Source organism: Bufo gargarizans, chromosome 2 (genome assembly GCF_014858855.1).
Source record: "Bufo gargarizans isolate SCDJY-AF-19 chromosome 2, ASM1485885v1, whole genome shotgun sequence".
NCBI lineage: Eukaryota > Metazoa > Chordata > Amphibia > Anura > Bufonidae > Bufo > Bufo gargarizans.
Window position 1 is genome coordinate 237,531,562 of NC_058081.1, and position 288,358 is coordinate 237,819,919.

General features: G+C 42.2%; 1 protein-coding gene across 2 annotated transcripts; it reads left to right on the top strand.

Annotated features, from left to right (window-relative positions):
• Window positions 1-445: 445 nt before the first annotated feature.
• Window positions 446-127,650, top strand: HGF (hepatocyte growth factor). Of its 2 annotated transcripts, none has more exons than XM_044280125.1 (18): window positions 446-559; window positions 22,713-22,878; window positions 25,969-26,081; window positions 26,944-27,058; window positions 37,235-37,377; window positions 40,530-40,650; window positions 64,791-64,909; window positions 71,642-71,807; window positions 78,573-78,700; window positions 87,675-87,777; window positions 90,804-90,937; window positions 107,562-107,600; window positions 108,161-108,254; window positions 111,443-111,517; window positions 113,523-113,666; window positions 115,419-115,525; window positions 124,273-124,418; window positions 125,917-127,650. In XM_044280125.1, the coding sequence occupies exons 1-18, from the start codon at window positions 511-513 to the stop codon at window positions 126,085-126,087; spliced, it is 2,133 nt and encodes a 710-aa protein (XP_044136060.1). In that variant the 5' UTR covers window positions 446-510; the 3' UTR covers window positions 126,088-127,650. The 2 variants fall into 2 exon arrangements, with proteins under 2 accessions (XP_044136060.1, XP_044136061.1); XM_044280126.1 differs by having other exon boundaries at window positions 37,250-37,377.
• The last annotated feature ends 160,708 nt before the right edge of the window (window positions 127,651-288,358 follow it).

The following is a 288,358-nucleotide window of genomic DNA, read 5'->3' on the forward strand; positions in this document are numbered from 1 at the left end:
ACCATTATAACTACGTACAGTCTCACAAGCAGAGGAGAATTCATTTCAACACAATGACTTAAGGCTTGTGTCATTGAGTGCTGAAAATTTTGCTTTCCTCCACTATGGGTGGGGACGGGCTGAAAAAAGATCTTATCTGAATGAATGTCTTCTGAAGTGAAGTCTAACTGATCAGATTTCAGATAAGATTGCTATGCCTCTTCCTCTGGGATCCATAAAGCCCTGCAGTACCAGTGTAGCTGCCTTTAGGGGATGCTACTACTAAGCAAATATCCAATATATCTCTTACATGCAAATCCCTATAACAACTGACATTGTAACCTAACAAGCAACTGAGAACTTTTACCAGTGCTTAGCAAAGAAGCCATTCTTATTATTGCAAAGGGAAGGGGAAGGAGGAGTCATCCAGCTATAGCCAGAGTACTAAGAGGAGCTGCTGAGAAGCACATCTCTTTACTGAATGGTGCTCTGCAGTCAGTCAACATCCCTGTGACATCTGCCAGGATCAACATGTGGGCAGCAAAACTCCTACTTTTTTCTCTACTCATCTTCTGCACAGGTGAGAGAAGCTGCTTTACTGGACATTGCTTCCAGTCTGCAAGTATTAGATATGTTCACATGCTTTCCAATGTCTTAGTTATCTACTACAGTTTTTTTTTTAAATTTGTTTAGCATTATATATTATTTATATTATTATTGAGAAATAAGATGTAGTCATTACCATTTAGTAACCATTTTCAACCAATTATCTGCAATATAAGCCAAATATTTTCTTTTTTGTACTTTATAGACTGAGCGACATGTTGTTTGCTTTATTCTTTTGGAACTATTACATCTCATTTTGTAGTTAATTTGCATTGACTTGATATGAAGTAGGCTTGGCTGAGATTTTACGAACATTTTGTGCTTTTATTTAAACATGTAATTATTTGATTTAGATATAAATGTAAAGTAAATATATATATATATATATATATATATATATATATATTTACATTCTAACCCCTGGTTATGGAACATTTGGCTTGTTTGCTTGTTTAATTTATGCTCCTGCATAGAAAAATATCATAGTTTTATATGCAAAGCCAAATCAAACTTGGAGAAAAGTTGCTTGAAATTAATCATACAGAAAATTTGCCTCTGGTTGGAATATTTTTTCCTTTAATGTGATGTGCACTTTATCATGTTGGCAGATCAAGGGAAGATTGATACCCTACTGACCTGTAATAAATAGAGGTCACTTGCTAACTGGATGAACTAGTGCAAATGAACTGCATCAGATTTATATCATTGAATTCTCCCAATGGTCTCAGCAGAATTCTTTTTAATAAATGTTGGGCTTTCTTGTTGTAAATAGTTCCAGTTTTGAAACCAAGAAGAAAATGAGTCAAGTTACTAAGTCTTATGCATGTTTGAAATACCTATCTGGAGGCTATTTTCAAATCACCAGTGTGTATATGATGACTATATTAAAGCAATACATGCAGGCTGTTTTTCATACATTAGTTAGGTTATGGAAATAGGAGGATCAAAGAGCTCGGTGCTTTGGGAACAAACGGGTTAATTGTGTAATTGTTGGTGGAACAGAAACATTCTTCAGCTCAGCATTAACCAGTCAATTTTCATCCTCAGTATTCAGTATGAATTCATTTGTGACACAATCTTTATTTTCCCAGTCTGTGGTTTAGAAACGAGATGTTTTTTTTTTCCAGATATTGTATCTGATGATAAGGAAGTGAATTGCAAATAGCAAATGCAAAATTGGGTCATTTTCCTCCAATTGTTGTGTTTAAAGGAGATTCTGCTGCGAGGAAGAAGTGGGTTTTGATGCTTCCATTTAACTACAGATTTGCATTAGGAGAATATTTGCAGACATTGTGCATTACAGTATTTCCAACATATGCCACAGGATTTGCATGGCTGCAAGCAGAAGCAACTAGAAGTGTGTTATGTGTTTGTTGTTTCTTTCATTAACTTAATATATTTGACTTTTTATAGCAATATCACATTTTAACACATTGTAGCTAATTTAGAGTACAATAGGTGCAGTGGGATTTACTGTAAACGTATAAGAGGTTTTATCTACAGGGGGATTTTTGTCAAGTCTCATTATAGCTATTGAGTTGCCTTTAATGTTCTCATACATATTTCGTTATATTGTTATAGCTACTATTTTAATAGTTGGTGTATTCATGCTTAAAAGCTTCCTAACCAAAATTTATAGCAATAGGTGTACATTATGTACAAAATATTCATTCTCGGCCTTTATGTATCCAAGAATCTGAATATTAAAGGCTAAAATGATTATTTTGACTAGACAAGAAGCAATTACACTGAATAAATGGTCACCATTTATTACATACATATCTACATACATACATATAATAACTAGCTGCAAAATATACGGTTTGAAGTGTAAATATAATTTAGGGTAAAGTTTAGGTTAGAAAGTCAGGATTTCAGACTTCAAATTAAGATATAAGATAATTATAGATACTGTATACCATGCTACTAATCACAACCCTAGCAGTTGTTCAGATATATTAATAATGTACCATCTAATATTATACACCTTAGCTCTAACCCATCTGTAATGTGTCAGTTTAGACAATGATGTCAACCAGATGTTTATACAAAAAAGACACTAATGGTGACTCAGTGGTCCATAATAAATAGCAGTAGTGGTTTGTGGGATGTAGCAATTGCCATCAGTGTATGGGAATGTGTGTGACATAACTTTGACATGGATGTTCTTTATGTTCTCTTTTGTAATAACTGAATACGGTAATGAGATATTTTGTAAAATATTATTAGGCAACTAAATAGTCTTTCATATACTTAACAGTTGCCATTCAGTGAAAGACAAGGTTTGGGGAGATTCACATACTTTTGGAAAGAAAATTAAATTCTATAAATGTCTAATTTAAAACTTACTGTAGTGAAATGTCATTCAAGGACAATTTGAGCAGGATTGTGTCTTTATACAGATAGAAAGTAGTCATGTCTATGAGTAACAGTCCGTGACATGTAAAACAGTGTAGAAATATCCCGACTGATAATCAACATGGGCTTTATTTGTTGAGAGCAGTGAGCCATACACTAGCACATATGAATGTGTCTAAGCTGTATGCAATGAGTAAGCATCAGATCCTGATAGCTCCTTGGTGGAGCTGAGGCTGGCACTGGGCCAGTGGCCCAGGCTTAGTGCAGTTGTATGTTGTTATCTGTGGAACATATGAATGTCAGTAGTGCTATTTATAACATTTTGAGGTTTCAGAAATATGGCTTGAAGCTTTAAGAACAGAACATTCCCTAAAGAATTAGCTCACTTGCTAATTCAATTAAATAATGAGAGAGCATATTTATTCATGGAGAGGCATTTTGCCAAAATGCAGTTATACGCAGCACAAATTTCTGTATTTTTTGCTACTGAAGAAATATAATATTAATATCATCACTATCATCCTGTATTATTGTCTTTAATGAACCCCGAACATTGCACTTTCCTTACTTCTCTGACCTTAACAATATGGGGGCCCTTTAACAAGGTGGATTTAATTAGGTGTATAATTAGCGAGGGGTTTGTGCCATAACATTGCCTTCTGTTGTTGGGAAACATGCCAAAATCCGAATTCTTACTGTTATTCTCAGTTGTAGCATATAAAGCATCTTTAGGTCACCAAATAGATAACGTGAACATATTTAATTACCAATCAGAGATTCAAATAGTGAGAAAGAGTGGCATACATACCATGCCTTACGTTTATTGTGTGTTTTACAAATTTTCTACACCTTTTTAGACAGTTTTTAAAAGTGTCTAGAAAGTGGGCATTTGTTTGGGGCAAAATAATGATGTCAAGTAAGACAGCCAAGAACTGGCATAAAAACAGAGAAAAGTATGGAACATTCAACAAGATGAGTCAAATATATCTCACAGCATGCACCATTTCTGTCTGGTTTAGTTTCACTTGTCGAACTTTAGGTTAGGACTAACTATCGGTCCTCTAAATCTCCAGTTAAATACATTTTACACAAACTATAGAATCAGGCCTGTGCTATCTGAGTAATGGGCTGTCAGTACTGTTAGAAATATGTGCTGTATGTTTTAAAACTTTTTTTTTCTTTCATTGAAGATGTAAAAGAACAAGAAAGCCACACTGCAGATGTAGAAAATCCGAATGATATAAAAAAAAAAATGCATTGCAAAGTGCACGTTCATAAGTTATCAAGTATCTGCAGGAGTGGTCTGGCTTCATGGCCACTGGCCTGGTACATAATGATCTAATGCTCTTAATTAGTGCTAGGAGCATCAGGTACTTAGCCACATGGCCAGCAGCTGCAGGTGTCCTCCTGAAATACAACTGTGTCATCATCCTCAGAATGGTGATACAGCAGTGTTTTATGCTGCACTGTGGTATTTAGTTTTGCTGGCGTGGTATTTTGTCCTGCAATACAGTATTGCTGGCCCTACCTAATTCTGTTGACCCGCGCCTACTTTTGGCTTGTGTTGGCTCTGCCTATTTTTGTTGCCCTACCTGCTGTAAATTTTGATTCACCTACTACATGGAGCGACTTTTATTTTTTATTTTATTTTTTTCCAGGGCTACTTTGAGTTCCCAGTCTGCCCCTGATTATCTGTAAAATCGTAGCTCTTCAATAATTTTTTAAAACATATAAAGCATTGTGTTGTAATTTGCTAATATTATAAATTCAGATAGAGTGATGTTAATTTTATTATAATGGATGGAGCTGTTTAGCTCTGATGACTATTTCCAGTGCCAAATTTACTCCCAAAGAGCTTATTAGTGGGGGTACACTGTGTTCACCTCACTCCATTCAGATATTAGGCCTTCAGTAACACCTGTGAAGGCCCACTAAGTCATGGATAATCACAATTACTCATTTTAGTAAAAATAGGATAACGGAAATCTTGATTTCACATTAATGGCAAAAGATATATAATCCTTAAAACTTAAAAAGTAATCCACCACATAAAAGTAATTATGCCAAACCACATACATTTTGAAACAGCATGACTAACTTGACTTCCTTTGCTTGAAGTCATACTAGTAGGGTGCTGACACGTACCCTCTTTCTTTCTATTTAGCACTTACTGATGTTAGGCTCATCAATGCCACATGGCTCAGAAGGGCATTATGTTAATGATGCCAGACAAAATAACCAGCTTGAACCAGCAGAAAATCCATAGTTCAATTCTGACCTAAACATTCAGCGTGGGTCTTTTGAGTGGTTTAAGTATTCTTCAGCAGCCCAGCCTTAGGGCCAATGAGTCACATCAGGCACCACGGGTGGACCTTGTGCAGATGTATGATTTGTGAAGCCGACACATTGCATAATAATGTGTAATGAAAAGATTTTTTATTGTCATTATCCATCCAATGTCCCTGTGTTACCATTCTTAACTGAAGTAGCCCTACTAGTCTTAACCGATTAAGAAATCTGCAACCTGTCCAAATGACACTGACACAAAGACTTCCAATCCCCAGAAGAAACAGATAAAAGTAAACATTATCAGTCCAATTACTTTTCTTCAGGGATGGATTGCAGCAGCAAGTAGTGCAAAATCTGGGGGGAAGTGGCCATGGAACAGGGCTTACCGCTTGTGAAAGTGCTGTCTAGCGGTACACCGTAATCCATGGCTGCCCCCTTCCCCCAAATGACAACATCTACTGACATCTGATTCTTCTGTGAATTGCCTAAATAAAAGTTCATATAAACTATATCAGAGGGCCAAGTACCAGAGTGCTAAGGTACTAATCCGTGTTGGAGGCTGCTTTCACACTTTCGCTATCCCTTTCCGCTATTGAGATCCATCATAGGATCTCAATAGTGGGGGGGAGAACGCTTCTATTTTGTCCCCATTCATTGTCAATGGGGACAAAACAAACTGAACTGAACGATACAGAATGCACCAGAATTCATTCCGTTCCATTTGGTTGCGTCCCCATTGTGGACAGAATAACGCTGCAAGTAGTGTTTTTCTGTCCGCAATGTGGTGTGGAGCAAGACTGATCCGTCCTAACACATATTGTAAGTCAATGGGGACGGATCCGTTTTGAAAAATCATTCATGTGAGCCTAAAGATTTATAAATTTCAATATATAAAGACATAACGATAGGGAACTTAGTCTACTTTCACATTAGCGTTAATGTGGGGGGGAACAGCCTGCCGGATCCATACTAATGCTAGCCCATGTGTGCCGCCGGAAGGCAAACATGCTGAGAGGCGGCAAGGAAAGAAAACTGCAGTATACTCCACTAGAAAAAGCAAGTGATAATGTCTGTAAAGCTCTGTGGAATATGTCCACACTATAAAGTATAAGTGGGTAAAATAAATAAATAAATAATAAAACAAATCAATCATTTCATGGGTATTTTTTTTATGTAAGTGAGAAGAAAGAAGAAAAGTATTTATATTGTTATCTGGAAAGAACTGCAGGTTGTGTCCTACCCGCTTTTATGTCGAAACACTGGCAATTGTCTAAGTAGTGCAAATGGCAACCCTTAACTTCATAGTTTTGGGCCTCAGTGACCAAGCTTTTTTTTTCTTTTTTTTTAGCATCACATTGCAAGAGCTATAACTTTTTTTATTTTTCATTTGATGTAGCCATATAAGGGCTTGTTCATTTTACTTTTATTAACTCTTTCTGAGGGATGGGAAAAATAGCAATACTGCCAGTGTGTTGTTACATTGCAAATTTTGCTGTGTTCATTTGTCAGCGTAAAAAACATTTATTCTGTAGGCCAGTATGATTATAGCAATAACAAATACATATAGGGTTTTTTAAGTTTTACTACTTTTGCGCATTAAAAACCCTTTCAAAAAAAGTTTTTGCATTGCAGCATCCCAAGAACCATAACTTTTTTATTTTCCATTCTGCAGAGATGTGTGAATGCTTTATTCTTTTGGGACAACTTTAAGTTTTTGTTGTTATCATTTTGGAGTGCATAACACATTTTAATCCCTTTTTTCTGTGCTTTTTGTGGCAAATAGGCAGAAAACTTAAATTCTAGCATTTTTTTCAGTGTTAATCATGTGGGATAATTGATATGATAATTGTGCATTGTGGATCATTATGGATTTGGTAATACCAAATATGTGGAGGAAATATTATTTCTGTAATGGAAAAAAAAGTTTTTTTTTAACTTTATTTAATTATTTTGTCAATCATTTACTAGTCCCACAAGGGGACTTTGACATGCGATCTTCTTATCACTTCTATAATATACTGAACTGCCTATGAAGTACTGTCAGATTGGGGATTACCAACCAATCATTTACTAGTCCCACAAGGGGACTTTGACATGCAATCTTTTTATCACTTTTATAATACACTGTATTGCTTATCAAGTACTGTCAGATTGGGGATTACCAACCAATTATTTACTAGTCCCACAAGGGGACTTTGACATGCGATCTTCTTATCACTTCTATAATATGCTGTACTGCTTATGAAGTACTGTCAGATTGGGGATTACCAACCAATCATTTACTTTGACATGCAATCTTCTTATCACTTCTATAATATGCTGTACTGCCTATGAAGTACTGTCAGATTGGGGATTACCAACCAATCATTTACTAGTCCCACAAGGGGACTTTGACATGCAATCTTCTTATCACTTCTATAATACACTGTACTGCTTATGCTGTACTGTCAGATTGGGGATTACCAACCAATCATTTACTAGTCCCACAAGGGGACTTTGACATGCAATCTTCTTATCACTTTTTTAATACACTGGACTGCTTATGCAGTACTGTCAGATTGGGGATTACCAATAGATTCGGGTTATGGGATAGTAAACAATGTTTTTTTAGTATTATACTTTGTGGTTGCATCACTTTTTATGCAGTTCACATTGTTACAAAATAAGTACAGGAAACTGACAAAGGCAGCAGTTATCTGCGGAGTTTGCATCATACAGGACATAAAGATCATATAGCAGTGAACTCTGAGCTGTTAGTAAAGTCTGCTAGTTGATTGCTTTTAAATAAATAATTGCATTTGCCAGAGAGGAAGTCATTTCAGCCTTGCCAGCAAGGAGCATGTAATAGCGATTGATTCGTAATATATTGCTGGAAAATAAATGTCAAGTCATTGCAGTAGCAAGAAGAAGCTCACTGGAAAAGAAAGATAATGAATGAATCATTTGGGTTAGTTTATTGGCTCGTTTGCATTGTTGTTTGGTCACGATTACAATGTTTCTGTTGTTATTATTATTATTATTATGGTTACTCTCTCCCTTCTGGAGGTTTAGTTTGTTTTCTTTCTTAAATCACACTGTGAGCAAAGGGGATTTCCTAATACCAGTGGTTAGCATGGACTGTATGTGTGTGAGGGGGGCTGGACTGCAGGAGGGCGCACGGCTCTGACGAACTGTTAATTTTTAATGCCTTACACTCTGTCTGTAGCAGGCAGCGCCCTGTGTGAGCGCATCCCACCAACACATTCAGCGAACCTTTCGCTAAATTGTGCTGTTGGGATGTGCACGGTGCTGCCAAAGGCAGAGTGAATGTCCTGAAGCCACACAATGTGCACAGAATAGTTAAAGTAGTCGTCTCACTTCAGAAAATAGCATTTATCATGTAGAAAACGTTAATACAAGGCAGTTATTAATGTATTGTCATTCTCCATAATGCTTCCTGCTCGTTTCCATGGTTACGGACGCTCTGCAATCGAACAGCAGTGGCAGTGCTTGCACACTGTATGAAAAAGCCACAGTCTGTGTGCGCTCCCATGGTCCTGGCCACGAGAAAGGCCAGCGCTTTTTCCTATAGTAATCCAAGGTAATCACAGCACTCTATTTTGCTTGATGTGGGTGCTCTTTAAGGGTGTGTTCCTGGCTCCACCTCTTGGAACTCCATTTGTATTAAACAATTCAGACAGCACACCAATTTTTGTTATGCTTGATATGGTGGTACAATGAACAACGTTTCAGGCAAATTGAATGCACTTCATCAGGCTGATGTACAAGAGATAGAAAAGGTGCGTATAAATGCAACAGGTTACAAAAATTGTCATAGCGACATGATTCTTGCATAAAAGGTGTTGACATGATTTGCAATTCCTCAAACTGTAATTTCCTCATATTATTTCATACATAGGGTTTATCCATGCATTTCATTACATTTCATCATTTTACAGTACTTTATATTACATTAGTACATCAGGAGAATGACCACCAGGGGGCTATTGTACCACACAGTGATAGGAGACAAAAAGTGGAGAAGCAAATGGGTGCTGGAACATAAGTGCTGGGTACATAAGAAGCTGAGTTCATATGTGGAAAGACTGAGTACATAGAATGCTGAGTACATATGTGGTGAAGATGGAGGGGACAGGTAGGAAATCTACCCTGAATAGATGTCAGGAAGACCCGGGTCTGGAGCCTGTGATAGACAGGACTTGAAGTGAGGGAACCATGAGACTTAGCCTTACATGAGCGGCCTGGCTGTGAGGATACATATGACAAGAGCATGTAAATTCAAAGTTGTATGAGCTTACCAAGTGTGTTCACTTGACAGCAGGGAGAGCAGGCGTGTTGGGACAGCTGTGGCGCCATGTTTGAATGGGCAGGAGAATGTCCTGATTGGTGTAGGTGGGATTGATCTAGGCATGAGAGCACGCCCTAACCTCGCGATGAAGTGAGCGTCCTGTGTAAACTTGCCCGCTGTGAGCGGGCCGGCCAGGGAGGGGGATAAGTGCACATGCGCTGTGCGGACCGCAGCATGCGCATGCATATTTGGGGTGGAGAGGGGTGTAGAGGCCATCTTGGGACAGGGTAAGAGGGGGAATAAATCGAGATGACATGTGCACAGGCGCATAAAAGGGAGAGTAAATGGTGCACCATATTGTGAAAGGGCAATACCCAACAGAGGAGGGAATAATGTCAAAATTACAGTATAAATGAAAGTATAATGCCCCAATTACAGTATAAATAAATCAGGCCAAGGGAAACATAGCTGAGGTGTGCCAGGAGGGCAAAGTAGTTTGCAATAGCCCTGGGTCAATTGTGGGATAGGGGGTATGTACAGACAAAAAGGGTGGGGGGAAGAGGGGGAGAGGGGCTGAGACTCAAATAATTATTATGGTGTTAGGATGAGAAGCAGACCATCTGTGGTCGGTACAGCGACTGTATGGAAGTATGTAGAGCAGGGTCACTGGTATGACAAGTAAAAATTCTGACAAACAAAAATTATGGAGCAACATATACCAACATGGACCATGGATCGTGCTTCTCGGGTGTCGCCACCCGCTATTAGACAGCTCAGGCCCTAGAGGAACGAAGGAGAAAAGTGAGTTAGGCAAAAAATTATTATACGTTCAATTGATCTAGACAGTAATCTTTGTTCAGTCCATTAGGTTGCAGAGCGTTCAAACGACATCTCTCTCTCCTGTAACTGCAGTTCACAGTTGCCACCCCATCTTAAAGGGGGTATCCAATCAATGACCTGTAATCGCAATTGGCTGACTGCATGTTTCTTTGTTATGAAATGTTGAACCAAAGGGGCATCTATATTTTTGGTAGGTATGTTTCATTTATGTTGGGATATGCGCTCTTTAATTTTCTGAGTGGTTTTATCGACATATCCCAACCCACAGGGACATTTAATAAGGTAGACAATGTAACTGGAAAGGCATGAGAAGTGTCCCTGAATATTGTATACTCTACCCGTAGTGGAATGTGTGAAGGTTGGGCCTTTTGTAATGTTCCCACATACTGCACACGATAAACATAGATATATGCCCTTGTTGGCAGTACCTGTGATGGTACTTTGTATGCTGTGCCCCTTATTAGAGCCGACATCAGATCGGAATAGTTTGTCTCTTATGTTTCTTGCCCTCTTGTAGGACATGAGAGCTTTTTCAGAGAAAATGTTAGGAAAGTTATTTGACAAGATGCACCAATGTTTGTTTATGATCTTCTTAATTTTGTGGCTCAAATGGGAAAATGTGGTAACACATGGAATACATGTTTTTTAGCAGTCATGTTTAGGAGGTCTGGATGTAAGTAAGTCGGTTCTGGAGAGATTTTTTTGTTTTATTGATGTGCTCCTGTAAGATATGATTTGGGAACCCTCTAGTAAGAAATTTGTTTGACACTTGAAATGTAATGAAATGCATGGATAAACCCTATGTATGAAATGATATGATGAAATTATGGTTTGAAAAATTACTAATCATGTCAACACCTTTTATGCAAGAATCATGTCGCTATGATCATTTTTGTAACCTTATGTATTTATATGTACCTTTTCTATCTCTTGTACATCAGCCTGATGAAGGGCATTCAATTTGCCCGAAATGTTGTTCAGCACTTTTTCCTATAGTGTGCAAGCACGACCACCATTGATGGAGTGCAGGGTGGTCATGACCTTAGAAATGAGCAGTGTATAAGGTGATGGAAAAATGAATTCAGACAGCAAAGGAAGCAATATAGACATTCAAAATACATTAAGTAAGTGCATTTTATTAACTTCCTCTGCATGATAAATGCCACTTGCTGAACTGAGACAACCCCTTTAAGGTTGCGGCTCATGAGATCACCCAGCAGCATGCTCTGATAAGTCATCTCAGTGAGTGCCTGGCTTCCTTGTAGGTCATGCTGCCCCGCCCCCCCTTGCAGGCCACAAAACTACTCAGTGCACTGCTCCAGTGCCCTAGGGTTACTTTTCTTTGTAGTAGTGGGATGAATCCTGTCCCCCTTATTCTGCACAGTAGGAATTTTACTTCTACTACACTCAGTGGGACTAGTTGGGGGCATTGAGCCTAAATGAGAATTAGGACTAGAACCCGTTTGCCACATTTCAGGCAATAGTACATCAGCGGAGTGTGAGACGTGTATGGAGATCATCAGCTAATCCTGCTCCATATGCGGCTAGGGCATTGTTCTTTAAAAAAGGAGATTTTCCACAGGTTAGGGGGAGATAAATACTTGGTTTGCCTCAGATGCTGGCAATGCACAGTATGTCACTTCCTAATACAACCTGGTACTGTGTTGTAGAGCAACAGCCATCTTCTGTTCAAATGGTAAGAGTGGCAATCTATATCACCAGGACTTCTGTAAAACTGTAGAGGACCGCAATTTGTTCTATGAAATCAAGGCAGCATCTGGAAGCCAATTATTTAAGTGGAATATTAACTTGGAAAACTGGAGGTCAACGTGTACAAGTAAACCTGAAGGCAAGCTCTAATTGTCCCACAGGAGAGACAAATTTAGGTTCCAAGCCTCAAATAAAAAATATGGCTAGATAGATAGATAGATAGATAGATGCACAGTTTTCCAACAATCAACAGAGTACAATGGATGAAATAATTGTACTAGTATTCATTCAGATTTATTAAAAGCAGATCTCAGACCTCATGAATCAATGTATGCATTGTTGACTACTGACCAGTGAATCGTAGATGTATGAGACACCAGGATCCCAGATGGATCCCTGTAGTTATGTCTCTGACTTCAGGACAAATCTGTAACATGAGCATTTGGCAGATTTACTGATCTCTAGTTGCTCACAAATTGACACTTACCCTAAAGGCCCAAACTCAGAGAGCCCGTGCTTTCCTCTATTAAGCTCCTGCTGAAGTCTATATTTATTATAACAAAATCCTAGTTGAGTATCTCAGAGTTTTAAACAACCTATTTGGTGTCCACAGTTCTATTCATACAAATGTTCTTGAAGAATAAAATCTGGAATATAGGTTGTTGCTATGAGCAGCGCTAATATATTTTCTTAGAACAGTCTTTATGCATAATGCCCAGTGTGAATTATTGTATACAAAGTATGGTCAATGATACAGAAAGTGTGTGCTTTAGTTAATACTCGTATTCTTCATAAAACAATGGTTGTGGAACATCATTCATCTTTTATTGCTCATAGAAATGTACATTATGAATAAGTTAACATATGGGTGTTACTATTGCCCTTGACAAATGGGTGTCCAAGGAAGGAAACCTGTAGATCTGTCAACAGGGTCAAGAGTGCCCAAGTCTCATTGATGTGAGAAGCAAAATCAAAAATATTCACTGTAGCACAAATTGTTGCTGCTTGCTGTGTAAGGAGGCTGTGTAGTGGCCATGCTGTCCCCGTTCTGCCAAAAGAATTTACAATGGACATATCATCAGATCTGGACCATGGAGCAATAAACAAAGGTGGACTGGTGTGATGAATAACATTTTGCTTTACATCATGTGGATTGTTGAGTGCATTTGTGTTGCACACCTGGGAAAGAAGAGATGGCACCATAATGTACTATGGGAATGAGGCAAGTTGGTGGAGGAACTGTGATGTTCTGGACAATGTTCTGCTGGGAAACAACTTGAGTCTTAGCATTCGTGTGGATGCTACTTTGACACCTACAACCCACATAAACCTAGCTGCTGGTCAAATATACCCGTTCAAGACAACAGTATTCATTAATGGAAGTGGCCTATTCTAGTAGAATAATGTGTCCTGCCACACTGCAAATTTGTTCAGGAATGTTTTGAAGAACATGACAAGCAGTATTAATTTGGCCTCCAAATGTCCCAGATTTCAATATCCTTCAGTGTCTCTGGGATGTGCTTGAAAAACAAGTCCATGGAAGCCACATCTTGCAACTTACGGGACTTTGAGGGATTCTACATGTTTCTTGTGGGGGGTTTTCAGACACTCCAGTGTGGCTGGACCCAAAATGGTGAGTGTACTTTCTGGATGCCAATGGCTCCGTCTATACATCTATATTGCCCCCCCCCCCCCCATGTGCTGCTAGTCCAGACCTGCATCAACATCCTATTTGCTTTACGTCACATGACACAATGGCTGCGGTGGTGATGTGTCATGTTACTGGGTCACGTGACACATAGATGAAAGGTGGACAACATTTGTAAAGTATTTGCTGCTACCATCTTGGTGCAATTTCATAGGACTACTTCAGATGTATTGTGGAGTCCATGCTTTAATGGATCAGAGCTGCCTATTCAGCACCTTTATGTTTTTTTCTGGTTTACATATTGGTCAGAAAATAGTGGAACTTTTTGGTAAGTGTAAAATGTGTCTAGAGTTTCTAGGACAGTCCATAAAACTGGAATTTGCTCTATGTGCATGTTTGTATGTGTTTTCTTGTAGGATATATATATATATATAACTATAAATGTAATTTATTATATTGGTCCATAAAGCATTTCACTAAAATAAGTCATTCCATAAGTAGTTCTGACAATAAAAAATACAGTTTTTTTTATTCTGTAGAACTTCATGAAATAAAATCCAGCAAACAAAAGCATTAAAGAAGCAAGGTAATCCAGACAAACAAGTCAATTGTTTTTATAATACATCCGAAATTCATCCCAAATTTGTCATATTTACTCTATTTACTTAAAAAAATATATCCACTTATGTAAAGTATTCTTCGCAATCTAAACCATGATAATCAATATAGACAGTCATCCCAGCAAGTGAAATGCTGACCACAGGCAAACTGGAATTAGAGAGATGTCTTTGAGCTGAGAATGTTTTTGTTTTTGGTAATTTTAAACATTTCAAGGAAACTGAAAAGACAGTAATGACTTTTGGAAAATGTTTTGATAGGTGATCTCTGAACTACAAAACAAAAAAAAACTGTAATGGTTTTTCTGGTAAGTGCAAATGATATTAAATATCAGTACATATCCCCATCACATGCCATATCTGTCCTGCTGCATGAAATATTACAGCTGTGCAGCATTCCCATGTACTCCAAACTAAAAGCAGGCAGAAACTGAAAGGAAAATATATACACTATACAAATGTCACTGTAAAAATAACATGTAATAGTATTCTTGTGGGCTGTGTTCAGATGTGTAATTTCCTTTAGTCAGAAATAGGGGAATTCATTGTTTAAATCCAGTATAATATGTCCTTTTGAGGTGTTTTATTATCTAAATTACATTTCTGTTTTTATGCTCTCGAGTTAAAGGGGACTAATAATAATAGTTAATAATTTATTATTGACAAAAGGTCCCTAGCCTGCATTGCCTACTAAAAGATTCAGACTTACATTTTCCCCACCACTCTGGCCCTGCAAGCTGGCTTCCGTTCCTCCATATTCTGGTCCCCCGACAGCCAATGACTTGGTTTCAGTGGTGATGTGTCCCCAAGCTACACTTCATTGCCTAAGACAGTCATAGGCTGCAGCAGTGCACAAGACCTTGTCCATAGCCAGTCAGAAGTAATGATTTCTACATTTGGATTGCCAAAGTGGATCTGTTGTGTATTTGTTTGTATTGCACTTTCTTTCATTTTTAGGTGGACTTACTGGGGGAAAAGGCTAATGTAACCTACATTTCATCTATGTTTCCTTATAATGTGCCTTTAAAATAAAGATGCTTAGTAATGCTGGTGTATGAGTCTGGTGGTTTTTCCAGTAGTCAGTGGCCACTGGAAGGAAGGGCTCCTCATAGCTACTGTCTGTAGTAATGATGCCACTAGGCAGTGGAACTGAGCTTAGGGGAACTGTTGGTTGTCCCGTGCCAAAAGTATATGAGTGTGATGTATGCTATAGCTATCTGACAGGGGGCTGTCAAGAATGTCTTTGTTGCTGCCTCTATAGAGGGTCAGGCCACAGTTTGGGAATGTGAGTCAGTTGAGAGAGTGACAAGTAGTAGGCCCAGCAAGGGGTTAGGAGAAGTGTCACTCAAGAAAGAAATACAGAAGTTGGTGCTTGCATGCCTGGGAGAACAGTGCAGCAACAAGCCACGGCAGCAGGTGTTATTTGAACTTTGTATGTATCGTGCAGTTCTAGTGGTACACAAGTCTAAGGAGCATGTCTGTGGGAAGTCACCATCATCATTGTAACGAATACCACACCTCGCTACCGCGTAGTCACTGGTTACCAAGGCGTGAAGTTACGCCGTCCCTGAGGAGCAGGTAAAGTCAGCTTGGTACAGTATTCACAGACTCCCCCTGTCCACATGGGCACAGAGAGACAACAAGCTGAGGGACACTTTTCACTGCCCCAGTGAAACAGCGCTTCCTCAGCTCGGGAAGACGTTTAATATAAGCCCGTTCCATTATTTGGATTATGTAGGGTGAGAAACCAACCCGCAGTAGCGTATAACTAGGTCGAAACATGGATGTGGGGATTCGTGATTGAGATACCAGAACAGCACACAATTAAATTATATATTTAATTGCCTTATGAGCTCACTAGACATAACACAATATACACATAAAATATATACAGTGGTCTGAGTGGTAAATACAGATGGTGTGGTACAACGGGGTTAAGCAGAACAAAAGTCAGTTTAACAGATGGATGAATCCTTTGGGTGGTGATGAATAATGAGTTTCTGTAAGGCTTGGCTGTAATCACATGGGAGGCAGTGATGTCAGCCGTTTCCAAGTCCCTTCCAAACACATATTCACTGTGACCCCCCCTTCAGAGGAAAGACATGCCCGCTTGCTGGCACAAGCCTTTTGACCTGTAGCTGGCCCCTCCCCTCCGGGCCTCTGTTAGGAGTCCACTCCCCCTCTTCCGCTCTTCGGGTGCTGGCAGCAAATGAGGCAAAAAAACGATTAGGGCTCATGGCTCCAGACCAGAATGTCGCAGGGAGGTGGTTCTGGGACCAATGAATCTGCCTCGGTTCCAGCTACCAGTAGAGTCCAAGCATATTACTGTTATTTGGTTTCTGTGGGGAGATATGTAGATCTCCCCTCCCTGGCATCCCACCACCAAACTATGACCACGGGCCTATTTATCGTGGCCACAGGGAGACAAATATGTATCTGGTTTATGTCTGTGATGGACAGGCAATTTATAATTCCTTATGAATCGCCGACTCCAATATGTCTGATAACTGCCTTTGTTCCGTGGACTGCTAGAAGTTCTCTGCCATTTGGCTAGGCTTTGAAGCAGGGCCGCCCCTGTGGAGTTTGATTTCCTCTCTCGGCTATCTGAATCATGGCTGACATTAAATAATAATCCATATTCCTCACAATAATCATCTGTTTTCCTAATGTTGTATTTTAAAAACTGTTCTTCTTACTTCTGGGGAGACTGTGAGCCATTTAGCACTGTACCTCTTCATGGCTTGAACTGTAACCAGCATGCTTATGCACCTTTCCTAAGTAAAGTGTGTTTATGTATTTATATTATGCACTTATATAGCCCTACTACTATATTCCACAGCGCTTTGCAGACATTAGCATCACTCTGTGTCTAATGGGGCTCACAATCTAAGTTCCCTATCAGTATGTCTTCAGAGTGTGAGAGGAAACAGGAGAACCCGGAGGAAACCCACACAAACACGAGATAACATGCAAACTCCATGGTTTGACCCTAAAGCCTCATTCACACTTCAGTGTTTAATGGATGTGTGCTGTACAAGTTCTTTACGGACAGCACACGTCCCCATTCATTTTAATGTGTGGTATTCACACATCAGTGTTTTAGCACGGTACGTGGATTTGTGTTTTTCGCATGGATGCATGCTCTATTTTGTCCGTGTTCACAGATCCATCACGCCCATTATAGTCTATGGGTTCGTGAAAACCACGGATGCCATCTGTGTTGCATCCGTGTTTCACGGATCATTAAGAAGAGATTCTATGAAAATGATTTTTCATCTGTTCAGTGTCAGCGAAACACAGATTTAACATGGACAGCAAAAAACAGACACACAAACCCAACACGGATCCTTTACGGACAGCTTTACGGATGCATCACTGACCACCTGCTCACGGATTTGAGCACAGACATGAGGCTTAAGACTGATATAGCTTATTTTCACACTGAGTGTATGCTCACTGTATGTAAGCACCATTATTATACCACAACTAAAATCTGTGGGAGCTACTGCTTTACTATCAGTACCACTGGAAACTGATGACATCCTCCTTACATCCAGTTTTACCTGTGCAGCTGTTTTTTTTTCTTCTTTGTCTTCTTTTTTGTTGTTGTTTTTTTAGGTTGACATAAAAAAGGCATGTTGTGTGCTCTTGTTTTTTTTCTGTAGGGGAAATAATAGGAATAACATGCATCTATGAATTTTATGTGAACTGCATATAATTTCTGTCATATTTTATGTGTTAAATTGCATGTGAAGAGAAACATTGCATTGACTTCAAAGAAGCAGGAAATCCTTTTGGAGTCCTGATTGGGTTGAAATCTAAAGACAAATTGTTCAATAAAAGAAAATACTTGCCATTATTTGCCTATATTCTTCAAATCTGAAAATGTGGGGCTATAATGAATGTGAATGATCAGAAGCAATGCTATTTAATACCAAATAATTCAGAACTAGTCTCTTTGGCAAATTCAAAGTGCAAAACAAAATCATAATCATAAAAAAATGAATGAAGGAATTAAATGTGTCTAATAATTTTCTCTACCACCAAATTCAGGTTACGGACATTTAACAAATAAAGAGGTTAATCAGAATTTTTAAATAACAGGTGAAAACAATATTGAACCTTACAGTTGCCAAACCAGTGCCTAAAACCATATATGATCAGTAACCAGTGCAAATGAGTGGCTATATGAATGGACATCTTTTCATCTTTTTTTTTTTCATTTCAGAATTGTATCTCAATTTTTTAAAGAGCACTCATCACAGGGTCAACCCTATTAAACCAGGCATATTACTTGGTTGATCACACTAAATAAAATATATGAATACAATATATGCCCTGTGAAAATCGGTTGCAGTGTTCCCCCCCCCAAAAAAAAAGTGCTGGCCAGGACCCTCTGTGCACTGAAGCCCTAATTTGCATAAAAGATAAACATATTTTTCTTGGGAGCGCTGCAACCGATTTTCACAATTTTAATTAGCAGGATCTACCAGGTATACCTGGTTTCACAGGATTGACCCTGTTGACAAGTTCTCTTTAAGAGAGTAGAAATCAATTTTCACATCAGGTATTATTTTAATTATACCTGGTTTAATAGGGTTCTTCCTGCTGATAGGTGCTCTTTAAGAGGGCAGAAATATTTGACTGGTGTTACACTGCTATATATCTTTTATTTAAAATAAGGAAAAACTTTAACAAGGTGAATTAAAAGAGAAAATCCCAGGAAGACTATTAAGCTGGGCCAACGGGCCAACTGAGCAGCCGATTGTTGGGAGGGAATCTTTCCTTCCTAAAATTCAGCTGCTCGTTCAGTGGAGGACACTGCTGCGTTTTCATTTTTGGGTGAATGAACTAGGTTATCAAGTGGCAGCACTAACTGGAGTATTATTAGCCAGTGTATAGTAAAGTTGCACAGTCTGAATACCTGGCGTACAACAAGGGCAGAGTAGTTTTGAATTAACTTACCAAACTGCAGTCAGAGACCATCTGGTTATTTACCTTTACAGGGAGTGATTATCAGATACAGACATTAATCTCATTGTCTGTAGATATACCTGACATCATTGATGCCTTTTTACACCCCCCTTGTGTTATTCTGTTAATATAACTCACACCAAACCATGATTAGTACCACTATACATTTGTGTCTAACAGCCATACACTGATCCTTTATACAAGTACACCACTTGAACTGCATGCAAATACAGTGGCACCAGTTACCCTTTAGTGGTGGAAATAGAGTGGGCTTACACTTTTGCACAAAGCAATGCTGTCCCCCCTGGAACAGTGGATATCCCTATGGACGTTCATGGGGGCTGACATACACTACCCCTCTTTCTACTTAAATTCTGCCTTACAATCCCAATGAGATATGCGAGTTCCTCTCCACTTTTAAAATTAATTGTTTAATAAAGTTATTACTCTATTTTAAATGTTTCAATGGGCAGTGAGAGAAAAAAAAGACTATTAGTGTTGTTTCACAAGCTTCCTGTCAATCAATCATATAAATGTGGTCAGGCTTTGCAGAATCCCACTGGGACTTTTGCCATACGCAGCAGTATGCTCAGCATGATAGGCAAACCACATTCTGTTTTCTATTATTATATGATTCTTGTCATTTTAAAACTTTATGAGCATCATCTTCGCTTAATTGTAATATCTCTATTTACTTTAATCCCTTCTAAAATTAGAATGCAGTTAGAAATAAGGTTTTTGACATGTTAGATTTTGAATATGCGGCCTATTTTAGACAGTTAAATTAAAGTTATTGTTTACTTTAGTCAATATTTTGGTTCACCAATGATAAATTGATTAGAAACACATTTGTCAGCAAGTGTTCAAATTTTTGGCAGGCCTTCCCATAGGAAATGGAGTTATACAAGTTATCATTAAGATCAATGTGATGTACAGGTATTATGAAGCAGGATGTATCCTCCAGGTCGAATGATGATCACTGTAGTCACTTACCCCTTCCTCAATTGACTATAAATTCTCTAAAATTGTAAACCGCTCAAAGGGTTATTCCCATCTGGGACATTGATGATATATTGTTAGGATATGTCAGATACAGTACCTGGTGCGAGTCCCACATCAGTTTTACGGTGTAGAATAGTCACGAGTGCCATTTTGCAAAATATGCACCTTTATTATCTATTTCTGACACACTCATCACTTTTCCAAAAAATGGTTGGGTTGTGGGCTTGAGGAAATGGGAGGAGGTGGAAATTACGCCAAAAAAACGGTGTCAGCTCATGTCTTTAACAAAATGTTATAAATTGGTTCCATCTTCCATCATCTGAGTTTTTACTCGAGAGTAAAACGTTAGTTTTAGTAAATTTAGTAAATTACCCCTTTGTCTGTAAGGAGCTCCAGAATATATTGGAGCTATGTAAGCAAAATCAATAAATATATGAAAAATAGTCAAGAAAGATATGGCACTCATATATCCGGAAGACTGTTCAAACATTTGATTTTATTATATTAAAATAGTCTGCAGGTGACAAATTACTAAAAATCATGCATCTAAAATCAACATACAAGATACGTAAATTGCAGTAGAAATACACAATAAAACCATTAAAACATCACTAAAATGACGATTATTACTTAAAAAGCTGAGGAATAGGGTATTCGTTGAACCTATGTGCCTAGCAGCAAATGTAGTCAGGTCATCAAATAAAGGTGATCGTTCAGGCTGGGTGTCGATCAGACCATCACCATATATTCGATAACCACAAAAATTCAATAACCGCAATCCACAATATACTCTGGTTAACAGATAGAATAGTCATTCAAACCAGAATCTCGATTAGATAGTCACCAAATATTCAGCATTAGTAGTCGCCATTGAACATGTTGGAATGCATTTGTATAATTTTCCCAGATAGCAGGAGGTGGTTTCAGTTCGATTATTGGCTGTGAGTTGCAAGTGTTGTATCGATCCAACACTATATATTTGGTTGGCTCACAAAGTCAATATTTCGTCATAGAAACACTGTATCAATTTCACAGATTAACATGAATAATTCGGGATTCCAGCTCTCTGGTGGCGTCCCACCTCTTTATGAGCTGTACTACTCCCTTACCTCCAACGCGCAAAAAAGGCTTTCCTCTGGTCTCTGCTGTTTAAGTTTCCCTTGTGATTTAATCCTGGGTTGCTCCAATTAAGGTGGAGTGGAACAGTGTAACTCCAGGGATTTCTTTAGCAGGCACGGGGCAGTCTGTTCTCAGCCAGCAGATAAGAGAGAGGTGCAGATCCTGGTGGTCTGTAGCGTACACAGAAATGGTGGTATTAGAGGGTCCAAATTTCTCCCAGACGCGTTTCGAAGTCTTATGGGTTCTGACTTTTTCCTCCACTTTTTTGCGCTTTGGAGGTAAGGGAGTAGTACAGCTCATAAAGAGGTGGGACGCCACCAGAGAGCTGGAATCCCGAATTATTCATGTTAATCTGTGAAATTGATACAGTGTTTCTATGACGAAATATTGACTTTGTGAGCCAACCAAATATATAGTGTTGGATCGATACAACACTTGCAACTCACAGCCAATAATCGAACTGAAACCACCTCCTGCTATCTGGGAAAATTATACAAATGCATTCCAACATGTTCAATGGCGACTACTAATGCTGAATATTTGGTGACTATCTAATCGAGATTCTGGTTTGAATGACTATTCTATCTGTTAACCAGAGTATATTGTGGATTGCGGTTATTGAATTTTTGTGGTTATCGAATATATGGTGATGGTCTGATCGACACCCAGCCTGAACGATCACCTTTATTTGATGACCTGACTACATTTGCTGCTAGGCACATAGGTTCAACGAATACCCTATTCCTCAGCTTTTTACGTAATAATCGTCATTTTAGTGATGTTTTAATGGTTTTATTGTGTATTTCTACTGCAATTTACGTATCTTGTATGTTGATTTTAGATGCATGATTTTTAGTAATTTGTCACCTGCAGACTTTTTAGTAATTTGTCACCTGCAGACTATTTTAATATAATAAAATCAAATGTTTGAACAGTCTTCCGGATATATGAGTGCCATATCTTTCTTGAGTATTTTTCTGTATAAATTTTTTGGTGTGTGGAGTTCACACTAAAATATAGAGTACCATCCCATCCCCATTGATTAGTAGAGCCACCTCATTCTGCCAATACAATAAATATATGAAATGGGAAAATAAATGATCATAATCACCATATCTTATTCTATAATCCTATCTTATTGAAAGGGTAATCATGGTTACGTTACCTTTGTTTCAATCAAGCTGTAGAACGCGTAAGAAACATGATGGTTTATACACATTAGTAGCATATCAACTACGGACTTGTACAGCATTTTCCAATTCTTGTGATTATATTTCCGCAGAGAGCAAGATAAGAAAACGTAACAACCTGCATGATTATACAAAGACTTCAGACATCACTTTAATAAGAATCAACAAGGAGCTTAAGATGAAAACAAAACTGTTCAACACCACAGAGAATTGTGCCAAAAGATGCAGTCGGAATAAAGGGCTAGCCTTTACTTGCAAGTAGGTAGAAAACTTACTGCAACTTAATATTGCTATTATACCTCACCCTCTTTTTGTGTGGGAACTTCATAGTGCTTCAGATTGTTACTTGGGAGGTGCCAATATTCTTGGATATTTTTTTGTTCATCTGCTAAACATATGTAGGCTTGGCTCCATGCACTCTAGGCTTGCCTTTGATCAATTGTCTGGTAAATGTAAAAAGTAATTGTTATTCTCAGTAATAGTAGATTGTTAATTCATACAATGAATTCATCTCTGTGTGTATGTATATCTATAATAGATAACATATAGATAGATATATAGAGATACAGTCATGTGAAAAAATTAGGACACCCTTTGAAAGCATATGGTTTTTTGTAACATTTTTAATAAAAGGTTATTTCATCTCCGTTTCAACAATACAGAGAGATTAAAGTAATCCAACTAAACAAAGAAAACCGAAGAAAAGTCTTTTCAAGATCTTCTGTAAATGTCATTCTACAAAAATGCCTATTCTAACTGAGGAAAAAGATAGGACACCCTTGCCCCTAATAGCGAGTGTTACCTCCTTTGGCTGAAATAACTGCAGTGAGACGGTTCTTGTAGCCATCTACCAGTCTTCGACATCGGTCTGAGGAAATTTTACCCCACTCCTCAATGCAGAACTTTTTCAGCTGTGAGATGTTTGAGGGGTTTCTTGCACGTACAGCCCTTTTCAAGTCACCCCACAGCATCTCAATGGGATTCAAATCTGGACTTTGACTTGGCCATTCCAGGACTCTCCATTTCTTCTTTTTCAGCCAATCTTTGGTTGATTTACTAGTATGTTTTGGGTCATTGTCATGTTGCATGGTCCAGTTCCGCTTCAGCTTTAATTTTCTAACTGATGGTCTCACATGTTCTTCAAGCACCTTCTGATACACAGTAGAATTCATCGTGGATTCTATGATGGTGAGCTGACCAGGTCCTGCTGCAGCAAAGCAGCCCCAAACCATGACACTTCCACCTCCATGCTTCACAGTTGGTATGAGGTTCTTTTCTTGGAATGCTGTGTTTGGTTTACGCCAAACATGTCCTCTGCTGTTGTGTCCAAATAATTCAATTTTGGACTCATCTGTCCAAAGAACATTATTCCAGAAGTCCTGGTCTTTGTCAACTTTATCTCTGGCAAATGTCAGTCTGGCCTCGATGTTTCTCTTGGAAAGCAAAGGTTTCCTCCTTGCACACCTCCCATGCAAGTTAAACTTGTACAGTCTCTTTCTGATTGTAGAGGCATGTACTTCTACATCAACAGTAGCCAGAGCCTGCTGTAGTTCTCGAGATGACACTTTAGGGTTTTTGGAGACCTCTTTTAGCATCTTGCGGTCTGCTCTTGGGGTGAACTTGCTGGGGCGACCAGTCCTGGGCATGTTGGCAGTTGTTTTGAAAGCCCTCCACTTGTAGACTATCTTCCGGACAGTGGAATGGCTGATTTCAAAATCTTTTGAGATCTTTTTAAATCCCTTCCCAGACTCATAGGCTGCTACAATCTTTTTTCTGAAGTCCTCTGACAGCTCTTTTGCTCTCACCATGGTGCTCACTCTCACTTCAACAGTCAGGAGCACACCAAACTAAATGTCTGAGGTTTAAATAGGGCAAGCCTCATTCAACATGCAGAGTAACGATCTACTAATTATGTGCACCTGGTGTGATATACCTGTGTGAGATCTGAGCCAATTTAAGAGGGAATACATGTGAGGGTGTCCTATCTTTTTCCTCAGTTAGAATAGGCATTTTTGTAGAATGACATTTACAGAAGATCTTGAAAAGACTTTTCTTCAGTTTTCTTTGTTTAGTTGGATTACTTTAATCTCTCTGTATTGTTGAAACGGAGATGAAATAACCTTTTATTAAAAATGTTACAAAAAACCACATGCTTTCAAAGGGTGTCCTAATTTTTTCACATGACTGTATATAGTTAGAGATAGATAGATAGATAGATAGATAGATACATAATAGATAGATAGATAATAGATTGATATATATACATTGTTTATGGCTACCATAAAATCTCATGTAAGTGGAGCTGAGCAAATTTCTTAAAATTCTATTTGGGACGGATTTGGACAAATCGACTGTACAATTCAATTTGGGTGAGAAAAATACAAGTACTCTTATTGCCAGGAAATTTCTCTCTCTCTCCCCTCTCTTCCCTCTCCTCTTTGAATAAAATCTCAAAAAATTTGGGTTTGGTAAAATCAGAATGTTTTGAAAATTTCAGGTAGAATTTCTGAATTTTGAATTGATTTGTTCATCTCATACAAGGTTATTGTGCCATTTTTTTCAAGATTGGGTTGTGGGCCAGTGCAAAAATATGTAGTTTCTGAATTTGTGATAAACCATTGGGAAATTGTAGTGGAAGTCATTTCTTGCTGCTACATTTGGAAAATACAAGATAGATATAGGTACAGTATATGGAGAAGGCCTTGCCACCCATTTACTAATGATTCATTGAGTATTTTTATCTTCAACTATGACTGTTTTCATCCCTGTACACATATATACTGTGTGATAAGGCAGTAACAGTGACACAATGTGTATGTGGGGAAGCTCAGAGATCTATAAAGTGAACAACGTAATATTCAAAAATATCAAGTTCCATATTGTAAGTCTTTGAACTGATGTCGATGTTTCAGAGCCTTGGAATTTGTGCAGTGCAAAAGATTAATCTTAAGTCAAATTAGGAGTGAAACATAAGAACATAATCACCCAGTCATACTGTACTTACTCTTGAATTATTATTCTGTGATGCATGTCATGACATTACTATACTATAGGTAGAAGTATGTGGGTAGTTTCACTAAATTTGACCCACTCAATTGGATTGTACTGTGAAGGGCTAAATACTATATTTGTGCAGCATAATTATGATGAATACTGGTGCATCAAAAACAGTCAAAGTCTTTGATAAACCAATGCACCCCTGTACGATTAACAATGTAATGAGTCAGTCAGTCTACATTCTTTCTTTCCTGCCAACCTATTTGATTGAAGCACAAAAGACTGTGGTTTGCTAAAGTAGTATTAAAAGAAATCTATGTTTAATGCTAATAAATGCATTATTCTCTCCAGGGCGTTTGCTTTTGATAAAAGCATAAAGAGATGCCACTGGTTCTCTTTCAATAGCTTGTCAACAGGAATAAAGAAGAAACTAGATCATGCATTTGATCTTTTCGAAAAGAAAGGTAACATTTATTCTTATGAAATGCTTTAAACTCAAGAAATGCTTCAGTAAATGCTGCTTATACAGGTGTACATGTGATTACTTACATTGATGGTGGCTGTTTTGGGGGTAATTTTAATAGTTTCATTATATTTTGAGGTTAAATTGAAAGAATTTCATAAAGAGATTACACTACATTCATAGTAATGTAATACAGTGATAATATATTCATAGATTGAGTATGCAGTATATTAGCATATTTAACTGTTACATTATAATTCATGAATTGCTTATATGAGTCTTAGATGCATCTGAATAACATTAACATATCTAATTATTACATTATACTTCTATAAGTCTTTGCTGTATAGCTATGAAGCTTTAGGAAAGCAAAAGTTCTGGTATTACGAAATATAGATTTTTGGCGACTTATAGGAAGTAAAAAAGGAAAAAAGGCACATATATGATAAAGGTAGGGGAGACCATGAGGCTGCTATGGCGCTTTTGAACAAAAGGATGCCAATCCCTGGTTATTCCATTCCTTTTCCTATTGGGTAATAAGAACATTTGCTGAACTTTTCTCTCTAAATCAACCATGTTGCTTGCAAGAACGAGGCCATCTTGCAAGAAAGAGGCCATCGACAGGATTGTGAGGGGAAATAAACACCCAAACCATTCTGCCATGGATAATCATAATCAGGTCCTTTCTCCTTTGAACAGGAACATGGTATTTTTTGCTGAGATTTTTTATTACTCCTCTTTCACATAGTGTGAATATGGTGTTACTGGAAAATGTATAGGGTGTAGGCACATGTTCTGTTAATATATAAGCGTGGATTAACAAATTAATATCTATTTACTACTCTTTCTGAAAAATAAAACAGATTATGTCCGTGATTGTATTAATGGAAAAGGCAGTAATTACAAGGGTTTATGGAATACAACAAAGAGCGGATTGGCATGCCAGTCATGGAATTCAATGATCCCTCATGAACACAGGTAGGAATGAAATTACAACATATGTCTTTCTTATATTCTTCATTAAACTGATGCAAGTCCATTGTACTGCTGACACACAACCGAAAAAGTATTAATTTGCTTATGAAGAAAAGGCTTATCCATTATATTTGTATTTAGAATAATTTATTACTGGCTATTTTAGGTAGTTCTTAAACTTTCTAATCTTTTTAATATATTTTTAATGCCTGAACAAACCACTTTTATTTTTGTGCTCTTGACCTAACGACGTTAAAGGGAGGGATGGAAAACCCTCCCCCTCCTGAACATACCTATGAAGGGAAGCATACTTACCTGTTTCCTTATTCTGGCTCAATCCTCCTTCGTTCCATGGCCTCAGCTGCTCTGCTGGGTTTCCTGGATGTAAACTTCCTGTTTGTCACCACCACAGCCAATGCCTGGCCACAGTGGTGGCCTGCTTCCCTTGCACCATGCTGAATGGTCAAGTGACTCAAGGGGAGCAGCAGGGTCAAACACAAATTTTACATCCAGGAATCCCAGTAGAGCAGAGGGAGCTGTGGAGTGAAGGATCCAGGAGCCAGTGCCCGAAAGCAGGTAAGTATGCTTCCCTTTATAAGTATGCTCAGGTGCACAAGGTTTTAAGTTCCCCAGCCTAGCCACCTTATGGCTTTCCCACGCCTGAAAGAATAGCTCTATTTGGAAAGTCATTTGTTTTACTGTAGGTTGAGATATTGTAGGTAAATTAGTTAACAAAAGTTACTTTGTAATAACAAATGATGGTCATTGGATTACAAAGTGCAAAGGTCCCATTAGTCCTACATTAGATATGACCTAAGGGTACCATTTTTCTAAATAATTGATATTGCTGTCCCCTCTGGTAATCACCTGCATCAAAAAACTAAGAGTGACTAGACAATTTGGAACGCAAACAAGGAACATGTTATGGAGTACTGTATGCTGAGAAAAAGGACTACATTAAGATATACACCAATCAGCCATAACATTAAAATGCCTAAGGGTGCTGACACACAGTGCAGTTCTGACATGCAGTTAGGATGCAGTTTTTTTTATTGTAGCTAGCTGAAATTAATTAAATAATTTCCACAATGCAGAACATTGCAGAACAATGAGGCTGCTAAACTAGCTAAATAGAAAACTGCATCTAAACTGCATGTCAGAACTGCACTGTGTGTCACCATCCTAATACTGTGTAGGTATCACCAACACTGCTCTGACTATTGCATGGATTCCAAACAATCTCTGAATGTGTGTTGTGGTATCTGAAACCAAGAACCGATCAAAGTACAGGGGGAATTTATTTGGATGTCAAGTGAACAACTTTGCCACGTTCCTAAAAACATTAATGAATGCTTTTTACAGTGTGACACGGTGCATTATCCTGCTGAGAGAGGCATAAAGGGTTGTACTTGGTCTGCAATAATGTTTGGGTAGGCACCCTCAAAGTAACATTTACAGGAATGTTAAAACCTAAAGTCTTCTAGCAGAGCATCACACTGCCTTCACCGTCTTTCCTTCTGCCCATAGTGCTACCTGGTACATTCTTTTCCCTTGTAGTTAATTAGACCAGGCCATCTTCTTCATTGATCCATTGTATTGTCCAGTTCTGATGCTCAAGTGCCCAATTTTAGCTAGCCATAACTCTTCACCATATTGGTGATCCTTGGGTAAAGGCATAACTATTACAGTAGCAGCCATAATGGCTGCTACAGGGCTTGCACCGGCAGGGAGCCAGGAATGGCAGGAGCACAAGGAGGAAAATGTATAGCTGGAAGTGGAGACAATTTTATTGGCAACTTAGTTCAGCACTAGATAAAGGGATAAGTGGTGGTGAAGGACCTAAATGATGTCATCAGTGGCGTAGCTACAGGGGTCGCAGCGGTCGCAATTGCGACCGGGCCCCTGAGCCAGGGGGGCCCATGGCCCCCCCCACCGCCTCCTATTCAAAATCCAGGCCAGGGCCCGCCCCGGGGGCAGTGCGCACGGCGCAGCGCAGGCTGTTGGCGGCTCATGTGTCTGTCATGTCAGAGGGGGCGGCCGCAACATTGAGTGAGGTCTGACTGAGTGAGGAGGAGCCGGAGGCGTGGTTTCCGCGCATCTCCGGCTCCCAGTCAGATCAGACACTCAGATCGCAGGCGGCAGTGAGGACGCTGGCGGCGAGGTGCGTTTGAGACTGTCTAACTGGTGACAGTTGGAGGCCCCTGTTTTCCAGGACGCTGCATACGTTAATACTCATCAGACCTGACTGAAATGGCATCAACATTATTAGCTAAGTACATGCACGTCTAGCTTGCAAACAGGCATCTTTGCCTTTGTCATACAGCTTTACTTATATTGATTTCCTCCGAATCCACTGTCCAATTAATAGCAGCTGAAAGTTCATGCATATGATATGACCTTCCATTACCGCCCCAAACATGTGTGTTTCCTGCAGGTATTGATTTACTGAGGATGTTCTGGAAATAAATCACTTACGGTATGTGCACCATTGAAGGCTACATGAGCGGCCATGATAAAGTCCAAGTAGAACCTTCTGTTGGTTTTCAAAACCAGTTGCTCTATTAAAATAATGGTAACATTATTTATGCCGTATACATGGTACAGGGCAAAATGGATAGCATAAAAATTAAGGGTACTTTCACACTTTTCGCGTTTTTCTTTTCCGGCATAGAGTTCCGTCACAAGGGCTCTGTACCGGAAAATAACTGATCAGGCATATCCCCATGCATTCTGAGTGGAGAGTAATCCGTTCAGTTTGCATCAGGATGTCTTCAGTTCAGTCGTTTTGACTGATCAGGCAAAAGAGAAAACCGCAGCATGCTACGGTTTTCTCTCCGGCGAAAAAAACTGAAGACTTGCCTGAACGCCGGATCCGGCGTTTTTTCCATAGGAATGTATTAGCGCTGGATCTGGCATTCAGAATACCGGAATGCCGGATCCGTCGTTCCGGCATGCGCATGTGCAAATCGGTAAAAATGAGAAAAAATTTACAAGACGGATCCGTCGGTCCGCATGACAAGCGGAGAGACAGATCCGTCCTTGCAATGCATTTGTGAGACTGATCCGCATCCGGATCCGTCTCACAAATGCTTTCAGTCAGCGGCAGATTGGCGGATCCGGCGGCCAGTTCCGACGACAGAACTGCCCGCCGGATCACACTGCCGCAAGTGTGAAAGTAGCCTTAGCCTGCTCAATTCCTGATGAAAGTGAGTCCCAAGTCAGGCTTATCCATCACGGTTCACCATTCCATTTTAGAAACAGGGGCACCATAGGAATCACGAAGGTAGGGTGAGCGCCAACAGCCAAAGCTAAAGGCAGAGGTGTAGCAATAGGGAGTGCAGAGATAGCAGTCGCTCTGGGCCCAGGAGCCTGAGGGGGCCCAAAGACCCTGATGCCGTATAAGAAGACACCAGTATGATAGAAAGTGCGTGCTGGTTGTTACAACTCTTTCTGAAGGGGTTAGGTGGAAAATTTGGCATGGGGGGTGCTGCTTCTACTTTTGCCTCAGGCAGCATAAAGGCTATGTGCTTCTCTGCCCCTGGCCACACAGCGCTTAGGGAAGGGAGGGGGGGGGGCCAAGCTGGACTCTTGCACCAGGGCCCATGAGCCTTTAGCTACGCCCCTGGATGTCATCATGTGTCCAGTGCAGGACGTGACAAAGCTTAGCAGGGCAGAGGAAAAATGGTTGGATGCTAATGTCTGTAAAGCGCTTCGGACTATAGTAGCGCTATATAAGTGCACAAAATAAATAAATAAATACATTTCACAATGTGAGGAGGTGGAGCTCCTGTGCTGTGTGTGGAGTAGAGGTTAGTAATTTATATTCCTCTATAACTTGTCAAATACTAGGAGTTGTAGTTCTTTCCTTATACCCACTCCCGGTAATGTTCTCTGATAGCCCATAATAACACCCTTGTTATGCTGGAAGTTGCAGTTCTCTCCTCTTATACCCTTCTACCTATAATCTCTACTGATGCCCTATAATAACAGTCTGGTCCTGCTGGGAGTTGTAGTTCTCTCCTGTTATATTCCTCTCTATGTCAATTGATATCCCATAAAAACTGTCTAAAAATGCTGAGAGTTGTAGTTCTCTCACCATATCCCTCTCCCTGTAATATCCACTGATACCCTATAATAACAATATGGACATGCTGGGAGTTGTAGTTTACCCTCTTATACCTATCACCTTGTAATATCCTCTAATATCCCATAATAATGTCCTATAACTGGGAGTCCCATATCTGGCAAGTGGTAGAAACAATTACTGAACACAGCTAGTTCAATTTGCCATTGATTAGTGAAATTTATTATTCACAATTATTTCATGTTATAAGTCGTGTTACGACTAACACGACTAACAAGTCTTTTGCTAGCACCAGCGACAGCGGTGTGCGGTACTTCATTCTGTAAATACGTATCTGGCAAGTGACCGATCCCTGCTGTGGACAGTCTTTGGCTGCAATGGTCATGTTCCCTTCATTAAAATAGATGTTGATGCTAGCAGGCCTGTGAACTGCAGAGCCAGGAGTGGAGCTGGAACTAAGTGGCGAGGATCAGTTAAGTATGCTCACCAACACGTGTCTGGTCACGAGGTGATCCTGAGCCATATGCGATAGGTGCCTGCTGGAGTTGCAAGGAAGTTGCCGGGGGTGGAGTTAAAAAACTGAGGCCCAGTAGTTTCTAGTTAACCCCATATCCTTAGGCATTCATGATGCTATCACTGGTGAACCAGATATACTTCCCTATACTATTTTTGGTAGTTATTAACTACTACATATCAGGAATACTGCACAAGATCTGCCATGAGATACTCTGTTGTATAGACTTCGCATTTGGGACTTGTCAAAGTTTCTCAGATGCTTATATTTGCCCATTTTCCTCTCTTCCAATACATCAATTTCAAGCACAGAATGTTTCCTTTCAGCTTAATATACAATATTCCACTCTTTAACAGAAGCCATTGGAAAAATATAATACACGTAAATGTTAATCAGTGGTTATAATGTTATAGCCAATCTGTGAATTTAGATCTATATATTGTATATATGATATATGTATACAAAGACACGCACACTCCAGGTTCATTTGTTCGTTGGTGGCATTTCTATGGCTTATTACAATCAGAGGCTAGAGATCTGTTACTGAATTATTAATGACTATGTATATTTTATATAAAGGTCTAGCTCATTGACATGACAATTAGTTTTCAATGTGCATTAGTAAATACAGCATGATGCCAGGCGAATATTCTCTCCACATTGAGCTAGTGCATGCTGCTTTAATTATTATTTTCACATCATGCTGTATAGGCTGAGCTTCCAAAGGTCACCAGACAAATGAAGTAGCCGCACGCTATTTAGTTTATTATCCCCAATAAGGCATATTATGATGTCACTAGTACCGACTCATATGTGGAGCAATTCTAACAAGAAAGAATTAAACACTTGAACATTTGCTGCTTGTTAATGTGTGGGCTTAAATTCACAAAAACAACTCCATCGCAACATCTGTTTTAGGAACATGGTTTCCATGTTTATGTCAAGGAATGCATTGTGTAGTAATTTTGGGTCATTTTATGCATTTTTTTAAAGAGTGATTGTAATAATGTTCTGTTTTATGTCATTTCCGATCTTGGGAACTGAAGAGCGTAAACTGAGTCAGCCCCTTTACCCTTAATGACTTGTTTCCTCTTTATTTATATTGGTGCGTACAAGTGATATTTATAGAGACAAATTTTATAATTTGGCATCAATTATATTTTTCCCAGTAGAACACAGATGTAGCAAGCCTGAGTTCAAGATATGTTGTTGGGTATTTCAAAGACCTGTAGCATATTAGGGTACTGATTCTCCTTGGGAGGAAGTTATGGCAGTGGGATATATCCTGGGATGTATGTAAAATAGCTTTGCTTCAGAAAGATGAAAACCATCTCTCCAATGTCACATCTGGTAGGCTACTTTGTATGTCAGTGTCTCATCCCATAACCTTTTCATATAATATCATATATAGAGAGAGGATGTGTATTACTGTTACTAGTGTTGAGCCAATCGAAGCATCTGAAGTGGATTTCAATCGGAAGTTTAGGAAAAATTAAATTTGCAACGAATAAAAAATTTCCTTGTGCTTTGTGGTAACAAATGTTTTTTTCCCCTAAAATGGCAGTCACACATTTTACAAAGCAAAAGTACGAAGCCCGAAATGTGAGATCACCCATAATTCTGTGCAGACAGTCAATCAGCAGCTAGCCAGTCCCTATGATGTCACAGACCCTTAAAAGCCTCACCCCACGCGGTCCTCGCCATTTCACTGTGAGATGAGCATAGGGAGAGATGTGACAAGCACTAGGGATAATGTTGCTAAAAGCTTTTAATTGTGAAATGTTGGATACAGTGCAGGGACACTGTAGGGAGATTGAAATGAGAGTTCTTACACACTGTAGGGAGAGCATAGGGACAGTATAAGGGAAATTTTGGGGAGAAGTTTTACACACTGTAGGGAGAGCATAGGGAGACTGCAGGGACCGTGCAGGTTCTGTAATCTGAAGCTGAATTGATTCATACAACACAGCACAGTTTGCATCAATTCCTGGGTAGGACACAGAGCTATCTAATTGAACAGTGTCCTCCTTGTTTAATAGATAAGCAATTCTATTAGGCCTTGATTCTTAAATTGGGGTGAATAATCTGTCTAATTTTACTGTTATTGGAGTGCCAACTTGCCTGTCACAGTAACTGTTTCACTACCAAAAAGGACTAGCTATGCATGTTGCTGCAATTCACAGTGGTGTACCCATAGATACACTACCTCTGCAGGCCAGGATATAGCTGATTTAACACACTTCATGACAAATTAATTCAGAATGAAGCAAATTTCTTGAAAAAATTTGGCAAAACTTTGCTTATCTCTACTCTATAACCACAGGCTTACACAATTTATTGTGCCCACAAGCCTGGCCAAGTCGCAACCCAAGTTTAGCAATGACACCCGCAAAAGGCCCTCTTGCAATAAAAAAACAACTATAGTGAATTTGCTTTTTCTATGCATTATTTTAAACATTTCATAAAAATTTAAATAATCAACTATGATGCCTACAAAAACTCAAACACCTCAAATAGTGAAGTAGCTATACTAATTAATATATATATATAAAAAAAATATGGCTTAAAGAATATAGGATAAAAAAATCAAAAACCTTGTCTGTCCATAATTTGAGAATGAGCTAAAGTTAAAAATCACCTCGTTCAGGTTTACGATCCAGGTTTACTATCTAGTCTTTTGATAAGGGCATCATATCCATCACCCAGAACGAGAGAGGAGCTATGGACAGGCCAGAACTATAACACTGGCAAATGCACAGACTCTTGAATCTGTGCACACACCAGGGATACAAATAGTTCTGGTCCACCAACTGCACAACCCCATCATGGACTGCAGAAATGTGTCACCATCCATAGACTAGACTGAAAACATAGTAAAGAATATAATATTGGCAGATATATTATTTTCTTAAGAGGAGTGTCATGTGAAAAAAAAACATATTTAATAGATTGAACATAGCTTTGTAGTGAAGACACCTGGAGAGACTGTTTTATTATTTCTGTAGGTGAGAAATGTTATATAAAGCTAATGAAAATGTGTTACAATGCACAGCTTGTTATTCCTTAAGATGGCATAAAATTATGCGGTGGGTAAAATTCTACTCAACTAGTCGCTAAAGTGTAGTGTTGGGCACGCATGCTCGGTCGAACACTAGTTCGGCTAAAGCATCCCGATGCTCGGCACATTGCGGTGTTCGACCGAATACCGCGTGTGCTCGAGCGCGATGCTCGAGTCTCCTCCCTGCAATTTTGTTGGCTGCTATGCAGCCAATAAGCATGCAGGTGAGTACTGCCATTCACTAATGCCGTAGCCATGTTGGCTGCTGGCATTACAGTGATTAGCTTGCCGAAACACGTCATCGGGTGCTATATAGCACCCGATGACACATGTTCGGCTCAGTATTAGTTAGCGAGAGCTGGGGAGCAGAAGGGGGAGATAGTGTAGGGATTGAAATAGCAATATTTTAGTTTTTATACTTGTTATAGACCTGAAATTCCTTTGAAGGACTATTGTGTGTGGCAGCAAAATATATTTTTAGTGCAACCTGCGCTAAATTGCTAAAACCCTCACCCATAAAGGCCCTCACCCACAAAATTTTTTAGATGGTCAGCTCGGCAGCAGGCCCTCGCCAACAAATTGTTTTAGATGGTCAGCTCAGCAGCAGGCACTCACCCACAAAATGTATTAGATGGTCAGCTCGGCAGCAGGCCCTCGCCAGCAAAATCTTTTAGATAGCCAGCTCATCAGCAGGCTCTCACTCCAAATATTTTGAGGGTAACCCAGAAGGCCAGCAATCATAAATTTTCAAGGGTGTGTATGATGCCCTCCTTTATGTGTAATAAAGGGTGTATTGGAGTGCCAGTTCCTTGCAATTTTTGGTAGCCCTTTCCCTTAGTGCATAGGCTTTATGAGTGTCGGAGTCCCACTACCTGAACAATTGTACCATAATGTGAATGAGACCTTCCTTTATGTGATATACAGGTTGTATCGTAGTGCAGCTTCCTTGTAATTTTTGGCAGCACTTGCACTTTATATACAAGGACATATACAGGAAAGAATGTTTCTTAACAATTTTTCCTCTAAAATCGATTTTATCTTTGGTTTTGTGCATATTATTGTCAGTCTGTAAAAGTGGCGTACTACTTGGACAACATCGTTCCCAGCAGCGACCTGGGAGTCCAAGATGCATTCAGACATCCTCCCCATGCTGTTCCCGAACCATTTCAGTGTTGTTTCCATCAATTTCTAACCTTTTCCTATGAACCAGACACCCTCCCCTCTTCAGATTAGGGGGTGCCTGGTTTAATGCTCGAGTTTTTCCATTGACTTCCATTGTGCTCGGGTGCTCAGTAGAGCACCCGAGCATCCCGAGGTGTTCTACTCGAGCACCCAAGCACTTTGGTGCTCGACCAAAAGTGTAAATGTAATTTCAGTTTATTTTTAATATTGTGAAGGGACAGGGAAGTGATACATTTTTGGAATATATTTTATTAGGGAAATATGCTTTTTGTACTAGAATACATGAGAAAAACATTGAGCATTGCTAAGAAGAGTCTGTCTTCAGTCTTCAGTTCTACTGAGCACCTTTGTTTAACAAGTCAGTTAGGCAGGGTGGTGGGTAATAATAGTTAGAGCAGGTGTACATAGTCAAGGGCTAATATAATTATAAGAGGCTGGAAGGCTCTGTATGTTACACATAGGTGTCTTCAGTGCTCAGTGGAATTGAAGACTGAAGACAGACTCTACTCAGCTATGCTCATTTACAGCTTTGCTAAGAAGACTCTTTACACCCTTTTTTCTAGGACAAAGAAACATCTTTCCATAATAAAGTATATTACACGAATGATTGGGACAGAATGTACATGAAAGTTCACTTTAATTGTGATAATTGGGTAATATATACAAAATTCCATATTATAGCTAGTGTTTTAAAGGGACTGATTGATGATCATAATATAAAAAAGATGACATGAGAAGCCAGGATTGTTGATTCTGTATATTATTCTGAGTGAAGTCAATTATTTTGTCAGATGGTTTATATGACAAAAGGCCAGTAGATACAAAGATCTTTTCATAATGTTATCCCTAGAAATATTGTATAATTGTTCTAGTTTTCCATATACATGCAAATACTAACCATTTACAAATTGTTTCTATTATATCTCTACTACTACTGCTATTTTCTATAACCTAAGCATTGCGTTTCTTACACTAAACATTTGCTAGTTTTATAGCTCGTTTGTTTGCAAACCTCTTAGTATCTAATTACTTTCCTATGTATACCATTAGCGTTTACCTATCAGAAGAAGCATCTCGTCTAATAATACACATTCAGCTGTCACTAGAAGGCTGGTAATTAGCGGTGTTTACAGTGTCAGCTGCTAATTAATATTGCTAATTTTGGGAGCAGTGATATGGCTAACATTACTACTGGCATGGTTGTCATATGTAGGGCACAACATTACATAAAAAGGGGGCATACTAAAATATCTTTACTGTGGTAGTGCATGTTAAATTTTCATACTAACTAATATAACAACACTTACTACAACATGTGCTATAATGTCATTTTAAAACTAGCTTTTTGCATTCGAGCTACCAAAGCAAAGACCTCAATGAAAACTATTGTCGAAATCCTAAAGGAGAAGAAGGAGGGCCTTGGTGTTTTACTAAAAACCCAAAAGTTCGTCATGAAGTATGTAATATACCATCATGCTCAGCAGGTAAGATTGTATGGATTCTCTTAAGGAGTTGATAAACAGAATAGACTGTATTGTCACATGGATTTTATTTCACAGTTCAAAGTCTAGCAGGCTTCTGTATTGAAAGACCTCATGCCCATAACAATGCTCAGGCCACAAAGTGTAAAAATACTGATATTTGTATTCTTTTGGACCCTGCTGAACCAACATGTGCCCAACTGTGGAATGCAGGAACGCATGAATGATTGCTTCTGGGGGTGAATACTGAATAACATAAGGTTTACCTGCAGACAGCAATAGGAGCTCATCCTGTGAACCCCATATTCTAATACGTGCAAAGAGTCTCAAAGCAACCTGGTCTTTGTCCAAAGCATGAGATATGTGAAACTGTTTAGATGCACGTTTCCAATACTAACTATTCTGGTATTAATTTACAATGTTCCAAACAGATTGTGCCACTGAGATGAAATGGAGTTATTCATATGCCAAGAATGAAATGTATTACACTGATTCTGAAAATGTGCAACTTGCAGTTTGTATACTCACATATAGATTTACATCCCTGGGTACATTTGAATCTCCTCAATACAGATGTGTATGCAGGGGCGTAGCTAAAGACTCGTGGGCCTGGTGCAAGAGTTCAGCTTGGGCCCCCCACCTTTCCTCAGTGCTTTATGGCAAGGGGCAGGGGTGTACCTAGCCTTTCTTCTGCCTGAGGCAAAAATTGAAACATTTCCCCATGCTAAATTCTCAACCTAACCAATTCCCTTCAGTCCTGCTGTTAAAGGGGTTGTCCTCTTTTTACTACTGATGACCTACTGTATCTTCAAGATAGGTCATCAATATCAGACCGGCGGGCATCTCCGGGCACCCCCACCGATCAGCTGTTTTAAGAGAGGGCAGCTCTCATATGAGAGCTGCTTTCTCTCCTCTGTTCACCTGCTTGCCTCTACAATTGCAGCGGTGAGTTGGTAAACAGAGCAGAGAAGGCAGCGCTCATACAAAAAAAAAAAGTGGACAACCCTTTTAAAGACATGCTTGGAAAACATTACATACAGCGCTACAGAACATACAGGGTAATAGTGATGTCTCTGATGTAGATATTCTCTTTCCTCATCTTCTCCTTTCAGACTTGACCGCCATGATGATTTCTTTTAGCCGCGTCTTGTCTCTGCAGAGTTTAACAGACATCTTACTTTCCTACTTTTCGATCATCTTCACCTTTTCAACACCCTATCCTGACCCCTCCCCTAATACTATACTGCAGAAACAGTCCCCCTGAAAATACTGGTACCACACAGATAGCGTGCCAGTACAAAAACCTTTCAGATCATACCCCCATATAAAACCCCAGATGAGACCCCCCCACATCTCAGACCAGACCCCCTTTAGACCTCTGCCAGACCCATATCAGACCTCCATTAGACCTTCATGTCAGACCCGCTCCAATATAATACCTCAGATAAGCCCCCGTTAAACCTCCAGATCTCCATATAAGACCCCCATTAGACCTCCAGACCTCCATATAAGACCCCTATTAGACCTCCAGCTACCCAATCAGAGCCCCATTAGACCTCCAGACACCCAATCAGACCCCCATAAGACCTCTAGACCCCCAATCGTACACCCCATTATCCCTTCAGCCCCACCCACCTCATTGAACTCCTCAGATGCAGCGTTCATCTTGATCGCTGCATCTGAGGCTACAGATTGTCATTCCCAAATATTGTACCCACTACATACAAAGGAATGCACTTCAAGACAAAGTAATTCATCATGAATCAAATTTCTTTCTGAAATTCGTCGAAGTACCTGAGTAGAATTTTTCATAACTCGCTCATCTCTATTTGTAGCCATTCAAACAAATAGGTCTGTACAGAAGATGAAAACACAATATAGAGATTTAACTATATAACCTGTAAATTACAAATTATATTGAATCTTTTCTGCAAAACTATAAATCTATCTGCTCAGCTCCTCCTGCTCTATAACATGCTGCTTGCAGATAGCACTGCATTTTTTTGGTTACAAGTCCTCTTTAAATGACAAAGAGCCCAAAGATACATCTTATTTATAAGGCACTAAGGAAGTGAGTCCAGAAGTATAAAGCATCCTTTTGTAATGCTACATTACACTATAAAACATTTTTCAACAATGACAGATTTTCTTTAAATATGGAGGATGTTGCTTCAAAGGAATGCTTTCATGTTCACCAGACCTTATTTATCAAAAATGAAAAAAAAAAAAAAAAAAAATGGCTAATGGCAACCAATCACAGTGCAGAGTTTATGTTATCTAGTATAAACTAGAAATATGACTGTTGACAGGTTGCTTTAGTCAAAATGGCCAGTTTTAGTATGTTTTATTTTTTATTTTAGTATTCTAAGAGTTTGTCTCGTGAATGCCACCCCTTTTTCAAAACAGGCTGTCCCAGGGATTAGTTGATTGCTGCAGGCCCATCGTCTCTAAGCCACTGATGTTGCTTTAAGAAATTTTTTATATTACTTGGCTACCATCTAAATGAATGGCCGACTAAACAATGTACAGACAGGCTGGGTCCACAAGAGTGTCAACTACATTATTTAGCAGAGGAGGTCCCAAATGGGGACATGTGTTGTCATTGTTAGAAGAGCCCTCTAAAGTATATAAGTTTATTCAGTAATAAATTATGTTTTATTGTTTTTAAGCCTGTAGCTCAGTCAGAACATATGTACTATCCCGTACTGACAATTATTTTCATGAAAAGAACAAAAGCAAATTCTTGCAATGGCTTATTTACAAACTAAAGAACAATGTATTCTTAACAGCCATTCTAACTTGTTCTGCTTTCTGTGTCTAATTCAACCCATGGAACATAAACTAATCTGACACCCTAAATACATAATAACATATGATGCAAATGCAATTCTCAATGGAGCATTTGCAGTTTCATTGACCGTATAACATTTTTGGCACTCATTTGGCTGGTGAGTTTTTGCAAGATTTTTCCTTCAATTGAGTTGTTAAACCTGATGCCCCTTGAGACCGTGAGATACATGTGTCCGAAGCTGTATTTTCATATATTCTGTTCCTTGATATTAGTAAACATTTTTCCTTTGAGTTTTTCAGTTCATTCATAAAACTGCATTCATTTAACCTGTGCAAACTGTTTATGTACAATATAATCATTTCAGTGGAATGTGTGACCTGTAATGGTGAACACTACAGAGGACCAATGGATTACACAGAGTCAGGAAAAGAATGTCAGCGATGGGATTTGCAAAGGCCACATAAGCACAAGTTTCGCCCAGAGCGGTAAGGATTTCAGAGAAACTATTTATTGTTGGGGGAAACATGTTTCTATCTGATGACTGATATACAATGAAAAAAATACAATCATGTGGAAATGTATCAATCTGTTGATGTTTTTGCCCCATCACCAAAGCATAAAGGTATACATCAACACATCTTAGCTGTCCAGAGCCAGATGACATTTCCGCATTTGAATATGGCAAATGAAAATGATATAGGTCCCAACTGTTAATAAGTATCTTGATAGATCTTTCTGTCACATTTTCTGCTTATAGGCTCAAAAACATGAAAATACTTTATGTCAAATACTATAATGCTCCTTTCACATTAACTCATCTCATTCATTTAAAGTGTCAATGTCAGCGTAAAGCCTATTAAAACTTCTAATCTCTTCTAGTAAGTACAATGTCATCATGCCCCTCTATGTCATCTTGTACTGTATGTACGCCATCAAGTTTATGATATTATTTAGACTTTTATACCTTGGAAAAAAGTCTTAGGAAGTTTGAGATGACTTACAGTATAAAGCCAGGTCTTTGTTCAAGTACTTTTCATATTGGCGGGTATATCACTGGGCATAGTTTACTAAATGTAATCTAAACAAGTATTTGTGCCAATGGGTTAGTGTTTGCTTTTTTTCCCCTTGTTAAAGGAATGTCTCATATTTGATTTAGTCTCATTGAATAGATTTAGTTCTATGATTTAAAATAATGTTTGTTACTTTTCTAATATTATTGTCGATTCTTATTTTTAAAAACTCTCTTTGGAGTGGCCATATTGGTGGCATAATACAGTACTTCATTTATTATTTCAATAGACCTTATGGCAGAGTAGTACTTTATAGAAGCTGCAATAAATTGTAGTAAACTGACGAGAAAAATAAAAAATAGAGAAAATTAGTTTAGGTCTAATTTGTCTGTATCTGTAATGCAAGGCACCAACAAACAGACCAGTGATGAAAGCAAAAAGGTGTTTATTCACCAGAAACATAAACGTCCAGGACACTTGCTGGTAACAAGGAATAATAACAAAAAACCAGGCAAGGAGATTCCAGGAATAGTCCCAACCAGTGCTGAATGATGCTGTGCACTTGGCAGTCGAGTCACTCCAGATCTTGGGTCCGCTGTAAGGACAAAGTTCCTGGCAGTCTTCAGTCACTAGGAGTTGTGACCTATACCTGGTTGAGGGAAAATAACAGTGGGCACTGATCACCCTGAGAGACCTCCTTTTAAATGCCTGCTGACCAATCCCAGGGTGCCAAGTGTCCACTACCATAGGTGAACAAATTGCCCTGCACCTGAGTACAAGGCCTAAGGCAATCACAAGTTGATTAACCCATGGCTGGCTCCCTAATCCACTTTGCTCTTGTGAGTCAGTATAATATGCGCCACTGGTCGACGAAGTGCATAAGAAGCGCGTACTCGCGACCGTGTATCCCTTTGCGAACCTGCCCTTGTGCGTACGCACGGACGCATGATTGACTCAGCGCGAGTATGCAAGCGCGTGGACCCAGATGCGGAAACGGCAGGAGACACCGGAGACAACCCTTGCTGCGGTGTCTTGTCATTCGCCCGGCCACTCTGTCCCCGGGACTCCGACGGTCCTCCCCTCCGATGTCCACGCGAACACATCTCCGCACTGGCTCGCAAAGGGGTCAGCGCTGGTGCATCAGAGACACGCATAACCTGTCCCGCAACTCCACAAGGACCCCTCTTGGTTCCCCTGGAGTGCAAAGCAGGTGAGGATCTTACATTACCCCCCCCTCGAGGAGGCGGCTCTGAAGACTCCAAGCAAGCTTTCCCCGGATTATCCCGGTGAAAGGCTGCCACCAACTCATCCGCATGCACCTGGCGAGCAGGTATCCAACATCTCTCCTCTGGACCAAAACCCTTCCAGTCCACCAAGTATTGAAGAGACCTCTGGACAAAACGAGAGTCCAAAATTCTGTTCACTTCGAACTCCGGTACCCCTTGGACCTCCAGCGGGGATGGGGTCTGAATGAAGGGAGCGGAGTCGGCTGCCGATTTGAGAAGTGAAACATGAAAGGTGTTCACTCCTCGGATCGACGGTGGAAGAGCAACCTTGTACGTAACTCGGTTGATCTTTTGTGTCACTGGGTATGGGCCAATGAATCGAGGACCCAACTTGGAAGATGGCTGACGCAGCGGAATGTTCCGGGTGGAGACCCACACCTGATCTCCCACCTTAAACTTTTGCTCTACGGTGCGATGACGATCAGCAAATTTCTTCTGTTGCGCCACCGCACTGCGGAGATTCCGCTGGGCCGACGACCAAATGGGACGCCTATCCTTGAACCACTGATCCACCACCGGTGAGTCAGTGGAGGGTCCGGCCAAAGAAGAGAGTCTTGGATCCCTGCCCCCCACGCACCTGAACGGAGACATCTTAGTGGAAGCATGCTCAGAGTTATTATAAGCCACCTCCGCAAAGGGTAGATACGCTGCCCATTCCTCCTGGCAGTCTGACACGAAGCACCGGAGATATTGCTCCAGGGTCTGGTTAGTCCTTTCCGTCTGACTGTTGGTCTCTGGGTGAAAACTAGAAGAAAAAGACAAATTAATACCCAATCGGGAGCAGAAAGAACGCCAGAAGCGGGAGATGAATTGCACTCCTCTGTCTGAAACAATGTCATCCGGCGCTCCGTGTAATCGAAAGACATGATTCAAGAACAGATCTGCCAATTCTCTGGCCGAGGGCAATCCAGGGAGTGGGATAAAATGGGCCATTTTACTAAAACGGTCCACCACTACCCAGATTACCGTACTTCCAGAGGACCTTGGCAAATCTGTGATGAAATCCATGGAAATGTGAGTCCATGGAGCCTGGGGAATAGGCAGTGGGAGTAAAGTCCCAGAAGGGGCAGACCGGGGCGGTTTACATCTGGCGCAAACAGTACATGCCTGGATATAGGCCTTAACATCCACGGACATGTTGGGCCACCACACGTGACGTTTAACAAGGGCAAGTGTCTTTTTAACACCCAAATGCCCGGCAGACTTTGAGTCATAAAGCTGTCGGATGACCTCCAATCGAAGGTTAATGGGTACGAACCATCGACCCTCGGGTTTGTCAGGTGGACTCTCTGCCTGTGAGGGCTCAAGAAGAGAGGACAAGTCCTCCATTACTTCTGCGGCCCCCAGGGCAGCAAGAAAACATTTAGTTGGGAGAATGGTTTCTGGCTCAGAGTCCAGGACGGAAGCAGCCTTAGGGAAGCAGCGGGACAGGGCATCTGCCTTCACGTTTTTGGAACCTGGTTTATAAGTGAGGCGGAAATTGAAGCGGGTGAAAAACAATGCCCACCTGGCTTGTCGGGAGTTGAGTCTTTTGGCACTCTCTAGATACTCCAAATTTTTGTGGTCAGTGTAAACCGTGATGGGATGTTCTGCACCCTCTAGCCAATGTCTCCACTCTTGAAAAGCCAATCTTACTCCCAGAAGCTCTCTATTGCCGATATCATAATTACACTCGGCTGGAGAGAGCTTCCGAGAGAAGAAGGCACAGGGATGTAACCTCTCGGGGTCCCCAGAATACTGTGAGAGAACTGCCCCTACACCGACCTCTGAGGCATCGACCTCGAGAACAAAAGGTCTGGAGGTGTCTGGATGAGTAAGAATTGGTGCCGTGCAAAAGGCCTGTTTCAGCGTCTCAAAGGCTCTGACTGCCTCTCTCGTCCACTTAGAAGGATTAGCTCCCTTCTTAGTGAGGTTGGTGAGAGGTACTACTATCGCAGAAAAATTCTTAATAAACTTGCGGTAGAAGTTGGCAAAGCCTAAGAAACGCTGCAACCCCTTAGATCCTTAGGTTGAGGCCAATCCAAGACAGCAGAAAGTTTGGATGGGTCCATAGCCAATCCCTTTTCTGAGATAATGTACCCCAGGAAAGGCAACTCCTTCACCTCAAACAGACACTTCTCAAGTTTGGCATAGAGGCGGTTCTCCCTCAGCTTCTGGAAAACCTGACACACGTGTCTCCGATGAGAGACCAGATCCGAGGAGTAGATTAGTATGTCATCTAGATAGACAACAACACATCTATCCAAGAAATCTCTGAGAACATCGTTGATGAACTCCTGGAAGACCGCGGGAGCATTACAGAGACCGAAAGGCATCACGAGATACTCGTAATGCCCGTCTCTGGTATTAAATGCAGTCTTCCATTCGTCACCCTCTCTAATGCGAACTAAATTATAAGCACCCCTTAAATCGAGTTTGGTGAAGACTCGGGCCCCTGCCACCTGAGAAAACAGATCATCAATCAGAGGCAGTGGATACCGATTCTTCACTGTAATCCGATTAAGGGCACGATAATCGATGCAAGGTCTCAAGCCTCCATCCTTCTTCTCCACAAAGAAGAATCCAGCTCCCACAGGGGAAGTGGATGGACGAATGAAATTCTTCTCAAGGTTCTCTTTAATATACTCCCGCTGAGCCTGAACCTCAGGCCCAGTGAGATTATAAAGATGCCCTCGTGGTGGCATGGTGCCTGGCAACAGGTCTATAGGACAATCATATGACCTGTGGGGAGGTAATACATCAGCCCCCTGAGGACTGAACACATCTCGGAAATTATGATACTGCTGTGGTAAAGTACTTAATACTTCCATGGAGGCTAGTGACAGGTCGGGACGAATGCACTTAGTAAGGCATTCCGTACTCCACTGACAGATAAGACCCGAGCGCCAGTCCACTACTGGATTATGGAGCCTTAACCATGGGAGACCCAAAATCACGGGAGTGGATGGCATGTCAAGGACAAAAAGGCTTAAGGTCTCCCGATGATCAGCCCCCACCGTTACCTGTATTCCCGGAGTCATCCACACTGCACGACCATCTTGAAGAGGGGAACCATCAATCGCGGTCACTGACATGGTGGTTTTCGGCTGGATCAACGGGATGCCAAGTCGACGAACCAAGGTTGAGTCCACAAAATTCCCAGCGGCCCCAGAATCGATTAGTGCTGACAACTCATGGACCTTGTCTTGCCACCGTAAGGATATGGATACCATCACCCGGCTTGGAGGAGGGATAATAGCACCTAGGGGGTTCTCCTCTATGCCCCCTAGGTTCATTCGTTTCCCGCCGGCAGGAGGGGACAGGTTTTAACGAGGTGTCCAGACTTCCCGCAAAATAGGCACAGGCCTTTCTGTTGGCGACGAGCTCGTTCTGCCTGTGTGAGATGGGAGGATCCAACCTCCATTGGCTCTTCGGCCGATTTTAGAGGCCCTGGATGTGGTCGAGGGGATGAAAACCGAGACGACCGTTCCACTCGCCTCTCACGGATTCGCCTGTCGGCATCGATTGCCTGAGAGATAGCCATTTCCAACGAGAAGGGGGTAGGCAAGGCCAAAAGAAGATCCCGGACCGCATCCGAAAGTCCCAAACGGAAGCGATGGCGTAGGGCTGCGTCGCCCCAGGTGGTGAAAGCTGCCCATCGCCTGAATTCTGCAGCGTATTCTTCAGCTGGGCGGCGGCCTTGTTGAATATGCTCAAGATTGGTCTCTGCGGTGCGATTACGATCCGGGTCATCGTAAATCACAGCCATAGCCTCGAAGAAGGCATCCACTGACGAAAAAGCTGTATGGTCTTGAGGCAAGTTAAATGCCCAACGTTGGGGGTCTCCACGTAGCAGTGACATTACAATCCCAATTCTCTGCCTGAGAGTGCCAGAAGCCATCGGTCGTAACTGGAAATAAAGGAGACAGGAGTCCCTGAATTTTAAGAACTCCTGTCGCTCTCCTGTGAAGGGGTCAGGCAGAGGGATCTTAGGTTCTGTTTGATGCCTTGCGATAGTGACGGGTAGTGCTGAGGCTCCCTGGATAAGCTGCTGAACCTCCTCCATCACAGTTGTCAGTTGCTCTTGGATTTGCGCTGCAGCGGCTGCTGGTATATTTGGGCGTTGTTGGAACAGCAGGTTAACGGCTCCCGTTAATTCATTCAGCTGCTGCTGGATCTTGTCCATGGCAACTGTTAGTTGGGCCCACTGTTCTGTAATGCAAGGCACCAACAAACAGACCAGTGATGAAAGCAAAAAGGTGTTTATTCACCAGAAACATAAACGTCCAGGACACTTGCTGGTAACAAGGAATAATAACAAAAAACCAGGCAAGGAGATTCCAGGAATAGTCCCAACCAGTGCTGAATGATGCTGTGCACTTGGCAGTCGAGTCACTCCAGATCTTGGGTCCGCTGTAAGGACAAAGTTCCTGGCAGTCTTCAGTCACTAGGAGTTGTGACCTATACCTGGTTGAGGGAAAATAACAGTGGGCACTGATCACCCTGAGAGACCTCCTTTTAAATGCCTGCTGACCAATCCCAGGGTGCCAAGTGTCCACTACCATAGGTGAACAAATTGCCCTGCACCTGAGTACAAGGCCTAAGGCAATCACAAGTTGATTAACCCATGGCTGGCTCCCTAATCCACTTTGCTCTTGTGAGTCAGTATAATATGCGCCACTGGTCGACGAAGTGCATAAGACGCGCGTACTCGCGACCGTGTATCCCTTTGCGAACCTGCCCTCGTGCGTACGCACGGACGCATGATTGACTCAGTGCGAGTCTGCGAGCGCGTGGACCCAGATGCGGAAACGGAAGTCGCAGGAGACACCGGAGACAACCCTGGCCGTGGCGTCTTGTCACTCGCCTGGCCACTCTGTCCCCGGGACTCTGACGGTCCTCCCCTCCGATGTCCACGCGGACGCATCTCCGCACTGGCTCGCAAAGGGGTCAGCGCTGGTGCATCAGAGACACGCATAACCTGTCCTGCAACTCCACGAGGACCCCTCTTGGTTCCCCTGGAGTGCAAAGCAGGTGAGGATCTTACAGTATCGATCAACAAATTCTACTCAGGTATGTATTGATTCTTCCCTAATTAAAAGTGCTTTAAATGCGTAGAAAAGGTTTCTCTCTCTTCTTCTCGCTAGAAAAATTCTACCCTAATGAATATAAAATTCTGAAATTCTACCAAATCAGAATGTTAAAAAAAAATTGTGTCGAATTTGTACTCTAACAAATTGATTTGTTCATCGGCAAAGATTAACACAGTCTCCAGGAAAAAGAGTATAGTCCACAGAAACCAGAGAGTGGCAGAAAGTAATAGGAAATGCACAGAATCTTATCTAGGTTTTACAGCAGTTATTAAATCTTCCACTCAGTCCTCTGCTAATCACTTCTCAGGCTACACAGCAAAGCTGACAAGCTGCGGTCAGTGTGAAAACTGAAATATTTCAGGATTACCTTAATTTAGCTACTTTTAATTTCATCTCACAATTGAAATTTAAAAATGAATGTGATATTTGGCAATGTATACTATAGTCCCTTAGCTGTTTATAAGAAGATAGTTTCTTGAAAGACTGACACACGGTAGTCCTTCTGGTAAACAAGATTCTAGTTTCCAGTCATAGTTACACCCTTCCTTAACAGCATAATCTAAAATGACTCTGACCAAACACAAATGTCACTTTCTCTTCAATCAAGTGTCCATCACAGCACCTGGCAGATTGAATTTCACATCAATGTTAAATTCAATATCTACTTTAAACCATCATAGATTCTGACTAGGAAGTATTCTATATTGCAGAAATTAAAGTTGTTACTTTGAAGTGACAGCAGGATTGATATGTTATTGTTTCTTATGTTTATAACAATCCATACATGGATTGTACAAACAGCACCAGATTTTCCAATGACATGGCATTCTTTAAATGGAGGTTGAAAACATTTTCAACATATTCAACTTGAAATAGAGAATTGAACATGTGCTTTCAATTATGTAGAAAAATAAATTTTCTGATAAATGACTTCTAGGTTGTTAAACTGTGAGGAATGTACAGAATATGGATGCTAAGTGTGACTTTGTTACATACTATCTACTAGAAAACATGATCTAATGTTTATCTTACATAAGTGTAATATAGCTAGGATGTAGCGAAAAATCAGTTCAAGCTGACCCTGTTATTCTGTATCTACTGAATCCTTACCTAGGGCTTGCACCCAGTTAAGCCAGTACTCTCTCTCTGCACTGATGAGATGCAACCACCTCGAAAAAGTTGTCTGAAGATGAGGTGCTGGCTTAATTATTAGTCAAGTCATGTCTCAACACCTGTCAAAAGGTCAATCATTGACTTACAGGTATAGGATACCTAACTTACATCTGGTAGCATAAGAGGCAGACTTGTTGCTCATTTGTATACTCTCTTCCCAAAATTCTAGAAGATTGTTGTCTGGCTCATAAGACTCCCCACATGCTCCCCAAATTCTGATACCATCTGAAAATTAAATCATGCTGCTGAACACAAGGCAAAATCTGTTACACTTGTGCACTCCTTTTGTCCACCACCTGAAGTGCAATAGTGAAGAAGGAATAATCTGAAGCTCAGACAGAATAAAAAATAGTGTAAAATTTTAGCACTCATTGGTTAAAAGGATAAGTTTATTATACTCACAAACAACATGGTAAAACATGCTCAAAAATTAAAAACAGTAACACTGTTCTGTCAGGGTGTAATCAGGATATATATAAAAAATCTTTCAAACCAATTGGTGCAGCAGTTTTACAATATGTTGGATTTCTTGTGGATTTTCTTGTGGTATGGCATACATCTATTGTCGATTGAGGTCCTTATGCCAACAAATCCTTTGAAGTAGAGAAAGAATTGGGAATCCAGTTACTGGAGAACCGCAAACTCAGCAGCACTTTATTGGTATAACACTAAGAAGAAAGTGGACCATGCAGTAAAAAAAAAACTAAAAAAATAATTGATGTTGGTTAATACCATCTAAACTTCCCAAATTCCAGGATAGAAGATTATCCTTTAGGCTGGTTCTGCTTTTATTATCAGGAAAGGGGAGCTGTTGGGAGCACACTATACTGTAGGCTTACACTGTCTGTGGATAAATGGTATGGGGCTCATATAACGTGAGACCTCCTTTCCCATGTATCCCATAGCAATCTAATGAGCTAGCTTTCTGGTATTCACTCACTTTAAAGAACCTTTGGGCAGCATGTGTTTGAATAATTTGTGGGTTTAAAGGGGTTGGTCATTTCCCAACCTTTTTGTTACCAATATGTAGGAAAGATAACTATATGTCCTTTGTTGAAATGCTGTGCCAATTGTCTATATTTCATACGGTATGCGTCCTTGTTTATCACATCTTTTGTTTTGGCCTGTCCAGAAGATGGCCACTGATGGAGGGTCATGTCACCAGGCAAATCATTTCCATGTGATGTCTGCTACTTTCAAACACACTGCACCTGCACCAAACTCCTAACAGTGCAATTGCAGGTGGCAGGGGCAGTGTATTTAGACGGAGGAGACATTACATTTAAGTAATTTGCCTGGTAACATGACCCTCCATCAGCAGCCATTTTTTGGACAGACACAACCAGAGACGTGGGACAAATGAGGGGAAGGGGTTTATAAAATATAGAAAATGGCACAAGATTTCAATAAAGACTATATCTCTAGTTGGTGCTGTAGAATATATAAGTGCCAATTAGGTAACAAGAAATAAATAATACCAAAATAAATATTTCCTGTAATTTCTGCTTTTTGACTTACCTTTTCTCCAAGAGGAATTTGTGTATGAGGCAAACAATGCAGAGGAAATAGATATATTACACCGATTTCTTCTTCTTTTCTCTTGATCCATAAAACTTTCATTTCTTAAAGTCTGATTAGACCCAGATGCAAACGTTTGGTGATTTTACACATATAGACATATGTGGACTGGCCTCATTCATTTTTATCCTTAATCCAACTTTAAGGGCATGACCAAGTACATATAGAAGTGTCTAAGGGCAACTAGGATCATTTGTTAGAATAAAATAAACCAGTACTGTAAAACAAGCCTGGATATTTAATCATGTGCAGTTAACAGCCAAGGGGACTGCATTGTGAGGCATTTCCCAGATGAATCATTTCTGCTTCATGGTTTCCTTTTAAATTTGAACATTATTCAAAGGGACAGATACATTTTTATAATCTATGAGCGCTCATAATTCTCCTTTGCAGACTCCCTTTCAACAAAGAATTTAGCAATATAGTTATATCTGCTAACAGATTAAAAGCTAAAGAATCTCAAGTTGGATTTCGAAGCATAAACCTGACATCTGATATTAAACAGTGAACACTTACGCACAAGACATGGATCATCTTACAGCAACTGAACCTGTTGTAGCTTTACACTGAACACAGATATATGTCATGCAGACCATAACAGACATGACTTGTTTAACTGGTGAAAGATGCAAACTGATACATACTGTGAATAAAGGTCCCATTACACGGGACAAGTATCGGGGAAAATCATTCCTAAAGACACTCATTCCCAGTAATTGGCCTGTGGAAATGTACCACTGATCATCGCATGAACGAGCAAAAGCTAGTTCATCAGGTAAGATCATTGTTGATGCGAACCCCAAAATTATTGTTTATCGGTAACTGATTGTCCTATGTCACTTTTCTCATACAGAGGAGATGATAGCTGCATGCAAATGCTGTTTTTTCCTTCTCTGATGAGCAGGCAATTATTGGAAACAAATGATTCATTCATGATTATTGCCTGCCTAGTCAGTCCCTGTAAATCGGTCTTAACCCCTTCCCATCATAATAGTATGTCATGGCGGCAAGTGACTTGCCGCATTTTGACGTACTATTACGTCATGGTGATCGGACAGGTAACGGAGCGGTGCACACCGATCACTGCACTGCCCTGCTATATGCGCCAGCATCACTGTAAAATCCAATGCCAGTAGAGTAACCCCATCTATGCCATGGTCAGCTCTGACAGGTGCATGCGGCAGGTGAGGCAGCCCATCGTGTCCCCACGCTGCTGTGGTGGGGATGCAATGGGTGACAAGGCACCCTGATGCCATGCATAGGCTGCCCAATGCCTTGCGTGGCATCATGACCTGCCTTCTACGGGGGCCAAGGAGATCCTGCCTCACTGTAATACACTAACAGGCAATAAATTACATTACAGATGTATTGTAATGCATTGTAGAGGGGATCAGACAAGTTGAAGTCCCATAGTGAGACAAAAATAAAGTTTTTTTTTTTTTTTAAAGTGTTTTTTTTTTTTTAAGTGTTTTTAATAAAAAAAATAAGTTTCAAGCAAAAAAAAGCCCCTTTCCCCTGATTTTATAATAAAAAATAGAAAAAAAAGGAAAAAAAACACACATATTAGGTATCACCACGTTCGTAATGACAGGCTCTATAAATATATCACATGATCCACCCCGTCCGACAAACAGCATAAAAAAATAAATATAAACTGTCAAATAAAGCTAATTTTGTCACCTTACATCACAAAAAGTGCAACACCAAGTGATCAAAAAGGCGTATGTCCCACAAAATAGTACCAATAAAACTGTCACCTCATCCCGCAAAATATGATCCTCTACATAAGAAAATCATTTAAACATCATTTTTTTGTTTAAAAAAAGCTCTTATTGTGTTAAAATGAAATAAAAAAGTATACATATTAGGTATCACCACGTTGTTACAACCAGCTCTATAAAAATAACAAATGACCTAACCCCTCAGCTGAACACCGTAAAAAATAAATAAAATTAAAGCAGTGCCAAAAAATCACCTTACATCACAAAAATTGCAACACTAAGCGATAAAAAAGGCGTATGTCCCTCAAAACAGTACCAATCAAACCGTCACCTCATCTGTCAAAAATTGATATGCAACCTAAGACAATCGGTCAAAAAAAATATAATGACTCACAGAACATGGAGACATTAAAACATCAAAATTAAAAAGCTATGGCTCTCAGACTATGGAAACACTAAAACATCATTTTTCTTGCTTAAAAAATGCTATGATTGTGTAAAACTTAAATAAATAAGAAAAAGTATACATATTAGGTATTGCCACATCGGTAACGATCTGCTCAATAAAAATGTCACATGATCTAACCTTTCCGATGAACGATGTAAAAATAAATAAATAAATTAAAACTGTGCCAAAACCTGGACCATAAAGTGTAATAATGAATGATCAAAAAATAATTTGTACCCAAAAATAGTACCAATAATAACATCAACTCTTCCTGCAAAAAACAAGCCCCTGTACAAGACGATTGTCAGAAAAAATAAAAAAAATATGGTGCTCAGAAAATGGAGACACAAAAACATAATTATTTTTTTCAGAAATGCCTTTTTATGTGAAACTGAAACAAACAAAGAAAGTAGACATAGCTTTGCATCCATAACAATCTGCTCTATAAAAATAGCACATAATCTATTTTAATAGTCAGATGAATGTTGTAAAAAATAAAAACAGTGCCTTACAAAAAACGTCATATAGAGAAATTAAAAATCGTATGTACCCAAAAATAGTACCAATAAAACTGGCACCTTATCCCGCAGTTTCCAAAATGGGGTCAACTTTTGGGAGTTTCTACTGTAAGGGTGAATCAGAGGGGCTTCAAATGGGACATGGCATCTAAAAACCAGTTCAGCAAAATCTGCCTTACAAAAACCATCCTTTTCTTCTGCGTCCTGCCGTGTGCCCTTACATCAGTTTACGACCACATGTGGGGTGTTTCTGTAAATCGCAGAATCAGGATAATACATATTGAGTTTTGTTTGGCTGTTTACCCTTGATGTGTTAAAGAAAAAATAATGGATTAAAATGGAAAATCTGCAAAAAAGTTTTCCTTTAATTCTTGTGGAACACCTAAAGGGTTAACAAAGTTTGTAAAATCAGTTTTGAGTAACTTGAGGGGTGTAGTTATACAATGGGTCATTTATGGGTGGTTTTCACTATGTAAGCCCCATAAAATGAAAATGAACTGGTCCTTAAAAAGTGTGTTTTGGAAATTTTCTTAAAATTTTTAAGAATTGCTTCTGAAATTCTAAGCCTTCTAACGTCCTAAAAAAATAAAATGACATTCACAAAATACCAACATAAAGTAGACATATGGAGAATATTAAGTAATACATATTTTATGAGGTATCTCTTTCTTGAATTGCAAATTTTTTAAAATTTTTGGTAAATTTGGGATTTTTTCATAAATAAAGGTGTAGTCATAAATATTGACTCAAATTTATGACTATCATGAAGTACAATGTGTCATGTGAAAACATGGCTTGGATAAGTGAAAGTGTTCCAAAGTTATTACTGCATAAAGTTACATATGTCAGATTTGCAAATAATGGCCTGGGCAGGAGGGCAAAAACTGGCCGGGGGAGAAGGGGTTAAAATACAACAAATACACAAAAGAGAATTATTATCATAGTTTAACTATTTATAGCATAATTGTGGAGCTAACATTTACTAGAAATAAATTACATTAAACCTCCTGCAAGGCAAATGCACTATGACGGTATAGTAACTATGAAAGGGGTTTCCTGACATATTCAAATGTCTCCACAAAATCCTAAATGTGTTAAAACAATATAATATCATAAAAACACTACTTACCCCCCCCCCCCCTCATCTCCAGCACCATGAATCTGGCAGGCGTTTACCAGTTGCAGCCGTGACATAGGCATATAAAGCAGACTGGAAACACAGACCGAAGGTGAAGACCAAAGTTAGTGCTGAACGTGCAGGGGATGAAGTGTTGCAATATACAGTACACAGTCCTTTGTTTTTTAATCATATTGATGGGCTTTCCCAAAAATTTTAAATAGGTTGGACAGTTCCTTTAAGGAAATGAAATTCATTAATGTCTACATACTGTAACTTTCAGTGGCGAGATGAAAGGCATATAGATATAGATGTGAGAGTTGCAAGTACTAGAGACTAGAGATTTAGTACACTTCTTACATAAAATACATACAAAACTACACTGTGCTAGGATGATTGTAATGTCTGAAATGATTGAGAAATGTACAGTATGATTGGAATTCATAAAAATTGTTGCCTCTTAGCCTATGCTATCCATAGGTATATGCGTGAGATGAGTGAATTTCCTAAACTTCATTTTTGTTGATTCGTCTATATCAACCAATAAATTAGATTTGGTACAACTCCATTCTACCTAAATCCAAAGTCTTTTGAATGTCGGGAAAATCTCTCTCTCTCTGTATTTTCAAAATCAAATTTCATATTGTTTCTGAAGTTCTGATTCTGACAAATCAGAATGTTTTAAAAATATTTGGGTTCAAATTTTGATTCTAACCAATAGATTTGCTCATCTCTAATGCTTATCTATATAGCTCATATTTTCAGTGCAGTGTTACATTCATTGTTTACAGTCCTCTTTTAGATTTACCACAATTCATAATTTTTAGGGCTATCAATGTTGTATAACACATCTGTGCCTTTTGGGGGCTGTGCTACATACACATTTCAGTAAACCTACAGCTGCATGGATTTTTATAGCTTTTGAAATCATTAAAAATGATGCTATAAAATAACATGAAGCCTAATTCTGTGGATCCACCTTGTAATAACAGGCCTGTTTTTGTAAAGAAATTACATACTGCAAAACATTAATTTTCTAGTGTGTGCAGCTGCGGGTTTACTAGACTGTTTCTGTCATGACCTTCAGTAGGAGTTACAGATACAAAGCATTTGCTGTTTATTCACCTTATGCAGGGCTAAATAATGTGCTGGGGATTCAATTCAACATTTACAAATATATCATGGAATTTCATGAAGTTAATGAAGACTAGTGACATGTCCAAAGCATTTACTGCTGGTCTTTCAACATGGCTAACACCAGGAAACATCTTCTAAGTAGAGGTCCTGCCTTGTTTAAACATAAATGGTCGCAAAATACCAGATCCATTAGTTACCTCCTATAGCTAGGCTTCCTTTTTGTACCTTCAAGCTTCTGTCTGACACCAATTATAAACCTTACAGTCTTAGACTCATCTGGAAGTCATCACCTTGTGCATTGTAAACTTGCAACTGAGATTTGTTCTCGTATCTCTAGATCATTGAGCAGCCTTGCACACATTTAGCGCATTTAGAAAAGAGACTAGATGCCGAAGAGCAACCAATCATATTTCAGCTCTCTTTATTCCTTGTCCATCTTGGAATAAGGGGCAGTTGTGTACTTTACTATTAGCAACTGCTCTACTTTAATTGTGTCCCTAGTTTTGATTGTTGATATTCTGTTTTTATTGTTGATGTAGGGTATAACCTTCATACAAATATGATAGCAATGGTCCATTGTCAAACAATGATCCTTTAAATACCAATGATTGCACCAATTCATATTATTGTGTACATTATTTTTTATTAATTTATTTTGCGGCAGCATATTCCCCATTGCTGCGTGGAGTTTATCACTCACATTGGTCGCTTTGTCCATTGGGGCTCACATTGAGAATACTTAGTAGGTTTTTTTCTGCATAATAATTAGATTTTTGTAATCATAATTAAATGAAAAATCACTGTACATGTTCTGTATCCATTAACTCAAAGGGCTTGTTATTGTTCCCCCATGATTTAGGTGATACAACTAATAGGATTGGTGATAAATATTTGACTCCAGGGGCTTCCTTAACTGGAAGAAATCGGTCCAGAGTGGAATGGATATATATGGAGAGCACGCTGGCTCAGTGGTTAGCACTGGTGCCTTTCAGCACTTGGGTGCTAGGTTCAAATCTGACCAGGAACATCTGCATGGAGTTTGTATGCTTTTGATCATGTGACATAACAGAGCTAATAAATAAGGAATGTATACATTTACCTACCATGGTTATCATGAATTGCCAGACCTATTACATAGCAATGCATGAAACAAGAATCAGCTATGCAACTATTACGTATGAGGAATTGTCTACGCTCTGCTTTTGTTCAGATTCCTTCCTGGAAAATAAACAGCAGCAAATACTTTTGAATTGCACATGACAAATAGCAGCCAAAGAAATGGTGAACTCTCCACATTGTAAGCATGGCTAAGTTCTTCAGAAGTTGCACTGCTTTATAGATGTAATAAGTCACTTTGGAAATGTATGAGTTAAGGAAAAATAAGATAGCTTTTCAGCTGGATTTAATTATAAAGGAATTTAATTCCTCAAGCAGTCTATCTATTTATCTATCTATCTAGCATATGAAAATGTGTTTATTATCTATCTATCTAGCATATACAAATATGTTTATCTATCTATCTATCTATCTATCTATCTCTCTATTTATCTATCTTTCGATCTATTTCTCTATTATATAAAACTCTGTCTATCTAAGTATTATCTATCTATCTACCTAATAAAATGTGTTATCTATCTGTCTATCTATCTTCTATCTCTCTATCATAGAAAGATACCTCAGTTGGCAGTCAAGGGGGCACATCTGTAGGAAATGGCTAGATATCCAAATTGAATATGTACAAAAATTGGCAACATTATAGAAATAGTAAAAACACCAGCTTTTTTTCACCCATATGTTGCAGCCAATTAGGCGAGGTGAGGCAATCGCTTCAGCTGGCACAACTCTGGAGACAGGAAGTGGAGGATGCAGGGCCCAAAAAATGAGCTATTCCATTGTGGAAGTGCTCATCTCTCTATATTCAACTGTATTGTCCTCAGGACAGTGATACAGTTGGATGCTGAGGTGAGTCATGGGAGCAGCATCTCTATTCCCCATTCCCTGTGATTGGCTTTAGGCCTAGTGCCTGTAGCTATCAGAGGCCGGCACAGGCGCCGCAATGGCATCATCATCATTATCTCTCCGCCTGAGCCAGGGAGTGTACAGCGTGGGCACAGGCTGGAAGAGGCCTGCACCTGTATGTTTTGGGTTTATTTTCTTCATTTAGCACTATGCTGATGGGCCACTATGGGGAAGGAGGGAAGAGGAGAACTATGGGGGCACTATATAGGGGTATTTTATACAGGCACACATTATGGGGGGGGCACTATGGGGAAGGGGGAGGAGCTATAGGTGCATCTACTGGGGGAACAATATATGGCATTTTATACTAGCACACATTACATGGGCACGGGGAGATGAGCACTATGATGGCATCTACTAGGGGCACTATACAGTGTATAGGGATATTTTATACTGGCACACATTATGGGAGCACTATGGGGACATTAGCTGGGCTAGAAGCACTAAGATGGGGTATTTTTAGTTCTGGCACACAGTAGAGGGCATTTGCATACATGGTGGAACTATGGTGACATTGGCTCTACTGGTAGCACTAAGAGGAGGAATTTTTTGTACTGGCTTATAATTTTAAAGGGGCTTTTTTTGTACTGGCACACATTATAAGGATAATTATTACTACTAGGGGGCATTATGGTGAGCTTTATTACTGCTGGGGGACTATGGGGAAAATAATTATTTCTGGGGCACAGTGGGGACATTAGTACTGTTAGGGGCATTGTAGGGGCACAATTATTACTATTGGTGGGACTTTGGGGAAAACTATTATTGTTGGGGACACCCTGGCACAGTATTAGTCAAGCACAATCATTTTTGGGGGACATTATTTGCTTGGCACAGTTATTGCATGCAAATAATTATTGAAGGGGCAACTATCTTTGCGGTACTAGTATTTTCAGGTGGACTGTTTTTGCAGTATCGCATTGGGGAGAACAAGTGGGCACAGTATTGGGTAGATGGCAGGACGCTATATTGAGAAGGTGAGAGGATGATGGAAAAGTAGGAAACCCAGATGGCTGACAAGAGATGGCTGAAATAAATCATCACTGCAGTCTGGTCCAAATAGAGAAGATGAGGAAAGAGAATGTGTACTTCAAAGGAGACATCACTGAATATTAGAAATGTGTGGGCGGTATTATCCTGTATGTTTTGTAGTACTGTGTATAATGTTAGGTGGGAAGAGGTTAGGTTGAGAGTTTGGCATGGGGGGGGGGCTGCATTTCAATTTCCACCTCAAGCAGCAGAATGGCTAGGTACACCCCTTCAAATAGCATTTCACTTAACTTTCCTGAATATTTTTTAAGCCCTGGCTTGAAAAAAGTTCAGAGAGGTGAGCTGAATTTATCCATCTGTCTATCTTCTTTCTCATATCTATCTGTCTGTCTATTTAACTAATGCAGAACTGGCAGCACATTCATTAAAGACATAAGTAGAGAGCTATCAAACAATGTCAAGATCCGTCCATGTGTATTTCATTTATTTTACTCACTTACATACTGTATCTCTGACATTTTCCACAGCACTTTATAGACATTAGCATCACGCTCAAAATCTAAGTTCCCTATGAGTACAGTGTGTCTTTGGAGTGTGAGAGGAAAATCATGCACACAGGGGAAAAACATACAAACTCCATGCAAATGTTGTCCTTGGTTGGATTCAAACCTAGGACCCCAGCACTGAAAGGTATCAGTGCTAAGTACTGAGCCACCATGCTGCCCACATACTGAGCATCCATTTATCTATTTATTTAATCCTTATAGCAGTCCCCAAAAACTTTGATACAGTAAAGCAATGTTTCAGCCTGTTTACTATCTATCTATCTATCTATCTATCTATCTCTGTCTTTCTGTCTGTCTGTCTCTGTCTGTCTATCTTTCCTGAAAAAGATAAGTCATGTCTGAAGCAATGTTGTTTCATGAATTTTAGATTATTTAACCCCTTTGCAACCTCTGCCGTATATGTACTCTGGAAGTTGCGTCTTTAAATATGGCATGGTCTCACACGTGTGACAGGTGCTATAACCACTGGGTCTCTGCTGTTTCAAACAGCAGAGATCCACTGCACATGTATGTGCTCAGCAGTGATGGTCAGTTTGCAGTGTTTGCCAACGAACACATGCGGGATGCCATCTTTAGTAAGGTAGACTCACCTGTCCTGGCAATGCACAAGTAAGCCTTTACCTGTGCCTGTGACGGGAGCCGGTCTGAAATCAAATGCGGTCACTGGGAGCAGGCAGTTCCGAGAACAGCCGCCGGGGGGCCTTCATCGGGCTGTTCTCGGAACTGCCTTCTCCCGGGTACCGCATTTGATTTCAGACCGGCTCCCGGCACCGGCACAGGTAAGGGCTTACCATTGCATCGCTGGACAGGTGAGTCTACCTTACTAAAGATGGCAGCCCGCATGTGTTCGCTGGCGAACACTGCAAACTGACCATCACTGGTGCTCAGCCATAAGGCTCCTCGCATACATTTCAAATGTGACCACTGCAGCTGAGTAGTCAGGAAGTTAGAGCCGTTATGTTGTTCTAATAGCCTAAAGACTCAACCAGGCTTCGGCGGATATTAGTGGAATATACCAATATAGGTGACTTAAAAAAAGTAAAAAAAAAAAAAAAAAGTTCAAATCATCCCCTTTATCCAAAATAAATTCTAAATACTGAACCAATAAAAAAATCCATCTCATAGGCATTTTCGCGTGCAAAATGCCCATACTTTTAAAATATAACAATATTAATCCCATGTGTGAATGACGTAACAGAAAAAAATCACAACTCCCCAAAAATATTTTTATAAAAAGTGATCAAAAAGTCACACGCATGTCAAAATGGTATCCCTGAAAAGGACAGATCGCCTTGCAAGAAATTGAGCCGTACGCAAAATTACTAAAAAGTTAGAGAGCTTAGAATATGGTGATAAAAATGTTTTATTTTTCAAGATTAAAAAAATAATAATCCAGTATTAATGCGCAATTAAAACTTTACAAGTGTGTTATCGTTATTATCGTACTGACCTGCAAAATGAAGGAAACAGGTCAATTTTACTGCATAGTGAATGCTGTAATAAAAAAATAAAAAAAATAATATGACTTTGGGAAGGCGAGGAGTGAAAAACTAAAATGCAAAAACGGAAGATCTGTAAGGGTTAAGTAAATGTCCTGTAAGGGTTAAGTAAATTAGCATAAATTCTGCAAATTGTGTGGTTTCTGCCAGTAAACTAATATGTACTATGTAAGTGCTGACGTACTTCTACTTAACATATAACTATTTTGGGATTTAGATAAATAGATTTACTATGTTTGATTTTGACTTATACACAGAACAAGAGGAGTAATACAGCTGCTCATCATTTCCCCAACTTCATACTATCTATAACCTTTAAATGGCAGCTTTATAATCAGCCACGCAACATAATTAAATTATGTCCATCAGCAGTCTTGACCATGCTATGCTACTGTCAGCATTAGGTAGCATCTGAGGAGAGCAAGAGAAAACTGCCTAAGTCATAAATAACATAGCAACAAACAAGTCAACAATTAATAGAAGAGGAATGAGGGCCCTGCTCGCAATAGCTTACAATCCTATGATGAGATATGGGTTACACAGAGGATGACAAGTACTTGGTTTGTACTATAGTGTGGCCAACCTAACACAATAGGGGTGTAGATATAAAGCTCCATGAGCCTGTCTTCAGCCAATATCTATAGTGCTTCTGCATGAGTGGGAGTCACGGACGTTCCCGTCACAGGTGGCAGGAGATTGGTGAGACTGGCAAGACGTGGTTTGATCTGACATGTTTTCCATTTGGATTAAATGATGTCTGTGTTGTTTCTGGTGCTTGCCACATTTCTTTCCCCAGGTGTGGCTATTAGTGTCATTTAGCCTTCTCTATTTATAGTTGCTTCTCCCACAATGCTGTGCGGTTTATAGCTTCTGTTTGGACCTTTGGATACATTGTGGTTGGATCTTGGCTGAGTTCCTGGTGCTTCCATTGCTCCTTTGAAGTTAAGCCTTTCCTTTCCCTTTTGTATTTTGTTTGGGTTCTGTGTGTTGCATTTTCCTATTGGTTGTATCAGGCCTGAAGGAGACTCCTTTTCATCCTTCCTTTTGGAGGAACAGGTAGTCTTGTCCCTGCCATTAGTACCAGGGTCCTATAGGGCTTGTTAGGACTCTAGGTATTCCTGCGTATGAACTCACCTACCTTTGGGGGTCTGTTCATACTGGTAATCAGTCAGGATTTTTGTTAGGGTTTTTTACTAGGAGGTGTCCATTTTTCTTCCCTAGTTCTCAGGCCTGATTCCCTGTTCCCCCTACCCTCCTATGCTTGGTGTGGTGTTTCCCTCCCACACGGAAGCGTGACATTGGGGAGTGGAGATTTGATGATGGATCAGAATCAGTAGAATGATGATGAAGGAGGAAGGATGTGAATAGTGAAGAGTTTAGGGAATGTGATAAGCCAACTTCAAAAGCGCTTAAAACTGTGGATGTTGTGAATTAATCTAATTGCTTGGGGTAGGGCATTCCAGAAAACTTGTGCAGCTTAGGAGAAATCTTGGAGATGGGAGAAAGAGATTCAGATTATTATTAGAGATGAGCGAATTTATGAAAAGTTTAATTTGGCTGATTCGCCAAATTTTACAAATACATTAGCTTGTGATTAATTTGTCACAAAGCGCACTTTTTTGTAAGTAGCAGGTGCAATGACAGGGAGCTACGATAGTGCCGCCCCGGTCAATGTACCCCTCATATGCCGCATTCATACATGATCACGGCATCTGAGTGTAAAAACGGTGGAAAATTAACATAAAAAAAATTTGAAATCAAACTTAACCTCTCCATTTGCTCGCAATGGGCCTGCTGCCGCCATCTTGCTTGAAGATCTGGCGTGAAATCTCGCTCGGCATGAGATTATGTCATTTTAGTCGAGATATTCAATCAAGATGGCAGCTGGCGGCCTACTTACAAGCAAATGGAGGAGGTAAGTAAGATTTTTTTTGTTTTTTTGCACTATTTCAGGTTAAATCGATTCGTTAACACGAAGCACAAAGAAATTTAGCTTCAAGTTGAATTGAATTTCACTTCATGAGATTTGATTCGCACATCTCTAATTATGATGAATATAAGTCGTAAGTCATTGGATGAACGGAGAGCACAGGTAGGATGGTAGACAAATTAGGAAGGAGATATAAGGGGTGCAGCACTGTGGAGAGCTTTGTGGATGAGGATGAACAGTTTCAATTGAATCCTGTAGTGCTTGGGCAACCAGTGGAATGACGGGCAAATGGCATCGGAGTAGTGGTTAGACAGATAGATGAGCCTGGCTGCTGCATTAAGGATAGATTGGAGAGCGGAAAGTCTGGTGAGTTGGAGACCATTAAATAACGAGTTACAGTAATCGAGACAAGAATGGATCAGGGAAACAATGAGAGTTTTATCTGTAAGAGAGGGGCATATTCTACAGATGTTTTTGAGGAGCAGATGGCATAAGCGGGCAAGCGATTGACTATGGGGGTGAAGGAAAGATCAGTGTGAAACATAACACTAAGACAGCAGAGTTGCTGCCTAGGCATGATAGTTGTGCTACACACTGAGATGGAGATATCAGGTTTAGGTAGGTTAGTAGATGGAGAAAACACAAATATTTCAGTTTTTTTAATATTCAGTTTCAGATAAAGAGAAGGCATGATGTTAGAGACAGAAGACAGGCAATCACTGGTGTTCTGTAGTAAAGCACAAGTGATGTCATGTGTTAAAGTGTATAGTTGGGTGTCATCAGTATAGAGATGGTACTAAAAAATGTATCTGTTGTCCAATCAGGGCTGTGTAGAGAGAAAAGAGGAGAGTACCGTACCTATGACTGAACCCTGAGGAACCCAACAGCAAGAGGTAGAGGAAGGGAAGTATAGCCAGTAAATGATACACTGAAGGAGTGGGAGAGAGATATGAAGAAAACCAAGACAGACAATGTTTGACAGATTAGGGTAAGATACCAGAAGAAAGAGAGAGGTTGAATATTTTCCCTGGAGTATGAAGTGCACTGTGAAGTGGTCTCTGCTCTTTGTACTGAGCTGCGTCACTGCCCCTCCCCTCTGTTCTATGTAGCAGCTATAGTCTTCTCCTGGTTGGATACTAATTCTGCCACTCAAACAGAAGCGAGGGGCTGTGAAGCAGCTCCATGCAGAGAGCACTTCAGCATGCAGCTCTGCCTGCATTGCCCTTAAGGAACATAATCTGGCAGAATTAAAGTTTATATTCACACTACTCATGACAATAAAAAGCAATACAAAACACATTTATAATCATGTGGTTGATAAAGAATAAGAAAGACATTTTCAACTTTTGTGTTCCATGCCCAACTTCTGCATTTACACTGCTTCCCATAATTGTAATGTTCTCCACAATATATTCACACCGTTTTAAGGGGTTCTCTCAGATCTTCATATTGATGGCCTGTCCTTCACTGGCACCCCTACTAATCAGCTGTTTGACGGAGCTGCTGTGCTCACTGAAGCTCCAGTAAGTGCCCTCCTTACTTACTAAACAGAAGTGCCATTGGATAGTGGCTGTGCTTGGCATTGCAGTTCAGCCCCATTCATTTGAATGGGATTGAACAACGCCTAGGCCATGTGACTGATCAATGTGATGTTACATGGCCTAGGAAGATGTCTAAGTACTCATGGAGCATAACAGTTTCTTCATACATACAGTCAGACCTCCGCAGATCTGAAATTGATAACCTATCATAAGGATTGGCCATCAATATCAAAATCCTGGAGATCCCTTTAATGGACAATTATAATAGTGACTTTTACAACCATCACTGGTCTCACCAGAGAGGCTTGCATGTATGGCACAAGACCTCTAAGGCCAGTGATTGGCTCTAACAGTCACGTGGATGAATAGCACATCACTGCTGCAGTAACATAAAGGCTGTGAGGACTACATGAGCATTGAAGCAGAGGAGGATTTAACAGGTGAGTAATAGTTATTATGTGTTTTATATTATGTCCTACCATCACATTAATTTCCTAAATCTTCTAAAGCTTTCTTGCAATTCAACTGTCAAACTACAAGCAATAATATCAGAGCCCACAACTAATGTCTTTATAAGTGCTACATAAAAATCTACTGTAATTCATCTTTTCTTTGTTTAAAGTGGAGATTGATCATGAAACAGGGTTATCTTGAACACTATTGCAATGTTTAATGTGTTGCTCCTTATGGCATTGACCTTTGATTCCAATATTTTAATGCATGAGTGCTATGATTTGAACAAGAAGAAAGATAATAAAAGGAACAAGTTAAAAGAAATAATGACTTTAATCCCCCTAAAGCCCAAGTAACAAGCAGAACATCACAAATCTCATTACCAGTTGAAAGGACGGGCTTTCCTCCTGTTATCATCAACTTGCCTAATGAGTTGAAATACCATGCTGTGTTTATGAAACCCACACCTAATTGGGTGCTTTAAGAAGGAAAGGTGATCTGGGTCTGTCAGTCTGCTTGGATGACATATAAGTGTTCTTTTTTTTTTTTTTTTTACTGCCTTTCCAGATATCCTAACAAGGGTCTGAATGATAATTACTGCCGCAACCCTGATGGCAAGGCGAGACCATGGTGTTACACGCTTGACCCTGACACCCCATGGGAGTTTTGTGCAATTAAACCCTGTGGTGAGTAGAAACCAAATATGTCCTACTGTGTGGCGTACTTTATCTTTATTAGCATGCCAGGCTGCCAATATATTGAAATAAGCTTAGTTTACCTGTAAAACTTCAGTTCTAAACACATTTACTTCCAAAAAATACTTTGAAACTTTTATTTCCTGCCTTGACTATTGAGACTAAAGAGGAGCGAATTTCATATTTTGAAATTTGTTCACGCTTCGTTTGGTGGTAAAAACAGAATTGCTTTATGGATTCCGTTACCACGGACCATCACGCAATTCTATGACGTAATGCCTAATGGAACGCCTTTAGAGGCATTCTGTTATTCATTCCGTCATAATAGAAGTCTACGAGCTTCAAAACGGATCTGTCCCGTTTCCGTTATGCAGGGGAGTCCTCTCCTGCATAATGGAAACAGGATGGACTCGTTATGCAGGCAATAAACTTCTATTATGACGGAATGAATAACAGAATGCCTCTAAAGGCGTTCCGTTAGGCATTCCGTCATAGAATCGTGTGATGGTCCGTGGTAACGGAATCCATAAAGCAATTCTGCTTTTACCACAAAATGAAGCGTGAACAAATTTCATAACATGAAATTCGCTCATCTCTAATTGAGACACACTCCTGGAAATCAAGTATATGAATAATAATTAGAAGTATAAATAGAGGGCGGCTCACTACAACCCAAAGAATGGAATAAGGTGCTCTATCCAAACAGAGCGTACCCAACGCTTGTGTGTAAGGAGTATTTTAGGAAAAGTATAGGGATGGCACTCTAGTCATAGGTATTGCATGTAAAAGAGTATTTTATTGGTGATAGCTGGCTGGTTTACGCCAGCTGTTGGTAAAAAGATTAAAATTATCTATAACTAGTATTAAACTTGGTAAAAGATAGCGTTCTCCTGGAGATATAAAATGTAGACAATATAATAACAGTGCACAAATTGTGGACTATAAAGCATAAAAAGTTGACATGAATCAGTATGTGGCTCGTCTCTGTCGACTACTATGAGTATGAGTAGTGACAGATCCCAGGCACAAAATGGCGTTCTCCTTTAAAGTAGAAAATGTAAAACAGAAAAATAATAATAATGTATACAATATGATAACAATGCATACAATAGTATAAAAAGGTCAGGTAGTAATAAAAGTCAGATGTTAATAAAGGTAGGTGTAGGTACCAAGTCCAATGTTGTCATATAAGGAGCAAATAGATGAGAGGTGGGGGCCTCCTTTTTTGAGGGAATTAATATCCGATCTGAATTTGCCCCCTTTGTTTTAGATGGATAGTGTTTCACCTCTGGTTAGTGGTTGTTTGTTTCCACAATTGTCCGACAGTGGTGTTATAATAGAGTACTGCTGTTTTAGCAGGTACGTTACCCTCCTATAGATGGGATGTGGGTTGGTAAGCGGCTCCTGGCGGGCGGGTGGCGTCCACGTGTCTTCTTCCCGCTCAAAAACTTTCTTCCTGCTTACGGAGCTGTATGCTCGGCCCGTCTGCTGCTGCGGCTGTGCGTGACTTACGGTGACGTCACCTGCGCTCGCTGACTCTCCCGCTCAATTCTCATCGGCGTTACACGTGGTGGCCGATGGCGGGAATAAGAGGCTGCGGCTTTTTTCAAAAGTTAATGGTGCTCCGGAGCTGTTGAAAATTGGGTTTTAGCTAGCTTAGTATGGGTATGGCTACCTCAAGTTACCCCATACGCGTTTCGGAGCTCACTGCTCCTTCATCAGTGGGAATGGGTAGCCTATTTTCTTTATCCTATATATTTGGTCTTCATTGGATCAATTAGGGTTCTGGGGGCGTGGTTATAGACCTCAATTAGCGGTGTTCAGTAACATTGGTCCTGGATTTGCAGGTGGAATGGATGAGGTACAAATGAACAATATAATACTTATGAGGAGACGGACAGGATGCGGCCATATTGTGTCTCAATATGTCAATCATGATGTTTATAGTTTGAGAATAAGAATAAAACAGAATAAAATTCATAAAATCTGTAGTTCTGTGTGTGTCAATACACTTTCATATACATCTGGATATACCTATATATCATCAGCTTATAGAGAAGTCCATACATTATAATACGAAAGTAAAAGATGTATATAAATATAAGGACACTAGGTTGGGAATGTTCTCAACAATGTTGGATATATTATACTGGAGATAGATTCCCAAGTGTTATAGTTCCCTAGTTCTATAGATGTGTATACAGAAGGGGATTGGGGATCTAAGGGTTCTGAGTTGTCACTTCAGATTGGGAGAGGATGTTGATAGAGAGTGGGGGAATGAAGAGAAGAAAAGAAGAAGAAAAGAAAAGGGGGGGAGGGGCCCCATGAATAATAATTAGCAATGCAAAATATGTGTGTCTCTCGAGGTTACATACCTATGCTCCTCAGATTTGTGTTAAATGGCTCTGTGAATGTATAGTTTATAAAAATGTATTGTGGAACATAGATGTAATAAGTAGCTCACTCAACCTACCCTCAGATGGGCTGGTGCATGACCCCTCAGCACTCCCGATGGTGATAATGGATGAATAAAAAGGGTTAGAAATAATTGGTGGGGGGAACTCTATATTTGTCAACAATAAGGACAGATAGATATAAATTGTAAATTCTAGAAACAATTTAATGATAGTAAAAACATAAGCAGCCTCAATAACATGGCATCAGTAATATGACACGGGGGCGGCGATTGCATACAGCGGGTCAAAACATCGAATAAAAAAGATAGATCACAGAATCATGTGCAATGTAGGAGTGTCCTCTAGATGAATTGGAGGTAATGTCACCTACATCTGCCTATGTGTGGTGCAGACGTAAAAGGATGTTTCTAAATTAATAGGTTCCTAGATGGATATATTTAAGTTCCTGAATGGATATATTTAAGTTCCTATATGTGCACTCTGTGGTTTGGTGGATTCCAACAGAACATATATCACTCAGGAGGTATCGTTACGGTGACATCACATGTGAGTTTCTCAGAATGTGTCGTTATAGCCACATCACATAAATATTGCAAGCGACTGCAATAATTGCTAACGGTGGATAGCCAAAGAAAGGACAATAACAGTAATGTGCAGTAAGAGGTACTTTACTGCTCTGTAGTTGTCTCAGACTTTGGTGTAGATTGCCTGTTGGTTGTAGAGCAGGAGATCAGAACTTCATTCAGCTATGCCCTGCAAGGACCTGTGTGGTGTCCCACGTGGTCTGTAGGTTGCTCATGTGAATATTGGAGCAGGGCGGAGTTAAGTTCCGTATTCAGAAAACGGATTCCACCTCAATCTGTGTACGACCTTAGGGGGCCAGTGGCTGTCAAGTCCTCCCGGATCGGTAAGATATCATTCAGGTCTTTAGGTAAATCCCTCACTGTTTAGCAGACGCATAAGCAAGCAAATACCTAAAAATACACATTGACCCTACATAGCTCTTAATTCTAGGTCTAGGTAGACTCTTGCTGGTTTTTATCATCACAACAAATACAGTAGAAACCATCTGGAGGATAGTATATTTACACAAAGAAGTGAAGCGCCCTCTACTGTCAACACTGAAATATGAACAGAATTTTATTAGTGTAATATCAGAAAGTAACTAAAAGATCAGTATCTCTCACAGGTATGAGGCTAAGTTCAGATCTTCAGAGCCTCTGTCACAGATTTCATCATATTTGCTGGAGAAAAAAAAAATTGCTCAGCATGCAGCATTATGTTTTCCGGTAAAATGATGGAACCTGACAGACCCTATTATGAGGCAGTAGGGTGCCTTTTTAAGAAAAGTTCAAACAGGAAAAGTCCTTTAAGCCTTTTTTTGTTAAATTGTGAGATATAATGATGTTATTTTCATATAATCTGCATATGTAGAAATGTCAGTCACATAGGTTATACTGTAAAGTTTGAATCTGAACACCTAAGGCTACTTTCACACTGACGTTTCTGGGTCCGCTTGTGAGATCCGCTTCAAGGCTCTCACAAGTAGCCCAAAACGGATCAGTTCAGCCCCAATGCATTCTGAATGGATAAGGATCCATTCAGAATGCATCAATTTGGCTGCGTTTGGTCTCCGTTGCGTTTTTTACATGGTAACTAAAACACAGCTTGCAGCACTTTGGTGACTGACAATGCGGAGCCAAACGGATCCGTCCTGACTTACAATGTAAGTCAATGGGGACGGATCCGTTTTTCACTGACAAAATATGGTGCAATTGAAAACGGATCCGTCCCCCATTGACTTTCAATGTAAGTCAAGATGGATCCGTTTTGACTTAGACTTTTTTTTATGAATAATGCAAATGGATCCGTTGTGAACAGATACAAGAGTTTGCATTATCGGTGCGGATCCATCTGTGCACCAAACGCGAGTGTAAAAGTAGCCTAACATCAATATAATTACAGTACTTCAATAAGCACCACTTAAAAAGAATATATTAAAACATCTAATATCACATTATTAGCATTAATGACAGCCATGTCATCTGCAAGCCACATGTCTAGAAAATTCTGACTAGTCTATTAGAATCAATTTATAGACAAGTCAATAAAGTAAACCTGATCATTCCTGGAAACATCATGATAGACATCATTGAATCATTAAAAGATAATCTTTTCAAGAAGATTTTGAAAGTTCTATAATAAGACATTTATTGGACTATGCTGCTTAAGTTTTCCAGAAAAATATGGCATTTGTCATGATATCCAGTCAATGAAAATACTGTGGGAATGATCTGGCACGCCTTAGAATAAGATTGCCAAAACATAATTATGCATCTCAAACTATCATGGATTACAAGGTTAGCTTGTATACCAGATGTTTAAGTCCTAGATATGGGAACAGCTGCCCATTAGTCTAAATGGTATTGTGGCTTTATTTTGGATTGTAAGAAAGATGCGAGGTCTGATTTTGACAAAGGAAACAAGCCACCTCAGCAGAGATTTGGTCACCTCTGGGATCTCAGATTACAGATAATCTTAATGTGTTATACAGACGTGGACAAAATTGTTGGTACCCTTTGGTCAATGAAAGAAAAAGTCACAATGGTCACAGAAATAACTTTAATCTGACAAAAGTAATAATAAATTAAAATTCTATAAATGTTAACCAATGAAAGTCAGACATTGTTTTTCAACCATGCTTCAACAGAATTATGTAAAAAAATAAACTCATGAAACAGGCATGGACAAAAATGATGGTACCCCTAGAAAACACAGAACATAATGTGACCAAAGGGACATGTTAATTCAAGGTGTGTCCACTAATTAGCATCACAGGTGTCTACAACCTTGTAATCAGCCATTGGGCCTATATATATGGCTCCAGGTAATCACTGTGTTGTTTGGTGATATAGTGTGTACCACACTCGACATGGACCAGAGGAAGCAAAGGAAAGAGCTGTCTCAAGAGATCAGAAAGAAAATTATAGACAAGCATGTTAAAGGTAAAGGCTATAAGACCATCTCCAAGCAACTAGATGTTCCTGTGAGTACAGTTGCACATATTATTCATAAGTTTAAGATCCATGGGACTGTAGCCAACCTCCCTGGACGTGGCCGCAGGAGGAAAATTGATGACAAATCTAAGAGACGGATAATCCGAATGGTAACAAAAGAGCCTAGAAAGACTTCTAAAGAGATTCAAGGTGAACTTCATGCTCAAGGAACATCAGTGTCAGATCGCACCATCCGTCGTTGTTTGAGCCAAAGTGGACTACATGGGAGACGACCAAGGAGGACACCATTGTTGAAAACGAATCATAAAAAAGCAAGACTGGAATATGCCAAACTACATGTTGACAAGCCACAAAGCTTCTGGGAGAATGTCCTGTGGACAGATGAGACAAAAATCGAAGTTTTTGCCAAGGCACATCAGCTGTATGTTCACAGACGAAAAAATGAAGCATATCAAGAAAAGAACACTGTCCCTACTGTGAAACATGGAGGAGGCTCTGTTATGTTCTGGGGCTGCTTTGCTGCGTCTGGCACAGGGTGTCTTGAATCTGTGCAGGGTACAATGAAATCTCAAGACTATCAAGGAATTCTAGAGAGAAATGTACTAGCCAGTGTCAGAAAGCTTGGTCTCAGTCGCAGGTCATGGGTCTTGCAACAGGACAATGACCCAAAACACACCGCTAAAAACACCCAAGAATGGCTAAGAGGAAAAAATTGGACTATTCTAAAGTGGCCTTCTATGAGCCCTGACCTCAATCCTATTGAGCATCTTTGGAAGGAGCTGAAACATGCAGTCTGGAAAAGGCACCCTTCAAACCGGACACAACTGGAGCAGTTTGCTCATGAGGAGTGGGCCAAAATACCTGCTGAGAGGTGCAGATGTCTCATTGACAGTTACAGGAAGCGTTTGATTGCAGTGATTGCCTCAAAAGGTTGCGCAACAAAATATTAAGTTAGGGGTACCATCATTTTTGTCCATGCCTGTTTCATGAGTTTATTTTTTACATAATTCTGTTGAAGCATGGTTGAAAAACAATGTCTGACTTTCATTGGTTAACATTTATAGAATTTTAATTTATTATTACTTTTGTCAGATTAAAGTTATTTCTGTGACCATTGTGACTTTTTCTTTCATTGACCAAAGGGTACCAACAATTTTGTCCACGTCTGTACGTATTCTCATTGTCTTACTGAATAAGAAAATAAGACTTCTGCCCTCAGTAACTACAATAAGGAGAGTTTTAATGTAAACAATTGAAATAAAACCTTTACTAATGCTGTTACATTTCAGCACACAGTATCATCGACCCCACTAATATTACAGCGGATTGTGTAAAGAGTCAAGGAGAAGGCTATCGGGGAACAGTAAGAACAACATACAATGGCATTGTGTGTCAGCGGTGGAACTCCCAGTTTCCACATCAGCATAATTTTACTCCAGAAAACTATAAATGCAAGTAAGTAAAATCATTTTTACAAATAAACAAAATTTAGAATTTTACATTTTAAAATGTTTAAAAGTATAGCATAAATCTTCTTACTGTGATTTATAGTCCTTTTTTAGGATCCTATCCTTTACTGACAGAGGGAATAAATCCAGCATTCTTCAAAGAACCTTTTTTTGATTGGCCTTACCAGCCAATCTATGCTGATTCTGGAGCATTACCAGCAAACAGATATACCAGCAGCCATATTTCCCCCAGCAGTGTTAAGCAAATACCACCATGCAGCACACATAGAACCCACTAGCACCAGCCCCTAGCAGTGCCACAGTGTAGCGTAGACATGACAGCACTAATGGCAGCAGCACTGTTTTCTTTTCTCACATCAACTCTACTGGTAGTAGCATTCTCTCTGTACAACTCCACCCCCACCAGAACCAGCATTGTTCCCCTTACTACACCTCCCTCACTGGAAGAAACATTTCCGCCCAAACCACTCTTCTCCAGTGGCAGCAACACTTCCCCCAATCCACCACTTCAAGGCGATCACAGAAGTTGTGTAGTTAAAATAAAAGACAGATTCAAATAATATTTATGACTAGAAAGGAAATATAGTGAACTAGGTAAATGATGCTCCAGGCCAGATGTTCTTGCTTAATATTCACCTTCAGAAGAGAGGTAAATGCATAGTTCATTTCACAAAATAATTGTAAAGGGTTTATTATGTCTTGTTCAAATCATTTTCAAATTTAAAGGGAGTCTTTCACCTAATCTAAGCGTTTTAGACCGCTCAGATCAGGTTATAGACTCTTTAACCCTCATTACGATCATACCTGTCTCTTATGTGTCCCTCGCCCAGATAATGAAAATAACACTTTTTAAACTTATGCAAATTACCTTCTGAAGGTGCCCAGGGGCGGTGTTACTGGGCGATGTGCCCAGAAAAACACACCTCCAGCCGGCGGACGTCACGAGCGGCACCAGAGGACGGCGGGCTGGGAACTGGCCCGCACCTGCGCACTGCTCTGCCCATTATGGGCAGAGGAACATCCTTTCATATTGCGCATGCGCCGGCCGGCTGTCTTTAGTTGGCCGGCGCATGCGCAATATGAAAAGCTGTCTCCTCTGTATCGGTGCCAAGAAGGAGCAGGGGGATGGATCTAATGGAGGCATAAATTAGATTACACAGTAACAAACAGGTAGGAGGTGTGGAAGAAGTATATTCTGAAAGGTCGAGTAATAGATAACAGAGAGCCCATATGTGCCAGGACATTTTCCTCTGGGAATGAGCTTGATGGCAGATTGTAATTTGGCCATCGTAAAGGGCTTAGAAAGGGTATCTTTGCAGCGGGGACAGGGATGGCAGATTCAATCTATCAAGGACATTGTGAATGATTTGATCTTTGTCAGAAGGTGAGCAGTTCTATGTGTCCGGGTCCCAAGTCCCAAATTTACGAAGTATTCTATCAGGAGATCCTCTTTGGGGTCAAGCTTCCACTACATCGCTTGTGCCTCTGTTGCTTGGTAGTAGTCTACTTTTCCATTCAGATCGATCTGGGAAGGTCTGGGAGCTCAGCTAAATCTTAGCTCCCAATTTTTTGTATCCAGAGGAGATTTGTCCATGTGAGCATAGACATCTTGGAGAATAGAATAGCAGGGTATCACAAGGCAATGGCCTGAAAAAATGAAGGACAGGCCAAAAAGGAATGTCCAACAGTAGGGAATCTTCTTACTGCAGAGGAGGAGATCTGTCAGTGTCTGTATTTTCTGCAGTGTGACAGGTGAGAGATCTTGATATATTGCAATCAGGGTATTTTTGAAGCACAGGGAGGTGGCAGACCTGGCAGCAGAGAGGATCATTTCCATATCCTTAAAAAAAAAAAAAAATCAGCATCCAATGTGCCTTGGGGGGTCAGTATCTTTATGGCGCTGTCTCAGTACACGTTGTGCAGCTTTGTCAGTACTTAACAAAGATGTGGTTATCTTCAGAATAGCAGTAGGGATATCTTTAGAAGTGACTAATACTGGTATTCCACAAAAGCAGAGGTTGCAAAACTACAACTCCCAGCATTCTCGGACAGCCTACAGCTATTAACCTACAGCAGAGCATTGTGGGAGTTGTAGTTTTACAACAGCTGGAGGGCCGCAGGTTGAGCATCCCTGATCTTGACCATCTTTAGGCCACCAGGCTAAGGCTACTTTCACACTGCTGTTTCTGGGTCCGTCTGTAAGATCCGTTTCAGGGCTCTCACAAGCGGCCCCAAACGGATCAGTTTAGCCCCAATGCATTCTGAATGGATGCGGATTCGTTCAGAATGCTTCAGTTTGGCTCCGTTCTGCCTTCATTCCACTCTGGAGGCAGATACCAAACCGCTGTTTGCAGCGTTTTGGTGTCCGCCTGGCGGTGCGGAGCTAAATGGATCCGTCCTGACTTACAATGTAAGTCAATGGGGACGGATCCGTTTACATTGACACAAATATGGTGCAATTGTAAACGGATCCGTCCCCTATTGACTTTCAATGTAAGTCAGGACGGATCCGTTTGACTTACACTTAGACTTAGATATTTTTTTAACTAAGTTATGCAGACGGATCCGTACTGAACGGATACCACCATTTACATTTATAGTTGCGGATCCGTCTGTGCAGATACCAGAGAGATCAGCACCTAACGCAGGTGTGAAAGTAGCCTAATGTAAGCAGGATCCACAGTAGGAATCAGCACAGAGCTCAGTGAAGTACAGCCATTCAGCTCAGCACTCTATTGCACCAATTTCATAAAAATAATTTCCAATTGTTTCAAAACAAAAATAAATATATAAATAAAACTTGACTTTATATCACATGTGAATGAACAGGCAATGGTTATTCAGTACTGCTTAATGTTTAATATGCCTTCCACATATTGAGTTTTTGGGAAGCAAGTCAATTTCTGTTTTGAACACCAAGCTGCATAAAATAGGACAATCATTATTTTAGTCTGGGGAATTACTTTAATATAATGTAATTGTTGGAATACAAAAATATGAAGCGTCCTTTCAGTAAAGACACAATGTTGTTATTATTGTGCTTAAATTATGATGCTTAATGAGGTTTGGCTGTGTAAGATATATTGCATAACATTGTGCAATATTGCACGTGGAACCAAATCCATAGTTAAAACTAATCAGATATGGTAATTTGATCGGTGGAAATCTGAAACAGAAGGGCTCATTGATATGTAGATATAATTTCCAGAGGTTACGACCACTGCTGCAATCCAGCAGTGGTGGCCAGGCTTCTACACTATAGGAAAAAGTACTAGTCTCTCAGCTGGCTAGGACTTTGGGAGCCTGGGTGTAAAATATGATATCATTTTCAGTGATTTTTTTGTTTGTAGGTAACATATAATTAGATAATAGGACAATCCGTATTTTCTCAAATATAGAAAAAAAATTGGTTACAAATATTGGTTTAAAGCGTAGCATTACTTTGCTTTATGCATTTATCTCACCCGGCACTTCACCTGGAAGTGTATACAGCTGGTCTAAAAAAATAATAATATCTATTCATCTATCTATGCAGACATAGTTTATATATTATGTCGAATTTTCGTAGAATGGGCGACGGAACCACTGGCATATTTGAAATGGGAATCATATAATGGAAATGATACTGTTCTATAAGCATAGGAGAAAAAGTTTAAATTAAACCTTTTCCAGAAGTGGAACAATGTGAAGCATATTTCTCACATTTTATAACTCTTATGTTACGCCCAAAAAAAACAAAAAACTCATCACTTCAAGAAGAATTTAACTCATGCATATCATTTTTGCCCCAGTGGAGTTCATAGCCTATTTTCCTACCCCTAGTAAACTTACAGATGCTTTGGCATCTGTAAGTTAATGAGAAGCAAACTATCATGATAATTCAGTATGTGCTTGGATGGAACTCTGGAAAAAGCCAGGAGAAAATGTGAAATCTATCTATCTCTGACTGTCTATGGTATCTAGCTATCTAAGTATCTATCTATCCATCACAAACAATCCCAATCATCTATCATATGCATCTAACTAATATCTATCTATTTATCGATTGATTGATCTATCTGCAAATAATTTATTTCAGCCCATTCGGGGTTTTCACTACATCATTTTATATATTTTTATATAGATATATATATATATATATATATATATATATATATCTTTACTTCCTATATTAAAATCAGGAAGCATGGCAAAACATGTTGGCTATTGGTACCAGTAAGCTGTGAAAAGAAAATACCTGAAAAATGAGTCATGCTGGAGGCCACAGCGCTACTCTCTATGTTGTATGAGCACGCTGTGTATGTTATACATAATACGCATTCATGATGGAAGGGCACCTTAGTTGAGTACACAACAAGCTAATTAATGGTATTGAAAACTGACCATATTCAGGCAGGTAAATGGAGCACAAAAGATCACCCATTACTTCAACATTCAGCTCATAGATCATATTAAAAGCTATGGTAGAGGGTGATAGAGGAAGCAGCTGAATGCACAATGTCGGCTGATGAAGTGTAGTTGGATTTATTTATTGGACTCTAAAGTCCTGAATTAGGAGCTAGATAATGTAAACTTGGGGAAAAGTGGCTTACTCTTAAATTATTAGCAGAATTTGTTACCATGCATATCATTCACAAAGTGAAATATGTAATACTTTAGAATGTATAGATAGTGGACTGTTGAGTTTGAAGCAAGCTACATGTTACCCTGGGGAAAGAGTCCACTAATAAATATATCTCACGTTATCTTACCTTTTCAATAATTAAGTGTTTTTGAGTCACAAAAGATAAATGTATGTTCACTGAGATGAGTGAAAGAAAGTCTTTAGAAATATAACACAGAATGGGTTTCCTAAGCGAGTCACACTTCATATAGAGTGAAAGACAAAGGTCAAGAGGCTTGACCCCATTGCAACACAAAGGGTCGTGTACTGTATATGTAGAAGGATAAGGACTTCAACACCGGAATACACCTAAAATCATGTATGGCCTAAAATGTTTGTCTATGCTTAAAGGGATTTTCTGAGATTTTTTTCATTGATGAACTATCTTTTGGATAGATGATCAGTATCTGATTGGTGAGGGTTGGACACCTGACATCCCCGCTGATCAGCTGTTTGAGAAGGCTTAGGTGTTTGCAGTAGCGGCTTAGCCTTCTCTTAGCTCAATAAGCAACATGCCATAGATTGTACATTGGGTGTGCTTGGTATCACAGCTTAGCCTTATTCACTTTAATGGGGCTGAGCTGTGCCTAAGCCATGTTTTCATTGAATGGCATGACCTACTTGCAGCTAAGGTTAGGCAATGGCATTACTTTGAGCGCCAGGTGCCTTTTCAAACAGCTGATCAGCAGGGGTCCTAGGTGTCAGACCCCAACAGATCAGTTACTTATGACCTATCCAGAGGAAAACCTCTTTAATAAATCACAGAATTAGAGTGCATGTTTTACGATATCTCACACACATGTGAGGACTAGTGTTGATCACAAATATTCGAATTGCTAATTTTTATCGCGAATATCGGCACTTCGAGAATTCACGAATATTTAGAATATAGTGATATATATTCAAGATTTTTTTTTAAACAGTACACATGATCCCTCCCTGCTTCTAGCTTGTGGGCCATTGAGAAGGCTGCAATATCTTTGACTTTAGGAGTGGTGTTGTTTGCGAATTTCCAAACTGTGAATTTACGTACTGCGAATTTTAATACTGCCAATTTTTATTGCAAATTTTTCAATTGCCCATTTACGTAATCAAGAAAATAATGACTGATAACGAATTCTCAAATTCGCTAATATATGGCGAATATTCGGCCAAATATTTGCGAAATATCACAAATTCGAATATTGCCCCTGCCGCTCATCAAAAGTGAGGACTACCTTAATTTGTCCTTTGATGGTTATAGGGATTTTTGTGTGATGTGACTACCTTGTGAATTACTACAGATACTGATTTTGTAGGTTCTGAGATACACAATTAAGATTTTTAATCACAAAATCTCTTATCACATTATTACTTCGCAGAATATTGTATGTTTCATAGCTTTGCATTTGTAGATGTTTTACATAGATTACTGAACTTCCATCCATTATTGCTCTGATTCTTTGAAGCAAAAAGACTTTTTTTTAATCTTTGATGTGTAAATTTTGCTTGTTTGATACACAAAAAAACATGTCTTTGTAAGACAGAAGCATAATTAAGATTTTCCAACATGGGATGTGACGAATATTAAAGGCATCAGAAGGGCTCATTAGCTCTGATTACAAGATTAGTGAATTGATTTCTTGCACAAAGAACTATATAATGTTGTAACCACATACATTCACCCCAGTTGTGATCAGATGATGAATTTATATAGTCACTTGACTTACCTTATGTATTATAATGGCCCAATTTTATGGTCTAGTACAGGGGTGGCCAACTTGAGGCTTTCCAGCTGTTGCAAAACTACAACTCCCATCATGCCCGGACAGTCTACAGCTATCAGCCTACAGCAGGGCATGGTGGGAGTTGTAGTTTCACAACAGCTGGAGAGCCGCAGGTTGGCCATGCCTGGTCTAGTATGTGATAATTAGTATTCTGAAATGTTTCCTCAAATGAAAATGTATTGTACATATCGAAGAACACAATGTTGCCCATTGTTGAATATGTTCTTTATGTTCTTGAGTTACTTAAATGCCTTTACTGGTCCAATGTAATTATACTTTGCTCAGGAAAATAATGTATTTATCTTCATTAAAACTGTTGTAGGGATCTGAGTGAAAATTACTGCAGAAATCCGGATGGTTCAGAGTACCCTTGGTGTTTCACAACAGATCCAAATGTTCGTATTGGTCACTGTTCCCAAATACCAAAATGTGAAGTCTCTAATCATCAAGGTAACGGAATGTTTCCATTATCATTATGTGTATGCTATTCAATGTAACAGCTTTAAGGGGAATCTATCACAATGGAAAATCTCTGTAAACCACTCTAATGGCTGGATATATGAAAACAGACTGATTCCAAAAGTGTCATTTTTACCTGTTTACTCCTAAGCTCGATGATATAATAGAGATGATTCTTAATGGTTTTAGTGCACAGACCTTTTTTGGACTGACTGCAGGGAACACCTATGAGTATCGAACTAAAAGGGAATCAGTATCTTTTCACCTATCTAGCCATTATAGCCGTTTACGAGGTTAAACAGAATGACAGATTGGCTTATTGGGGTTACCACATGATTAATGCTAAAAATGAAAATCAGACATCATATAGTACATGGCAGTGTCTTTACAACAAAGCTATAACCAGCCCTGTGCCTTGCTCGGATCCAGAGATCTCCCATTTATTGATTCTCTTCAGGATGTCGGCTCAGGGGGTGCTTCCATACTCAGGAGTTGTATCCATTCTGCAGGAATGTCTTTTCCTTTGGGGGGGGGGGGGCTTTCTGCTGCAGCTTTCTGAAACTGCTATAGCTTCTAATACCAGCTAGGACTAGAGGCAGTTGAAGGATGGAACTAAGCATATGCGTCCACCTACTAAAGAAATAAGGAAAAACACATAGCTGCAGTGGTCCTATGGCGGATGGTGGCCCCATCTTGGATAAAAGGCCCTGCCCCCTAATTACATTTAGTACTCTAGATTATTACCGCTCCTTGCTTCCCCTGTGCTATTTTTGTCAGCCCTATCATTCCTCACCCAGCACATCAGAAGCTTGAGTCCCGATGAGCGCTTGTCCTGTGTTGTTTCTTTGCTGGGCTGGCCAATCAGCATTAGTAGCAGAGCCTGATTGGCTTTCCTAGAGCACAGCATTGAATTGAGCCATGCCATGGGAGTTGGGACTTCTTCCAGAAAACAACATTGTGTCAGTACTGTCTGTTCCAGGTCTACAGCATAACCTTCACCAGTTCAGTTTCTAAGAATATTTGCCTTTCAGTCTTGACTGCTGTGCTCTGAGCTGGCACACAGGAAACAGGAAGTGAAGTCAGCACTGCCACTGGAGTTTTAAAATGAAAGTTGAGGGGGGCAGGAGTCTGAAGCTTTGGATTGGTGGGGGGGCAGTTCTGTTTGGGAGGGCCTTATGTCACACTACATAATATGCATTCACAGTTCATGGAGGTGTGTGATACACTATATTATAAGCAGCAGGCATAGATCATGAGGGTATGATACCTGTATAATGCACCACAGCAGGCAAAGGTTATGGGATATATGGCACATTATATAATACGCAGCAGCAGGCACAGGTCATGGGAGATATGGCAAACTATATAATACATAGCAACATGCACAGGTCATGGGGGAAAGATACACTATATAATACACAGTAGCAGGCACAGTTCATGGAGGTTATTTCACTCTATATAATAACCTGCAGCAGGCATATTTCGTGGGGGTATGGTACACTAATGTATATAATATTGAGCAGCAGGCACAGTTCATGGGAGTATAGTACACTATATAATACACAGCAGAAAGCATAAGTCATGGGGGTTAAGGCACACTATATAATACACAGCAACATGTACATATCATGGGGCATGGCATACTATATAATGCAAAACAGCAGGTACAGTTGATGGGGGTATGGTATACCCCCATCTATTTTATTTTCAGAATAAAATTTAGCAAATAGAATAATATACAGCAGAAGGCACAATTGATGTGGAGGTATGGCACACTATATCATACATAGCAGCATGCTTAGTTGGATAATACAAACTATGGGGGAGATGTATCAAAACTGGTGTAAAGGAAAACTGGCGTATTTACCCATGGCAACCAATCATATTCCACCTTTCATTTTCCAAAAGAGCTCTGAAAATTGAAAGGTGGAATCTGATTGTTTGCTATGGGCAACTAAGCCAGTTTTTCTTGACACCAGGTTTGCTAAATATCCCCCTATGTATGTTTTATGCCTAACAGTTTGATTTGGTTATTTATATGTAAGTTTTTTTTGTGTGCTGGTGAAAAGGTAGAGTGGCATGGGAGGACCCAGGCAGGTAGTGGAAGGGACCAGGAGTGGGTAGTGGTAGAGGCTATAAACGTGACATGAGGGTACAATTAGGATTTTTGCTATGGGGCCCAGTGATTTATATGTCTTTTTTTTTTCATCAAGTCTGACCCTGTCGATAAAAGTAAAGAGGGTGTAGCATTTGTAGAAAGAGCCAAGCCTCTCGGTGTAATGGCAACGCCCCTGTTGCTCCTACAAGCTCATTTGCATATATTAAAACATAAATGAAGGCACATATGATAATGGGACAAACACAAATGCCTTCAGCTGCCAAGCGCACCTGCAACAGATCAGCCAGTTTCATAGGAACAAATTTGCTGACAAGTTTTGCAAATAGAATTATATCAATCAACATGTTAGATTTAAGATACTGTATAATGTGGAAGTGTTTTATTTTTTTCTATATAGCTCTTATAGCTATATTGTATGGATAGCTGATATTGTATGTAATCTACATTATTTTTTACATTTTACATTTTACATCAAGCAATGGTTATATTGGAAACAAAAAACACAGAAAACTAAAATACTGTATTATAAAGTAGTTTTACTTTTTTTTTTTTTTTGCTGCATCTAATATCCCAGTAGCTATGTAGTCTTATAGCTAGGGGCTTAGGTTTGATGAGTGTGAGAGAGGTCACAGTAAATATGACAAGCATGAGATATGCATGTGTGAGTGTGATACATTACACTATGTGAAGTCATTTACTACTCTGAAAACATTAGATGGAAGAAATTCAGTATACTTGTTTTTCTCCAATTGTCTTTAAAGAACCGGGGCAGAAGGTAGGTCTGAGAGCTTTAGATAAACTAGGATGTGCTATAACTGATCCATGGGGACGACTGCATGACCAACACAAATTGCAATTGATATAAAAACTTCAAAGAGGGTGCTGTAGTATAATATCTCTGTGGCCCCCTTGTGCTTGTTATGATATTATTTTTATATTTTTTCGTCCCTCTACCTAAAAGATTTCAGTTTGTTTTTCAATTGAGTTGTACAGTTTATAGGTCACATTTTAGTTGGAAAAAGTTCAGAAATTATTTATCTTTGTCTCATTTCTTTACATCACAGAAACTTGACTTTTTATATCCACTGTGTGTGTATATATACATATATATATATATATATATATATATATATATGATTAGAGAGAAAGAAAGTGCAGATATTTCATTATGTTGCAATATTTCAGTTTTAAGGTGGCATCTTCTTTCTGCAAATTATTTTATTTATCAATTTAGTTATCTGCATGTATTTTCATGCCTTTCATACTGTATGCTTATGTCAGTCAGCAGATAGATGCTATGCATTTATTGATGATGTGCCCAGAGGGGTATAGTTAGCCCCTGAGTTACATAGATAACCTAAATATAGTATTCTACCTGAGTGTGTTCATATTTATATAAATGCCAAAATCAGGGATGAATTACTGTTTTGAGCTAGAACTTGCATGGCTATTGAAAGAAAAATATTTAGCTCCAGAGAAATGTTATTTTCTAGAACTAGCAGGAACATTTTTGAAGTCAGCGTGAATATTTCTATGATGAGAGACTTGTCAACATAGACAATGAAGGCCAGTGTAGCAGAGGGAAGAGGCGAAGAGGTGAGGAAAGGTTGATCAATGGGACATACTGATATATTTATCACAAGCAAATGAGTTTAGGATTGATGGTCAGACAGGATAACAGTAGATCACCTAAGAGGAGGGATTGATTACTTGTTCTACTAACAGCTAGTAAGACACATAAGTCAAAGGTACATGCAGTACCCCAGACCAGGGTAGTTGTAAACTGTTCTTGTTGTATAGTATTATGCAATGTTATTTAAAGGGGTTATTCCATGACTAATGTAAAAATGAAAATCAGACATCAAATATTACATGTCAACCTCTTTCTAACAAAGCTAGAACCAGTCCTGTACCTCACATGGATTCAGAGATCTCCACATTCATTGCTCTGCTAGATTTATATCAAGCTGACAGACCAAGGGGTGTGTCTTTTCTGCTGCAGCTAAGTGGGTGTGTCTCAGCTCTCCCTATCACAGCTCAGGAGGTGTGTCCATGCTTTCCCTATCACAGCTCAGGAGGCAGTTGAAGGATTAAACCGAGCATGTGCGACCATCTCAGTGAGCCGGTCAATGAAAAAAAAAGGTTGCGCTATACAGATAGAATTTAGTGAATAACTCACCGGCTATGCTAAATTTTTCAGCTGAGCATTGGAGACAGTGAAAAGGCATTTTGCTGTTATAGACTTTAGTGCTATGAGAGAGACAGTGCTGATTAATAACAGACAGAATTTATGCAGAATTTGAAAGCAAACCTTATCATTATGTTGATCTATCTGTCTGTCTATTATCTATCTGCCTATCTGTCTGTCTATCCATCCATTCAATGGATGGGCTAGTAGCCTTAGAATAAAGCAGTTTTTATATTTGGTTGTATTTGGGGAAAGTGATAGAACAGCAAGATCTCTTCAGCGTTATATGGCACAACCCCTTTAATCTTATATCACTCAGTTGGAAATAACAACCATCGTTGCAAGAGTAATATTACCAGCCATATTTTCTGCAGCGTGAGACTCTAGGAAGATAGAGAGGAAAGAGTACTATAATTCCCATGCTTATTCAAATGTATACATTACTATTCTGAAAGATTTGCACTCTGAGTTGTTGGAGCTGTGTTTTGATACCGTTAGATGTACTACAACTCCCATTCTGCACTTTAATAGAGAAATGTATCTTCTATATCTGGCCTGGTGACTTACTCCTGCATACGTCAGCCATTGCACCCTACACCCCCTGCCTTGCACCTGTACCAAGGGTGCCCCAACTACCACCAGACAGGAGCCCTAACATCAGGGTATACCCTAAGGTAAGAAAGGGTGTGCCCTCATAACACTGGAGTTAACTAAGGAGCATCAGTGTAAAGCTTGACCCTGTGATTGCTTGTAACAGACAGAGCCACTACCACTCCCCTCCTCTTTTCTGCTCCCCCTGGGCTTGCGGCAAAAACTACTCTTTGTTATCTGTTTTCTGGGGTATTCTTTCTCATCAAAGACAGCGTCTAGTATCTGTAGTATGTGTGCAGAGTATTGTAAGCCAAGCAATGTCCCTCTGGGTTTCTGGGAAATGCATTCAAATTGGACTTCCTAAGCCTGTGTGATGCTAGCAGATGTAAGATGTGATAATTTTCATATATTTTCAACAGAAACCAAGAGGAACGTTGACTGGCTTACAATGCTCCTCATGCATCCTTGGCGCCCTTCATAAGGAGAAATAATACCTCATCCAAGGCCTCTCTGCCAGCCAAACAAATTTGCTTTGCTCAGCTTTGTTAAAGGGCAGTTAAAGAGCAAGGATCCTAGTATGAGACAGCTTTCCCCTTTATACAATAGCAGCTAAACACTATATTTTTGTATCGGTTGCATATAAACCTAGAGCAGAGAGCTAGCATCAAAATCAATCTAAAAGGGTTGTCTCATGAGAGGTATAATATGATTTGAATGAATGGTCATGCATTTAATACCTAAAGGGACAGGAGCCATTTAGGCCACAAAGACTTCATTTACTAGATCCATATGCCCTAAACATTTTATGTTCACATGTGGCGGATTGTGATAGTAACTTCGGAATGGGGGGTTGTAGAAATCTATGCATATACTACAGAAACGACCCTATTCAAATCTGTAGTCCATAAATATAACCAAAGGGTGGTCATAAGTCTAAAGTTGATGAACACAAATGATTTCAACAAAAACAATTGTGCGTCTGGTGAAATTTAACAACACATGATCATTTTAGTTAAAGCATCAGAAACTGCAGTGTTTGATTGTCCATATTGCCTCCTTTGCTGGCTTGATTCATTTTTCCATCACATTATACACCACTCATATCAAAGGGCTACAACCACCCTGCAACCCAGCAGCAGTGGCCATGCTTATATATAGGAATATAGGAAGAGTTCTCTGGTGGCCGAGACAGGAGTATGCATAGGCTGGCGCTTTTGCCTATACTGTGCAAGCACAGCCACCACTGCTAGATTGCAGGGTAGTCATAACCCCTGGATATGAGCGGTGTATAATGTGATGGAAAATATGAATGAAATCAGATTTAAAACATAACCTTCACTTGAGTAACACTAAAATCCAGTGTGTGTACGCAAATGCATCAATCACTTGCTGCTACATTAAAACATTGAGGCCAGGTTAAATATCTGGTTCCTAACTAATAGGGATGGCAGGATCACTATTCAGTCTTATTAGTATCTGCATGCTGTGGTGTCTGCTGAAAGCTATGCTCTAACGTTGGCTGAGTGGAGCACTCGCTTTAGGAAGGGCGGCCTCAACCAACACTGGAACCTGTTCCCTACACTCTCTATATAACCCTGTTCTAAATGAAGCACCTAATAGTGTTGTGCGCGAATATTAGAATCGCAAATTTTAATTGTGAATATCGCCACTTTGAGAATTTGCAAAGACTTTGAATATAGTGCTATATTCTATTCGTATTCATGAATATTCTAAATATTTTTTTCATCTGAACCCATGATCCCTCCCTGCTTCTTGCTTGTGGGCCAATAAGAAGGCTGCAATGTCTTTGTCCCTAGCAACCAATAGGAAAGTTGACTACCCCGTATTATATAAGAACCTCCCCAGCAGCCCTTGTATGCAGTATTGTGCAGATCTGAGACAGACAGCAGTGTTATTGCTGTGCTCTCTGCTTTCCTGTGTCATTACATTAGATAGTTATTTAGTTAGCTTATATATATATATATATAATACAGATAGTTAGTGGGGGATAGTCAGTGTAGGTTATATCCTGATATTGTGTAGCTGTCCATACATACATGCTACAGACATAGTGCTGTGATGTCACAAGTTCATAACAATACTTGCACCAATCACTAATATGTAGTCAGACCTTCTAAAATGTGAAGTTGCAGGTATAGCGCAAAATATGCGCATCATTAATTGCAGATTTGCACAATCGTGAATATATTGGAGCCCTTTATCTGCATATAAAGCTATTGTAATGTTCTGCCGTGCCAACCATTTTCTTCAGTCTCAGGAAACTTCTAGCAGCTTGAAAAATGTAGCAAAAGTGACCACGCCTGTATTATGCGGGCAATACGCGCATATTACATTGGCAATTTTCGCAATCAAGAAAATAATGGCGAATTCGCAAATTTATGACGAATATTTGCCTATTCGCGAAATATTGCCTCTGCCGCTCATCACTAGCCCCTAATCCTATGTGTTTCACCAGGGAGATAACCTGGCTTATCACGGATCAATCAGGCAGCATGTTCACACATGCAGGGTAAAATGGCAGTGGCAGCAATTGATTGATGCATTTGTATACACGCACTGTGCTTTATTGTTACTCAAATAAAGGTTATGTAATGTCTTAAAGAGGCTCTGTCACCAAGATCATGTTTACCCTAACAGGCATATAGCCTGGTATGGCCGACGATGGAGACAAAAAACATACCTTTATTTCTCATTTCGGTGGTCCGGTTAGGCAGAAAAAGCAACTTTTAAAGTATGCTAATGAGGATTTTGAGCACTCGGAGGCAGGCTTATGCCTTCCGAGCACTGCTTCTGCGATGCCCCCGGTCATTGCTAATGCTGACCTAATCACGCCCCCGTCTTTTGATTGACATCAATCCCACGCCTGCGCACTCGCTTCCTGGATATTTTCCGTTCTTCCAGGCTTCTGTGTATGTCTAGTGTGCATGTGCTGTCACACACAAGCCCTGAAGAACAGAAAGTAGGTGCTCAAGTGAGCAGGTGCGGTATCTCAATTAAAAGATATGGGGGCGTAATTAGGTGCAGAAGGCCAACATTAGCAATGAACGGGGGCATCGCAGAAGCAGTGCTCAGAAGGCATAATCCCGCCTTCGAGTGCTCAAATTCCCTATTAGCATATTTTTAAAAGTTGCTGTTTCTGCCTAACCTGACCACCGACATGAGAAATAAAGGTATGTTTTTGGTCTCCATCCTCGGCCCTACCAGGCTATATGCCTGGTAGGGTAGAGTTGATCTGGGTGACAGAGCCTCTTTAAATCTGACACAACTTTACACATAGGGTATATATGCAGGTCGTAAATGACAGAGTGCTGGAATTAAGAAGTATTTAAAAATGAATCAAGCCAGTAAAGGAAGCAATATGGACAAATACAATACATTAGTAAGTGACTTGTATTAAACTTTCTCTACATGATAAATGCCATTTGTTCAGGTGAGACAACTCCTTTAACTTAAATTCTGGTCTGATGCTCTCACTCTCTCACTTTCTGATTCTGTGATTCTCCTAAATGGAATCACATAAATTTCTGATTTGTTAGAAATATAAGCAAAATTTGACCTACATTTTTAACTAAAAATTCTGGTTCTTAGTCAATTATTATTTGAAGGAGCTGATGTGGTATTACTCTAAATGGCAAATTATAAGAAGTTAAGAACACTTGTAATATTGCTTTTCAACACTTTTAGATTCTTGTGATAAAAAAAAACTGATTTTCCTAAAGCATCTTCTCTCTTTGTTTACATGTGAAGCATGTAAATAAATCAGTGCAAAAATTTTTTTTTTTACTTTTCCAGATGGCTTTTTTTTTTCAATTTAATAACAAGAACGTTAATCCATTTGTGTATTTATTCAGCCTTTTGGTCTTTTCCAGTCAAAGACTTGTTTGGTTTTAGTTGTAAAGCTTTTTCTCTTTTCTTTTGTGTAAAGTAAAAACCACTGGAGCAGCTGCTACGCTGAGCCTTTGCTGTTTGCCTTTGGTGGGATATTGTGTCGGCCTCTGTGTTTTTTTTCTAATTTTCTTAACTTTAATATATATTTGGTATTTCAGAGTGCTACTATGGCAATGGCATCACCTACAGAGGGACTGTATCTAGTACTCGATTCAGGCTTCCTTGTGCCATGTGGGAGAAAAATATGGTTGACGTACGAAGGTATGCAAATTTTACAGCTTTCTGTCTCACTATCAAAACTTTAAGTTCAGAAAATTTATATTTAAAGTCACATAAAATGTTCTAATTCTTTTTTGTGTTATATTTACATAGTCATAGAAATACAGATCTAGCAGATATATATATAGATTTTAGCAATTCATCCTTCTATGTTATTTTTATTGGATTTTTAACATATTAATGTACATTGCAGATGTGTATTCAAAATGCAATATCAAATCAGTTTGTACAGATAAACAATTGCAGTTTCAAAATGTGAACACAGTAAAACCACAATATCAAAAAAATAAACAGTGTACCGTCCTGAAGCCACAGCTTATGCAGTCGAGTTATTTAGTGTGTTGTCCACAGTTGCCATATTCTATTCACCTTGGTATTGTGTAATACTCTATAGGAAAGTCGTTTTTCACAAGTGCATGTAGGGGTTTCAGTTCCCTCCAGTGCCGCACCACCACCAATTTTGAAATCACTAAAACATCGCCTACTATAGTTTGGGCTGATACAGGAAAGGAGTCTATTTCCCAAAAAATTAGAGCTAAGCCTGGAGAAGGTTCCATTCTGTAACGCAATATCTCAGATATTAAAGAGAATACTGCGTTGCAGTATGGAAGAAGGACAGGACATGACCACAAGGTGTGGTATAGCGTTCCTCTCTGGCCACAGAGTCATCAGCAGTAGGGCGAGAAATTTGCCAAGATAGTGTGTAACCTACTGGGTGTGTAATAGTGCAGAAGAGTGCAGAAGAGTGTTCATAGCTGTCTCATAATGAGTTGCACATCTAAATGTTCTGGAGGAAAAAAGAATGGCCCTACTCCAGGATTCAGCTGCATACTCCCAACCCATCTCCCTTTCCCAAGTAATGATAGGAGCAGTTTTCACAAATGTTGTGGCTTGCGATAGAATATCATATATCAGTCTCAATATTTTAGCCCCAGTAGAAGTAAGTTTAAAAAGGGCCATGATGTCGGTATTGAGAGAGATGGAGGAGTCTTATTTAAAGATGAAAGTAAATGTCTCATCCGCAAATATTTCTAAAAGTACCTATGTGGAATTCCATAAGTCTCGTGCAAATCCATAAAGGACTGCAGCGTCTCTTGGGAGTACAATTGTTGGACCATGCCTATCCCTCTGCGTTCCCAGTCGGACAAAGATATGTTGCCCATTAGCATTCCCAAGGATTCCAAAGAGTCTGTAGTTATGCATTCCCAAGATGGTTTACCCATAGGTCTATGGAGTGTTGCACTATGTGCGACCCACCAGAGTTCATGTTTGGATCCAACACAGATCTAATCAGTAGTGCTATAAAGTTCTGGGCCAGAGTTACACTTAGTTCTATGTGAACCTAGTGTTTTTCGTTGCTTCTTGCCTACCAATCTCTCAAAATTGAGAGGTTGGTAGCTATATAATAATGGTGGAGACATGGCAATCCCAGCCCTCCCCTTCCTCTCTTCCGGGTCATCAGGGTGTATGAGATTCTAGGTTTCCTATTCCCCCAGATAAACGTATTGATAAGCTTTCTAGCCTTCTGAAAGAAGCTGGAGGTTAGGGGGAGAGTCCGGAAGACATACAGCACTTTTGGCAAGGTAAACATTTGGAAGGCAGCTATTCTGCCCGCCTAAGAGATGTCATGTTTTGCAAAGGTGGATAAGTCTTGTTTAATTGTTTTCAGGAGTGGTTCGTAATTGTGAGAATAGAGCATTGACCGAAACTTAGTAAGTAGAGTGCCTAGATATTGTATCTCAATGTCCTTCCAGTCTAAATAAAAGGTGGATTTCATGAAGTGAAAAATCTTTTGAGGGAGATTCAGGGGTAGTATTTGAGACTTAGATACATTGATCTTATAATATGACAGAAAACCATATCTAGAAATAATGTCTAAGTCACACTGTAGTGAACTAGTTGGTTCAGTTAAAGTATGTATGATATCATCCGCATACTGAGTAATAAGGTGTTGTCTACCCCCCTATATATCGATTCCCTTGATGGTGTCATCCAGACGCAGGTGTTGGGTCAGGGGCTCAATGGTCAATACAAAGATCAGCGGAGACAAAGAGCATCCTTGGTCGCATCACATTACAAATCTGAAAAGGCTCAGAGAGAGCTCTATTGAAAAAAAACTCTGGCTGATGGGTTACTATATAAGTTTTAAATGGCCGAGAGTATTGTCCCCTTAAATCCCATGTGTTGTAATACCGAGAAGGCGAAGGACCAGTTAATACGGTCAAACGCCTTCTTGGCGTCCAACGTAACTGCCACCATAGGGACCCTGTCTCTCTCCGTATAATCCAGGACCTTGAAGAGACGTCTGGTATTTTCGAAAGGCTTGCCGTCCCGTGACAAATACGGTTTGATCAGGTTTCACCAAAAAAGGTATGACAAAGGACCATCTAAAGGCCAATAACTTAGCATATAGCTTAACATTGACGTTTAGAAGGGATATGGACCTGAAGTTCTGGGGAACATCTACCGGCTTCCCTGGTTTAGGCAGCATGTCTATTAGTGTAGATAGCATTTCAGACAGGAAGGTAACACCATGTGCAGTCTGCTGGAACACCGATTCTAAGCAAGGGGATATTATTGTAGAGAATCTTTTATAAAACTCCCTTGAGATGCCGTCTGGGCCTGGGGATTTCCCAGAGGGCAACATTTTTATAGTGCTAAGAATCGCGGCTATAGTGATGGGAGCACAAAGAGAAGCCAAATGCTCATCAGTCAGGAGTGGTAATTGTGCATTGGCTAAAAAGTCTTGTATCGAGGTAGTCAAGTTATCCATAGGGGGTTGTTAGTCCCCAATATTGTAAAGAGCATAGTAGTGTTCATTAAACTGGGGGGCTATGTCTCTAGGGTCTGTGAGTTTGGCCCCAGTGGCAGGATGCTTGGTAAAGGAGTTCTCATGCTATGCCTTATAAGAATTTGTAGAATCAATTGAAAATTAAATATATTTCATTTAAATAATTGCTGAAAAGGACATATTTTTCACTAAATAGGTAATTTGTTTTATATTGTAGACATACCTTTCGGGAGCCAGATGTTTCCATACTTGAAAGAAATTACTGCAGAAATCCAGACAACGATGCTCATGGACCCTGGTGTTATACTGACAATCCTCTAATACCCTGGGATTATTGTCAGATTTCTAGATGTAAGTATTATACTCACCTTTTTTTTGCAAGAGATTAACCTTTCTGAAATATTGTCAAGTGGGATCAGGACAACATTATATTTACAACATGTTATGTTAATGTATATCTACATGTTATGTACCTAGCATGCAGAATGATTGAAATGAATGACATATTTATTCTCTGTACTGGCTGTGCTCTGTTGGAACCTCTGCCGAGAACATCGCAGTTCAGGGTACGCTGCACAGATATTCTAAAGTAGAGATTTCAGCAGACGGTACAAGCCGGAGCAGGGAGATATACTCCCATCAGGAAATCATTGACTGCAGTGTTTATAATAGAAATCAGTATATGTACACCCAGGGCCGGTTTTAGACAACGTGTGACCCTGGGCATAATTTAAAGTGGGCCCCAAATCCTGAAATATTGGACTAGCAGTTTGACAGAACTTTGTAGGCACGGACAGCGGTTGCAACCACAGAAGCTGAGTGTAGACTGCCACATTATCTCTCTTTAGCCTTTCCGCTGTAAACTGCTGATCCAGCAGCCTCTTTGGGTATGTTCACACAGAGTATTTTCTGTGCTTAAAAAAACTTAATGCAGAATCCTCATCAGGTTTTTTTTTGGAAGTGTTTTTTTTTCTGAATAATTTTATAATAGGCTTTTTGATGCAGTTTTGGCATGGATTTTTATTCCTTCCCATTTTCACTGGGAATTCTGGACATGGACCCAGCATTATGAATGGCCAGGGCACTTTTGTTTTTCCATGGTGCTGTTTATAAAACCACAAGCTGAAAAAAAGGGGCTATCCCATCCGGTCCCCTGAAGTGAAGGGATAGCACAGTGTGAATGCATAGTCATTTTCCATTATGCTATGAATGTTCTGATAATAGCTGATTACCGGCCCTCTTATTTTTCAAAATTCCATAGCAGTGAATGGAGATAATGCTGCACACGCACACTGTTATGGAGGATCTGTGGAGGACGCATTGTTATGGAGGACCTGTGGATATCACGCTGTTATGTGGAACCTGTGGATGTCACACTGTTATGGGGGACCTGTGCATGGCACACTGTTATGGGGGACCTGTGCATTGCACACTGTTATGGGGGACCTGTGGACATTACACTGTTATGGGGGACCTGTGGACAACACACTGTTATGGGGGATCTGTGGACGACACACTGTTATGGGGAACCTGTGGACGACACACTGTTATGGGGATCTGTGGACGACACACTGTTATGGGGGACCTGTGGACGACACACTGTTAAGGGGCATCTGTAGATTACACACTATTATGGAAGATTTGTGGATGGCACTGTTATGGGGGACCTGTGGATCACACTGTTATGCAGGATCTGTGGATGACACACTGTTATGGAGAATCTGTGGATGACACTGTTATGGGGGTCTATGGATGGCACTGCTATGGGGTACCTGTGGACGACACACTGTGATGGGGAACCTGTGGATGACATACTGTTATGGGGACCTGTAGATGACACACTGTTATGAGGGAATCTGTGGAGGACACACTGTTATGGGGGACCTGTGGATGGCACACAGTTATGAGGGACCTGTGGATGACACACTGTGATATTTTTTTATATTTTGGGCGATTGTCTTAGGTATGGTCTCATTTTTTTGTGGGATGAGATGTAGGTTTGATTGGTATGATTTTGGGGTGCGTATGACTTTTTGATCACTTGCTGTAAGGTGACATAAAAATGGCTTTTTGACACTGTTTGTATATTTTTTTTTACTGTGTTCACCTGAAGGGTTTGGTCATGTGATATTTTTTATAGAGCAGGATGTTACAATCGGGGCAATACCTAATATGTATACTTTTTAGTTTTTTATTTAAGCTTTACACAATAATATCTTTTTTGAAACAAAAAAAAATATGTTTTAGTGTCTCCATAGTCTGAGAGCCATAGTTTTTTTTATTTTTTGGGCAATTGTCTTAGGTAGGGGCTAATTTTTTGCGGGATGAGGTGACGGTTAGATTGGTACTATTTTGGTGGTTTTGCACTTTTAGTGATGTAAGGTGACCCAAAAAAGATTTTTTTAGCACAGTTTTTATTTTATTTTGTTGACGGTGTTCACCTGAGGGGTTAGGTCATGTGTAGAGTTGAGCGAACACCTGGATGTTCGGGTTCGAGAAGTTCGGCCGAACTTCCCGGAAATGTTCGGGTTCGGGATCCGAACCCGATCCGAACTTCGTCCCGAACCCGAACCCCATTGAAGTCAATTGGGACCCGAACTTTTCGGCACTAAAAAGGCTGTAAAACAGCCCAGGAAAGGGCTAGAGGGCTGCAAAAGGCAGCAACATGTAGGTAAATCCCCTGCAAACAAATGTGGATAGGGAAATGAATTAAAATAAAAATTAAATAAATAAAAATTAACCAAAATCAATTGGAGAGAGGTCCCATAGCAGAGAATCTGGCTTCCCGTCACCCACCACTGGAACAGTCCATTCTCAGATATTTAGGCCCCGGAACCCAGGCAGAGGAGAGAGGTCCCGTAACAGAGAATCTGGCTTCATGTCAGCAGAGAATCAGTCTGCATATCATAGCAGAGAATGAGGCTTCACGTCAGCCACCACTGCAACAGTCCATTGGCATATATTTAGGCCCAGCACACAGGCAGAGGAGAGAGGTCCCGTAACAGACAATCTGGCTTCATGTCAGCAGAGAATCAGTCTTCATGTCATAGCAGAGAATCAGGCTTCACGTCAGCCACCACTGCAACAGTCCATTGGCATATATTTAGGCCCAGCACCCAGGCAGAGGAGAGAGGTCCTGTAACAGACAATCTGGCTTCATGTCAGCAGAGAATTAGTCTGCATGTCATAGCAGAGAATGAGGCTTCACGTCAGCCACCACTGCAACAGTCCATTGGCATATATTTAGGCCCAGCACACAGGCAGAGGAGAGAGGTCCCGTAACAGACAATCTGGCTTCATGTCAGCAGAGAATTAGTCTGCATGTCATAGCAGAGAATGAGGCTTCACGTCAGCCACCACTGCAACAGTCCATTGGCATATATTTAGGCCCAGCACACAGGCAGAGGAGAGAGGTCCCGTAACAGACAATCTGGCTTCATGTCAGCAGAGAATTAGTTTGCATGTCATAGCAGAGAATGAGGCTTCACGTCAGCCACCACTGCAACAGTCCATTGGCATATATTTAGGCCCAGCACCCAGGCAGAGGAGAGAGGTCCCGTAACAGACAATCTGGCTTCATGTCAGCAGAGAATTAGTCTGCATGTCATAGCAGAGAATGAGGCTTCACGTCAGCCACCACTGCAACAGTCCATTGGCATATATTTAGGCCCAGCACACAGGCAGAGGAGAGAGGTCCCGTAACAGACAATCTGGCTTCATGTCAGCAGAGAATTAGTCTGCATGTCATAGCAGAGAATGAGGCTTCACGTCAGCCACCACTGCAACAGTCCATTGGCATATATTTAGGCCCAGCACACAGGCAGAGGAGAGAGGTCCCGTAACAGACAATCTGGCTTCATGTCAGCAGAGAATTAGTCTGCATGTCATAGCAGAGAATGAGGCTTCACGTCAGCCACCACTGCAACAGTCCATTGGCATATATTTAGGCCCAGCACCCAGGCAGAGGAGAGAGGTCCCGTAACAGACAATCTGGCTTCATGTCAGCAGAGAATCAGTCTGCATGTCATAGCAGAGAATCAGGCTTCACGTCACCCAACATTGGAACAGTCCATTGGCATATATTTAGGCCCCGGCACCCAGACAGAGGAGAGGTTCATTCAACTTTGGGTAGCCTCGCAATATAATGGTAAAATGAAAATAAAAATAGGATTGAATGAGGAAGTGCCCTGGAGTCCAATAATATATGGTTAAGGGGAGGTAGTTAATGTCTAATCTGGACAAGGGACGGACAGATCCTGTGGGATCCATGCCTGGTTCATTTTTATGAACGTCAGCTTGTCCACATTGGCTGTAGACAGGCGGCTGCGTTTGTCTGTAATGACGCCCCCTGCCGTGCTGAATACACGTTCAGACAAAACGCTGGCCGCCGGGCAGGCCAGCACCTCCAAGGCATAAAAGGCTAGCTCTGGCCACGTGGACAATTTAGAGACCCAGAAGTTGAATGGGGCCGAACCATCAGTCAGTACGTGGAGGGGTGTGCACATGTACTGTTCCACCATGTTAGTGAAATGTTGCCTCCTGCTAACACGTTGCGTATCAGGTGGTGGTGCAGTTAGCTGTGGCGTGTTGACAAAAGTTTTCCACATCTCTGCCATGCTAACCCTGCCCTCAAAGGAGCTGGCATTGACACAGCTGCCTTGGCGACCTCTTGCTCCTCCTCTGCCTTGGCCTTGGGCTTCCACTTGTTCCCCTGTGACATTTGGGAATGCTCTCAGTAGCGCGTCTACCAACGTGCGCTTGTACTCGCGCATCTTCCTATCACGCTCCAGTGCAGGACGTAAGGTGGGCACATTGTCTTTGTAGCGTGGATCCAGCAGGGTGGCAACCCAGTAGTCCGCACAGGTTAAAATGTGGGCAACTCTGCTGTCGTTGGGCAGGAACTGCAGCATGTAGTCGCTCATGTGTGCCAGGCTGCCCAGGGGTAAGGACAAGCTGTCCTCTGTGGGAGGCGTATCGTCATCGTCCTGCCTTTCCCCCAGCCACGCACCAGTGATGGACCCGAGCTGCGTTGGGTGCCACCCCGCTGTGACCATGCTTCATCCTCATCCTCCTCCACCTCCTCCTCATCCTCGTCCTCCTCGTCCTCCAGTAGTGGGCCCTGGCTGGCCACATTTGTACCTGGCCTCTGCTGTTGCCAAAAACCTCCCTCTGAGTCACTTCGAAGAGACTGGCCTGAAAGTGCTAAAAATGACCCCTCTTCCTCCTCCTCCTCCTCCTCCTGGGCCACCTCCTCTTGCATCATCGCCCTAAGTGTTTTCTCAAGGAGACATAGAAGTGGTATTGTAACGCTGATAACGGCGTCATCGCCACTGGCCATGTTGGTGGAGTACTCGAAACAGCGCAACAGGGCACACAGGTCTCACATGGAGGCCCAGTCATTGGTGGTGAAGTGGTGTTGTTCTGTAGTGCGACTGACCCGTGCGTGCTGCAGCTGAAACTCCACTATGGCCTGCTGCTGCTCGCACAGTCTGTCCAGCATGTGCAAGGTGGAGTTCCACCTGGTGGGCACGTCGCATATGAGGCGGTGAGCGGGAAGGCCGAAGTTACGCTGTAGCGCAGACAGGCGAGCAGCAGCAGGATGTGAACGCCGGAAGCGCGAACAGACGGCCCGCACTTTATGCAGCAGCTCTGACATGTCGGGGTATTTGTGTATGAACTTCTGCACCACCAAATTCAGCACATGCGCCAAGCAAGGGATGTGCGTCAAATTGGCTAGTCCCAGAGCTGCAACTAGATTTCGCCCATTATCACCCACCACCAGGCCGGGCTTGAGGCTCACCGGCAGCAACCACTCGTCGGTCTGTTGTTCTATACCCCGCCACAACTCCTGTGCGGTGTGGGGCCTGTCCCCCAAACATATGAGTTTCAGAATGGCCTGCTGACGTTTACCCCGGGCTGTGCTGAAGTTGGTGGTGAAGGTGTGTGGCTGACTGGATGAGCAGGTGGAAGAAGAGGAGGAGGAAGCCGAGAAGGAGGAGGTGGCAACAGGAGGCAAAGAATGTTGCCCTGCGATCCTTGGCGGCGGAAGGACGTGCGCCAAACAGCTCTCCGCCTGGGGCCCAGCTGCCACTACATTTACCCAGTGTGCAGTTAGGGAGATATAGCGTCCCTGGCCGTGCTTACTGGTCCACGTATCTGTGGTTAGGTGGACCTTGCTACAGATGGCGTTGCGCAGTGCACACTTGATTTTATCGGATACTTGGTTGTGCAGGGAAGGCACGGCTCTCTTGGAGAAGTAGTGGCGGCTGGGAACAACATACTGTGGGACAGCAAGCGACATGAGCTGTTTGAAGCTGTCTGTGTCCACCAGCCTAAATGACAGCATTTCATAGGCCAGTAGTTTAGAAATGCTGGCATTCAGGGCCAGGGATCGAGGGTGGCTAGGTGGGAATTTACGCTTTCTCTCAAATGTTTGTGAGATGGAGAGCTGAACGCTGGCGTGTGACATGGTTGAGACGCTTGGTGACGGAGGTGGTGGTGGTGGTGTTGGTGGTACATCCCCTGTTTGCTGGGCGGCAGGTGCCAACGTTCCTCCAGAGGCGGAGGAAGAGGCCGAGGTGGCAGCAGCAGAAGAGGCCGAGGCGGCAGCAGCAGAAGAGGTAGCAGGGGGAGCCTGAGTGACTTCCTTGGTTTTAAGGTGTTTACTCCGCTGCAGTTCATGCTTTGCATGCAGGTGCCTGGTCATGCAGGTTGTGCTCAGGTTCAGAACGTTAATGCCTCGCTATAGGCTCTGATGGCACAGCGTGCAAACCACTCGGGTCTTGTCGTCAGCACATTGTTTGAAGAAGTGCCATGCCAGGGAACTCCTTGAAGCTGCCTTTGGGGTGCTCGGTCCCAGATGGCGGCGGTCAGTAGCAGGCGGAGTCTCTTGGCGGCGGGTGTTCTGCTTTTGCCCACTGCTCCCTCTTTTGCTACGCTGTTGGCTCGGTCTCACCACTGCCTCTTCCTCCGAACTGTGAAAGTCAGTGGCACGACCTTCATTCCATGTGGGGTCTAGGACCTCATCGTCCCCTGCATCGTCTTCCACCCAGTCTTGATCCCTGACCTCCTGTTCAGTCTGCACACTGCAGAAAGACGCAGCAGTTGGCACCTGTGTTTCGTCATCATCAGAGACATGCTGAGGTAGTATTCCCATGTCCTCATCATCAGGAAACATAAGTGGTTGTGCGTCAGTGCATTCTATGTCTTTCACCGCTGGGGAAGGGCTAGGTGGATGCCCTTGGGAAACCCTGCCAGCGGAGTCTTCAAACAGCATAAGAGACTGCTGCATAACTTGAGGCTGAGACAGTTTCCCTGGTATGCATGGGTGTGATGTGACAGACTGATGGGGTTGGTTTTCAGGCGCCATCTGTGCGCTTTCTGCAGAAGACTGGGTGGGAGATAATGTGAACGTGCTGGATCCACTGTCGGCCACCCAATTGACTAATGCCTGTACCTGCTCAGGCCTTACCATCCTTAGAACGGCATTGGGCCCCACCATATATCGCTGTAAATTCTGGCGGCTACTGGGACCTGAGGTAGTTGGTACACTAGGACGTGTGGATGTGGCAGAACGGCCACGTCCTCTCCCAGCACCAGAGGGTCCACTAACACCACCACGACCATGTCCACGTCCGCGTCCCTTACTAGATGTTTTCCTCATTGTTATGGTTCACCACAACAACAAAAATATTATTTGGCCCAATGTATTGTATTCAAATTCAGCGGGATATAAATTTGAGGCCTAGTATTTAGGCGCTGGGTGACCGGTATGGAATTTACTGACAGAATTAGACTTGGAAATGCACAGTAGCGTGTGTGTGAAGTTATTCTGAATGACCCTATGTGCACCTTGAATATTATATACCCTTTTAGGGATAGATTTCAAATAGCTCTGATATAGCAGAAACCACTAAATCTTAGAAATTGCTAAATTGGGAATTGTATTTCAACCCAGAACAAAAAATGTGCTTTGACGGACACTAAATAACTTTCCCAGCCACAACAGGACAGCGGTAACGAGAGATTTAGCGGGATATAAATTTGAGGCCTAGTATTTAGGTGCTGGGTGACCGGTATGGATTTAGTGACAGAATTAAACTGGGATATGCACAGTAGCGTGTGTGTGTGAAGTTATTCTGAATGACCCTATGTGCACCTTGAATATTATATACCCTTTTAGGGATAGATTTCAAATAGCTCTGATATAGCAGAAACCACTAAATCTTTAAAATTGCTAAATTGGGAATTGTATTTCAACCCAGAACAAAAAATGTGCTTTGACGGACACTAAATAACTTTCCCAGCCACAACAGGACAGCGGTAACGAGAGATTTAGCGGGATATAAATTTGAGGCCTAGTATTTAGGCGCTGGGTGACCGGTATGGATTTAGTGACAGAATTAGACTGGGATATGCACAGTAGCGTGTGTGTGTGAAGTTATTCTGAATGACCCTATGTGCACCTTGAATATTATATACCCTTTTAGGGATAGATTTCAAATAGCTCTGATATAGCAGAAACCACTAAATCTTTAAAATTGCTAAATTGGGAATTGTATTTCAACCCAGAACAAAAAATGTGCTTTGACGGACACTAAATAACTTTCCCAGCTACAACAGGACAGCGGTAACGAGAGATTTAGCGGGATATAAATTTGAGGCCTAGTATTTAGGCGCTGGGTGACAGGTATGGGTTTAGTGACAGAATTAGACTTGGAAATGCACAGTAGCGGGTGTGTGAAGTTATTCTGAATGACCCTATGTGCACCTTCAATATGATCTACCCTTTTAGGGATAGATTTCAAATAGCTCTGATACAGCAGAAACCACTAAATTTTTAAATTGCTAAATTGGGAATTGTATTTCAACCCAGAACAAAAAATGTGCTTTGACGGACACTAAATAACTTTCCCAGCCACAACAGGACAGCGGTAACGAGAGATTTAGCGGGATATAAATTTGAGGCCTAGTATTTAGGCGCTGGGTGACCGGTATGGATTTAGTGACAGAATTAGACTGGGATATGGCCAAAAAATAACCACACTATTGCTGGTTAAATGCACTTGGTGACGGGCGCAGCTTGCCCCTGATGTAGTATATGGCCAAAAAATGAACAGACTATTGCTGGTTAAATGCACTTGGTGTCACAGCTTGACCAACCACACTACTGAGGGTTAAATGCACTTGGTGACGGGCGCAGCTTGCCCCTGATGTAGTATATGGCCAAAAAATGAACAGACTATTGCTGGTTAAATGCACTTGGTGTGATAGCTTGACCAACCACACTACTGAGGGTTAAATGCACTTGGTGACGGGCGCAGCTTGCCCCTGATGTAGTATATGGCCAAAAAATGAACAGACTATTGCTGGTTAAATGCACTTGGTGTCACAGCTTGACCAACCACACTACTGAGGGTTAAATGCACTTGGTGACGGGCGCAGCTTGCCTCTGATGTAGTATATGGCCAAAAAATGAACAGACTATTGCTGGTTAAATGCACTTGGTGTGATAGCTTGACCAACCACACTACTGAGGGTTAAATGCACTTGGTGACGGGCGCAGCTTGCCCCTGATGTAGTATATGGCTAAAAAATGAACAGACTATTGCTGGTTAAATGCACTTGGTGACGGGCGCAGCTTGCCCCTGATTTAGTATATGGCCAAAAAATGAACAGACTATTGCTGGTTAAATGCACTTGGTGTGATAGCTTGACCAACCACACTACTGAGGGTTAAATGCACTTGGTGACGGGCACAGCTTGCCCCTGATGTAGTATATGGCCAAAAAATAAACAGACTATTGCTGGTTAAATGCACTTGGTGTGACAGCTTCACCCTGATGTAGGCTTTAGCCAAAAAACAAACGCACCATTGAGGGTTAAATGCACTTGGTGACAGGCGCAGCTTGCCCCTGATGTAGTATATGGCCAAAAAATAAACAGACTATTGCTGGTTAAATGCACTTGGTGTGACAGCTTCACCCTGATGTAGGCTTTAGCCAAAAAACAACCACACCATTGAGGGTTAAATGCACTTGGTCGCAGCTTGTGCTGGCGCACCACAAGACACGAAATGGCCGCCGATCACCCCAGAAAAATGTGACTGACAAACGGTCTGGGCAGCCTAAAAACAGTGAGCAATTGAGGATCAGCAGCTCAATGATCCACAGCTGCAGATCGATCAGTTAATCAAGTCTTTTGGAGGAGTTAATCTGCCTAATCTCGCCCCCTACTGTCGCAGCCGCAACCTCTCCCTACGCTAATCAGAGCAGAGTGACGGGCGGCACTATGTGACTCCAGCTTAAATAGAGGCTGGGTCACATGGTGCTCTGGCCAATCACAGCCATGCCAATAGTAGGCATGGCTGTGACGGCCTCTTGGGGCAAGTAGTATAACGCTTGTTGATTGGCTGTTTTGCAGCCTTTCAAAAAGCGCCAAGAAAGCGTCACAAAAGCGCCAAGAAAGCGACGAACACCGAACCCGAACCCGGACTTTTACGAAAATGTCCGGGTTCGGGTCCGTGTCACGGACACCCCAAAATTCGGTACGAACCCGAACTATACAGTTCGAGTTTGCTCATCCCTAGTCATGTGATATTTTTTTATAGAACTGGTCGATACAGATGTGTCAATACCTAATATGTCTACTTTTCTTTTTTCCCCTATTTAAATGTTTTTATTTTTTTAACTTTATTTTGGGAAATGGACACACTGTTATGGCAGATTTGTGGATGACACTGTTATGGGGGATCTGTGGTCAACATACTGTTATGGGGGACCTGTGGATGATACACTGTTATGGGGGACCTGTGGACGACACACTGCTAAGGCCTCTTTCACACTTGCGTTGTCCGGATCCGGCGTGTACTCCACTTGCCGGAATTACACGCCGGATCCGGAAAAACGCAAGTGTACTGAAAGCATTTGAAGACGGATCCGTCTTCAAAATGCTTTCAGTGTTACTATGGCACCCAGGACGCTATTAAAGTCCTGGTTGCCATAGTAGTATTGGGGAGCGGGGGAGCGGCATACTTACCATCCGTGCGGCTCCCGGGGCGCTCCAGAATGACGTCAGAGCGCCCCATGCGCATGGATCATGTGATCCATGCGATCACGTCATCCATGCGCCTGGGGCGCCCTGACGTCACTCTGGAGCGCCCCGGGAGCCGCACGGATGGTAAGTATGCTGCTCCCCTCTCCCCACTACAGTTTACCATGGCTGCCATGACTTTAGCGTCCCGGCAGCCATGGTAACCATTGAGAAAAAGCTAAACGTCGCATCCGGCAATGCGCCGAAACGACGTTTAGCTTAAGGCCGGATCCGGATCAATGCCTTTCAATGGGCATTCATTCCGGATCCGGCCTTGCGGCAAGTGTTCCGGATTTTTGGCCGGAGCAAAAAGCGCAGCATGCTGCGCTATTTGCTGCGGCCAAAAAACGTTCCGTTCCGGAACTGAAGACATCCTGATGCATCCTGAAGGACGGACTGTCCATTCAGAATGCATTAGGAAAATCCTGATCAGTATTCTTCCGGCATAGAGCCCCGACGACGGAACTCTATGCCGGAAGACTATAACGCAGGTGTGAAAGGGCCCTAAGGGGCATCTGTGGATTACACACTGTTATGGAAGATTTGTGGATGACACACTGTTATGGGGTACCTGTGGATGACACACTGTTATGGGGGACCTGTGGATGACACACTGTTATAGGGGACCTGTGGATGACACTGTTATGCAGGATCTGTGGATGACACACTGTTATGGAGAATCTGTGGATGACACTTTTTGTTATTTACAGTGTTCATCTGACAGTTTAGATCATGTGGTATTTTTATAGAGCAGGCTGTTACAGACACAACAATACCAAATATGACTACTTTTTTTGTTTGTTTGTTTCAGTTTTACATAATAAACTATTTTTGAAAAAATTGATTTTTTAGTGTCTCCATATTCTCAAAGCCATAGTTTGTTAAAATTTTGGGTGACTGTCTTATGTAGAGGCAAATTTTTGTTTTTGTAAGAGATGACGGTTTGGTACTATCTTAGGGTGCATGTGACTTTTTGATCGCTTGGTATTACACTTTTTGTGATGTAAGGTGTAGGTCATGTGATATTTTTAAAGAACTGGTCGATACGGATACGGTGATACCTAATATGTCTACTTTTCTTTTTTTCCCTATTTTCTTCACTTTATGTTTTGTCCCACTCTGGGACTTCAACTTTTGGGGGTCTGATCCCTTTTACAAAGCATCACAATACTTCTGCATTGTGATGCATTGACTGTAAGTGTATTATAGACTGTAATAGGAGTCTGAATCTCACAGACTGTAACGGAAGGAAGCCACAATGCCTAATTAAGGCATTGGGCTGCCTTCCCTGCCATCGGGTCCCCGTCACAGCAGTGCGGGGACCCGATGGAAGGCCTCTGCACACATCACAAGTGCTGCGGTCAGCGCTGACATCAAGGGTTAATGCGCTAGCATCAGTGTTTTCACCAATTCTGGCGCATACAGCAGGGGTCCGGCTATCAGTGACTGCCGGACCCCTGCCGCTGATCAGGTGGGCGCAGCTCCTGCACCCGCCTGATCAGCGTGCCGTAATAGTACTGCGCTGGGCGGCAAGTCCCGTCCCACTGCGCCGTACTATTACGGCGCTGGGTGGGAAGGGGGTTAAGAGTTGTGATAAAGGGTGGGGTTTGTAGTGGTGCTAGCAATGTCCACTGAGGAACAAACTAAGATGATGTGCAGGTAAAATCGCCAATAGAGTAAGGGCTCATGCACACTAATTTATTTTGCGTTCCGTATACGTGACGTATTTTGATTCCGTATACGGTCCATATATGGAACCATTTATTTCAATGAGTCCGCAAAAGATGGCTCAGCAAATATTATGAGGCATGTCCTATTCTTGTCATTTCTATAATGGGCCTTTTGTTCCGTTCCGCAAATTTGTTGAAGGCACACAGCAATTTGCAGACTGCAAAAAAATGGCACGGTCGTGTGCATGAGCCCTAAAAGTGCAGTCACTACATCAGAGACCATGTATTCTCTGATGTTATATATTGGAAGGACCTATGACAGCACACCAAACTGCAAGTTACTAGTGGAAAACATGCTGGAGGATGTCAGGGAAGTATACTGTGCATGCACTAGATATGTTTCTCCTCTTAAAGTTGACTTTGGGTGGCTGACATGGATCACCAGGCCCTATTTTGTGAGTTTTAAAAGACAGAATTCTGTAGTGCAGGGCTTGATAAATTATCGCTTTAGTCTAGACAGTCTAAATTTTAGTACTTCCCACTGTCTATCTTCCGTTTATTCACTTTACATTGCAAAAAGTGTATATACAGTAATACAGAATAAATGGGGTGCAGACCATGTAGGCCAATTTTTTTTCACAGATTAAGCCATAATTCCTACCTATATTGGAGAGTGGCTACAAAGAATGCCTTTTATTCTGGAGGACCCAGCACATAAAGGGCATCGGACAATGCTTCAATTCCCTTGTGGTGGTGCTGTAGGTGACTGGGACACTTGCCTCAGAGTTTTCCCACATATTAAATCTGGAAGTACTGGCATTATCAGCAGAGGAGTTACCTGTGAGAAGCTTATCATTACAGACCATCTAATTAAAAAAAACTTTGGGGCACATTTATTAAGACCAGTGTTTTAGACTCTGGTATTAATAAAGCCCCATAGCAGAAATCTCCATAACTTTGGTGCATCCAGAGCCAGTTCTAAATGTAAGACAGCTTCCTAGCTGTCATTAAGACCATTTTCTACGCCTAAAACCGTTCCCTTCCTCACCCACACCATGCCCACTTTTTTAGACCTGACGTGAATGGGGATAAGTCGCAGATAGCAGCGCGACTAACCATTGCACCACCATCTGCGGCTGAAATACACCTAATATAGGCATATTTCAGTATAATAAATGACCCCCTTTGTCCAAAGCAGAGGCGCATGTAGAGGCACCGGCTTCTGAATGGAAGACAGCTTCCTTGCAGTCTTACATTTAGACAATTTTCTATGCCTAAAACAGGCGTAGAAAATGATTAATGAGACAGGCCTGCCTGTCTCCTTCCTCGCCCATGCCATGTCCACTAACTTAGACCTGGTGAAAGACGGGAACATTTGCAGATTGCGGCGCAACTAGCCTAATGTAGCTGTATTTCAGCTTCATAAATGACCCCCTCTGTTTTTTTCTCCATGTTTTAATGGAAAGAGTATTACATGGTACTCTATTCTGGCTATCACAAGCTATCACAATTAATTATAATTTGAAAATGAAAGATTTAGATTAGCAAATTTAAATCATTTCGAGAAGTCACAAGAGATTGCCTTTGTCAGTATTTCACTTTAAGCTTTATATTTAAGTATAGCTAAGTGAAAACAAAATATAGTTGGATTTCAAGCAGTATTAAAATGCCTTATGAGGGTTTGGTAGACATTACAAGCCAACTTTTAGATCTTTTTGACATCTTTAATGTAGGGGCAGAGTTTGATGGAATGCGATAATTAATTCCAGTCCGGAAATAGGGTGTGAGGAGAACAATGCTCAAGCTTTAAGAATTTGGTGCAATAAACACAGAAAATTTAAATTTTTGCTTTTACTGTTTATTTGTTTATTGATGCTTATATACTGACATTCTTCAGCACTGTACAGATATTAGAACTAGAGATAAGCAAATCAATTCTAAACTCAGATTTGCTACTGATTTCAGACAAATCGTGATAATTGGCAAGGAAAATTATAGGAATGAATAAAAGATGGAGGATCACATGACCCTGGGAGGGGGTTGCCCTGATTGGCTAAGATGCTGAAAATTTGATTAGCCCAATAGGAGTAGGATTCAGACAGGTCTCTTTGCTGAGAACACAATAGAACATCATTCTGTGTTCAAATTTAGACCTGGGAACTTGTGTTCTGTCTGCCATAGATCAATTGCACAGCAGATACAAGCCAGTAATCAATGCGGTACTAGGGACACATTATAGGGAAAGATTTTAGGTAGAGTTTTATCAAGGAAAGATTAGTATAGAGAGTGAGGGACTATTGAGTTTGTTTCATGGCTTATAAATCCTGCCACAAACTCAAATAGCCAACTTTTATTTTTGTAAAATTAAAAACCTCATGTTTCTACAGTTCATATTCTTATTGCCAGCACCCCAATAGCATACATTCTGGTGCAATTGTAAAAAAATTAAAAAAAATAAAAAGATATCAAGTTGCGTCATTTCAGCATTCACTGCCCCCTCCTATTGGGAAATTTCTTTTTTCTTAAGAAGAGGCGAAAAAATCCATGTGGTATGGAAGATACTAAAGAGTGTCTCCCTTTTGATGACTTCTCTGAGAACAGTCAGTGTTTGACTGCAAGGAGGAGGTTCAGGTGGAGGTGGGGGATTCACAATCTAAGCTCCCTATCAGTATATCTTTGGAGTGTGGGAGGAAACCCACACAAACATAGGAAGAACATACAAACTCCATGCAGATGTTGTTCTTGGTTGTATTCAAACCTAGGACCCCAGTGCTGCAAGGCACCAGTGCTAAACACTGAGCCACCATGCTATCCTCTAACTACAACCTGTATATTAGATATATTTCTGTATAACCAAGAAACAATATATACAATAAACCACCTATAGATTCTCTTGGATCAAGTATCGAATAGCTATCAAACTCAGAATAAATGTCAAATGAAGAGTATAAATTTAAATCTCTATTAATGTATTTAATACACAATGCAGGAGAAACGAGTAGGGGTCTGAGAAGAATGGCTATACTGTACTTTATCATGTCAATAATGCATTATTTAATGTTATCACTTTTCCTTGCCTTATTTATCTTGTTACATACCAAATATTAGTGTTTGTATGTAAATATTGATTGTATATAGGGAGAACATAGATATATTAAACATATATTTTACTTATATGTATACTGGGCATCTTGTAATGCTTTCATACTGTATAGAGAGTGATGTCAACCACATCAGTTCCTATACCCAGTGGGGCACACAGTGCAGTTATGTCCTATTTGAGGCACACATACAGTACACACTAGAGCCTGTTTCTTAACTATTAGCCTGTTTCTTAACTATTAGCATCTTATAGGGGCTTATAAGAAACCAAAGGAAAACCATGGATACACAAGGGAACAAACTCATAACAAACCCATGCCCCCAGTGCTGAAAATCAATTATGCTAACCATATCCAAATGACACGGCTCCTGCCACTGTGACCTTCACCAATTGCTCGAATATTCTAAACTGCTCCACACAGAAAGTAATGCCTTTTATCAGCTCTTTTGGAATATATTTTTCCAAAGCCCCACCGATTAGCTGTTTATAACAGTCAACGGCACTGAAAACTATGTGATGGATGGAGCTGGAAGCAGAAAGCTCTTTCCACTATGTAGTGGCCAAGCGGGGATACTGCAGCTCAGCTACCATTTAAGTGTGCCAGAAACTACACAGTGGACATAACTAAATGGTTTGGGAAGAGAAAGATCGGGCAAAGTGAATATTTTTCACTTGTTCTTTCTGTTCTACTGGGAGATAAACCGGTGCCAGAAGTATCTGGCATCAGCTTTCTAACTCTCCCCATTGAATACACATACAAGGCTGAACTATCATTTGGCTGACAGCTATTGAATGTGTTTGGCCACATTTAGTCTTCAAAGGCCACTTTAAGGCTCAAAACCTAAAGCTGAATCATAGTAATACACGTTTTCTAAGTATTAAAATAACCAAACACAAAGTTTTCTTGACTATTGGAAGATATTTGTAATTGTAGGAACGTATGTATTTTTTTTTATCTGGATCCACAAATGTACCACTGACAACACTGCACCCTTATACAGTGTCAGCACTCATGGCCACTCTTTGCAATCTGCCTCTCTAAGCACTGGACCTCTAGTGCCTAATGTAAAATATGGGCCTAATAACAACATTAACTGCATTTGTTTTCCAGGTGAAGGAGACACAACTAGTATTATGGCAAATATAGACAGTGAGTATAAGTCAACTAAAATGTTATTAAAATGTTAATTTTATATTATTAAAAAAGGTGTGCAAACAATACATGAATATTGCACAGAACCTATATCTAGGTCAAATTGTTGCAGATATTAAAGGGCTTGTGCAGCCTGTTTATACTAATGACGTATCCTAATATCTGATTGGCGGGGGGTCAGTTACATGGCACTCCCGCCGATCAGCTGTTTGAAGAGGAGGCGGCACTCCATGCAAGCGCTGCTTTCTCTTTATTATACTACATGTTGTTCCCCCTTAGCTGTGGTATAGCGTAATTACTAGAACTCGCTCTAACATGGAGCGCCGCCTCCTCTTCAAACAGCTGATCGGCGGGGATGCTGGTTTGTATTGATGACCTGTCCTGAGGATAGGTTATCAATACAAACAGGCTGCAAAACCCCTTTAAACAGCACATATAAAATGATTTTGAACATATTGAAAATTTATGTTTTCATTTATATTTTTAATAAAGTCATAGGACTTGCAACAAATAGATGAAAAATAAAAATTTACTTTGTAATTAATTTCTGGTTTTAGATCCAGGGTCATGTGCTTCTACCAAGACACTGAGAGTTGTAAATGGAAGTCCAGCACAAGGCAAGAATGGATGGATGGTCAGTCTAAGACATAGGTAAATCATCATCCTCCATCATGAGTAATATGAGAAAAGCAAGTTACTAGAGACTTGCTCGCTGACAATCCTACATAATATTATGTAGTTATTAGCAATGTACCCATGACAACCAATGTGCCTCAAAATAAATGCTATTCAACTCAGCGCACAATAAATTAAGATTGCAAACCCTTTAAAGTTTTAGGCTACCTTCCAACTACTTAGTAGAAAATGTCATAAAGAATGCTACAATAAATATCATATAACACTGTTGGAATGTTGGAATTTTATTATAATTCAGTATCATTCTAAAGATCATATCTTTGTCATAATATGTAATTTGAGCTTTACACCTCTCGACATGTTATATAGGCTATAGCTATGCTTGAATGACCGGTATGCATAATTATATTTCAGATATGAATGCTATCATTAACAATGTTGCAACTACTAATGGTGTGGTTAGTGATGCCTATGGATTCTGAAAGTAGAGTATGGAAGATTTTATGTGATCTCATTTTAGGATTTACTAAAGAGCTCCATAAGAACTTGGAGACCTTTGTGTGTACTTTATTACTGTTCTATACTATCATGACATTGAATTATCCCTATTAGTTTTGAGCAAATCGAGCTTCAGATCATAGATCCGAAGTCGATTCGTTCAGACACTTCGTTTTAATACTGTCCGGAGACCTGTCCCCATGCAGCATTAAACTGTATTGCCTCTGTGAAGGCAAAATTCGTTTCACCCGAAATCGCACAATACTTTTCTGCATCTTTAAAGACATTTAAATTAGCAGTCCGAGATCTGGTTTGGTACCGGCTGGTACCTTGGTACCAAACCCAACTTTGAATTGCTATTTTAAAATGTTTTTAAAGACGCAGAACTGAATACCGAATAAATTCAGTCTTGCGTGACTTCAGGTGAAATTAATTTTGCCTCCACGGAGGCAACACATTTTAATGCTTTACAGAGACAGGTCTCCGGACAGCATTAAAACAAAGTGTTTGAATAAAGCTTGATTTGCCTCAACACTAATCCCTAGTGTTGGACTGGGATGCCTAGGGCCGACCAGTTAAATTCTGGGGGCCCACTGTTCAGCTACATGGGGGAATATTACATCCCACAGCTGCAGCAGCACCAAGACGCCACAAGATAATTGATTATATGGGTCCCTGCAGCGACAGTTTTTTTATTTGAACATGGCTGGTTGAGATGCTGTACTCTGCCTATCTGTATATGGTGCAGTCAGTCCACTGTGTCATGCACCACTTGTGCAGGGGGTTGGGGACAAGGAGCCCACTTTACTAAGGGGCCCATTTGGAGATTAACTTTTTCCCTGTGGGCCAGTCCAACCCTTATTATCCCTGTACTGTGATATTGCTGTGTGCATTAACTTAGTGTAGTGACGCCGCTGTCTGCATTATCCCTGTTTTGAAAGAGCACTATTCCTGTGCATCAGGAAGTCCAAAATAACGCTAATCCTTTTAGGTTTTGAATTCACTGTTGAATGTGGTCATGATGGAGGAGGGTTATATTCCAAATTTTGCTGTGGGGCCTCCTGGATATTTGTTTTGGCCTTCAGACGGCCGTATGCTGTCCGCAAAAATGCGGATCCGTTTTTTTGCGTATTAGATGCTGCCTATTCTTTTTTATGGGGCCCTTTTCTTCCATTGCACAGTAACATAGTAACATAGTACATAAGGCCGAAAAAAGACATTTGTCCATCCAGTTCGGCCTGTCATCCTGCAAGTTGATCAAGAGGAAGGCAAAAAAATAAAATAAACTGTGAGGTAGAAGCCAATTTTCCCCACTTTATGGGAATAAAAAATTCCTTCCCAACTCCCATCAGGCAATCAGAATAACTCCCTGGATCAACAACCCCTCTCTAGTAGCTATAGTCTGTAATATTACGGCAAAAAAATGAAACATGTCCTACACTTGTCAGTAAAAATCAGGACATGGCCCTATTGAAGTCTATCGATCAGCTAAAAAACGGAATGCAATCCGTTTTTTTTTTCCGAACATGTGGAACTATCCGCAAAAAAACGGATCTGCATTTTTGCGGACAGCATACGACCGTCTGAATGAGCCCTAATAGGGATCATTGCCTTGTTAAACTTGAGTGCAACTGTGTATCACACATGTATAAAGTAACATATGCATGTCTCTAGTCGATGTGTATTTTTCTATGATAAAAATATTATCTTACTACTTCTCAGAAGGTTATAATTTTCAAACAAGAGTTATAGTAATGGATATATGGACACAATATAAAATGTGTCTTTATAAAACAGAACAAGCTTTGTATTTTTGCAAACACTAGGGTGCCTTATTCCATTCTTATCACAATTGTTGAATGCCTAATACTATGTACGTAATTGTACTCAGCATGAAGTTTCATTGTTCACATAAGGCACATCCTTTGTAGCTGCCTTTTGTAATACAAGTATGCAATGCACTTTACAGAATAAGCCAACCTTATTATAACTCCTAGCATGTCCTGACATGTAAAATAGTAGGCTTGCCTCCCCCTCTCCTGATTTTATAGCCTTCATCCTCCTCTAAGCTTATAAAACAAATACACACCAGTCCCTGTTTTAACGTTGCCTATCTGTGTAGGCAGCAACTACATTTGTAAAATATTGGCAAGTGAGCTCACTGAGTGATACTTACTTTGCTTCGAGCCATTAAAGATTAGAACAGGGCATAAGTGAATCAGATTTGCTTAGTTTAACCAGATGTTTGATCCCCTGTCGAAAAACAGACCTACAGGAAACAAAAAAAAAGCAAAAGAAACAAGGAAAAACAAACAAGCATTTATATTATCCTGCTGTCTTTCCCTTGCAATAAAGATCAGCCGTAAATTAGTCTGGGATTTATGCAGTCCAGCGCTCTGAAGTTTTAAACATCTGTGTGATTTGGATTAACTGTGTAAAGCTAACCCTTTGCCTTTAATTGCTGCCCTTTTAGATTCTAGTACTGGAGTAAGAGTAACAAATCTTGTGTTAGCCAAAGGTGAATCGAAAAAAAATGCTTTTGTAATCATATAACATTTACATTCTTGGATAGCATCCATGACATGTCACATAAACGATAACCTTCGCAACACTCCCTTATTTTAAAATGTCAAATATACCCTAAAAAATGAGCACACAAGATCCTCTCTTTTCTAGACTCATTTTACCTTTATTCTATCTTACAGGAATGGACATAAATGTGGAGGATCTCTTGTAAAGGAGAAATGGGTTCTTACAGCAAGTCAGTGTTTCCTCTCTGGGTAAATGTACAAAGTATTTTATTTTTATTCATACCAACAGTTTACAGTGACCAGCTATTTTGATATTACTCAGGCATCACTCTGAGTACGGTGAATATAGTGGACTCATGAATTGAAGTCTACCGAATGCTTACAATGTTTCAAAACTGACTGATAATTTTGAAGGAAAGCTGCATTACAAGTCCATAGATTTGATATGCTGTAAAGGAGTTGTGCATCCTGTTTGTATTGATGACCTATCCTCAGGATAGGTCATCAATATCTGATCTGGAGGGACCTGAAACCTGGCCCCAGCATGATTAGCTGTTTGAAGAGGAGGCGGTGGTCCATGCAACCCTGCTTCCCATTCATTACACTGCCTATCCTCTCGAAAGTGCAGTGAGTACTTGAATGGAGTGAGTACTTATAATTACACTATGCCACCGCTTCAGGGGAGACGATGTGTAGTATAATATAGAGGAAGCAGCACTTGCATGGAACACTGCCTCCTCCTCCAGCTGATCGGCGGGGGTGTCAGATGTCACACCCCTGCAGATCAGTTATTGATGACCTATCCTGCAGTTAAGATATTGATGATCTATCCTGCACAACCCTTTTAAGTCCATTAGACCAAAACAACCTATTGGATGCATGTGTTCCAAACAACATTTGACAGGGCATTATATGGAAACCCACAATTGAAGGAAACTTTAGTTTTATGTGCAAATATTCAGTAAAATTGTAATTTATACGCTTAAATTCCTGCTCGTTCTGGGATTTGAAGTGAAGGAGGCGATCCTATCAGTGATTGACAGCTATCTCTGTATACACAGTCATAGCAGTCATAGTGGGAAGGCTGTCAATAACTGATAGGACCGCCTCCTTCACTTCAAAGAATTTAAGTGTATAAGTTATAAATTTTACTCAATCTTTCCCCAGAAAACTATATATAAATCTGCTTAGCTCCACCTACTCTATAACATGTTGCCTGCAGCTACATATGCAGGGGCATAGCTATAGGGGGTGGAGAGGTAGCAGTCGCTACTGGGCCCAGGAGCCTGAGGGGGCCCAAAGACCCTTGCACCCCATAGGAAGACACCAGTATTATAGAAAGTGCATGCTGGTCAAGTTGCACCTCTGGCTCAATGGGGTGCCGTTTCAATTTTTGGCTCGGGCAGCACGAAGGCCTTGCGCTTCCTGCCCCTGGCCACAAAGCACTGGGGGAAGGGGGGCCCCAAGCTGAACTCTTGCACAGGGGCCCATGAGCCATTAGCTACCCCCCCTGTACATATGACTCCATATTAAATGTTACAGGTTCCCTTTAAAAACTGTGTGAACAAATTAAAGGGATATTCTCATGCTACCCTTGTGACTATCCGTCGAAATACGTAGTGAAAAAAAAGGAATGTGCACTCCTATGTTTTTTGTGAGGTCCTGTGGTATACGGGTCCAGGTCCTCAAATATTTGTATGGTGGAAACCACTCACACTCAATGGGGTTGAAATATGCAAAGTGGTACCACAATAAATCCACTTTGCATATTTCAACCCCTTTGAGTGTGCGTGATCTACACTGTAGTGATGGTACAGTGTAATTACAACTATTTGTACCATTCAAATGGATGGGAGGAAAAGCTGTAATTAAGATGTACCATCACTACAAAGTAGACAGCGTGCAAGTAAGCATTGAAGAAGACGCAGCATTTGCACGACTGCTGCAGCCCCTTCAAACATCTGATGGGCAGGCGTGCCTGGAGTTGGTCCCCTGATATTGAGGATAGCTCATCAGTATCATGAAACCAGAATACCACTTTAATTTGATCACACATATTAGATCTATGTGTTCATTGCAGTTACTCTACTGGCCATTGGCATGCACAGAATGGAATTAAAGGTAGTATCATGCAGTTCTTTAATCACCTGCTGTGAATATGCAAGAGCTACAAATTGGGCTACTTCATAGTTTACATGCATTTTAATTTATTATAGCTCACACTTACAGATGTATTTTTGATCATTTTATATAGAGATGTCGACCTAAAAGATTATGAAGCATGGGTTGGAATCCACAATATCTATAGCAGGACACAGAAACATAAGCAAGTTTTCAATATTTCACAGCTAGTCCATGGGCCTAAAGGATCACATCTTGTTCTTTTAAAACTTTCCAGGTAAGTTAATTGGAGTTTCTGGTAAAGTCATTCAATATGGCCTCCTATTACAACTTCCAAACTTTCCAAGTTTATAAAGTTGTTACTAAATCTGGAACTGCATTTTAAATTTGTTTCTATTTATAGCGCATCTAAGGTTTCTCAGCTTCATTAATATATAGTCTTCAAATCACAATGAAGAACTATACTATGGCAAAGTGTAGAGAACATGTGTTTTTCATAAAACCTGAGTTCTTCAGAAGAGATCACTGCAAGCTGTAGGTTCTGAAGTGTACAGTGACTCACACCGTACCAGCATTGATTCATATTCTAAGGCTTGTAACCTACATCATCTGCAGAGGATGTGAGTTACCCATAGAAAATGTATTATACACTCAATGACACATAGGAGGGACCTTATTAACCCCTTAAGGATCTGAGCTATTTTATTTTTCCGTTTAACCTTTCTACCTTCAAAAAGTTGCAACCTTTTTTGATTTTTGTTCACATAACCTATATTAGGACTTGTGTTTTCGTGGGACAAGTTGAACTTTTTAATGGCACCATTTAATTTACCATATCTTGTATTGCACAGCAGAAGGGTGAATTTAAAAAGAAAGGAACCTCTATTCTCGTAATCATAGGGTCCCTATCACCAATACTGCAGACATTTTATATGTTGTCATTTTGGGACAACCCCTTTATAGCGGATAAGACAGGCCACACAGATAAGTTCAGTTTTTGTTAAAATTACGGTCTGTGCTTGTATGTTGCCCTAAAAATTGCCTTAACTGGAGCATTCTACATTTTGGATGAAAAACATTATGGAGTCTTATTTACATATCGACTACCTGTAAATATTTTTTGTGTTTTTACGAAATGGGTAGATGTATGCACTATCTTTATCTAAAGGCTATGTTTGAATCCAGCCACAATTAAGTTTTCAAGGCAAAGAAAATATTTAAAAATGTAGAATTGTTTAAAGCCTCACATGTGGCTTTTAACCATTTTCTTAAAAATAAATTCAATATCTTCAATAGTAACACCTCACACTGAAATGTGAAAGAAAACACTAAATCATTGCTGATAAAATCCTATCACCACTTGATTTTTCAGTGTAAAAATGCTATTGTATATGGTTTGCATATTAAGCTTTATTTGAACTTTCATTTTACTCCTACAGTAGATTTTTAGACAAAAAGGGTTGGCCCATCTGGGTATGACTAGGATAAGCCATCTAGATCCTATCTAGAGAACAGGGCCCCTGAAGTGTAGGAGAGCACACCGCGCTTATGTAGCGTGCTTTCCATTCATCGCTATGGGAGTCCTGAAAATAGCTGAGAGAGCACGCTTGACTATTTTCTGAAGTCCAATAGCCGTGAATGGAGAGCACACCTTGCATGTGTGGCCACCTCTCCATTCACCCATATTGGAGTGCTGGAAATAGCCAAGCCAGTGCTCTGCTATTTTCGATACTCCCATAGTGGGGATTGGAGGGTTGCCGTACATACATGGCTGCCCTTTGTTCACTTCGAGGGTCTTGTTCTGGATATAGGAGTGGGTCTCAGGGGTGGGACTTGCTCCTATCTGACATTGATGGCATATCCTTCTAATATACCAGCAATGTCCCAGATGGGAATACTCCTCTAAACTCTTTGTAGGTAAATATAACTGTTCATGAAAGCGCAAACATCAATTATATGGTCACTGTATGTTATTTATATGGTTTGTAGTTTTATGTTTAAAATCAATTGTACTGTATTATTTCCACAGATCAGCAGAGGTTAATGAATATGTTTCACAAATCAAATTGCCAAATTATGGATGTACAATTCCAGACAAAACAGTATGTGCTGTATATGGATGGGGACACACAGGAAGTAAGATACTTTTATATGATAAATATTTTTTTCTGTTAATATGATTATATGTTTTATTCTAACTTAAATGTTATTACATATTGTTACTTAGTACAATATTATTTTATATTCATTTTGAAAATCAGGGCCGATGTCAGCAAGGTCACATAGATGTTGTGAAGTTGTGACAGACAGGAAGGTGGACAGGTCCAAAGCTGCTGCTTTCTGCAGTTGCCTCCTGAGTAGTTTTTCTTACACAGTGTAACAATACATATACATATATCCTGTGTCGTTTTTCTTGGACAGGAATTGGGGAGTGTCTCTCTGCTGGGGATGCCTCTATGTATTTACTTTTTATTAATTACCAGATAAAGTAAGCAAGCAGCAAGGGGTTTGTTTTTTCATCATCAAGCTTCATAGACCCACTCCAACTTAGGCACGTTATGGCCATGCTCATTTGTCCTGTGGCTGCTACATCTGACAGCACCAAATGGTATTATTTTTCGCAAGCATAATATGGTAGTATATATAGGTATATCTTTATACATATCTGATCAGATATTACATTTAATACAGGGGCTAACACTGATTATCTTGTAATAATGACAGATGTCAATGGCTAGGGTATGTTATCCATCAAATTAATGGTCACTGTCACTGCTTGAAGTTGATGGGGGATATTTATAATTGCAGAAGAAATATGACATCATTTTCACCAAAAAATGCTTTGCAAAATGTTTATTAAGTGTTTTAGACACTTTGAGGTTCAGCAACTTATTTTAAGGGTATGGCTTATTGGGTAGGATTGTGGCTTCAAGACCAAGGGCATGGCTTATATATTTTGTTGTGAACTAAAAAATTGGAGCCTAGCTGCAGAAACCTGGCACGGACATTACACAGTCGATGGAACAGACTACTTCTGACCCTGTCCACTCTGTTATTTCGGGTGCTGGCAGCTGTTGAGAATGAGTTAGTGGTGAGTGTGCTGGATGTCTGACATTACCTATTTTAAGGATAGGAAAGATAGGTCATCAATGTCCAGAACCAGGACAACTCCTTTAACTTGCACACATTTGCTATAAACAGCACAATAAACCATATACTGATATACATTTATTAAAGGGGTTATCTCACTTCAGCAAATAGCATGTATTACATAGAGAATAGTGTTGATGGAGCACCATAGTACTCGGGGGCTCGGGCCAAACACATTGGGATGTATTATAACATGTTGGCTACTGGCATTAGAGTGATTGGCTGGCCGGAACACATCATCGGGTGCAATATAGCACCCGATGACGCGTGTTTGGCTCATTTTACAGTAAGTCAGGGAGAGCTGAGGATAGGAAGGGACAGAGAGTGTAGGGAGTGTAATCAAATATTATAAGTGTACAAAAACGTTTCAGAGACCCAAAAGTCCTTGTAAGGACTATTGTGTGTGACAGCATCAATATATTTTTGTACCGCAACCTGCACTAAATTGCTCAGTGTTAGGGAGAGCTGTGCATAGGAAGGGACAGGCACTGTCCCACCACCAAAATAGTTCTGTAACAGCCTGGGGAGAATGTCTGGATGCATCTTGGACTTGCTGGTCGCTACTGGGAACTATGCTGTCCGAATAGTACGCCACTTTTACATAATGACAATAATAAGCACAAAACCAAGGGGAAAAAAATCTATTTTAGAGGAAAAATTTATATAAAACATTCTTTCCTAAATATTTTCTTGTATATAAAGTGCAGGTGCTGGCAAAAATTACAAGGAAGAGGCACTCTGATACAACCTGTATATCAGGAGGGCCTTATTCACATTGTGGTACAATTTTTCATGTAGTGGGACTCATACACTCATAAAGCCTATGCACTTAGTGAAAGGGCTTTCATAAATTACAAGGAACCGGCACTCCAATACACCCTTTATTACACATAAAGGAGGTCATTATACACACCCTTGAAAAATGATGATTGATGGCCTGCTGGTGACCCTCAAAAACATTTGGATCAAGGGCCTGCTGATCTTACCATGTAAAACATTATGGATGAGGGCCTACTGCCGCTTTGGTAACTGTAGTTACCCTGAGGCCAATCGCACTTCCCCGTGATGGCGACCATCCATTCAGATGTCTGGTCTATCAACTTTCGATGTTATTGTCAGCGCAAACAATAGTAATTACGGGTAACAGGAAATCAGTGTTTAATTCAGGAGAGGGAGCCTAAGAAACGGCTACGGCTACCACATCCAAGCGAGGCAGCATGTACTCAAATTGCCCAATAGGTATAATTAGGTGAGGGCCTGCTCTCATAATTAGGTGAGATGACACAGTAAAAGATTTTAGATGCGGGCCTGCAGGTGAGCTGACCCTGTAAAAGATTTTAGGTGCGGGCCTGCTGGTGAGCTGACCCTGTAAAAAATTATATGCGAGCACCTGCAGGTGAGCTGACCCTGTAAAACGTTATGTGAAGGGGCTTGCAGGTGAGCTGACCCTCTAAAATATTATATGTGAGGGCCTTCAGGTGAGCTGATCCTGTAAAAGATTTGAGGTGCGGGCATGCAGGTGAGCTGACCCTCTAAAAAATTAAATGTGAGGGCCTTCAGGTCAACTGAACCTATAAAAGATTTGAGTTGCAGGCCATCTGGTCAGCTGATCCTGTAAAATATTTGAGGTCCAGGCCTGCTGGTAAGATGACCCTGTGACAGATTTGAGGTGCGACCCTGCTGGTGAGCTGACCCTGTAAAAGATTTTATGTGCGGGCCTGCTGGTGAGCTGACCCAGTAAAAGATTTTAGGTGAAGGCCTGCTGGTGAGCTGACCCTGTAAAGATTGTAGGTGAATGCCTGCTGGTGAGCTGAGCTAAAAAATTATATGCGAGGGCCTGCAGCTGAGCTCACCCTCTAAAAAATTATATGCGAGGGCCTGCAGCTGAGCTGACCTTCTAAAAAATTATATGCGAGGGCCTGTAGGTGAGCTGACCCTGTAAAACATTATATTTGAAGGGCATATATGCGAGGGCATTATATGTGAAGAATAAGTAAGGTGATATGATAGAAGAGGAGGAGGAGGATGAGAAAAGGAAGATCCAACCATATACCCTTGTTTGTGGTGGAAGGGGTGCATGGGAATACAGTACATTATAAACAACACATTTAAAGTGCCTTTATGTTTAGCCACTTTCTTCTGGTGGAGTCGAGAAGTCATGGTCAATCCAGGCCTTGTTAATTTTTATAAGAGTCAACCTGTCAGCATTTTCAGTTGATAGGCGGATGCGCTTATCTGTTATAATGCCACGAGCAGCACTAAATACCCACTCAGACAAAAAGCTGGTGGCAGGGCAAACCAGCACCTCCAAAGCGTAGAGCGCCACTTTGTTCCACGTGTCCAGCTTGGACATCCAGAACTTGTAAGGCACTGAGGGATCATTAAAGACGCTGACACGGTGTGCTATATATTCTTTCACCATCTTCCAAATTTTCTCTCTCCTTGTGACAGTAGGCCGCGCATCATGGTGAGGGGGCTGGTGGGTTGTCATGAAACTGTCCCAGGCTTTGGAGAGTGTTGCCCTGCCTCTGTTGGAACTGCTGTGTGTTCCCCTTGTCTCCCCTCCTCGGTTGGCCAAGGAATTACATATTCTGCCTCCAGCATTATCAGATGGAAATTTCTGGAGCTATTTTTCAAAAAGGATCTTCTGGTATTGCACCGTTTTGCTCGTCCTCTCCACTAGCGAGAAGGGTGAACAACCAGTAATCAGTGTTGTCTAAATTGCATATAACGCACAGGTCGCAGGAAAGGCAGCCTAACATGAAGTCAGCCATGTGTGCCAGAGGACCAACAGACAAGACTTTGCTGTCGTCATCAGGAGAATGACTCTAAATCTCCTCATCCTCTTCCTCCTTATCTGCCCACCCACACTGAACAAATGGAATTAAACTTGCATGGGTACTACCCTCTGTAGCGGATGCAACTGTCTCCTGCTTCTCCTTCTCCTCCTCCTCCTCCTCCTCCTCTTCATCATCCAATTCGCGCTGAGAAGACGAAGTGAGGGTGTTCTGGCTATCACCCTGTGTAATGTCTTCCCCCATTTCCACCTCTCTTCCACATGCAAAGCATCAGCCTCAATTGTGAGCAGCTAACGTTTGAATAGACACAGAAGTGGGATGGTGACGCTGATAATAGAATTATCGCCGCTCACCATCTGTGTTGATTCCTCAAAGTTTCTTAAACTTTACAGAGGTCATACATCCATGCCCACACCTCGCTTGTGAAGAGCGGAAGCTGACTGGAAAGGCGATGACCATGCTGTAGCTGGTTTTCCACTACTGCACTCTGATGCTCACAAAGCCTGGCCAACACGTGGAACGCCGAGTTCCAGCGCGTGCTCACATCGCACAACAGCCGGTGAGGTGGCAAGTTAAAGCACTGCTGCAGCGTTAAAAGACCGTCTGAAGCTGTCGATGATTTGCGGAAATGTGCACACACATGGCACACCTTCACCAGTAGCTCAGTCAAATTGAGGTAGGTTTTGAGAAACCACTGAACCACAAAGTTTAAGATGTGGGCTAGGCATGGGATGTGTGTGAGCTTACGGCCATTATCACACACAGCCATGACTGGTTGTAGGTTAAGTGGCGAGAGCCACAGCTCAGTCTGGTGTCTTATCCCCTGCAACAGCTCTGCAGCGGTGTTATGTTTGTCCCCTAAGCATATCAGCTACAGCTGGGCCTGTTGCTGCTTCCCCACTGCAATGCTACACTGCTTCCAGCTACCGACTAATGACTGACTTCTGCTGCACGTGGGTAATTTGGAGGTGGAAGTGGAGGAGGAGAAGTGTAAGTTGGAGCCACTAATGTAGGTGCTGGTGAAAACCCTGATCGAAGTAGGGCCTGCAATCCTGGGCATCGGTGCCACCCCAGAGTACTACTCGCTTCTATCCTCCACAACATTCACCTAGTGTGCCGTCAGGAAAATGTAGAATCCCTGGCTGAATGCACTTGTCCATCTGTCCGTGGTTAAGTGGACCTTTCCAGTAAATGAGTTGGTTAGGGCACGTGTGATGTTACGGGACACGTGTTGGTGTAAGGCTGGCACGGCACACGTTAAAAAATAGTGGCGGCTGAGGACTGCGTAGCGCAGGACGGCCACCGACATCAGGCTGCGGAAGGCCTCAGTGTCCACTAGCCTAAATAGCAACATTTCCAGAGCCAGTAATTTAGAAAGCAGCGCATTTAGTGCTATAGCCTGTGGGTGGGTGGGTATTTTCACTTGCGTTCAAAGGCCTGGGGTAAGGACATCATCCACCACATCCTTTTCCACTTCCTTACTCGGATCATCCTCCTGATTTGTTGACCTAACCACAACCATCAGCGATTGCCAACTGTGTCCCATCCTCTTCATCAACATCTTGAGACAGTAATTGCGGTTGACTCATTGGCAACTGTGTCTCATCATCATCCACCTCATTAAACTCTAATTGCCGTTCACCACCGTCATGTTCTTGTGACTGTGGATGCTCAAGAGGTTGGGAATCAGGGCACAAGATCTCATGTCCCTCTTCAAGCGTGCTTGGCGAGAGGGCTAAATCAAGTAATGGCGATGAAAAGATCTCCTCGAAATATCCGAGTGTGGGATCACTTGCTAGGGCACACTGTAAATGGTGGGAGGAAGGAGGATCAGGGTGAAGATTGTGTGGACCAGACTCCTGGCTACTGAGACTGGACTTGTTGGAAGACAGGGTGGTGCTTAACTGACTGAAAGCATTATCTGCTGCAATCCAAAGACCACCTGCTCGCACTGGGCTGACTTCAAGAGTGGTGTCCTGCGCCACCCTGCAAACTGGGACATGAAGCTAGGTATCTTGGATGATTGTTTTTGTTGTGCTTTGGCAGCAGGCACAGTTTCTCATCGCCCAGAGCCACGACCTCTGCATGCACCATCACGGCCACTTCCCCGTCCCCTACTGTTCGGCTTCTTCATTTTAAATGTGATATATTCTTGAAAGTATGTCACATGTACAGTAGCGTAAGATTTGGAAGTGTATGTGCAAAAAAAATTTACATCAGTATGTGTGATGAGGAAACATTATACAGGACAGGTACCACAGTTAGCAGTGTCTACAGAAAAACTGCACTTGATTTCATTGATATATTAGGAATGCACACACTTTAAACAGGAGATGTGGCACGGATAATTTAACAGTCCGCAGCGGACACCATCTACAGAAAAACTGCACTGGATGTCACTGATATTTTAGGGATGCGCCCACTTTAAACAGGAGATGTAGCACGGATAATTTAACTGTCCACAGGGGACCCCATCTATGGAAAAACTGCACTGGATGTTACTGGTATTATTGGGATGCGTACACTTTAGACAGGAGATATGGCGTGGATAATTCAACTGTCCACAGGGGACACCATCTACGGAAAAAATGCATTGTGACTAACTAATATTTCAGGGATACACACACTTTAAACAGGAGATGTGGCACGGATAATTTAACAGTCCGCAGCGGACAACATCTATGGAAAAACTGCACTGGATGTCACAGATTTTGTAGGGGTGCACACAAGTCTGCAGGGGACACAGTCTACGGAAAAACTGCACTGGATGTCACTGATATTTTAGGAATGCGCACATTTTAAACAGAAGATGTGGTGCGGATAATTTAACTGTTCGCAGCGGCCTATTGCACGGTATTTAGTGCAGGATGCGCTAAAAATATATATTGCTGCTGTCACACACAATAGTCCTTAGAAGAACTTTTGGGTCTCTGAAAAGTTTTTTTGTATGAAAATCTTCCTATTAGGGTACATTCACACGTCTGTGGTGTGTTGCGGACCCGCAAATTGCGGATCCGCAACACACCTGGCCGGCACCCGCTATAGAAATGCCTATTCTTGTCCGCAGCTGCGGACAAGAATAGGACATGTTCCATCTTTTGCGGAGCTGCGGACCGGAAGTTTGGGGCCGAAACCCGGAAGTTCGGGGCCGCGCTCCGCAAATGTGGAAGTGGAGAGCATATAGTGTGCTCTCCGCTTCACGTCCGCGCCCATAGAGAATGAATGGGTCTGCACCCGTTCTGCAAAATTGCAGACCCTTTTGCGGACGTGTGAATGGACCCTTACACTCCCTACACTGCCTGTCCCTTCCTATGCACAGCTCTCCCTAACACTGAGCAATTTAGTGCAGGTTGCGGTACAAAAATATATTGATGCTGTCACACACAATAGTCCTTACAAGGACTTTTGGGTCTCTGAAAAGTTTTTGTACACTTATAATATTTGATTACACTCCCTACACTCTCTGTCCCTTCATATCCTCAGCTCTCCCTGACTTACTGTAAAATGAGCCAAACACGCGTCATCGGGTGCTATATTGCACCCGATGATGTGTTCCGCCCAGCCAATCACTGTAATGCCAGTAGCCAACATGTTATAATACAAGACACTTCCTATTGTTTTGCAATTTAGCTTCCTTTACTGGCTTGATTCATTTTTCCAATGCATTATGCACTGCTGGTTTCCATGGCTGTGACCACCCTTCAATCCAGCAGCAGTGATAGTGCTTGCACACTGTAGGAAAAAGCGCCAGTCTACGCTCACTTCCATGGTTCCAGCAACCAGAGAGGCCAGTGATTTTTTCTATAGTGTATAGACAGCCACTGCTGATTGGTTCCAGGATGGTCACAATCATGGATATGAGCAGTGTATAATGTGATGGAAAAATGAATCAAGCCAGCCAAGGAAGCAATATGGACAATCACAAAACATTACAAAGTACCTTGTGCAAGTCTGGCCACATGTCACTCCATCAGTGTCTATATTGGCACAAGAGCACAGCAATTATAGGGGTCAGACCGTGAAAAAAAAAAAAAAAGATGACATTGCTCATTGGGGAACATATGGCTGAAGCTGTAATAAATATTTATCAGTAAGTGGCAAATTTTCAAAAGTTATTGCATGTATGTGCCTCAATTCAGCATTTTACATGATTTTTTAAATAAATATTTGACAGAATAGAATGTAACTAATTGGAATTTTGTCCTCAAAGGATTTGTATGTTTTAGATAGTGGGGGGGGGGGCTAGGGGGTTGGGGGGGGGGGTTATCAAAACCTGTTTAAAGGGAAAACTGGCTTAGTTACCCATAGCAACCAGTCAGATTCCAACTTTCATTTTTCAGAACTCCTCTGGAAAATGGAAGGTGGAATCTGATTGGTTGATAAGTATATTTTTAATATACTCTGTATTATAAATCTTGGCTAGTAAAGGAGAATCCCACCTTTAGAGCTTACTACTATTAGCCAGAGAAGAGAGGGTGGCTATAAAAGAACTTCCCCCACTATAGAGGGATCTGCATGCATTAAATGGTCTGTCCATTGTTTTTAAATGGAACTACTTTACAATGCTACATTTACTAGTCATAGCTCTGCATTGCAATTAAACACTGTCTGCCAGTCTCCTCAACAGAAGTAATTACAGCTAATCGCTGGCAATGCTAGCAGCAGTACCCCATGCGCTCACTTGAATATTAGGGAACCCTTCAAAAAAAATGCTGTTTCTGTGTTAATCACATAGACTGGTTTCGGCGAATTTTTGGCAATATATATAGATTTAGAAAATAAAGTTAAACAGGTCCAGGCTTTTTTTTCACTGAGAGATTATGCAATGTTTTTCTAACCATCAGATTTCTTAGGTATAAGCATAAAAATTACAGAAGCAATTGGTGTTTTGTGCATATTGTATGCATAATTGTAATTAAAGTTGTTATTTTCTAGCAAACAATTATGACGGCCAGCTTCATCATGGAAAAATGGTTATTGTAGGAAATGAAAAATGTAACGAATATCACAAGGGGAGGATTACAGTCAATGAATCTGAAATTTGTGCTATTAATGAAACTGCCAACATTGCACCCTGCGAGGTAAGGCAACGAGCAAGATTAATTTAGACTAATCAAGTGTACTATATTTGATCATCCTTGATGTTCAGACAAGCAGATGTTTTCATTCTTGTATCATTTTAATGCTTTGTCTGTATAATCATTTTAAAAGCCACATTTCTATAAATCAAAAACTGGAAAGCAGAATGATAAGTAAGGGAAAATGAAGAATGTTAAGCTTTAAAGAATTAAAACAACTCCATACTTTATCTGAAGATGAAAAATGCTGGAAGAGTAGAAGCAAACAAGGATGGGTGATACTAGCAGCAGATGGAAATCCATGGAACAAGTTCTAACATTAATATAATCACGAACAGTATCAGAATCTTATTCTGTCATTTTTTTTAGATAAAAATAACATTAGTTCATAAACAGAAAAGAGAAAAACCAAATTAAACCTAGGGATATGCATATAACTGTTCATAGAATGTGAGAAAAATGATCTAGGACGATTAACGATCAGGAAAATCAAGTTTCCAGGAACCTTGAAAGAAATTTTACTAAAAAGATCACAAACGAGAAAATGCAGCTGTATCTTTAACATATGGAAGAAAAAGTTGGGAGTTGGTCCACAACCGTTGCTTTGTAGTAGTCTTATAAATCAGGGAAGCCAGGACAACCTATTGTTTATGTTCTTCTAGCCCAAGCTGAATGTGCAGGGGCCTCCACCTTCAAAATTTATTCTGAGAATCAGTTTTTGGGAACAGTTTTGTGAGCGGACATTTTAGCTACAGGCTTGTTTAAATGAATATAGGGTATGACAGGACTCCCATTGGTTTGTCCATCTCAGTGGATATCTTTGATTCTTCACAACAGATACACTGAATATAGGCTTCCTCTTTTAGCTAAACATGACCTAATACATAACAGGAGCCTGTCTTAAGTAGGCAGTCCATTTTAACCAGTGCTAGGTTTACAGATGTGTCCTTCCTTACCTTCCTCTTGGGATGTCCTGATGGATGTGGGTGTCAGGAGATAACCAGCTTTCACTTATGTCTATCCTATATGTGCCTATGTGTGGCCACCCACTGGTCATATTGTGAGTTGTAGCCTGTCAAGGATTTGGCAAGTACGTTGTCAAAATATATTAAATTGGTTTTAAAAGAAATTAGAGTCCTTAACCAATGTAGAGGCAAATTTAGGGTGGACACATTCGTGCAACTTAGGAGATGGGCTCAATTGAAATTGTATGGGTCCATCTTGATGCTGCCTCCAGTAGAGAGGGAGCCCTTTATGTGTGTGCTTCTCTCCCTTTGTTCTAGCGATTGGTTGGGGTTCAGAATTTGGACTCTCACCAATCCAAACCTTTGATATGTCACTCATCAATTTTTTTTTCAAAGTACAGGGATGCTTTAAATATTGAACGAATAACTCTTTATTTAGTATTTTAGTAAATATTTGAAAGAACATATAAAATAAATGTATTACTTCAAAGCTTGTTATATTCATTTGCATATCTTATGTTTTTTTCTTTCTCTAGCGTGATTATGGTGGTCCCCTTGTCTGTGCGGAAAACAAGACAGATATGGTACAAGGCGTAATTATACCAGGACGTGGTTGTGCTTCCCAAAACAGACCAGTCATCTTTGTCAGAGTGGCTTACTATGCAAAATGGATACACAAGATTATCTTAACTTACAAATCTCCATAGATTATGATGCAAATAATTGTGATTCTCTAAGCTTTACTTGATAATCAAGTTGTGCTTGTTGTTCTTTACCATTAATTTATTGTCATGTTCTCTTAATGCTGAGATGTTTGATTGACGTGGTGACAAATTTCCTGAGTATACTTGAACAACCTTTTATATGTACAGTAGGAAGTAAAATAGTTACACAGACTTTCATGCTGCTCTGATGGATAGTTTTACTGAATGGCCTAATATGTAACACTAGGTGACATTCCTTTAATTATTTTTACTCCAGTAGCAGACACATTATATCCGCTACAGTAGTAGATTGTTCTATGCAACTCAAAATGATACTCCAGGCGGTCTACTCACCCTCAAAATTACACTTACCTACATGGCACAATTCTGAAAACCCCATCATCTACTTGGAGACTTTTGCTGCAGCCTGTTGGCAACCTTCGTTACTGAGTGGCAGTTATAATAGATGGAATTGACCTGAGAAATATGCACAGCTCACAACTATCTCTAGTAATTATATTTTAGGACTAAAGTTCAATAAGAAAGAGTTAACAATGACATTGGGTTATATTCTTGAAATAACCCACTCTTTCTCTCTCTCTCTCTTTATATATATATATATATATATCTATATATATATATATATATACATATATATATATAATTTTTATTGATCAATATCAGATCTGCGTGGGTCTGACACCTGGCACCTCCACTGGTGAGCTGGTTGAAGGAAAGACCGCAGCCTTCCCTTCATTGTTTACCTGATCTCCATCGACATTGAAGCAATGAACAAGTGTGATTACTAGAAACCATCCCATTCACTTCAATGGTACAGCTTGTTTGTATACAAGTGTATATTTCACCTGTGTCGGCGGCGAGCAGGCGGAAAAATGAATGGAAGGTAATAGTTATATAGTAATACTTATACTGTACGGTAAATGGTCCACCCCATTTATGGCTTTTAGCATGGTGGTTTATGATAATTCCTAAATTTAGTAACTGTATGTTAAAATCAATGATTTTTTCTCTCAAAAATGTCATGGCATCTTGGATTAAACGTATCAAATACCCCGGTGGGTATACATGCTAGTGAATTTTCCTACCAGTCAGTTGACCTGAGAGTTGGGAAATAAGTTGAAAACTAATGAAATTTCTTCAAGATTTCTAAACAGGTCCTTCTGATTTTGATCACTACTGGGCAATTCATACTTACCGTATTTTTTTGCTTTATAAGACGCACTTTTCCCCCCCAAAAGTGGGGGGGAAATTGCAGTGTGTCTTATAAAGCGAATGGTGCATTTTTATACGGCTGACACTGATACATGACTGACTGCTATGCTGAATAGCGTGGCCTGCGATGTATCAGTAAGCTGGGTGGTTGGAGGAGCCGGAGGCCGGCAACTGCTGTTGCACTCGCAGCGGGACCCGATGCAGTCACAGTACTCCATTACACCATTCCCCGCTCACAGCAGTCTTTACATTTAAAGTCTGTTTATTCAATCCTTAACCAGTGGCTCTGGTTTGTTAAACTAGCGTAATCTTCTGTAGTAGTACTCACTACTGACTATCAAAGCGGCAGGCAGGCCGGCAGCGTAACCTCACTCACTCATTTAGGCTCCTCCCACTTCATGAATGGAGCAGGAGGCGCATGAATGAGTGAGTGACCTTACGCTGCCGGCCTGCCCGCCGCTTTGATAGTGAGTACTACTACAGAAGATTACGCTAGTTTAACAAACCAGAGCCACTGGTTGAGGATTAATCTAGTAGCAGATGCAGATAGAACATTATATTTTAAAGATATGTTTCTTCAGAAGGTTTCAGCTATAAAGATAAATCAAGAAATATATTTTATAAACCATAGCAAAATACAAACAGTATAGTAAGTCATGGAAAACCCTTTAACAATTACAATAATTCCTGTGTGACATAGTGTATGTTTGTATGGAGTCTTGCTGTAAGATACCAATATTGTATATAATGTGTCTAAAAGAAAATCAACTATGGTATGTATTGCTTTTCTTACATTATATACTGTTTGCTGCCTTTCCACAAGAACATATTTATAGAACAAAGTATAAAACCATTGTAATTAAAATAAACATACAATTTTACCCAAGAGCATAACACTAAGACCACTGGAATTTAGTATACAAATAAACTTCCATACGTAATCTGTCAACATTTATTCATATAAAATACACAGTAGCAGAGTTAAACTATAATAACACTTTAAACATACGTTGAATATTTTTAAACTATTTTATATTAAAACTAAATTTAGTTCAGTAATTAACTTCATGGCAGTATTATGTATATAGCCAAAATAGCTAAATATTTAATTTGACCTCTCCTGCTATGCAAGAGAGTGTCATCTATTGGTAGATATCATCTGTGTAGTAATGATATATGTAAAAATGTACATAATCTTTATAGAAAAAAATGTAATGTGTATTGTGAATTTGCAATTACATGTATTGGACAGCACCATGTGTTCTACACATTGTTTTGCTGCTATCATCAAAATCTTGTCAGTACATGATACAAATAATCAAAGTATCCATGCCAATTCCATGAAAATACAAATGAGGACAATGGTCACAATTATTAAACCTGGATATAACTTATGGTTGTCTACATTTAATTCAAATGTGAGCATACATAACTTCTTATATTGTATGCTTATTTGGTCAGAAATCAGGATGCTTGTAAAACCATATTTTGCTTCAGGTTGCCTTTTGTGTCACATATTCTCATATTTGAACATTAGGAACAGATTAAATAAAAAGTAGTGACTAAAAGTGTCATTATATTCCCGTGGATGTTATATGTTTGTACCAATGGTACCAATATTTTAAAGTGTTAACATTTTGCAAATTATTTTCTGTTTAGACTGTTGAATACATTTTTTTTTTTACTTCATTGGTATTCCTGTGGCAAGAGTTTTTTTATCATGTAAATGGTGTAAAAATGTACAATCTCTTAATATTTGGAATAATAATATTTGTATTTTTGTAATCTTTATCTTTTACATTAAAACAATATTTTAATAAAAAGTGTATTATGAATTATTGAATTGTTTATTTTGATCTATTCAACTACATATTTAAGGTTAAAGGGGGCTTCACAGTTTAGATAATACTAATGTTTATTGTAGGCCCACCTCAGCTGGTTTTCTGGAATCTCACTGCTGGAAGATTGTATAATTGGTTGTGGAGGAAGCAAACTTTTCCCTCCATCTCTTTAGCACAGAAAACAAAACACATTAGAGGGCATTGGATAAAGTGTTCCTCAAGCTCATTGTAAAGTCTTAAAGGGGTTCTCTGTAAATGGCCACCATCCTCTTAGTACGCACAAAACCTGTCCTAATCACACAGGAGGACAATTAACTTCACAACACTGATGTAAAGAGTTGCCTCATCCTCCTCTCCTACTTGTCAGAGTATAGTAAAGGATATTCATCTGAATCTCTGTAGGAATGGAGTTCATGAGGAGACATGAAGTACAGAGAGGAGGTGAGGATGTGGCTAATGAGCAGCAGCACTTGTAAGCAGTCTCTATTACCACATCATCATGGTCTGTCCTGTCCATCCTCTCTGTACTTCATTCCTAAAGAGTTTCAGCTAAAGTTGTTACCAGCTATATTCAGTGTCATAGTCCCTGACAAGCAGAGCAGAGAGGAGGATGAGGCAGCTCTTTACCTCAGTACTCTGAAGTAGCTTGTCCTCCTGTGTGATTAGGACAGGTTTTGTGTGTATTAATAGGATGGCAGCAATTTTATTTTTCCTAATCATTGCTTCTTAGGCAAAATGAGCAGAGGTTATGGGCCACATAACGGATCCGTCCTTTTCTGCATAATGGAAACCACATGGATCCGTTATGCGGCCCATATACTTCTATTATGACGGAATGCAAAATGGATTCCGCTGATAGGCTTTCCATTATGCATTCCATCATAAAATTCCTTTATGGCCTGTGGTAATGAAATCCATATCGGAATTGTAATAAATCCTGAATCTAAACCCCGAACTTGTAAAACACAAGTTCACTTATCCCTAATCAGTAGTTGTGCCATTCATTTCTGTTATTGAGCACATATAGTAAACATTCACAGTGCAGGGAGAAAAAGTAAGTGAACCTTTGAATTTAATAACATGCAGATTCCACCGTCAATCACGTTCACCAAACATTTTGGTAGCTACAAATAACGTTAGTTTCAGTTCATCAGTATTTTCAGGATTCCTTGGATGCAAATCTCTCTTATTACTGGTGTACATTTTGGAGTCCTCTGCTTTAGACAATAGAGAGTTCCTAAGTTAGACCTTCTATTCCTCTTTAAATCAGTTGAACATATACTGTTAGGGGATATGTATTTTTAAGCATACATGTATGAATAAGAGTGTTATAACACGTGTAATACAGTATATTGAGAATAGTCTAGTACTGTATATTATAGCATTGTGAGTTTCATTGGATATACAAAAGCATGCATCCTAATGATCTATATTTACAACATATTTTCCACTAAACTAACCCAGATATCCCATAGTGATTTTTTTTTCTAACTTCCCATAGCACATATTGCTGTGTTTGTGTTGAACCAGTCCTGGTAACACTGGCACACCTCTTATGTACTGTTTCCTTTTACTTGTTCAGAAGAATGGTTTGAATTATGTGTTTATGCGTGCATTCTCTGAAGAACTTAATTGGAGTCTGAGATGCTAAATATCATGCAATTAGAATTTGTTATTGAATTACGGATTTATGGGCAATGGTAAAAAAGTGAGGTTGGGAGATTCATACATATTTCTCAGTTCCTGAACTTAATTTAAAACCCTAATGAGTATAAAAGAAATCATATGCAGAACGTATAGTCTGTAGCTTAACTATTCAAATAAAAATAGAGTAATCTGCATCATGGCATTCATTTAGTAGCTCCTGGTTCAGCACTGCTCGAAGTCTGCATTCCACAGCATGGAATCACACAACGTGCAATGGAATTTTATAGAAAGAAATCCTTCCACTGCCAAGTACAGTGGCATGTGTAATACATTTATTTAGAAAAAAAACAAAAAAAAAAAACACAAAAGATACAGCAAGTCATTATTTTAAGTGCTAAGATTTACACAATTTTTGGTGGAAACTTAGATTATTTTGACATTGAAATATATAAATTTGTATTTCTTAGCACACATTGTCATCACTTTGTGTGAGGCCACCTGCCACAAAAAGACCTCATCAGATGAGAACCTAGACTATAAAGACATGAGCATGAGCCTAGGCCTCAAAAATGATTTTAGGCAGGGTGGGATGGGATTGCCGGATATACAGTTATTACTTAGCTATTCAAGGAGTACGGTGTTTAGAATGGCTTCGCCACTCAGAATCCCGTCTAGACATACAAGTTGAACAAGCAATTAACTGCATCCCACTAAGGTCCCTCCTTTTATCGGACAAACATACGTCCCATACAAAACTTTTTAAATCCCTAACAATAAACACGGTCCATATATGGAAACACAACCTTAAACACTTTCTGATCTCTACCCCACTATCTCCTCTTTTACAATTAAGAGATATATTGTGGGATGTGTCACCTCAATTCCTTCAGACCCTCCCGAGATCTCTCAGACGTCTCACCTTCCCAATCATTGATTTGCTAGACTCGCAGGGTTACATGCTAGAAAACTGGGAGCAATCCATTCAATTACCTTCCCTGTCCTACCTCCATTTGACACATAGTAAAACCTACCTTAAATCATTACTTCCAGTAAATACTACAACTCTGACTCATTTTGAAACTAGAGTACTACATTTGAAAGAACCTACTAAAAAGATAACTACTATATATGCTGAAATACTTCAACATAATAAGCCAGAGAGTTTGTCGTTTATGAAAAAATGGGAGAGTAACTTACAGCTCACACTGACACACACTTCCCATAATAAATGTCTTGCACTTATCCCAAAGATCTCCACCTGTGTTCGCCTACAAGATTCTTACAAGGTGGTACTACACCCCAGAGGTCTTACACAAAATATACTCAGATGTTAGTAACCTGTGCTGGCGTTGTAAACAGGAACCTGGAACACATATACACATATGGTGGCAATGTATCTATATACCTCCTTTTTGGAAGACAATAAGTGAGATTTGTAAGTCTAAAATTCACCCTACACCACAACTTTGCCTACTGAACCTGATGGATCCGATACCACTCCATAGACATGCAAAAATAATTGATGACTTCATTGTTGGCTTCAGCAAGGATACTCATTGCTTCTAAATGGAGATGTGACTCACCTCCTACTCTGGCCATGTGGTATAATAAATGCAATGATATTTATAGAATGGAGCAGATAGCTAGTTGGGAAACTAGATGTACCCCAGCTTTTCAGAAGACCTGGAATCCATGGGTGGAATTTAGAGGCTTTAAAACAATACAACTTAGTAACTCTAAAAATTAGTCTACGGTGGAATGAGCTCCCCAGACGTTATGTATTCCGGACTTGATGGTAAATCCTACTGCAATTTCACCCCCCCCCCCTTTCTCTTATCCACCCCCCCCCCCCCCCACCACCATCAATACCTTACTCAGTTTTCTCTCTTTATTTTTAAATGATAATACAACATCTCAGGGCTTTTTTTCTCAGAGAAAAGGTGGTGGAACTCGCCCCCCCTCCCCTGGCCACGCCCATACCCACCCCTAGGACTGCCCCCTAAAACCGCCCGTAAGTAAGCAGCGGGCCACAGTGGCGACTCTAGGAACAATATATAGGGGGGGCACAAAGATACCACAGTCAAAAATGGGGGGGCAAAAACAAAATAAGTATATATAAATAAGATTACAAAATACGAGAGGATTGCGGTATGCAGGGATACCTTTATAATTAAGCAATTTACTTACAAAAGAAGCTATTCAGTTGTCTGCTGTGCCGTCCTCTGCTTGCTTCTTTGGATTCTTTCCCCTTCTTTCTGTCTCTCGTCAGTGCGCAGGCGCACTGTTATGGTGGATCTGTGGAAGACACACTGTTATGGGGGCATCTGTGGATGACACATTATGCCTCTCATTAGCCCTCATTATGCCTCTCATATAAGCCCTTATGCCTCATTAGCCCCCATTATTCAATTTATTAGCCCCCATTATGCCTCTTATCACCCCCATATCAGCCCTTATGCCTCAGTAGCCCCCATTATAAGCCCTTATGCCTCATTAGCCCCCATTATAAGCCCTTATGCCTCATTAGCCCCCATTATAAGCCCTTATGCCTCATTAGCCCCCATTATTCCTCTTATTAGCCCCCATTATGCCTCATTAGCCCCCATTATGCCTCATTAGCCCCCATCATAAGCCATTATGCCTTTTTAGCCCACATAATGTCTCTTATTAGCTCCCATGTGCCCAATTAGCTCCCATATGCCTAATTATCTATCTATCTATATATATATATATATATATATATTAAGTATAGCCTCTATTTCTGAAAAAGCTTATGATAGGATTTGAACTCTTTGAACAGCTTCTGCATACCAGCCAAGAGCTTTAACTACCACACTATATAGCTGCATAGCAATTCACTAAAAAAATTAAATATGAGTAGAGTTGAGCGAACACCTGGATGTTCGGGTTCGAGAAGTTCGGCCGAACTTCCCGGAAATGTTTGGGTTCGGGATCCGAACCCGATCCGAACTTCATCCCGAACCCGAACCCCATTGAAGTCAATGGGGACCCGAACTTTTCGGCACTAAAAAGGCTGTAAAACAGCCCAGGAAAGGGCTAGAGGACTGCAAAAGGCAGCAACATGTAGGTAAATCCCCTGCAAACAAAATTGGATAGGGAAATGAATTAAAATAAAAATTAAATAAATAAAAATTAACCAAAATCAATTGGACAGAGGTCCCATAGCAGAGAATCTGGCTTCACGTCACCCACCACTGGAACAGTCCATTCTCAGATATTTAGGCCCCGGCACCCAGGCAGAGGAGAGAGGTCCCGTAACAGAGAATCTGTCTTCATGTCAGCAGAGAATCAGTCTGCATGTCATAGCAGAGAATCAGGCTTCACGTCAGCCACCACTGCAACAGTCCATTGTCATAAATTTAGGCCCAGCACCCAGGCAGAGGAGAGAGGTCCCGTAACAGAGGATCTGTCTTCATGTCAGCAGAGAATCAGTCTGCATGTCATAGCAGAGAATCAGGCTTCACGTCAGCCACCACTGCAACAGTCCATTGTCAGATATTTAGGCCCAGCACCCAGGCAGAGGAGAGAGGTCCCGTAACAGAGGATCTGGCTTCATGTCAGCAGAGAATCAGTCTGCATGTCATAGCAGAAAATCAGGCTTCACGTCAGCCACCACTGCAACAGTCCATTGTCAGATATTTAGGCCCAGCACCCAGGCAGAGGAGAGAGGTCCCGTAACAGACAATCTGGTTTCATGTCAGCAGAGAATCAGTCTTCATGTCATAGCAGAGAATCAGGCTTCACGTCACCCACCACTGCAACAGTCCATTTTTATAAATTTAGGCCCAGCACCCAGGCAGAGGAGAGAGGTCCCGTAACAGACAATCTGGCTTTATGTCAGCGGAGAATTAGTCTGCATGTCATAGCAGAGAATCAGGCTTCACGTCAGCCACCACTGCAACAGTCCATTGGCATATATTTAGGCCCAGCACACATGCAGAGGAGAGAGGTCCCGTAACAGAGGATCTGGCTTCATGTCAGCAGAGAATCAGTCTGCATGTCATAGCAGAGAATCAGGCTTCACGTCAGCCACCACTGCAACAGTCCATTGTCAGATATTTAGGCTCAGCACCCAGGCAGAGGAGAGAGGTCCCGTAACAGAGGATCTGGCTTCATGTCAGCAGAGAATCAGTCTGCATGTCATAGCAGAAAATCAGGCTTCACGTCAGCCACCACTGCAACAGTCCATTGTCAGATATTTAGGCCCAGCACCCAGGCAGAGGAGAGAGGTTCCGTAACAGACAATCTGGCTTCATGTCAGCAGAGAATCAGTCTTCATATCATAGCAGAGAATCAGGCTTCACGTCAGCCACCACTGCAACAGTCCATTGTCATAAATTTAGGCCCAGCACCCAGGCAGAGGAGAGAGCTCCCGTAACAGACAATCTGGCATCATGTCAGCAGAGAATCAGTCTTCATGTCATAGCAGAGAATCAAGCTTCACGTCACCCACCACTGCAACAGGCCATTTTCATAAATTTAGGCCCAGCACCCAGGCAGAGGAGAGAGGTCCCGTAACAGACAATCTGGCTTTATGTCAGCAGAGAATTAGTCTGCATGTCATAGCAGAGAATCAGGCTTCACGTCAGCCACCACTGCAACAGTCCATTGGCATATATTTAGGCCCAGCACACAGGCAGAGGAGAGAGGTCCCGTAACAGAGGATCTGGCTTCATGTCAGCAGAGAATTAGTCTGCATGTCATAGCAGAGAATCAGGCTTCACGTCACCCAACATTGGAACAGTCCATTGGCATATATTTAGGCCCCGGCACCCAGACAGAGGAGAGGTTCATTCAACTTTGGGTAGCCTCGCCATATAATGGTCAAATGAAAATAAAAATAGGATTGAATGAGGAAGTGTCCTGGAGTCCAATAATATATGGTTAAGGGGAGGTAGTTAATGTCTAATCTGGACAAGGGACGGACAGGTCCTGTGGGATCCATGCCTGGTTAATTTTTATGAACGTCAGCTTGTCCACATTGGCTGTAGACAGGCGGCTGCGTTTGTCTGTAATGACGCCCCCTGCCGTGCTGAATTCACGTTCAGACAAAACGCTGGCCGCCGGGCAGGCCAGCACCTCCAAGGCATAAAAGGCTAGCTCTGGCCACGTGGACAATTTAGAGACCCAGAAGTTGAATGGGGCCGAACCATCAGTCAGTACGTGGAGGGGTGTGCACAAGTACTGTTCCACCATGTTAGTGAAATGTTGCCTCTTGCTAACACGTTGCGTATCAGGTGGTGGTGCAGTTATCTGTGGCGTGTTGACAAAAGTTTTCCACATCTCTGCCATGCTAACCCTGCCCTCAGAGGAGCTGGCCGTGACACAGCTGCCTTGGCGACCTTGGGCACATTGTCTTTGTAGCGTGGATCCGGCAGGGTGGCAACCCAGTAGTCCGCACACGTTAAAATGTGGGCAACTCTGCTGTCGTTGCGCAGGCACTGCAGCATGTAGTCGCTCATGTGTGCCAGGCTGCCCAGGGGTAAGGACAAGCTGTCCTCTGTGGGAGGCGTATCGTCATCGTCCTGCCTTTCCCCCCAGCCACGCACCAGTGATGGGCCCGAGCTGCGTTGGGTGCCACCCCGCTGTGACCATGCTTCATCCTCATCCTCCTCCACCTCATCATCGTCCTCCTCGTCCTCCAGTAGTGGGCCCTGGCTGGCCACATTTGTACCTGGCCTCTGCTGTTGCAAAAAACCTCCCTCTGAGTCACTTCGAAGAGACTGGCCTGAAAGTGCTAAAAATGACCCCTCTTCCTCCTCCTCCTCCTCCTGGGCCACCTCCTCTTCCATCATCGCCCTAGGTGTTTTCTCAAGGAGACATAGAAGTGGTATTGTAACGCTGATAACGGCGTCATCGCCACTGGCCATGTTGGTGGAGTACTCGAAACAGCGCAACAGGGCACACAGGTCTCGCATGGAGGCCCAGTCATTGGTGGTGAAGTGGTGCTGTTCCGCAGTGCGACTGACCCGTGCGTGCTGCAGCTGAAACTCCACTATGACCTGCTGCTGCTCGCACAGTCTGTCCAGCATGTGCAAGGTGGAGTTCCACCTGGTGGGCACGTCGCATATGAGGCGGTGAGCGGGAAGGCCGAAGTTACGCTGTAGCGCAGACAGGCGAGCAGCGGCAGGATGTGAACGCCGGAAGCGCGAACAGACGGCCCGCACTTTATGCAGCAGCTCTGACATGTCGGGGTAGTTGTGAATAAACTTCTGCACCACCAAATTCAGCACATGCGCCAGGCAAGGGATGTGCGTCAAACTGGCTAGTCCCAGAGCTGCAACGAGATTTCGCCCATTATCGCACACCACCAGGCCGGGCTTGAGGCTCACCGGCAGCAACCACTCGTCGGTCTGTTGTTCTATACCCTGCCACAACTCCTGTGCGGTGTGGGGCCTGTCCCCCAAACATATGAGTTTCAGAATGGCCTGCTGACGTTTACCCCGGGCTGTGCTGAAGTTGGTGGTGAAGGTGTGTGGCTGACTGGATGAGCAGGTGGAAGAAGAGGAGGAGGAAGCCGAGAAGGAGGAGGTGGCAACAGGAGGCAAAGAATGTTGCCCTGCGATCCTTGGCGGCGGAAGGACGTGCGCCAAACAGCTCTCCGCCTGGGGCCCAGCTGCCACTACATTTACCCAGTGTGCAATTAGGGAGATATAGCGTCCCTGGCCGTGCTTACTGGTCCACGTATCTGTGGTTAGGTGGACCTTGCTACAGATGGCGTTGCGCAGTGCACACTTGATTTTATCGGATACTTGGTTGTGCAGGGAAGGCACGGCTCTCTTGGAGAAGTAGTGGCGGCTGGGAACAACATACTGTGGGACAGCAAGCGACATGAGCTGTTTGAAGCTGTCTGTGTCCACCAGCCTAAATGACAGCATTTCATAGGCCAGTAGTTTAGAAATGCTGGCATTCAGGGCCAGGGATCGAGGGTGGCTAGGTGGGAATTTACGCTTTCAAATGTTTGTGAGATGGAGAGCTGAACGCTGCCGTGTGACATGGTTGAGACGCTTGGTGACGGAGGTGGTGGTGGTGTTGGTGGTACATCCCCTGTTTGCTGGGCGGCAGGTGCCAACGTTCCTCCAGAGGCGGAGGAAGAGGCCGAGGCGGCAGCAGCAGAAGAGGCCGAGGCGGCAGCAGCAGAAGAGGCCGAGGCGGCAGCAGCAGAAGAGGTAGCAGGGGGAGCCTGAGTGACTTCCTTGTTTTTAAGGTGTTTACTCCACTGCAGTTCATGCTTTGCATGCAGGTGCCTGGTCATGCAGGTTGTGCTAAGATTCAGAACGTTAATGCCTCGCTTCAGGCTCTGATGGCACAGCGTGCAAACCACTCGGGTCTTGTCGTCAGCACATTGTTTGAAGAAGTGCCATGCCAGGGAACTCCTTGAAGCTGCCTTTGGGGTGCTCGGTCCAAGATGGCGGCGGTCAGTAGCAGGCGGAGTCTCTTGGCGGCGGGTGTTCTGCTCCCTCTTTTGCTACGCTGTTGGCTCGGTCTCACCACTGCCTCTTCCTACGAACTGTGAAAGTCAGTGGCACAACCTTCATTCCATGTGGGGTCTAGGACCTCATCGTCCCCTGCATCGTCTTCCACCCAGTCTTGATCCCTGACCTCCTGTTCAGTCTGCACACTGCAGAAAGACGCAGCAGTTGGCACCTGTGTTTCGTCATCATCAGAGACATGCTGAGATGGTATTCCCATGTCCTCATTATCAGGAAACATAAGTGGTTGTGCGTCAGTGCAGTCTATGTCTTCCACCGCTGGGGAAGGGCTAGGTGGATGCCCTTGGGAAACCCTGCCAGCAGAGTCTTCAAACAGCATAAGAGACTGCTGCATAACTTAAGGCTCAGACAGTTTCCCTGATATGCATGGGGGTGATGTGACAGACTGATGGGGTTGGTTTTCAGGCGCCATCTGTGCGCTTTCTGCAGAAGACTGGGTGGGAGATAATGTGAACGTGCTGGATCCACTGTCGGCCACCCAATTGACTAATGCCTGTACCTGCTCAGGCCTTACCATCCTTAGAACGGCATTGGGCCCCACCATATATCGCTGTAAATTCTGGCGGCTACTGGGACCTGAGGTAGTTGGTACACTAGGACGTGTGGATGTGGCAGAACGGCCACGTCCTTTCCCAGCACCAGAGGGTCCACTAACACCACCACGACCATGTCCACGTCCGCGTCCCTTACTAGATGTTTTCCTCATTGTTATTGTTCACCACAACAACAAAAATATTATTTGGCCCAATGTATTGTATTCAAATTCAGCTGAATATAAATTTGAGGCCTAGTATTTAGGCGCTGGGTGACCGGTATGGATTTACTGACAGAATTAGACTTGGAAATGCACAGTAGCGTGTGTGTGAAGTTATTCTGAATGACCCTATGTGCACCTTGAATATTATATACCCTTTTAGGGATAGATTTCAAATAGCTCTGATATAGCAGAAACCACAAAATTATGAAATTGCTAAGTTGGGAATTGTATTTCAACCCAGAACAAAAAATGTGCTTTGACGGACACTAAATAACTTGCCCAGCCACAACAGTACAGCGGTAACGACAGATTTAGCGGGATATAAATTTGAGGCCTAGTATTTAGGCGCTGGGTGACCGGTATGGATTTAGTGACAGAATTAGACTTGGAAATGCACAGTAGCGTGTGTGTGAAGTTATTCTGAATGACCCTATGTGCACCTTGAATATTATATACCCTTTTAGGGATAGATTTCAAATAGCTCTGACATAGCAGAAACCACTAAATTATGAAATTGCTAAATTGGGAATTGTATTTCAACCCAGAACAAAAAATGTGCTTTGACGGACAGTAAATAACTTGCCAAGCCACAACAGTACAGCGGTAATGACAGATTAAGCGGGATATAAATTTGAGGCCTAGTATTTAGGCGCTGGGTGACCGGTATGGATTTACTAACAGAATTAGACTTGGAAATGCACAGTAGCGTGTGTGTGAAGTTATTCTGAATGACCCTATGTGCACCTTGAATATTATATACCCTTTTAGGGATAGATTTCAAATAGCTCTGATATAGCAGAAACCACTAAATTATGAAATTGCTAAATTGGGAATTGTATTTCAACCCAGAACAAAAAATGTGCTTTGACGGACACTAAATAACTTGCCCAGCTACAACAGTACAGCGGTAACGACAGATTTAGCGGGATATAAATTTGAGGCCTAGTATTTAGGCGCTGGGTGACCGGTATGGATTTACTAACAGAATTAGACTTGGAAATGCACAGTAGCGTGTGTGTGAAGTTATTCTGAATGACCCTATGTGCACCTTGAATATTATATACCCTTTTAGGGATAGATTTCAAATAGCTCTGATATAGCAGAAACCACTAAATTATGAAATTGCTAAATTGGGAATTGTATTTCAACCCAGAACAAAAAATGTTCTTTGACGGACACTAAATAACTTGCCCAGCCACAACAGTACAGCGGTAACGACAGATTTAGCGGGATATAAATTTGAGGCCTAGTATTTAGGTGCTGGGTGACCGGTATGGATTTACTAACAGAATTAGACTTGGAAATGCACAGTAGCGTGTGTGTGAAGTTATTCTGAATGACCCTATGTGCACCTTGAATATTATATACCCTTTTAGGGATAGATTTCAAATAGCTCTGATATAGCAGAAACCACTAAATTATGAAATTGCTAAATTGGGAATTGTATTTCAACCCAGAACAAAAAATGTGCTTTGACGGACACTAAATAACTTGCCCAGCCACAACAGTACAGCGGTAACGACAGATTTAGCGCGATATAAATTTGAGGCCTAGTATTTAGGCGCTGGGTGACCGGTATGGATTTACTAACAGAATTAGACTTGGAAATGCACAGTAGCGTGTGTGTGAAGTTATTCTGAATTACCCTACGTGCACCTTGAATATTATATACCCTTTTAGGGATAGATTTCAAATAGCTCTGATATAGCAGAAACCACTAAATTATGAAATTGCTAAATTGGGAATTGTATTTCAACCCAGAACAAAAAATGTGCTTTGACGGACACTAAATAACTTGCCCAGCCACAACAGTACAGCGGTAACGACAGATTTAGCGGGATATAAATTTGAGGCCTAGTATTTAGGCGCTGGGTGACCGGTATGGATTTACTAACAGAATTAGACTTGGAAATGCACAGTAGCGTGTGTGTGAAGTTATTCTGAATGACCCTATGTGCACCTTGAATATTATATACCCTTTTAGGGATAGATTTCAAATAGCTCTGATATAGCAGAAACCACTAAATTATGAAATTGCTAAATTTGGAATTGTATTTCAACCCAGAACAAAAAATGTGCTTTGACGGACACTAAATAACTTGCCCAGCCACAACAGTACAGCGGTAACGACAGATTTAGCGGGATATAAATTTGACGCCTAGTATTTAGGCGCTGGGTGACCGGTATGGATTTACTAACAGAATTAGACTTGGAAATGCACAGTAGCGTGTGTGTGAAGTTATTCTGAATGACCCTTTGTGCACCTTGAATATTATATACCCTTTTAGGGATAGATTTCAAATAGCTCTGATATAGCAGAAACCACTAAATTATGAAATTGCTAAATTGGGAATTGTATTTCAACCCTGAACAAAAAATGTGCTTTGACGGACACTAAATAACTTGCCCAGCCACAACAGTACAGCGGTAACGACAGATTTAGCGGGATATAAATTTGAGGCCTAGTATTTAGGCGCTGGGTGACCGGTATGGATTTAGTGACAGAATTAGACTTGGAAATGCACAGTAGCGTGTGTGTGAAGTTATTCTGAATGACCCTATGTGCACCTTGAATATTATATACCCATTTAGGGATAGATTTCAAATAGCTCTGATATAGCAGAAACCACTAAATTATGAAATTGCTAAATTGGGAATTGTATTTCAACCCTTAACAAAAAATGTGCTTTGACGGACACTAAATAACTTGCCCAGCCACAACAGTACAGCGGTAACGACAGATTTAGCGGGATATAAATTTGAGGCCTAGTATTTAGGCGCTGGGTGACCGGTATGGATTTACTGACAGAATTAGACTGGGATATGGCCAAAAAATAACCATACTATTGCTGGTTAAATGCACTTGGTTTGACAGCTTGACCAACCACACTACTGAGGGTTAAATGCACTTGGTGACGGGCGCAGCTTGCCCCTGATGTAGTATATGGCCAAAAAATGAACAGACTATTGCTGGTTAAATGCACTTGGTGTGACAGCTTGACCAACCACACTACTGAGGGTTAAATGCACTTGGTGACGGGCGCAGCTTGCCCCTGATGTAGTATATGGCCAAAAAATGAACAGACTATTGCTGGTTAAATGCACTTGGTGTGACAGCTTCACCCTGATGTAGGCTTTAGCCAAAAAACAACCACACCATTGAGGGTTAAATGCACTTGGTGACAGGCGCAGCTTGCCCCTGATGTAGTATATGGCCAAAAAATGAACAGACTATTGCTGTTTAAATGCACTTGGTGTGACAGCTTGACCAACCACACTACTGAGGGTTAAATGCACTTGGTGACGGGCGCAGCTTGCCCCTGATGTAGTATATGGCCAAAAAATTAACAGACTATTGCTGGTTAAATGCACTTGGTGTGACAGCTTGACCAACCACACTACTGAGGGTTAAATGCACTTGGTGACGGGCGCAGCTTGCCCCTGATGTAGTATATGGCCAAAAAATTAACAGACTATTGCTGGTTAAATGCACTTGGTGTGACAGCTTGACCAACCACACTACTGAGGGTTAAATGCACTTGGTGACGGGCGCAGCTTGCCCCTGATGTAGTATATGGCCAAAAAATTAACAGACTATTGCTGGTTAAATGCACTTGGTGTGACAGCTTGACCAACCACACTACTGAGGGTTAAATGCACTTGGTGACGGGCGCAGCTTGCCCCTGATGTAGTATATGGCCAAAAAATTAACAGACTATTGCTGGTTAAATGCACTTGGTGTGACAGCTTCACCCTGATGTAGGCTTTAGCCAAAAAACAACCACACCATTGAGGGTTAAATGCACTTTGTGACAGGCGCAGCTTGCCCCTGATGTAGTATATGGCCAAAAAATAAACAGACTATTGCTGGTTAAATGCACTTGGTGTGACAGCTTCACCCTGCTGTAGGCTTTAGCCAAAAAACAACCACACCATTGAGGGTTAAATGCACTTGGTCGCAGCTTGTGCTTGCGCACCACAAGACACAAAATGGCCGCCGATCACCCCAGAAAAAAGTGACTGACAAACGGTCTGGGCAGCCTAAAAACAGTGAGCAATTGAATTTCAGTAGCTCAATGATGCACAGCTGCAGATCGATCGATTAATCAAGTCCTTTGGAGGAGTTAATCTGCCTAATCTCGCCCTACTGTCGCAGCCGCAACCTCTCCCTACGCTAATCAGAGCAGAGTGACGGGCGGCGCTATGTGACTCCAGCTTAAATAGAGGCTGGGTCACATGGTGCTCTGGCCAATCACAGCCATGCCAATAGTAGGTATGGCTGTGACGGCCTCTTGGGGCAAGTAGTATGACGCTTGTTGATTGGCTGCTTTGCAGCCTTTCAAAAAGCGCCAAGAAAGCGTCACAAAAGCGCCAAGAAAGCGACGAACACCGAACCCGAACCCGGACTTTTACGAAAATGTCCGGGTTCGGGTCCGTGTCACGGACACCCCAAAATTCGGTACGAACCCGAACTATACAGTTCGAGTTCGCTCATCCCTAAATATGAGACTTCTACTGTAAAGGTCTCAGTAGAAGTACAGTACAGTAGAAGTTTCATTTTTATTTTATTTTATGTTTTTAAAATAACTGGCTATGCAGCTATTATAGCTGAGTGATTAAGTGCATTGCCTCTAATACATAAGGTTGTGGGTTAGAATCCCAGCAGAAACTTTTCTGAAATATAGGCTAAATTAGATTTAAATACATTGTGGTGTCCCCAAGCACTGACTCCATATATGGACATAGCTATATATTTAAGGAGTCATAGCAGGGACTCCTAATCCGAACTAGAGTCTCTCTTCAGAGCAGGGGGTGCCTGGCATTCTTCCATTGACTTTTATTGTGCTTGGGTGCTCGGTAGAACACCCGAGCATCGCAAAGTGTTCTACCCGAGCACACAAGCACTTTGGTGCTTGATCAACACTAATTACTACTTCTATTAATCTTTAATTTAACCCTTTGATGACCACTGATACGTGTTTTTATGGTGGTCATGAATGGGTTTTATCCTTGGCTGCCGCTTCCACCAAAACTGCATGCAGAAACCTTACTATGTGGCCATACCTTACTGCTGATTTTCAGAGTGAATTGGCTTAAAGAGCAGACAATTCTTTAGCACTTCTCAGAGCATATTGATTAATAAAGATCTACACAAAACCCTATCTACAATGAAATATTGCTTATTTAAATATGCATTTCTGGTATGTTTAGGTTCATACATTCACAAATATTAATATATATTTTTTTTCTTTTTGAGTAATGTACCATATGTTATACAATAAATTATTGTAAATCAATATATTCATGTTACAGTCTTTATTGGTATGCAGTCCTCATTTTATCAATTATCATGGTCATAACTAGAGATGAGCGAATTTCATATTTTGAAATTAGTTCACGCTTCGTTTACTGGTGAAAGGGGAATTGCGTTATGGATTCCGTTACCACGGACCATAGCGCAATTCTATAATGGAATGTATAATGGAATGCCTTTAGAGGCATTCCGTTATAATAGAAGTCTATGGGCTGCATAACTGATCTGTCCCGTTTCCATTATGCAGGGGAGTCCTCTCCATTTAATATTGTATACAATATATTGGGGAGTTGGAAAAATTCTGAATGAGTCAGAATTGGAAAAATGTTTATTCTGCCACAATTTTATTGGCCTTGTGTTCCTTATATGGTAAAAAATGACCTGTTACTTTCACTATTTAGATTACTATGATTTTAGTGATGCCACACTTATCTAGTTTTTCTTATGTGTAAATCTTAAAAAAAAAAACTTTTTATATTTATATCTACGGAGCTATGTGAGTGCTCCTTTTTTGAAGCGTGATCTGTGGCTTTTATTGACACCATCATGCAATATATATGACTTTTTGATCACATTTTATTACATTTTTTGGCATGTGAAGTGATGAAAAATGACCAATTTTTTTAAAACTTTTTTGTAAAAAATTTTAAGCCCCTTAGGGAGATTGAGAATACAATAATCTGATTACTGCTAGCATAGACTACAATGCAACCTATGGGCCCTGCCTGTGAAATGGCTCCTGGCACTCCTGCTGATTAGAAGAAGCTGCTCCCGTGAGTGTTTAGGCATTGTCCTAGGCCATGTGATGTCACGTTCATCAGTCACATGGGCTAGGAGCAGCTCAGTCTGATTCAAATGAATGAGTCTCAGCTGCAATACCAAACAAAGACACTATCCAGTGGATGGCTCTTTACTTGGTAAGCTGTGGAAAAGCCGTGGGGGCTCACCAGGGCCTTTTGCTTCCTCAAACAGCTGATCGTGGGGGTGCCAGATTTGGAGGCCCACTGACTCTGGCCATGAATATCAAAATTCTTTAAAATCCCTTTATTACATAAAGGACTGGCTGCATAATATACATCCAGGTTTACACCTTATTCTATTTCTTTCAAGTGTCTATTTTTATGAGCTACTAGCTCAAAGAAAAAATAGGACCCATTTTACACTAATCATTCTATTAAAGGGGTTGTCCATTTTACACTAATCATTCTATTAAAGGGGTTTTCCGGGATCAAACATTTTTAAAAAAAAACTGCGTACTCACTGTTAGTAGCCAAATCTATCTTCCTAAGATGTTTATAGGTAGCTTTTGCACTTCTGCATGGCTCCTACAGTCCCCAGCAGACTGTGTACATATCTGTTTATGTATGCCATCACTTCCTGCTGCAGTGCATTGTGGCTCCTGGTTTCTACAGTGTAAGATCACCACCCTGCACCCGCCCCCCTCATACATATTCATCATCCACTCCTCCATAGATCTGCCCCCCTCTTACATATTCCCCCCCCCCCCCCATAAACTCCTCCTTGCTCTGTCTCTTGCACATGTCATGTGCTCAGTGTTTGCAGACAGTGAACTAACAGGGAGCAGCTCCATCTTTCCACAATGGTAGATCATTTTTAGTTTTATGTGTACATTCATCATTACAATAACCAATTATTAGTAATATATCTTAGCATTGCTAATGTTTTACAATTTCCCTAGTTTTGCTCTGCTACACAGTAAGGCTATTTTCACACTCCCGTTTGGTGTAGATCCATCATGGATGGATCTGCAACGATAATACAAACTGCTGAATCCGCTAAGAATGGATCAGTTTGTATTATCTTTACCTTAGCCAATATGGATCCATCTTGAACACCATTAAAAGTCAATGGGAGATGGATCCATTTTCTATTGTGCCAGATTGTCATAAAAAACAGATCTGTCCCCATTGACTTAGGGCTCTTTCACACTGGCGTTTTTGCTTTCCATCCTAGAGTTCCGTCCTCTGGGCTCCAGGACGGAAAGATACTGATCAGGATTATCTTAATGCATTCTGAATGAAGAGAAATCCCTTCAGGATGCATCAGGATGTCTTCCGTTCAGTATGTGAACGTTTTTTGGACGTTGACAAAACCGTATCATGCTGCGGATTTGTCTCCGTCCAAAAATCCGGAAGACATACCATAACGCCGGATCTGGAATTAATGTCCATTGAAGTGCATTAATCCGGCATTAAGCTAAATGTCGTTTCGGCGCATCACCGGACCCGACATTTAGCTTTTATGAATGGTTACCATGGCAGCCAGGACGCTAAATTCCCGCTCCCATGGTAAAGTGTAGTGGGGAGGCAGGGGACAAGTATACTTACCATCCGTGTGGCTCCCGAGTCCCGGGGCGCTCCACAATGACGTCAGAGTGCCCCATAAGCATGGATCACATGATCGCATGGATCACGTTATCCATGCACGTGGGGCGCTCTGACGTCATTGTGGAGCGCCCTGGGACTCGGGACCCGCACGGACTGTAAGTATACTGCTCCCCCGCTCCCCACTACTTACTATGGCAACCAAGATTATAATAGCGTCCTGGCTGCCATAGTAACACTGAACGCATTTTGAAGACTGATCAGTCTTCAAATGCTTTCAGTTGTCTGGCGTTGTCACGGATCCGGCGGGCATTTCTGGCAAAGTAAGTGCACGCCGGATCCACACAACGCAAGTGTGAAAGAGCCCTACATGAGCGCTTGGCAGCTGTAGACATCTCTGTTGGTCCCATGTTCATATGTGCCCGCATTGCTGAGAAAAATGATGTGAAAGAGGCCTAACATTGTGTGTCAGGACGGATCCGTCTGGCTCAGTTTGGTTATGCGGACACCAAAACACAGCCAGCAGCGTTTTGTTGTCCGCCTCTAAAGTGAAATGGAGGCAGAACGGAGCCAAACTGATGCATTCTGAGCAGATCAATTTAGAATGCATTAGGAAAAAACTGATCTGTTTTGGAGACCTCTTGTGAGATCTAAATCTCCTGTGTGAAAGAAGTCTTATTGCGGATCGTATTGGTGGATCCGCAATATATGTTCACCGTTCCGTTTGCATTATGATTCACCGATGCAGACCAATTCCGCAAATCATGAGATTTGGAATGGGGCACTAAGGAGTGTTTCCTGGGGTTCCATTCGATTCCTCTGCACTGCAAAAGGATAGAACTTGCTCTATCTTTTTGCTGAACGGATGAATCGTGGACCCATTCAAGTGAATTGGACCATGATCTGTATGTGGCTGGCCCACGGTCGGTGCACGTGCATTGTGGACCTCAATTTGCGGTCAACAGCACAGGCACGGGCTGCACATGGTCACGCGAATAAGCCCTTATGCAGCAGTTACAAAACACGAATGGCGCCTGTGTGCTGTCATAAATTTGTGTAAATAAACAGTCCATCAGGGCTCATGTACACTGCGGCTGGCCAGCCATGGCCGTATTGCCTCCCGCATACAGTGGGCCCATAATACACATCCACTGGTCATATGCAACACGGATCAAGGACCTATTTACTTGAATTTGTCACACTATAAGGGCCACGCTCCCACATCTATCCATAAACATCGCTGACAGCGTCCCACTATAAGGGCCACGCTCCCACATCTATCCATAAACATCGCTGACAGGGTCACACTATAAGGGCCACGCTCCCACATCTATCCATAAACATCGCTGACAGCGTCACACTATAAGGGCCACGCTCCATCATCTATCCATAAACATAGCTGACAGGGTCACACTATAAGGGCCACGCTCCCACATCTATCCATAAACATCGCTGACAGCGTCACGCTATAAGGGCCACGCTCCCACATCTATCCATAAACATCGCTGACAGGGTCACACTATAAGGGCCACGCTCCCACATCTATCCATAAACATCGCTGACAGCGTCACACTATAAGGGCCACGCTCCATCATCTATCCATAAACATCGCTAACAGGGTCACACTATAAGGGCCACGCTCCCACATCTATCCATAAACATCGCTGACAGCGTCACGCTATAAGGGCCACGCTCCCACATCTATCCATAAACATCGCTGACAGGGTCACACTATAAGGGCCACGCTCCCACATCTATCCCTAAACATTGCTGACAGTGTCACACTATAAGGGCCACGCTCCCACATCTATCCATAAACATTGCTGACAGGGTCACACTATAAGGGCCACGTTCCCATATAGATCCATAAACATCGCTGACAGGGTCCCACTATAAGGGCCACGCTCCTAAATCTATCCATAAACATCGCTGACAGGGTCACACTATAAGGGCCACGCTCCCACATCTATCCCTAAACATCGCTGACAGTCTCACACTATAAGGGCCACGCTCCCACATCTATCCATAAACATTGCTGACAGGGTCACACTATAAGGGCCACATTCCCATATAGATCCATAACCATCGCTGACAGGGTCACACTATAAGGGCCACGCTCCCACATCTATCCATAAACATCGCTGACAGGGTCACACTATAAGGGCCACGCTCCCACATCTATCCATAAACATCGCTGACAGGGTCACGCTATAAGGGCCACGCTCCCACATCTATCCATAAACATCGCTGACAGCGTCCCACTATAAGGGCCACGCTCCCACATCTATCCATAAACATCGCTGACAGGGTCACACTATAAGGGCCACGCTCCCACATCTATCCATAAACATTGCTGACAGGGTCACACTATAAGGGCCACGTTCCCATATAGATCCATAAACATCGCTGACAGGGTCACACTATAAGGGCCACGCTCCCACATCTATCCATAAACATCGCTGACAGGGTCACACTATAAGGGCCACGCTCTTATATAGATCCATAAACATCGCTGACAGGGTCTCACTATAAGGGCCACACTCCCACATTTATCCATAAACATCAGCTGACAGCGTCACACTTCAAGGGCCACGCTCCCACATCTATCCATAAACATCGCTGACAGCGTCACACTTCAAGGGCCACGCTCCCACATCTATCAATAAACATCGCTGACAGCGTCACACTATAAGGGCCACGCTCCCATATATATCCATAAACATCGCTGACAGCGTCACACTATAAGGGCCACGCTCCCACATCTATCCATTAACAGCGCTGACAGCGTCACACTATAAGGGCCACGCTCCCATATAGATCCCTAAACATCGCTGACAGGGTCACACTATAAGGGTCACGCTCCCATATAGATCCCTAAACATCGCTGACAGGGTCACACTATAAGGGTCATGCTCCCATATAGATCCCTAAACATCGCTCACAGCGTCACACTATAAGGGCCACGCTCCCATATAGATCCCTAAACATCGCTGACAGGGTCACACTATAAGGGTCACGCTCCCATATAGATCCCTAAACAGCGCTGACAGCGTCACACTATAAGGGCCACGCTCCCATATAGATCCCTAAACATGACTGAGAGCTTTACACAATTATAGCAGCTTTGAAACAAAAAAATATTGTCCATAGTCTGAGAGACACCGTTTTTTTTATTTTTTGACCGATTGTCTTAGTTAGGGATTTATTTTTTGCGGGTTGAGGTGACGGTTTGATTAGTACTATTTTGGGAGACATGCGTCTTTTTGAACGCTTGTTGTTACACTTTATGTGATGTTAGGTAAAAAAAAAGGCTTTTTTTTAAACTGTTTTTATGATATTTTTTAAGGTGTTTTTCGGACATGGTGTATAATGTGATATATTTATGGAGTCTGTTTTTACGGACAAGGCAATACCAAATATGTGTAGGTTTTTTTATTCATTTAATATTTTTTATGGAATAAATGAACGGATAAAAGACAATTTTTATTTTATTTTTAATTCAATTTTTTTTTTCACTTTCAGTTTGTATGCACGTTCACTTGTTTGCACGTTCCCTTTTTTTCAGTTTCACTTTTTTTCACTTTTACTTTTTTTTCATTGCCTTTTTTAATACTTTCACTTTCATACAGTGCATTGCAATAGTCATCTATTTCAATGCACTGTATTGTCAGTACTACTTTTGCACTAAGGCTAATCAGACCTCAGGGTCTGATTAGCCTTAGGTCCATAGCAACCAGGACGCCTTTGTTAGGCGTCCGGTTGCCATGGCAACCGCAGCAGCAGCAGGGGCGCGATGGTAGAGAGAGGGAGCTCCCTTCTTCTAAACCACATGGATGCCGCGGGTGTTAGCTGTTACAGAGTGTTAGCTGTTACAGTTACAGCTAACGCTCTCTGCTGATGGCTGCGGCTCCGTTCCTGAGCCGCTGCCATCAATATCGGCACCACAAGGAGCGGACGCATCGAGGGGGGGGGCATTTGTTATATATGGGACAATGGAGGCAGAAAGGAGTGGAGCATTTTAGGGGAGGCACTTTATTTCACTTTTATGGGGGCACTTACTTACTTGAATTTTTACATTAGGCTGCAAGTGAATGTCGGCAACGGACCACTCTGATTGGTCCCTTGTCGGCGCCCGGTGACGTCACCGGACTGGAGGGGCGGAGCTTAGCGGAATCTTGGCCAGGAGAGTTACTGTCCCTCCTACACTTTTGCATAATTAATTAGGCTGTCAGGGACATCACCGGGCTCCCTGAGCAGCGGAAGAGGAAGCTTTCCTCCTCTGCAAGGGACCCGGTACGTCACTGACTGAAAGGAATCAGTTACTTCCTGCCATAAAGGTTTTGGGTAAAAAGGGTACTTAGAAACATGCTGAAAAGGTAGGACATGGGTGTATGTAAAGTGTGTGTATGTGCAATGCTATTAAACAATGGTCCCTAATCCCGGACAACCCCTTTAAATACACCAATACTATAAGATCCAGGTGCGCCTTCAAGGTGCACCAAAGTACTAACACACCATATCATCAAAAATGCTAAGCATAAGGCCTCATGCACACGACCGTTGTGTGCATCCGTGGCCGTTGTGCCATTTTCCGTTTTTTTGGGCGGACCGATTGACTTTCAATGGGTCCGTGGAAAAATCGGAAAATGCACCGTTTTGCAGCCGAGACCGTGATCCGTGTATCCTGTCCGTCAAAAAAATATGACCTGTCCTATTTTTTTGACGGACAACGGTTCACGGACCCATTCAAGTCAATGGGTCCGTGAAAGAACACGGATGCACACAAGATTGGCATCCGTGTCCGTGATCCGTGGCCGTAGGTTACTTTCATACTGACGGATCCGAAGATCTGTCTGCATAAAAGCTTTTTCAGAGCTGAGTTTTTACTTCGTATATTCTAACACAGAGGCGTTCCCATATTCTAGTTAGAATATACAACGAACTGTGTACATGACTGCCCCCTGCTTCCTGGCAGCACCCGATCTCTTACAGGGGGCCGTGATCCGTACAATTAACCCCTCAGGTGCTGCACCTGAAGGGGTTAATTGTGCGTATCATAGCCCCCTGTAAGAGATCCGAGGCTGCCAGGCAGCAGGGGGCAGACCCCCCTCCCTCCCCAGTTTAAATTTCATTGGTGGCCCAGTGCGGACCCCCCGGCCCCCCTCCCTCCCTCTATTGTAATAATAGCATTGGTGGCACAGTGTGCGGCCCCCCTCCCTCCCTCTATTGCATTAACATTGGTGGCAGTGTGTGCCCCCCCTTCCTCCCTCTATTCTTTGAATACATTGGTGGCAGTGTGCGGCCTCCCCTCTGCCCCCCCCCCCCCCCCGATCATTAGTGGCAGCGGAGTTCCGATCGGAGTCCCAGTTTAATTGCTGAAAAAACGGTCACGGATCATGGACCAATGGAACCCCATTTTGCGGACAGTGAAAAAATACTGTCGTGTGCATGAGGCCTAAGTATTGCTATTTTTTCCACAAATGAGCAAACTCGCAATCTGTGTCAAGATTTCTTATGGTCTTGTCAGTCCCTGCCCTAACATTAGCAAATCAGCTTCAGAGTTTTAGAATATACAGTGTACCTGATAAAATATTTCTCTGCCCGACTTTAAGTTCTGTCCACAATATTATCTTATGCGTTTCTAAAATTAATGGAACTTATTTGGCAAGGTTTAATTTTTTGGCACACAGATATAAAGGATGTAACAAATTAATTGGTCGCATTTCATGCCAGTGGATGTTTCACTAAAGAGATAAATCTGAAAATAACAATATTGTCTAGTTTCTTTAGCTATTACTTCAACTACTTGTTTTGTGCCTATAACTGATTTGCAGTAGTCCGGTGTCATACTGTAGCTTACACAATTCATTATTTCAGGACATGAAAGTGTTAGTAGTGGACATGGTCCCTTCTGAGGATAAAGTACAGTATACTGTCCTAGTAAACTGACTAATTATACTTGTTTATTTCATGAAGCCAACTAAGAGGCTGAAATATTAATTGAAAATTATCCAAAAAGTAATCTCTGATATAATCTGTATCCAGTTACAGACTAGTGCACCAGACCTGAACTTTTCTCATGAAACATGGGCCTTGTCGTAACATGATTTAGTGAAAATAGTTGGTTGAAAGATTTACTGCTCCAAGGAATTCCAAGGTTGCTCAAAAAGTTCCAGATGTCCAATTACCTTTCAAGGAGAAAAAGGTAAATGTAGTTAATTTAAAGAAATTGAAAATGAGCTCTAATCCATATTCACACGTAGCAGATTTGTTGGAGACATTTCTGCAATTGAAGGGTGGAGTGATTATGCAGCACTTGCATATATTAACAAACCACTACGTCATAGGATTTCCCTGGAAACTATGGGATTGTTGAACATAAGCATGTACAGGTCCTTCTAAAAAAATTAGCATATTGTGATAAAGTTCATTATTTTCTGTAATGTACTGATAAACATTAGACTTTCATATATTTTAGATTCATTACACACCAACTGAAGTAGTTCAAGCCTTTTATTGTTTTAATATTGATGATTTTGGCATACAGCTCATGAAAACCCAAATTTCCTATCTAAAAAAATTTGCATATTTCATCCGACCAATAAAAGAAAAGTGTTTTTAATAAAAAAAAGTCAACCTTCAAATAATGATGTTCAGTTATGCACTCAATACTTGGTCGGGAATCCTTTTGCAGAAATGACTGCTTCAATGCGGCGTGGCATGGAGGCAATCTGCCTGTGGCACTGCTGAGGTGTTATGGAGGCCCAGGATACTTCGATAGCGGCCTTAAGCTCATCCAGAGTGTTGGGTCTTGCGTCTCTCAACTTTCTCTTCCCAATATCCCACAGATTCTCTATAGGGTTCAGGTCAGGAGAGTTGGCAGCCCAATTGAACACAGTAATACCATGGTCAGTAAACCATTTACCAGTGGTTTTGGCACTGTGAGCAGGTGCCAGGTCGTGCTGAAAAATGAAATCTTCATCTCCATAAAGCTTTTCAGCAGATGGAAGCATGAAGTGCTCCAAAATCTCCTGATAGCTAGCTGCATTGACCCTGCCCTTGATAAAACACAGTGGACCAACACCAGCAGCTGACATGGCACCCCAGACCATCACTGACTGTGGGTACTTGACACTGGACTTCAGGCATTTTGGCATTTCCCTCTCCCCAGTCTTCCTCCAGACTCTGGCACCTTGATTTCCGAATGACATGCAAAATTTGCTTTCATCTGAAAAAAGTACTTTGGACCACTGAGCAACAGTCCAGTGCTGCTTCTCTGTAGCCCAGGTCAGGCGCTTCTGCCGCTGTTTCTGGTTCAAAAGTGGCTTGACCTGGGGAATGCGGCACCTGTAGCCCATTTCCTGCACACGCCTGTACACGGTGGCTCTGGATGTTTCTACTCCAGACTCAGTCCACTGCTTCCGCAGGTCCCCCAAGGTCTGGAATCGGTCCTTCTCCACAATCTTCCTCAGGGTCCGGTCACCTCTTCTCGTTGTGCAGCGTTTTCTGACACACTTTTTCCTTCCCACAGACTTCCCACTGAGGTGCCTTTATACAGCACTCTGGGAACAGCCTATTCGTTCAGACATTTCTTTCTGTGTCTTACCCTCTTGCTTGAGGGTGTCAATGATGGCCTTCTGGACAGCAGTCAGGTCGGCAGTCTTACCCATGATTGCAGTTTTGAATAATGAACTAGGCTGGGAGTTTTTAAAAGCCTCAGGAATCTTTTGCAGGTGTTTAGAGTTAATTAGTTGATTCAGATGATTAGGTTAATAGCTCGTTTACTGAACCTTTTCATGATATGCTAATTGTTTGAGATAGGAATTTGGGGTTTTCATGAGCTGTATGCCAAAATCATCAATATTAAAACAATAAAAGGCTTGAACTACTTCAGTTGGTGTGTAATGAATCTAAAATATATGAAAGTCTAATGTTTATCAGTACATTACAGAAAATAATGAACTTTATCACAATATGCTAATTTTTTTAGAAGGACCTGTATAGCGCTTGGTTTTCTCTGGCAGTCCCATTGACTTCGGTGATGTGCATGCTTCATTACCTTTGCTTACAAATAGTAAAAATGGGACTCTCATTCTTGTGCTAAGCAGGGGTCCTAGTGAGAATTGAAAAGGGGATAACTTTTCATAGCTGGAATGCCCCTTTACTAATAATAGCGTCATATAAAAAATATAAAACTTATGGAAACATAAATATTACTATCCAGTATCTTTGATCGCTCTGTCCCTGCTACAACACACTACACCTTATGAATGCAGCAAAACACTGCTTTTCTTTCACTTTCAGTTGGCATGCTCTGTAGTTATGAAACACAACGCTAACTTTGGGGCTCTTTCTGATGATGTCATCAAGGTCAGACCTCTCACTTATTGCCTGAGTGTCTTTGGTCTTGCAGCCTCTATCTTACTGAGCTTGTTGTTCCACTGAAACAGATACAGTTTTGGGGGCTAAACTTTGTAGGGAACAATTGAATGCTTTATTTTAAAGGGAGTCAAAACTGTTAGAGTCAAAACTGCTGATAGACTCACTTTAAATGTTTCATCAACTGATATAGTTAGCACACAAAAACTCTAAAGTGTAAGGCCTCATGCACAGAATTTTTTTTTGTTCCGTTTACGTTCCTGTTTTTTGCATTCCGTATACAGATCCATTCATTTCGATGGGTCCGCCCAAAAAATGGAATGTACTCCGTATGTATTCTGTTTCCGTATTTCCGTTTTTCCATTCCATATCAAAATTTTATATTTTGGTCATGCAACCTGCATGACAATCACCCCAGGTATAAAGTACTTTCCCTGCTCTCCCCATCACCTATATGACATTGTCAGCAGTTTTGAGGGGTCAGAACGGCTGACAGATTTCCTTTCAGTGCTTTACATATGATAGCATCACTGAAGAATTTGACAACAGAGAGCTAGCTACAAAGGGCATAGAAACACTGAAGTGTAATAAAATGTGTATTTTTCACTAAAATGCATATATTTATTTATTTTATGCACTTACAGTGGGGCAAAAAAGTATTTAGTTAGCCACCGATTGTGCAAGTTCTCCCACTTAAAAAGATGATAGAGGCCAGTAATTTTCATCATAGGTACACTTCAATTATGAGAGACAGAATGGGGGGGAAAGAGTACAGGAAATCACATTGTAGGATTTCTAATGAATTAATTGGTAAATTCCTTGTAAAATAAGTATTTGGTCACTTACAAACAAGCAAGATTTCTGGCTCACACAGACCTGTAACTTCTTCTTTAAAAGGCTCCTCTGTCCTCCACTCATTACCTGTATTAATGGCACCTGTTTGAACTTGTTATCAGTATAAAAGACACCTGTCCACAACCTCAAACAGTCACACTCCAAACTTCACTATGGCCAAGACCAAAGAGCTGTCGAAGGACACAAGAAGCAAAATTGTAGACCTGCACCAGGCTGGGAAGACTAAATCTACAATAGGCAAGCAGCTTGGTATGAAGAAATCAACTGTGGGAGCAATTATTAGAAAATGGAAGACATACAAGACCACTGATAATCTCCCTCAATCTGGGGCTCCACGCAAGATCTCACCCCGTGGGGTCAAAATTATCACAAGAACGGTGAAAAAAATCCCATAACCTGGTCTGATGTTTGCTAGAGAGCATTTGGATGATCCAGAAGAGGATTGGGAGAATTTCATACGGTCAGATGAAAACAAATTATAACTTTTTGGTAAAAACTCAACTCGTCGTGTTTGGAGGAGAAAGAATGCTGAGTTGCATCCAAAGAACATCATAACTACTGTGAAGCATGGGGGTGGAAACATCATGCTTTGGGGCAGTTTTTCCGCAAAGGGACCAGGACGACTTCTCCGTGTAAAGGAAAGAATGAATGGGGGCATGTATCGTGAGATTTTGAGTGAAAACCTCCTTCCATCAGCATGGGCATTGAAGCTGAAACGTGGCTGGGTCTTTCAGCATGACAATGATCCCAAACACACTGCCCGGGCAAAGAAAGAGTGGCTTCGTAAGAATCATTTCAAGGTCCTGGAGTGGCCTAGCCAGTCTCCAGATCTCAACCCCATAGAAAACCTTTGGAGGGAGTTGAAAGTCCGTTTTGCCCAGCGACAGCTCCAAAACATCACTGCTCTAGAAGAGATCTGCATAGAGGAATGGGCCAAAATACCAGCAACAGTGTGTGAAAACCTTGTGAAGACTTACAGAAAACGTTTGACCTCTGTCATTGCCAACAAAGGGTATATAACAAAGTATTGCGATTAACTTTTGTTATTGACCAAATACTTATTTTCCACCATAATTTGCAAATAAATTCTTTCAAAATCAGACATTGTGATTTTCAGGATTTTTCTTTTTTTTCTCATTATGTCTCTCATAGTTAAAGGGGTTGGCCACCATAAGTATAAAAACAAATAAAGTGCCCCAGACAATAACTAAAGCCAAGAAGAATTTGAATCATGACAGATATACTGTATATATATATATCATTTTTCTACTGCATTTAGCATAGCATGCTCCCATTAATGAGAGGCTGTGTGGGCAGAGCAGCTGCAAACTGAAAGTAAAAATCCCAGCATGCATCACAGCAAGCATCTTCAGAGGAGCAGTCACATGACATCTCTGCCTACTTGTGATGCCATAGTGACAACAGCACCTCAGGTGTCATCTCATCAGTGCTTTAGCATACCTCCCTATTTTAGAATAGAAGGAAGAGGGACACTACGTCCCCAAGGCTACTTTCACACTTGTGTTTTTTGCGGATCCATCATGGATCTGCAAAAACGGTTCTGTTACCATAATATAACCGCATGCATCCGTCATAAACTGATCCATTTGCATTAGGTCTTCTATAACCATAACGGATCCATCTTGAACACCATTGAAAGTAAATGGGGGACGGATCCGTTTTCTATTGTGCCAGAGAAAACGGATCCGTCCCATTGACTTACATTGTGTGCCAGGACGGATCCGTTTTGCTCAGTTTCATCAGGCGGACACCAAAACGCTGCAAGCAGCGTTTTGGTGTCCGCCTCCAAAGTGGAATGGAGACTGAATGGACGCAAACTGATGCATTCTAAGTGGATCCATTTTCGACATACCTCCCCCGTACCAGGACCGCGACTGAATTCCGGGACTGTCCTGCCGGATACTGGAAGGATGTATGGCTTTAGGCCTCATGCACATGACCATAGCCTGCCTGTGCCTGTATTGTGGTCAGCGAACAGGGGGTCTGCAATATACAAGCACCAGCTGTGTGTGCACCGTATCAAGTGATGGGTCTGAAATCCAAAAGATACGGTGTGGTTTGGAATGGAAGCACAGATCGGAAACCTATGGAGTGCATCCATGGGTTTTCTGTCTATGCCTCCGCACTGCGAAAAAGTACTGTCGGATGCAGATTGCAGACCCCATTTAAATATATGTAAAGCAAAACAACAGCACTCTCATTAGATGAAAATAGAAAAAAGATTATTAACCCATGTGGACGCGATGTTTGTATATATATATATAAATATATAATCCAAAAAGCAGGCAGCATTTCCAAGGTAAAGGTATATATATATATATATATATATATATATATACACACACACACAAAAAATCATAGTTCCTGGCTAGATGTTCTGCTTTCCCTGTTGGTTGCAGGGGGCGTGGCCTAACAGAACCGGTGGGCGTGACTTAGCGGGCCAGCTGTGTGGTGATAGTGCAGGGGGGGATGGGGATTGACTAAGTAGCTACTGCAGTAGGGACTCCGAAGGTTTTTCTTACAGCCAGCTTCTGACAGGAATCAGCTGTTTGTAGAGAGGGAACAAGCAGCTGATTCCTGTCACAGTTGGAGCGGGCAGCAGGGAGCCGACCACTGACAGGAGCAGACTGCACATGCGCATGGACGAGCTTCCTCTCAAGCTCCTCCATGTCGCGTGTAGCAATGGACGAACTCAGCTGCAAGGTAGAGCTGTGCTGAGGGGGCATGGCTTATAACAGAAAGAGAAGCAGGCAGATGGGTTTAATGAAGTATATTAGGGACTTCATTTTTTCCCTGCCTGTCACACTGTAGTGGAGAGTATTTAAAGAGTGGCCAACCCCTTTAATGAAAATTACAGGCCTCTCTCACCTTTTTAAGTGGGAGAACTTGCACAATTGGTGGCTGACTAAATACTTTTTTTCCCCACTGTATATAGCACTACTATATTCCGTAGCATTTTACAGACATTAGCATCCAACTGTCCCCAATAGGGCTCACAATCTAAGTTCCCTATCAGTATGTCTTTGGAGTGTGGGCGGAAACCTGAGTACCCAGAGGAAACCTACGCAAACATGGGGAGAACATACAAACTCCATGCAGATGTTGTGCCCCTATATTTCATGAATTTACAGTCACTCCCAGTGGATAATAATGTATAACATTTTCTATATTGACTAGTGTTGAACAAATCGAAACCAAATTAACTTACTTTGATCCGAATTTCAGAAAAAATTTGATTTGCCGCAAAGCCAAATTTCCTTGCACTTCGTGGTAACTAATCTATTTTTCCTGAAATGGAGTTAAGAAAAACTACATACTCACCTCATCCATTTGCTCGCGGAGAGGCAATTGTGGCCATCTTGATTAAAGATACTGCACAAAATTTTGCGTGGGGTGATGTGTGATGTCACCACGCCAGAGCACTGGCTGACCAGTCCCGGTGATGTAATCAGTGATGATGACGCTCGGGCAACGTGATGATATCATCACGTTGTCATGTCAACACGCGAGATTTCACACGGTATCTTCAATCAAGATGCCCACAACGGCCTCTTCACAAGCAAATGGATAAGTTGAGTATGTTTTTTTTAAACCTGATTAACCCTTGAAAGGACTCAATTATAGCATCAGATGTCGTGATCAGCGATGAACGTGGTATCTGTGGGGTTCAATAATAGGGGTGCAGAGCAATTGCCATTTCCTGTCATTGCACCCGCTACATACAAAGGAATGCACTTCATGATGTAGTAATTCATCACAAACCGAATTTCTTTGCGAAATTGACTATTAATTTATTAACAAAAGTATTCATCAAATAAAGTAATACTCCTGAGAACATATGACTTTTGTAATTTAAACATTACATTGTCTCACTATTATATACAGATATTATTAGAGCCAAACTTTTAAACCGTAATCGTACATTTTCATAATAATCCACAGGCCCTGACACAATAGCCCAAAAGTTACCTACTTACTCCAGATAAAGCCTCTTAGAGAATAATGCTCTACTGTAATTTTACTGCATATACTAAAACAAAACATAATTATGTACAAATTCATCCTAAATTTAGAAGCAAGGCTTTCATTTAGTAAATATCTATGTAACCCAGCATAGATGCAGCCATTTTTTGTGTTTGTGGCTTCAGTTTTTGCTCCTTGCCTTCCAAAAGCCACAAATTGTATATTTTTTCATTCACGTAGCAATATAGGCTTTTTTTCATGAGATAAGTTGCACTTTCTAATAGCACCATTTAATATTCTATCAAGAAGTTGGAAAATCGATTTGTGTGGGTAAAATTTAAATGTTACCCTTAGGCCTCATGCACACGACAGTATTTTTTTACGGTCCGCAAAAACGGGGTCCGTAGGTCCATGATCCTAGCCGTTTTTTCGTCCGTGGGTCTTCCTTGATTTTTTGGAGGATCCATGGACATGAAAAAAAAGTCGTTTTGGTGTCCGCCTGGCCGTGCGGAGCCAAACGGATCTGTCCTGAATTACAATGCAAGTCAATGGGGACGGATCCGTTTGACGTTGACACAATATGGTGCAATTGCAAACAGATCCGTCCCCATTGACTTTTAATGTAAAGTCAGGAGTCCCATTTATACCATCGGATCGGAGTTTTCTCCAATCCAATGGTATATTTTAACTTGAAGCGTCCCCATCACCATGAGAACGCCTCTATGTTAGAATATACTGTCGGATATGAGTTAGATCGTGAAACTCAGATCCGACAGTATATTCTAACACAGAGGCGTTCCCATGGTGATGGGGACGCTTCAAGTTAGAATATACTAAAAAACTGTGTACATGACTGCCCCCTGCTGCCTGTGCCAGTGCCCCCCCCCCCTCCCTCCCCTGTAGTTAAGTCGTTGGTGGCCAGTGGGCCCTCTCCCCTCCCTCCCCCTCCTAATTAAAAACTCCCCCCTTATCATTGGTGGCAGTGGAGAGTACCGATCGGAGTCCCAGTTTAATCGCTGGGGCTCCGATCGGTAACCATGGCAACTGGGACGCTACTGCAGTCCCGGTTGCCATGGTTACTTAGCAATTTGTAGAAGCATCATACTTACCTGCGAGCTGCGATGTCTGTGTCCGGCCGGGAGCTCCTCCTACTGGTAAGTGACAGATCATTAGGCAATGCACCGCACAGACCTGTCACTAACCAGTAGGAGGAGCTCCCGGCCGGACACAGACATCGCAGCTCGCAGGTAAGTATAATGCTTCTACAAATTGCTAAGCAACCATGGCAACCGGGACTGCAGTAGCGTCCTGGTTGCTATGGTTACCGATCAGAGCCCCAGCGATTAAACTGGGACTCCGATCGGTACTCTCCACTGCCACCAATGATAGGGGGGGAGATTTTAATTAGGAGGGGGAGGGAGGGGAGAGGGCCCACTGGCCACCAAAGAGTTAACTACAGGGGAGGGAGGGGGGCCCACTGGCTACCAATGAGTTAACTACAGGGGAGAGAGGGGGGGGCTGGCCACCAACGAGTTAACTACAGGGGAGGGAGGGGGGCCCACAGGCTACCAACGAGTTAACTACAGGGGAGGGAGGGGGGGCGGCGGCCGCACTGGCCACCAATGTGTTAACTACAGGGGGGGCAGTCATGTACACAGTTCTTTTAGTATATTCTAACCTGAAGCGTCCCCATTACTATGGGAACGCCTCTGTGTTAGAATATACTGTCGGATCTGAGTTTTCACGAAGTGAAAACTGAGCTCTGAAAAAGCTTTTATGCAGACGGATCTTCGGATCCGTCTGTATGAAAGTAACCTACGGCCATGGATCACGGACATGGATGCCAATCTTGTGTGCATCCGTGTTCTTTCACAGACCCATTGACTTGAATGGGTCTGTGAACTGTTGTCCGTCAAAAAAATAGGACAGGTATTTTTTTGACGGACAGGATACACGGATCACGGTCTCGGCTGCAAAACGGTGCATTTTCCGATTTTTCCACGGACCCATTGAAAGTCAATAGGTCAGCGAAAAAAAAAGGAAAACGGCACAACGGCCACGGATGCACACAACGGTCGTGTGCATGAGGCCTTATTCTGTGGACCAGTATGTTTATAGCAATATTAAATGTATATGTTTTTCTGATATTTAAAACATATATATTCAAATATTTTCAAAAATCTATACAGGTGAAACTCGAAAAATTTGAATATCATGCAAAGTTCATTTATTTTAGTAATGCAACTTAAAAGATGAAACTAACATATGAGATAGATTAATTACATGCAAAGCGAGATATTTCAAGCTTTTTTTGTTATAATTTGGATGATTATGGGTTACCTCTTATAAAACCCCAAAGTCTCAATTTTGAGGTACCCTTTGCTCTGGGGGTATGGATTAATCAGCTGACTAGACTGTGACACTTTGAGCCTACAATATTGAACCTTTTCACAAAATTCTAATTTTAAACTGCATTAATGCAATTCCTTTTAATTTGCATTACTGAAATAAATGGACTTTTGTACGATATTCAATTTTTCGAGTTCCACCTGTATAAAATCTGTATAAAAAATGTTTTTGTTTTTTTTGACTCTTAGAAATTTTTTTACATTTTTTTTCCTCCACAGAGCTGTGTGAGGTCTCTTTCTTGTGGGGCAAGCTGTTGTTTTTTAGTGATTCAATTTTGGGGTATATAGGGATTACTGATCATTTTTATTAAATTTTTTATGGGAGGTGAAGAAGTGTTAAAAAATTAAATTTTATTAGAGTAGCCATTTTCGGGGCATGGTAATGAAAATTATGTAAATTCTTTGTTTCTTTTTTGTAAGATGGGAAAAGGAGGAGGGAGTAAACAGAATTTTTAATTCATTTTTTTTAAAACATTTTTACAACTTTTTTGTATAATTTTACTCCCCCCCCCCCTTCCTTAAGGGGCCTGACCTAATATTGTATCTGTGACAAAAATGTTATATTCTGCCTGAGGCAGGGATTATTTGTAACTTTACAATGGCATACAGAAGGCTTTCAGCAGCCATAGTAAAATGAACAGCTCCTGTTTGGATGTTGTACGGAGCCCGTTCCCCTAACTTACCTCTCAGATGTCGTGGTCACACCTGACCACAGCATTTGAGAGGTTAAATGTCTGTCATTGGAACCATTTTAGAACAAATGATATCCACGTACATGTATGACAGATGTTGATAAGGGGTTAAAAAGATAGCTAGACATGTCATTAGTATGTGAGAGGGTCAGAAACCTATGGGTCTAGCCCATAACCTCTACATATTACCGTACTCGAGGATTGCTGAAGTACTCACACAGGCTCAACAAGATTAAAGGGAACTTGTCACCATAGAAAATGTAATTTAATCTAGAGGAAGCATGTTATAGAGCATGAGGAGCTGAGCAGACTGATATAGTTTAATGGGAAAAGATTTAGTTTGACTTGTAATGTATTCATTCAGGTTTCTGCTAATCCTAGACTTTTAAGTCAATGAGGTTGTCTTATCAGTGATTGAGAGCCATCTCTGTATACACAGTCATATAGAGAGGGATGTCAATCACTGATGGGACCACCAAATTGACTTAAAAAAAAGAGATAAGCAAACTTTTTGAGATTGATTTTGTGTTTGATTTGGACAATTTAAAAAAAAAGTATGAATCCTATCTGAATCGATTCTACACAAATTGAAGTTGCTTTAATTGCACAAAAATTGGTATATAACATGCAGTAGGATACATATTACATACATGGGGGAATGAACAGTCCAAACAAAGACTAATAAATAATTATCATTGTGACTTGGAAACACATACAGTCATGTGAAAAAATTAGGACACCCTTTGAAAGCATGTGGTTTTTTGTAACATTTTTAATAAAAGGTTATTTCATCTCCGTTTCAACAATACAGAGAGATTAAAGTAATCCAACTAAACAAAGAAAACTGAAGAAAAGTCTTTTCAAGATCTTCTGTAAATGTCATTCTACAAAAATGCCTATTCTAACTGAGGAAAAAGATAGGACACCCTCACATGTATTCCCTCTTAAATTGGCTCAGATCTCACACAGGTATATCACACCAGGTGCACATAATTAGTAGATCGTTACTCTGCATGTTGAATGAGGCTTGCCCTATTTAAACCTCAGACATTTAGTTTGGTGTGCTCCTTACTGTTGAAGTGAGAGTGAGCACCATGGTGAGAGCAAAAGAGCTGTCAGAGGACTTCAGAAAAAAGATTGTAGCAGCCTATGAGTCTGGGAAGGGATTTAAAAAGATCTCAAAAGATTTTGAAATCAGCCATTCCACTGTCCGGAAGATAGTCTACAAGTGGAGGGCTTTCAAAACAACTGCCAACATGCCCAGGACTGGTCGCCCCAGCAAGTTCACCCCAAGAGCAGACCGCAAGATGCTAAAAGAGGTCTCCAAAAACGAGTGTCATCTCGAGAACTACAGCAGGCTCTGGCTACTGTTGATGTAGAAGTACATGCCTCTACAATCAGAAAGAGACTGTACAAGTTTAACTTGCATGGGAGGTGTGCAAGGAGGAAACCTTTGCTTTCCAAGAGAAACATCGAGGCCAGACTGACATTTGCCAGAGATAAAGTTGACAAAGACCAGGACTTCTGGAATAATGTTCTTTGGACAGATGAGTCCAAAATTGAATTATTTGGACACAACAGCAGAGGACATGTTTGGCGTAAACCAAACACAGCATTCCAAGAAAAGAACCTCATACCAACTGTGAAGCATGGAGGTGGAAGTGTCATGGTTTGGGGCTGCTTTGCTGCAGCAGGACCTGGTCAGCTCACCATCATAGAATCCACGATGAATTCTACTGTGTATCAGAAGGTGCTTGAAGAACATGTGAGACCATCAGTTAGAAAATTAAAGCTGAAGCGGAACTGGACCATGCAACATGACAATGACCCAAAACATACTAGTAAATCAACCAAAGATTGGCTGAAAAAGAAGAAATGGAGAGTCCTGGAATGGCCAAGTCAAAGTCCAGATTTGAATCCCATTGAGATGCTGTGGGGTGACTTGAAAAGGGCTGTACGTGCAAGAAACCCCTCAAACATCTCACAGCTGAAAAAGTTCTGCATTGAGGAGTGGGGTAAAATTTCCTCAGACCGATGTCGAAGACTGGTAGATGGCTACAAGAACCGTCTCACTGCAGTTATTTCAGCCAAAGGAGGTAACACTCGCTATTAGGGGCAAGGGTGTCCTATCTTTTTCCTCAGTTAGAATAGGCATTTTTGTAGAATGACATTTACAGAAGATCTTGAAAAGACTTTTCTTCAGTTTTCTTTGTTTAGTTGGATTACTTTAATCTCTCTGTATTGTTGAAACGGAGATGAAATAACCTTTTATTAAAAATGTTACAAAAAACCACATGCTTTCAAAGGGTGTCCTAATTTTTTCACATGACTGTAGTTTGATATATATATATATATATATATATATATATAATTATTATTTATTATTAAAGCGCCATTCATTCCATAGCGCTGTACATATGATAAGGGGTGCACATACATAATACAGACAATTGCACTAATCATAAACAAGATGAGTTACAAACTGGTACAGAAGGAGAGAGGGCCCTGCCTGTGAGGGCTTACAATCTACATGGTATGTGAGACGGACACAGTAGGTGCAGGTTAAGTTGGTCATGGCGGTATAGAGGCAGCATGGTCACTGGTTGTGGGCTTGTCTGAAGAGGTGGGTTTTCAGGTTTCTTTTGAAGGATTCCACTGTAGGTGAGAGTCTGATATGTTGGGGTAGCGAGTTCCAGAGTATGGGGGATGCACGGGAGAAATCCTGGAGTCGATTGTGGGAGGAGGGGATAAGAGGAGAGAAGGAGGTCTTGTGAGGATCGGAGAGTGCGTGTGGGGGTGTATCTGGAAAGTACCTCAGAGATGTAGGGAGGGGACAGGTCATGGACGGTCTTGTATGTATTTGTTAGTACTTTGAAGTGAATTTGTTGGGCAATGGGGAGCCAGTGAAGGAATTGGCAGAGGGGAGAGGCAGAGGAGTAACAGGGTGGGAGGTGGATTAGTCGGGCAGCAGAGTTGAGGATAGATTGGAGGGGTGCGAGAGTGCTAGATAAAAGGCCACAGAGGAGAATGTTGCAGTAATCTAGGCGGGAGATAATGAGGGCATGTACAAGCATTTTCGCAGATTCAAAGTTAAGGAAAGCATGAATGCGGGAGATGTTTTTGAGTTGGTGGCGGCAGGTGGTTAAAAGGGCTTGGATGTGCGGTCGGAAGAAAAGGGCAGAATCCAAGGTCACTCCAAGGCAGCGGGCTTTGTTGACCGGGGAGAGTGTGCAGCCATTGATCATGATAGATAGGTCTGTTGGGGGGGGGGGGGGTTGAACAAGATGGGGGAAAGATTATGAATTCTGTCTTATCCATGTTAAGTTTTAGAAAGCAAGAGGCGAAGAAGGATGATATAGAAGATAGACATTGTGGGATTCTTGATAGTAAGGTGGTGATGTCTGCACCAGAGAGGTAGATGTCTGCATCAGCGTAGGAGTGATACTGAAAGCCATGGGGCTCTATGAGCTGTCCCAGGCTAAAAGTGTAGATAGAGGAGAGCAGGGGTCCTAGGACAGAGCCTTGCGGGACACCAACAGAGAGGGAATGAGACGAGGAGATGATGCGAGAGTGGGAGATGCTAAACGTCCGGTCTGTGAGGTATGATGTGATCCAGGAGAGGGCCAGGTCAGTGATGCCAAGAGATGAGAGAGTTTGCAACAGAAGGGAGTGGTCAACAGTGTCGGAGGCAGAGGACAGGTCAAGGAGAAGGAGGACAGAGTATTGTTTCTTGGTTTTGGCTGTCAGTAGGTCATTGGTGACTTTGGTAAGGGCAGTCTCGGTCGAGTGGTGGGTTCGGAAGCCAGATTGTAGGCGGTCAAAGAGGGAGCAGGAGGAGAGGTGGGAGGACAGTTCTGAATGGATATGTTGTTCAAGTAGCTTTGAGGAATACGGAAGAAGTGATATGGGGTGATAACTGGACGCTATATATATCATATACACAGTGTGGATGCACAGTCTGAATAGAGACTAAGCTACAAAGTTTATTGTGATTTGGAAATATGCTAAACGTTTTATATATATATATATATATATATATATATTTGTACATTTGGGAATGTATTGTGAGATGTCAGCTTGCCCTCTAGCCCAGCTGGGTTCACTGCGCTATCTCGTGCGTATGAGGTAGTTTTTAAGAACTTATTAAATATAAATATATTATTTATCACATTTCTCTCTTTCCCTTTTTTTACAGTTTGTATACTGAAGAGCAGCTGAGGATGAAGATTTGAGAAGGATGTGCCCACCGGTTGGATCTTGTGAGATGTGCAGCAATATGTGATCTTATATTATTTCAAGTCTACTTGCAGTACCCTGGTTGTGTAATTAGCATTTATGAATTATATTTAGTTTTAGGATATTAGATGTATATACCTGACTTGAGAAAGGTGAATAAAGAGCACATTTTATCTTTTAAAAGGAGTGCTGCGGATTTTCATTGTTTGTTCTCTATCCCGAATCGAGGGATCACCGCGGGCACCCTATATCTTCAAAGTTACAAGGGAGTTATCCATGGATATATATATATATATATCTGATGATCACAGGTCGGCACTGCTGTTTGAAGTCGCGGTGCACGAGTCTATGGGATGGCGTCCCAATGTGAAATTAGTAGAAAAGACCGGTCTTTTCTACTAAAATTATATATATATATATATATATATATATTGAGATCTTTCTTGGCATGGAATGAATGATTGATATTTGAGGGAGCAACTGACAGATCCCAGGTTTTCTGTTTTGCTTTTTTCCCTTAGTGGAAGGGAGATGTGTTCTTGACAGGATACATTCTCCCCACCTTTCAATCTATTTTTCCACTAGATGCCCTTATTTCGGACTCAGAGAGTTCCTCATGTGAGTCCTTATTAATTTTATATAAGGTATTGCCAGTTACCAACATGGCGCAGCTATACTAATGATGTTTGGTGCATGCGTCTGTGACATAGGTCGTCTCTGACCTTTTCCAAGATGGCCGTGTGGTGAGAGCTACTGGACCGTGCAGGCTCCACTAGTGGCCTGAAATCATGAGGTCATTGATGATTATATGCAACCTTGGGCACGCGCGGTAGCTTTGTTGACAGGCTGATCCATGGCGTTGAGTTACATGAGATCGCAATCCATCCGATGTGTATACTTAACTTTGCCCTTTGCACTTTTCTCTTCAGCATAATTAATTTATTGAACATGGCACTTTATTAACACATTATTGTACAATGATTTTTGTATCAGGTATATATTACACTTACTGTACATATATGTAGTTAGCAGAGTATTACATGAAAATATATGATTCTTGGATATTCACAATTTATTTCATATCATAATATTATGAATTTATCTGTATTTTTATCTTATGTTACTTTCACTCACATGTTTGTTTGTTGTGATTGATTAATTATATAATGAGATGACGTAATCATGCACTAGATTGTGTCTGGGGTATATATTTCATTCAGTGTGCTTTGGTTCTTTGCTTGAAAAATACTCTATTGTTGAGCCGAAGCGTTGTTTTACCACATGGGTGAATAAAAGTTTTTTTTTACTTTATCCTTGAAACATTGGAGTGCTGTCCGTTTTTCCTTTAAATATATATATAGTGGATTCAAAGTCTGGATAGAAACTAAGTAATGTAATCATTTTTGCGGTTTTTAATACATAGGATTTGTAATAAATAGCACCTTATCTACTATATAATGTATACAGTGTGGATGTGCAGTCTGAAAAGAGATGAAGCAACAATTGTTATTGTGGTTTGGGAGCACGCAGTATGATAATTTGTGGATGCACAGTGCCACGATCTCTACTCAATAGGTCAAGTCACTGGGGTGAATTATACTAGTTACCACAGAAATTCCCACCCACCAATTCTAGATGACGGAAATATGCTAACTTACTCCCCTAGATTCTAACACCCCAATATTTTCTATGCAAGGGTTCAGCTTGGGCCCCCTTCTCTCAGTGCTTTGTGGCCCGGGAAGCACATAGCCTTCATGCTGCCTGAGGCAAAAATTGAAACATTAACCCCCCCCCCATGCCAAATTTTTTACCTAACCCCTTCCCTTCAGCCAGAGGTGTAACTTGACCAGCATGCACTTTCTATAATAGTGGTGTCTTCATATGCGGCACAAGGGTCTCAGGCTCCTGCACCCGGTAGTGACTGCTACCTCTGCACCCCCTATAGCTACTCCCCTGCTGAGTGAGCCACCCTAATTGATTTTATTACTATTTTTTGAATAAAATATCTATAAAATATATGGTCTGATGCAGTAATGTGTCTGCTAACATAGAAAGAACAATGCAGTGTTTGCAATGAATTGTCTTTCAGCTAGGCTTGTAATATCGCTTGTTCAACAATTAGATTATTGTTAGCGATGACCGAAGTTATCAGAAATGTGATTAGCCTGCTTTGCCGAATTACTTAGTCATGAAACTCATTCCGTTATATGTAGCGGGAGCAATGACAGGGGAGCCACTAGGATATTAGTGTTTTCAGTAAATCAATAGAGATTTGTGCTGTGGTTGTAACTAAGTCATCAGGAAATTGGTTGTATATTTTAAGAGCAGCTGTCTAAGACTCTCCATTAGGTCACTCTGGAATTTATTTATCACTGTGCATATAGAGCCAACGTGTTCTGTAGCTCTGTACAAAATATATCAACATTCAGATTGTATTAGAGCTCACCACCTAATTTTCTGATCTCAGACACACATACTCGTGTATCTGGGGGAAACAACGGAGACATATTGATTTCTTTATTATAATTTATACATTTGATGTTTTTCAGGACACCACAGTCTGACACCACCCAGAGAATGGATAGTTGCATAGGAACAACATGATTTAAAATATTACTATTCCTCATTTTCCCATTCATTAAAACTGTGTTTTATTTGTGTACTGCTGTAAAAATGCCTTTGAGGCCAAGTACTGTATTTAACTTGGCCAGACAGTTTCAATAAATATACACTTTAAATAAGCAATGCTTGTTAAATGTATATTTTTTTTTGTTTAAAAGCAGTCTTGACTTAGGAATTCCCACCAAAGATATTCTGACTTTGCCTACCATCTAGTGTCCAAAAGAAAGATAGCAGATAGAGAGATGGATAGATAGATAGATAAATAGATAGATACTGTATATTGATTTTGATGTATTGGTCTCACAAAGTAGTGACTACTGGTGAGTAGAGATGAGCAAAGTTTTGAAAAACTTGATTTGGCAGCTTATTATTATTATTATTTATTATTAAAGCGCCATTCATTCCATAGCGCTGTACATATGATGAGGGGTGCACATACATAACAGACAATTTCACTAATCATAAACATGATGAGTTACAAACTGGTACAGAAGGAGAGAGGGCCCTGCCCGTGAGGGCTTACAATCTACATGGTATGGGAGAAGGACACAGTAGGTGCGGGTTAAGTTGGTCATGGCGGTATAGAGGCAGCAGGGTCACTGGTTGTAGGTTTGTCTGAAGAGGTGGGTTTTCAGGTTTCTTTTGAAGGATTCCACTGTAGGTGAGAGTCTGATATGTTGGGGTAGCGAGTTCCAGAGTATGGGGGATGCACGGGAGAAATCTTGGAGTCGATTGTGGGAAGAGGCGATAAGAGGAGAGGAGAGAAGGAGGTCTTGTGAGGATCGGAGAGTGCGTGTGGGGGTGTATCGGGAAAGTAGCTCAGAGATGTAGGGAGGGGACAGGTTATGGACGGCCTTGTATGTGTTTGTTAGTACTTTGAAGTGGATTCATTGGGCAATGGGGAACTAGTGAAGGGATTGGCAGAGGGGAGAGGCAGAGGAGTAATAAGGTGAGAGGTGGATTAGTCGGGCAGCAGAGTTGAGGATAGATTGGAGGGGTGCGAGGGTGCTAGATGAAAGGCCACAGAGGAGAATGTTGCAGTAGTCTAGGCGGGAGATAATGAGGGCATGTACGAGCATTTTCGCAGATTCAAAGTTAAGGAAAGCACGGATGCGGGAGATGTTTTTGAGTTGGAGGCGGCAGGTGGTGGAAAGGGCTTGGATGTGCGGTCGGAAGGAAAGGGCAGAATCTAAGGTCACTCCAAGGCAGCGGGCTTTGTTGACTGGGGATAATGTGCAGCCATTGATCGTGATAGATAGGTCTGTTGGGGGGGTTGAACAGGATGGGGGAAAGATTATGAATTCTGTCTTATCCATGTTAAGTTTAAGAAAGCGAGAGGCGAAGAAGGATGATATAGAAGATAGACATAGTGGGATTCTTGATAGTAAGGTGGTGATGTCTGGACCAGAGAGGTAGATTTGTGTGTCGTCAGCGTAGGAGTGATACTGAAAGCCATGGGACTCTATGAGCTGTCCCAGGCCAAAAGTGTAGATTGAGAAGAGCAGGGGTCCTCCATCTCAGCAGTTTCGCATTGTCTCCTGCGAGACGTGCCAACCAGCTGAGGGGATTGTGATCAGTGATCACTGTGAAATTGCGTCCATACAGGTAGTGTTGTAGCTTTTGCAGGGACCACAAAATAGCTAAACACTCCTTCTCTATTGTGGAGTAGCTGGTCTCCCTGGCCAGTAACTTACGGCTCAGGTATAGTACAGGATGCTCCTCCCCGGCCTGGTTCACCTGACTCAGGACTGCACCCAGACCAAAGGCGGAAGCATCTGTGTGGACCACAAACTTCCAAGTGAAATCTGGGGCCTGAAGCACAGGAGCACTGGCTAGTGCATCCTTCAGGGCCTGAAAGCCTTGCTCGCATTCCGGCGTCCATGACACCATCCTGGGCAGCTTCTTCTTGGTCAAGTCTGTCAGAGGCTTGGCCAGGGCGCTATAGTTCGGGATGAACTTCCTATAGTACCCGGCCGTTCCCAAGAAAGACATGACCTGCTTCTTGGTGAGAGGTGTTGGCCATCTCGTAATGGCTTTCACCTTCTCTATTTCAGGCCTCAGTGTGCCTCCTCCTACTCTGTGGCCTAAGTAAGTGACCTCATTCATGCCCAGCTGGCACTTGCTAGGCTTAACAGTTAGTCCAGCCGCAGCAAGTTTGTCCAGTACTTGCGACAGGTGCACCAGATGCTCCTTCCACGTGGGGCTATACACGGCAATGTCGTCTAAATAGGCGACAGCACATTCTTCTAGTCCTTCCAGCAAGTCATTCACAAGCCTTTGAAAGGTGGCTGGCGCATTCTTCATCCCAAACGGCATTACAGTAAATTCGTATAAGCCGAAAGGGGTAATGAAGGCCGACTTCTCCTGAGCCTCCGAGGTCAGGGGAATCTGCCAATACCCCCTGCTCAGGTCCATGATTGTCAGGTAGCTGGCTCCTGCCAACTTATCTAACAGTTCATCAATCCTGGGCATGGGGTAAGCATCCGAGGTTGTGATGGCATTCAGTTTCCGATAATCCACACAGAACCTGGTTGTCTGATCTTTCTTCGGGACCAGAACCACCGGTGAGGCCCAAGCGCTGTGGGATTTCTGAATGACCCCGAGCTGCTTCATCTCCTCGATCTCCCTCCTGAGGTCTGCCTGGACCTCCAGTGAGACACGGTAGGCGGACTGCTTTGTGGGAGCATGTGTACCTGTGTCCACATGATGGACTGCAAGGTGAGTTCTCCCGGGTTTCCCTGTAAAAGTGTCACGGTGAGCCGTCAACACTTCTAAGAGCTGAGATCTCTGCTGGGACGAGAGTTGAGGGTTGAGGGTTAAGTCCACCTCCGACTCTCGAGTGTCAGCTAGCAGATCTAGTAGGGGGTCGGCCTCCTCCCTTTCGGGCAGGCTGCAAACCGGCATAACATGTGGCGTTCTCTCGTGATGCTCCTTGAGCATGTTGACGTGAAACGTCTTCTGTCTCCTACCTCCCTCTCCAAGGCCCACCACATAATTTATCTTACTCAGACATTTGACAATGGGGTACGGCCCTTCCCATGCAGCTTGCAGTTTGTTTTGCCGCATTGGCAGCAGGACATAGACCTTCTGCCCCTCCTGGTAGATTCTCTCTCGGGCAGTGCGGTTATACCACTGCTTCTGTTTGCTTTGGGCCTGCACCATATTCTCCTGTACCAGACCTACCAGCGACTCCATTTTGTCTCGGAACCTGAGGACATAGTCTACTACAGAGACTTCAGTTCCGGCAACCTTGCCTTCCCAAGACTCTCTGATTAGGTCTAGGGGACCTCTTACTCGTCGACCATACAGGAGTTCGAAGGGCGAAAACCCGGTTGACTCCTGGGGAACCTCTCTGTAGGCAAATAGCAGGTGAGGTAGATATCGTTCCCAGTCCTTCCCTTGCGCCTCCACAAACGTCTTCAGCATCTGCTTCAACGTCCCATTGAAGCGCTCACAGAGGCCGTTTGTTTGTGCGTGGTAAAGGCTGGCTACAATATGGTTCACCTGTATTTTCCTACAGAGCCCCTGCATTAGTTCAGACATGAACTGAGGTCCTTATTTTCATTGAGTTACTCCAAGATAGTATCTCTTTAAAAACCTTCAAACAGTTTACCCACGACAGATGTTAAACTTACCAGCCTAAAGTTTTCTGGCCCTGTTTTTGGACCCTTTTTGAATATTGGCACTACATTTGTGATGCGCCATTCCTGTGGAACATTCCCTGTCATTATAGAGTCCTTAAATATCATAAATAAGGGTCTGGCTATGACATTACTTAATTTTCTTAGGATACGGTGGTGTATGCCATCCGGTCCTGGCGATTTGTCGATTTTAATCTTTTTAAGACACCGCTGTACTTCTTTTTAGGTCAGACAGGGCACTTTTAATGGGAAATTTATTTTTACATTCTGAATTTCATCTGACAGTTTTTTTTCTTCAGTGAATACAGTGGAGAGAAAAAATATTGAACAGCTTTGCTTTCTTTTCATTGCTGTCTGCAACTCCCTCCTCATCACTCTGTAGAGGGCCGACACCTTCAGATTTATACTTTTTACATTTTATATAATTGAAGAACATTTTAGGGTTAGTTTTACTGTCTTTGGCAATTAATCTCTTGGTCTCTAGTTTGTCTGCTTTTATTTGTCTTTTACATATTCTATTTTTTTTTTCTTATAGTTTTTCAACGCTTCCTAGCCCCCCTCCTGTTTTAGTGATTTAAATGCTTTCGTTTTTTCATTTATTGCTTTCTTTACAATTCTATTTATCCACGTTGTTTTTTTCCTTTTCCTTAACCTTTTCTTCCCATCAGGTATGTACATTCCACAATTAGGTTTTAGGATGGTTTTAAAAAATATCCCGTTTTGTGGCTATAGTTTTATTTTTGAGGACTTAGTCAGGCCTATTAAAATATAAAGTATGCATCACACACGGTGAACAGTGTAGTCCAAAACAAATCAAAATGGTGATTTGCTGTCTTTTGGTCGCTTCTTCTTCCCCCAATTTTTTTATAAAAAGTGTCACGGAGCGCCGGGACTTTAAGACTTTGTTGGTTGCCCTTTGCCCCCCCATTGACTTGCCCTGTGTGCTCCTGTGTGTCCCCTGTCCCAGGACCATGTTACTTGTCCACCTAAAGGGGAAATGTGTTGTATTTCTGTGTATTCCCCACCCCACAGCGGCCTCACATATCTGAGACATAGGGAAGCTTCAGATTTTTGACTTCCTTATCTGTCAGACTCAGAGGCACCTGGGAGTGTCTACAATGGGTGAACCAAAATGTCCCCTCCTGGGTCCAGATGTATAAACAAAGTATGTTTTTACAGTTTAGTAAAGATGCCATAACTCTGACTCAGAGGCACCTGGAAGTGGCTACAATGCTTTATCTGTTTGTGTCCTGCTGTGTCCAGGGTATATAAGATTTGTGTTTTTTAATAAAAGTTGATCCTTCTGCCTGAATCAAAGAACAAAGGAAGCTGTGTGCACTTTTTTGAATCATTACAGCAGGGACCCAGACTGGCTCGTCCTGAGAGAGCTAACCAAGGAAGAAGAAATACAGAGAGCCATCCAGGTTGGAAGATAATTTTTAAAGGCACAGTGCAAGCAATGTACCCAAGCAAGTGAACCCGTTACAAAAAGCAATTAAAAAGCCATACAGACTCAATGGTATTAATCAAAACTACAGTTCATCCAGCAAACAATGAGCCCTTACACAGGCCCTTAGACATACAAAAATTATGGGTGTCAAGCTATGAAGATGCAAAGAAAAATGTGTTTTTTAATGTTTTTATATTTTTTTAATGTATTCTAACACAAGAAAACTATAAAAAAAAATGTGGCATCACTATAATCGGAGTATAAAGTTAACAGTCAGTGCTATACTGACATTGACAAGCAGGCAGAAGCAGAAATTAGTAGCCTGCTGGGAAATGCTGGAGGCAGGACTGAGGCCTACATTAGGCCTTGCCTAGCCTGAACAGGCATCGGCACCCCGCAATCCTATTTCCAGGGTGCCGATGGGATACACAGGGAGTCTGCTCTCTGTAATCACTTTAATATGGTGGGTGCCTTTGCCCATGGCAGGTAAGGAGTTAAACAGCCCAGTTCAGAGCTTCTGCCAGTTCAGGCTCATAAGGAGTGTAGCCACTGTGAAAAGGCAGTGGCCGAGCCTAAGGTCCCTAGTGATCCAGTGACCGCCATAAAAAGGCGTATGGGTGGTCAATATGGGGTTAATATTTTTTGCTTCATGCATTATGCAACTCTTGGAGATTCTTTTTTTTCTCAATGAAGTAGACAAAAACAGGATGATGCATAAGTGTAAATAAGTGTCTTTTTAGCCAAGACATGAAAATATAACAATTCCCTCCTGCTCCACTGAAGACCTCATGGGGCAAGTTTGGCAACCTTGCTCATCTGCAGGCCTTGATGTTCATTAGATTCCAAATTATGGACACGTCCATGCAATGGCTGTTACAATCATAATCCCAACTAGTCACACTTCCTAGGACCTGTCCTTCTACTTTACTCATCATGTATGACAAATTGTAAACAGGATTTGTCACCATTCCTAACATACACCATACAAAAGTAAAAGCAAACTCATCAGGCATCTATAATTAGCCTCAATGTTTATATAGTTCTTTAAAATACTTTATCCAGTAATATCATTATATCTATTATCTATTACTAGTGTTTGGCGAGCATGCTCGGCCGAACACCATTTTGACTCGGCCAAAAACTGCGATGTGCCGACACTGCCGAGCATCGCGATACTTGAGTCTCCTCTCTGCATGTTTGTTGGCTGCTATGCAGCCAATAAACGTGCAGGGGAGTACTGGCACTCACTGTAATGACTTAGCCATGTTGGTTACTGCCATTACAGTGATTGGCTGGCTGTAATGCATCATCGGGTGGTATTTAGCACCTGATAATACGTGGGTCGGCTCAGTCTTAGTCAGGGCGAGCTGTAGCAGAAGGGACGGATAGTCTAGGGAAAATAATTTAATTTAGTAATATAAGGGAATGATTGGGCACACCTAAGATACTTGGTAACTGATATTTATTAAAGTAGTTAAAATAGCAATATAAATTTACGTAACTGCCACGTGATTAGACAGCATTCAAGTGGAAATTAAGCGTGTTTGTGACCGAAAGGAGGCTCAAAGTGGTCACTTGCAGATGATGTTGGTGACTAGCAGCCTCATTGCGACCACAATAGACAGGTGGAATAGATATTAAACTCCAATAGTAATGAATCAAGTAAGTACTTATAAATTTAAAAATGCATTATAAGTGATAAAACATATATATAAATGTCCGGATGTAACAAGTTGGAATCCCTCAGGTGTTATAACCAACTTAGAGCAGCATGAAAATGTTAAAGAGTGGTTGCAATATTCAGAATCAAAGTTGCTCCGTCACTGACCCAGCGGCGTCCCGCTTACAGTCAGAGATCAATCCAGCAGTGAAACAACAGTCAGTTCAGGAACACTCTTACCGATGTTGGAGGGTTCTCCTGATTCGGAGACACCTCAGCCGTCTATCGAAACCCTCTTTCGGTTTTTCTCTTTGCGGTTAGGTGGATCCAGTAGTTGTTAATGTGCGTCACTTGTTGGCAGTGCGGTTGCTGCACGTGGTCCCGCTTGTTTGGATCCAGAGATGCCAATTTTCCAGGCTAGGTTTCAGATCGGCTCCGTTAGGTACACTGGTTTAGAGTGGTCCTTAGGTCAATTAGATGCGGTGCACTCGCATGAAGTTGGGGGGTCAGACCAGACGCGTTTCGGGGCTATAGTGTCCCCTTCCTCAGTGGCTATCCGACCTCCCCAAACAGTCGTCCTTTTATACCCTATAGAAGGGTTTTACAAGACCCGATGCGGATTTAGATTCCGGAAGTCTTATGTAAGTCATTAACCCATAGAGGGAAAGTTCACTCTTTAGTATACTATAGCGGCTTTTCTTGTTTCGTTTTGGATTAAACGTGATCAGTCTATGCCGTAACTCATCAGATCATATTATCTTCTGAACTTATTTAAATAGAAATAAAACTGAAGCTAAAAATAAAAGTGGACAATGGTGAATACTTTTGCGGTTCTCTTGCGTTTTTGTTTTTACCACAAGCCTCCATAACGGCTGCATATTGAATGATATTTCAAACGATAATGAGGTTGCAACATATATAGCACATTATGAACAAGATTTATGACAGGATTCATATATATATATATATATGTGAAAACAGTATATGTTAAAAATAGGGAATCTAGGAAAGAAAAGATAAAAAGATAAAAAAGGTAAAAAAAGGTAAAAAAAAGAAAGATATAAGAAGTAAGAATATAAAAGGAGAAGGAAAAGAGAAATGTTTTCCCAGATCCTACACAATTAGTGTTTCATTGTGTTCTGACATCAAAGTGTTTTCATATATTTTGTCTATGTATCTGAAAAATTCTTACTTTATACCCATAAAAATAATTTATATACTAGTGAATATATTAATTCATGTTAGGTCTTCTTTAGAATTCTGGAAACACTATGTATTCAATCGATACATGTTTTCATTAGTGACCAAAAATTTACACAAATACATAGAATAAAATATAAAAATATAAAAATATAAAAATATATAAAAAATGTATAAAAGGAAATTTAGATATAAAAATAGGTCAAAGTGTATTATCACCCAAAAAATTTTATATACAAAATATGGACTGTTATTTTGAAATAGTGAAATGCACTAGAAATTTTAAATAAGGTATATACCATGTCACGGTGGATCCTATAAAAATTCCACACAGTTAATAGATTATAAAAATATGAAATAGATAAAATACTAAAAGTTGCTGAAGACTAGTAATATTGACCCCCAAAACAAGAGAAAGAAGGAAAAAAATTTTTTTTCTTTTTTCTTTTCTTTTTCCTTACTTAACTAATATTGCATGGAGTAATTGGGATGATGCCATATACAGTCGGTCGATGTTCTATGTTGTGGGACTGCCGTCAAGGGGGAACCAGCCGGGGCATAAAGCGACTCGGCATAGTTCACCCTCAAAGGCAGTCCCCAACCTATATTTATAGAAAGCCGAAGAGTTCATATTCTGCATTTAAACCATCCGGAATCATGGTCTCCATTTCAAAAATTCTTTGTGTCTCTAATCTCGACATTTTACTGATGTGATTCCCTTTTCTCCAACTTTTAGGCACTTTATCTATGGCCGCAAATTTTAAATTAGATGGGTCACTATTGTGTGTAATTTTGAAATGTTTCGAAAGTGAATGAGTTTCCACACCCTTTTTGATGTTAGATATATGTTCCGAAAGGCGTTTTTTAAGGGTTCTCTTAGTCCTGCCTATGTACTGACGTTTACAAGGGCACTCTATTATATAAATAACGTTTTCTGTGTTGCAGGTTAAAAATTCTTTTATAATGTGTTTATATCCATTTGTGGTTGCAATTATTTCTTTTGTTTGTTTGGTAAATTTTGTTAGTTTGCAGTTGCCACATTGGCCACATCTGAAGAAACCCTTAAGATCTATCCATTTCTGTAATGTTGGGGTATTTTGGCGTTGATCATCTTCTTTAACTGTGGGGGCTATCTTGTTTCCCAGAGTTGGTGCTTTAGTGAAGACAATCAAGGGTTTTAATGGAATTATCAGTCCCTATAGTTTTTTCTTTTTTAATGATGTCCCAATGTTTTTGTATAATGTTCCTTATCTTACCATATTCACTGCTATAGGGTAATATTATCTTTACTTGATTGTCTATTTCTCCTTTACGGTTATTGTTTTTAGTGTTAAAAAATTCCTTTCTATCCATTTTAGTGACTTTGTCTAGTGCCAAATTTGAAAGTTCTTCTGGATATTCTTTTTTTAAAAATTCTAATTTCATTTGCTCCGCCTCTATTTCAAATTGGTCCGTCATTGTGCAATTTCGTCTCAATCTCCGGAATTGGCCTTGCGGAATATTTGTAAGCCAACTTGGCAAATGGCAACTGTTGAACAAAATGTAGCTGTTCCGCGTTGAAGGTTTAATGAACGTGCAAGTTTTAAGTACATTCTCATCTACGTAAATCTTCAAATCTAGAAATTCTAAAGTTTCTTTACTGTTAGTACCGGAGAATTTGAGATTAAAATCATTCTGATTAATATCATCTAAAAACAGTTTAAGAGATTCGGGGCCCGATTGCCAAATAAAAAACACATCGTCGATATATCGTTGCCAGAGCACCAGGTCCGCCCCCAGTCTGGGAGTCACTAATTGTTCTTCCCAATCTGACATGAAAAGATTGGCATAACTGGGTGCGAACCTGGTGCCCATGGCAGTGCCCCGAATTTGCAGATAAAACGAACCATTAAAATAAAAATAATTATGATTTAGAATAAAATCAATTCCCTCAATTAAAAAATCTATCTGTTTCTCAGTTAATCTATCTTCCGTTACAAGTTGCTTCTTTATTGCTTTTTTGCCTTGTTCATGATCTATGATCGTATATAAAGATTGAACGTCTAAAGATCCCATAATCCAATGTTTTTCAAATTGCATATTCTCTATTTTATTTATAATCTGTGTTGTGTCTTTGACATATGAAGGTGTACTTTTAACTTTAGTTTGCAATAGAGTATCAATATACATTGAGAGATTAGCTGTTAATGATTCGATCCCTGAGATGATGGGGCGTCCAGGTGGATTTGATATATCTTTATGTATTTTTGGGATGCAATAAAACGCCGATATTCGTGGATATTTATTTAAAATAAAATCATATTCCTCATTGTTTAAAATTCCACTATCCTTTCCCTTCTTACACAGATTCCCTAAACTTTTAAAAAATTCATCCGTTGGGTCATTTTTTAATAGTTGATATGTGCTAGTGTCCGCCAGTTGCCGTAGGCATTCCTCATTGTATTTTTCGACATCTTGGATCACTATAGAACCTCCTTTGTCCGCTGGGCGGTTTATGATATTGTTCTCTTTTTGTAGGAGTTTAAGTGCTGCAATTTCTTTTTGTGTCAGATTGTTGCGTTTATATTTCCCATTACTTTTTATCTTTTTTACATCCTTCATCACGCATTCTTTGAATGTAATCAGTTCTTGACTGAGTTCATTTCGCGGATATTTTTTTGATTTATTTTTCAAGGAAGTGTGTATAATTGAATCATTATTTAAGGAAGGAATGCTTTCCTGATTCTCTGGATTTTTTAGGAAATATTTTTTTAGGCATAATTTCCTTATGAATTTTTCTATTCCAATGAATGTCTCAAACTTATTAAGTGGTTTGGTTGGTGCAAATTTTAAGCCCTTATTAAGAAGCTGTTTCTGTGTGTCTGATAGGGTTACTGAACTTAAATTAATGATGGCATCATTTGTGATTATGGGTGATGTCTGTAGTGGTGGTTTCTTTTTTGTCCTTGTTCCTCTTCGTGTCTTCCCCTTTCTGTGTCGTGATATCTCACCCTGTGTGTATAATTGTGATTGTGATATTCGTCCTGTGAATTGTGTCTCCTCATATTTGGAGTCTTGTATGTCTGTGATACATTCTGAGTTTTGTTTCTCAGGTTGTATTGGTGATTTGTGTACGTGTTTTTCTGTGTGATTTGTGCTCTCGGAGGGGGTGATCTCTGTTTTCTTCGTGGACGGTGATGTGGTGGGGTGCAATCTAAAAAATGATTTGGTTCTTCTAATGTTTCAAATCTATTATATGTGGGTATATTATAATGTTCATTTCTTATTAGTTCTTGTTCCATCATATCTGTTTCTTTTATAGTGTCACTCGATGCTCCTGTCATTAGTACATGTTCATCTCGTTCTTCCCTGTTAATTATTTCCCTATCAGATATTCCTCTTCTTTTAAAATTCAATTTTTTGACCTTTTTTTCTATTATTTCTTGTTCTATTCTGTCCAAATTATTGCATATTTTTGTCTGAATTGTACTAATTTCTTCATTCCTGGTAAATTTGTCTACTATTAATTTTAACTCGGAGATGCGTTTAGTGGTCTCCTCCAGTATCTCTGTACGTCTTTTGATAATTAGTTTTGTACATGCAACCGACTGTTCATGGAGTAAGACCTCCCATTCCTTATTAAATTCAACACTGCACAAATCTTGTGCAGGATTTTTGTTGATCAGTAATCCTTTAGGGATCTTATCTATTTCAATACATCTTCTTAATGTTTTAATTTCCCACCGTTGTTTTAACTGGCGGATTAATAGTGTTTCCAATTCTCTAAAGGTATTACTGATACATATTTCAGAGTTGACAGTGTCTGTATTGATGCTGTCGAAAAGAAAATTGTCTACTTTTTGTTTTTTGATTTCCATATGATCCCAAATATCCATGGTGGATCAGCCAACCGTGCTACCCACTAGGGTGACAGAGATAAATTCAGAACAATAGGTTAGTTGGATGCACAGGGTGGCTGATACACCAAAAAGGGTGCTCTCAATCTTACAGCGTCACCCCGCTGCTAAAGAAGGCAGAAATATAAGGGAATGATTGGGCACACCTAAGATACTTGGTAACTGATATTTATTAAAGTAGTTAAAATAGCAATAGAAATTTACGTAACTGCCACGTGATTAGACAGCATTCAAGTGGAAATTAAGCGTGTTTGTGACCGAAAGGAGGCTCAAAGTGGTCACTTGCAGATGATGTTGGTGACTAGCAGCCTCATTGCGACCACAATAGACAGGTGGAATAGATATTAAACTCCAATAGTAATGAATCAAGTAAGTACTTATAAATTTAAAAATGCATTATAAGTGATAAAACATATATATAAATGTCCGGATGTAACAAGTTGGAATCCCTCAGGTGTTATAACCAACTTAGAGCAGCATGAAAATGTTAAAGAGTGGTTGCAATATTCAGAATCAAAGTTGCTCCGTCACTGACCCAGCGGCGTCCCGCTTACAGTCAGAGATCAATCCAGCAGTGAAACAACAGTCAGTTCAGGAACACTCTTACCGATGTTGGAGGGTTCTCCTGATTCGGAGACACCTCAGCCGTCTATCGAAACCCTCTTTCGGTTTTTCTCTTTGCGGTTAGGTGGATCCAGCAGTTGTTAATGTGCGTCACTTGTTGGCAGTGCGGTTGCTGCACGTGGTCCCGCTTGTTTGGATCCAGAGATGCCAATTTTCCAGGCTAGGTTTCAGATCGGCTCCGTTAGGTACACTGGTTTAGAGTGGTCCTTAGGTTAATTAGATGCGGTGCACTCGCATGAAGTTGGGGGGTCAGACCAGACGCGTTTCGGGGCTATAGTGTCCCCTTCCTCAGTGGCTATCCGACCTCCCCAAACAGTCGTCCTTTTATACCCTATAGAAGGGTTTTACAAGACCTGATGCGGATTTAGATTCCGGAAGTCTTATGTAAGTCATTAACCCATCGAGGGAAAGTTCACTCTTTAGTATACTATAGCGGCTTTTCTTGTTTCGTTTTGGATTAAACGTGATCAGTCTATGCCGTAACTCATCAGATCATATTATCTTCTGAACTTATTTAAATAGAAATAAAACTGAAGCTAAAAATAAAAGTGGACAATGGTGAATACTTTTGCGGTTCTCTTGCGTTTTTGTTTTTACCACAAGCCGCCATAACGGCTGCATATTGAATGATATTTCAAACGATAATGGGGTTGCAACATATATAGCACATTATGAACAAGATTTATGACAGGATTCATATATATATATATATATATATGTGAAAACAGTATATGTTAAAAATAGGGAATCTAGGAAAGAAAAGATAAAAAGATAAAAAAGGTAAAAAAAGGTAAAAAAAAGAAAGATATAAGAAGTAAGAATATAAAAGGAGAAGGAAAAGAGAAATGTTTTCCCAGATCCTACACAATTAGTGTTTCATTGTGTTCTGACATCAAAGTGTTTTCATATATTTTGTCTATGTATCTGAAAAATTCTTACTTTATACCCATAAAAATAATTTATATACTAGTGAATATATTAATTCATGTTAGGTCTTCTTTAGAATTCTGGAAACACTATGTATCCAATCGATACATGTTTTCATTAGTGACCAAAAATTTACACAAATACATAGAATAAAATATAAAAATATAAAAATATATAAAAAAATGTATAAAAGGAAATTTAGATATAAAAATAGGTCAAAGTGTATTATCACCCAAAAAATTTTTATATACAAAATATGGACTGTTATTTTGAAATAGTGAAATGCACTAGAAATTTTAAATAAGAGAAAAACCGAAAGAGGGTTTCGATAGACGGCTGAGGTGTCTCCGAATCAGGAGAACCCTCCAACATCGGTAAGAGTGTTCCTGAACTGACTGTTGTTTCACTGCTGGATTGATCTCTGACTGTAAGCGGGACGCTGCTGGGTCAGTGACGGAGCAACTTTGATTCTGAATATTGCAACCACTCTTTAACATTTTCATGCTGCTCTAAGTTGGTTATAACACCTGAGGGATACCAACTTGTTACATCCGGACATTTATATATATGTTTTATCACTTATAATGCATTTTTAAATTTATAAGTACTTACTTGATTCATTACTATTGGAGTTTAATATCTATTCCACCTGTCTATTGTGGTCGCAATGAGGCTGCTAGTCACCAACATCATCTGCAAGTGACCACTTTGAGCCTCCTTTCGGTCACAAACACGCTTAATTTCCACTTGAATGCTGTCTAATCACGTAAATTTCTATTGCTATTTTAACTACTTTAATAAATATCAGTTACCAAGTATCTTAGGTGTGCCCAATCATTCCCTTATATTTCTGCCTTCTTTAGCAGCGGGGTGACGCTGTAAGATTGAGAGCACCCTTTTTGGTGTATCAGTGTTGAAAGGTGTTAGAGACCCAAAAGTCCTTTTAAAAACTATTGTTTTATCTGGCTGCAATATATATTATTAGCGCAACCTACGATAAATTGTGTGCAATTGTTTGGCCGCTGCTGACAGTGACACAACATCTGCTACATCTGTTGTGTTAAATTTACACATCCTAAATATCTGTGACATTCAGTGTAATTTTTTCTTAGCTGCTGGTTACAGCGACATTACCTGCGCTACATCTCCTGTATAACGTTTGCACATCCTAAATATCTGTGACATTCAGTGTAATTTTTTTGCCGCTGGTGACAGCAACATTACCTGTGCTACATCTCCTGTATAACATTTGCGCATCCTAAATATCTGTGACATTCAGTGTAATTTTTTTGCCGCTGGTGACAGCAACATTACCTGTGCTACATCTCCTGTATAACATTTGCGCATCCTAAATATCTGTGACATTCAGTGTAATTTTTTCTTAGCTGCTGGTGACAGCGAAATTACCTGCACTACATTTCTTGTATAACGTTTGCGCATCCTAAATATCTGTGACATTCAGTGTAATTTTTTCTTAGCCGTGAGTGACAGCGACATTACCTGAGCTACATCTCCTGTATAACGTTTGCGCATCCTAAATATCTGTGGCATTCAGTGCAATTTATTTGCGCATACACTTACAAACGTTGCGCTACTGTACATGTGACATACTTGCAAGCATATATACCATTTAAAATGCTCAAGGCGAGCAGTAAGCAACTGGGAAGTGGCCGTGCTGCTGATGGTGCACGCAAAGGCCGTGGCCCTGGGCGCAGTGAAACTGTACCTGCTGAACGAGCACAAGAAACATACTCATCCACGATACTTACCATAGCTTGATGCCGTAGTTTGCAGGGCAGGGCAGGCAACCATTCTCAAAGTCACATCAGTGCTACCAGATGGTTGGTTGGATTGCAGAAGATAATGCTTCCAGTCGGTTAAGCACCACCCTGTCTTCCACAAAGTCCAGTCTCAGTAGCCAAGAGTCTGGTCAACACAATCCTCACCCTGATCCTCCTTCGGCCCACTATGGAGAGTCTTGGCAAACAAGTGATCCCACAGTCAGATCTTTCGAGGAGCTATTTTCATCGACATTCCTTGATTTGGTCCTCTCGCTAAGCCAGCTTGAAGAGAGACATGAGGAGATCTTGTGCACTGATTCCCAAACTCTTAAGCATCCACAGACAGAAAATGACTGTGGGGAATGGCAATTAGTGTTTCACGAGGTGGAGGATGATGATGAGACACAGTTGCCAATAAATCAGCGGCAATTAATGTCTCAAGAGATTGATGATGAGGATGAGACACAATTGTCAATAAGTAAGGTTGTTGTTAGGTCGACAAGTGAGGAGGATAACCAGAGTGAGGAAGTTGAAGAGGAAGTGGTGGACGAGGAAATCACTGACCCAACCTGTGAAGGTGGCAAGCCAAGCTATGACAGCAGTACAGATGGGGGGGGGATCCGCAGCACCGCAACAGGCTGGAAGAGGCAGCGGAGTGGCAAAAGGGAGAAGGCGGGCCACACCAAACAGGCCCGCAACTGTTCCACAGAGAACCCCCTTGCGGAAATCTCCTTTGCCAAGGGGTAGGTGTTCCGCAGTCTGGCGCTTTTTTGAGGAAAGTGTGGACAATAAAAGAATTGTCATTTGCAACCTGTGCCGTACCAAAATGAACAGGGGCATGAACACTACCAACTTCACCACCACCAGCATGATCCCCCACATGGCATCAAAGCACCCTAATAGGTGGGCTGAATGCCTGGGTCCACAATCAGTGTCTGCGGGTCACACCATTGCCTCTTCCCCTGTGTTACATGCTGGACAAACCCTGTCCAAGATGCAGGCCCGAATGCCTCTGTGTCCCAGCGCAGCATACAGATGTCCATACCCCAGGCTTTTGAATGAAAGTGCAAATACCAAGCCACACACCCGCAGGTCATAGCACTAAATGTGCACCTTTCCAAATTGCTGGCCCTGGAAATATTCCATTTAGGCTTGTGGACACTGAGGCTTTTTGCAGCCTGATGGTGGCTGCCGTCCCTTGTTACTCAGTCCTCAGCCACCACTATTTTTCCTGGTGTGCCTTCCTAGCCTTACACCAGCATGCGACCCGTATCATCACCCGTGCCCTGACCAACGCAGTTATTGGGAAGGTCCACTTAGCGACTGATACATGGACAAGTGCTTTTGGCCAGGGACGCTACATTTCCCTGATGGCACATTGGGTGAATGTTGTGGAGGCTTGGAGCGAGTCGTACCCTGGGATGGCACAGGTGCTACCGACGACAAGGATTGCTGGCCCTACTTCCATCAGGATTTCTACCACTACCTACATTAGTGGCTGCAACCCCCCCTTCTTCTCCACCACCTCCCCCTCCACTTCCACCTCTGAATTCTCATCTTGCAGCACCAGTCAGCAATCAGTCAGTAGCTGGAAGCAGTGTAGCACTGCAGTGGGGAAGCGGCAACAGGCCGAGCTAAAACGTATTTACTTAGGTGACAAACAGCACACCGCCGCAGAGCTGTGGCAGGGTATAAGCGACCATACTGAGCTGAGGCTCTTACCACTCAACCTACAACCAGGTATGGTTGTGTCTGATAATGGCCGTAACTTGGTAATGGCTTTGGACCTCAACAAGCTCACACACATAGCATGCCTAGCCCATGTGTTCAACTTAGTGGTTCAGCGGTTTCTCAAAGCTACCCCAATTTGCCTGAGCTACTGATGAAGGCATGTGTGCCCATTTCTGAAAGTCATCTACAGCTGCCACCGGTCTGTCAACACTGCAGCAGCGCTTGCAATTGCCAACTCACCGACTGTTGTGCGACGTGAGCACGTGCTGGAACTCCACATTCCACATATTGGCCAGGCTTTGTGAGCAGCAGACGGCAGTAGTGGAATACCTGCTGCAACATAGTCGTCGCCTTTCCAGTCAGCTTCCGCTCTTCGCAGGCAACGAGTGGGCATGGATGTCTGTCACGCAACTTTAAGGAATCAACACAGATATTGAGCGCCGATGTCGCCATTATCAGCGTAACCATCCCACTTCTGTGTTTACTGAAACGCTCACTGCTCGCAATGATGGATAATATCAGCTCTTCGAGAATTCGAGAATATTTAGAATATAGTGATATATATTTGTAATTTTAATTATCCTAGATTTGTATTTCATCCGTAACTTCCCTTCTTGCTTGTAGGCCAATTAAAAGGCTGCAATGTCTGAGCATAGCAACATCCCTAGCAACTAATAGGAAAGTTGCCTACCCCTTACTATAAAAGAACCTCCCCAGCAGCCACTAAGTATTAAACCAGTATTAAAACACCACTAAGTATTAAACCAGTATATAAGTAGAATGGCACACTGGTTGAGTACCATGTTGCAACTTATGGCCAGAATATATATTTGCATTTTGCAGAACAGAAACGTGATGTAAATCTCTAGGAAATCAATAGGAGCAGTGAAGATCCAAGTAAAGTGTATGGTCTTGTGGGTAATTTCAATTTCCCATAGATTATGGCTTTACGACCTCATAAACATGACCTTGTGCATTTTGGCTCGTTATATAGCAGACAATACAGAAGTACAGTGAAAACAGAATTGCGGGCTGGCCGCATAGTTTAGTTTGGCATACCATGTTTGGTTAATGCTATTCTTGTAGAGGAAAGGTCAGTCTTATACAGGTATATAAAGGATGCTTCCATTTATTCAGCTACACTTTTGTACAATGATATGTATGGCCCCATTTAAATGCTTTACTGCAATATTCAAGTTCTGGGTGATTATGATCCCAAATACAGTTGTGCCCCACTGCCCAACATAGACTGACATCTATTGTACATCATTCTTTTGGTTTGCTGATCCCAGCATTTAAAAAGCAATACGGAATTCAAATTTCTCCAGTGTAGGGAATGGTAAGATCCACCTCCCTATAAATTAGGACTGTTAGTAAGGGGTACAGTGGCACAATGTGCTTTATGGGTTGAGTTGTCATGTGTTCCATGTTTTAAAGTTTTCAAGATGGCTCATTTTGCTGCATTGTATGTATGTCATATGTATACTAGGTTCCATTCAGAGGTTTTGCTCTGTGCTACATTGCATGTATGTTTAGATACCCTTACATACCATAGAATGTGACTTTCCCATTATCCCTCTGCTCACACACTTTAGTGATGTCTGCTTTACTGTGACAGATGTAAAGGACTAGTAGTCAGATGAACCGGTTTGCAGCTTCTCAATGCAGTAGAAGATTGCACTGGAATTAGAATGCCACAGTATTCCCATAGGTGGACCGTGGAGCTTAACAGTTGCAAAAAGTAGGTAAGCCAACCAAGTCTAAGCACACGGGTTATAACCCTGAAGTAGTGAGAGACTGATTGTTGGCAAGAAAGGTTTAGTGGTTTCAGGTGGCCATTCAGGAGTTAATGATGACAGAACCGATTTTAACAAATTGATTAATCTCATCCGCCAGTAGAGAAAGCAAGCCCTCTGTGCTTGCTTGTTTGTGTTGAGACTTCATCCACTGCAGTACCCCACAGTAGAGATGAGCGAATTGAAGCTGACAAAGTGGAAATCGGTCCGAATTTCATGAAAAATTTAATTTTCACCGAATCCGAATTTACCTCACGCTTCATGGTAACGAATCGCACTTTTTCCTAAAATGGCTGATGTACTTGTGAGGACATGGAGCAAGGAACTCTGGGAAAGAAGGATTAATAATGCCATGCATGCAGCCAATCAGCAACCAGCCCTGTGATGTCACAGCCCTATAAATAGCCTCAGCCATCTTGGATTCTGCCATTTACCAGTGTTAGCAAGCGCTATGGACAGTGTTAGAAAAAACTTCATTGTCTTAAAAAAAACAAAATATTTAAAAGTGCAGGGAAAGATTATTCAAGGTGTAGGGAAAGGATAGGGAGTAATCATTCCATAGCATTTATGTAGATCAGGGTTCAGTAGGGGAGGTTATAGCCTGGGTAATAGGAACAATCCTATTACACCTTGCTGCACTGACTGGGGATCCAAATTGCCATTATACAGCTCTGTATTTCCAGAAAACCGTTCTAGTTATTGGGGTGCAAGTGCTGTTTGATACAGCCATTAACAGGGTTTATTACAATTAAATATTTCTATATCCCTTGTGCAGTGCAGTAATATGTTTTAAAGCATTTTTGGGCTTGTATTAGTGGGAAAAAAGGGCTTACTATCAGTTGTGTGGTGCAAAAGTTACAGCCCTTTTTGTCGTGTATTAGTGGCAAAAGAAAAAAAAAATATTTGCCGTTCAGCAGTTCAGTTATATGTTCTAAAGCCCTTTTTGTTGTGTATTAGCTGCAAAATGAATACATATTTGCCGTTCAGCGGTACAGTTATATGTACTATAGCCTTTTGTGGCGTGTATAAGTGGAAAAAGAAAAATATGTTTGCCGTTCAGCTATGCAGTTATATGTTCTAAAGCCTTTTATGGCGTGTACTAGTGGAAAAAGTAAAATACATTTGCCGTTCAGCGATGCAGTTATATGCTTTAAAGCCCTTTTTTGTGTGTATTAGTGGGGGGGAAAAGGGCTTATTAGCCGTTGTGTGGTGAAGTGAGAAAATTGCAGACTTTTTTGGGGTGTTAATTAACTTTTTACTTATTTATTTGATCTAACAGTATGTCAGACAGAGAAGTGCCAGGCCCTGCACAGGACATTAGCAGAGCCCTAAATGTTTCAGGCAGAGGTCGCAGGTGAGTAAGGGGCCATGGCAGCAGGGGTCACTTCGAGATGCCTGAGCTCCCAGTGTCAGCTAGTGGTCGTGTCTTGACCAGCAACACAGCGGTTCTTGAATGGTTGACTCGATCTTCGACTTCGTAGCAAGTGACATCAGACACCCCCAGCCAAGAGTCGATGGATTCATCAGACACAACCTTTAGTTGGCATGGCCCAGGAGTAGGCCCTGTGCCCTCACCTGTCCTTAACCTGCATCTGTCCTTTTCTGTTCCCTCAGCCAGAGAAGTTTTGTATGCTGTGGGCTCAGCTCCACTATACAGTGAGGACGAGCAAATAGAATACAGTCATCAGCTACTGGCAAGTTGTGGAGGAGACATCCGCCGCTTTCTCCACTAGGCGGGCAAGTAATGATGAGGAGACTGGCGTGGGATCTGGTGTTGCGAGTGGTCAGGCACCTGACCCAGAGACAGTTGAAGAGGACATCAGTGACGTGCAGACAGTACTCAATGATGATGTAGCTGATTGCACTTGGGATCCGGGTGACGAAGGGGCTTCATCATCATTGGGAGAAGAGAGTGGCAACTTGTAAAATTACAAGAAAAAGAATTGGATCGTACATCCTCAATACTATGCTTTTATCTAACTGCTTCTCAGCATAATTAGCATCGCTTCTCAGCGCAATTTATCATATACCTACCGGTATGCTGCACGCTGTACATGAGGCATTAGTATACAATTTGATCATAATGCATAGGTTGCCTCTTGAATGGGACCCTATTCTAAAATTGGCGCAGCACTGCACTGCGACCACCAACGCCGCATCACCACCCCGGCAGGCAGCAGGACCCAGCAGTCAAACAGCGTCCCCGCTGTCTGACAAGGCCACCCTGGCACTGGGCCCCACCAACCCACCAGGACAGCACCAAAGCAACAATGTCGCCGTGCAGTACTGCACCATGTGAACAGGTGTGGAACTCACCCCATCACATACACTCAGGAACTCCAACTGAGAAGTAGGAATTTATACCCTTATGCAGACTCCTGCTCTTTTCTGATATCAGCACTCCTCCCCATTTTGCCCAGGTGCTTTTAATTAGCAGGAGTCTGCATAAGGGTATAAATTCCTACCTCTCAGTTGGAGTTCCTGAGAGTATGTGATGGGGTAAGTTCCACCATGGTGATTGATCATGTGATGGACCATGTGACGTGCGCAGTGACATCACCAAAGGTCCTTTTCTCCCAGCTCATAAAAGAAGAAGACAGAAGAGATGCCGGGTTGCGAGATGAGGTGAGTTTAATTATTTTTTATTTTTATTATTATTTAGTTTTAACCCCTCCATCCCTAATTTACTTAGCATTCTGTATTAAGAATGCAATTATTTTCCCTTATAACCATGTTATAAGGGAAAATAATAAAATCTACACGATACCTAACCCAAACCTGAACTTCTGTGAAGAAGTTTGGGTTTGGGTACCAAACATGTTGATTTTTCTCACGCCCATGCAAAATGCATTAAAACGCTTTGCACTCGTGGGGAAAAATTTAGCATTTTCCCGCAACGCACCCACATCTTTTCCCGCACGTCACCAGCAATGCCCGTGTGAACCCAGCCTAAGGGTATAAATTCCTACCTCTCAGTTGGAGTTCCTGAGAGTATGTGATGGGGTGAGTTAAACACCTGTTTACATGGAGAGAGTATGTGATGGGGTGAGTTCCACACCTGTTCACATGGTGCAGTACTACACGGCGGCCACTGTTGCTTTAGTGCTGTCCTGGTGGGTTGGTGGGGCCCAGTGCCAGGGTGGCCTTGTCAGACAGCGGGGGCTATGTTTGACTGCTGGGTCCCGGTGCCTGCTGGGGTGGTGCTGCGGTGTCAGTGGTCGCCGTGCAGTGCTGCACCAAATTTAGAATAGGGTCCCATTCAAAGAGGCAACCTTGTTGCGGTGAGTGGGCCTATGCTTTTTGATCAAATTGTATACTAATGCCTCATGTACAGCATGCAGCATAGGGGTAGGTATATGATAAATTGCGCTGAGAAGCGATGTTAATTATGCTGAGAAGCAGTTAGATAAAAGCATAGTATTGAGGATGTGCAATCCAGTTCTTTTTCTTGTATTTTTACATGTATTGTAGAGTCTATGTTCTTTCCCCCCCTGGTATCAGCACTCCTCCCCATTCGGCCCAGGTGCTTTTAATTAGCAGGAGTCTGCATAAGGGTATAAATTCCTACCTCTCAGTTGGAGTTCCTGAGAGTATGTGATAGGGTGAGTTCCACACCTATTCACATGGTGAGAGTATGTGATGGGGTGAGTTCCACGCCTGTTCACATGGTGTAGTACTGCACGGTGGCCATTGTTGCTTTGGTGCTGTCCTCGTGGGTTGGTGGGGCTCAGTGCCAGGGTGGCTTTGTCAGACAGCGGAGGCACTGTTTGACTGCTAGGTCCCGCTGCCTGCTGGGGTGGTGCTGCGGCGTCGGTGGTCGCCGTGCAGTGCTGCGCCAAATTTAGAATAGGGTCCCATTAAAGAGGCAACCTTGTCGCGGTGAGTGGGCTTATGCTTTTTGATCAAATTATATACTAATGCCTCATGTACAGCATGCAGCATAGGGGTAGGCATATGATAAATTACACTGAGAACTGATGTTAATTTTGCTGAGAAGCAGTTAGATAAAAGCATCGTTTTGAGGAAGTGTGATCCAGGTAACTTGCCCGTGAGCCAGTGTCAGAGCCAGCAAGTTGCTAGCATGGCTGGGAGTCAGCAGGGTGGCAGCAGTGGGAGGTCGGTAGTCAAACTTGCCCGAGGTAGACTACCCGCTTCACAGGAGCCTACCTGCCAGAGAAGTAGCAGTTAACGGGTTCATGGAGGCAGTGGCAGTAGAAGTTAGTCAGTGCATAGTATTGGGGGTAAAATCACCTACTCTGCGGTGTGGAAGTTTTTTGTTAAGCCGCCGGAGAATCTGTGGTCAGAAGGTGAAGCGTGGCCAGTGTGCCAATGGCACCACGGCCCTATATCAACATACAGTGGATATAAAAAGTCTACAAAGATAAATGAGACAAAGATAAATAATTTCAGAACTTTGTCCACCTTTAATGTGACCTATAAACTGTACAACTCAATTGAAAAACAAACTGAAATCTTTTAGGTAGAGGGAACAAAAAATATAAAAATAATATGGTTGCATAAGTGTGAACACCCTTAACCCCTTAAGGACACAGCCTTTTTACACCTTAGGACCAGGCCATTTTTTGCAAATCTGACCAGTCACTTTAAGTGCTGATAACTTTAAAACGCTTTGACTTATACAGGCCATTCTGAGATTGTTTTTTCGTCACATATTGTACTTCATGACACTGGTAAAATGAAGTCAAAAAAATTTTTTTTTTTGCACCAAAAAATACCTAATTTAACAAAAATTTTGAAAAATTTGCAAATTTCAAAGTTCCAGTTTCTCTACTTCTGTAATACATAGTAATACCCCCAAAAATTGTGATGATTTTACATTCCCCATATGTCTACTTCATGTTTGAATTATTTTGGGAATGATATTTTATTTTTTGGGGATGTTATAAGGCTTAGAAGTTTAGAAGCAAATCTTGAAATTTTTCAGAAATTTACAAAAACTCAATTTTTAGGGACCAGTTCAGGTCTCAAGTCACTTTGCGAGGCTTACATAATAGAAACCACCCAAAAATGACCCCATCTAAGAAACTACACCCCTCAAGGTATTCAAAACTGATTTTGAATACGTTGTTAACCCTTTAGGTGTTGCACAAGAGTTATTGGCAAATGGGGAGGAAATTTGAGAATTTTATTTTTTTGTCTAATTTTTCATTTTAACCCATTTTTTCCACTAACAAAGCAAGGGTTAACAGCCAAACAAGACTGTATCTTTATTGCCCTGACTCTGCCGTTTACAGAAACACCCAATATGTGGCCGTAAACTACTGTACGGCCACACAGCGGGGCGTAGAGTGAAAGGTGCGCCGTTTGGTTTTTGGAAGGCTGATTTTTATGGACTGGTTTATTTACACCATGTCCCATTTGAAGCCCCCTGATGCACCCCTAGAGGAGAAACTCCCTAAAAGTGACCCCATCTAAGAAACTAAACCCCTCAAGGTATTCAAAACTGATTTTACATACGTCGTTAACCCTTTAGGTGTTGCACAAGAGTTATTGGCAAATGGCGATGAAATTTGAGAATTTCATTTTTTTGCCTAATTTTCCATTTTAACCCATTTTTTCCACTAACAAAGCAAGGGTTAACAGCCAAACAAGACTGTATCTTTATTGCCCTTACTCTGCTGTTTACAGAAACACCCCATATGTGGTCGTAAACTACTGTACGGCCACACAGCAGGGCGTAGAGGGAAAGGTGCGCCGTTTGTTTTTTGGAGGGCTGATTTTTATGGACCGGTTTTTTGACACCAAGTCCCATTTGAAGCCCCCCTGATGCACCCCCAGATTATAAACTCCATAAAAGTGACCCCATCTAAGAAACTACACCCCTCAAGGTATTCAAAACTGATTTTACAAACTTTGTTAACCCTTTAGGTGTTGCACAAGATTTAATGGAAAATAGAGATACAATTTCAAAATTTCACTTTTTTGGCAGATTTTCCATTAAAAAATTTTTTTTCCAGTTACAAAGCAAGGGTTAACAGCCAAACAAAACTCAATATTTATGGCCCTGATTCTGTAGTTTACAGAAACACCCCATATGTGGTCGTAAACCGCTGTACGGGCACACGGCAGGGCGCAGAAGGAAAGGAATGCCATACGGTTTTTGGAAGGCAGGTTTTGCTGGACTGTGTTTTTTTTACACCATGTCCCATTTGAAGCCCCCCTGATGCACCCCTAGAGTAGAAACTCCAAAAAAGTGACCCCATTTTAGAAACTACGGGATAGGGTGGCAGTTTTGTTGGTACTAGTTTAGGGTACATATGATTTTTAGTTGCTCTATATTACACTTTTTGTGCGGCAAGGTAACAAGAAATAGCTTTTTTGGCAGCGTTTTTTTTTTTTGTTATTTACAACATTCATCTGAAAGGTTAGATCATGTGGTAATTTTATAGAGCAGGTTGTCACGGACGCGGCGATACCTAATATGTATACAATTTTTTTTTATTTATGTACATTTTACACAATGATTTCATTTTTAAAACAAAAAAAATGTTTTAGTGTCTCCATAGTCTAAGAGCCATCGTTTTTTCAGTTTTTGGGCGATTATCTTAAGTAGGGTCTCATTTTTTGCGAGATGAGATGACTGTTTGATTTGCACTATTTTGGGGTGCATATGACTTTTTGATCGCTTGCTATTACACTTTTTGTGACGTAAGATGACAAAAAATGGCTTTTTTTACACCGTTTTTATTTAAATTTTTTTACGGTGGTCATCTGAGGGGTTAGGTCATGTGATATTTTTATAGAGCCGGTCGATACGGACGCGGCGATACCTAATATGTATACTTTTTTTTATTTATGTAAGTTTTACTCAATGATTTCATTTTTGAAACAAAAAAAATGATGTTTTAGTGTTTTCATAGTCTAAGAGCCATAGTTTTTTCAGTTTTTGGGCGATTATCTTAAGTAGGGTCTCATTTTTTGCGGGATGAGATGACGGTTTGATTGTTACAATTTTGGCATACATGCGACTTTTTTGATCACTTTTATTACCTTTTTTTGGGAAGTAAGGTGGACAAAATTTCTATTTCATCATAGTTTTTTATTTTTTATTTTTATGGTGTTCACCGTTCGGGTAAAGTAACATGACCGTTTTATAGATCAGGTCGTTACGGACGCGGCGATACCAAACATGTGTAGGGAATTTTATTTTTTTAATTTTTAATCAGTGATAAATGTGTTTTTTGATTTTTACTTTTTTTTCACTTTTTTTTTGACCCAGACCCACTTGGTTCTTGAAGAATACAGTACTGTACTCTATATAGGGCTCTGTACTGTATTTTACTTACACTGAACAGATCTATGCTTTCAGCACAGATCTGTTCAGCACCATGGACAGCAGGACGCCTGAGCAGGCGTCCTGTTGCCATGGGAACCTTCCCCGTCTGCTCAGTAGTGGTCAGAACTGCGCAGACAGGGAAGGGTAAGGACGGGGCTGCGGGGGGCTGTCTGGGGGCTCTCTCCCTCTCCATCGGGGGGCTGCAAAGGCACTGCAGCCCCCCGATCGGAGAGGGAGGGAGCTCCCTCTTACTGTTAACTTTTTCCATACAGCGGTCCGTACGGACCGCTGTATGGAAAGGGTTAAACGGCTGACATCGCATCACTGATGTCAGCCGTTTATACCAGGGTGCCAGCACCGCCCCCACCGCCCGCAACACCCCCCCTGCACCTCCCACCGGGCTAAAATCATTCAGAGGTGCAGGGGGGGGTGGGTGATAAATATATATTTTCGCCACACTAAAGTTTCTGATCGCCGCGGTCAGGGACCGCAGCGATCAGAAACTGCAGAAAGCGCAACAAACCGCAGGTCTGAATTGACCTGCGGTTTGTTGCGATCGCGGACATGGGGGGGTCACGGGACCCCCCCGCGCATTTAGCCGAGGTGCCTGCTCAATGATTTGAGCAGGCACCTTGTTCCGATCACAGCCGGCCGCACGGCAGTGATCGGAACAACACATGACGTACCGGTACGTCATGTGTCCTTAAGGACTCGGGAAACATGCCGTACCAATACGTCATGTGTCCTTAAGGGGTTAAACAAATACTTTGTTGAAGCACCTTTTGATTTTATTACAGTACTCTGTCTTTTTGGGTATGAGTCTATCAGCATGGCACATTTTGACTTGGCAAGATTTGCCCACTCTTCTGGGCAAAAACACTCCAAATATGTCAGATTGCAAGGGCATCTCATAGAAACATAGAATGTGTTGGCAGATAAGAACCATTTGGCCCATCTAGTCTGCCCAATATACTGAATACTATGGATAGCCCCTGGCCCTATCTTATATGAAGGATGGCCTTATGCCTATCCCATGCATGCTTAAACTCCTTCACTGTATTTGCAGCTACCACTTCTGCAGGAAGGCTATTCAATGCATCCACTACTCTCTCAGTAAAGTAATATTTCCTGATATTACTTTTAAACCTTTGCCCCTCTAATTTAAAACTATGTCCTCTTGTAGCAGTTTTTCTTCTTTAAAATATTCTCTCCTCTTTTACCTTGTTGATTCCTTTTATGTATTTAAAAGTTTCTATCATATCTCCCCTGTCTCATCTTTCTTCCAAGCTATACATGTTAAGGTCCTTTAATCTTTCCTGGTAAGTTTTATCCTGCAATCTATGTACCAGTTTAGTAGCTCTTCTCTGAACTCTCTCCAAAGTATCAATATCCTTCTGGAGATATGGTCTCCAGTACTGAGCACAATACTCCAAATGAGGTCTCACTAGTGCTCTGTAGAGCGGCATGAGCACCTCCCTCTTTCTTCTGGTAATGCCTCTCCCTATACACCCAAGCATTCTGCTAGCATTTCCTGCTGCTCTATGACATTGTCTGCCAACGTTTAAGTCTTCTGAAATAATGAGGATAAAGGGAGAAAAGACAAGAAATGAATCGCACATCCAGCTGCTATGCTTTGATCTCCTCCCTGCTAATATTGCAGGAGACAGCACTAAAAAGTGCATGTGTACCACCTCCTATGCTACATGCTAAATGAGGCATTAGTGTACATTTTGATCAAAAGGCATAAGCCCACTCACCACGCCAAGGTTGCCTCTATGAGTGGGTCCTAACCTAACTTTCTTGTATTTTCTCCCTTTATCACATGTATAGAGATTCTGTCCCTGGATCAGCACTCCTTCCATACGCCAGGTGATTTTAATTAGCCTAGTATTCTGCAGTAGGGGTTAAATTAGCCTATCATGCTCTCAGTTGGAGTTCCTGTGAGCTTCAGATGAGGTGAGCTTTGACAACTGTTAACATGGTGTGGTGCTGCACGGGGGCCACTGTGCTGGTTTTCTAACTGGTTGGTGGGGCCCACTGCTAGGTATGGCATGGTCAGGCAGCAGGGGTGCTGTTTGGCTGCTGGGTCCCGCAGTGTCGGTGGTCGTCATGCAGCGCCGCACCAATTTTACATTAAGACCGACTCATAGAGGCAACCTTGGCGTGGTGAGTGGGCTTAAGCCTTTTGATCATGTACACTAATGCCTCATTCAGCATGTAGCATAGGAGGTGGTACACATGCACAATTTAGTGCTGTCTTCTACAATAGTAGCAGGGATGAGATCAAAGCATAGCAACTGGATGTGCGATTCATTTCTTGTATTTTCTCCCTTTATCACTTCTGAAATAATCACCCCTAAATCTCTTTCCTCAGACACTGAGGTTAGGACTGTATCACTGATTTTATATTCTGCTCTTAGGTTTTTACACCCCATGTGCATTATCTTGAACTTATCAACATTACATTTTAGTTATATAAATAGTAGTAGGGCACTCTCTATAGTAATGGGATCTTTATTGATGATAGAGTAAAATTTTTGGACAATAAATAGTATTCCGTGGGTCAAGGATACAGATCAAATAGCAACAATAAATGACAATAATAGTATCTGTATATAAACACAATAAAAACAATACAATCTTATACATAAATATATACTGTAGATCCCAATTGGCAATATTAATCTTGAAACTAACAATCTGTGAAACCTCCGATGATTTAAAATAATCGCAATAAGACAAATAATAAAACAATCGACCAGATAGAGTATTCGATAGTAAATGTTCGATAGTGAAATTAACTGGTGAAGTTTGATGGTAAAAAAAATCGCAAGAAGATAAAACACCAAGTTCTTCCAAGTGTTCAAACTATGTGCTAGGTGCTATCCGATTTTAAGCAGAAATGAAAGTTAGTAGCCAGGTGTTATTCGATTTAAAGCACAGATGAAAGTTAATAGCATATGGAGCAGCGTCCTACTCACTGAATGCAGACAGCGGCGTCTCGCTGTATTTCCAACAAAATGTGATCGCTTACTTTTGGAAGGAATCAACACAGCCTTACCGGAGATCTTTTGAATGGACTTTGTGCCCTCGACTCGGTGTACCTTCTTTAGAGATCAGGATTCTGGTTTTAAGGGCTGTTTTGTTTAATTTGAATTCCGCGCCAAACCTCTGAACACACGTGATCTTGTAATACAGCCAGGTATCATTCGTGCAGTCGAAGTTTTTCTTAGGCGGTTCGATATTTCATACAATAGTGTCCATGCCTCCTCAGTCTAACGGTGTGCTTTCCAAATGGGGGTAATACCAGACGCGTTTCGGGGTTTTAGAGCAGTGACCCCTTCATCAGTGAAAACTTCTACTGCACGAACTGTCTGCATTCAGTGAGTGGGACGCTGTTCCATATGCTATTAACTTTCATCTGTGCTTTAAATCGAATAACACCTGGCTACTAACTTTCATTTCTGCTTAAAATCGGATAGTACCTGGCACATAGTTTGAACACTTGGAAGAACTTGGTGTTTTATCTTCTTGCAATCTTTTTACCATCGAACTTCACCGGTTAATTTCGCAATCGAACATTTACTATCGAATACTCTATCTGGTCGATTGTTTTATTATTTGTCTTATTGCGATTATTTTAGTTTCAAAAACCATTTATTGGGTTATTGAGTATTGAGCAAAAAGTAGTTACATAAACATTTGATACAGCATAGAACATAAAACACAAATAATTCTTGGAGTTATACAGGATATGTGTCCTGTTAAGCCATGGGTTATTAGACAATACATTCTCAATGACATGCGTAGAAAGAGAGAGGGAGTCATTCACAAAAAAAAAAAAAAACCCCTCTGAGAACACTTAGAATCAAAGAGAGACACTATAGCGAATGTTTGAAGAATGAGGGGAAGTTATCCAAGGTTCCCATACTTTCTCAAAGGTAGCATACGAGTCAGTGCGGATGGCCGAGAGTTTCTCGCACAATAATATTTTATTGATCCTATCTAGAACAGCTTGAAAGGATAAGGAGTTTGACCTCCATTTAAAAGCTATGTGGATTCTAGCTGCCATAAGTATGAATTGGGCCAGTTTAAATTTGGCAAAGGGTAGTTTGTAAGGTTTATCTCCCAGCAGACAAAAGACTACTGACATGGGATACGAGTAATCTAAAACCGATGAGATTAAATTAGTCACCTTTCTCCAGAACCTCCTTGCTATTCGGCAGGACCACCACGTGTGTAGCATAGATCCCGTCTCAGCACACCCTCTAAAGCACATTGGGGATACCTCTGGGTATATACTATGCAGGCGAGCTGGGACCATATAGATCCTGTGGAGCACCTTCACTGAGGATTCGGCCAAAGTGACCTGCCAGGAGCCCTTTGTAAGGGTTATGGAACGCTCCGACCACTTGGAGGGTGAAAATTCTCGGCTCAAATCCTCCTCCCAAGCCCTCATGTAAGGCAACTTATTGCCAACCGGAACTGCATTGAGTGCTGCATACATTCTAGATAATAACCCTTGTCTGCATAAGGAGAAATTAATTGAACGCTCGAATGTTGTTAGTTCAACAGGGCTATCTGATGGCATAATTGATCTGAAAAAGGAGAAAATTTGGTGCATGGTATGTTGTTCTCTAGTGGGGGGAGAAAACTTCTCCTTAAAATCCGTAATAGCAATCAGCCTGCCTCTATTCAGAAATTTAAGTAGGGAACCTAAGTTATTGTTCACCCACCAGTCCAGTACGTGGGGCTGAGTACCTGGTAGGAAAGCGGGGTTCCCCAACAGGTATTCCAATGGCGAAGGTTTGGCCTGCAGCGTAAACTTAAATCGCACCGACCTCCAAAGCAGGATAGAGTAGTACGACAGCAATGAGTTATCACGCAGAACTTGAGGCATGGGGGAGTTCGACCAAATCAAGGCCCTCCAAGTGTAGGGCTTAAAGTTGTTAAGTTCCAACCCAATCCAGATAGGATGCTCTCGCGGGTCCAGAAGGGCCAGGAACAACTGGGCCATTCTCGCTGCTCTATAATACTTCACAAAATCAGGCACAGACAAACCTCCTTGGGTTCTATGCCTACACATCGTTGTTCTAGATATACGTTGCCGTTTATTTGCCCAGACAAACTGCATCACATCTCTCTGTATGGATTCGAGATCCTTTATAGGGACTGGTATTGGTAAGGTTCTAAACAAATATAGCAGCCTAGGTAGGATCACCATTTTGATTATGTTTATTCTACCTATCCAAGATATTTGCATAGATTGCCAGGCTAGCAGGTCCTGTCGTATCTTGCGGTATATGGGTAGGTAATTAGTTTTATAGACTAAGTCCAGATTACCTGGTATTTGGGTCCCTAGGTAAGTAAAGTGCTGGGATCTGTATTGAAAGGGAAAATTATGCATCAGTTGTAACCTAGTAGAGGCAGGGGTATTACACAAAAGTAATTCGGACTTGGAATGATTAATGGAGAGGCCTGAAGCTTTAGTAAAGGATTCCAGTAATTTTAGGAGAGAGGGGAAAGTAACTAATGGGTTAGTAATAGTTAGCAGCAGGTCGTCTGCAAACAGACTAAGTTTATATTCCGACCCCCCTGCTGAGTATCCCATTATGTCAGGATGTGATCTAATGTGAATAGCTAGGGGCTCTATGGCTAGGGCAAACAAAGCTGGTGAAAGAGGACACCCCTGTCTCGTACCTCTGTTGATGCATATGGGGGAGGGTCTGGTGGTGGGTAGTTTAAGATAGGCCTCCGGGTTAGAATGGATTGCCTGTATAGCTGCCAAGAAGTGGCCTCTGATACCCATTCTTGAGAGAACCTCATACAGATAGGTCCAGGTTACAGTGTCGAAGGCCTTCTCAATATCAAGCGCTAGGAGAGCTAAAGGGGTTTTGATCCTGTTGGATGAGTGTATGATATTCAAGATCTTCCTGATATTATCAGGGGCCTCCCTTCCCGGTATGAACCCGACTTGGTCTTTATGCACTAGAGATGGGAGAAATCTTTTAAGTCTGTTGGCCAAAATAGAGGTGAAAATTTTATTGTCAATATTTAAGAGGGAAATTGGCCTGTAATTGGATGGGAGTAGTGGGTCTCTATTGGGCTTGGGGATAACAGTGATTGACGCTTTCAGAAACTCCTCAGGTGGAGTGGTTATTGCGATTATTTTAACCCCTTAAGGACACAGGGCGTACCGGTACGCCCTATTTCCCGAGTCCTTAAGGACCAAGGGCGTACCGGTACGTCCTGACTTAAAATCGGCATTCCGGCGCCGCGGGGGTTAATCGGAACGGGATTTCGGCTGAAATCATTCAGCCGGCATCCCGTAACAACGCAGGGGGGGGTCATTTGACCCCCCCGTATCGGCGATCGCAGAAAACCGCAGGTCAATTCAGACCTGCGGTTTTCTGCGTTTCCGGTCCATTCGGGTGTCCGGTGACCCGATGAACCGGAAAAAGACTGCGATCGGTGGCGTAATTATACACCACCAATCGCAGTCCGAGGATTTGAGGAGGCGGTGCTGGCCCTGGTGCTGAACACTGCTGTCCAGGGTGCTGATTGGTGCAGGGGAGAGAGGCGCGAGATTCAAACTTCCTGCGCTCCTCTCTCCCCTCCTCTTCCTGTTCTGCACGAGCACCCGGCAGCATCGTCCAGCACCAGCTCCTGTGTCCCCCTAATCGCCATCCATCACCCTCCTGCACCCATCGCCACCCAGGTAGGTTAGGGTCAGTGAGGGAGAGGCATCGTTAGGCAGGGAAAGAAGGGAAAAGTTAGTTAGGAAAAAAAAAAAAAAAAAAAAACTTTTAACTTTTACACAAAACTTTTTTTGATCCATCTAACAGACCCCAGACCCCCCCCTGCCACTTGCCCCCCCCTACCAGCCCCCCACCACCACCAGCCCCCCCACCCCCTCCACCCATCCCCCCACCACTCCCCCCAACCCCCCCCCCCCCACCACCACCACTAGCCCCCTCACCACCACTTTTTTTCTGCGTTCGCTGACTGGTCGGCACTTTTTAGCGTCCGTCCACTGTTAGCGCATCGCCTGCCCCACCGCTGATCAGCGTTGTACCGCTAATCAGCAACTTTTTTTTTTTCCTAACACTTGCCCTTTTTTCCTTTTTTTAGTACGCGAACACCCGTTGCCCCCACACACACGCACATATAATAAAGTTTTACACACACGCACACCTACACGCACACACACCCATGGCCCGCCGGGTGTTCTCGGCCGAGGAGGCATATGCCCAGATTGCCTCCGACTCCGAGAGCCCCAGTGAGGATGAGGATGACCCCACATTCCTCTTATCATCAGCATCCTCCTCATCATCATCGGATGACGATGAGCCACCAAGGCGGCGGAGACGCCGCCAGGCGGAGCCAGGGGCCGCACATGCTAGGGATCCTGTGGCCCACCCTAGTACGAGCCGCCCTGGGGTTCGTACTGGTTTCCCGGCCCACCAAATAAGTTCACCGGAGACCCCTGCCGATGAACTTAGCTGGTGTCCCCCAGTGGACTTTGAGCCTGAGATTCCGGATTTCGCTGGCAATCCTGGAATCCAGATTCCCACAGTGGGGTTTACTGAAATTGACTATTTTAGTTTTTTTTTCAGTAACCCACTGGTGAATTTGATGGTGGAGCAGACGAATCTGTACGCCCAACAGTTCGTCGCTCAAAACCCAGGCTCAGTTTTGGCTAGACCCGGTGGCTGGACGCCGGTCAGTGCAGCCGAAATGAGGACATTTTGGGGCCTCGTGCTGCATATGGGTCTAGTCCAAAAACCCAGTGTCAGGCAATACTGGAGTGGGGACGTCCTGTACCAGACCCCACTGTACAGTATGGTCATGACACGCTCCCGTTTTGAGGCCATCCGGAAATGTCTGCATTATTCCGATAATGCAGCATGTCCACCCCGAGGTGATCCTGCCTATGACCGGCTGTATAAGATACGGCCTGTCATCGATCACTTTGGGGCCACATTTCAGCAGGCCTACGTACCTGGAAGGGAGGTCGCGGTTGATGAGTCGCTCATTGCGTTCAAGGGGAGACTCAGTTTCCGCCAATATATTCCCACAAAGCGAGCGAGGTATGGCGTGAAGCTATACAAAATTTGTGAGAGTACCTCAGGGTACACTTACAAATTTCGTGTGTACGAGGGGCGAGATTCCCGTATTCAACCCCCAGAATGTCCCCCCACTCTGGGTGTTAGCGGGAAACTCGTGTGGGACCTTATGTACCCACTGCTGGATAATGGTTACCACTTGTACGTGGATAACTTTTATACCAGCATTCCCTTGTTCAGGTCCCTTGCCGCCAGATCTACGTTCGCTTGTGGGACCGTGCGGAAAAATCAGCGCGGCCTCCCTGCCTACCCCCTCCAGGTACCTATCCCCAGGGGTGAGACCCGTGCACTTACCAGTGGAAACCTGTTGCTGGTCAGGTATAAGGACAAGAGGGATGTCCTTATGCTGTCCACAATCCACGGTAACGGCACCACCCCAGTCCCTGTGCGAGGTACCGCGGCAACGGTCCTCAAGCCCGATTGTATCGTCGACTACAATCGGTATATGGGAGGAGTTGATCTCTCGGATCAAGTCCTCACGCCATATAACGCCATGCGCAAAACCCGGGCATGGTACAAAAAAGTTGCGGTCTACTTGGTGCAGGTTGCCATGTACAACTCTTTTGTACTATCCCGAAGCGCTGGCAGCACAGGGACATTCCTCCAATTCTATGAGGCAGTCCTCAAGGACCTGATCTTTTCGGACCGGGAAAGAGCAGGCCGGAGTACCTCGGGAACTGGAGGCGCCCGGATCGTCCCTGGCCAACACTTTCCAGGTGTGGTCCCCCATACTGGAAAGAAGGGACGAACCCAAAAAAAGTGCAGAGTGTGTCGCAGGAGGGGGATACGGAAGGACACCACCACTCAGTGCGACACGTGCCCCGATCATCCGGGCCTCTGCGTTATCGATTGCTTCAGGGAGTATCACACTTCCATGGAGTACTAAATTTTTATAATCCCCAACAGTTCACTAGAGAACATAAAACACTATGGCTCTCAGACTTTGGAGACACGAAAACTATTTTTCTTTCCCCCAAAAATATTAGTTTTAGTGCAGGCATCCTCAAACTGCGGCCCTCCAGATGTTGTAAAACTATAACTCCCAGCATGCCCAGACAACCTACAGCCATCAGCAGGGCATGGTGGGAATTGTAGTTTTACAACATCTGGAGGGCCGCAGTTTTAGGATGCCTGCTTAGTGTCTCCAAAGTCTGAGAGCCATACATATTGGGCATCGTCGCGTGCGTAAAAGTCGTCGCTATAAAAATAACTTTTGACCAAACGCCTCGGATGAACGGTGTTAAAAATATAAAATAAAAACGGTGCCAAAACACCTATTTTTGGGCAAAATTTCAATTTAAATCCATTTTGCCGGTAATAAAGCAAGGGTTAACAGCCAAACAAAACTAAATATTTATTGCCCCGATTCTGTCGTTTGCAGAAACACCCCATATGTGGTCGTAAATGGCTATATAGCCGCACGGCAGGGCATAGAACGAAGGGAACGCCATACGGTTTCTGGAAGGCAGATTTTGATGGACAGTTTTTTTTTTGACACCATGTCCCATTAGAAGCCCCCCCTGATGTAGCCCAGACTAGAAACTCCAAAAAAGTGACCCCATCTAAGAAACTACACCCCTCAAGGTATTCAAAAGTTACTTTACAAACTATGTTAACCCTTTAGGTGTTCCACAAAACTAAATAGCGAATGTAGAAACAATTTTAGATTTTAATTTTTTTGTTACATTGCCTCAAAAAAGAGTAATATAGAGCAACCAAATATCAAATTTACCCCAAAAATAGTCCCAAAACAACAACCACCTTATCCCGTAGTTTCCTAGATGGGGTCACTTTTATGGAGTTTCTACTCTAGGGGTGCATCAGGGGGCTTGAAAGGGTACATGGTGTAAATAAACCAGTCCAGCAAAATCTGCCTTCCAAAAACCATATGGCGTTCCCCTTCTTCTATGTCCTGCCGTTTAGCCAAATAGTAGTTTACCACCACATATGGGGTGTTTCTGCAAACTACAGAATCAGGGCAACCCATTTTGAGTGTTGTTTGGCAGTTAACCCTTGTTTTACTCCTAGAAAAAATTGATTATATTGGAAAATTTTCCAAAAAATTGAAATTTCATAATTGTTTCTCCATCTGCCATTAACTCTTGTGGAACACCTAAAGGGTTAACAAAGTTTGTAAACCCAGTTTTGAATACCTTGAGGGGTGTACTTTCTTAGATGGAGTCACTTTTTTGAAATTTCTATTCTAGGGGTGCAACAGGGGGCTTCAAATGGGACATGGTATAAACAAAACCAGTCCTGCAAAATCTGCCTTCCAAAACCCATATGGTGTTCCCCTCCTTCTATGTGCTACCGTTCGGCCAAACAGTAGTTTACGACCACATATGGGGTGTTTTTGCAAACTACAGAATCAGGGCAACCCATTTTGAGTGTTGTTTGGCAGTTAACCCTTGTTTTACTCCTAGAAAAAATTGATTATATTGGAAAATTTTCCAAAAAATTGAAATTTCATAATTGTTTCTCCATCTGCCATTAACTCTTGTGGAACACCTAAAGGGTTAACAAAGTTTGTAAACCCAGTTTTGAATACCTTGAGGGGTGTACTTTCTTAGATGGAGTCACTTTTTTGAAATTTCTATTCTAGGGGTGCAACAGGGGGCTTCAAATGGGACATGGTATAAACAAAACCAGTCCTGCAAAATCTGCCTTCCAAAACCCATATGGTGTTCCCCTCCTTCTATGTGCTACCGTTCGGCCAAACAGTAGTTTACGACCACATATGGGGTGTTTTTGCAAACTACAGAATCAGGGCAACCCATTTTGAGTGTTGTTTGGCAGTTAACCCTTGTTTTACTCCTAGAAAAAATTGATTATATTGGAAAATTTTCCAAAAAATTGAAATTTCATAATTGTTTCTCCATCTGCCATTAACTCTTGTGGAACACCTAAAGGGTTAACAAAGTTTGTAAACCCAGTTTTGAATACCTTGAGGGGTGTACTTTCTTAGATGGAGTCACTTTTTTGAAATTTCTATTCTAGGGGTGCAACAGGGGGCTTCAAATGGGACATGGTATAAACAAAACCAGTCCTGCAAAATCTGCCTTCCAAAACCCATATGGTGTTCCCCTCCTTCTATGTGCTACCGTTCGGCCAAACAGTAGTTTACGACCACATATGGGGTGTTTTTGCAAACTACAGAATCAGGGCAACCCATTTTGAGTGTTGTTTGGCAGTTAACCCTTATTTTACTCCTGGAAAAAATTTATTATATTGGAAAATTTTCCAAAAAATAGAAATTTCAAAATTGTTTCTCCATCTGCCATTAACTCTTGTGGAACACCTAAAGGGTTAATAAAGTTTGAAAAAACAGTTTTGAATACCTTGAGGGGTGTAGTTTCTAGAATGGGGTCATTTTTGGGAGGTTTCTATTATCTAAGCCTCACAATATGACTTCAAACCTGAACTGGTCCATAAAAAGTGGGATTTTGAAGATTTCTCAAAAATTTCAAAATTTGCTTCTAAACTTCTAAGCCTTGTAACATCCCCAAAAAATAAAATATCATTCCCAAAATGCTACAAACATGAAGTAGACATATGGGGAATGTAAAGTCATCACAATTTTTGGGGGTATTACTATGTATTACAGAAGTAGAGAAACTGAAACTTTGAAATTTGCTAATTTTTCAAAATTTTTGGTAAAAAATGTATTTTTTTATGCAAAAAAAATAACTTTTTTGACCCAATTTTAGCAGTGTCATGAAGTACAATATGTGACGAAAAAACAATCTCAGAACGGCCTGGGTAAGTCAAAGCGTTTGAAAGTTATGAGCACTTAAAGTGACACTGGTCAGATTTGCAAAAAATGGCCCGGTCCTTAAGGTGAAAATGAGCCCGGTCCTTAAGGGGTTAAATCATCAGAGGTTTCACAGATTGTTAGTTTTAAGATTAATATTGATAATTGGGATCTACAGTATATATTTATGTATAAGATTGTATTGTTTTTATTGTGTTTATATACAGATACTATTATTGTCATTTATTGTTGCTATGTAATCTGTATCCTTGACCCACGGAATACTATTTATTGTCCAAAATGTTACTCTATCATCAATAAAGATCCCATTACTATATAGAGTGCCCTACTACTATTTATATATTTATTCATGGGTGTCGTCTGCCAGTGGGAGCACCTCTGAGAGATCCCCTCTCACTCTAGTGTGACATATTTCTGTAATTCATTAAATTTTAGTTGCCAGATTTTTGATCATTCCTCTAGTTTTCCTAAATCCTTTTCCATTTGGTGTATCCCTCCAGGAACATCAACCCTGTTACAAATCTTTGTGTCATCAGCAAAAAGACACACCTTACCATCAAGGCCTTCTGCAATTTCGCTGATAAAGATATTAAACAATATGTGTCCGAGAACAGATCCCTGAGGTACCCCACTGGTAACAAGACCATGGTCTGAATATACTCCATTGACTACAACCCTCTGTTGTCTGTCCTTCAGCCACTGCCTAATCCATTCGACAATATGGGAGTCGAAGCCCAAAGACTGCAATTTATTGATAAGCCTTCTATGTGGGACAGTATCAAAAGCCTTACTAAAGTCTAGATAAGCAATGTCTACTGCACCTCCGCCATCTATTATTTTAGTCATCCAATCAAAAAAAATCAATAAGATTAGCTTGACATGATCTCCCTGAAGTAAACCCATGCTGTTTTTCATCTTTCAATCCATGGGATTTTATATGTTCCACAATCCTCTCCTTAAGTATGGTTTCCATTAATTTCCCCACAATTGATGTCAGGCTTACTGGCCTATAGTTGCCCGATTCCTCCCTACTACCTTTCTTGTGAATGGGCACAACATTTGCTAATTTCCAATCTTCTGGGACAGCTCCTGTTGCCAGTGATTAGTTAAATAAATCTGTTATTGGTTTTGCTAGTTCACCGCTGAGCTCTTTTAATAGCTTTAAGTGTATCTCATCAGGCCCCTGTGACTTATTTGTATTAATTTTAGACTGCTGATTTAAAACCTCTTCATCTCTAAAGACACATACATCAAAATATATATTAGTCTTCTTTCCTAACTGAGGTCATTTTCCTTCATTTTCCTTTGTAAAAATTGAACAGAGGTATTCATTGAGGCAGTCAGCTAGTTCTTTATCTTCTTCCATATACCTTCTTTCTTTTGTTTTTAATTTTGTAATTCCTTGTTTTAGTTTCCTTTTTTCATTTATGTATCTGAAGAATGCCTTATCGCCTTGTTTCCCTAACTGAGCTAATTTCTCTTCTGCCTGTGCTTTATAACTTGGTTGGCCTCTCTCTGTCTAATCTTATAAATTTGCCTGTCATCCAGTTTTTTTTTTGTTTTTTTTATAATTCCTAAATGCTATCCTTTTGTTTTTAATGATTTTGGCCACTTCTGCTGAGTACCACAGTGGTCTCTTTCTTTTTTGCTATTACTGACAAGCCTAATGCAATTTTCTGTTACCTTCAATAGTGCCACTTTTAAGTAGTCCCATTTCTCCTGGACTGCAATGAAACTGTTCCAATCTGATAGGGACTCGTATACCACTAATCAAATTTGAGAAAAGTCAGTTTTTCTAAAATCTAAAACTTTTGTTTTTGTGTGGTGTGACTCAGTCACTGTACTTATAGTAAACCACACTGACTGGTGATCACTAGATCCCAAGCTTTCTCCTACAGTAATAACAGATACCAAATTCCCATTTGTGAATACTAAATCTAAAATGGCCTTCTTCCGGGTTGGCTCCTCAACTACTTGCCGTAGAGCTAATCCCAGTAGGGAAATTAGAATTTCTGTACTCCCGGCAGAACTAGCTATTTTGGTTTTCCAGTTTACATCAGGAAGATTGAAGTCTCCCATAATGATAACTTCCCCCTCCAATGTCATTTTAGCTATTTCCTCAACTAGTAGATCATCTAATTCTTTGACTTGGCTAGGTGGTCAATATATCACACCTACAAGCGTTACCTTATGATTATCAAGCTGCAAGGTAACCCAAACTGACTCTAAATTGTTCTCGCTAACTTGTATCAAATTAGATTTCATGCTTTCTTTCACATAAAGGGCCATCCTTTCCCCCTTCTTGCATTCTCTGTCTTTCCTGTATAAAGAGAACCCTGGTATTGTTATATCCCAGTCATTACTCCCATTGAACCACGTCTCAGTAACAGCCACTAAATCTATATTCTCAGATGCCATTATAGCCTCAAGTTCATTGATCTTATTCCTTAAACTGTGAGCATTTGTAGACAAGAATCTGAGCTTGTAATTTCTTAACCTTTGTGCTACTGGCATCTTCTGGCATTGTTCCGGGGGGCAGTTGGACTGCTGGATTATCACTATTTTGCCCCCTTTCCTAGTTTAAATGTTCCTTAGCAAATACTTAGAACTGTTCACCGAGGACATTTGTTCCCTTGAGAGAAAGATGCAGACCATCTTTCTTGTACAGTTCTTTTCCATTCCAACAAGAGTTAACATGAGACACAAAGCCAAACCCTTGGTTCAGACACCATTCACCAAGCCATACATTGAATTCCTTAATGCGCATCTTCCTGTCATGATGAAGGTTATGCACAGGCAAAACTGCAGAGAATGAAACAGTTGATGCAACCTCCCGTATATCCTTTCCAAGTGTGTAAAAAGCTTCTTTCACCTTTAAAACCACATTGCAACCCAGATAATTTGTCCCAAGATGGACAATAACATCCACCTCCCTTTCCTGCTTTGCTTGCCTAACAATATTAAGGATCCGTCGTCTAGCTCTGCTAGCGGTAGCACCAGTGAGACATCTCACAACATTATTCTCCTCAAACTTCACACCTCTTATGATAGAATAGCCCACCAACAGCTGCTTACTATCAGTCTTCACCTTCTCCTTTTTGTCTTTGGCTGCAGTCTTGCATACTTTAGGCATGGGAGATGATCGTTCTTTACCCACTGTGCTTGAGCCATCCTCCATGTTGCTCTTGCACTCTGAAAGTGCTGCAAATGAATTATGGAGAGCCACAGACTGTGAGACATGTCTTCTAACCACAACTCTTAGTCTACCAGAACCTGCAGTAACCCATCTTCCATTTCTAGGGGGCCTCTGTCGCAGTGGCATTGCAACGTTCTCAGCCTGAGTTTGTTTAATGGTTAATTTACAAATCTCATATTTCAAAAAGGCGATTTCTTGCTGCATTATGGAGAGCTGTCTACAGATTCCAAACCTCCGAAGAGTGGAACCTGAAATAAAAGCACAACAATTCCTGCACAGAACCAGGTCTGCCATTTTAAAGAAGGGAAAGATTTTAAACAAACAAATCTTACTTGTTTAGACTGTATCCACCTCCAGATTACCTCCTGAATATCTCCAATGTACTTATAAAAATCAGCACTTTGAAAATTCAGCAAGCTATTATTAGGCAAACTATACTATGTTGCTATATATACACACACTCCCACAAAGGCTCCTCCCTCAACAGCAATTTAACACCTTACTCGCCTATGCTCATTTGCAATCAGACAATAGTGATAACCTGTCTAACAAATTCCTTACCTGTTTTGCACAGCCCTCTTCAGATCACCCCACAGATTTTCAATCATATTCAGGTTTGGGCTCTGGCTGGGCCATTCCAAAAGTTTAATCTTCTTCTGGTGAAGCCATTCCTTTGTTGATTTAGATGTATGCTTTGGGTAGTTGTTATGCTAAAATATGAAGTTCCTCTTCATGTTCAGCTTTCTAGCAGAAGCCTGAATGTTTTGTGCCAATATTGACTTTCAGAAGATGCCCCTGATCCTGTTACTGCACTGTCCCCTTCCTTAATGTCTGAATACAATGCACATGAGGGGCCAGTTAATATGCCTCCAACAGGTGTGACACCTCCAATGCTTTGGATGGTGGGAGTTGCAGTGTACCACCTCCTGTTATCAATACTGGTGGTATGAAATTTGTTGAGTTGGTCCACTGCAATTCCCTTCAAACTATTATGCAAAATGAGTCTGGCTATATTAACTCCTCAAGAGGTTTCATAACCTCCAATAGAGACTTCTATCCAATAGAATCCTGTTCTGCAGCATTGGATAAATATCAGGAATTAGTAGAAAGAGACCTGTGCCTCTTATTTAATACTACTCAGTCTAGAAGTCAGTGTAATATGACTCTGACAGAGAGAGCTGCACTCCGGGATTTAAGGGATAGAAAAGATATCATAATAAGGGTGGACGACAAGGGCAGAGCAGTAGTCATTTTGGACAGGGGTCTGTACAAACAATTAATTACAACTATCTTGCATGATACCCAGGTTTATGCTCGACTGTCTGGTGATCCCCTCCTAGCCTTTAAATGTGAAATAAAAAAGTGTTTTTGAATTAGAAGTGGCATCTGGGTGTCTCAGTAATAATGAAAAGGATTATATTCTTCTGAAGCATCCAGTAACCCCCATTTTCCATGCGCTGCCGAAGGTCCACAAGAATATCTTTCCTCCCCCTCTCAGGCCCATTGTGGCCGGAATTGGCTCCTATTCAAAACGCTTCCCAGAGTGGGGGGATTCCCTCCTCCAACCCCTGGTTCTGTTGATTCCTGGATTTATACAAGATTCACGTTCTGTACTCCAGGCTTTTTCGGGATTTGAATGGAAGGAGGGTTTTGTGTGGATCACAGCAGACATTAAATCCTTACACACAAATATTCCACATAATCTAGTCCTTACATCCCTGTGTTGGTTTCTCAACCATTACAGTAACTATACTCTTGAACTCAAGGAATATATTACCATGGTGGTGGACTTCCTCCTCAGACACAATTATTTTTTATTTGATGATACATTTTATTTGCAGTTATCAGGGGTGTTGATGGGGGTGAAATTCTCTCCCTCTATTGCCAACATGTTTATGGCATGATAGGAGGGTTGTTTTCTCCTCATCGACACCTCTCCTTTAATGGATCGCCTGCTCTGGTATGGACGTTACATTGATGACCTGCTTATGGTGTGGTCTGGTGGTGTGGTGTCCATACCAGAGCTGGTAGCTTTTTTCAATTCTTGCTTGGACTCCATACTATTTTTTTTCCATTTTGATATTACAGAGATACAATTCTTAGATTTGTGTCTGAGGGGCAACTCCTCAACCCACAGGGTTAATACATCCACCTACCGCAAAGAATTGGCTGGTAGTGATGTCGCGAACATAAAATTTTCCGTTCAAGAACAGCGAACACAAATTTCCACAAATGTTCGCGAACGGGCGAACCGGGCAAACCGCCATTGACTTCAATAGGCAGGTGAATAAAACCCACAGGGACTTTTTCTGGCCACAATAGTGATGGAAAAGTTGTTTCAAGGGGACTAACACCTGGACTGTGGTATGTCGGAGGGGGATCGCAAAGTGGAAATTACGTAGTTGACGCAGAGTGGGGTAAGTTGAATTCGCAAAGTGATTAATATAACCTGCATTAATCGCATTGCGATTACAACTTAGATCTGAGTTCCTAATGGTTGTATTGCTAGAATTGACGAATATAACGAATATAGCACTATATTCTCAATCTTCGTTATATTCTAGCAATACAACCATTAGGAACCCAGCTCTAAGTTGAATTTGCAATGTGATTAATATAACCTGTATTAATCGCATTGCGATTACAACTTAGGTCTGAGTTCATAATGGTTGTATTGGTCGCACTGTCATGTGGTAAAGGGGGGTGGGGGTGTGACTCACCGCAGCCTGGTGAGCGGTGGGGCGCCACGGCAGCTGCCCTGCAGGAGTCTCTGGTGCCGGGAGGAGGAGGTAGGTAAAGCGGCTCTGACTTTATAGACCAAATTATTTTAATAATACCCCAATAATAATAAGTTAATAACCTAACCCCATTCATAAAATACTGTGGATTTTTATAGAGACGGCCCCAGGCCAGGAGACATAAAGGGTTGGGTTGAACTGTGGGCTGGGGCCACCCGGCCACATTTAATAATCTTTGCTCAGGGGGGCCCTCATAAATATAGACCCACATGGTGTGGACTGGTCATTTTTACTAAGGAATATAGTTTAAATGTTTATGTGCAAAAGAGAAAATAAGAAGTCAGCTCCAATCAGATATCTGCACATAGACCAAGACTCTGGGTCTATGCAGATATCTGATTGGAGCTGACTTAGTGACTTTTTTTTTTCTCTTTATCTCTTTATTATGGCTTCAGGGGGGCAGGGCTGACATCATTTTCTACCGCCCCGGGTGACACCAGCCATAGCAACGCCACTGTAACCATTAGGAACTCAGCTCTAAGTTGAATTCGCAATGCGATTAATATAACCTGTATTAATCACATTGTGATTACAACTTAGTCAAATTTGTGACACTGCAGCTTCAGAATGAATCTAAGATGGATGCTGTCCCTAAGATGGATGCTATTTGATAGGAGGTGGGAGGGTCTGGGAGGGAGGGTATGCTGATTGGCTGGAATGTGTCTGCTGACTGTGAGGTACAGGGTAAAAGTTTTCTCAATGATGACGTATAGGGGGTGGACCGAACATCGCTTATGTTCGCCCGCCGCGGCGAACGCGAACAAGCTATGTTCGCCGGGAACTATTCGCCGGCGAATAGTTCAGGACATCTCTATTGGCTGGTAATACTACATTATCTGCACTTTCATGCCATCCACCTCATGCCATCCGAAACATCCCTAAGGGAGAACTGATCCGAGCCCGCCGCAATTGCTCTGATACTGACACCTATGATAGAGAAGCTTCGAATATAAAAACCAGATTGTTATGCAGAGCCTATACATCTAAGAATATAGAGCGGGCGAACAAAGTAGTCTCCAGTATGGACAGACCGATTAGTATTTCCTAAAGTGCCCCCTAGGGACAGATGTATCATTGTTTCCCCCACAGAGAAACGGGCTACTTATTTTGTTACGCAATATAGCCAAGAATTTTCTGCGATTTGTAAAATCATGAATTTTTTTATGTCCTGGATTTTGATGGACAGTGGGCCAAAGTTATGTCAGATGGCATGAGATGTGTTGCCAGAAGAGCTCCCACTGTGGACAGAAGAAAAACTTGCACAACCAACATGGCTACATCACAATGGTAGTTTTAAATGCGGTCACCGCAAATGCATTTGCTGCGAACATATGGTCGCTGGTAAGACTTTCAGGTCCACGGCATGTAATAAGATATTTAATCTGCAGTCATACATTAACTGCAATACCAAACATGTGGTGTACCTGATCACCTGTGATGTATGTTCTTTCCAATATGTAGGCTGTACAATCAATCCATTGAAAAATAAGGTACGGAAACATATATCAGACGTACCGCATTACAGAAGCCGCAACGTTTCAGCTGCCAGCCTACATTTTGCGGTTTCGCATGCAGGGGATGTGTCTAGCTTAAGAGTACAAGGTATAGAAAGGGTTTTATTACCACCAAGAGGGGGGGGGATCACAGAAGGAAACTCCTTAATAGGGCGGCCTTCTGGATCTTCCAACTTGGATCCCGCCAGCCAGAGGGTTTAAACAAACGCCATGACCTTATTCTGCAATACTGAATATACCGCTACACCTGCTCTCTGTATGTACACATATATCTGTATCCACTTGTTCTGATAGTTATACACATTTTGCAATATTGAACATGCCGTTATGCTTGCTTTCTGTATGTACATCTGCATCTGTATCTACTTGCTCTAATGGTTATGAACACATTGTTTTCTCACTGTTTTAATAAGTAATACTAGATACTTTTTAACTGAGAACTTTGCAGGACCTCCCTCTGATACCTCCCTTTTCCCAGGTGATACTCATCAACCTGTGATCGGGCAGGTATTTATCAGAGGGGGATCCCATTACTTTCTTGTGTTTGTCATGAAGAAGGACCCAAATGTTGTAGAGATCTGAAACGCGTCACTATACACACCTTGTCTTATGGAAATTTAAAAAAAACGCTGGAATAAAAGAGTCACTTTTTGCACCCAAGCTGAGCTGGATTCTACATATCTCCGCATCCAGGCGCGGCGTTAGTGCACAGAGGGTATTGCTTAGCAGGTGAGAACTGCCGTACGCTTGATTTCTGGAATATTGAGTGGTATTTTGGAACTGTTCATAATTCCCTCTAGCCTAACTTAGGCCCCAGTTCCAGCTGAAGAAAAACAGCTCCAAAGCATGATGCTGCCACCACCATGCTTCACTGTGGGTATAGTGTTCTTTTGGTGATGTGCAATGTTGTTTTTGCGCAAACATATCTTTTGGAATTATGGCAAAAAAGTTCAACCTTGGTTTCATCAGACCATAACACATTTTCCCACATGCTGTTGGAAGACTTTAGATGTGTTTTTGTAAAATGTAGCCTGGATGTTTTTCTTCATAAGAAAAGGCTTTCCACTCTACCCCATGGGCCAAACATATGAAGAATACGGGAAATTGTTGTCACATGTACCTCACAGCCAGTACTTGCCAGATATTCCTGCAGCTCCTTTAATGTTGCTGTCGGCATCTTGGTAGCATCCCAGACCAGTTTTCTTCTGGTCTTTTCATCAACTTTGGAGGGACGTCCAGTTCTTGGTAATGTCACTGTTGTGCTATATTTTCTCCACTTGACGATGGAACGACTGTGTTCCATGGTATATCTAATGCCTTGGAAATTCTTTTGCAGCCTTCTCCTGACTGATACCTTTTAACAATGGGATCCCTCTGATGCTTTGGAAGCTCTCTGTGGACCATGGCTTTTGCTGTGCGATGCGACTAAGATAATTTCATGAAAGACCAACTAGAGCAGCTGAACTTTATTTGGGGTTAATCAGAGGCACTTTAAATGATGGCAGGTGTATGCTGACTCCTATTTAACATGATTTTGTATGTGATTGATTAATTCTGAATTCAGCTACATCCCCAGCAACCACATTATTATTTTTTATTTTTTTTTCCCCTCCACCGAAAATATTTCAGTTTGTTTATCAATTGAGTGCTACAGTTTATAGGTCACATTAAAGGTGGAAAAAGTGTTGAAATTATTTATCTTTGTCTAATTTTTTTACAGGACTAAAACCTGAGATTTTAACAGGGGTGTGTAGACTTTTTATATCCGCTGTATGTCATTACCATAAAGTGGCCTGGGAGATCTGTGGCTCCGATGTGGTGGTCCAGCCTGCCACAGCAACTGCTGCAACACCAACTGGCACATAGCCAATTTCAGGCAATCAAGGCTCCACCACCTCAGCTTAAGGCCGAATACATGTTCCGCGGCCGTGAACGGTCCTTGGTATGCCGGCCTGGATTCCTGCTGACAGCAGCGTGTGCATTCAGCCTAAGGGAGCTGTCTGTCCTTCCCATCATCTACCAGTCCTGATGCTCCTGCTCCTCGTCCTCCTACTCCTCGTTACTCATTCCATCAGCAATTGACCACCAAAGCAATTGCTAAGAGACAAGAGTATGAGTGCACTCGTCCAACGGTGCAGAAGATGAACGTGCTCCTGTCCAAGTTGCTGGTGCTACAGTCCCTCCCTTTCCAAGTGCTGGACTCTGCACCTTTCAGAGAACTGTACTTGAGTTATTTGGTCAGTTTTGGCCCTGTGACAGCCCAAATGAGTGAATTCTAAGAGCGACGCCTGTCATCTGCATGTCATACTGACTCACAGTATTATTTCACTACCAAAGCAGACTCCCTATGCGTGTTACTGCAAGGCACATTGTTCTACACCACTATAAAGGCTCTCAGCAGCCAGGAATTATTATTATTATTTTTAATAAAATTCACTGCAAATAAATTAATATTTTCAAAACATTTGGCGAACTGGCCGAATCGAATTATTCAAAAATTAGCTCCTCTCTACCCCACTGTGCCCACTGTGGCCAAGGTGCACAATTGTACACAATGCAATTAAATGCTGAAGGTAATGGGATGCTTATAATAATTTATATAGAGGAGCAATATTCTAAACTGGAGTAATTGTTTGCTTAAATCATGTATAAGTACATCAGTAACAGTAAAAGTCACGCTCTAGAACTAGTTTTCTCACACCTGTTACATGTTCTGAAGTCTGTTTTCATCTTTCATCATGTCCTTAGCATTAGCTTTTATATTCTTCAGAAGACAATCAATGTGTTGGCTGACACGAGAAGTGCCTAGCCACTTGAAAATGTTGCAAAGTCGTCATAGTTATATGTGTTGTTACAAGTGCAGCCAGCCATAGAGCAGAAAGTTTACGAAGAAGGTAGGCCTATTATAAGGGTGTGTTTGTTCTTTTTCTATGCTACTATTGTACTTGAAATGACTGAATGCACTTGAATGCAGCACACTTTTTTTATTACAGAATACTGTGGTAATCAATGTTTCATTCTCAGAATTGTAGCTGTTGATACGCCCAGTGCCCTTACCTTACAGGGAACTTGGCCATACTTTGTTTTATTCAACATAAAGGACTTTGATTATGACATTGCAACCAAACCTTAAATACATAGTAATTCTAGTACAAGTAATACATTCACACTTTTGTATATGTTTGTCCTCCCAGAATGTTTTGCTAATAACTGTTTGAATTTCAATTCATGTGCATCAACTTTTCATTTATTAAAAACCTCAGAGTGCATGAGAGTGCTTCATGGGGTTAGGATGTGGATATGTATTGTGAGTATATTTATTCCTAAACATTTACACATGGACACAATATTCAATGTCTTCATTTCAATAATCTTTTTCTTATAGTTGAAAAAATATAAACACTGGAAAAGATGCAACATTCCATATTGATCTATTGATTTGGGGGATTCTATATCTCCTTATGGAGAGCGCCTAATCAACAAGAGAAGCCTTATAGGTCAGGCAATGCTCTTCTGAAATTCTGGGAAGAGGCTATGCAAATAAGCTTGTAGCAGGCTTAGCCTTAGAGATTACTATATATTTATGGAGAGTGCCTAATCAGTTTAAGGAATCTTATTGGCCATTATCATCTATTGACTTACAGGTGACATCGCCCTGTAGTTTTAAAAGAAAAATTAATGCAGGAGAAAACAGAAAGAAACACACTACAAAATGTGGTGTTTTTTTTCTAAAAAATACCATGGCCCAGATTTGCTAATATGTCTGCATATACATTCTAAGAAAGGAAGCTAATCAGCTCAACTAGGGTTTCTACACTTTTTCTGACTTGCTCGATAAGGGGCTGGCTTAGCAGAAAGGGGACTGAGTGTAAGGTGTAAGTTTTTGTGCCAAAATTGCTCCATAATTCTGGCATAAACTTCTGCCTCAAAGTAAGCCAATCAATTGTTGGCATAGAGCTATACAAAAGCTTCTATTTATGCACCATATTTATCATCCAGCCTAAGTCACTGGTTCAGGTCTAGACAGCCATGTTTAAGCCTTCTTTAGGATTAGTCTGTGACGACTGTATTTTTTGCCCCATAAGACCAAAAGTGGGGGAAAAAATCCCCTGCATCTTATGGGGCGAATACTAATGAGCGCTTCCATTATGGAAGCACTCATTAGTACTGGAGGACCAGGAAGCGGTCAGGGCTCTGTACTCACCACTTCTTGGTCCTCGGCTGTCAGCTGCGAAGGATGCGCACAGCGTGAGGGCTCTCTGCGCGCCAGTTCACAGCACAGCCGACAGCATGAGGATCGCGATGTAGGTGAGGAGCGGTGGCGTCCAGGAGCAGGAGAGGTAATTGTTTTTATTTTATTTTATAAAACATGAGACTGCTGGTGGCCTAATGGGGACCGAGAGGCATAATGGGGGCTGAGAGGCATAATACCTAATATGGGGATTGATGAGAGGCACGGGTCTCTTATCAGAGGTCTGATTGGGGGTCATTTACATTGGGGTCTGAGCTGAGGTCTGATTGGTGGTCAAATTTGAGGTCTTATTGGGGTCTTATTAACATTGGGGACCTGATTGGGGCTGTCAAATAAGGTCCGATTAACATTGGGGGCCCGATTGGTGGTCTGGCCTGAGGTGTAATAATTTTTTTTCTTCTTATTGTCCTCCTCTAAAACCTAGGTGCTTCCTATGGGGTGAAAAATACGGTATGTGGGAAACTATCCTATTTCTGTACTTGGTATTTTGTTCATAAATCTATCAATAATAATTGAAGCTAAATAGTGCAAAAGGTCCACTGAGGCTCACTCTTTGTATTGTAATACACAGAAGAAGAGTTCTGCAGTATATTATACTAATATTATACAGTTAGAATCATCTTCTTAGGTTTGGCAGCTCATCCAATGCTTGACAATCAGGAACTTTCTTGAAAATACACTTTTAAGTGCAATTGCTTAGTGGGTACTGCTGTACTTTGATTGGTTCTTATTTTCCATATTCCTAATAATAATAAATTGTGTTGATCGAGCATGCTTTGCTGGACACCAGTTCGGCTCGAGCATCTCGATGCTCGGCACATGGCAGTATTCGACCAAATACCGCATGTGCTTGAGCGCAATACTCGAGTCTCCTTCCGCACGTTTCTTGGATGCGACGCAGCCAAGAAACGTGCAGGTAAGTACTGCCCTCACTGTAATGCCGTAGCCATGTTGGTTACTGGCATTACAGTAATTGGCTGGCCGAGACGTGTCACTGGGTACTGTATAGCACCCGATGACGTATGTTCGGCTCAGTCCTAGTCAGAAAGAGCTGTGCTGCGGAAGGGACAGACAGTGTAGGGAGTAATATAGGAATAATTTTCTTAGAAAAACTTTTCAGAGACCCAAAAGTCCCTGTAAAGACTATTGTTGTGTGTGGCAGCAGCAATATTTATTTTTAGCGCAAACTGCGCTAAATAGCTAAAACTTTACGGACCCAAAAGTCCTTTTAAAGGACTGTTGTGTGTGGCTGCAATATCTATTTTTAGCGTATCCTGCGCTAAATAGCGTGCAATAGTTAGGCCGCTGTAGACAGCGACATTAGCTGCACCACTTCTCCTGTGTCAAGTGTGCGCATCCAAAAAATATCTGTGACATCCAGTGGCCTTTTTCGGTAGACGGTGTCCTCTCCTGACAGTGACATCACCAGTACCACATCTGCAGTGTAACGTCTGCGCTGAAAAAATTTATGTGTGACATCCAGTGTGCTTTTTCCGTAGATGGTGTCCGATGTGGACAGTGACATTTAACTGCGCCACATCTCCTGTGTAAAGCGTGCGCATCCAAAAAATATCTGTGACATCCAGTGTACTTTTTCAATAGACGGTGTCCGCTTCTGACAGTGACATTACCAGTGCCACATATGCCATGTAACGTGTGCGCTAATTTATTTTTTTATCTGTGACATGCAGTGTACTGTTTGAATAGACGGTGTCCGCTGCGGACAGAGACATTATCAATGCCACATCTGCAGTGTAACGTGTGCACTGAAGAAATTTATCTGTGACATCCAGTGTACTTTTTGAATAGACGTTGTCCGCTGTGGACAGTGACATTACAAGTGCCACATCTCCTGTGTAAAGTGTGCGCATCCCAAAAATATCTGTGACATCCAGTGTACTTTTTCCATAGACGGTGTCCACTGCAGACAGTGACATTAGATGCACCACATCTCCAGTGTAAAGTGTGCGCATCCAAAAAATATCTGTGACATCCAGTGTCCTTTTTCGGTAGACAGTGTCTGATTCTGACAGTGACATTACCAGTACCACATCTGCAGTGTAACATGTGCGCTGAAAAAATGTATCTGTGACATACAGTGTAATATTTCAATAGACGGTGTCCGCTTCTGGCAGTGACATTACAAGTGTCACAACTGCAGTGTTGTGTGTGCGCTGAAAAAGTTTATCTGTAACATCCAGTGTACTATTTCAATAGACGGTGTCTGCTTCTGACAGTGACATTACCAGTGCCACATCTACAGTGTGACGTGTGCGCTGAAAAAATGTATCTTTGACATACAGTGTACTTTTTCAATAGACGGTATCTGATTTGACAGTGACATTAACTGCGCCACATCTCCTGTGTAAAGTGTGCACATCCCAAAAATATCTGTGACATTCAGTGTACTTTTTCAGTAGATGGTGTCCGCTGTGGGCAGTGACATTAACTGCGGCACATCTCCATTGTAAAGTGTGCGCATCCCAAAAATATCTGTGACATCCAGTGTACTTTTTCCGTAGACGGTGTCCGCTGTGGACAGTGATGTTAACTGCGCCACATCTCCAGTGTAAAGTGTGTGCATCCCAAAAATATCTGTGACATCCAGTGAACTTTTTCCGTAGACGGTGTCCGCTGTGGAAAGTGACATTAACTGCACCACATCTCCTGTGCACAGTGTGCGCATCCCAAAAATATCTGTGACATCCAGTGTACTTTTTCCGTAGACGGTGTCCGCTGTGGTTAGTGACATTAACTGTGCCACATCTCCTGTGTAAAGTGTGCGCATCCCAAAAATATCTGTGACATCCAATGTATTTTTTCCGTAGACGTAGTCTACTTCTGACAGTGACATTACCAGTACCACATCTGCAGTGTAATGTGTGCGCTAAAAAAATTTATTTGTGACATACAGTGTACTTTTTCAATAGACGGTGTCTGCTGCTGTCAGTGACATTACAAATGCCACAACTGCAGTGTTGAGTGTGCGCTGAAAAAATGTATCTGTGACATCCAGTGTCCTTTTTTTAATAGATGGTGTCCGCTTGTTTGCGCATACGCTTCCAAATCCTATGCTACTGTACGTGTGACAGATTTTCAAGCATATATAACATTTAATATGAAGAAGACGAGCAGTAAGGGACAGGGCAGTGGGCGTGATGCTGATGGTGCACGAAGAGGCCATGACTCTGGGCACGGTGAAACTGTGCCTGCTGCCAGAGCACAAGAATAACAATCATCCACGATCCATGCAGGACACCACTCTTCAAGTCAGACCAGTGCGACCAGGTGGTCTATTGGATTGCAGAAGATAATGCTTCCTGGCGCTTAAGCACCACCCTGTCTTCCACCAAGTCCAGTCTCAGTAGCCAAGAGTCTGGTCAGCGCAATCCTTACCCTGATCCTCCTTCCTCCCGATCAAGTCGACGAAACCACACCGATAAGAGTGAAGGAGAGGAGCGTCAAACTTCTAATCATGTACCAGATAGTGTTGAGAATCAATAAGTTATGTAGTGGTTGATAAATAAATAACCTTTCACAGAAGGAAAACGGAACAAAAGCGACCCGCGCGTTATACACATTTTAGACAACACCGATTACTGGTTATTCACCCTCCTCGACGCCCGCTACAAAAATAACTTCTCATCTTTCATTCCTGTGGTGGAGAGGATAAGTAAAATGGTGAAATACCAGAAGGTCCTTGTGGAAAAATTGCTCCAAAAATTTCAGCTGACAACGCTGGCTGCAGAGTAAGTAGTTCCTTGGGCAAACGAGGAGGGGAGACAAGGGGAACACACAGCAGTTCTAACAGAGGCAGGGCAACACTCTCCAAGGCCTGGGACAGTTTTATGACATCCTGCCAGCACCCTCAACTTGATGCGCAGCCTAGTATCACAAGGAGGGAAAGATTTTGGAAGATGGTGAAGGAGTACGTAGCAGACTGTGTCAGCGTCTTCAGTGACAACAGAGGAAAGCGGCTGAACATAAAGTTACTCTAAATGTGGCATTTATGGTGTATTGAATACACTGTAACTATTCCCACTCTCCCCTTCCACCACTAAAAAGTGTATATGGTTCAATCTCCCTTTTCTCGTCGTCCTCCACCTCCTCCATCATATCAACATGCTTATTAGGTTTACCTCTCTCCTAATGTTTTAGAGGGTCAGCTCAGCAGCAGGCCCTCACCCATAATGTTTTAGAGGGTCACCAGCAGGCCCTCGCCCAAAATGTTTTTGAGGGTCACCAGCAGGCTCTCGCCCATAATGTTTTTGAGGGTCACCAGCAGGCCCTTGCCCATAATGTTTTTGAGGGTCACAAGGAGGCCCTTGTTCTTAATTTTTTAAAGGGTTAACAGAAAGCCCTTGTTCTTAATGTTTAAGAGGGTGTGGGGATTTGCTATGGTAGACAGGTTAGCAGATGCAGTATAGAGACAAGGAACCAGGTTGTAAATCAATTTCAGTGTTTTACTCACACTCAGCAAAAACATCACAGTCTTGGTGCTTGTTCACACATAGCAAAACATAACAATGGTCACCTGGAATCCTTGGTGTCAGTTCACACCTGGTTATATGCTCAGCCACAGACAAGTTCACTGGCAGGCTTCCAGACGGCCGGCACGCCTGTTTGCAGTCCTCAGCACAGAGTACTTCACAGCTTTTCTGTCAGATGGAGGATAATCCACCAAACCTGATAAAGCTGACTGCTTTTTATAAGCCTCCCAAGACCTGGCCTGGAACGTGGGGATAAGCCACCCACCCAGCACTTTGGCTACTCCCAGTAAGATCTGTCCTGGATCGGCTTTACAGCCATACTAAACAACTGAAGTGTTAGACTGCAAAGCAATAATGACACTTCAGGAAAAAAAAGTCTCTTACCTCACCGAGGCCAGGAACCTCGGTGACAAGACCGACCATCAATTATGGCCCCTTGTTCCTTCCTACAAGGGTCACCAGCAGGCCATTGCTCCTATTGTTTTTGAGGGTCACCAGCAGGCGCTCGCCCATAATGTTTTTGAGGTTCACCAGCAGGACCTCGCCCATAATATTTTAGAGGGTCGCCAGCAGGCCCTTGTTCTTAATGTTTTAGAGGGTCACCAGCAGGCCCTTGCTTCTAATGTTTTTGATGTTCACCAGTAGGCCCTTGCCCCTAATGTTTTAGAGGCTCAGCTCAGCAGCAGAACCTCACCCCTAATGTTTTAGATAGTCAGATCAGCAGTAGGACCTCGACCTTAATGTTTTAGAGGGTCAGCTCAGCAGCAGGCCCTTGCCCATAATGTTTTAGATGGTCAGGTCAGCAGCAGGCCCTCGCCTCTAATGTTTTAGAGGGTCACTAGCAGGCCCTTGTTCCTAATGTTTTTGAGGGTCACCAGCAGGCCAACAATCATAATTTTTTCGGAGTGTGTATGATGCCCTCCTTTATGTATAATAAAGGGTGTATTGGAGTGCCGGTTTCTTGTAATTTTTGTCAGCCCTTTCACTTAGTGGATAGGCTTTATGACTGTAGGAGTCCCACTACCTGAACAATTGTACCACAATATGAATTTGGCCCTCCTTTATGTTACACACAGGTTGTATTGGAGTGTCTCTTCCTTGAAATTTTTGGCAGCACTTGCACTTTATATAAAAGTAAATATACAGGAAAGAATGTTTCCTAACAAATTTTCCTCTAAAATCAATTTTATCTTCGGTTTTGTGCGTATTTATGTCAGTCTGTAAAAGTGGCGTACTACTAGGACAACATCGTTCCCAGCAGCAACCTTGGAGTCCAAGATGCATCCTCCCCATGCTGTTCCCGAACCATTTCAATGGTGTTTCCATCAATTTCTGAACTTTTTCTGTGAACCAGACACCCTCCCCTCTTCAGATTAGGGGGTGTCTGGTTAAATGCTCTGGTTCTCCTATTGACTTCCATTGTGCTCCCAAGGTGTTCTACCTACTCGGGCATCCAAGCACTTTGCTGCTCAACCAACACCAGTAGAGAAGTCAGGGGCAATCCAGGCCTTGTTCTTTTTGATAAGAGTCAACCGGTCAGCAGTTTCAGATGACAGGCGGATGCACTTATCAGTTATTATGCCCCCAGCAGCACTAATTATCCACTGTGACAAAAGGCTGGCAACAGGGCAGGCCAGCACCTCCAAGGCGTAGATCGCCAGTTTGTGCCACGTGTCCAGCTTGGACACCCAATAGTTGTAAGGCACAAGGGATCATTGAGGATGCAGACACGGTCTGCTATGTACTTCTTCACCATCTTCCAAAAATGTTCCCTCCTTGTGACAGTAGGCCGTGCATCAGGGTGAGGGTGCTGGTGGGGTGTCTTGAAACTATCCCAGGCATAGGAGAGTATTGCCCTGGCTCTGTTGGAACTGCTGTGTGTTCCCCTCATCTCTTCTTCTCGGTTGCCCAAGGAACTAGGTACTCTGCTGGAAATTTTGAAGCAATTTTTCTACAATTACCTTCTGGTATTGCACCATGTTGCTAGTCCTCTGCATACCACGCGAGGGTCACGGTAAAGGCAGCATAACATAAAGTTAGCCATGTGTGCCAGAGTTCCAACATACAAGACTTCTCTGTCAGGAGGATGACTCTCAATCTCCTCATCTTCTTCCTCTTCTTCTGCCCATCCATGCTGAACAGATGGAATAAACCTGCTATGGGTACTACCCTCTGTAGCGGAGGCAACTGTCTCATTCTCCTCCTCATCATCATCAATTTGCGCTGAGAAGACGAACTGAGGGTGGTCTGGCTATCACCCTGTGTACTGTTTTCCCCCATTTCCACCTCTTCCACATGCAAAGCGTCCGCCTTTGTAGTGGTTACCCCGGAGCATAGGGTGTTTTCCACCGCTGGAGGGTGTCCTTTTCCTGATCATTGAGGAGTCTTCTCAGCATCCATTAGTGATCCAAGTGAAGAAGCTCTTACAAGAGCTAGTGTGATAGCTGTATAGTTGTTACCCCCAATAAGAGACAAGACTCTAGATTGAGGGTAAAGAAGAACTAACTTTTTTGATGGCCACTCCTCTGCCTTTTATGCAGAAACACAAACTACAGCTACCAATCAATATACAGCAAAAGATAACGCACTCACAGAACAGGGGCTTGGTCACATAGCTTACAAGTAGACACTGTGAGCCAGATTTATCATTAGCTCAAGTCAGAATAATGGAGTGAAAAAGTCGAAAAATGTGCAACTTTTATTGGCTCTGCACTATGTTCGTCAGTTTTCTGAAAGTGGGCATGTTTTCTTATGTAAATTAATCTCTAGACAGATTTACTATTGCAAACATTTAAAAAGTCGCAAAAAAGTCTCAAAAAATGTGCAAAATCACTCCAGTGCGTACCATGCTTATCTTATGCGACTTTTTACAAGAACATGCGACTTTTCGTAAAGACGTGCGACTTTTGTAAAGCTGCTTACTGACGGATAAACTGCTACAGTCAAACCACATTTATCACAGTCTTAAAGGGCCGATCATAAATCTGACTTAGCTAAAACTGACTTTAGCCATATGCGAAAGTGGAGTGAGCTGTCAGAGTAATGATAAATCTGGCCCTGTGTCTTTACCAAGACAATGGCCAAGAATGCTATCTTGTGTTTTGTAATTAAGTAGGTCAGTCTTGTGGTTAGAGCAGACTGAATGTCTGGAAGTGTGTGTACATATATTTCCTTGATACACATAGATGTCTGCATCCACTGTTAAGAGTAGGTATCCAACTACTGTCCTCTGCTGCTTACAAAGCCTGGCCAACATGTGGAACGTGGAGTTCCAGCACGTGTTCACGTCGCAGAACAGTCGGTGAACTGGCAATTGCAAGCTCTGCTGCAGCGTTGACAGACTGGCGGCAGCTGTAGATGACTTTCGGAAATGGGCACACACATGGCGCACCTTCACCAGTAGCTCAGGCAAATTGGGGTAGGTTTTGAGAAACCACTGAACCACTAAGTTTAACACGTGGGCTAGTCATGGTATGGGTGTGGGCTTGGCGAGCTCAAAAGCCACCACCAAGTTATGGCTATTATCAGACACAACCATGCCTGGTTATAGGTTGAGTGGCGAGAGCCACAGCTCATTCTCTGCAGCGGTGTTCTGTTTGTCACTTAAGCAAATACGTTTCAGCATGGCTGTGTAGTGTCCCACTAGGTAAAGGTGGGCACTACACAGGTTAATGTGTTTCATTGCATTGAATGTCATGTGCATGTTTTTCCCTGTGTTATCTGGGTGTCAGGCCTGTCAGGGTGTAATCTAGCCTCCCAGACGTTAGAGGGAGCTAGAGAACCCTAGATATACATAGGGAGGCCCAGACAGGAGAGGGTTAGTTCATTCCAGGGGACTAGAGGAGTTACCTCGTCAGCCTGAAGCTCCTGAGGCTAAGCTTAGCTCAGTTGAGACACCCCAGTAGCAGGACAGAACCTCCTGGGAGAAACCAACTGATGGGCAGATGCTTTAGGAAGTAAAGCAAGGATCTAATACCAGAGGAAGATATATTTACCAAGGATTTAAGCCACCATTTAGGCATCCGGGCCTTGGGATAGAAAGCCAGACAGGAGTTCTAGAAAGAACAGTGTACGCTATTTCTGAGGAAAGGTACAACCTGATTCTGAGTGCATTGTGGATTTACCCTCTGAGTATCTTGCATAATCAATACCTGCCATCTTGTGAAATAAGCCTGCTTGTAAATCTGTGAACTAAGAGACTGTGTCACCATCTGCATGTACAAAGTTGGACTGTTAAGTAAAGCAACGTTTGGTTCACTATACCATCTGTGTACCTCACTTATTCCAACTATCAACCGGTGTGCCACCGTCAAAGGCACTGGCGTCACGAACCTTAAAGGGACCTTGCCCCAGGCACTCAAAATACCCGTAACATCCAGGGCACCTCATCCACCATCAGGCCTGGTCCCTACATACAGAGTGTGCCCCAGAGGAACCGTGTCTACCTCTCCTTCACTGCCACATGCCTGCCCAGGGTTCTCCAATACAGTGAGCAACCCTCGATTGCCCATAACCGTGACCTCACTTCGCTATACCCTGCAGGTCTGGCGTGTTGCAGCTGTTGCCCCACTGTAGTGCTACACTGCATCCAGATACTGACTGATGGCTGACTGGTGCTGCAAGATGACAATTCAGAGGTGGAAATGGAGGAGGAGGTGGAGGAGGAGAAGGGGGGTTGCAGCCACTAATGTAGGTGGTGGCGGCAATCCTGATGGAAGTAGGGCCCGCAATCCTTGGCGTCGGTAGCACCTGTGCTATCCCAGGGTACGAATTGCTACCGGCATCCACAACGTTCACCCAGTGAGCTGTCAGGGAAATGTAGCGTCCCTGGCCACAAGAACTTGTCCATGTGTCAGTTGTTAAGTGGACCTTCCCAATAACTGTGTTTGTCAGGGCACGGGTGATGTTACTGGACACATGCTGGTGTAAGGCGGGGACGGTACACAGGCCAAAATAGTGGCGGCTGGGGACTGAGTAACAAGGGACGGCCGCCGCCATCCGGCTGTGGAAAGCCTCAGTGTCCACAAACCTAAATGGCAATTTTTCCAGGGCCAGCAATTTGGAAAGGTGCGCATTTAGTGCTAAGGCCTGTGGGTGGGTGGCTGGGTATTTGCTCTTTCATTCAAAGGTCTGGGGTATAGACATCTGTCTGCTGCGCTGGGACACAGAAGTGGATGTGCTAGCTGATGGTGCTTGCGAAAGTCCAGGTGCAGGGCGGGAGGCCTGCATCTTGGACAGGGGAAGAGGAGGCAGTTGTGTGACCCGCACACACGATTGTGGACCCAAGCGTTTGGCACACCTATTAAAGTGCTTTGATGCTATGTGGCGGATCATGCTGTTTATTTTGGCACAGCATAGGTTGCAAATGACAATTATTTTATCGTCCGCGCTTTCATCAAAAAAGCGCCAGACTGCAGAACACCTACCCCGTGGCAAGGGAGATTTCTGCAAGGGGGTGCTCCGGGGAACAGCTGGGGGCCTGTTTGGTGTGGCCCACCTTTTCCCTTTTGCCACCCCACTGCCTCTTCCAGCCTGTTGCGGTGTTGCGGATCCCATCCCCTCTTTACTGCCGTCCTCGCTCTGCTTGCCACCTTCCCAGGTTGGGTCAGTGATTTCATCGTTTACCACCTCCTCTTGAACTTCCTGACTATTGTTGTCATCCTCCTGACTTGTTGACCTAACAACAACCTCAGTTATTGACAACTGTGTCTTATCCTCATCATCAACCTCTTGAGACACTAATTGATGTTGACTTATTGGAAATTGTGTCTTATCATCATCCACCTTGGGAAACACTCATTTCCGTTCCCCACCGCCATCTTCTTTTGACCGTGGATGCTCAAGAGTTTGGGAATCAGGGCACAAGATCTCCTCATGTCTCTCTTTAAACAGGCTTGGAGAGAGGGCCAAATTAAGGAATGGTGATAAATAGAGCTCCTCAGAATATCTGAGTGTAGGATCACTTGTTTGCCAAGAGACTCTATGGTGGGAGGAAGGAGGATCAGGGTGAGGATTCTGTTGACCAAACTCTTGGCTACTGAGACTGGACTTTGTGGAAGACAGGCTGGTGCTTAACCGACTGGAAGCATTATCTGCTGCAATCCACTGGTCTGACTTTGAGAGTAGTGTCAAGCTAGGTATCGTGGATGAGTGTGTTTCTTGTGCTCTGCCAACAGGCACACTTTCATCTTGCCCAGGCCCACGGCCTCTGCGTGCTCCAGCAGCAGCACGGCCACTTCCGTCCCTTACTGCTCACCTTCATCATATTAAATGGTATATAGGCTTACAAGTATATCACACGTACAGTGTATTCGCAAATAAATTACAGTCAAACAGGAGATGTAGCACAGATAATGTCGCTGTCCGCAGCCCCTACGGAAAAAGTTCACTGGATTTGACTGATATCTTTAGTATGCGCTGTGGGGATTCGCTCTGGTAGTTTGGACTAGTGGATTCAGTATAGAGGAAAGTGCACAGTTTATTCACACATTGGTGTATAAGAAAATGCAGATAATTTGTATCACAAAACGCAGGTGGCTTGGTGTCCACACACAAGGAAAGTCCATAAATAATAAATGTCACCATTTCTCCTGGGTGTTAATTCACACCCTGTTAGCAGTTCAGCCTCATCAAGTCTATAGGCGGCCTGTTCGCCTTTAGAGGGGGCTAAGTTCTCCAGCCCGGCTCAAACCTCAAATCCCAGCACAGCCCTCAGCTTAAGGCCTCTTTCACACTACAGTTTTTTGCGTTCCGTATACGGTCCGTTTTTTGCGTTCCGTATACTGTCCGTATACGGAACCATTCATTTCAATGGTTCCGCAAAAAAACGGAATGTGTTCCGTATGCATTCCGTTTCCGTATTTCCGTTTTTCCGTTCCGTTGAAAAGATAGAACATGTCCTATATTTGGCCGCAAATCACAGTCCGTGGCTCCATTCAAGTCAATGGGTCCGCAAAAAAAACGGAACACATACGGAAATGCATCCGTATGTCTTCCGTTTCCGTTCCGTTTTTTGCGGAACCATCTATTGAAAATGTTATGCCCAGCCCAATTTTTTATATGAAATTACTGTATACTGTATTTGCCATACGGAAAAACGGAACGGAACAACGGAACGGAAACGGAACCACAACGGAAGCAAAAAACGGAACAACGGATCCGTGAAAAACGGAACGCAAAACACTGAATTCAACATACTGTAGTGTGAAAGAGGCCTAAAGCAAACAGACTCCTGAGCTCCACTATCAGAGGGAGGTATATCCACACACCTGGCAGTGCTGGCTGGTTTTTATTCCTGGCAAAATCCAGCCTGGAACATGGGGAGAAGTCACCCAAGTCACCGACCCAGCACTTTAACTAGTCCCAGTAAGAGCCGTCCCAGATCAGCTATGACAGCGATGCTAAATATCAAGGTGTCAATTAGCAATAGCTGCTGCTGACACATAAAAGAACCTCGGTTAACCCCTTAGGGACACAGCATTATTTCACCTTAAGGACCAGGCATTTTTAGCAAATCTGACCAGTGTCACTTTAAGTGCTGATAACTTTAAAAAGCTTTGACTTTTGCAGGCCATTCTGAGATGAAAATTTTCAGACATTTTCAAAAACCCACTTTTTAGGGACCAGTTCAGGTCTGAAGTCACTTTGTGAGACTTACATAATAGAAACCACCCAAAAATGTACCCCTCAAGGTATTCAAAACTGATTTTACAAACGTTGTTAACCCTTTAGGTGTTCCACAAGAGTTAATGGCAAATGGTGATAAAAAATATTTGGCAAATTTTCCATTTTAATCCATTTTTTCCATTAAGGGTAAACAGCCAAACAAAATGCAAAATTTATTGCCCCGTTTCTGTAGTTTGCAGAAACACCCCATATGTGGTGGTAAACTACTGTACGGGCACACAGTAGGGCGTAGAGGGAAAGGTGCGCGTATGGTTTTTGGAAGGCAGATTTTGCTGGACTGGTTTTTTTGACACCATGTCCCATTTGAAGCCCCCCTGATGCACCCCTAGAGTAGAAACTCCATAAAAGTGACCCATCTAAGAAACTACACCCCTCAAGGTATTCAAAACTGATTTTACAGAATTTGTTAACCCTTTAGGTGTTGCACAAGAGTTATTGGCAAATGGAGATGAAATTTGCAAATTTAAATTTTTGGGAAAATTTTACATTTTAATCCATTTTTTCCAGTAACAAAGCAAAGGTTAACAGCCAAACAAAATGCTATATTTATTGCCCCGATTCTGTAGTTTGCAGAAACACCCCATATGTGGTGGTAAACTACTGTACGGGCACACAGTAGGGCGTAGAGGGAAAGGTGCGCCGTATGGTTTTTGGAAGGCAGATTTTGCTGGATTGGTTTTTTTGACACCATGTCCCATTTGAAGCCCCCCTGATGTACCCCTAGAGTATAAACTACATAAAAGTGACCCATCTAAGAAACTACACCCCTCAAGGTATTCAAAACTGATTTTACAAAATTTGTTAACCCTTTAGGTGTTGCACAAGAGTTATTGGCAAATGGAGATTAAATTTGAGAATTTAAATTTTTTGGCAGATTTTCCATTTTAATAATTTTTTTTCCAGTTACAAAGCAAGAGTTAATAGCCAAACAAAACTCAATATTTATGGCTCTGATTCTGTAGTTTACAGAAACACCCCATATATGGTTGTAAACCGCAGAAGGAAAGGAATGCCATACAGTTTTGGAAGGCAAATTTTGCTAGACAGTTTTTTTTTTACACCATGTCCCATTTGAAGCCCCCCTGATGCACCCCTAGAGTAGAAACTCCAAGAAAGTGACCCCATTTTAGAAATTACGGGATAGGGTGGCAGTATTGTTGGTACTAGTTTAGGGTACATATGATTTTTGGTTGCTCTATAGTACACTTTTTGTGAGGCAAGGTAAGAAATAGCTGTTTTGGCACCGTTTTTATTTTTTGTTATTTTTAACATTCATCTGACAGGTTATATCATGTAATATTTTTATAGAACAGGTTGTCACGGACGCAGCGATACCTAATATGGATAAATTTTTTTTTATTTATGTATGTTTTACACCATGATTTCATTTTTGAAACAAAAAAATCATGTTTTAGTGTCTCCATAGTCTGAGAGCCATAGTTTTTTCAGTTTTGGGGAAAATACTTGGGTAGGGTATGATTTTTGCAGGATGAGATGACGGTTTGATTGGCACTATTTTGGGGTTCGTATGACTTTTTGATCGCTTGCTATTTCACTTTTTGTGATGTAAGGTGACAAAAAATGGCTTTGTTATACCGTTTTTTTTATTTATCTTTTTTACGGTATTCACCTGAGGGGTTAGGTCATGATGCTATTTTTATAGAGAAGGTTATTACGGACGCGGCGATACCTAATATGTATACTTTTTTTTATTCATGTAAGTTTTACACAATTATTTCATTTTTGAAACAAAAATAAATAAATCAAGTTTTAGTGTCTCTATATTCTGAGAGCCATAGTTTTTTCAGTTTTTGGACGATTATCTTAGGTAGGGTCTCATTTTTTGCGGGATGAGGTGACGGTTTGATTGGTACTATTTTGGCGTACATACAACTTTTTTGATCACTTTTATCACCTTTTTTGGGAAGTAAGGTGGGCAAAATTTCAATTTCATCCTAGTTTTTTATTTTTTATTTTTATGGTGTTCACCATTCGGGTAAAGTAACATGACCTTTTTCATAGATCAGGTCGTTACGGATGCGGCGATACCTAATATGTGTAAGGAATTACATTTTTTTCATTTTTAATCAGTGATAAATTTGACCCAGACCCACTTGGTTCTTGAAGATCCAGTGGGTCTGATGTCTGTATAATACAGTACAGTACACTATATAGGGTATTGTACTGTATTTTACTTACACTTTGTCTAAACAGATCTATGCCTTTAGCACAGATATGTTCAGCACCATGGACAGCAGGATGCCTGAGAAGGCGTCTTGTTGCCATGGGAACCTTCAATGTCTGCCACAACTGAGCATACGGGGAAGGGGAAGGAGGGGAGCTGTCTGGGGGCTCCCTCCCTCTGTCACCCCATCTTGTCTGGGGGCTCCCTGACTGTTATTTACCTTTTCCATACAGCGGTCTATACGGAACGCGGCATGGAAAGGGTTAAACGGCTGACATCGCAGCACAGATGTCAGCCGTTTATACCAGAGTGTCAGAAATGTGCTGACACTCTGGTATAACCACTGCACACCAATGAATTGACCTGCGGTTTGCTGCAATCGCCGATATGGGGGGGTCACAGGACCCCCCGGTGCCTCTAGCCAAGGTGCCTGCTCAATGATTTGAGCAGGCACTGGGTTCCGATCACTGCCCAGCAGGCGCAAGTGATCGGAAACATACATAAAGGTACCAGGACAACATGACATACCGGTACGTCATGTGTCCTGAAGAGGCTAAACATACCTTCTATCCACGATGATTCCAGGTACCTTCTTACCCCTGAGGGGTTGAACACATGTCATACAGTATTCCCAGGACAGGGCATCCTCATTTCCCTGCAACCGGTCTGCCCTGTGTTTCACAGAGAACTTAAAGTTCTGTAAGGACATGAACCACCTGGTGACTCAGGCATTTATCTCTTTGGCCTGGATATCCACTTGAGAGGGGAGTGGTCAGCCACCAGGCAGAACTTTCTCCCCCACAAATAGAAGCAAAGAGACTCGAGTGCCCACTTGATAGCCAGGCACTCTCTTCATTATACTATACCTGGTTTCGGCTGGGGTGAGCTTGCTGCTTAAAAAGACAGCGGAATGCTCCTCTCCGTTGAATCCCTGAGAGAGTACAGCATGTGGCCTACTTCGGAGGCATCTGTCTGTACCACAAACTCCCTATTGAAGTCGGGCGTCACCAAAACTGGTGACCCGCACAGGGCCTACTTCAAAGTGGAGAAAGCCTCTTCCGCCCACTCATCCCAGCGAACCATCACTGATTTTCATCCCTTCCAGAGCTCTGTCAAGGGCATGGCAATAGTGGCAATAGTGGCAAAGTGGGGAACATATCTCATGTAATAGCCTATCATTTCTAGGAGAGACTTTACTTGTTTAGGGGTGACAGGTCGGGGTCAATTTCTTATCGCCTGTATTTTGTTTACTTGGGGTTTGATCACTCCACGCCCAATGCCATACCCCAGGTATTTTGTCTCCTCTAACCCTATCTCGCATTTTTTGGGGTTAGCAGTTAGTCCAACTTTTTTAAGGGAGTCTACTACAGCCTACACTTTGGGCAGATTACTTTCCCAGTCGGTACTGTGGGTGACAACATCGCCCTAGTAAGACGAAGCATACCGATGATGTGGTCGCAGCACAATGTCTATTAGCCTTTGTAAAGTGGCTGGGGCACCATGCAGATCATGTAGAAGGGTAACACCTGATACTGGTACAGCCCCTCCAGTGTGATGAAGGCCGTTTTCTTTTTGGCAGCCTCCGTTAAGGGTACCTGCCAGTACCCTTTGGTGAGGTCCAAAACCAGGCTTGTCCTAACCTCTCAATCAGCTTGTCTCCCCGGGGCATGTGATAAGTGTCAAACTTGGATACCTTGTTTAATTTTCAAAAATCGCTACAAAACCGCAATGTCCCATCCTGTTTGGGTATCAGCACTATGGGGCTGGCCCACTCACTTCTAGACTCCTCTATGACGTTTAGTTGCAGCATTAGTTGTACTTCCTCAGAGATGGCCTGTCGCCGAGCATCGGGTACACGGTATGGTTTCAACCGGATTTTGGCCTGAGGCTCAGTGACAATGTCATGCTGGATTATGGAAGTGCGTTCAGGGAGGTCGGAGAAGACATCCGTGTTCCTACTGATTAACTACTACCTGGCCTCCTGAGTCTGTTTAGAGGAGAGGCCATCAGCAATTTTCACTGTGGCAACCGCTTCCCTTATATCAGTCAGGTGCCGGAACCTCTCCCCCTAGAAAACTTGGCTGCAGGTTATCATCATTACTGGTCTCCCTATCCTTCCACGGTTTGAGTAAATTTACATGGTACACCTGCTCTGGCTTCCGCCACCCTGGCTGGTGTACCTTGTAGTTTACTTCTCCAACCTTTTTTAGTACCTCGTAGTGTCTCTGCCACCTAGCTAGTAACTTACTGTCCACTGTCGGTACCAGAACCAAAACCCGATCTCCCAAGTTAAAGATCTGGAACCGAGCCTGCCGATTATACACCCGACTTTGAGCTCGCTGAGGTGCCTCCATATGTTCCTTTACCAGCAGCAAGACCGTTTCCATACGTTCCTGCATCTGGGTGACGTGTTCAATAACACTATTATATGGTGTGGGTTGTTGCTCCCACGCCTTTTTAGCTATGTCCAACAGACCACGTGGATGTCTGCCAAATAGTGGTTCGAAGGGCGAGAACCCAGTAGAGACCTGGGGCACTTCACTCACTGCGAACATAAGATAGGACAGAAGGAGGTCCCAGTCCTTTCCATCCTTAGCTACTACTTGTTTGAACATAATTTTTAACGTTTGATTAATACTTTCTACTAGTCCGTCAGTTAAGATAGACGTATGTCCGTATCTGTTTGACATTCAGCAACTTACAGAGCTCACGCATGACCTTGGACATAAAAGGAGTCCCCTGGTCAGTGAGAACCTCTTTGGGCATCCCCACTCAGAAAAACATCTCCATTAATTGTTTTGCTATGAGTTTGGCCGATGTATGTGGCAGTGGCACCACCTCCGGGTACGGAGTGACATAGTCCGGGAAGACCGAGATGTGTTGGTGCCCCTTAGTGTACTTCAGTACTGGGCCTACGAGATCCATAGCGATTCTCTCAAATTGTACCTCGATAATCGGGAGGGGCACTAAGGGACTGCGGAACAAGTGCTGGGAGCCAGTAGTTTGGCAGGTCAGGCAAGACTTACAAAAGTCATCCACCTCTCTAAAGACACTGGGCCAGTAAAGCCATTGTAGTATCCGGTCCTGTGTTATCTGCAGTCCCATATGAGCCCTGAGAACATGTTGGAGGACTAACTCTAAAATGAGTTTTCAATAGGCCCCGGGCACCACCAACTGTTCAACAGGTTCACCCTGCAGATGGTTTACACGATATAGCATATTCCGGTGGACCACAAAACGGGGAAACATCGACTCGGCCCTAGGTTGTTGGGGTACACCATCAAGTATTGCCACATTCTCCCAGGCCCGGGTTAGGGTTTAATCTCGGCGTTGGGCTGTACCTAAATTCTCCCTGATGAAATTGAGGTCTGCCAACCCAGCACCTGGTGACAACTCCTCCACGTCTCCCACCATTACCCTACATGGGGTTGTCTCCTCCTCTTCCACCGAAGTGGCAGTCGCCCCTACTGCTGGCCCTTCGGCCTCAGGTTCCTAGGGTTCTGGCTGTGACTTTAAGGGGTTCTATATACCTGCTTTCACAAAATACTGATTAGGGGATTGATATGCCTGACTCCACAAAATACTGATTAAGCGGTTTGATATACTTGCTTCCAAAAAATATTGATTGAGGGGTGCGATATACCTGCTATCACAAAATGATAAACCTGCTTCCACAAAATGCTGATTAAGGGTTTTTTATACTCCTGTATCCATAAAATACTGATTGAGTGGTGCAATATAATTGCTTCCACAGAATACTGATTAAAGGGATTGATATACCTGCTTCCACCAAATATTGATTGAGGCCTACAATTCACCTGCTTCCACAAAATACTGATTAATGGGATTGATATACCTGCTTCCACCAAATATTGATTGAGGCCTGCGATACACCTGCTTCCATAAAATACTGATTGAGGCCTGCGATACACCTGCCTACACAAAAAACTGATTGAGGGGTGCAATATGATTGCTTCCACAAAAAAACTGATTAAGGGGTTTGATATACCTGCTTCCACAAAATACAGATTGAGGGGTGCAATATACCTGATTCCACCAAATATTGATTAAGGGGTTCTATATATCTGCTTCCACAAAATAGTGATTGAGGGGTGGGATATACCTGTTTCCACCAAATATTGATTAAGGGAGTCTATAAACCTGCTTCCACAAAATACAGATTGAGGAGTGTGATATACCTGCTTCCACCTAATATTGATTGAGGCCTGCAATACACCTGCTTCCACAAAATACTGATTGAGGCCTGTGATACACCTGCTTACACAAAAAAACTGATTAATGGGTGCGATTTGATTGCTTCCACAAATACTGATTAAGGGGTTTGATATACCTGCTTCCACAAAATACCGATTGAGGGGTGCAATATACCTGATTCCATCAAATATTGAATGCGGAGGCAAAAAGCAGACTGCAAATGTATCTGGAGCTAACCATCCACTATGCACAGTCACATCTTGCGCTCCCAGGATGCCAGCACTGGCTCCGCAGTGTGGGCTTTTTTTAACATGTCAGCTGCTGACAATAGTGTTGCCATCTGCAGTTTGTGCTGTCAACGCATAAGTCGCGGTAAGCCCAATACTTACCTAGGGATGACCACCTTAAGATGGCACCTGACTTCCCATCACCGATCCCAGTGGGAGCAATGCTGTCAGAACCCACAAAGTCACACTCCCTGCACTCCACGTCCTGCCTCTTCTCCTTCTCCTCTCTCCTCCCATTTGTCCTTCACTCCACCTTCCAGCGTGCCATCGTTGAGTTCTTGGCAGAAGGCAGGCTTCCGTGGTCCAAATGTTCGAGCATAAAAAGTTGATGACGCCGGATAACACTTTTGCCCAACAGCTGACCGCTGGCTTCTCAGAATTGCTAGACCGCCAACTACTGCCATATAAACTGGTGGACTCAGAGGCCTTTAGAAAATTTGTGGCCATTGGCACACCACAATGGAAAGTCCCCGGGAAGGATATATTTTTCCCAGAACGGCATCTCAGAGCTATATGGCCACGTTCAGCGGCAAGTGAATATATCTCTGGCACACTGTGTCGGTGCCAAAATACATCTGACCACAAACACGTGGGCAGGGAAGGTACATAACTTTTACTGCCCACTGGGTGAAAATTCTGACGGCCGTCAAGCATTAAACCCGTGGCACCCATGTGGATTTGGTATTACCGCCATGGATTGCATGCAGGCCTGCCTTTTCTTTTCCTCTTCCTACTCCATCCTCCATCTCCTCCTTGGCTGACTCCTCCTTTTCCACTGCTACCACATCTTCCACTGCACCCCCCAAGCTCCCCAGAACCTATTTGACGTGCCAGGTGAGACGTTGCCATGCTGTGCTGCGGCTGTTGTGCCTGGAAGCCAAGAGCCACACAGGTCCAGCACTGCTTTCAGCTCTGCGGTCACAGGCCGATCAGTGGCTATCCCACTCAATTTGACAGTTAAAAGTAAAGTGGTGTGTGACAACGGTGCCAATCTGCTGAGCGCGCTGAAACAGGGCAAAATGACACACGTGCCGTGCATGGCACACGTCCTGAACTTAGTCGTGCAGCGATTCGTTGCCAAATACCCCGGGATCCAGGACGTCTTGCGGCAGTCCAGGAAAATCTCTGGCCATTTTAGAAGATCTTACACGGCCATGGCATGTTCAGTGACGACACCACCTGCCCATCAGACGTCTGATTTGTGACAGTCCGACGCGCTGGAACTCCATCTTGTATATGCTTGATATGCTGCTCTAGCAGAAAAGTGTCGTTAATGACTACCTGTACAAACTCTCCAGCGGGACAGGTTCTGGGGGGGTTGGTTTCTTTTCACCGCACCAGTGGCTGCTCAACCGCGACACATGCAGACTTCTGCAGCCATTTAATGAAATCACCAAACTGGTCAGTCGCAGCCAGGGCGCCATTAGTGATATAGTACCTTACACCTTCTTTCTGGAGCATGCATTGCGTCATTTGTGTCATTGTCAATTCAGCAGGAGTGTGAAGAGGAGTCAGAGGAGGATGGTGGCTGGGGGGAGGAGAAGTAGGAGCAAGATGAGCAGGCTTTAAGGGGGACTTTAAACTTTTCTGGGATCCCTGGTGTTGTATGTGGCTGGTAGGAGGAGACCGAGGAGGACATTCTCCTGGGCGATGAGCAGGATGAGCAGGAGCTAGGACGCTACACCACTCCACTTCCAATTTAGTGCAAATGGGGGCCTTCATGCTCCAGTGTTTGAATAGGGGGCAAGGACCAGTACTGGGTGGCAAAGTACTTAGACCCCCGATACAAACACAAAATGGCGGACATGTCACCAGCATCACAGAGGGCTGGCAGATTGCAGCATTTCCAGGCCTTGGTGCAAGAGATGCTGCATTCTGCTGTTGCGGGTGCTGGCAGAGGAATTGCCACCCACAGCGAAACAGGTGCAGGTACCAATCCTACCGCGCCTGCAAGAAGAGGGCGGCTTAAAGATGTGTTGGTCACTTCGGATATGAAATCATTCTTGCAGCCAACCCATCAACAGCCACCCTCTCGATCCAGCCTCAGGGAACACCTAGACCAACAGGTGTCTGACTACATTGGGTTTAAGCGAAGAAGTCCTGGACTAATGGGTGTGCAGGCTTATTCTGTGTCCAGAGATGACACAATTTGTCATGGAACTCTTGGCTTGCAGTCGTCAAGTGTCCTGTCCAAAAGGACGTTCAGCGTAGCAGAGGAATTTGTGACCGATAAACACACTCGCCTAGCTCACGACAGTGTGCACTACCTTACATTTCTAAAAATAAATGAGACATGGATCTCGGAGGAATTCAACACATGTGACGACCACGTGTAATTGAATTTCCTCATGCCAGCCCACACATATCAGCCACCACCCAGAACAAAGAATGGTCCTTGTCTTATGTATATACAGCGGCAAAAAAGGCCTTTTCTGTCAGTTGAAAGCCTAAATTCTAGGGTCTGTACTGGCCTACAGTAAAATTGTTATCCAGTGACCGTATAATATACCTCCAGCCACATAATAACTTGTTCTTTTCTGTCAGATGAATGTCTAATTTTTGGGGCCTGTACTCCCGTGGCCTAAAATAATTTTTCTAAGCTCCAGCAGGGCACATTTCTGAGAGTTTCCCTTTAAGACACATACAAATGGCCCATGATTAAAATACATATTGTTTGTGGAAATTTTTGCCATTGATACCCCTCTGGTATGTCACTGTCCATTTTGTGGGACTATTTGTGCACTTATAGTAAGTATTTGGTTGCTGCAAATATGACCTGAAGGTTTTTCAGGGTCGCTTGCCATTAAAATGAATGGGGTCCGCCGCAAACACGCAGTTCATGAACATTTGATCGCAAAACTTCCCTGTTCGTCCATCACTTGGCTAGAGCCTCCGGGGTACCTGTGGCACGCAGTTTCCAAGCATATAGCGATTGTCAGTAACCACAATTAGTGTCCATGGGCTCAACCCGATGAAGACACTCAGCCCTGGTGTGGCCAGGTTTCTGACACCAGCCAGCAGAATAACTGGGTCCGGCCCATAGGGGTAACCTCCCGGGGGTTTCATTGGCTCATACCGGTGGGACTGGGTTGGGGAGTTATGGAGTTTGCCTACCCTCCTCCCAAAAGCACCCCCCTTGAGATTCTTGGTGGCTCAAAGCGTTCCAACAGGTCCACCATTTCCAGGGCATTTCCAGGAGATACCTGGCCGATCCAGCGCTGGAGAGGGGAGGGTAGCGCCCTCTAGAATATGTCAGCCAATAGACTATCCAGCATAGCCATGGGACTCAGCACATCAGGCTGTAGCCACTTTTGCAAAAGGCAGAGTATATCATAATTCTGGGGCTTAAACCCCCACTGATGTACCCGCTGGGCCCGGACCAACACATTCACCCCCAGTCTTGCCAAAATCTCACAGTATAGTCGGACGCTTGATTGTCCGGCAAGTCGAAATACACCCGCTGGGACTCTGATGCCAGGAAAGTAGCGATTACCTCAGCCCACTGGTCTCGGGGCAGCTTTTCCCTGGTGGCCACTTTCTCGTACATCACCAGGTCGATTTCACTGTCATCTGCGGCTTTCATCTTAGGGATCGCTGCACAGACTGCTTTCCGGGCATCGTGAACGCTTGGGGTTGCTCTGTCTGCAAAGCCATCAAGTGTTGTAGCAGCACCTGGTTGGACTCTTGCTGCTGATTATTAGCCTCCCGTTGGTAAAGGTTGTTCTCTTGCTGCTGCTAATTAGCCTCCATGAGGGCCTTCACAATAGCCTCCATTTGGCGTGGGGCACGGGTTTAAATACAGCTGGTTTGTGCCCAAAAATGCAACCCCAAAAATATATTGGCGTTCACACCAGCCTCACTGCACTTGCCCACATCCTTCACCAATTGTGGGGATTCGCTCTAATAGTTAGGACTAGCGGATGCAGTATAGATGCAAAGTACACAGTTCTTGAATGAAACAGCGATGTTTATAAACACATTGGTGTATAACAAAATGCAGATAAGGTGTATCACAAAACGCAGGTGGCTTGGTGTTTATCCACACACAAGGAAAGTCCATAAACAATAAAAGTCGCCATTTCTCCTGGGTGTTAATTCACACCCTGTTTGCAGTTCAGCTTAATCAAGTCCATAGGCGGCCTGTTCGCCTTTAGAGGGACTTGTGTCCTCCAGCCCGACTCAAACCCCAAATCCCAGCACAGCCCTCAGTTCGCGGCACACAGACTCCTGATCTCCACTGTCAGAGGTGAATCCACACACCTGGCAATGCTGGCTGGTTTTTATGCCTGGCAAAACCCGGCCTCGAACATGGGGAGTAGTCACCCACCCAGCACTTTTATAGCTCCCAGTAAGAGCCATCCTAAATAAGCTATGACAGCCATGCTAAATCTCACAGTGTCAATTAGCAATAGCTGCTGCTGACACATAAAACACCAGTTCTTACTTCACCGAGGCCAGAAACCTCAGTGACACATACCTTCTATCCACGATGATTCAAGGTACCTTCTTACAGCGCACATGTTAAACAGAAGATGTAGCGCAGATAATGTCGCTGTCCGCAGCATCTATGGAAAAAGTTCACTGGATGTCACAGATATTTTTAAGATGCTCAAACGTTATACAGGAGATGTAGCTCAGGTAATGTCACTATCCGCAGCGTCTATTGAAAAAGTACACTGGATGTCACAGATATTTTTAGGAATGCGCAAACGTTATAAAGGAGGTGTAGCACAGGTAATGTAACTGTCTGCAGTGAACGCCGTCTATGGAAAACGTACACTGGATGCTACAGATATTTTTAGGCTGCACACACTTTACACAGGAGATGTAGCGCAGATAATGTTGCTGTCTGCAGCGGCCAAACAATTGCAAGCTATTTAGCACAGGTTGCGCTAAAAATATATATTGCTGCCAGACACAACAATAGTCCTTAAAAGAACTTTTGGGTCTCTGACCCTGCCTAACTAAAAAATGTAATCCAATTCCCTACACTATCTGTCCCTTCGACAGCACAGCTCTCCCTGTCTAAGACTGAGCCGAACCACGTGTCATTGTGTGCTTTATAGCACCCAATGATTGCGTTCTGGCCTGCCAATCGCTGTAATGCCAGTAACCAACATGGCTATGGCTGCATAGCAGGCAACAAACATGCAGGGAGGAGACTCGAGCATCGTGCTCGAGCACATACAATATTCGGCCCAACACTTCAATGTGCTGAGCATCGCGAGCTCGAGCCGAACTGGTGTTTGGCCGAGCATGCTCGCTCAACACTAACGTTGACTAAGAGAATTTATTTTCTCCCAATTCCATGGAGGATTGTTTTTAGCTGTGAAATGTTAAGGGGTGTCTTGCAGTAACATTCTGTTTGCATATCAGTGAGACTTAAACACAGGCTTGGAGTTTGTCATCCAGGAAACGCTACATTTCTTTTTTCAATGATCTCTTAGTGGGTGTCATAGCTGCCTTGTGCATGCTGTTCTGCATAGCAGAAACTCGGTGACATGAACTTTTAATATCTCAGATGCCCTGATCAATTGTGACTATGTTATCTGTGCGGTAATTTCCTGGGGACGCAGTGCTCCCAGTGACCACTCAGCTCCCCAGCTTTGAGATTGCAGGAGCAGTCAAGTTGCCTTGGCAGCCTAGGGCCTTCTGAAGACTCCAAGGCCTGTCAATAGTAAAGGTAATAATAATATTTATTTATATAGTGCCACTATATTCTGCATTACTTTACAAATTCAGAGGGTTCATGTACAAAACAAAAGACATCACAACATAACTGTCTAATATACAGTCCTGGCCAAAAGTTTTGAGAATTACATAAATATTAGTTTTCACAAAGTTTGCAAAGAATCAGTATTTGCATTGTTGGCCCTTCTTTAATAAGTCTGCTTGAAAAGATGTGTTTTTAAGGTATATTTGAAGGTAGGGAAGTTGGAAATTGACCAGATATTTCCCGGAGGAGAGCATTCCACAGAGTAGGTGCAGATCTAGAAAAGTCTTGAAGATGAAAGTAAGAGGTACGAATTATGGATGATTTTAATCTTAGGTCACTAGTAGAATGGGTGGTAGACAGAAATGAGGAAGGAGATGTGCAGCCAGCCAGTAGCGCAGGGGCAACACGTGAGGTGCATGGTGGACCGATGAGGGGCCAAATTATAACACACAGTTCATAAGTTTACTCACGGTTAGCAGAAAGCCTCCCTGGGCTGGCAGTACAGTGTTGAGGTGGACAGCACGAAATCCTCTGGGGCACGCTATGTGGTAGGGAAGCATCAGCCAAGATGGTGGTTGAGGTGCCCTTGATGTTAGGGGGACTTAGGGTGCTTGTTGCGGCTGAGTTCCTTGATGGTTTTTGTTGTGACACCAGTACCGTTATTGGTGGTACAACCAATAGTGGTAATAATGAGGTAGACAGTGGTAAGATGCAACTCACAACTTTTACTGTTGATGACTTTGGTTGCAGCAATACAAAATACAGTCTCTGGTTGGTATTAGAGTTAATTCTGCAGATCCACTGTTTCCAAGCTTTCTTAGGCTTGATTTGAGCTGTGGTTGGGGAGTACCTTATTCCTGTTGATGTGCTCAGTCCTACACCATGTCCTTTGCCTCCAAGCTGAATATTGGGACAGGTAGCTACCCTGTTTCCCAGAAGTATGGTGTGGCTGCCGGAAGCTATATGTCCTCCACTATGCCCAAAGGTGTCTGTGGTCCTAAGTAATGGCTCTTATCACCGATGAATCGTTAGGAAGCTTTTTTCTATTCCAGGGAGGCAAACTCTCTCTTACTAGTCCGGGATGCAAGTGTATAGTCCGGCCACAGAAGGAAAACGCTCTTCTGCGCCTCACACCTTGGTACTACCTCATAGCGAAGTTGGCTCCACTCAGTAATCTGTGTCATGGAGTCTTCACTCTACATTCTCTCCCACTAATCTAATCTGATCTACTCATATCTGATCTAAACTCTAGTCTGTTCTTCATCCTCATCTGATCTCCACCCACTAACTAGGCCTGACCTAGCTATATATATATAAGACCTAAGTTTTAGCCCCATCTAGTGGTGGGATGTATAAATTACACCTAATCTGCCTGGTAACAGGGATTTTGCAGATACATTAGTACAAAGTCACACAATACAGCATAATACAGTTTCATGGCAAAAAGTGCTTTTAAGCAGTGCCCACACATGTGTATTGGGACGCTGCAGATGTATAGTGATGCAGCACTGTGGAGAGCTTTGTCGGTAAGGGTGAGAAGTTTGAAATGTATTCTGTGGTGGATGGGCAACCAGTGAAGTAACTTGCAAAGGCAGATAGATAGATGAGTATGGCTGCAGCATTTAGGACAGACTGAAGGGTGAAGAGTTTTGTGAGAGGGAGAATGATTAGTAATGAGTTGCAGTAGTCAAGACGAGAATGAATCAAAGCAACAACAAGAGTTTTTGCTGTTTCCACTGTAAGAAAAGGACAGATTCTGGAGATATTCTTGTGGTGTAGATGACAAGAGTAAGAAAGTGATTGAATATGGGGAACAAAAAAAAAGGTCCAATTCAAACATGGCTCCAAGACAGTGGGCATGTTGCCCAGTAGTTATGATAGTGCTGCTGACGGAAATTGAAATGTCAAGTTAATGTGTGGATGAAGAGTATAGTCGTCAGCATAGAAATAGTACTGAAAGCCATATCTACTGTCCGATTGGGGCAGTGTAAAGGAAGAAGAGTAGGGGATCTAGGACCAAACCATGAAGAATGCCAACATCAAGAGGAAGAAGAGAAGAAGTAGAGCCAGCAAATGACACACTAAAGGAGCAGCCAGAGAGATAGGAAGAAAACCACAAGAGAGCAATGCCCTTAAAGGGGTTGTCCGAATTATGGGGAAAAAAGGATAAATATATATATATATATATATATATATATATATACACTCACCTAAAGAATTATTAGGAACACCTGTTCTATTTCTCATTAATGCGGTTATCTAGTCAACCAATCACATGGCAGTTGCTTCAATGCATGTAGGGTTGTGGTCCTGGTCAAGACAATCTCCTGAACTCCAAACTGAATGTCAGAATGGGAAAGAAAGCTTGGCTACAACAGCAGAAGACCCCATCGGGTACCACTCATCTCCACTACAAAAAGGAAAAAGAGGCTACAATTTGCACGAGCTCACCAAAATTAGACTGTTGAAGACTGGAAAAATGTTGCCTGGTCTGATGAGTCTTGATTTCTGTTGAGACATTCAAATAGTAGAGTCCGAATTTGGCGTAAACAGAATGAGAACATATATCCATCATGCCTTGTTACCACTGTGCAGGCTGGTGGTGGTGGTGTAATGGTGTGGGGGATGTTTTCTGGGCACACTTTAGGCCCCTTAGTGCCAATTGGCCATTGTTTAAATGCCACGGGCTACCTGAGCATTGTTTCTGACCATGTCCATCCCTTCATGACCACCATGTACCCATCCTCTGATGGCTACTTCCAGCAGGATAATGCACCATGGCACAAAGCTTGAATCATTTCAAATTGGTTTCTTGAACATGACAATGAGTTCACTGTACTAAAATGGCCCCCACAGTCACCAGATCTCAACCCAATAGAGCATCTTTGGGATGTGGTGGAATGGGAGCTTCGTGCCCTGGATGTGCATCCCTCAAATCTCCATCAACTGCAAGATGCTATCCTATCAATATGGGCAAACATTTATAAAGAATGCTATCAGCACCTTGTTGAATTAATGCCATGTAGAATTAAGGCAGTTCTGAAGGCAAAAGGGGGTCCAACACCGTAATAGTATGGTGTTCCTAATAATTCTTTAGGTGAGTGTATATACAGTACAGACCAAAAGTTTGGACACACCGTTTCATTCAAAGAGTTTTCTTTATTTTCATGACTATGAAAATTGTAGATTCACACTGAAGGCATCAAAACTATGAATTAACACATGTGGAATTATATACATAGCAAAAAAGTGTGAAACAACTGAAAATATGTAATATTCTAGGTTCTTCAAAGTAGCCACCTTTTGCTTTGATTATTGCTTTGCACATTCTTGGCATTCTCTTGATGAGCTTCAAGAGGTAGTCACCTGAAATGGTTTCCACTTCACAGGTGTGCCCTGTCAGGTTAAATAAGTGGGATTTCTTGCCTTATAAATAGGGTTGGGACCATCAGTTGCATTGTGGAGAAGTCAGGTGGATACACAGCCGATAGTCCTACTGAATAGACTGTTAGAATTTGTATTATGGCAAGAAAAAAGCAGCTAAGTAAAGAAAAACGAGTGGCCATCATTACTTTAAGAAATGAAGGTCAGTCAGTCCGAAGAATTGGGAAAACTTTGAAAGTGTCCCCAAGTGCAGTCACAAAAACCATCAAGCACTACAAAGAAACTGGCTCACATACGGACCACCCCAGGAAAGGAAGACCAAGAGTCACCTCTGCTGCGGAGGATAAGTTCATCCGAGTCACCAGCCTCAGAAATCGCAAGTTAACAGCAGCTCAGATTAGAGATCAGGTCAATGCCACACAGAGTTCTAGCAGCAGACACATCTCTAGAACAACTGAATCAGGCCTTCATGGTAGAATATATGCTAGGAAACCACTGCTAAGGACAGGCAACAAGCAGAAGAGACTTGTTTGGGCTAAAGAACACAAGTAATGGACATTAGACCAGTGGAAATCTGTGCTTTGGTCTGATGAGTCCAAATTTGAGATCTTTGGTTCCAACCACCGTGTCTTTGTGCGACACAGAAAAGGTGAACCGATGGACTCTACATGCCTGGTTCCCACCGTGAAGCATGGAGGAGGAGGTGTGATGGTGTGGGGGTGCTTTGCTGGTGACACTGTTGGGGATTTATTCAAAATTTAAGGCATACTGAACCAGCATGGCTACCACAGCATCTTGCAGCGGCATGCTATTCCATCCAGGTTTGCGTTTAGTTGGACCATCATTTATTTTTCAACAGGACAATGACCCCAAACACACCTCCAGGCTGTGTAAGGGCTATTTGACCATGAAGGAGAGTGATGAGGTGCTGCGCCAGATGACCTGGCCTCCACAGTCACCGGACCTGAACCCAATCGAGATGGTTTGGGGTGAGCTGGACCGCAGAGTGAAGGCAAAAGGGCCAACAAGTGCCAAGCATCTCTGGGAACTCTTTCAAGACTGTTGGAAAACCATTTAAGGTAACTACCTCTTGAAGCTCATCAAGAGAATGCCAAGAGTGTGCAAAGCAGTAATCAAAGCAAAAGGTGGCTACTTTGAAGAACCTAGAATATGACATATTTTCAGTTGTTTCACACTTTTTTGTTATGTATATAATTCCACATGTGTTAATTCATAGTTGTAACGGACCGTTTCAGCAGACAAGGGGTTAAGATCCGTTTAGGCGATATGCCCCTTTCTGAGAGACAGGCACAGCTACTGCAGAACACCAACCTCCCGAACTGGATACAAAATAGCACTCCAAACTGGAACCTCACGAATAGCTGTCAGCAGACGAACAGGAAAAGCATACAATCAGCTTACACCCCTGGCAATCAGTCTCTAACAGCATACAGGGAATCCCCCCAATAACGAGACAAGGCTCCGTGTTTAGGGTCAAGCAGTGGTCTGACTGTACTTCAGGTACAGCCCCTTTTATTCATAAAAAACAAACATAGTACTGCCCACCGGGTTTTGAAATCCAACCAATCAATATCTTACAACACACACAATGCAAGTACAGCAGCCAATCGTTCACGCCCCCTAGAGGACCAGAAGGGAGACTGCGACACAGAACAGATACAACACATCCCCACAATGCATCATGGTTTCCTCCTCTCTGTCCCGGAGACAACCGAGGGCAATCCAATTATCTCTCAGGACAAAGGGGAGATCGCCAATACACATGTGGAGACAACAGGACAGACATCACCATTTAAACACACAATGGGACAATGGGACAATAGAAACACACCCAGCATATTCCTCCCAAGCTGACAAGTTACACTTATTATAAATTGTTACAACTTTGTGAGGTTACATTGTCCATACATATAACTTACATCAATTTAAACAGTATAACTTGGGGACAAACCTATCCAAAATTCACTTGAATAGGTTCAAGGTTGGTTTCGCCACAATAGTTTTGATGCCTTCAGTGTGAATCTACAATTTTCATAGTCATGAAAATAAAGAAAACTCTTTGAATGAGAAGGTGTGTCCAAACTTTTGGTCTGTACTGTATATATATATATATATATATATATATATATATATATAAGCACTGTAAATCTGATGGTCAGCAATATATAACTAAGCTAAGCAAGTTTTAGGCAAAAGAAATAAAGATATTTCCTCATTTCCCTGGTTCTCTTCTGGCCCTTTGTTTACCTGCAATAACAACAATCTCTGCCCCTCCCCCTGCTTTGCAAACAGAGTAAATACGTCTGCCCTGAGTGACTTGTCTGCCTGCTAGGATACTTAGCAGCATGTTGTATGTGTAGGACAAGTCCAAGCTGTACACTGACACACACAGGATCTTCTCCCTACCTGTTCTTGTGCAATGCTCTGCAGAACTCCTCTAGTCTGTCAGCTCCAGTGCCCAGCATTTATCTCCTCACTGCCTGCAGCTACTCAGTAAAGCTTTCAGTCCTGAGTCTGTGTGCTGCTGAAGGGGTCAACGTTTTTCCTGAAGAATAAAGGGAGAGAGCAAACAGCAGACGGCAGTGCAGGGGGGCATGGTCAGCACAGTGACATCTCGTGTACAGACACATATCTGCTCTCTCAGGCTTGGGCACTAAACATCATCAGAGCAGGGAGAGAAGATGACATCATAGGTCATGTAACCCTCAGTGAAATCTGAGAAAGCAGCAACTGTAGATGCAATAAGTGCATGGTAAAGCCTTTACATTTGCAATGGGCGCCTACCCTCCTATTAAGCATCTCAGGTGTAGTAGGAATGCCGAGTGGTGTAGTGCAGCCTAAATGTCTCTTTATATGTCACGGTGCTCCTACCTGGATACTGCTGGACCCCAGGCTTTGGCTCTGAAGCAATAAAAAGGGGGAATAATTGAGGGATTGGAAAGAATAACTTGAGTCCAGACCTTGAGATTAAGTTCAATGGCAGCTTTACTTTCAATAAATGTTTCTTCAAACAGTTTACAGGCTTTGTCTTGGTTCCAATAAGCTTTAGCATTAATCTGGCAGGAAAACTTAACTCTGCTATATCTTTCTCTCACTCTGATGTACTGACAATCTGACTTAGTAACTTGGCTTCTTCTTTATGCTGCACTTCACTCTGTAGTCAGACTTATCTTCAGCCCAGGAAGTTTACTCTAGGCTCTTGAGATTTTAGGCTTCTGCCTCCATGGTCAGCAGAGCTTTAAGTGCTCTGGCTGGCGTGGGCATGCCCAGCAGAGATGTGCCCCTGTACACCCTTTCCCTGTCTAGGGAAGACTAGAACTAAACTAGAACTGGTCCCCAACCTTCCTGCAGGAAGTAGGACTAGCCCTAAGGGGGGTTAGAATTGAATGGTAAGTTCCATTCTCTCAAACTATAGCTCTGATGGGTTTGCTGCCACCTGCTGGTGAACCAGGCACATTACACAAACATAACAGTTGCATAAAAATATTAGAAATGCAGTGTATAGGACCTGGACAGAAATACTTAAGATGACATTGTGTTAGCCCATTAAAGTGTGGTCAAATTTGCAAAAAATTGCCAAGTCCTTACGGTGAAATAGGGCTGAGGTCCTAAGGGGTTAAGGCCAACTAAGTGGAGTATGGTGAGAAGGAGTTTGTGGTCTATGGTATCAAATGTTGCACAGAGACCCAGAAGAATCAGTAGAGAATAATTTCAATTCATTTTTGCTGTCATGAGATCACTAAACACTTTAGTAAGGGCAGTTTTTGTAGAGTGGAGAGGGCGTAAGGCAGATTGTAAGGGGTCAAGAAGAGAGTTTGCAGAGATATAGCTTGATAAGCGAGAGCAGAAAAGACGTTGTACGAGTTTAGAGAGGGAAGGGAGGTTAAAAACAGGTCAGTAGTTGGCAGCATAGGTCTTATCAAGATTTTTTTGTTTAGTAGTGGGGTTATAACAGAATGTTTGAAAGAGGACGGAAGGATACCAGAAGAGAGACAGAGAGAGGTTAAATATTATAGTGAGGTGAGTGATGACAGCTGGTCAGAGGCTCTGAAGAAGGTTTGAGGTGCAGGTCAGAAGAAGAGAGAAGCCTGGCTACTTCTTCATCTGTTTTGGGGTCAAAAGAAGAGGGAGAACATAAGGAAGTGTGGACGAAAGGAGGATTGAAATTGGTTGGGGACTGGAAGATTATTTCCTTCCGGATATTGCCAATCTTATCTATGAAGTAAGTGGCCATGTCATCAGTGCAGACGTCAGTGACGGGTTCTGGAACTTTGCGGCTTAGAAGGGAATGAAAAGTCTCAAAGAGTCCTTTTGAGTTATTTGAGAGTGAGGAGATGAGAGAGGTGAGGTACTTCTGTTTGGCAATGTTGAGGTCCGAATTGCATGTTTTAAGTTAAATGTATAATGGAGGAAGTCTGCTGATATCTGTGATTTTCTCCATAAGCGTTTTGTATATCTGGAGCACCGCTGGAGAAAACATGTTTCAGGTGTGTGCCAGGGATGACATGTTCTGTCTTGCGAGGGTTGGATTGATATTGGAGCTGCTTTATCTAGGGTGGTTTTGAGGGTATGGTTGTATTGGTTGGCAGCCAAGTATGGAGGAGAGAAGATATTGGGGAAAAATCGACGGTAACTGTAGGGTGTCAATAAGTTGCTAGCAGTTAATAGCGTGAAGGTTTCTGTAAGTGTGAAAAATTGGATTGTCACGAGAAGATTGAGAAGTCTTAATAGTAAATGAAAGAAGATTGTGGTTAGAAAGTGGAAAGGATGAGTTACTGAAGTTTGAGACTGAGCAGTGATGGAAGAAGACTAGATCAAGTGTATTGCCCTGTCCATGCATGGCAGAGGAAGTAAGTTGTGATAGGCCAACAGAGGAGGTTATTAAAATAAAGTGAGAGGCTGATGGGGAGATAGGATCATCAATGGGGTTATTAAAATCCCCCATAAGAAGAGTTGGTGATTCAGAAGATAAGAACTGAAGCCAAATGGCAAAGTGATCCAGGAATTGGTAGGTGGATACTGGGAAACGAAAGACAAGTTCCTATCAAGCCCTGCCTGAGGTACAGCTTGATAAAAATGTGCTGATTCTACCCTTAGACTGCAATGGTAAACCTTTGCTGACTATGGTATAAGCAATAGGATAATCACATGTCAAACTATAATATAAAAAAAGTTTTAAAAAAGTTAAAAAAAGTTTTATAAAATCATTTAAAACTGAAATCATCTCCTTTCCCCATTTTGCAAATAAAAAAAATAAATAAAGATCATTTGTATCACCAAATCCAAAATGCCTGAACTATTAAAATATAAAAGCATTTCTCTCATATGGTGAATGGTGTAACAGAAAAAAGCATAATGGCTAATTCACAATTTTTGGTCACTGCACTCCAAAAAATTTAACAAAAAGTGATGAAAAAGTCATACACAACCCTATGGTTAATATGTTAAAAATATATATGCTATCATTAAGCATAATTATGCTAACATGTCATTTTTACTGCATAGGGAACACTGTAAACATGAAACAATGGCGGAATTAACATGTGTTTCATTCCACCCCATTTGGATTTTTTTTTCCAGCTTCCCACAACATTGTATGCAATATTAAATGGTGCAATGCTATCCCACAAAAATCTCTGATATGGTTAAATTGGTTATGTGAACAGAAAATAAAAAAAAAAATAAAAACTATTGCTTTTGGAAAGTAGGGAGTAAAAAGAAAAAAAAAGAAATGGCTGCATAAGGAAGGGGTCAATAAAGGATTCTATTTGTATGAGCTGTGTAGGCCCTGATATACAGAAAGAAAAAAGTGTCAGTGAGCACATCCCAATGTGCAGGTGCACGTTACCATGGCTAGAAACACAAAAAAATGAAACAATGCAACAGCACTTCCTGAATTTTATGGTGGCTGTTATGGCACATAACAGGTAGCATTTAGTGTTAGTATTTTCCAAGAATCTCATATTTACTTAAGCATACATTCACACGTCTGTATAATGGGTCCGCATCCATTCAGTAAATTGCAGAACGGGTGCAGACCCATTCATTCTCTATGGGGACGGAATGGATGTGGAGAGCACACTATGTATCCGCATTTCTGGACAAGAATAGGCAGTTCTATGGATCCGCAATGTACTACGGACGTCTTAATGGAGCATTATAAGCATAGCATTAGCATCAGAATACTTTTTTGTACTTTATTTGGTTTGCAGGGCCGTGATATACAGTAACAAAGCAGGCCCAAACCAGAACATTTCATGCTTTACAGTTTATATTAGGTTCTAATATTGCCAAACATGCTGTTTGTGGCCAAATACAATTACTCCTTCCTAGGCCCCTTTCACACGGGCGTTGCGGATTGGGGCCGGATGCGTTCAGGGTGCGTTCAGGAAAAATGGTGCGATTTTGGCACTAAAACGAGTTAGTTTTCACTGTGATTGCGTTCCATGTTTGCGTTTTTTCCGCGCGGGTGCAAAACATTGCAATGCGTTTTGCACGCGCGTGAGAAAAATTGGCATGTTTGGTACCCAGACCCGAACCCTTACTTCTTCAGAAAGTTTGGGTTTGGGTTAGGGTTAGGTTTTGTGTAGATTGTATTATTTTCCCTTATAACATGGTTATAAGGGAAAATAATAGCATTCTTAATACAGAATGCATAGTGCAATAGGGCCAGAGGGGTTAAAATAAAATAAAAAATAATATAACTCACCTTAATCCACTTGATCGCGCAGCCCGGCTTCTCTTTTGTTTTCTTATCTGCTGTGCACAGGAATAGGACCTTTGATGACATCACTACGCGCATCACATGGTCCATCACATGATCTTTTACCATGGTGATGGATCATGTGATGGACCATGTGATGAGCGCAGTGACGTCATCAAAGGTCCTTTTCCTGTGCACAGCAAAGAAGAAGACAGAAGAGAAGCCGGGTTGCCCGATCAAGTGGATTAAGGTGAATTATATTATTTTTTATTTTGAAGCCCCCATGCTGACACACGGCGCCCGAGAGTCTGCTGCTGTCCCCTGTCCTGAGTGTGACCAGCAAACGAGCCCATCCTGGTTAGCATCTCTGGGCTAACTAACCTCCTGGGGAGCAGTTTGCTGTTTTCACAGGTATGAGGCAGACATCTCGGCACTATATGCAGCCTTCAACCAATTCATCAATGGCTGCTGGCCTGGCAATACAAATACATAAATACATGCTGTATATGAATATGAATCACACTGGACTATGTTACACTATGACATATACCCATAAAACATATAATCTCACAGCAAACATTATAACTAGGAATAAGGCGGTCCTTATTCCTGACATGGAGCAGCCAAAAATCATATGTACCCTAAAATAGTATCAACAAAACTGCCATCTTATCCCGTAGTTTCCAAAATGGGGTCTTTTTTTGGAGTTTCTACTCTAGGGATGCATCAGGGGGTCTTCAAATGTGACATAGTAGCTTAAAATTATCCCAGTGAAAGTACCTTCCAAAAACCATATGGCGTTCCTTTCCTTCTGACCCCTGCCGTGTACCCATACAGCAGTTTACGACCACATATGGGGTCTTTCTATAAACTACAGAATCAGGGCAATAAATATTGAGTTTTGTTTGGCTGTTAACCCTTGCTTTGTTAGCGAAAAAAAATGGATTCAAATGGAAAATCTGCCAAAAAAGTGAAATTCTGAAATTTCATCTCCATTTTCCATTAATTCTTGTGGAACACCTAAAAGGTTAACAAAGTTTGTAAAATCAGTTTTGAATACCTCAAGGGGTATAGTTTCTAAAATGGGGTCATTTTTGGGTTGTTTCTATTATGTAAGCCTCACAAAGTGACTTCAGACCTAAACTGGTTCTTAAAAAGTGGGTTTTCTGAAAAATTTATAGATTTGCTTCTAAACTTTTAAGCCTTCTAACGTCTTTAAAAAATTAAAATGGCATTCACAAAATAATCCAAACATAAAGAAGACATATGGGGAATGTAAAGTAATAACTATTTTTGGAGTTATTGTTATCTATTATAAAAGTAGAGAAATGGAAATTTGGAAATGTGCTACTTTTTCTAAATTTGTGGTAAATTTTTATAAATAAAAATGTCATTTTTTTGACTCACTTTTACCACTGTCATGAAGTACAATATGTGACAAGAAAACAATCTCAGAATGGCCTGGATAAGTAAAAGTGTTTTAAAGTTATTACCACATAAAATAACATGTCAAATTTGCAAAAATCGGCATGGGATTTAAGGTGAAAAGTGGCTCTGTAGTGAAGGGGTTAAAAACAGGCTTAGAAATACTGAAATGTTTTTTCTTAAGAAGTTTCTGTATGACAAATACAACAAAGTTGTGACAAGAAAGTGATGCTGTAGATAGAATCAGACTGTGGTGATTACGGTAAATGAAAAGTCAAACATCAATTGGACATACTCCATAGTATCACACATGTTCAGTGGTATCATACCAAGCAATGGTTTTATAACTCATGCTCATCATTTCATTGTAAACAAATGTAAATACCAGTAATCTTTACCAGCATTCATAATCCATTAGGCTTCATAGCAACCAAACTTTGGATATGATGAAATGCCAATTGAAAACCTCAAAAATGTAGGAGTTGTCTTAGTAAGAATATTTCCAAACATCACCAAATAATCTTAGCAAACACACTGATGTACAAATCCTTTTTTTTTCAGCTTTGTTGATGACTTCATTAGATACAACAGGTTTATTTCATATTAATCCATTACACTTTATGTGTATCAATTGTGAAATAAGAAGGTGACAGTCTCAGAGACAAATAAGGATCCTGGACATGCTTGATTGCTTTCATTTTCTGTATTTTCACAGACGGTATTCCATCAGTTTTATTACATTGGTATATAAGTAGAGAAGACAACTACACACTCTGAGGTGTAATGCAATTAATGGTGTAGATTTATTCCAAAAGTGCAAGTAACAAAATACATCCACAAAGGATGTAGCACCAGACGCGTTTCGGGGTTCAACCCCTTCCTCAGTCCACTGAGGAAGGGGTTGAACTTTGAAACGCATCTGGTGCTACACCCCATCTTTGTACCGAAAGACCGACTATACCTACAAATCGACCATTAACCGAAGAAAGAGCCGTTTTTAATCTCCCGATTGAATAGTGCTGCAATATCCAAGGCATATCCGGGGAGTGAGAACATCTCAAGGTTCTGATGAAAATTTCAGAAAAAACTTTGGTCGATTATAAGGTAAAGGAATATTCATACTTGCAAGTCATTCAGTAGCGGGACGCCGCTACCTACGCTTCTGCAGCGGGACGCCGCTGTGATTAATTGTGGGACACTCGTTCTTAGTCTCGATTATAAGTGGCCAGTTTTATTGATATTTAGCGATCTTTCCGGATACTCATAACCATTGGACCGATTATATGGTGTTAGATCGAAAGATCCAACATTTGCTCTTTTAATATATTGTATATTAGTTTATATGGTGTTAGATCGAAACATTTGCTTTTTAAACAAATTGTATACCATATTGCTATCTGCTACCCATTGCTATTTTAGATATTTTATGTATTAGTTATTGATTTGTTTAGGAATAAAAATATATACTTACCTGCAAAACGTGGTCACGGTTATCTTGAGTGCCCTGTTCATTCATATTTTACGTTTTCTTGTATTGAGTGAGTGGTCTCAATTTACAGGAGCACCGGTTGGTGTGTGGTGCTCTTAGTGCGACTTTCATTCTTTTATCCAAGCTTAATAAACAGTCTGCTTCCTAACTGAATATAAGACTATATAATTTAATGGAAATGTGTCATCAACTTTATTCTAACTTTACTGAGCTAATATAAGGTGGTTGCCAAGAATCTGCCATATAATTACCACAATTCATTTCTGTAAAAGAGTCATTACTGCCTGAGAAAAGTCATTGTTATTCGTAAGCTCCTGCTCTCTCTTCCGACCTGCTGAAGTTTGGTAACTTTTCCTAGGGAACTGATTATCATCAGGTGGTGGCTGGGGAGAGCAGGAGCTCATCACCAACCATGCCTCTTCTCCAGGTCTTTGCAGTGGTGATTATATTGCTGGTTCTTGGCAACCACTCAATATTATGTTTTTCTTTCAGGACTGATCAGGACTGTTGGAGTTTCCACACTGTCCATTCTAAACCAGTGGGGCCTATGGTCCCTCATACATATTTTCTGCTGCACCAGTACCCTGTGTTTTTGTACCACTGATACCCCTTGCCTTATACTCAGTAATCCTGTCTCAACCAGCTTACACCTAGAGGGTAATATTACCATTATGCATATGTCAGGCAAATTATTGCCTATTATTTACCCTTTACCTTTATTCCATATCGATTATTGGTGCCTATCCACACCATATATTAGCTATCTTTCTATTTTTGCCTAATTTCTTGCTTCATTTTTTGACCATGCACTACACCTGCCATTCTGCTTGTGCTCTTTATGTACTTTTTGAATTTTTGAACTATCCTATATGGAATACGTCTTCTATTTTTATTTTTATTTTGTATTTTGTATTTATTGTTCATTTTCTACATTTTCCCATGCCTCTTACCTTTTATTTATATTTAGTTTTTGCTGAGGTTGTGGGAAATCATGTATAAATAAAATATATATTTTTGCTTATATTTGTGTGTGCACTGAACCTATTCAATAGGCAAATTATTGCTGCCATGCTTTTTTGTGATAGGCTGGTATGATCAGGATTTTATATATATTGTAGGTCGCTCCACCAACAAATGATCAAGGTGCATTATCCAATGGCGACACTCCGCCAAAGAAATGAACAAGTGCAAATTATATAGAAAGGAAGGCACTCTTATATCTGGTGTTTTATCAAGTAGAAAAATAAAAATTTATTCAGATAAAATAACCATACTATTTAAACATAAAAAATGTATAAAAAAATAATATAGAAAATATATAAAAAATTGCGTAACTGTCTTTATCTCTAGTCGTGACCTGTAGCTGTGATCTGTGAGGTGCAGACAGAATGCATCAGCATTGCATATAAAAAGTAGAAACTTCGGCTGGGTACATGAAGTGATTGCTATATGTATAAACGATAGAAAGAAAAAATCTATAAGATAAATATCAAAAAAATGTATGATTAAAAATCAGAAGCATTCATCTTTCGGTGAGTACTGAGCTTTATTAATAGTCATATCTTTAGAGACAGATCACAGCTACAGGTCATGAATAGAGATAAAGACAGTTACGCTATTTTTTCTATATTTTCAATATTTTTATATATATTTTTTTTTATGTTCAAATAGTATGGTTATTTTATCTGAATAAATTAATATTTTTGCTACTTGATAAAAATCCAGATATATAAGTGCCTTCCTTTTTTATATAATTTACACATGATCAGGATATTCACCTTGCTGATGTGGTCCCAAACACAACAAACTTTATATATTTCTGCTTCCCTGTTTCCCTCTCGTAGCCTGAGTTTTCAGTATTATGGTGGTACTTCCCTCACTATTTGCTTGAAAACAGGGCATATACCATAATTTTCAAGCAAATATATCATAAGCACATTTGACATAGAAAAATGTATTTTTGAAATGCATATGTAAGTGATTGTCTTGAGTAAAACATTTGCACTGTTTTCAGTTTATAAGCTTCACTTCTTCATTCATTTTTCAAACCTCCTGATATTCCGTTTACAACCTTCCCTAGTTTAAGACTTTTCTCATGTAGACATATCCTTCGCAGTAATACATAATGGGTCTTTGTGTCCAGGATGCTTCTGCCTTCTCTTACAAACTGCTTGGTGTGTGATTAACACCAGCATCCTGGTAATAAACACAAAATCATTGTGTTATTTAGTTTCACCTGTTTTTTGCATTGAACTGGACAGTAAGATGAGTTGAAAATACTAGTAGGTTTGCCATTTATTGATATACTGATTAAAAGTCTTTAGTAGGAAAAAATAGTTTGGCATTATTTACATGTGAGTTTTGCCTACTTCACTTAAATGCATTTATTATAGTTGAGATGATTACCTATAACTACATTGAAGTACAAACAACAACAAAAAATGAGAAAATAAGGACAAATTATTGTATATTGTGGGAGATAATTACTTAAAACCAATGCACTCACTTAAGGGTTTAATGAAACAAAACTTAAAAAACTTCCAAGGAATGAAAACCTTTCATGTAAAGATCAATAACAAAATCTTAAACCTTAGATATTTTTTTCTAATTTACCCTTCATTACTTGTTCATATAGAAACTTTTTGCATAGTTTTTGCATTTGCTTTTTTTAGCCAGATAACGTTTAAAGATGGGTTCAGAGACCTTTTGAGGTGGGTTTTGCCTTGAATCCACAACACATCTAACTATATCTGTGCTAAATGCAGATTTCTTTGGACTGCAAAAGGTGAAAGGATGGAACAAATACACAGTGAAAGTCTACTAAAATTCCATAATATGCATGCAAATATAATGGGCATGCTTCACAGAATGGTCTGAAATCCACACATTTTTTTGAAAATTCATCCATGTCATGCAGTATATATGTAGATTTTCCATGTGAAAGTACATTCTGTTATTAGTCCCGGCTGCTATCAACTAAAACATGTGTTAGAACCACATATTGAATATCCAACCTTTAGATTTATGCTACTTTACAGATAAAGTGAACCTCATCCTTTATAACATGAGGAGAACACCGCACCTAGAGAAACATAGCAACGTCAAAGTAAACAAGAATGAGCCAAGTGCACATATTTTCTTATTGGGCTCTATTAATAATCATGTACATAGCACACTTATATGTTTACTTTAGATCAGAGCGAAAAGAGCAGCAGCATGCTACATAAAGAGTGAGGAACAAGCAAGGATACTCATCAAGGCTTTCAGGTTTATCTGTCTTACATTTGACGTTTCTTGCCCACTATAAATTATGGTTTCCAAAGAAATTTCTATTGCTTTTTGCATATTTGCAGGTAAGTCAGTACTATTCTTCAAAATGTCTTTGAAATATGACCATATAGATTTTGCAGGTTTCTTAACATTGGAGTGCCGCTGGTCACTTTATCCATGCTCCGTGTAGACGTACAATTTTTTTTTTTATTCCTTACCATTTTATTACCCTTGCTTTTTTATTTTGCCTTTTTTCATTCATTGATGACCACCAGCTCCTAGTATGAGACTTCCCTGTCCCATGTGAGTTTGATATAAGGTGCAGTGGGCAGAGATATATGCTAAGCCCTAGTGCAAGTATTATAAAAGGAACATGGTGTGCCTCCACATACTATCCACATACTATGTTCCATATATTATACTGTGTCTTCTTATGTCGCAGAAGTCTTGACTGCTACTTGTGCATCCCATAGTGATTTTTTAGGTTTAGGATGCAATTACATTTTGTGTAACATTCATTCATATAAAGCATTGAACGTTAAAAAAAAACTTTTTGATACATAATATTAACATATCCAAGGTTTTGATCAGAGGGTTTCTGAGTGCTGAGACCCCCACCAATCACTAGAATAAGGAGAGCTCACATAGCACTCTCTCTTCTCACTGCAGGAGAGAGAATTGAGATGGGACCACAGACTTTCTACTGAGTCCCACCCCTGTAGGGAAGATTGAGAGCACTCTATGCGATCATTCCTCTATCCTCCATATGTGGGGGTCTCAGCACACAGCCCCCAAAACTTTTAATATACTCCTATGAAATACAGTATCAAACGTTCTTTGGAAGTTCAGTGACATGTTAAGTATTTAGAAAGGTTTCGCTTTATACTTGCTGTGAAGCAGCAAAATAAATAGCTTTTTTTTTTACTTTTATGTGTAGAAATTTAGGTTTATTTGAAACAAGCATAATTGACCATCCAGATTATAGAATTCATTGATTAGTTCCACACTACTTGTGTGTGTGCATGTGTGTATAAAATGGTATAACAGTAGAAATATTGATTACTAACCACCAAGACTTGCAGTCATTAGATCAACTACTTTAAGTGTTGAAAGTGACATCAAAGGGTAGAAATTGTTAACTCTAAGGAACTGAAAAGAAACAAAGCTGAAATTTTAAAAGTTTATTAGGACTGCTAGCATTAATACTAGAGATGAGCGAATTTCAAAAAATTTGATTTGGCCAGTTCGCCGAATTTTCCCCAAAAAATCTATTCTATCTGAATTTATTTGCTGCGAATCACGTTAAAAACAGCTATTTATTGTATAGTGGTGTAGAACACTGTGCCTTTTAGAAACACGCATAGGGAGTCTGCTGTTGTACAATACTGAAACAATACTGTGAGTCAGTATAACACGCATATGACAGGCGTCGCCTTTAGAATCATTGTACGCTTTACTTATTTGGGCAGTTACGGTGCCAAAACTGACCAAATAACTCAAGTCGAGTTAACTCAGGTCGATGTTAGCGTCAAGAAGAAGCACACTCCTTTTACATTGTTATGAGCTGATGACACATATGATGTCTACAGAACCTGTTCCATTAAACGCTTATATAAGTAGAGCCCCCTGACAGAGTGGAGAGGGTGTCAGCAGTAAGTTTGTGTTGACGTCACTGATTATTTTGCCCTTCCTCTGATCCTGTCAGAACAATAACCCCCCCATTGTGTCTGTTGAGCATCTGCCTTCACTCGGTCAGCATTTTATCAGTAATACATCATTATTGCTAAATTGGGATGAGCGGACCCGTGGATGTTCGGGTTCGCCAGGTTCAGCCGAACTTCGGGTTAAAGTTCGGGTTCAGGACCCGAACCTGATCCAAACTCGAACCCGAACCCCATTTACGTCAATAGGGACCCAAACTTTGGTGGCTGTAGAATAGTCATAGTAAGGGCTAGGGGGCTGCAAAAGTAAGAAAAATAGGGGTAAGAGAAGGACAATTGTGGATAAGGGAAATGGACTAAAATAACATAGAATATTAAAACATTAAAAATATTAATCTTAAACTAGAGGGCGGAGGTCAAAGTGGAGTAGGAGGTTGAGGAGGCTGTAGACGTGACGGTGAAGGTGGAAGCGGCGGTGGAGGAGATAGCCAAGACAATTTTCTTTTGGGGGGGGGGGAATTTGGGAAGGCCCCCAAAAATGGAAAATAGAAAAAAGAATGCAAAGAGAAAGTGCGCTGGAGTATAACAATGGCTGGGTGCGGCCGGTATATTTGTCTATTTAGCACAAGGTATAGATAAGTCCTGTGGGATCCATGCCTGGTTCATTGAACGTGAGCTCCGACCATGTGCCCAATTTGGAGACACAGAAATTGAATGGGGCAGACCCAGTCAGTGCATGTAGGCGTGTGCACATTTACTGTTCCACCATGTTGCTGAAATGTTGCCTCCTGCTAAGACATTCCGTATCAGCTGGTGGTGCTGATTTTCGTGGCGTGCTGACAAAGCTTTTCCACATTTCAGCCATGCTAACCCTCCCTTCTGCTGTGCTGGCGGTGCCCCACCTGCAATGGCGACTTCTTCCTCCTCCTCTGCCTTCACCTTGTTCTTTCATTGAGCCCCCGCTGTCAGGTGGGAATGCCATCAGCAGCGCATCTACCAGCGTGCCCTTGTACTCGTTCATCTTTCAATCACGCTCCAGTGATGAAATTAAGGACGGCATGTTGTCCATGTAGCGGGAATCCAGCAGGGTGGCCACCCAGTAATCAGCACTGGTTAGAATGTGGGCAACTTGGCGGTCACTGCACAGGCACTGCAGCATCATGTGTGCCAGGCTGCCCAGAGGCAACAAGCTGTCCTCTGTGGGAGGTGTATCATCTGTGTCCTCTATCCCCCCAGCCATGCACCACTGATGCCCATGAGCTGCTTTGGGTGCCACTCTACTGTGAACACGGTTCCTCCTCATCCTCCTCCTCCTCCTCCTCCTCCTCCAGAACTGTGCCGTGGCTGGACAATTGTGTACCTGGCATCTATTGGTGCAGGAACCCACCCTCCGAGCCACTTGTTAATGACTGATCTCTCTTCCTCCTCCTCTTACTCCTGTGCCACATCCTCTTCATTATCACCCAAAGCTTTTTTTCAAGGAGACATAGAAGTGGGATAGTAACGCTGAGGACGGCGTCATCAGCACTGGCCATGTTGGTGGAGTACTTGAAACAGTGCAACACAGCACACACGTCCCGCATAGAAGACCACTCATTGGTATGACTCGTGCATGCTACAGCTGTAACTCCACTATCGCCTGCTGCTCCACTATCGCCTGCAGTCTCTCCAGCATGTGCAAGGTGGATTTCCACCTTGTGGGTACTTCGCATATGAGGCGGTGAGCGGGAAGGCCGAAGTTATGCTGCAGCACAGACAGCCAAGCAGCAGGGTAAAAATGCTGAAAGCGCGCACAGATGGCCCACACTTTCTGCAGCAGCTCTGACATATCGGGGTAATGTTTCAGGAAGCTCTGCACTACCAAATTCAGCACATGCTCCAGGCAAAGAGATGTGCGTCAAACCATCTAGCCCCAGAGCTGTTATGAGATTTCGCCCATTATTGCACACTACCAGGCCAGGCTTGAGGCTCAGTGGCACCAACCATTCATCGGTCTATTGTTGACAGATTAATTTCTAAACAGCCTGCTGTTGTTTCCCCCTGGCTGTGCTGAAGTTGGTGGTGAAATTGTCACGCTAACCGGACTAGAAAGTGGTAGAGGAGGAAGCAGCGTAAGAAGAGGAGGCAACAAGAAATGTCCTGCAATCCTCGGTGGCGGTAGGAACATGCAACAAACTGCTATCCGCCTCAGGCCCAGCCACTGATGCATTTACCTGGTGTGCAGTTAGGGAGATATAAAGTCCCTGCCCGTGCTTACTGGTCCACGTATCGGTGGTTATGTGGACCTTGCCATAAATGGCAGTGCACACCTGATTTTGTCTGCCACTTGGTTGTGCAGGGCAGGTATGGCTCACCTGGAAAAGTAGTGGTGGCTGGGAACCACATACTGTGGGACAGCCACCGCCATATGGTTTTTAAAAGTCTCCTTCTCCACCAGATGGAATGACAGCATTTCAAAGGCAAGGAATTTTGAAATGCTGGCATTCAGGGCCAGGAATTGCTGGTGGGTAGGGAGGTACTTCCTCTTTCTCTCCAGTGTTTGGGGGATGGACAGCTGAACAGTTCCATGGGACAGTGTAGAGATGCTTGGTGACGGTAACATAGTAACATAATATATAAGGGGGCGTGGCCTGACTGTCATAGCGTGAGGTCGCAAGTTGCTTCAGCTCCGACAGTATCCTGGATTTTTCCTGATCATCTGACTCTTTGGATCCTGTTTTTCTTGCTAGAGACACCCCCGATAATTAGCAACCGGACTGACTACCGGCGGCCTGACTACAGTACGGACGCCATCTTGGCCACGGTGCTAGAGGCAGCTATCTCCTCTCTCTGGTGCTAGCGCTGGACTGTAGGTGCCGTTTGCCCTCCTGCCTTCCTGCTCCTGACCTATAAGAGGAACATACCTGGTAGAGAGTACTGCTGTGCTGGGGCGTTGTGGGGCTGTCCCTTGCTCCAGGGAAAGGACTCACTCAAGTAAGTGGCGCGGCTAACATCCTTTTAACCCTGAGTGAGGGTGATTGCTGGAGGACCGCTACCCCTATCGCTGGTGAACGGGAGATCGCTTTATGGGCCGGAAAACGGGCACCCCAGGGCCATCTATCCCGCCTAAGTTAATGCTGGACAATATGAGCCAAACAGAGGGGCCTCTTTTGAACAACCGGAGGTAAACCTCGCAAAAGTCATGGCGGCCATCACTAATTGTCAGACGGCACTGTGACGCTTTGCGATCCACAGCGATACTAGGAAATCACAAATGCGCCATATTTCTCAATCACAAAGACAAAAGAGCCTTCACTAAGAATCTTCTCTTTCACTAAAGGAGTAACTCACAGATCAGAGGTACAATTAGCACCTTCTTGCCAAAGAATCTTCCTGCCCCATGCCAGGTTGAGTAGCCATCAATCTGGTATTCTCTTGACAGAACCTCATAAAAAACTTCCTTTCTGCAGCCATAGTGTCTCCAATACCAGCAGGGGTCTCACACCTTTAGCCTGGGCAGCGAGCTTCAGAAAAAAAGGACAGATATTATCACACAGCTGGTTGGTACAGGAAGGAAGATGACCTGAAAGTCCTCTTCAATCCATAAGCTTCATATTTTTCCCATATTTTCCTAATATTTCATGGGTTATGGAAATGTGAAAGGCACCATCTTTTCAGAGATGGTTTTGGTTCTCCTAACCCACCTTCTAGGAAACCCGCGGACAAATCAGAGATTCCCGCTCTGAGATATAAAGGTTCTCAGGCACCCTGTGTTATCTTTTAGTCGTATTTGTTATCAGATGATGCGTAAAATTGTACTGATTATCAATATCAACTATATTTCTTGATTGGACTTACGGGATATGGAGAAATGGGCAAAGCAAAGATGCTGCCAGGTTTTCTCCCTATGGGGCAAAGGACTGCCCCTGTTCCAATTACACAAGGCTGGACCTGAACGTGTCATAACCACTCCCCACTTCAGAGTAGGTAAAAACAGTGACACACTCAGGTCCTGCGTCCTTCACCTACCATCTGACGTCGTCTAACATCTCGACCGCCCGCAGGGACACGGGCACCTCACCATCTTGGATTATTATTTCAAAGACTTTGCCTATTACTGAACTCTACCACGGTAATTCTGAACTTACAGACATTCTATTTCCTTCCACCTCTAACTATTTCTATCCAAACCAATCTGTTCACCTGGCAGGTATATTTATCTGTCAGCTTTAATATATATATTTTTGTGTGTAGTTTTAGAATAAAAACTAACGATTTCATCGTTCCAGTTTTGCCCTTGTTACTTGATGACCTGATCTATGCTAAGAACTCTGTCCTCAGAAGACATACTACCAAATTGTGTTATTTTTATAAATTGTTAATGTACTAGCTAGGTTGCAAATAACTGTTTCTTCCCTTTAGGATTAGCTAGCCGGGGTCTCTTCGCCCCGATTCAATACGAAGAGTGGTGGCAGCAAATTAATTTGATTTCCAGCGTGAAATCAGTAATTTTATTTTTACCGATTGTACATACAATCGTGATTGCATCCTGTCTGAGCCCACCAACCAATCTTAAACGTCTTCTGTGCTCACAGTGGATTCGCCTCCAGGAGTCTCTAGTGGAGACCTGTATGGCAACTGTGGCATAGTACGACGGGATTGGCGGGTGGTCGTCACATTGTTGGCAGCTAGTGGGATAGCAGAACCCAAAACCAGGCAGAAGTCAGCTTTTGGGAGATCAGAGCACAAAGAACTGACAAGTGCAGCTTTTTGCGCAATCATAACAATAGGACAGTGGTTACTTAGTATCCTGTCCTGCGGAACTTGTGTTCCGGGTGCAAAACGGTACACATTGATAGGAATAGATTGGTTTACATTTTCCCCACCTTTTCCTTGCTATATCCTATTCTTTTACTCTTCTTTTCTGAATGTCTGATTCAGTTCCAAATTACCTAAGTTGGTCTGTCGCCGACTTACAAGCCGTGTGTGAGTCACAAGGCATTGCCATTCTGAACAAAAATCGATCACAGCTGATCAAAGCTTTGACGGAGAGAGACGGCCAAGCGATGGAGGATTCCAATCCCGTGCGGGAGGCTTCGCTGCCCCTTCGTTCAACGTCACCCAGCACCGCCAGCTATGGGAGTGCTGATGTTGCTACTTCAGCTCCGGGTGATGCAGGTACCCTGGATAATCGCATGTCCACAGCTCCTGCTAACCCTCAGCAAGGAACAAGTAGCACTGGACTGAACTTCACTGCCTTGGGCCCTATGAGCCAGCAGTTGTTACCAGGCCTGACTGGCGCGGATTTACGTTTTTACCTGGAGATACAGCAACAGCAGCAAAGAGAGGAGCGGCAGTTCCAGCTTCAGAGAGAAGCGCTGCAGCACCAGCGTGCACTAGAACTGGCCCAAGTGAGACAGGCCGAGCGGTCTTCCTCTCCTAACACTCCTGCTGCAGGAGGCATTCCTCTACCCGTGGTCCCCAAAGCAAGGTTTCCAGTTATGGAGAAAAACGGGGACATTGATTTATATTTACGCTCGTTTGAGAGAGCGTGCCGCCAGTTCTGCATCCCTGAGGATCAGTGGGCTCTACACCTGACGCCTCAGCTGACTGGTAAAGCGCTGGATGCTTTTGCGGAACTACCCACAGACAAAGATTGCGATTATCAGACTATCAAGGAGGCCATAATTGCTAAGTTCCAGTTAACCCCTGAGGTTTACCGGAGAAAGTTCCGTGCCATCCAGAAAGGATCCACAGACTCTTACGCGGATGTCGCTAGCCGCTTAGGCACCACATTCCGCCAATGGACTAGAATTCTTAAAGAAAAGACTTATGCTAACCTTGAGGATTTGATGATCCATGACTAACTCCTTGCAATATGCCCTACAGATGTGAAACAGTTTCTGTTGGAGCGCAAGCCCCAGTCTGTGAAAAAAGCTGCTGAGCTGGCAGACATGTTTGTCGCAACCCGGGTACCGGACATTCGCAAACCTGTGATGACGGACACCCGCAGGCCGGTGGTATCAGACATCCGCAAACCCCTGGTACCTGACAGACGCAAAACTCCAGTACCCAACCAGGACAGAGCCATGTCCCAGAACTGGAGAGAAGGCAGGCCCGCTGGCCCTGGGAACCGTGAGACAACCAGGCCCTGGTGTGAGCTGTGTCGCAGACCCGGTCACACCAAGCAAACCTGTTACGCAGGGAAGCCGGCCCAACCTCCTAGCACCGCGACGACGCCAAGCCCTAAGGAGGCCAACGTTTCCACACCTACATCATCTGCTGTATTGCTGGTCGGAGGACCCGAGGTGCACCGCGGATCCCAGAATCACCAGCCTGTCACTGTGAACGGCCAGACTGTCATCGGATTCCGTGATACCGGTGCAGATGTCACCTTGGTCCGTTCACATCTTGTTACGGAGAAGGATATCCTTCCAGGAAAGTACCTTGCTCTGACCGGAGTTGGGGGCACTCGCACTCATGTGGCCCAAGCCCAAGTCACCATTGATTGGGGAATGGGACGACAAAAGCGGGTTGTTGGGGTCCTGGATGATATTCCTGTTGCCACAGTGCTTGGCACTGATTTGGGCACCCTTGTTTCCCATTATGAATACCCTGCAAGCGCGCAGGAGGCCCAAGCAGGACTCCCTGACCAAAACCAGGTACTGTACAGCCCTTTGGGGAAACAGGGAGACGGGGACACTTTGCCTGCTATTCCTACTGTCCCTAACGCACCTAGGGAGGTATCAGATTTAAATGTACAAGCAACCGAATGTCATTTGCCTACTTCTGCACCTGTCATTGTTGATCCAAATGCGTGTGTTAGTGTTAGCAATGGTGATATACATGATGCTGTACCTGTTCTGGCCATTACACGTTCCATGGCCAGCCGCCTGAACTCAGAACCGACCGAAGGGACCCCCTCGGGCGATTCTGACCCTCAGGCGGATGACAATGCGAGAAAGACCTTTTCATGTGATGATGATGATGATTGGGTAACTGCACTGGTAGACGCTTCCAGTGTCGCCAGTAACCTGGGCTCAGAGGGGGCTGCGGGGACAGAAACAGCCGTCCCTCCACCCACCTCTGACCCCAGCATTGAAGGTAACTCTCCACAGCTGACTTCATACGTCACTGGTCAGCTGGAGGAGACCGGTGGCGCTGCATTCGTGCAGGCCTTAAAGGGTGACCCTAGTCTGGAGACACTTAGGGCCTGAGCTGGCCAGCCTCCAGGTGAGGGCACTCCATATAAAATCTATTGGGAGAACAACCGACTGTACTGTGAAGCTGTACAGCCTACAAAAGGTGGCGCAGGTGAGAACACGAGACAGCTGGTAGTCCCTAGGGAATTTCGGGCACAGGTGCTCAAAGCAGCCCACGACATTCCACTTGCAGGACATTTGGGTATCAGAAAGACCCACAAACGTGTTCAGAACCATTTTTACTGGCCCACGATGGGAACGGACATAACTAAGTACTGCCGATCGTGTACCACTTGCCAGAGGGTTAAGAAGGCTGGAGGACCCCGCAAAGCTCCTTTGCAGCCACTGCCCGTGATCACAGAGCCCTTCCGGCGAGTGGCAGTGGATATAATTGGTCCCCTTCCCATTCCTAGCAGTTCTGGCAAGCGCTACATCTTAACGGTCGTGGACTATGCCACCCGTTATCCAGAGGCGGTAGCACTGTCTTCCCTTAGGTCGGCCACGGTGGCAGACGCCTTGATCGGGATTTTCTTGCGTGTAGGTTTCCCCGCCGAGATGATCTCTGATCAGGGCTCTTGCTTCATGTCGGAGCTAATGGAAGCCCTCTGTGAGAGGATGCAAATCAAGCACACCACTTCCAGTGCGTATCACCCGCAAACCAACGGCCTTTGCGAACGTTTCAACGGAACATTAAAGCAAATGCTGGCCACGTTCGTGGAATCGCAGGGGAAGGACTGGGAGCGGCACCTGCCTCATTTGCTGTTCGCTTACAGAGAAGTGCCACAGGAGTCCACTGGGTTCTCACCCTTTGAACTCCTATATGGATGAGATGTCAGAGGGCCCTTAAAACTGATTCGGGAGACCTGGGACGGAAAAGGTGACCCCTCAGAAGTCTCCGTGGTTGAATATGTCCTAAAATTTCGGGACAAAATGGAGTCCCTCATGACCATAGTGACGGAAAACCTCGCAACGGCACAGGCCAAACAGAAGGCTTGGTATGATCAGCATGCCAGAGAGCGGTCATACCTAGCAGGTCAGAAGGTATAAGCCCTACTCCCTGTCAGGCAGAACAAATTGCAGGCTGCCTGGGACGGGCCATACACCATTCTGAAACAGGTGAACCCAGTCACTTACCTAGTGAGTCTCGGGGGTAAGCTACAGAAACTGTTCCACGTGAACATGTTAAAAGCACACGAGGAAAGAGAGCAGTATGTATTAGCAGTGTGTAGCCAGCTAGAACCCGAAGAACCAGATCCACTGATAGACTTGCTAACCGAGCTACGAGACGTGGCAGATGATTGGAACATCAACCCCCACCTCTCGTACCCACAGAAGCTTCAGCTCACCACTCTCCTGAGTGCGCACAGCGCCACATTCTCAGGCATCCCTGGCCAAACCAACCTAGCAGCTCACCGAGTTGACACAGGGACCCACAAGCCCTTACGGCAGGGCCCCTATCGCACCTCACCCGAAGTGCGGGCTGAGATCAAACGAGAGATTGATGAGATGCTACAGTTAATGGTCATCCAGAAATCCTCTAGTCCATGGGCCGCCCCGGTTGTTTTAGTCCCCAAAAAGGACAAGACAACCCGGTTCTGTGTCGACTATCGGAGACTGAATGACATCACCATAACCGATGCGTATCCCATGCCTCGAATTGATGAATTGCTGGATCAGCTGGCGTCCGCCAGCTATCTAACAATCATGGACTTGAGCCGTGGATACTGGCAGATTCCGCTTGCGCCAGAGGCGAGAGCGAAATCCGCATTCATCACCCCTTTTGGCCTCTATGAGTTTACTCGTATGCCCTTTGGGATGAAGAATGCGCCCGCCACCTTTCAGCGGGCAATGAATGAACTGTTGGAAGGAATGCAAGGGTATGCCCTAGCATATCTGGACGATATAGCCATATATAGTCCAACCTGGGAAGATCACCTTGACCATCTGTCACAGGTATTGGGAAGACTGTCCGCTGCCAATCTGACCGTTAAGCCCAACAAATGTCAGATTGCCATGACAGAGGTTTAGTACTTAGGACACAGAGTAGGCAGCCAGACCCTGAAACCTCAGATAGGGAAGGTTGATGCCATTGTAGCATGGCCACGGCCTAACACCAAAAAACAAATACAGGCATTTCTGGGAATGGCAGGGTACTATAGGAAGTTTGTTCCATCCTATAGTACTCTGGCTAAACCGCTGACCGATGCAACGGTCAAAAAACAACCCAACACGGTCACATGGAACTCGGAACTAGAACAGGCATTTCAGGCCCTGAAGGAAGCGCTAGCTAGCGCTCCTGTCCTTCAAGCTCCCGACTTCTCCCGTCAGTTCCTAGTACAAACTGACGCCTCAGACCACGGTCTGGGAGCCGTCCTTAGTCAGTTGGACGCAACCGGGAATGAGCACCCTGTCCTCTACCTAAGCCGAAAACTACTTCCGCGGGAAACCGCATGCTGCACCACTGAGAAAGAGTGCCTAGCGATCGTATGGGCCCTACAGAAACTACAATCGTACCTATACGGACGATCCTTCATGGTCATCACAGATCACAACCCTCTCAGCTGGCTGAAACGTACTTCTGGTACCAACGGAAAACTTCTCCGCTGGAGCTTAGCGCTCCAACAGTACGATTTCAAGATTCAGCACAAACCGGGAAGTCGCCATCAGAATGCTGACGGACTTTCCCGCTGTAACGAGCTCAAATAGGGAGTTGGGATTGCTTCAGTCCCAGTCGTGCTGACCACTCCTTCCCCAATCTTCCAAAGGGGGGAGTTGTGACGCTTTTCGATCCACAGCGATACTAGGAAATCACAAATGCGCCATATTTCTCAATCACAAAGACAAAAGAGCCTCCACTAAGAATCTTCTCTTTCACTAAAGGAGTAACTCACAGATCAGAGGTACAATTAGCACCTTCTTGCCAAAGAATCTTCCTGCCCCATGCCAGGTTGAGTAGCCATCAATCTGGTATTCTCTTGACAGAACCTCATAAAAAACTTCCTTTCTGCAGCCATAGTGTCTCCAATACCAGCAGGGGTCTCACACCTTTAGCCTGGGCAGCGAGCTTCAGAAGAAAAGGACAGATCCTTATCACACAGCTGGTTGGTACAGGAAGGAAGATGACATGAAAGTCCTCTTCAATCCATAAGCTTCATATTTTTCCCATATTTTCCTAATATTTCATGGGTTATGGAAATGTGAAAGGCACCATCTTTTCAGAGATGGTTTTGGTTCTCCTAACCCACCTTCTAGGAAACCCGCGGACAAATCAGAGATTCCCGCTCTGAGATATAAAGGTTCTCAGGCACCCTGTGTTATCTTTTAGTCGTATTTGTTATCAGATGATGCGTAAAATTGTACTGATTATCAATATCAACTATATTTCTTGATTGGACTTACGGGATATGGAGAAATGGGCAAAGCAAAGATGCTGCCAGGTTTTCTCCCTATGGGGCAAAGGACTGCCCCTGTTCCAATTACACAAGGCTGGACCTGAACGTGTCATAACCACTCCCCACTTTAGAGTAGGTAAAAACAGTGACACACTCAGGTCCTGCGTCCTTCACCTACCATCTGACGTCGTCTAACATCTCGACCGCCCGCAGGGACACGGGCACCTCACCATCTTGGATTATTATTTCAAAGACTTTGCCTATTACTGGACTCTACCACGGTAATTCTGAACCTACAGACATTCTATTTCCTTCCACCTCTAATTATTTCTATCCAAACCAATCTGTTCACCTGGCAGGTATATTTATCTGTCAGCTTTAATATATATATATTTTTGTGTGTAGTTTTAGAATAAAAACTAACGATTTCATCGTTCCAGTTTTGCCCTTGTTACTTGATGACCTGATCTATGCTAAGAACTCTGTCCTCAGAAGACATACTACCAAATTGTGTTATTTTTATAAATTGGTAATGTACTAGCTAGGTTGCAAATAACTGTTTCTTCCCTTTAGGATTAGCTAGCCGGGGTCTCTTCGCCCCGATTCAATATGAAGAGTGGTGGCAGGCTGGCAGCAAATTAATTTGATTTCCAGCGTGAAATCAGTAATTTTATTTTTACCAATTGTACATACAATCGTGATTGCATCCTGTCTGGGCCCACCAACCAATCTTAAACGTCTTCTGTGCTCACAGTGGATTCGCCTCCAGGAGTCTCTAGTGGAGACCTGTATGGCAACTGTGGCATAGTACGACGGGATTGGCGGGTGGTCGTCACAGGCGCTTACCGTCAAAATTGACCATGTCCAAGCGGATCTTACTCTGCTCAGACATGATATTGATAAGTTACGGGAGAGAACGACTGAGGTGGAGAGGAGGCTGAGTGAGGTGGAGGATAGGGCTCAGCATGAAGATTCTGTGATACATGCTCTGCAAAATCAAGTCAAAACCCTGATGGGCGAAAGTGGAGGACGCCGAGAACCGTAACAGACGGAACAATATCCGCATTATGGGACTACCTGAGAAGGCGGAGGGTCCCTCCCCTGAGGAGTTTGCGGAGCCCCTTATTAAACAGGTCCTTGACCCTATAAATCTCTTGGGGACCTTTGCAGTGGAGCGGGCCCACAGGATTCCCACCTGTCCTCTACCTCCTGGGGCCCCGCCTCGTCTTTTCATCTTCAAGGTCCTAAACTACAGGGACCGGGATGCTGTGCTGGCGGGCGGCTCGCCGCCTGAAGGACATTCATTTTGACAACGCCCGGATCTCCTTCTACCCGGACTTCTCTACAGAGGTGCAGAAACAGCATAGGCAATTCACGGCGGTGAGGGCCCGGCTACGGGAGAAGGGACTTATCTACGCCATGATGTATCTAGCACGGCTCAGAGTGCAAGATGGAGAGCTGGTGAAATTTTTCGCTACCCCTGAAGAGGCATCGGACTAGCTCGACCGCAGGGGCTGAGTATAGTGAGACTTATGGGTTGGGGGTCTCAGCCTATGTCTTAAGATGATCGTGTTATAAGGTGGAGCTGAATGCGCGATGGTTAGGGTGTTCTGCTACCTAGGTTCAGTTCAGTGGTTTACCTAAAGTGGTGGGTTGAGAACGGGTCTCCCCATCCTTCTTTCTACTAGTGAGACGAATGGGGGGTGGGTATTCAGGCTCGGATATGTTGGGGCCATCTGGGCAGGGAGGGGGGTATTGCCTGCGGTTTTGGGCATATTGGGAGGTTTTTGCTTTAATTTTGAGGAGTTGGTATGAGTGTATGAATGTATGGCTTGGGTGGTGCGGTTTCATTTGGGGATATAGTTTTGCCATGCCGCCATGATGACGGTCTGTCGGTTTGTCTCATGGAATGTCAGAGGCCTCAATTACAAACTTAAACGGTCACTGGTCTTTAATTTCCTACGGAACCACAACCCGGATGTACTGATACTGCAGGAGACACATCTGCAAGGGCAGAAACTTCTGGCGCTGCGGAGGCCCTGGGTGGGAGCTGCCTATCACGCTGTGTATAACTCCAGGGCCAGAGGTGTATCAATTCTGGTGGCGAAGTCCCTTCTCTTCCGGTCGTATTCTGTGCATACTGATACGATGGGGCGTTTTGTGGTTCTAAACGCTGCAATCAGGGGAATTGACTACCTTGTGGTAGGTGTTTATGTTCCCCCCCCTTTCGGAGGGAGATACTGGACGAGATTATGAAACGTGTAGCATCCATGCCTCCGGTGCCTCTGATTGTGCTTGGGGACTACAATGCGGTCCTAGACCGGTCGTTGGATCGGCTTCGCCCTAGTGATACTCATAATGAGGCGTTAAGTTCCTGGGCAGAGGTGTTTGCATTAACGGAGGGCTGGAGGTATTTGCATCCGGGGGTTCGTCAATACTCCTGTTACTCTGCCTCTCACGCGGTGCTCTCCCGGATTGATTTAGTGTTCCTTAGTAGGGACCTATTATCCTCTCTGGCGGTAGCTGACTATTTGCCAAGAGGCATTTCTGACCAAGCTTCCTTACTGGTAATTCTGAGACAACCCCTTGCACCGGCTGAAAGAATATGGAGGCTCAATAGCAAATGGCTGAAAGTCCTGCCTGTAGTTTGGGCTGCGCAGCAAGGTATGAAGGACTATTGGGAACTCAATGAGGGCTCAACTAACCCATTAGTAGAGTGGGAGGCCTTTAAAGTTGTACTGCGTGGCACCTTGATTCAGGCGATAGCTACGCATAGGAAGGAGTTGGGTGCTACTAGGACCAAGCTGGAGAAGGAGGTGGTAGAGAAAGAGCAGGCTTATACCGTAGACCCGAATGTAGAGATTCGTAGGTTATGGGATGAGGCACAGAGGAAGCTTAGTTTACACCTAACAGAGTATACCCAGAAGAAGCTATTGTATCAAAGGCGCTTAGTGTTTGCAGACGGAGACAAGAACGGGTGCGCCTTGGCTTTCCGGGCCAAGACTGAGGCGCCACAGACGGTAGTCCCGCACATTACCTGTGAAGATGGCTCGAAGGTATATCGGCCGGGGGATATCTGCGAGCAGTTTGCCCAATTCTATGCAGGCCTGTATAGCTCTAAAATTAGTTTGACCCCGGATGAGATCCGATCTTTCCTTCAAGCCATCCCCCTTACCCCTTTGGCTAAGGCAGATAGCACGTATTTAGAGGGAGTTATTGATGAAGGGGAGATCAAGACTGCGATCAGGGATATGGCAGCTGGGTTGCCTCCATCCTTTGGAGAGACTACCATTGTGGGAAGCCTTCGGACCAGTGTGCGTCGTATAGGCCTATTTCCCTACTGAATACCGACGCCAAAATCTTAGGGTACTTTCACACTAGCGCTTTTCTTTTCCGGCGCTGAGTTCCGTCCATGGGGCTCAAATCCGGAAAAGAACTGATCAGTTTTATCCTAATGCATTCTGAATGGAGAGTAATCCGTTCAGGATGCATCAGGATGTCTTCATTTCAGTCTTTTTGACTGATCAGGCTTTTCAGAAAACCGTAGCATGCAGTATTTTTACCTCCGGCCAAAAATCCAGAACACTTTGACTGAACGCCGGATTGACTGAACGCCGGATCAGGCCTTTTTCCCATTGACTTGCATTAACGCCGGATCCGGCGCTGTGTGTTCAGTCAAACCGGATCTGGCTTTTGCATGTTAAACCAGAAAAATGTGAAAAAAAAGTTAAAGTCCATAAATGGCGGATCCGTTTTTTCCAATGCATTTTTACATTGTGATTCAAATGTAATCCATTTTCACACGTTTTTTCCGAATCCGGCAGGAAGTTCCGGTGTCGGAATTGAACGCCGGATTTAAACAACGCTAGTGTGAAAGTAGCCTTAGCCAAAGTCCTGGCCAGGCGACTTAGCGGGGTAGTCCTATCCATCATTGACCCTGACCAATCAGGCTTTATGCCTGGAAAGACAACTGATATTAACCTCAAGAGATTATATACGAACTTGCAGGTTAGGCATGATAACGCGGGTTCAAGGGTCTTGGCGTCTCTCGATAATGAGAAAGCCTTTGACTCGGTAGAGTGGTACTTCATTTGGGAAACAATGTCCCGCCTTCAATTTCCTCCCTCTTTTATTAAATGGGTCCAGTTGCTATATTAGGCGCCTACAGCACGCATCAGGGTTAATAGCTTCACATCCCGGCCCTTTAGGTTGTATAGGGGCACCAGACTGGGATGTCCCCTGTCACCATTGCTGTTTGCCCTGATAATGGAACCCCTCACACAACTAATCAATAATAGCTCTTTGATAGAGGGATGGACGATAGCCGGGATACAGAAGAAGGTGTCGCTGTACGCGGATGCCCTGTTGGTGTACTTAGCTGATCCTGGCCCTTCCTTAGAAACCCCGCTAGAAGTGGTGAATGGATATGGTAGGTACTCAGGATTACGGGTGAACTGGGCCAAATCCAGTCTATGTATAGTGGACGTGGAAGAAGGTATAGATATCTCTCCGGTGTCCCCCCTGAAAGTGGTGGACAGCTTCCTTTATTTGGGGATTCATATTCATATTCATAGGGACCCTCGGCAATTCTGCCAACTGAATCTGAGGCCCACTATGGAATATGTCACACGTAAGTTGGAAGCCCGGGAAAATCTTCCCTTAACCCTAATAGGCAGAATTAACATAATTAAAATGGTGTTGTTACCTAAACTATTGTATGTGTATAGAGCAGCCCCGGTGAGGATCCCTAAGTCCCATTTTGATGCCTTAGACAGAGCCATGTCCCGATTCCTGTGGTGTCACCAGACCCCAAGAATAGCAAGAAAGACATTGAAAGCCTCCTATTTACAAGGGGGATTGCAACTTCCAGATATGTATGTTTACTACATAGCAACGCGCTTGATGTATGCATCCTGGTGGATTAGGGCGGATGCCAACAACCCAGCGGTGGTGTTAGAGGCGGCGCTAGTTGGGTCATATGAAGCCCTGACGAACCTGGTGTATAGGGGTGGTTTGGCTCTGGGTCCTAGGAGGTATACGGAAGCTATGGTAACGGTTATGGAGGCTTGGGTAAGGTTTGTGGATACAAACAGGAGAAACCTGGTCCCCGTATATCCCACTGTGGCGTAATAAGCACCTCCCCGAGCTCTTACACCTTTCAGATTTTGAATTTTGGCCTCGGAAGGGTCTTAAGTATTTAACACAGCTGTTCCAGGAAGGGGTTTTTTGCTCCTTTGAGAGTCTGCGATCGGACTTCCTGTTGCCTCAGACAAGTTTTTACCGCTTCCTCCAGTTAAGACACGCTTGTGAAAAGCAGTTTCAATCTTTGACCCTGAACTTAGAGTGTGGTCCACTCGAATCAATAGCCAGGAGGGAGCAACCGCACAAGCCAATTTCTTCCTTTTATGTTGAAATTATTAAGATGCAAGAGTCCCCTATCCAGCGATCATTTGTTAGATGGTCAGCGGATATCCCTGAGTTGGAAGACTCTCATTTGGAGGAATGGCGTCTGGGGTGGAGGAAGTATGTTATAAGCGCTCGGGATCAGATCATTCAGGTTAAATGGATGCATAGGGTATATCTGACCCCGATGCGTCTTTATCAGAAGCGGCAAATACCGAACCCTGGGTGTGACAGGTGTGGGGAAGCCAGGGGCTCCTTTTTTTTATATGGTGTGGCGGTGCCCGGTAATGCAAATATACTGGAAGGGGGTGTGCAATTTCATTAATGTTAAGTTGGGGCTACCGGGGATTTGTGATCCAGTGGTATGTGTTATGGGGCTAGTTTCTGAAGCGACTCCATCCAAGTATAGTAGAGCATTGTTACGGCTGTTAATGTTTTATGAAAGGAAGAACATACTTTTGAACTGGAAACCGCCCAAGTGCCCTACGGTGGACCAGTGGGTACACCTTATAAACAAAGATCTTCAGATGTACAAATTGACATATGAAGCAAGGGGAGTGCCTGATCGATTTGACAAAATCTGGGGCTTGTGGGTGCAAGCAGAGGGCACGGCTTGAGAATTGTTGGTGGTTGGGACTGCACTACCCAAGAGTGTGTATGAGAGTGTGGATGTGGTGTGAGTGCTGGATTTAACTTTGTGATGACAGTGATGCTCTGTAATAAAGCTGCACTTATGTCTCTTACTGTCGTGAAATATGATAATGATGGATTTGTCTGGACTTGCTTATGCGAGTTACTATGTCATGCAGAATCGTTTTCCCTTTGGGATTGTTGTAATAACTGGAAAAGTGTTAAATAAATGCTATTAAAAAAAAACAAAAAAACATAATATATAAGGCTGAAAAAATACATTTGTGCATCCAGATGATCCAAAGGAAGGTAAAAAAAAAAAAACTGTAAGGTAGAAGTCAATTTTCCCCACCTAAAGGGGGAAAAAAAATCCTTCCTGACTTCAATCAGGCAATCAGAATAACTCCCTGGACCAACAAACCATCTCTAGTAGCTATAGCCTGTAATATTATTACACTCCAGAAATACATCCGGGCTCCTTTTGAACTCTTTTAGTGAACTCACCATCACCACCTACTCAGGCAGAGAGTTCCATAGTCTGACTGCTCTTACCGTAAATAATCCTCTTCTATGTTTGTGTACAAACCTTCTTTCCTCCAGACGCACAGTCCTGGTGATAAATAGATGATGAGAGAGATCTCTGTACTGATTCCTGATATATTTATACATAGCAATTAGATCTCCCCTCAGTTTTTTTTTTTCTAAAGTGAATAACCCTAATGTTGATAATCTTTTAGGGTATTGTAGTCCCCCCATTTCAGTAATTACTATAGTAATAACCCTCTCCAGCTCTGCTATGTTTGCCTTGTTCACAGGAGCCCAGAACTGCACACAGTACTTCATGTGTGGTATTACTAGTGATTTGCAAAGTGGTAGGACTATGTTCTCATGAAGGGCATCTATGCCCCTTTTGATGCAACCCATTATCTTATTGGCCTTGGCAGCAGCTGCCTGACACTGGTTTTAACAGCTTAGTTTGCTGTTCACTAAAATTCCTGGGGCTGTAATTTTCTCACTTCACCACACAATGGCTACTAAGCCCTTTTTTTCCCCCACTAATACACGCAAAAAAAGGCATTAGAATGTATAACTCCACCGCTGAATGGCAAATAATACTTTTTTGCCACTAATACATGCCCAAAGAGCTTTAGAACATATAACTGCACCGCTGAACAGCAAATAATACTTTTTTTCCCCTACTAATACACGCCAAAAAAGGCTTTAGAACATATAACTACAGCTGAATGGCAAATTATATTTTTTTTTGCCACTAATACACACCAAAAAGGGCTGTAATTTTCTCACTCCTCCACACAATGGCTAATAAGGCTTTTTTTTCTTCCCTAATACACGCCAAAAAAGGCTTTAGAACATATAACTGCACCACTAAATGACAAATAATACTTTTTTTACACTAATACATGCCAAAAAGGGTTGTAATTTTCTTACTTCACCAAACAACGGCAATTAAGCCTTTTTTCCCATTAATACATGCCAAAAAAGGCTTTAGAACATGTAACTGCACAGCTAAACTGCAAATAATATTTATTTTTTGCTACTAATACATGCCAAAAAAGGCCTGTCATTTTCTCTCTTCACCACACAATGGCTAATAAGTAGGGATGAGCGAACTCGAACTGTATAGTTCGGGTTCGTACCGAATTTTGGGGTGTCCGTGACACGGACCCGAACCCGGACATTTTCGTAAAAGTCCGGGTTCGGGTTCGGTGTTCGTCGCTTTCTTCGCGCTTTTGTGACGCTTTCTTGGCGCTTTTTGAAAGGCTGCAAAGCAGCCAATCAACAAGCGTCATACTACTTGCCCCAAGAGGCCATCACAGCCATGCCTACTATTGGCATGGCTGTGATTGGCCAGAGCACCATGTGACCCAGCCTCTATTTAAGCTGGAGTCACATAGCGCCGCCCGTCACTCTGCTCTGATTAGCGTAGGGAGAGGTTGCGGCTGCGACAGTAGGGCGAGATTAGGCAGATTAACTCCTCCAAAGGACTTGATTAACTGATCGATCTGCAGCTGTGGATCATTGAGCTGCTGATCCTCAATTGCTCACTGTTTTTAGGCTGCACAGACCGTTTGTCAGTCTCATTTTTCTGGGGTGATCGGCGGCCATTTTGTGTCTTGTGGTGCGCCAGCACAAGCTGCGACCAAGTGCATTTAACCCTCAATGGTGTGGTTGTTTTTTGGCTAAAGCCTACATCAGGGTGAAGCTGTCACACCAAGTGCATTTATCCAGCAATAGTCTGTTCATTTTTTGGCCATATACAAAATCAGGGGCAAGCTGCGCCTGTCACCAAGTGCATTTAACCCTCAATGGTGTGGTTGTTTTTTGGCTAAAGCCTACATCAGGGTGAAGCTGTGACACCAAGTGCATTTAACCAGCAATAGTCTGTTCATTTTTTGGCCATATACAAAATCAGGGGCAAGCTGCGCCTGTCACCAAGTGCATTTAACCCTCAATGGTGTGGTTGTTTTTTGGCTAAAGCCTACATCAGGGTGAAGCTGTCACACCAAGTGCATTTAACCAGCAATAGTCTGTTCATTTTTTGGCCATATACAAAATCAGGGGCAAGCTGCGCCTGTCACCAAGTGCATTTAACCCTCAATGGTGTGGTTGTTTTTTGGCTAAAGCCTACATCAGGGTGAAGCTGTCACACCAAGTGCATTTAACCAGCAATAGTCTGTTTATTTTTTGGCCATATCCCAGTCTAATTCTGTCACTAAATCCATACCGGTCACCCAGCGCCTAAATACTAGGCCTCAAATTTATATCCAGCTAAATCTGTCCCTAGTGCTGTAGCTGGGCGAGTTATTTAGTGTCCGTTCAAGCACATTTCTTGTTCTGGGTTGAAATACAATTCCCAATTTAGCAATTTCATAATTTAGTGGTTCCTGCTATATCAGAGCTATTTGAAATCTATCCCAAAAAGGGTATATAATATTGAAGGTGCACATTGGGTCATTCAGAATAACTTCACACACACCCGCTACTGTGTATTTCCAAGTCTAATTCTGTCACTAAACCCATACCTGTCACCCAGCGCCTAAATACTAGGCCTCAAATTTAAATCCCTCTAAATCTCTCGTTACCCACCGCTGTACTGTTGTTGCTGGGCAAGATATTTAGTGTCCGTCAAAGCACATTTTTTGTTCTGGGTTGAAGTACAATTCCCAATTTAGCAATTTCATAATTTAGTGGTTTCTGCTATATCAGAGCTATTTGAAATCTATCCCTAAAAGGGTATATAATATTGAAGGTGCACATAGGGTCATTCAGAATAACTTCACACACACGCTTCTGTGCATTTCCAAGTCTAATTCTGTCACTAAATCCATACCGGTGACCCAGCGCCTAAATACTAGGCCTCAAATTTAAATCCCTCTAAATCTCTCGTTACCCACCGCTGTACTGTTGTTGCTGGGCAAGATATTTAGTGTCCGTCAAAGCACATTTTTTGTTCTGGGTTGAAGTACAATTCCCAATTTAGCAATTTCATAATTTAGTGGTTTCTGCTATATCAGAGCTATTTGAAATCTATCCCTAAAAGGGTATATAATATTGAAGGTGCACATAGGGTCATTCAGAATAACTTCACACACACGCTTCTGTGCATTTCCAAGTCTAATTCTGTCACTAAATCCATACCGGTGACCCAGCGCCTAAATACTAGGCCTCAAATTTAAATCCCTCTAAATCTCTCGTTACCCACCGCTGTACTGTTGTTGCTGGGCAAGATATTTAGTGTCCGTCAAAGCACATTTTTTGTTCTGGGTTGAAGTACAATTCCCAATTTAGCAATTTCATAATTTAGTGGTTTCTGCTATATCAGAGCTATTTGAAATCTATCCCTAAAAGGGTATATAATATTGAAGGTGCACATAGGGTCATTCAGAATAACTTCACACACACGCTTCTGTGCATTTCCAAGTCTAATTCTGTCACTAAATCCATACCGGTGACCCAGCGCCTAAATACTAGGCCTCAAATTTAAATCCCTCTAAATCTCTCGTTACCCACCGCTGTACTGTTGTTGCTGGGCAAGATATTTAGTGTCCGTCAAAGCACATTTTTTGTTCTGGGTTGAAGTACAATTCCCAATTTAGCAATTTCATAATTTAGTGGTTTCTGCTATATCAGAGCTATTTGAAATCTATCCCTAAAAGGGTATATAATATTGAAGGTGCACATAGGGTCATTCAGAATAACTTCACACACACGCTTCTGTGCATTTCCAAGTCTAATTCTGTCACTAAATCCATACCGGTGACCCAGCGCCTAAATACTAGGCCTCAAATTTAAATCCCTCTAAATATCTCGTTACCCACCGCTGTACTGTTGTTGCTGGGCAAGATATTTAGTGTCCGTCCAAGCACATTTTTTGTTCTGGGTTGAAGTACAATTCCCAATTTAGCAATTTCATAATTTAGTGGTTTCTGCTATATCAGAGCTATTTGAAATCTATCCCTAAAAGGGTATATAATATTGAAGGTGCACATAGGGTCATTCAGAATAACTTCACACACACGCTTCTGTGCATTTCCAAGTCTAATTCTGTCACTAAATCCATACCGGTGACCCAGCGCCTAAATACTAGGCCTCAAATTTAAATCCCTCTAAATCTCTCGTTACCCACCGCTGTACTGTTGTTGCTGGGCAAGATATTTAGTGTCCGTCAAAGCACATTTTTTGTTCTGGGTTGAAGTACAATTCCCAATTTAGCAATTTCATAATTTAGTGGTTTCTGCTATATCAGAGCTATTTGAAATCTATCCCTAAAAGGGTATATAATATTGAAGGTGCACATAGGGTCATTCAGAATAACTTCACACACACGCTTCTGTGCATTTCCAAGTCTAATTCTGTCACTAAATCCATACCGGTGACCCAGCGCCTAAATACTAGGCCTCAAATTTAAATCCCTCTAAATCTCTCGTTACCCACCGCTGTACTGTTGTTGCTGGGCAAGATATTTAGTGTCCGTCAAAGCACATTTTTTGTTCTGGGTTGAAGTACAATTCCCAATTTAGCAATTTCATAATTTAGTGGTTTCTGCTATATCAGAGCTATTTGAAATCTATCCCTAAAAGGGTATATAATATTGAAGGTGCACATAGGGTCATTCAGAATAACTTCACACACACGCTTCTGTGCATTTCCAAGTCTAATTCTGTCACTAAATCCATACCGGTGACCCAGCGCCTAAATACTAGGCCTCAAATTTAAATCCCTCTAAATCTCTCGTTACCCACCGCTGTACTGTTGTTGCTGGGCAAGATATTTAGTGTCCGTCAAAGCACATTTTTTGTTCTGGGTTGAAGTACAATTCCCAATTTAGCAATTTCATAATTTAGTGGTTTCTGCTATATCAGAGCTATTTGAAATCTATCCCTAAAAGGGTATATAATATTGAAGGTGCACATAGGGTCATTCAGAATAACTTCACACACACGCTTCTGTGCATTTCCAAGTCTAATTCTGTCACTAAATCCATACCGGTGACCCAGCGCCTAAATACTAGGCCTCAAATTTAAATCCCTCTAAATCTCTCGTTACCCACCGCTGTACTGTTGTTGCTGGGCAAGATATTTAGTGTCCGTCAAAGCACATTTTTTGTTCTGGGTTGAAGTACAATTCCCAATTTAGCAATTTCATAATTTAGTGGTTTCTGCTATATCAGAGCTATTTGAAATCTATCCCTAAAAGGGTATATAATATTGAAGGTGCACATAGGGTCATTCAGAATAACTTCACACACACGCTTCTGTGCATTTCCAAGTCTAATTCTGTCACTAAATCCATACCGGTGACCCAGCGCCTAAATACTAGGCCTCAAATTTAAATCCCTCTAAATCTCTCGTTACCCACCGCTGTACTGTTGTTGCTGGGCAAGATATTTAGTGTCCGTCAAAGCACATTTTTTGTTCTGGGTTGAAGTACAATTCCCAATTTAGCAATTTCATAATTTAGTGGTTTCTGCTATATCAGAGCTATTTGAAATCTATCCCTAAAAGGGTATATAATATTGAAGGTGCACATAGGGTCATTCAGAATAACTTCACACACACGCTTCTGTGCATTTCCAAGTCTAATTCTGTCACTAAATCCATACCGGTGACCCAGCGCCTAAATACTAGGCCTCAAATTTAAATCCCTCTAAATCTCTCGTTACCCACCGCTGTACTGTTGTTGCTGGGCAAGATATTTAGTGTCCGTCAAAGCACATTTTTTGTTCTGGGTTGAAGTACAATTCCCAATTTAGCAATTTCATAATTTAGTGGTTTCTGCTATATCAGAGCTATTTGAAATCTATCCCTAAAAGGGTATATAATATTGAAGGTGCACATAGGGTCATTCAGAATAACTTCACACACACGCTTCTGTGCATTTCCAAGTCTAATTCTGTCACTAAATCCATACCGGTGACCCAGCGCCTAAATACTAGGCCTCAAATTTAAATCCCTCTAAATCTCTCGTTACCCACCGCTGTACTGTTGTTGCTGGGCAAGATATTTAGTGTCCGTCAAAGCACATTTTTTGTTCTGGGTTGAAGTACAATTCCCAATTTAGCAATTTCATAATTTAGTGGTTCCTGCTATATCAGAGCTATTTGAAATCTATCCCAAAAAGGGTATATAATATTGAAGGTGCACATTGGGTCATTCAGAATAACTTCACACACACCCGCTACTGTGTATTTCCAAGTCTAATTCTGTCACTAAACCCATACCTGTCACCCAGCGCCTAAATACTAGGCCTCAAATTTAAATCCCTCTAAATCTCTCGTTACCGCTGTCCTGTTGTAGCTGGGAAAGTTATTTAGTGCCCGTCAAAGCACATTTTTTGTTCTGGGTTGAAGTACAATTCCCAATTTAGCAATTTCATAATTTAGTGGTTCCTGCTATATCAGAGCTATTTGAAATCTATCCCAAAAAGGGTATATAATATTCAAGGTGCACATTGGGTCATTCAGAATAACTTCACACACACGCTTCTGTGCATTTCCAAGTCTAATTCTGTCACTAAATCCATACCGGTCACCCAGCGCCTAAATACTAGGCCTCAAATTTATATCCCGCTGAATTTGAATACAATACATTGGGCCAAATAATATATTTGTTGTTGTGGTGAACCATAACAATGAGAAAAACATCTAGTAAGGGACGCGGACGTGGACATGGTCGTGGTGGTGTTAGTGGACCCTCTGGTGCTGGGAGAGGACGTGGCCGTTCTGCCACATCCACACGTCCTAGTGTACCAACTACCTCAGGTCCCAGTAGCCGCCAGAATTTACAGCGATATATGGTGGGGCCCAATGCCGTTCTAAGGATGGTAAGGCCTGAGCAGGTACAGGCATTAGTCAATTGGGTGGCCGACAGTGGATCCAGCACGTTCACATTATCTCCCACCCAGTCTTCTGCAGAAAGCGCACAGATGGCGCCTGAAAACCAACCCCATCAGTCTGTCACATCACCCCCATGCATACCAGGGAAACTGTCTCAGCCTCAAGTTATGCAGCAGTCTCTTATGCTGTTTGAAGACTCCGCTGGCAGGGTTTCCCAAGGGCATCCACCTAGCCCTTCCCCAGCGGTGAAAGACATAGAATGCACTGACGCACAACCACTTATGTTTCCTGATGATGAGGACATGGGAATACCACCTCAGCACGTCTCTGATGATGAAACACAGGTGCCAACTGCTGCGTCTTTCTGCAGTGTGCAGACTGAACAGGAGGTCAGGGATCAAGACTGGGTGGAAGACGATGCAGGGGACGATGAGGTCCTAGACCCCACATGGAATGAAGGTCGTGCCACTGACTTTCACAGTTCGGAGGAAGAGGCAGTGGTGAGACCGAGCCAACAGCGTAGCAAAAGAGGGAGCAGTGGGCAAAAGCAGAACACCCGCCGCCAAGAGACTCCGCCTGCTACTGACCGCCGCCATCTGGGACCGAGCACCCCAAAGGCAGCTTCAAGGAGTTCCCTGGCATGGCACTTCTTCAAACAATGTGCTGACGACAAGACCCGAGTGGTTTGCACGCTGTGCCATCAGAGCCTGAAGCGAGGCATTAACGTTCTGAACCTGAGCACAACCTGCATGACCAGGCACCTGCATGCAAAGCATGAACTGCAGTGGAGTAAACACCTTAAAACCAAGGAAGTCACTCAGGCTCCCCCTGCTACCTCTTCTGCTGCTGCCGCCTCGGCCTATTCTGCTGCTGCCGCCTCGGCCTCTTCCTCCGCCTCTGGAGGAACGTTGGCACCTGCCGCCCAGCAAACAGGGGATGTACCACCAACACCACCACCACCACCTCCGTCACCAAGCGTCTCAACCATGTCACACGCCAGCGTTCAGCTCTCCATCTCACAAACATTTGATAGAAAGCGTAAATTCCCACCTAGCCACCCTCGATCCCTGGCCCTGAATGCCAGCATTTCTAAACTACTGGCCTATGAAATGCTGTCATTTAGGCTGGTGGACACAGACAGCTTCAAACAGCTCATGTCGCTTGCTGTCCCACAGTATGTTGTTCCCAGCCGGCACTACTTCTCCAAGAGAGCCGTGCCTTCCCTGCACAACCAAGTATCCGATAAAATCAAGTGTGCACTGCGCAACGCCATCTGTGGCAAGGTCCACCTAACCACAGATACGTGGACCAGTAAGCACGGCCAGGGACGCTATATCTCCCTAACTGCACACTGGGTAAATGTAGTGGCAGCTGGGCCCCAGGCGGAGAGCTGTTTGGCTCACGTCCTTCCGCCGCCAAGGATCGCAGGGCAACATTCTTTGCCTCCTGTTGCCACCTCCTCCTTCTCGGCTTCCTCCTCCTCTTCTTCCACCTGCTCATCCAGTCAGCCACACACCTTCACCACCAACTTCAGCACAGCCCGGGGTAAACGTCAGCAGGCCATTCTGAAACTCATATGTTTGGGGGACAGGCCCCACACCGCACAGGAGTTGTGGCGGGGTATAGAACAACAGACCGACGAGTGGTTGCTGCCGGTGAGCCTCAAGCCCGGCCTGGTGGTGTGTGATAATGGGCGAAATCTCGTTGCAGCTCTGGGACTAGCCAATTTGACGCACATCCCTTGCTTGGCGCATGTGCTGAATTTGGTGGTGCAGAAGTTCATTCACAACTACCCCGACATGTCAGAGCTGCTGCATAAAGTGCGGGCCGTCTGTTCGCGCTTCCGGCGTTCACATCCTGCCGCTGCTCGCCTGTCTGCGCTACAGCGTAACTTCGGCCTTCCCGCTCACCGCCTCATATGCGACGTGCCCACCAGGTGGAACTCCACCTTGCACATGCTGGACAGACTGTGCGAGCAGCAGCAGGCCATAGTGGAGTTTCAGCTGCAGCACGCACGGGTCAGTCGCACTACAGAACAGCACCACTTCACCACCAATGACTGGGCCTCCATGCGAGACCTGTGTGCCCTGTTGCGCTGTTTCGAGTACTCCACCAACATGGCCAGTGGCGATGACACCGTTATCAGCGTTACAATACCACTTCTATGTCTCCTTGAGAAAACACTTAGGGCGATGATGGAACAGGAGGTGGCCCAGGAGGAGGAGGAGGAGGATGAGGAAGAGGGGTCATTTTTAGCACTTTCAGGCCAGTCTCTTCGAAGTGACTCAGAG

Coding starts and splice junctions, on each gene's coding strand:
- HGF (XM_044280125.1), top strand. CDS start 511: ATGTGGGCAGCAAAACTCCTACTTTTTTCTCTACTCATCTTCTGCACA. Junction 107,601..108,160: donor TATTATGGCAAATATAGACA/GTGAGTATAAGT, acceptor TTCTGGTTTTAG/ATCCAGGGTCATGTGCTTCT. Junction 108,255..111,442: donor ATGGTCAGTCTAAGACATAG/GTAAATCATCAT, acceptor TCTATCTTACAG/GAATGGACATAAATGTGGAG.